This window comes from Ambystoma mexicanum, chromosome 2p (genome assembly GCF_040938575.1).
Source record: "Ambystoma mexicanum isolate Mex_15411 chromosome 2p, UKY_AmexF1_1, whole genome shotgun sequence".
Taxonomy (NCBI): domain Eukaryota; kingdom Metazoa; phylum Chordata; class Amphibia; order Caudata; family Ambystomatidae; genus Ambystoma; species Ambystoma mexicanum.
Window position 1 is genome coordinate 177,892,384 of NC_090923.1, and position 288,358 is coordinate 178,180,741.

At 45.4% G+C, this 288,358-nt stretch overlaps 1 protein-coding gene across 1 annotated transcript; it reads left to right on the forward strand.

The window, feature by feature from the left end:
* Positions 1–12,884: 12,884 nt before the first annotated feature.
* On the forward strand, positions 12,885–220,390 carry SEC13 (SEC13 homolog, nuclear pore and COPII coat complex component). The gene is made up of 9 exons (XM_069643461.1): positions 12,885–13,087; positions 40,496–40,540; positions 59,519–59,634; positions 89,177–89,328; positions 92,561–92,694; positions 116,326–116,459; positions 122,558–122,678; positions 146,594–146,740; positions 219,569–220,390. The coding sequence occupies exons 1-9, from the start codon at positions 13,085–13,087 to the stop codon at positions 219,677–219,679; spliced, it is 963 nt and encodes a 320-aa protein (XP_069499562.1). The 5' UTR covers positions 12,885–13,084; the 3' UTR covers positions 219,680–220,390.
* The last annotated feature ends 67,968 nt before the right edge of the window (positions 220,391–288,358 follow it).

A 288,358-nucleotide genomic window follows, 5' to 3' on the forward strand; every position in this document is an offset into this window, starting at 1 on the left:
AGGCTGTAAGAAACTTTCTTGCAAATAAAACATTTATTTGTTTGCAGATTCTGTGGTAAGATCCTTCCTCGTAAGAAAATAACGCCCAACCTATGTGGACAAATGTTCGCCTGCCAATCAAGAAAGCCTGCACACTAAGAAGACCAGGTAACCAATAGGACCCTCTAGTCTTCTTTGACACTTTTAAAGATGTCGGAAGAAACGTAAATTGATTCTTTTTTATCTTTTCTTTATCAACAATTACTATCATCTCTAAGAGAAGGCCAGAGGATTCCTAACTTGGCCAAAGCCCACTTGTAACCCCTCACATTGACCACTCCTGAAGAGAGTCCCAAGACCCACATAGAGGACTGAAACATGTTGAGAATTTTTTTGTCAGTCTAATTAATTAAACTGTCTGAGTGAATTGAATATTCCAGTGAAGGGATGTTCTAATTCTAATAATGGAATAGAATTAGAATAGAAGAATAGAAAAGATAACGATGAATCATAATCGTAACTCTGATCTAGAAGAACTACACAACAGGGATTTAATTAGAGATCAGTAACGTCAGTATCTCTAAGATTTTTTAGAATTGATTGTGCATGATGTTTGTCTTTGTTAATACGATACACATGTATCTTTTTAGAGGGTCTAAACATGTATTTTAGACAATTTTGTAATTTCTATTACAATTTGTACTTTTGAACAAATTGATGGCATTCAGATGAATGGATAACTGTTGATAAAGGACCAAGTCCTATCTTTCGAGTCTTGTGTAGTCTTAAGTCCCAAAAACAAGATAGGACTCCACACTTTTGGAATTTGGGCTCTCTCCATTGTATTCCCTACGCAGGGATTGCTGCCCCTTAGTCTGCCGGCAGTAGTCAGAATCCGGGCACCACGGGAGGCCAGTCCCGGCAGCAGATGTCATATGGGGGAGACTACCACACCCTGAGCCTCAGCAGTATTGCCGCCGCAGCAAGTAGGGTCACAGGATACCAGGCCAGGGCCTCTCGCTGCAGCCAGAGTGCTTCACTGGTATCAAGATCGCTGCAGGCAGCTGTTATGGGTTAGGCGCAAAAAAGTGCAAGTCGCAGCCTCTTAGCTGCAGAGGGGCGCCGCTCCCTCAGGACTGACTTGTACAGGGGAATATTTGGCAGATATGCACTGTAACTATTCCGCTAGCATTCGGGCTCTGTGTGGATGCACAAACTGCCCGGAAGATGCGTGTATAAACCAATACCTCACCCCAAATACAACAGAGCTTCTCTTCTATGCCGCCATCTTCGTTGTGTGCAACAGGCCCCCCTACTACTACATACATTGTTGACTAACACTGGTGGCAGCCCTGGGAATGGGTACCAGTGAGAGAAAGGATTATGAATCAGTAAAACTGGCATTAGTAGCCAGATATGGGAACATTCCTTCCCAGTTCATTAAGAAGTTTAGGACCCTCAAAAAGACTGATTGTACCCCTTGGGCTACCTGGATATGCGAATGTTTGAAAATCGTAGATAGTTGGGTTAAGGGGTACAGAGTACACACCTTTGAAGGAATGGGAAATCTTTTTGGCTAGAATCTATTTTTGATGCCTGCTCTCCTGAGCTGAGATAGCACTTGGCTGACTCAAATTAAATGAATCCCAGAAAGCTAGCACACGCAGCTGACTCATGGGTAGCCAACAGGGCCACTCATAAGGATTCTGGGGCCACTCACAAACCGAAGGTAGGAAAGCAGCACAAAGGTGAGAATAAAGAAGTTTCTAATTCTAACCACACACAAGAGGTCCACAAACAACATAAGGGTAGATGCCAGGGGCAACCTGGTAGGTCTAGTGATCACAGACTTTGATGGATTGGTGTTATCAACAGTACCCGTATCACTAGCCCACTCCTCCTCACCTAAGGCCGTGTGGAAGTCAGATGGATCGTCAGATGACGTCTCTGCCTTTCTTTCTCTCCAGGATCTATTGGCCTTCTTCTTTCCTGTCTTCCCCTTCTGCTTGAAGAGATAGGGACAGGCTCCTCTGTGAGGTTGTCTGGTGGACTTCTGGTTCCAGAATGCAGTGGGTTCAATGTAGGGGATGTAGTCCTTATATGCCAAAATAGCTCCTCTTGAAAAGAGCCACACAGGTATAGTAATGGATGCAGCCGTATAGGGCTATGAAGTCCTTCATGCAACATCGCTCCTTACAATGAGCCCCACACAGGTGTGGTAAGGATGGCTCCGTTCGTCCATTAGGAGAGAGATAACTAACCACAGGCAGCAGCACAAGCCATGAGGACGCGGCACAGGAGGGGCCACGTACACAGCGAGGAAACAGGAAGCAGAGGAATAAAAGGGCACTGCTGCCGAACTGGGAAACGGTGAAGAAATCGAAAGTCGAAAGGAAAAAGTAACCGCCTGAGAGCAGCGAGCGATACATATTAGGAAAACTTACGAGGTCATAGAAACAAAGCGGGAGCGTTGGTGAATACGTTCTGAGTACAGGAAAGTTGCAACACACAGGCGTTAGTGACTTCCGGGTAATTGTAGTCCAATGGAGAAAAAAAGATTAGAACGCGCGAAGCGTTCCGAATGAACAGAGGGTTAGTCCTTCCTCCATCTTGAACGAACAGAGGGTTAGTCCTTCCTTCATCTTGCCCATCTATCCCAGAGCTTCCAAGGTCGATTTATGACAAGTGAACCCGAGGGAGGTCAGCAGAAACCCCCATTCCAGAGAGCATTTGGGAAATATTTTGTCTGTGGGTCTGTGGACCATGTGAAAGGGGATTCCAGATGCAAGGGTAGACCTTCAGGGGTCAGCACTGCCTCCTTAGCCTTCATCCCTGAGGGAGGAGTACAAATGGCTAGTGCCCACTTTCGCTTAGTAGCTGAAGAACCCCTTGGAGTCCAAGCCAGTGTATCTTTAATGTCCATGGGCCTGTGTGAAAACTAGAATATGTATGTGCATTGCTCCATTCCAGATAACACCAAAGGGTATTATATGGACAGTGTGCTTGTGAATGGCCAGGACACTGCTATGAGAGACACTAGGGCCAGCAGAACAATTGTGGATGAAGGGTTTTTAAGCCTGAGGATGTGGCTAAGACACCCTAAGGTCCCATTAGATTTGCTGGAGCCCTGTCCAAAAGGTTCCAATTCTATCAGTGTAACAACATGACAGTAAGAATCCCTGTCAGTGTTCCGAATGAGGTGCCTGGGTGAAACCTGTTGGGGAAAGACTTAAAAACTCTATCAGTAGTGTCCAGTACCCCCAGGCCTCCCAGTAGGAAGAAACAGGAACAAACCAAATTGGCTAGAGAGGCAATCCTAAGAGACCGCTCTGAGCCTGTCGGACCCTCTACAGAGAACCCCACTGTAAGTCTTTATGTTAATAAGTTAACCTTTAATAAAGGCAAACCCAAGACTAGAGTATTAAGGAAATCATAGCATAAACCACGCTCCATCATTGCCACACCAATTATACAGTCTTTGACCTACACTGCTTCTGAGGAAGAGGTGGCTAGACAAATTGGACCCCTATCTAAGCCTGTGAGAACTGGTCATTCTCAAAAATGGTGGAAAACCTTGAAAGACAAGTCTAAGGCTAAACACCTTAAGACTATTGGATCTTCTGCTGAAGACTCCAGTATACATCCTAGTGTTAGGAGGGAAACTTCTAAGCCAGGTAAACTTAGATCTAAGAGGAAGTGGAAGCATGTACCTTGCTTAACCACAACCCCTCCAACCAAGATACCAGAGACCCAACCTGCTCTTGTAAGAGAGGTGGCGAGGAATCATGGAGACCCCTCTAGGTCTAAGGGACGTCTTTGTAAGGGCCCCTTGAAAAGCCTATTGTAGGTTCAGAAGTTGTCACAACCTCTGAGGGACTGTTAACCCAGTGTTAGGGAGAATGTTCATTTCAGTGCTTAATTCCTCCCACCATAGAGACCCCCAGCTCTTTTTCTGGAGTTTAGGATTTTTTAATTTTAACCCTGCAGTGAGTGAGACTTTTTCTCACTCTGTCGCGTGTTTTGACCTGATTTACTTTGTTTTTGGAGTCTGACAAACTCCATAGGCATCTACTTGTTGTATGGTGACACACACCACATTCAGTGCAGTTCAAATACCCTTTCTTGTGTGAACTACTGTTCCCAAGAATAGTAAAGTGAAATTGACTTTACTTACCTTTTCTCTTTGTAGGCCCAGCACACACCATCTTATGTGGAGTTCTTGGTGGTTACTTAGTAGCCCCTTATCCTACCTACTCATGTAACATTTTTAGGTTACTCTCACTACTGTAAATAGCTAGCGGCAGTGGTTTAATTTTTCCTACCATTGTGCTTTTCAACCCCAGGCTGAATCCTCAGCTGCAGTATAGCACTCATGGGTGACCATTTTGTAAAAATGGCCCGGGCTTCTCCATTCGCCATTTTCTGTTTGTGCTGTCTTTCTCAGGTTTGACTCTGTGCGCCAAATCACGTTTGAGCACTTTATTTGTTTAGCCTTTGAGTGGCTTCAGTACTGAAACCTGCCTCTGGCTCCAGTGTGTCTGGAAGGGCAGGAAGTTAGGGAGGTTCCTGAAACTCCCCTGTCCTTTGTCTTTAGGAATGCCTGAATGCACACAGAGCTGATTGGCTGGCTGGCTGTCATTTCAGGACAGTCACGCTGCTGTTTGAGTGACAGCTAGGCTGTGCATGAATGGGAGAAACCTGCTTAAAAGGCAAGGGTTTTGGGACTGAAGACAGAGTCGACCACTGGGAAGAACAACCCGACGAAGAAACCGTGAACGAAGCTTGCTGCATCATTCTGGACCTTTGAATTGCCTGGTGAAGTCCTGCTGCTGTGCTGAAACTCCTTTTTTCTAATTGACAAGGGAAGCTCCGGAAGGAACAACGTCTTCCCTTGGGTTAGTGGGACCAACTAACCCCGCGACAAATTCCACTGGACCACCTGCCCCGACTGGCTGTACTTCTTTGCTGCTGCAGGATCCGAGTTCCAGGGGCCGAGAAATCCGTAGTCGAGTGCAACTTCTGCAATCCGGCCAGAAGCTCTAGGAGTCTCCCCAGGACCCTCCAGAAGCATGGCGATCAGAGCTCGAGTCCCCTCACCAGAGTTCAGGACTCAAGGAGTGAAGGAAGCCCAACCGATGTCCAAGATCCGCTGTGGTGCTTTATACTGAGCGCTGAAACTGCAAAGTGCTGCTGATCTGAAAAGAGACTTAACTGCCGCTGACCTCCGCATTGTTGCTGCAGGAATCCTCCAGACGTCCTTCCTCTTGTCCCCATGACTGAGGTCCAGGAACCCAGGATCTTCATCACTGCAACCAGACAGAAGCCAGCTGGACCACTCTTCTTCTAACCAAAGGTACTGTTCTGACTTGGGGTACTTACCTCAGTGTCTTTAGCTTTGCTCTTCTCAATTGAGACGTGCAGTAGCTACTTTGCTCAGATTTGATTTCCGCTGTACCCGTCACAAGTGTAACAGCTTGTGACCCTACAGTGATTTTTCTTCAACAAACTCTCTAACTTTGTGCAAGACTCGGTTATCTAAGAAGTGCCTCCGTTCCATAGACTGTGCTCCAATTGACTTTGGCTGTCCTAGCTCTCTGCAGACTCTTCTAGTCTATATCACTTTGATATTTACTGTCCCCCGGAGGTGATAATTTGGTTTTTAATTGTTACTGCTGGGAAAGATTTTTGTACAGACTTTATTGGAAGATTTAATTTCTCACATGCTCTGAGAACCTGTTTACCTTTTTCCTTCCCTTAACCTTTCCTTTCTACCAACCTCAGAATCTACAAAGTGTGCTAGTGATATATAAATGCCATTACTGTCCTAATTAGTGAAGTCACTTCAGGGTGTAGGAGGTGTGTAAGAAGCATCTCTAAAAAGTATCTACTAGCTTGGTGTTGATTCTGGAGAAGTATTATAAAGTATATTTGATTGTTACATACATTGCCCTTTTTAAAAAAAAAACAAATATATGTAATTTATTATTTATTTATTTATTTATTTATTTCAAATGATTGCACATTTTTTTTACAAATTTATTTGTTAGGTTTTCATCAAAACACATATCTATCACACAGGCTTCAGTAAAATAGAACACACATGAATAATTGTAACTAACAATATCCAATGTCCATACACCTACAGAATAATTTATCTAAATCTACAACCATACTAGACCTTACAATTTAAAACCACAACATATTACAATTCATGTGTGAAAAACAGCACATGCAAAATACAATATTCCACACATAAACACACTAAACAACACATGAACAATGATGAAGGAAAAGAGAAGAAAGAGGAGAAGAAGAAAAAAGAAAAAGAGAATAAAAAAAGAAAAAAACAGGGGGAGGGAAACTCCCTCTTCCTCTCCTCCCTCCCAACTTCTCTATTAATCACAAAAGGCATTAAATGAGCCCCATAAAGAAAGATAATCATCTTCTTTACCCTTGTCCGTCAAGGAGATTTTTTCATATTTAGACAGAATCTATAATTCCACTAGCCAGTCATCCACATGAGGTTTCTTCCTAGTCTTCCAGATTCGAAGGATCAGCTTCACACATTGCCCTTTTTAAGGAATGCTTATTTAAAAAACTGTTTAAATAAATAAATAATTTGTTATAACTACAAACCTTGAGTGTAAGTGTTATGTGGCTACTTGTATTTGTGGATTTCATTGCTACAGCTCTACAGCTCACATTTACCCCTCTTGAGGTAAGCCTGGCTGATCAGTCACACTAGCAACACCTGTAGTACAGGCCTATACCAAAAGGTGGGTTACCTAATACAAAGAGGACAAGTGTTGAGTAGTCTCCCACAGGGTTACTACATCAATTCTTGCCTAACACACCCATCCTGATATTTAATAAAGATTATACTGTTGAATGTATAATCTGTTGTCTGTTTCATCTCTTAATACCATGTCTGTCTCACACTGGCTATTTGGTTTGTGCCCCCCAGCCGCTTTCTTTTCGACCGTTTGCCGCCTTGGTCTAGGGCCGAGATCATGTGCACTATGCCCTCCCGTTTTGTTGCGGGTCTGTACGGCTACCATTGCTTCTTCCTCTTCGTCACTTGATTCTCTTGTTGAAGAGTTTTTGCTTGCTTTCACTTGGTTGTTTTTCGATGGGGGAGCCGATGAGTGGCACACTTTGCGTAATGGTCCATGCGGCTGCATGCACCGCAGGTTGTGCCATGAGCTGGGCAGTCTCTACTTGCGTGGCGCGTGCCACCGCACCAGCTGCATTCCTTGGAATTGGGTGGGAGTGAGCCCCAAGGTGTGGGCTGCTTGGCTCCCCATTGTTTTTCCCCTGCTGGGAGCGATCAGAGATGGTTGCAATGGTAGACGCAGGAGTGATCTTTAGGTTCTTCAGTGTTAGTTCCATTTGTGCTGCTGTGGCGTGGGAGAGTTCTTGCTGTTGCCCATATTCCAGTATTTGCAAGAGAGGAATGCCTTTTTCGCTGAGGACGATGCGCCTGAGCTTTTCAGAGTGCATGCCGTTAATGACTTGCCGTTGGACTTCTTTATCATCACTGTCAAATTTGCAGGAGAGTTGCAGGTGGCGCAACTGTGTGTGGTAAGCATCCAAAGTCTCTGATGCAGCTTGTACTGTTGTGTAGAAGATGAATGTTTTCTAGTCAGAGTTTAGATGTGGCATGAAATGGTTTGCCAGTGCCTCCTTTGCTAGATCATAGTTATCTGCAGTGCCAGTGTTGGCCAGTGAGTTGAAGGTGTGGAGGACATCAACTGCCACATTGAGTTAAAGGTGAAGATTGTATCTTCCTGGGCGTGCCGATATCCTTGCATTCCATCATTCTTTCAAACTTCTGCAGCCATATAGCCCATCTAGTGCCCACCGATGAGGGGTCCATGTGGGAGTAAAATGGGGGCATCATGTTCCCGGAACCACTCTGGCCTCGTGCTGGAGTGTGGGAGCTCAACATGGCTGCAAAAGTCGCTGGAGTGGCAGCGCTGGTGGGCCGGCGTTGGTCTGATGGGCAGCTTGTGGTTTGTGTCTGCTGTGGTGTGGGTCGCTTTCGAACGGTGCTGCCGGAATGGCAGTTGGGCACACAAACTGCATGGTGGCTGAGTGAGGTGTCGGTGCACGGTGAAATGGCAGCACACGCCAGCGCTGCGTGCTTGGGTTGCAGGGAGCAAATCTTACACTCATCGCCAGCATTATGGGGGACTTGGGGTTGTCCAATTAGCAGTGCCCCTCTCCCTGTCTCGTAAAGGAGACTCTGAGACAGTGTGGCGCTCCTTAGCTGTCTAACCCGGAAACCCAGGGCCGCCTCCTTTTTATTATATTGTGTTGCTGCCCGTGCGCAGTGATGTGCCGGAAGTACTTTGGGGGAATTGAATGCCAGGACCATACATGCTAACCCTCCCGATTTAGGCAGGAGACTCTTGATTTTCAGTGAAACCAAATGCTATTTTTCACGGTCCCCTGACTAATAACTGTAGTCCCAATGCATTCTGTTAAGTTTAAGAGGTTGGGAGTCAAAACATACACAGGTGGAGCCGCTCGTGGGTTTCATAAGTCTTTACTGGGTTAGGTCTACAGGTAAGTACATGAGGATAGGAAGGTAAAGTACGTAGGCAGGGGAGACATCCACCGGCCCCCTCTTCCATTCAGTGTCAGGTCCCAACTGATTTTCTTAGAACCCTCATGCGCAGTGGAACACTCCTGCAAGGTCCTGTCCAAACATTCCACAACACACTCAGTACAGCACCAACACATACTCTCAGAATGGACAGTGGTAGATCAAAACCTAACACATCTTCCCCCTATATAACCAGACAACAACAGGATAAAAACACAGGGAGAAGATGCAACGTTGCTCTGAACACAAAAAAGTTGATACTGACCAACAGAGGTCAGATCCGACAAATCCTCTTCAATACAACTCTGACTAACCAAGCTACAGCTCAGAGCAAATTTTGCTATCCTCACTTTACCTTACACTAGCTCAAAACAGCTAAGCACCAACCATAGACAAACATCAACTCTGCAGCGGGCCCCACCACAGCCGTCAAATAACAGGGAACCAGCCCTCATTCACCAGGCAACCATAACCACCATGTTACATGCAAAACAATCTTAATCATCAAACTTCCAACTACAAGGTGTGCGCAAACACCTTCAAAACCTAGCACACCTGTCAGGAATAAATTTGTTCCACGAACAAATAAAACTGACGGGGATGCCCCCATCAACAATTTTCCACATTTTAATAATGACCCTTGTCCAGTGCACACAACCCATAACCAACTCCACTCACACCTCCACACAGCCTCAAATTCAGCATTAGATATGGTGAATATTAACACAAAAATATGCGCCCGAAATAGAACCATAATTTAAGCCTGCAGAGAGATACTGTGCGTACATGTGGCAAAGATATTAATTGGTTAATATACATTTCATCTGTGTGTACCTGTGGAAGAAAAATCTGTTAAACATATAGTGCATCACATGTAACTACAATTGCATTTACTTTAAGTAATACAGCAGTTATTCTGCTCAACACCAAACCTTTGAACATTGTTATGTGCAACTCAACATTACACCTAAGCGCACAACCATATTGACATCCAGTATGCCCAAATAGCTACTAACCAATGACATCTCACATGCACCTCTAATGCACATCTTATGCCAGTTCAAAGGCATAAATTGTACACTTCAAATGTACTACTCACGCCCAATCAGTGACGTAGTGTGCACATCATGCACAAAACCAAAAGCATCTACAATGCAACTTGTGTAGCTACTATGCTAAAACAATGGCATCACCAAAGCAAACTGTGGTACAACTATGCCGAACAAATGACACTTCTTGTGCGCTAATACACAACCTATGCCAAACTAATAGCATCTAATATGCCAGCAATGTCACAACCTATGCCAAACCAAATGGCATCTAAATATGCCAACAATGGCACAACCTATGCCAAACCAATGGCATCCACTATGCCAGACTACGCGCACCTGATATGCCAAATCCATGTCCAACATCTCCAATAACAGACATTGCAACTAATACTCATAATGTTAACCAGGCATTAATAAATCACTTTGCCATTCCCATAACCTACCAAAAGAATGAATCAGACATAAAAGTGGGCAATAGTACATGTAGACAAAAAACGCCTCCCGAACCCAATAATTAAAATCTTCAGAGCCCTTTTGGTTAAGTTCCTGGTAGAAAAATGCAAGGTTACGCACAAATAACAATTAATATGGAATGCATTTAAATCATTTTACCAGAATTGCCAAAATAAAACAAGTGGTGATACCACAGTAACACTTTAAAATATTATCACAGCAATACATATCCTTTTTGTCCAAACAGAGCAAACCCCCTAATCAGCAGAGCGTCTTTGAAATTGTTGTCACATATCATGTGTTGTCCCATAAAACTCGGCTGATAAGGTAGCTGACAAGCACATACCCTACTATTCTTCAAAAGACATGAAGTGCTTTCACTCTGAACATATTTTGGCCAGTAATTTTCTTCAATAAAGATAACTGCGCTCCTCTTCTCACAAACAGCATTACACCCTTTGTTGATGCCATTAAACCTTGAGCGCCACCAAAAATCAACATGAAAAGTACCTTACGTCTCCCACGCAGTAACAGCCGATGTTGTTTTAACTAAAACAAAAAAAAAAACAAGTCCACATGAAAGTTAGCTCTGTTGGTCCACATTTGCAGCTCCTTTAGATTACAACGAAACTAAAGAAAAAAACTCTGATCCATTTTCAATTACTTTTAACAGTAATCCATCGCAGCACGCACGTTGAAAGGTGCTCTTCCACACTGTGAAACTCCGTAAGACCCGGAAATAGGGCACGTACATAACACGTTGGGAGGTGCTTTTTTTTTTTTTAACACTGCAATACTCTGTTGTGACGTTGTTGATCGTTTCTGGAACTCGGCATGAATGTTCTAACCAGCAACATCGCCGACACCTGCAGCAGCATAGTGACGTCACCATTTGGATGTGCGCCAGGGCCTCGGACAGATCTCTCCAGGCAAACCGTCACCTCAGGGCTGCCTGCCATACCGGAGCACACAGACTGTCCACTCACACGGCGCCTCCGTCGGAAAAATTGAATGACGGTAAGACACATCCAATGATGCCCAAGTCTTTAGTGTCTCTCGGGTCTTGTATGTAGTTGTATTAACGAACCGACGGCCACTATTAAACCTTAAATCCCCAACCAGGAACACGTTCAAATGAGGCAACTCTTAGGCAACTCTCCGCACATGCTACAGAGATTTCCCCCAGCCCCTGTGCGCTGTTATAAATGGGTAATGTGCAGCTCCAGCACCAAATTCACCCGAAATAACGGGCGCGCAGCGCAGCCCCTGCAGGCACTGATAAGCCTGTCTCTCACACTAGTCAACGGGGCGTGCTTACCTCTGGGGCCAGGGGTGGCGGTGGATGTCTCCTGCTCCTCTGGTGTTCTGCCTCTTCTTCCTGCTGCAAGTGCACTCTGTCCTCAGGTTCCCTTTCCTGAAATGCAGCGCTTCCTCCTTAGACTGCTCTCTTTCTCCAGTGACCGTCCCCAGAGACAATTTTTCGTCGCCAGTGTTAAGTTTAAGAGGTTGGGAGTCAAAACATACACAGGTGGAGCCGCTCGTGGGTTTCATAAGTCTTTACTGGGCTAGGTCTACAGGTAAGTACATGAGGATAGGAAGGTAAAGTACATAGGCAGGGGAGACATCCACCGGCCCCCTCTTCCATTCAGTGTCAGGTCCCAACTGATTTTCTTAGAACCCTCATGCGCAGTGGAACACTCCTGCAAGGTCCTGTCCAAACATTCCACAACACACTTGGTACAGCACCAACACATACTCTCAGAATGGACAGTGGTAGATCAAAACCTAACACATTCCTATGGTAAAATGCACATCTCCCGATTTCCCTGTGGAAATCTCTCTCACAGGTGCGTTGGAATTTTGGCATGTATGCAGGACATAACAGAGACAGTGGGCCTCATTACGACCCTGGCGGTAAGGGGTTAACGCCAGCGTTAGCTGCGCCGACCCCTTACCGCCAACTACGAGGTCCCTTAGCGCCATGGCGCTTTTAACACCTGCTTTTAGCAGGTGTTAAAATCCATGGCGCTAAGGTACCATGGAGTTAATTACGCCACCGTAATTTACGGTGGCGTAATTAACGCCTTCCCCACTCCCATTATGCCCTATGGGGCAAAAATGGGAATGGGGAAGGGTAAATGGGGATTGGGGACTTACCGCCCCGCCGACCTCGGAATGGGGCGGTAAGTCCGCCAACCACCATGGCGTAAACGTAGTTTACGCCATGGTGGTAAAGTCACGGCCCAGGCGGTAACTTACCGCCTGGGTCGTAATGAGGCCCAGTGTCTTAAACTACCAATTTCTCCAAGACGTTTTGGGAAATGTAGTACAGTTTGAAGAGTAATGAAGTTTCTATGGATTGTTCTTAAGGATGCTGTTCTCTGGCATTAAAGATCGATGCAACTTGTTGTAATGTCTACTTAATTTTTCTTAACGTTCAATAAATATTAACTTTTTTAAAAAAAGATCGAGACGCATCACACTTTCCTAAACGTTAGTGTGGAAAATCTGTATTCTGAAGGATTTTCGGTAGAACAAAATACTTGCACTCTAGAAAACACTTCTGATAAGGACAACTGATATGTGAAACAAAATAAAATTAGTGGCAGGTCCCCCCTTTACTGGTAAAATGCGTGGGAGCGCAGAATGTGGGCATTTCTGGTTACAAATGTTGCTGGTTGCACAGGAAAGCTCGGCTCCGGGATTCCATTGCTGTTTTGCCCACCAACATGGCGTCCAGGGCTGCCATAGTTCTGATAGAATATTAGCACTCTAGTTCTGAATTAGAACTCGGTGTGTGGGACCTACGTTGCATGTTGGAACTAAAGTGCAAGCCACGTCGTAGAGACGTTTCTAGGTTCGTTCCTCTAATAAGAGCCGCCTGGACTGGTACATTTCCTTGCCGGAGCTGCCACGTCTAAGAGCAATAGTGCGAAAGCGGGGCATTATATCTAGAAGATAGCAGGCTAGAACTGCGGACGGAGCCAGGAGCATGGTGAGCGCCTATGACGAGCGAAGGGGGGCGTTGCCCACCCCAGATCCCCCTTCGAGTTTTGCCAGTGTAATCGCTTCTCATTAGATACTATCATTCATTCAGTGAAAGTCCCTTCTTCTTTGGCCACCCACCTACATTCAAACACCCTCTCTGTTTCTTGTTTCGGTGTTTTGTAAGGCGCCGCAATATTTCAAAGGCACGCATATTCTTTAGAGGGCTGGCAGACGTTAGGAAGATATTGGGAGGCGAGACGGATGACTACATTTACAGCATGACCACAGTTGCATATCTGTTGACAGTGTGATTCTACGCAGACAGGGGCGGGGACAGCCTTAACATTTTGGAGGGACTGGGGGACAGTTTTGAAAGTTGGACGTGAGTTGGGCCATTAACCCGTTGTGCTGTTTCTAAGCTCCCTCCTCTGAGCCCAGGAGGCTGAAAAACTATTAGACCGTCCTTTGGCTCATTACCGGTCTCATGTGTTTCACAAAGGGATGCTAATCATTGGAGGTATGAGCTTTATACAAGCTAAACCACCAGTTAAGCCTTTGTCTTCATAGGGGGTATAGTGATATTGCATTGACAGACTTTTGATCTCTCCACGTTTGCTGCTGCTCTGCCATTGTAATGATAGCTTAAATGTAAGTACTCGACACTGTGAGAAACGTGACAGGTCCTTGTGTTAGCACCCCCTGCTGACAACCAGGGCAGAGTTCTGCTTGACGTAACCTCAACGTTAGAGGGCCCAAGCCCTCCCAAACCAAAGTCTGCCACCGCTCCTGTACACAGGAGTGGACCCAGCCTCAAAACTTTGAGGGGGCAGAGAACAGTTTTAAAAACCAAGTCACGAGTGAGCACCTAATGCCAGTGCAGTGCTTTAAGTGGGATAAGCAATCGCCCCGCTGCCCCCCCCATCCTTTAAAAAGGGGAATCGGTTTCACACGTGCAATGAAAGAGTAGATTCTACTTGGAAAAAAAAAAAAAAAAAATATATATATATATATATATATATATATATATATATATATATATATATATATATATATATATATATATATATATAATGAAATAAAATGTGCTTACAAATATTGACCAAAATAATTATATTCATAAATGACAACTTAAATAAGTCGCTGTGTCATGCAATCCCATATATCTTTCAATTAAATCCGTGAGTCTATGTACTATTTAGCCTCATTATAATGACTGTTGCAATAATCGAACCTGTTTGAAAACAACCTAGTTCTAAATGTCTTTAACTGATACTGCAATTATAAACATGAGTGATGTTGCTATCCACTGGTTAAGTGGTATCTACTGCTGAAGAGCTACATTGTCATTCATTTCGAATTTGCATTACTGCAAAGAAGAGATCTGGCTGGTAAAGTCAGTTCTCAGAGCCCTGCAGCGCCACGACTCGAGGGCAATATTTGGAGGTTGCTGGGCTGTGCCCTGACTAACCCTTGACCTCTTAAGCCCTGCCTAATGCCCTTCCATGTGCCTACATGTCGGCTATCAGTTTTGGCTTTTTGCTATGTGCGCTCTGGCCTCGGGCACCCTCGCATGTAAGTTGTCCTGGCTGTCCTGGGGGAAAAAGTGAAGCTTAGTGGTCATGGTTGATAAGTTGTTTGTGCAGGGAATCGGGGGACACCTTCTCGAGGCAAATAGATGACCACAGGTCCCAACATTGCAATCAAACCTCCATCAGCAGCTCACCTCCATAGCCGCAGTGAATGCGTTCACCCATTGGGCTTTCAACTCCCCTCACTTCTTCCTCTGTGACCAGGAGGCTGAATATCTATGCCTTCTTTTGGCCCATTTGATCCAGCGCCATTTCAGAGGATGCTAAAAGTTTTTGGTTTCATTATGGGGGCACAATATCATATGAGTTTGGCAGGCTTCTTTCTGTCCCCAGTGACTGCACGTTTATTTCTATTTTCTGTTAATGATTTTTAATAGTAAACCCCCCTGCTCTTAGGATTCACAGGCTTTTGCTATAGCTGCTCTTTCCCATTGGCACTCTGGGATGAAAGTCAATTGGGGAGGTTAAGCCCTCCCAAACCAGTGGCTGACTCTGCCAATACATGGAAGACATTTGTTACGCAGATGGTATGTGAGACATTTGTTGTTGGCCCGTAAGTCCCAGAGTGGGAGGCTGTGATTTTGCTGAAGAACTTGTTTGTGCTGATGGTAAGGTAGTCTCATTCTAGCGATCCCGGATCTTTTGGTTCAACTGGCTCTTGTCAGTTAGGGAAAGGCTTTCTGGAACACCAAGATCGTGGCTTTGAATGGTTTTCTAAAAAGCAAATGTTTGTTTATTAATTTGATAATGCGCGCCAAACCCTTAGGTAGACTGGCGCAGCAGTACAAGACTTCTCGAGGCTTAGTTACAGTGCCAGTCTCAGGCAGGTACATACATATGAGTACAATATGATATAATACAAGATATAGCTGATCAAGGTTCAAATCAGGACCAGACTATGCATTACTTATATTTAGGGTGGGTTATATACATGAGTGCAACATATGGTACAGTGTATAATACAGGGTGTAGCTGGTCAAAGGTGCAAGTCGGGGACCAGGGCTAAGCATAGTATTTGAGATGACATCTTTCATGGTCTGGGTGTTAGTGTTAGCAGTGCACAGTGGCAGGGTTGGGGGCTTAGTTTACCATAACTGTTGAATTTCAGGGGGTTTTCGGTTTTAATTTGAAGCATAAAGGGGAGGTGGAAAGTATTTTTGTAGTGTAAGTGTACAGGTTTTTGTTAGGGCAACTTAACCATAATGTCTCCTGAACAAAGTATAATTTTTAATTTGTTTTTTAAATTTTTTTTTTAGTTAATTGTACGGGTTTTTAGTAGTACAATTTACGTACAAGGTGTACCTAAGAAAAAATGTTGTACTGCATGGCACAGATTTTTCAGAAGTGCAACGTAAACAAAAGGTTCCTTTAGGAAGGGTCGTTTGGTAAACAATATATAGCTTCCGAAGAATGCCACATGAAAATATACTGTCGTACAGCACCGTGACATGTCCCAGAATCAGTACACACTTACCTGAATGAAGTATGCCTGTTGGGCAATGTGGAAATAGATTTTATATTCATGTAGGAACGTCCACCTTCAACATTTGCCTTAAACAACGCCAATACGTACTGGTATGCAGCGACTGCGAATGCACTACACATTATATATTGGTAGGGAAAGTTGTGCTTATCTGAAAAAGACATCAGCTAAATGCAGCCTTCCTCCAACAGCAGCAGTGGTGCAATGCAAAAGCATAGGAAACTGTTGCTATCTTGCACATAACAGACGGAAAATTGTGTTGCCACACACAGTCACTCATATTACCGTTTGGTGCCTTTTTTGCTCAATGCCGGTCACATATTACCTTATTGCTTGCCGTGGCAAAAAATAAAGCCACCCGTAAACAAAGTTAATAATGGGTTAACAACGACCTTTCACAGTATAATTGGAAAAAAAAATAAAACTTGAACACACTCCACGACTCCTTATTTCTCTGTAAAGTACATAGGCGCAATAATCTTTGTCAGAAATAGTCTAAATTACGAATGCAGTAACGTGTGCTACTAAAAAGGACGTGTAATTCGAGGCGACTTTGGCAATAAGGATCACAAAAGAAAATCCTCTTTCAAGATGGCTGCCATAGAAAGGGAAGACACTTATTGCAAACATAGCCCCTCTTCCCTTTCCATTGTAGGTTGCAAAAAGCACAAGGGCGTGACGCAGAACCTGTAAATAAACATTCAGCGACATACAAGCTAATAAATTACATTTGCAAATAAAACAGAGGAATGGTAAAGAACATGTGACCATTTTACAGGTTACAATCTAGATTTATTTAATAACAAACTTGCAGAGACCATTGAAATAATCGCATAATCAATACAATGATTACAATGCTGGTTAGGGAGGCATTGCAAATGTTGAAGATAAGGAGGCCGTTTTTTGTTTTGTTTGCGCAAACAAACATTTTGGGGTCTTCGTTGAAGCTGTCGCTTTGCTTCCACAGTTTTTTCCCAAAAGTCGTCATGACGTTGAGCCTACAGCACCATAAATGATGTCACGTTGCTCCGAATAACGAGTTCAGCGAACGGACAAAGCGGGCTTACACTGTCATTCCACATTATTGTTATGGACAGGCAACCGCTCGCCAGCAGTTGTATTTGCCATCCAAAGAAGCCCTCACTTGGGATTTGAAAACCATGGCACGCACAGTACGGCAAAATATACCTAGTCGGGAAAAGTTACAAAAAATAAGGGTCTGTAACCAACCTGTACCAACATTTTTAAAAGATCAAATAGAAAATGTGCAAAGTGGTACACTAAAATACGTGCTCAAAGTTGACATTTTAGTAACATGTTACTAATGTCCAAATGTACCTATAGATGGAGGTTAGAAACAGCGAGATTTTGCATGCGCCTAAGAGAAAACAAAATGGCAAGTACACAGAAAGATGATAATTTAGGTATGAAACAAAAAAGAGTGGACAAATAAAAAAAAATTACGTCTCGTCATTTCAAAGAAGACCAAAAAACGTGCAAAGTTATACACAAAGCTATGTGGACAAAGTAAGCGTTTCAAATTAGAAATATAAATAATAAAAAAGGTTGAGTGCAGTCATACCCTGCAAATGAGCAACATGTGCGCTCTGCAACATTACAGGGAAATTGTACAAGGGCAGAAAAATAATACGTTAATTATATTAGCACAATTAGATGGGCAGTTATGTAAAAATAAAGCACGGATTGCTGTACAGTGGGCCAAAGTAAACTTACAAAATATTTACAGCCTCCATTCTTTTTCAGCAAATCAGTCACCAATGTGTTTGCAGCAAAGAATCTTCCTTGACTGATATGCATGTCACTTACAAACTGTTTAAAACATAACCTTAACAATTGCGATTTTTTTTTTTTAACCCTTTCATTCCGTGAATAGCGCAGCGCGCCAGTTTCTCTTGGGCTCAAGGTAAAAAAACAATTGCCCCTTTACTTTAACTCGGATGCGCGGGCATACTGAGCGGTCAACCAAAGAAGCAACTCGTGTGGCCTTCACTCAGAAGGCAAATACATTTTTGCTTTGAAGCAACATAATGAAATCTAATCAGAACCTGTACTCCCATACAGCCTCAGAAGCGCTGTTTCCAGCAAACAGTGCAGATAATGGCCGTAGTTCTCAAAACTGTAGAGGCCAATCTGAGGGAAATATTAGTGCAAAACGCACTTTTATCCACATGCTGTAATTGGTGCAGTGAGCACGAACCTCCGTTTAAACGTATCATTTTGCACACAAGAAAACTGCACCTTTTCACTTTGTGCTTCCACAGCTCATTGGGCCCCCTCAAAGGTCACCTTGTGAAATACTATTACTTGAGTGTGAGAGGTCTAATGCTCTCTTGTTTTGGAGAGGTTTCTGGCGATATCTGCGCTCATGAAAACATTAGTAGAAGATAGGGGGCCACCTAACAAAGCTACCTTACTGCATGCTATTTTGCAAACAATCTGGGAAAGAGCCACATGGTCGCGAGCACTACTTTTCCCCCGTTCAGTATAAGGGGGAAAAAGATGTTTTGAGAACCCCTACCCCTTATAACTTTCTCCCCCCTGCACCAAACATGACCAAACTTTCCAACCAAAGTCAGAGTGGGCGATATATTTATTTTCCAAAGTCTGGCGACGATTAGTCCAAGGGTAGGACATTTATAAGGCAGCCAAAAACACTTCTTTCTATGGAAACAGCCACTCCACCAAAGCAACACAGTCACTAATGCCCCTCTCGAATGTGCTGCAGTGGGTGCCGGGAGGACCAAGAGGTTAAGATATATGTCCACCTACTTTTGAATGTATAGGTGTACAATGTCTTATACCTCCACCGCTAACAAGGTCGTTCCTGGGTGCATGGGCTTCGGCCATACAGCCAAGACTGTACACCCTCCCCAGAACCATCTGACATGCTAACCTATAGGTGTATGCACTGCAGTAATATGAAATGGTGTTTCTAGGCAGGGCCTAGGGTTTTACGGGTATGATGTATGGGCTATGTGCTGCAGCCATGGAAGCAAAACTCTACATCCTGCTCACAATCACCTCAGTGATGTACAGTAGTACGGGTGTATTGATAGGTGTGCTCTGCTTCACTTATTCTGGCCAGGCACTGCACTCCTACGTGTTTGTACATAGATATTATTGCAATGTGTTGATTGCACTGGCTTATAACTCAGTGCTTATAACTTTGTTGTTGGGTGCATGGCCTTTGGCCATGCACCCAAAACTGTACACTCTTCCCTCAACCATGTAAGCGATAATCAATACTACACGTGTAGCCATGGTCGTGACATGCAGCGGTGGTTTTGGGCAGGATATACAGTCTTGGAAGTATGGCCTTCGGCCATGCATCCAAGACCCTAGGCCCTGTCCACAACCACTGCATCATGTCACGTCCATGGTGGTGTACTAAGGAATAACACACCCATAGGAAAATGTAATGTAATCGGGGAAATACACTCAAAATTAATGGTCACTAGCGCCACGCGTGTCCTGCGTACATTTTCAAGGTGCCTGTACACAGCACAGGCTCAAATAGTAGCCTTATTAGATCCTTCATTTTCTGCACGTACAAACATCCTGAAGAAGGCGCCAATGCAGAATATATAATACACAATTGCCGGCCAAACAAGTACAGTATTTCATCCGTCTCTTACTCTGTGATCCTCCCCACGCATTGTAGGAGAGCAAAACAGTTTCGAAAACATCATTTCGCCTTTGGTAAGTAGCGCGCTGTCTACGGATCCAAGATGTCGGGCGCATCCACAAATTCTGACGTACATCACGGCTCGCTGTAGCCAATTGGTGCAGACGTTGCGTGTCCGCGGTGATGACGCCACCCCCCCCTGGCCAATCGGTATCATGTCCGCGGAGCGAACAGGGAAATGTGACCGCAGAGCGGACATAGATATCACTAATTTATTCAGACATATTTTTTGGTCGTTTTAAAGGAAAGTTCTAGACGGATTATCACCAAATTTACTAAAGCACGCTTTCTGGGCAAGCCCCTGACCCTGGCATAAATTTGGTGCAAATCCGTCCAGCGGTTTCAACTGTAGCCATGCACAAAGTTTTTTTTCCCCCATTCAGTCTATGGGGGAAAAAAGGCGTTTTGGGCCCCCTCTATAACTTTGCCCCCCCCCCCCCGGACCAAACATCTCCAAACTTTGCAAAAAAAATTCAGTGACCCTTATACTTTTTTTGCAACGTTTGGTGAGGATTCGTCCAGGGGGAACTGAGTTATTTCTTCCTATGGAAACAGCAACTTAACCAAAACTACACGGCCACTAGTGTGGCCGTGTAAAATATATATATGTATGTATGTTTCAGTTTATATTTTTGTAAGATTCTCATGGTCTCCGAGAGAGTGTTAACCACATTGGGTCAGTGTAGTAGTTTCTTACCAAACCATTCACATTGCTTTTTCTACTCTGAGGACCTAAATATTTAATCAACCCAGGCCTATGATTTCCATTAACTGATTGAAAGAAGAATCTTGGTGCGACTGGGAAAAGAATGGAGCGATTGGATAAATGGAAGTGGGAAATGGTTGAAAAAGCTGGCTTTCAAAAAAAAGCAGGGTCCTCCAAAAGGAACTTGTGGGAACACTGGTAAAATGAAGGTGCATTTAAAGAGATAAGTGAAGGCTACAGAAAAAGGAATGCTACTGCATGATACTTGGATGCGGTACGATGCGTGCTGCTGGAAGCCTCTCAAATAGGATAGAATAAGCACTATAGGACACCAAGGCTACTGTCGGGGTAAAGGAGGTGGAGGTTGCCAAAAAAATGGCTTGAAGCCCTACATTCACATTGCCTATAAGCCGCGGTTGGTTTACTAAGATGGCGTCAAAAACTGCAGATAATTCCAACATGACAAATCATTAATACCAATGACATCAGTCACTTTTAGCAGAATGTTCTTCTAGTGCTGCAAGTCCCAACTGAGTCCATCTGCCAGTGCAGATACCTCCATAAAGGGGGTCCAATTGTTAGATTTAAGGCTTATATCTGTGCAGGGGGTAAAAAGCAAAGGTTTAGTATTGAGCAACAATTGTGTGGGGTCATTATTGAGGATGCAGTTTATTTTTAAAGGACAGCTTACTATTGCTCACTCATTAAGCATTTTAGTAATTTTTCATCGTTCTTCATCCGATATCCAAACCTTGGATCATTTGCGTAAATTGGGAAAGTAGCATACGTATTAACTGTTTCTGTCTCAGCTTAACAAACCCATTTGTGGGACTTTGTTCTAATGTAGAACTGTATACAAAAAGAAACTAATAACTACATGAGTTGAAATTGATGGGAGCTGGGAGCTATTTAGCTCTTGCTTGTTTCCTAAAAGATCCTAGTTACTTGATATCAACATCTACGTTTGACTCCACAGGTAACCAAATTCGATCAAAAGAACAAGTTACTGTAGTGACTAATGTACTCCTAGTCCATAATCTCCTTTCCTCTATACTGTATGGGCATCCCCATTTGGGGATGGGACCAGAGTCTATTGGCCCGCAAAACAAATGTGCACTTTCCAATTAAAGGAATGAATGCCTGTGTGGGAGTGACTGCCCCTACAGACTTTGCCCCACGCGCTGCACCTTAGTCCCTGTTGACGTGCGTCGGGAACAGCCCTAACTATGCTTTTTAACCCTGAAGGGGATGGAGGAAGGGGAGCGAGTATGGTGGAAAGGGGAGTATAGACTAGGAGCAGGGACGCTGAGTACGCGGGTGCTCCGGGGCACTCCCTGGGAAAGGATATTTCTGTGAAAGTCCCTAAACTTATAATGTGACTTTTTTATTTAGCTGTCGGACCCCCTGAATCCCCCCCACACCCCTCGGACAAACAAAATTGTACACCTCTGACTAGGAGTATAGTAGTGACTACGGTGGGTAACTTGTTCATACTCCTGCGTCCTGTCCCTTTTCCTCCGTAGTGTATGGGCGATTCTAACGCAGCCCCACGATTAGGGAGAAGCCAACAGTCACTTTATGTAAAAAGGTTTCTGAGGACTGCATGGCCGAAAACGGTGTCTTCACCTGAGTTAACGTCCAAACAGTAATGACGGCAAAAGGCAGGCGGAGTGGACCATTTTGCTGCTCTGCTAATCGCATCCCATGGCATATGCTTCTGAAACACCACTGCTGTTGCTTGGCCCTTACCAAGTGATTATACAATCAAAAAAGGAAAACTGGTTACCCCTCCCTTCTCTCCCTGTGATTCAGTAGGAAATGGAACGCTTAAATACTATATTTCATGTCGTACAATTTAAAAAATAATATATACAGATTACAATAACAATTGTACGTTGAATGGTGCTGTGGGGTTAGTGAGGTATGTGACTTTCAATCTCTTAGCACATACAATGTCTGTCTGTTAACGGCCAATACTTATGTCCTTCCTTGCCTAATTTACAGTGAAGGGCTAAACAAGACCTTTCCCTGTATTTTGTTCTCCACTGAGAAGCTGACCAAACCATCTATCAGGCTTTTCATTGTAGCCTGGGAGTAGTCGACATGCGTTTTCAGCCCCTTTGTGTGATGACGTTATCCCTAACGCTTTTCCACTTTGTTTTTGGGCCTTCTTCAGGACGAGGATTTACTGATGCTGTAGCAAGATCTAATAACCCACTTATATGCTTTTCGTACACAAGCACTGAAATACAAACACATTTTTAAAAAACCATTAGTGTTGTGCAAATGGAGCTTTGTTCATTGATATCTATTTCATTGCAGTTCCACATACAAACCTTAATTGTAATCACTGGGGAAACGAGCAGCGTGTTCAAAGATATTCTCTCTATCTGGGACATGGACTGGAAATTATTTCAGCTTTAATTTCTATGTGGAGCAAAATGAATATTATTTCCAATTATGTCTTTCTTCAGTTGCACTCATTTGCATTGCTATTACATTTTACTGACCTTATTTCTTCTTTGTTTTATGTTCATTCTATCTTCAAAAGATCTTTTAGTTCAGTGTAGCTGTTTCGAACCGTGAATGTAGGAACTGTCTCCTGCATGGGAGTAAACTTACGTCGTCAGTTTGGTTTACTGCGACTTGGGGATTTATTTCATGTTGTAGCTATATGAAGTTGGTGGTTGATGCCCAGTTACCCTTATGTCTATATTCATGAATATCTAAGCTTTTTGCTGTGTGCGCATACGCAGCCATAATCTACATGAACATAAGCTCTGTTCAGCGGGTGTTGAGGCCTTTAGCATGTGCAAGCCCATACCTCTCCAAGCTTAGAGAGTGTTTGTGCATTTAGCGGCTGCTCTTACCTGCAGCGACCGGAGTGGCTTGATGTCTACGTCCTTCTGTTCTGTTTAACCCTCATTAACGGAAAAGCAAAATTACTTCCTTCTTTCTATTATGTCTGGAACACTGCAATCATTGCGTTGCATGTCCCTCATGTGGCCGTGATGCAGCGTGATTGGCAAATGACAAAACAGCTCTATCTATGGTGTTGGTTCCGTGTATACCTGTAAATACACTCCACACCTATTGTGTTACGAATATAAATCAGCCCACATTATCTGTGGAACATGTCCCGATCCATATGTGTTCCACACAGTGTATGTTTTAACTGCCAGTAATATTGTCGTAGCTTCTAGGGGATGTTGGATTCTTCCCCCTATTAAACTGAACCAAATATTATATTGGTTCAAGCACCAGATCTCGTATGTTCTGAATGTTGCTGATTAGTGGCAGAAAGAAGAGCCCTAGCAAGATTTCCAAGGTTTTCAGTTGGGTCCCAATGTCTACGCTGTATTACATAAACAGACCCCACTCTATGCACGTGTTTAAACCGTGCTGTACAATGTCTAACCTGTGTATACACTGTCGTTCTGCTTTCCTCAACAGTAGAGAACGGTCTCTCCTTTGCTCTGGGGCTGCAATGGTTTGTATAATGAACCAAGAGATACCTGATGGTCTGTTTTTATTTTACAAAATGTGCAACAAGGGGTTTGTTGTCTGTTTTTTTGCACCATCGGCGCTTACATATTCTTAGCCTGACTTGTCTTTTTGTTTTTCAAATATATAGTAAATTGCCGGGACAGATGCCATATATGGCCCATTGTTTGAGGAAGTTGGTGAACATTTTTAGAGTTAGTTTTTTACCATTCACCTCCAGTCTTCATATCTTTAGTCAAGGGGCACACTAAGCATCTCCCACACCTGAAGTGGCCTACTGCAGGGGATGGTCCCCATAATATTTTGATATTCACAGGCTGTTTTTTTTAATTCTGATATGTGTGCACGTATTCTGATGTGTGCACGAGAGTATCTTTTAAGGTCTTTTGTCTTTTAAAAGTGAATCGTGGTTTTACTGGTGCGAAGTCCGGTGTTTGTATGATATGCCAGTTTTTTTTAGGATCATCATCCTCCGATTGTTGCTAATCAGTGTATGTAGTTACACAGGTCATTTTATCCAAAGTGATATATTTATTTTTGTTTTAAATTTGGTCCGGCATATTTCCTGTGCGGTATGTTTAGCCCTCTTATGGGCTAATTGTAACACTTTATGTGGGTAACATGTGTTTTTAAGCCGTGATTTCAATTCCTTACTGTGTGCCTCAAAGTCGCTTGAGAGCGTACAATTTCTGCGAACCCTTAGAAACTTGCCTCTGGGTAGACCATTTCTTAAGCTGTTAGGGTGGAAGCTCTCATAGTGAAGGAGGGTATTCTTCTCCGTAGGCTTCCTGAAGAGTGTGGTCTATAAAGTGGCGTCCCTTGACTTTCGGATTAGCAAGTCAAAAAATGGCATAGACCTGATGTCGTATGTCATTGTGAAATTGATGAAGGGATCTTGCTGGTTGAGCCAAATCAAGAACTCTTCTAGTGTGTTGGACGGACCTGTCCACACCTTGAAGATGTCATCGATGTATCGATGCCAGGCATTTATCTGATTGTATGGGTTGTTGGTATGGTAAATGGACTTCTGTTTGAAATGGTCCATATATAGATTAGCAATATCTGTAGTAAAAGTTGCTCCCATGCTTGTTCCCAGTCGCTGGCTATAAAATTCACCTTCAAAGAGGAAATTAGTTCTTGGTTAGTGCTTTTTTTAAAAAAAAAAAAAATATTTGTATTAGCTGAATCAAATCAACCTTTCAAATACATAAATATACAAAAACACAGTTAAATTTCATTAAGCATGTATAAAATTAAATCACAAAGAGGCATAGAAGTCTATAACACATACTGAAATATATAGAATTAGCATCTTCTGCTATTTACAATTTTTTCTTTATGATCTTAAATCCTTGGGTACTTAATAAATCAAAATTTCATAATTTGCTTCAATTTTGAAAATCAGTGACCTTGTTTCTTGTAATATCCAATTTTAAACTTGATAAAAATGTTTACAGTTGCAATTTGTAAAGGGAGATAACATGAACCTAAGATTAATGGCCAACAGTGATGTGAGTCTATTAAACTTAGATATTTACAGTGTCTAGAGAAATGTGCTTCTCGTGCAGATCGTAAAGCACTACATTCTGTAATCAGATGCACTAAAGTGTATCGAGTGTCCATCATTAAACAAAATCGACAGAAATGATCTGCTATGGCCAAAAGTTTTCGTTTTGCTTGTATGTCTCTAGTGATCCATAAATTAAAACACAATCTTAAAATGCTATTCCGCAGGTGATGAGAAGGACATCGTGTCAAATAAGAGGGCAATATTAGTAATTTTTTTGTGAGAAAAGCGACCACCTTCCATATCCATACAAGAACGACAAGGCGCTCTAGTAATTGTCTGATTCTAACAATTTGGATTTGGCTTTGTCTGGATTGTGTATTAATAAATCCAGTGACATGTCTGCCGAGTTTAACACATGATAGACCTTCGATAGCCATATAATAAATGAGTGGTTTGTAACAATGTAATTGGTTAGAGTTTTCAACATGACATTTAAATGGGTAGAAAGCAAACATTTCCTGAAAAAAAGAACATAAATGCCAATTATACACAGCCTGTAGGGAAACCAAACCTAATTCATACCTTATCCAAGCGGCAGATATGCAATTGGGTAGATGTAATATCTGTTGCCAGTATTTAGTTTCCAATTTGGTGACTTGGAAAGGTGAATTGACATTTAAAGTTTCTAAACCATATAAAAGCGCCGGTGTGATTTTCATATTCCAAAAATGCCATGCTGGCATAATTGCAAATTTCCCATACTTATACATGAGAATTCTTGCTTGTGAGATGAATGATGTGAGCCTTGTTTCCACGTGAGCTAGATCTCCTACCGCTTACACTCAAACAATATTCCAAGATGGGTATATTGAGGTACCATTTTCATCAGAGACTGATCAAAAGACCAAACGTAGGATAGTGGTCCAGTTCGCCTAGGCGAGTAGACAACAATTTGTGTTTTAGATATGTTGATTTTTAGCTCATTCCCTTATGTATAGTTAAAAAAGGCATCTAAGAGACGCTGCCGACCCAATTGCGTTTTGGAGATGAGAACTAAATCGTCTGCATACATAAGTGTCTGAATTAATTGATTATGAAGTTTCGGGGAATCCGATACAACACTAAGGAAAATCTGACGTCTTGGATGAAGTAATTTAAGATCGCTGAGGCTAAGAGGCATCCTTGTTTTAGGCCACGTGAGGTGTTAATCTGATCTGAAAGTGAACCTTCTAGGGAGAGACGGACTCAAATGGAGGTTTTAAAATGTAATGAGTGGATAACATCAAATAACGTTGACAGACACTGATCTTTACAGAGCTTTGACAGCAGGATCAAACGACTCACCGAATCAAAGGCTGCGTTTAGATCGACGAAAGCGAAAAAGACCTGCTGCTTGTACATGTGGCATTGCATTTTGATTTTATTTAGGGCAAATGGGTTTATGGCTGTGCGCATGCCCGCAACAAATCCGGTCTGATGGGGATCACGGAGATTAAATTGTAATGTCCAGGAATTGAATTCAGAGAGTACCAGTTTTGTGAAAACTTTCCCTGGCGCGTCCAAAATGGTGATGGGCTGGTAATAAGCGGGCACACTGCGATTGCCTTTTTTAAAAATTGGGATGATTAAGGAAGTTTTCCAAGAAGGAGGGATAAGACGAGATCTTATATTTCGCAGAGGATTTTAGCCCATTCATCTGTATGGGAGTTTGATAGCCCATCGCCCGGGAAGAACTAGCCTGCATTAGGATACCTCGAATAATGTCTGGAGACATCTTTAGGTGCCATGGATATGTGGATATGTACACTGTTTTTTCAAAGGCTGGGGTCAGCATACAAAGATGAGAAATGATTGATCCAGTCTGTTTCATGGACGCCATTAATTTGTGCGTCTCCCTGTAGATGGTATTTTCGGTTATTTAGCAATTGCAACATGGCGGAGGAGTTTTTGTTGGACATAGCGTTTAACATTGCCTCGCTTATTTGTTGGAATTGAGTAGCTTTTCAACCAGTTTTTATATCTGCATTTAGCTGTCTTTAGATGTTGCCTACAGTACAGATCTTTTGATAATGTTTTTTCTTTAGATTTTTTTTACTCCGCTTTGATTCGGCGAGTATCTGCGTCAAAGGTATGAGGATGTCAAACTTCATTGTGGAGTGGAATTGAAACAGTTCTCATAAAAGGTTTTAATAAATCAGTGTATTGCTCAGTTAGAATGAGATACATTAGCATCAACTAAGTACTTGAAGGCAAAAATTGTGTTGTTGATCCACCGGAGACGACATCTTGCTGAGTTGACTGTCGCATCAGCCTGCAAAACTGTCTTATTTTTGGTTTTGGAGAAATCCCAGATATGTGCAGCAAGGAGTCTGTGATCACTGTAAGATTGACCACTAATGATCAGTTTTTTTTACACTTTGAAAGAGCTGTTGATTCACATATATTTAGTCAATGGTGCTTGTACTCATCCCACAATGCCACATGTAGTTAGGGGGGGAATCCCATCGACAGAACCATTGAGCATTTAGAAATTACGATCTTTCATTGTGTTGGTCCATCTCAACACCTCACGATTGTTGTCAGGTTCCAGCAGTCCAAGTTAAGGTCACCTACAATGATTGTGTGAGTAATTGTCTGATTCAACAGAATCATATCCAAAATTGTGTTTAAACCATCGTAAAGTATCATCTGACATTGTAGCGATGTTGTGATAGATGTTGACTAGTGCAATCACCTGGGTATTGCTAATAATTTGTACTAGCTGGATCTGAGCACCACAGATGACCAGGGCTTAACAGAGAGGCCACTAGAAGTGTTAACTGCCACAAGAAGGCCCGAAGATGGTCTACCTCGACTATGGATGGCAGGAAGCAGGGTGACATCATAACCATCCCATAATGGAGGGGTTATGAGCCAAGTTTCTTGTAGCACTATCACATGATGGATGCTTGTCAGGTTAGTAATAGATGGGTGTAAATGTGAGTGGCTTCTAGTGTTCCAACTTGGAGGAAGTATCCGTCTTTAATGGTTACTGCTGTTGAGTGGAAGGACATTGGATATCTTGATCAGGTCTAGTTACACTTTGATAAATATTCGGTTATAAGGTGACCTTTTGAGCTTTGTGTGGGACACAATCCGGGTCTTCTGCTAAGAGAAAACCCATCTCAAACAGCTGCATCGCCAGATGGAGTCCCAAACTACTGCAGATGGAATCCATAATCTTACTACTGAGCGTGTGAGCTCAGAAACAATCTCTATTTGGTCGATGTCTTGTGTTGACAGATTATGCAATTCGGGGACATCACCGAAGAGGTTCAGGACTCTGTCAGTTCAGGTCATAGACTGGGAAATTCCTGTCTGCATTTCAAAATGAATGTATAAAAATTAGCTCGGCGTGTATGCAGATGGGGAGATACTGGTTGTTAGCTATATTTTCGCGGTGCCCATTTCAATTTTGAGGGTCAGCTGGGTCTGATCTTATTCTAGAGTGTGTGCGACCAACTTCATCCCACAAAGCTTGTTCAGAGTATGAGGGGGGTGAGTGGGATGTGATCACTTAGACCAAGTGTGGAAGAAGGTAAAACAGTTTGCTCTCTTTGTGAATCAGAGGGGTGACAGAGTACCTTAGCCATGCTTGTGGCCAGATATTCATCCACTTTCTGTTTGAAGTTATCAAACACATCTTGCGATGTTGGTACCACAGATGTTGTATTCACATGAACTTGTGGACAAAAGGCTACATATTTCTTAAAGGGTTGCAGAGTGACAGGCAAAGGATCCTGTGTAGTTGAAGGCTGAAATGACATAGGTCACAAACTCTGAGCTTTGGGAGTCGAAGTAACAGGAGTAGGGAGGAGCAAAGCAACGTTTTGCATATGTTAGTGCTTGCTGATCTCCTTGTTTCGCTGTATAGATGAAACTAACTGCGAAAGAGGTGAGAGAGACCCACCTACTTGTTCTTTGTAGACCGAATTTGAGGTAGTTGTTGACACAGGCGGTATACTTGTAGAAAGTGATGATACAGGGGCCGAGACAGATATCGGCTCAGTCAAAGCAGCCGTTTCAACACGTGGGACAGTCGTTTTACTTAGAGGCTTAAAAAAGGAATTGTGTTTTTTTAATGTGTTCACGTTTGCCATATTCTTTGTTTTCTTCAATAAAGACAAGGACCTCTTTTTGGCAAATTTACGATGCCTAACTTTAGTGCTTCTTAAGTGATTTAGAGATGTGCACGGAGGAGGAACACCTTCTGCTGCCAATTTAACGTTTTCACCGTCTTGAAGGCAAACATTAGATGGTCGAGCAATGGTCGCGTTGTTTGTTTTTGGGCTTGAGTGAGAACTCAGGTTGGTAATAGGACGTATGATACCAGAAATCAAAGGTAAAGCGCAAGGGATGGGTCCCTTCTCATAGTTAGAAGAATGTACTTGTGTGGTGTATTTGGCAAGATTTTGAGGTACAACATATTCCACTGCATTATCTAATACATTAGAATCACTAGGCAGATGCACACTCTTGGACTGTACAGACGAATAATGCATTGATAACCACTTCAACAACTCTTCAAATTGTTTTGATGAGAAACTTTTGTGTCAAGTGATTCAAAAAGTTTGCAAAAACTCATAATGGTGGTATTAATAGCAGTGAGAGCAGGTTGAATCATAGATGAATGCTGTAAAAATAAGTCCGACAGAACTGATTTAGTTGGTGTGGGTAAGGCAAAAGAATATAACATAGAGTTGCGGATGTCAGCATTGGACTGTGGATTAAATGCATTGTCTTCACCTTCATTCGAACCCTCGCAAAGCCGCACCTCCCTCGATTCCCCCGCCGCCCCGGGTCCCCACGATGATATTGGCGATTCACATTGACTTGCATGGATGGATAAACCAGATTGCTCGTGAGACAAATGTGGAAAATTAATTGGGGATATAACAATGTGTGAGGAGGATAGTCTCGGGCAGTGCTTAGTAGAGGCTAACATCGTATTGCCTGAGAGTGGCTGAGGATTTACTCTTGCACATGGTGTATTCAAAGGTACTGGCACTTTATTTGCCTCAGAACGGCAAGAGTTGTCATTACTTACAATGGGGGAGGTCGACAGAGACAAAATCGAAACAATGGATTCATTTGTGTGATCGTCAAAGGTGAATTTAGATTTTGGGCAGGAAGACACACAGGTTGGTGTAATAGAAGATGGCAGTATAAGTTTTTTGAGGGGGAACTTCAAACCCTACCTGGCTAGGTGGTTGGGCATTGATGATACATGTGGGATGTTTAACGGCATGTTTGTTGTTTATTTGTATGCCATTGATAATGAGTAGATAAGACACAGGACAAAATTGCAAAACAAAATTGTTCTCAGATCAGACTAAGTATGTATTAAGAGAACAGTCAATGACTGAATTATGAGAGCAATAGTCTACTTCTTGATATCTTCCAATTACACACTCAAAGATTGAAATAACCACTAAATGGTTAATAAATGGCCGCTTGGCTCTCTGCACCACTGTGCTGCCGCGCGGCTAAGCGGCCAAGCGGTACTCACACACTACTCCCACGAGTGCGTGCGCGATGTGCGCTCGAGATATGGGAGTGTGGGATGACGTGTGAAGTGGGTGTTGCACTAGCCGGGCTCCTACAGGAAAAGCACAGAAACGTAATTGGTAATAATGCAGAGAGCACAGCGAAACAAGAGCTCGGTGGGCGTGGGCGTAGCAATGCAATGCCCAGAAACAAAAGTCCAGTCATCTTGAGGCCAGAGTAGTCGCACGTAGGTCCGACGAGCAGACACAGGCACAGGAACACAGCAAAGCAGATCCAACAAAAGCAGCAAGCAGCAGGGAGCAGGTGCAGCAGCAGCGTGTAGCGGCCAAGCGGTACTCGCACAAGTGGTTAGTGCTTCTGATGCATTCGAATATGAAAGAAGTAGGTACTTTTAACAACATATCAGTGCATTGGTCTAGGTATCCCTGCATCACTAGGACACTCCATCTGCGGAATACTCGTGTATAGGGTTTCAATGTCAAAGGAGACCAAAAGGTTGTTCTCCTCGACTGTAATACATGCCAGGGTGTTGATCATCTGTGTAGTGTCCTTTTTTATAAAGGATTTCATTTTTCGCATGGAACGGTTTTAAGAAAAAGTAAAGTACACAAAGGTTCTAAAAGTGAGCTTATAGCTGAGACAATGGGTCTGTCTGGAAGAGAGGTGTTATTTTTTTATCAATTTTTGGTAAAATGTAAAAGGCTGGAATGATGGGATTGGACCTCATCAGGAAAGTTTGTTCATTGGATTCAGTCCATTCTTTGAGGAAGGCCTGGTTCATTAGGCTAGTGATTTCCTCTTGTAGATGTTTTGTAGGATCTACATCTAATTTATTTTTATAGTCTGGATTGTGTAGATGTTTATGGGCCGCTTGTCGGTGTGCTTCATTTGGGGTTGGATTGTTCCATGATCAGCTGGTTTGATGGTAAAGGTGGGGTTGTTTTGCAATGTTTAAGGGCCTCAACTGCTTATTCAAATGATTCGGGTGGTTATTTTTGGACTGCTGAAGTACTTGTTTCATTCAAGACCGTATTGTCAAACTCTGATAGCTGGACTTAACATATTTGACGAAGGAAGGAAGGTTGAGGGTGGTTTTACGCCTGTTGTGCTTTTTTCTTTTGGGCTTTCAATCAATGGTTCTCTAAAAAAATATTTTAGAAGTATCAATTTGAATTCCAGGTCAGTTTGACAATTGTTTTCCCTCATAGTGGGTATACAGCTTAACCCTTTGCTTAGAACCTCAATGTCAACACTGGATAGTACACGTCCCGTGAGATAAAAAATAGGTATTACCAGCCCTGATGTTGGCCGTTGAACCATTGGCGGGTTGGCATTCTCGGTGGGCCCTGTTTGTTTCTGCCTCGTTTCCTCTGCCCCTGAAAAAACTGGGGTTGTGGTGCTGCAGATCTTGCCGATGTGGTGGCGTCACCTGCGTTGTCAGTCTTGAGTCACTCCCAGTTGTGCTGTTAGAAGTATTGGGGAAGGTGACAAAAACGTCTTCATTGATGACTCATATTATTGGCTCTACTTCTCATGTGTGCTGGTTTATTTTGCTCCTCGTAATACATGCCAACCAGATATGGGTATGTTTTCTTTTTTGTAGCTCTCTTAAATTTCCATGTTTTTTCTTTTAAGTGTAAACTGTTTAGTTTGTGATCTCTTCAGAGATGTTTTTGTAGCTTACACTGACAATCTTCTTGTTTGATTTTATTTTCTAAACTGTCTGTCCTCTTTTTTTTGTTTCTCGGCCTCTTCCTCAGCAGTCTCGATGATCCATATGACCTAATCTCTGGAACATTTGTTCCCGACTCCGCTGAAGGTCCCTTAAATTTAGTGTTGTTTATGAAAACCCCTGCCTTCATGTATTCTAGCATCAGTTGTCCGTGGGACTCAGTTGTCTCTAATTTGAATCAAGGATTCTATATCATCAGTTCGGCATTGACAGTTGAAGTGCTGGTCTAGGAGGCCAAGAGGGAAGGTAGACCTACTAGTCTCTGAAAATGCTCTTCAGAGAATGAGGCTGTTTTAAAATTCTCCATGATTATGCTCAATATTTAGCTTCACACAGTCGATCACTAAAGTGAAACACACCAACCATAGGATTGTCCTAACACAGCAGAGTGAAAATGGGTACATCCCAATTTTCTTTTTTCGGGGATCAGTTTTGAGGCTGGAAGATGGCAAATGGTGTATACTCGAAAGAAAGGAAAACTGGGTACCACTACCTTCTCCAAGTGAGATTGAATGTCCTCTGGGGGAGATTTGCCCTTCGCCTTGTAAGCCTCCGCTATGCACCATCTGGTTATGAAACTTTAGATGCTTGCCCGCCAAAAGTTACAAACAACGCATCTTATTTTCTGTATACTTTGGACCTGTGTAGGTGGAACTTTAGGGCCCTTCTAAAATCTAAGCAATGCAAACCCCTGTGTGCTTGCATTTGAGAGTTAAGGAAAATGTTGGAAGGACTAGCTCTTGATGTGAATTTCCAGAACTACTTTTGGCAAGGAGGAGGGGTCCGTCTGCAAGACCACCTTGTCCATATGAATCTTAGACGCTGCCAGTGCCTGGATCTCACACTTCTGACTGATTTCAAGGTCACTAGTAGAACCGTTTTAAGGTTATAAACTGAACATCAATTGACGGCATGTGCTTAAAAGTTTAATGCGCCACAGCAGCTAAGACTATGTTGAGGTCCCAGGAAGGTGGAGTCTTTCTGACTGGAGAATATACTCTTGTCAATCCCTCCAAGAACCTCTTGACTACCGGGTTGGACACTTGCACTCTGTTGGACCTCGCGGAGGGTCCCAGGGAGGCGATATGCCCTTGGCTAAAGAGCCAGTAGTCCTGCACACTTGAGCTCTGATGGGCCAAGGCCCTGAGGTAGAGTCTACATGCCCCTCGGACGTTAATCCGGAAATAGAGCTTTTATGCCCCTCAGTACTATGCCGCTGAGGATCCGAAGACCCTGCTGTGCGAGCCCCAGAAGCTACACGCGCCTCGGGCCTAGTACTGGTACTAGAGTCTTTACAACCCCTCCCAGTCTGTGAACCTCTTGAAAAGAGTCCCCTTTCTGAGGTACTTTAGAAACTAAAGGTTCACTTGCCTTTTCCTTTTACTTCCTGTGAGCGAATTTCTTCACATTTATGCATGAGAGTATGAGAAGATCGCCATGTCGCTAGTCTTTTGTTCAGCGAATGCTGTGTAAGCGCGTTGCACACAACACAGGAATCCCGCTTGTGTTCTGGGCCCATACACTTAAGCAGAGTGCATGGGCATGGGCATCCGACACGGGAAAAGGCATGCTGCACACCTACCAAACCAGACATGGGCCAGGGAACATGGGGCACCAAAGGCTGTGTAGTGTAATTGATAATTGAAAAACACACGTGGTATTGCGTGCAAGTGCTGTGCGCAGGAAAGAATGGCGCTGCTGCGCACCAGGTGTTCATTTCCTTCAAGGGGGGGAAAAAAGGAATGAGTTATGGTGCTATGGGGTGGGGGTCAGTGGGCGTGGTCACGTTAACACTTGCCTACATTAATTCCCTTAAAGGGAAAGTCTTTTGTTTTTGTTTTGACGAGGCAAGACTCCGTCCCGTACAGTGACACCCATACAGTATGGAGGAAAGGGGACTGGACATATGAGTACACAACCATGTGAATTTAACTATTTAAAGGGGTCTTAAATAATGGGCGAAATTATAAATTTGCATCTAATGTGGAAGATGGATTTGCGGAACGCTATTAGCTCCTTACTTCCCAGTTGTAGCTCCTGGTCACTGATTAATGCTGGCTACTCGGGAGCTGATTTTATTTTCTGCTTATCCAATTGTAATTTTGATCCATGAAATGACAAAATGGAAAGCAAATAAAGCAAGTTTTAAATAGGTTCTGGCAGAATTATTTAATAAGCATAAAGGATCTCAAATCCAGCGGTTTAGGGTGTATGGCTGGGTAATGATCATGTTGAGCACATTGAATAAAAAGCCTCCCAGTAGCTAGATATTTGGGTGTCTCCCTATTGAGGCTTTTTTTTTAAATGTATATGAACTGCTGTATTCCAAATCTGCGACCACCACTGTTGCTCTTTCAGGGGTGTGGCGTGTTAGAAAAAATCTGCTTGCTCAAAATATAATTGACTTTAAAAATTCCTTGCCCACTAAATGTACTTGCACCACATTATGTCAATTAATCAAATTTCATGACACACCTACATTTGTGTCTACCTATGGCCTAGCTGTAAATGCAATATACTTTAAGTGGGTGGCAATTTCAATTCTAAAAACAAAAGACATCTACAGTGTCTAGAGCACTTCTAAGGAAAATGAGAATTTCGCCAGCATCACTCTATTCTGGCCAATAAGAACCAGGACACATCTGCCGTATTAATAAACAGCTGGGAAAAGAAATTATTAGACATCTTAGAAGAAGCGAACATAAAAATGTCCTTGGTCATAAAGATCCCGCAACTGGCAAAAGATAAATTCAAACAATGGAAGTGGATAAAAAATGCGGAAAAACGTGTCGCATTAACTTCAGCAATAGATTTAGGCCTGAGCGCGCAAAAAATTGGTGTACTGCCAAAGTATTTGGCTAGACTTCCATCCAATTACCACCGGAAGGAGCGGCTGATGAGAATAAAAGACTCTACGACTATGAACGACAAATGTCGCTTCTGCCAGAAGGAGCTTGAATCCACTAAACATCTAATAATTGAGTGTCCGCAGATCACCGGCCAAAGTTCCTTGCATCTAGAACGTTATGCTCTTAAAATCGGTAACCTGGTTGAATGGTGGACCCATTTGATTATGGGAACAAATGTGCAGCTAACTTGTGATGTAGTTAACTTTATGGACATGATATTACCACAAACGTGAAAATACTGGAACTCTCAGATAATGCTACTAATACAACTACAGAACTGTAGATTATCCCACATCCGCATAACTCCAGACGTGAAATGCATAATGATGTGGGACAGAGGAATGGGAATGACAAAAAGTTTGTTTTCTTTTACAAAACTATAAAAGTCTATAATTTTTTTTTAAAAAAGTGTCATTTTACTATTCGGAATGGATATCGTTTGTCTTGAATAAAACGATGCAGACTTTATTCCAGTTTTTATGTAATGTAAAAAACGTCTTAAATGGCATCCTTTTGCCTATTTTGTTGCTCTTTCTATGTGTGGTTGTCTAAGAAAAGGAGTGGTGGTGTTGTTGGTGGGAATGCATAATTGACTAATGTGAATTCTCTGTTGTTGATGAATGCAGGTCTGAAGTACCCAGAGTACTGATCTGCTTTTGTGTTTAGCAGACACGCTTCAGGATATGTTATCTGAATGGGACTACCCAAGACCTGAGCTTTAATGCTTTGGGTGTGGTGTCCCACATATGTAAGGGAGTGTAATAGGGTGAAAGAGGAGAGCTTAAAAATAGCTTGATTGTTGTGGTTGGGGCGGTGGTGTATATAGTACAAACATAGCTAGGAAGCATAGAGCACTTGACAGTAATTTTGACAAATTGTCAGTAACATTTGAGGTACGGCAGTAATGTTTACAATATATGGCATGTGATATTCTGAGAGTGGAATGTGATGTCTCGATCAGAACTCCAAATAGGGTTTTGAAGTGGGAGTAAATGATATTTTAGGGAGTAAAAAAGTAAGTCTCATTCCAAATGGGAGTATTTTATAAGCAAGTAAAAAAAATGTTAACTGTAAAACGGAAATGATTTTGTAATACTACTTTGCACATTAAAGGTACACTTTTTTTTATGTTTATTTTTATTTTATTTCCTCCCCCCCCACCCCCTTCTTCAGATTAGTAGTTTCTTCCTGTGGCACTACTTGTCCAAATATATCCACGCAGCTGTGTGGCTGAAAGCAGGGGGAGCAGTATCCCCAATATTTAGGAGTATTTTACTGCCTTTTTAATTTTTTTTAAAGTGGGAGTATGATTATTTTTTGGGGAGTTAGAAATATAAGCCCAATTCCCAATGGGAGTATTTTATAAGCCAGTGACATGTTTTAACTGGAAAATGGAAATGTAGTTATTTATTAGTTTTCACCTTGTTATTCATACACATTAAAAGATAGATGTTCTTCCTCTAAGCAGGCAATAATTAGTAGGTTCTTCCTGTGCGCGCACTACTGGTGCAAAAATATATCCTTTCAGCCATGTGGGTTAATGTAGGGCCACAAGGCTCAAGGGGTTGATTTACAATTTTATTTGTTGGGGAGTATTTTCATTCCCTAATTATTATTATTATTATTATTATTATTATTATTATTATTATTATTATTATTATTATTATTATTATTATTATTATTTTATTTTTTTTTTTTTTTTAAGTATTTGCCTATTTCTGGGGCATTACAGCAGGTGCCACACCCCTTATATTTAGGGGCCGAAGGTGACAGGCAACTTATGTGTTTTTGTTTCATGTATTTGGTTAGGAGTAGTTTCACTCATTTTATATTTTTTTAGGAGTATTTGCCAATTTAAGAGTAAAAGTGGCTCATGGACACATTATCTGCAGGGCTGGTCTCAGTAAGTAATCTTCATTAATCTTGCTTGTCTTCGTACTTTCTCTGAGGTGTCTAACCCCATGATGTTTACCTATACTGCACCCGTTCACCTTTTCCATGACACCAAGGCCCATTCCATATCACCCGAGGGAACGGGGGACCGAAGTGGGTTGTAAGTACTATGAGGGAAGTGTAGGATTAGGAGTAACGAGGATGACCTCATTGAGACGTTAAAGGGACTGGCAGTGATTCGCTGATCGCACAGTAAGTATTTGCCATTCTGCTGATAAACTGGTAACCACCATGCTGGAATGGCACTAAACTCTGGTCTGTACAGAGGCGGCGAGGTCTACCCATTACGAAGATGGCTGCCCACAGTTTCATCTGCACATCTGAGCCCAGGATTGTGCCCATAGTAGAATTGGCTGGCTTCCTCGACACACAGTCCTCTAAACGTCTCATACAGGACCTCTGAATCCCCTTGTGCCACTTATATTGGTCCCCTAAACCAGAGTAAGCTGGGAACGAGAGCGCCAACATACTTTGTTTACTTTGGTTTACCAACTCCAGTGCGCTCTTGTTAGACTGCCCAGCCCAATGTCGTATGCGGACGGTCACCATTCCACACTGGGATCAGTGCGACATCCTCCAACCTTTCGCACTTGATACCACTGATACGAGTGCAGTACAGCTGGCGGGGATCAGCGTTCCCGGGCCCGTAGACGGAGAGCTCTGTGCAAACGCTCCTGCCTCGCTGCCATCTTGGCCACACCCCTAGACTTTCCATTTTAAAATGTTGTTGTGTCAGGATTCGGATTCCTATTTATTTAAAGTGCAATTTGTTTACATTACGAAACCTTGCACTAATGTTTTAAAATACGTTCTCAATATATTATAAGAAATGCAGAAAAAGAAACCAGCAAACAAACCAATAAAACATTACTAACATTTCAGTTCATATTCTTTTTAAATGAAGGCGAATCCTTCCTATAATTAAAATACTTTCCCGTTCAAGGTCTGTAATGTCATATTGTTTGCAACATTTCATTATACAAATTAGTTTAAAATGAGATTCGATCTTAATAAAAACTGAAAGTTCTTTTTCAAATGAGACCATAAACAATTCCATGAGGAAATGCCCGAATCCATCTATACACAAGTGTTTTGAGGCGCAAAAAGGTAGGAGGAAGGGGGAAAAGGGGATCATGCAAGTGCATTACCGAGAAGTGCAGAGGGGGGTGGGGAGGGGACAGGACAGAAGGGCCCATGAGAAGGAGAGTGCCAGGTGGATAGGGCCAGGGGAAACGGAGAATGCAGGGGATGTGGATCCACAAGCTAAGTAAGGGGCTGGAATGGCTCCAAGAGTGTAGGCCAGCCAGTAGAGTGCAGGCGGGTGGTGGGAGCGGATAAGGGCAAGTGCAGTATGAGGGGGGGTCAGGAGAGAATGGGCAGGGGGGTGGCTGGTGCCCTGTATGACATTTGAAGGAACCAGAGCACCAGTCTTAAGGCGGGGGGAGGGGGGGCATTAACATTAGCATTAGAAGGGCAGGGGGAAGGGGAGTGGGAGGGGAAGAGGGAAGTCCTTGAGCTTCTGGAACTTAAGGAGATCTGGATCAAGTTTGAGGGGCAAGGGGCCATTCCCGAGAGAGGCATCTGTAGAGGAGAGGGTGAGTTCTACCCACACTCTGCTTCTCTCTAGCAGGGAGGGAGGGAGAGAGGAAAAAAGAGAGAGAGAGAGCATCTCTCCCAGGCCCCAAAAAGCCTTGTAGATGATGCAAAGGGTCTTGAACCTGATCCTTGCAGCAACTGGGAGCCAGTGGAAAGATTAAGGGCTGTAGAGATGCTGTCCCTGGGCTTGTGGCCAAGGATAAGTTGAAGGGAGGAGTTGGCCATTTTGAGGAAGAGATTTGCAGTAGTCCAGCCTGGAAAGAACCAGAGCTCTGGAGACATTGAGTTTCGGAGGGAAGGTGAGGAAAGGGAGAATCCCTCAGAGGAGGTGCAGCTGAAAGTGGGCCTTTTTGGCAAGGTCTGTGCTGTGAGGAGAGGGAGAGGAGTTGAGGGAAGCCAGAGTTCAAATGTCTACTCCTGTAAGGCTGCTTTTCCACATGGTTCTGGAGCAGATCTCTATATCCCCGTCCAAGGAAAAACTATGCTATCTCTGGACCGTGGAAGGAACCAGATCTCTCGTCAACCCCCAAATAACATCATCCAATTGCTATTCTCTCCACATCCGATGACCAACCAGGTCTAGTATGCCAAAAATGCTCCTACCCTATTCCTTGCTAATGCCCCCCTCCCATCCCCCACTTCACAAACCAAGGGACTGCCCATTTGGTTAACGTACCAGGGTGTATGTGTATACGTATATATTCTCCATTACCAAGATCGCAGAATTTCCGCATTGTACACAGGTAATGGGTGCTACTGACTTTACTCATCACCACAGGTGGTTGGTTCTGCGTCAGCCTATCCGACTAACACAGACCCCTTTTTGCTATAGAGCCACATGCAGCGAAAGGCACTAAATAAGGCCACACTGTACATGACAAGCATCTAACTTTATACCAATACCAAATATAGTTTTGAGATGGATTGTATAAGCTACTTGACGAATCCTAACCATGAAGATGCCCTTTTAGGTTAATGTTACCTTTTTGCATACATTTTCTATCTGTTTAGTCCCTGGCGTATGTCGCTCTTTTTTACACCCTTATGAACTGGCTCTCCAATTGTTCTCATATTTGTGCTATTGTGCAGGCAACCTTTGGTGGTGATGCCTGGGCTGCATGTTTTATCCAGAAATGCAGTTATAAAATATTTTACCAAGATGATTTTCTTTCTCTTTCAGGTGTCTGTAATTAACACCGTAGATACGTCCCATGAGGATATGATTGTAAGTGGTAATATTTATTCTTAAAAGCAAATTGATGTCTTGGTCTTGTTTCAGTTTCTTCTTAATGAATATGGTGAGCATGTACAGGAATACAAAATAAATGAATGTTCCATAAACTGGTGTTTTTTCCACAGTATTTCCTTTCTTAAAAAAAATGATTAATTTATAGCACGTTTTTCAATGTTAAGTAGGTAGGGATTTTTCATTGAATGACATGAAGCTAATGGAAGGATAGTGCAGGTTAGTCTCGGGTGCAAAATAAGTGGGGGTAGTAAAGGGGCATTGAGCTGCGTGTTGTGAGCCACAAAGGTACCGTGTACAAGCGCATGTGAATTTTGGAGTGCAATGTTAGACAGAAAAAGAGAAGCAAGCTTGTGATTGTAGAATAAATGAGCAAGGCATTCAGAGGATCATTACAGCAACAGATTGGAGGGGTTAGTGAGTGTGGACCTTTTTGTGGTATCTTTTCATGAACTGAAAGGGAGGGAGGATGCAAGGAGGTAGAATGCATTAATTTACGTGGGAGAGGAGGCAGTTGGAAGGGGTTAGAGGCCGGGAGGGAGGACTCTAAAACAAATTCCTGCCTTTTCATTGTCATCAAAGGCATTGAAAGCTGCGTATTAATAAATACAAAATAATTTTGGACACGTAACAGTAAAATGCACAATGTGAAGGTGCTAAGTAAATTTACATCCACGTTCTTGATGTTACTGAGGAATTGCTGTGGAAGTCAAAGTCCTAGTAACATGCAATAATTAAGAGGCCTAGAACCTTAGCAGAAATTTGGCCCCTAGCAAGTAGTACATTCTATTAGTACATTTTCTATTACGTGCTTCACACTGGAGACCAGTCTCTAAGAGCGGGACCTGTGTTGCGCTGCATAATCTGGCTTCCAAGGCAAACACGTTGCCCCTTAGCTGTCCTCCTTGCCCTGGACTGAGTATTGCTATTATTTTGAACACTGATCGAGGTTCCGTTCTCTGATTGACGACCGGTTGTATCATTCTGCTCCTTTCACTGAAGCAAGCAAAAAGTGTTTAAGATATGGATTCTTTGGTGGAAGCTATAGGGTTGGTTGTGAGCAGCACAGCAGAAAGAATAATCTTGACACTTAGGCCCTCCTCCCCCTGGATATGTTGGATATGTTGGTTGGTTGTGCATAGGGGGGCTGGAGGAGAAAGGGAGGTCAGCAGCTTGTCACTTGCCCAACTCTTCTGCATATATATATATTTCTTTGTATTCTGCACCTGGCCCTAGGGCATCTGGGTGCATATCTTGAGGAGGTAAGGTAACATACAGGTACAAATTTCCCTGGGGAAAATCAATTCTTAACAATGAATATGCAATAGGCATTTCTTAGTGCATACATAATATGACAAGTAAGTAGATTACAGGATAGGATAGGAACATACTACTAAGTTTACTATAGTACAAGAATACAATGTAATTTACAAATGCAGGCGATGGCGATTGAAGCAGACTGACACGTTGCCATGGGTGGTTAGGTGGATGTGGCAGACGCGTCTAGCTCATAAATACAGAGTTTAGTTTTTTTCTTGAATGAGTGATAAAATGGTTCCGCTCTGAGTGTGGTAGGTATTGTGTTCCAAAGTCTGGCCGCAAGGACTGGGAAACTTGATTCCCCCCGTTCTTCTGCAGCTTGAAACTGGGTACAGTAAGCGCGTGGACATGTGCCGATCTCAGCGGTCTGTTGGCGGTGTGCCAAATGAAGCGGTTTGCCAGGTATGTTGGGGGCCAGATTGGCCTGGACCTGGATATTCGGTGAGCAACGGGAAGCCAGTGTAAGGTACGTCTTGTGTCCGAGATGTGTAGTCTCCTCGAGATGGTAAGGGCTACCCTGATGGCGTTATTCTGTGTTACTTGTAGCTTATTGATGTTTCTTTGGCTAGTCCCTAGGTAGAGGGCATTGCAATAATTAATTTTAGCCATGATGAGAGTTCTAGCAAGGGTGATGCAGTTATCAGTCGTGAGGAAGGGTCTACAGGTGGTGATGAGTTTGCAGGTATACGCCGAAGCAGATACAACAGCATTTGTTTGTCTGGTGAGAGATAGTGTCGAATCAAGGTAAATACCTAGTGTTTTTGTGTCGTTAGACACTTTGATAACATTCCCATCGATAGTAAATGTTTTGTACCTAGGGTTTAGTTTAGAGAGTTTGATGTGTGACCCGAGGACAAGTAACTGTTTTTTCATCAGTAAGGCAGAGTCCATAATGCTGCCATCCATGCCTGGATGACTGTGTAGACTTCATTGAGTACTTTAAAGTCGATAACATAGTCGCCTGTAATGGGGATGAGTATCTGGGTGTCGTCGGCATAGTTGGTGTAAGACACCCAGATAGTCAAGTATGTCAGAGTGGCTTTGTAAACACATTGTACAGTGTAGGGGAGACACAAGATCCTTGTGGGACTCCACACGGGACAGGTGTTGGTTCAGCAGAAGCAGATGGTGAGAAAACCCTCATGGTTCTGTTTGCCAAGAAGGAGCTGATCCAAGAGGTGGCAGCGTCTGAGAAATGGGCAGCTATTTTGAGGTGCTGATAGAGAATGTGGTGATCTACCAAATCGAAAGCTGCTGAAAGATCAAGAAGAAGTAGGAGTGCCAACTTGCCCTTATCATTTAGGTCCTCAATTTGTGTTTTAAGTCAATCCAGGCAGTTTCGGTTCCAAGTCTGGGGTGGAAACCTGATTGGCGGAGACCCAATAGTTTGTTTGTTTCAAGGTAATCCTGAATTTGTAGGTAAGCAATGCGATCCAGAATGTTTAGTAAGTATGGCACGGTGGTAATAGACCTATAATTGGAAGGGTTACTCGGGTCAAGGGTGGGTTTTTTGATTAGTGGGATAACCCAGGCATCCTTGAGGTTGTCGGGGACAATACCGGGTTTGAATGAGGCATTTATGAAGGTAGTGATAAAAGGAGCAAGATTGGCAGCCTCCTTAATGATAGGAGCTGGGCATGAATCACCTTGGCAGTTGGACGGTTTAAGCTTCTAGATGATATTTTCAACTTCCCATATAGAGAGAGGGGAGAAGCTGAATGGTTTGAAGGAGTGTTTAGGAGTGGGGGATGTTATATGAAGGGGAATTGAGTGCTGGGTCTGATAGGTTGCTTCATTTAGCATTAATCTTAATTTGTAATGTAGACATTTTATCTAGGAGTGCCTTTTGGATGTTGGTGCACCATGCAGTGTCGGGGGTTCATATATCCAGTGAGGCTACGGGAGACTAGTTCCTTGAGGATCTTGAAGAGTTCTTTTGTATTTGATTCTGCTTGCATGATATGTTTATTATAAACGTCTTTTTTAGCTGCAAGCAGGGCTTTTTTTGTAAATGGAGCAAACACTGGTTAAAGTGTTTGTGGCTTGTGAAGGTGTACTTTATGGATGGTTGTGAAGGTATAATTTATGGATGGTGTATACACAGGGAGATTACCAATTACCATTTGTGACTGGTCAGTTTGTGCCTTTGTGACTGGTCGGTTTGTGATGTCCCCCAGAATTGGTTTATGAATCATGCTTCCGTGATCATATTCATTCCCACAACGCAATTTTATTTCCTTCTGAGCCCAATGCTCTGTACAAATTTATTTACTTAAATTAACAAATCCACCTAGTCATGACACTGCAGAACTGACGTATACAAATGATTTCATTTCAGGTCCAATTCGACGGGGTTATAAAAGCATATCAAACATTAAGGCAATACACAATCTTGCATCTCATATAAATCATTTTCGCTGCCTCACATGATAAAGCATAATTGTTTAAATATACAATATATACAACCTAGATCAATACAGAATAAATAGAAATACAATGGCTAAACTTTAGCATGTTCCGGGTTCTGCCTCTGCCCACGCTTTCCTGCACATTCAGGACATGGTAAAAAAAAACTTTAAAAAATCAAAATATGTAGTTATTACTACAAAAACCACCATTTAATTTCACATGGATCTACAGAGACTCCTAATTAAATTTTTGTAATCAATGGTGGTTTCAAATATGCCATTTCTATATGGCTGACGTATTCAATTAAAGTGCTGGAGTGACACTATATTCAGACAGAACGGCAGCAGTCTGAATTTATCCACATATCCAGCCGATCTAGATATTTTAGCAGGATTTTAACATGCCTTCATCAGGCTAACGTTGCTCCGCCGTCCTGTGCTAGGACATCCAGCATAGCTTCTCTATAGTTTTTGCATGCAATAGGAGACCCTATATTGGGGCAATAAAATGTGTTTCACATGCATTTCACACAGAATATCCTTTGGCTCCAATTACTTTTTTTAAATTTTTGTTAAAACCTTTATAAGTTCTTGATTTAGATACATAGACACCCAGAGCATCACATTTTATGGTCATAAGGATACGTACAATTCCATAACGCATGCATTATTTACCTTCAACACAACATGAGGCAATACTTTGACATAGTGATCCAATCTTAACAGGCTTGCAATGGCGACAGGGGAATTCACTGGTATTAAAGAAACAGTTGCAGACTCCTCAGTTTCAGATAACTTATGAAGATATACCTGAAATGGGGACCAAATGTCTTATTGCCTGCCGTGAGGCGGCAGCATGGCTATCCATCGCTCCTCTGTGTACGCTGCCTAGGTAACTGCAGCAAGCCATTCCTTAATGGTGGGTGTAGTGGGCCGAAACCATAGCGGAAGTATATTTCGGACTGCCAGTATCATGCAAAGCCTTGCTAACTTGCGTCTGGAACCCCGGACCGTTAAGAACTCATGAAACGGTCATGTCAGGGTACAGGATACAATATCATGATCAAGCATTTGTGAGATAGCCTTGCAAACACTATTCCAATAACCGGCAGTTTAGGACACGCCCAGACCATGTGAAGATGCCCAGCGTTTTCTGAGGAACATCTTGGGCAACAAGGCGAGTGATCTTTAGACATGATGTGAAACCTATGGGGGGGGATAGTGTTACGCTCACCTGGCTCCCACAGGGGCGTCGGTCGGACCCAGACTGCTGCGGCCTCCACCCACGTGATGCGTAGTGCAGCGATGACTGACTGGATCTGCCCTCCTAATCTTGTTTGCTTTGCCCGTAGAAATATTCTCCTTATAGTCTTGAAGGATGAGCCCTCCATCCTGCGAAGCACGCAGGGGCGTGTTGATGACCAGTTACTTCACTGGCCTGAAGATATTGGAAGAGTTGTAGATGAATCCTGACTCCAAAAGGTCCTGGCGAAGAGCCGTAAATGTATAGTTTGTAAGAGTTCAAAATGTCTGGAATTCACTCCTGTCCAATTCCTTTTATCCTGCAGCTTTGACCCAGTAAGAAGATTGACAGCTGAAAGCGCTCCGGTAAAAGTCTGTTACCCAAAACTGTCCGGTAAATAATTCCAAGGGTTAAATAATGCCAAGGGTTACATTTGCTGCTTTCTCCTGATCTTACAGGTGTGGCATTAGAAGATGTGGCGTGCTGATGAATTGTACCTCCGGTGGTAAAAATCAGATAAGCATATGGCAGCTAAAGAGATTGTCTCTGTCTGTTTTCTCTGCTCACCTTGTTGTTTCTTGTCCCCCCTTAGGTGCCGGGATTCGGCAATTTAAAGATTGAGACAGCGCCGGATCAAAGAGATGCTGTGTGGAACAGTGAGTATGGCGCGGCGCTGCTGCTGGCGACGCAACGCTTTTAAAACAGTCTTTCCTCTGGTTTGAAGATGCGATGAATCCGTAATCGGGTAAGAAATCAGGTAATACTCTTGTTCTAATCTTTGCTTCTTTCCTTCTTTCTAGGTGCTCCAGGTTCGAGGCGGGCGTAGCAGAAGGCTGGATGCTGCTGCTGGCACGGTGAGCGTTACGCTGCTGGATGCAGAATAACGCAAAGCGTGTGCTGCTCTTCGGGTGTGGTTTAAATAGCCTCCAAAGCAGTCCCAGGTAGGTATTCCTCCCTGACCACACCCGAGTAACAAAATAGTCCCTAAGGTAAAGTAGTCCCTTCCAGGCCTCACATGGGCTTGGATCTTCTTGCAGCATGGTCTGCATCAGGTAAGTGAGCACCTATGAGCTTGGCGCCTATGGCGCCAGGACTGAACCCAGACAGCCCCTAGCAGGGGTTGCTGGGTTTTCTCAAGGCGACATGCCTGCTCCCGGGGCTGATGGGCGTGGTCTGGATGCCCGGGGGTATGCATTATGACACATAGTGATACCTATGCAGCACCTTAAAGTGAATCAGATGGTATTTAGTATTCAGTTGCACCATACGGGCCTGACCCCAGATAGCGTTCCATCTCTCCTCCGTCAGCTCGATACCAAGGTCCCTACTCCAAGCTTCATGAGGCCTCGTAAGGGGCTTCTAACAGAGCTCTTGGACCACACAGTACAACCTAGATACCATGCTGGAAGGGCCAGCAGCCCCAATCACTCTTGCAATCAGAGGGTCGTCGGGTGGCTGTGTGGGGAATCCGGGCCATCGCTTCTTAACCACCCTCCTCAGTTTTGCATATTGCAGCCATCCCGATGGAGCCCACCCAGCGCCACCCGAATGTCCAACCACCCACTGATTATACCCTGCCCAAATATCCCTCCGCACAGAGAAGCCTCTCTCCGCCCGTGCAGTGGCTGCTGTCTTGCTAATCTGCGGGAGACCTGGTCCATGGTTCCATAACGGTAAGACTTGATGTAATGGGTGGGGGTCTCTCAACTCTCGTCTTCAATTTGTCCCAGGCCATAGCTGTAATGTATGCTGGCCCTTCATCTGCCTGGCCCCCCGCAGGGCAGGCAAAAAGAGCATGCACAGCTCCCTTGGTCTGGCCACTAAACGTTCAATTTTAACATGTGCGAGAGGAGGTCCCGCCTCTGACCAGTATGTTGCAAAGTGTGCTTGAGCTGTGAGCCAATAAAGCTCAGTCAGGAGCGGCCACTCCTCCTAGTCCACACGGTCTGACCAGAGTGGACCATTTCAACCTGACCGCCCCCGAATGCCAAAAAAGCTATTGATTTCTGATCCCAGTTTGGGGAATAACATTGAGCCAGGCTACATGGGAACATTCAGGAAGCGGTACAGCAACTGAGGCAACACCACCATTTTAAGCAACAAAACCTTACCAAGAAGAGTGATGGGTAACTGGTCCCAGGTAAGCAGATAAGGGGCTAAGAGACCGCAGATAATCCCCATAATTGCGGTCATACAAAGAGTTTTGGCATCTCGTGTTTATGATACCCAAATACTTTATCTCCTTTGGTGCCCATAGGAATCCCATGAGGTCTGCCGGAGCTGCAGTCCTTTCAATCAGGGGGAAAAGCTCAGACTTAGCCCAATTAACTTCTAGGCCGGAAAGAGATCCAAAGTAGGCAATATCCTGCATGATGGGCATGAGATTACACTCTGGGTCCCTCACATATAGTAGGGCATTGTCTGCATATAGGGAAACCATCTCGGGTGATTCCACAAGCCTTATCCCCCTATGTGAGTGTTTATCCCTTATCAGATCAGCGTAAATAAGTGGGGACAAGGGGCAACCTTGCCTGGTGCCTCTGCCAATGTCACTTGCCACAGGATTAGTATAAAGTAGTTGTATGTAAGCGTGGGCCACACTTCTCCAGAACTGCCCACAGAAAGCACGAGGACACAGTCGAACGCCTTCTGTACATCTAACATGACCTGCAACAGCGTTTGCCTGGCGGTCAATCTGAGAGGGGATGTTTAAACGGGCATCTCAGGTTGAGGGCAGTGGAGCGGCCAGACACGAAGCCTGACTGGTCGGGATGTTTTAGTGTGTCCTGTATTGGGCTAGTCGGAGAGATAATACCTTGCCAAATATTTTAACATCACTGTTTATTAATGATAAGGGGCGATAAGATCCACATTTTGTGGCCGGTTTCCTGGGCTTAAGCAATACCATAATTACTGCCTCTAATGAGGGAGGCAGTTCTTTTTTGAGGGACGCCTCGTCCAAAAGGGCAGCGAGACAGGGAACCAGGAGACTCTTGTAGCTTTTATAAAAATTAATGTTAAGTCCATCGGGGCCGGGGGCTTTGTTAGAGGGTAAAGCATCAATAGTCTGTGAAATCTCCTCAGCCTCCATGGGACGGTTCAGAGTATCTCTGCTGTGATCCGTCAGGGCAGAGAGAGGCAGCCCATCCAGGAACTTCTCAATATCTGCATCTGAGTCATCATTACAGCCTGCATACAGTTTAGCATAGAAGGCACGAAATACTGCATTAACATCTCTGTAAGTGTGGACCAACCTACCCTCCGGGTCCTCAACAAAGGGAATGTGGCACCCGCCCCTCTCCTGATGCACCAACTAGCCCAGCAAGCACCCTGGCCTATCGCCTTCACCGTATTGTCTAGGCTATCCAGGACAATGGGCCATCCAGGAATTTATGCTCCCTTTCCGCTGCCTCGCTAAAACTGTCAAGTGCCTTACTGATGACACCCAGGGTTGTAATTTATGGATCTTGCGCATATAATGCCTCTAGCTGTTTCAGAGAATTCTCATGCCCCCGGATGCTCCTGCATATTTAAGATTCCTGCCTCTTGGCCCTGGCCATGCCCCGAATATATGCTTTAAAACTTTCCCAAAGGACCGCCATGGAGTCTACTGAGCCAGTATTAATGTCATAGTATTCTTGCATACATTAGCCCAGCTCAGCCCTATAGACAGAGTCAAGAAGAGAGTGGGGTTTAAATTTCCAAGAGCGGCCGACGAGCAGGTGCTCCATCCATGCTAGGGAGAGAGTGACCGGGGAGTGGTCAGAGTATGTCCTCTGGTGAATAGCAGCGTCAGTGATGCAATTAATCAGCTGCCCAGACACAAGCCACAGGTCAATCCTGGAATGGGAGTCGTGTGGGGTAGTTTAAAATGTATAGCCTCAGCCCGGAGGATGCAACAGTTGCCATGTATCTACTGCTCCGAGCCCCGATAGCCCATCCAGAACAACGCCTGCCGCCTCATCACAGGTCGGGCCTTACTACTGGATCTATCCAAGTGGAGATCAAGAATAGTATTAAAATCCAGCCCCCATAAGATTGGGACCAGGGGGTACCTGCCCACCAGATCTACCGGCAGCCAGCTGCGAGTAAAACTCTGGTTCATCGGTATTGGGCACATATATGTTAAGCAAAATTACCTCACAACCTACGAGCGTTCTGTACAGCAGCACATGGCGCCCCATTGGGTCAATATGGGTGTCCTTGGGGACATACTGGAGTGATCTATGGATTACAATCATAACCCCCCCAGCACTGGGTGGAGTATTTCGTATAGTACCGCTGAGGGCCCCAGCCTTTGGCAAACTTCTCGCAACTTGATGCTGGCGCATGCGTCTCCTGTACATAAAGGATACGTGCCTTGTGTCTCTCTACATGTAGCTGCAGTCTGCGCATCTTGGCATAGGTGCCCAAACACCTTACATTCCAGTTTCAGCCATAGCCCAAACCCATTGGATGAGAGAGCTTGGCCCAGTAGTGGCCCACATGTCATTGCCCTAATCATTGTGTCAAATAACATTGTAGTTCTCTGATGTCATGCCCCCCCCAATGCCAAGCATTTTCAAAACCATAGTCCCGTCCACCCCCCACCCCAACTAGGGGAATGATGCAGTCCCTCCCCACCCTCTCTGCCCCCCTCCCAATCAGTGGGGCCCATTGCCCACCACAACTAAAACAAACAACATTGCAAATTAGCATGGGGGCGCTGATTGCGCTGTGTAGCCCACCCACATTGCTGCGTTCATATTGCAAGAACATGGCACACAACAGGAGAACATTAAACTCAATTAAAAGATAATGGCTTCAACAGCCCATGTAGTGCAGCTTACTTAAGTGTTACTAATAACAGCATAGCAACCGGCATATCTACGGGAATATCATGAAGAGTATAGAGCAGCATTAGCCAGGGAAGTGTTGCTCAAGAAACTTCATCGCATCTTCTGGTATTGTAAAGAAGTAGACTTTCCCAGCGTGTTCAAGCCGGGGTTTGGCGGGGAACACCATTGCATAGTTGACACCAAGGTCTCAGTCCCTTCATCGCTAGGAATGTCTTGCATTCTTGTTGCACCGCAACCGAGAAATCGGTGTACAGGTGTATTCCGCCCCAACGGAAGGAGGCACTGTTATCCAACTGTGTCAGTAGAAGCAATGTAGTTGTAGTGGCTATCAGCAAGTCGGGCAAGGGGGCACCGGGGCTCCACTTCACCGCAATCCCCCGCCGCAGGTGCTGTGCCTGCACCAACGAAACAGCCACACGGGGTCCGTGGTGGGGCCGAGGTACAGGGGAGAACCGATCGGCAGCAGCACCACCAAGTGATATAATATTGGGAGAAAGGCTCCTGGCGTAAAGGTTCTGTATCCTGGGTCCGAGCAGTGAAGCTCCACCGACGGCCCCAGCCCTGTGTCTCAAGTCTCCCCGGGTCATGTATTCAGGCGCCTATTACCACAACTCAAGAGGAGTCATTCCGGCGTCCCGTTAAAGGAGTATAGATGGAGTTTAAGCTGGGCCAGCCACCCTTGCAAGTGGACCACCCTCAGTAAGTACACCAGGGCAGGACGCTGCTTCAAAGGACAGTCTGTACACATCCAACAGTGCAACAACGGGCAGTGGCAGCTGGGTAGGAAAAGATAGCAGCTCAGTCGCCCATGGCATGCAATCCATAGATAGCTGGAGCAGTAGGATTCCAACCAGTCTCTTCGATGGCCAAGCAGTCCCATTGCAGTCTGGCACTGGCTGAGGATGGCGCAAGAGGTAATCGCCTATCCACATCTGCATGGTAACCCTGCAAGGGTCCGGATCAATTGTACCATGGACTAGCCCTGGCCACAGTGCACAGCAGCACCCCTCCCCATGGTGTGCTCGGGGGATTCCCCAGTGCCACGCTCCCACACCGGGGGATGAGTGGGAGGCACTTTATTTCTGGTCCCACGCTGAAGGTAACCAATGTATGTCCATACAGCCACGGCCCACCCCCAGTCAGGCCCCCGCAGGGGGAGGAATGGGCTGCAGCGCTCCCCCACAAGGCCTCCAGGATGGCCGCAGTCCAGCCGGGCACCACCCCTCCAGCCGACTGCCGAGTACGTCGGCGGTTCCAGCAGTAGTCGGGTACGGCGTTGCACCCTATGGCGACAGTCCTCGGGCGCCTCCCGCCGTATCAGCAGAAATGTCCGGGGCAGGCCAGGCACCAGGACTGCAGGGGCCGCCAAAGTAACAACCATCACCGCGTCTCAGAACCTAGTCCCGTCCCCAGCCCCTTCGGACAGTGCAGAAACCTCTCTGCTGATCCAGCCGCAATAGTTCAGTGCAGGACAGCTGCCACGACCGGAACGGTATCGATGAAAGCCAGCCACCTCAGCACCCAGGCCACCGGCACTCCCCGATACGGCACCAGGCGGGCTTCCACCCAGCCCGGACCAGTCAGAAAGCAGCAGCCAGCCCCTCTGCAAGGGCCGTGTCACAGCAGGCCCCCAGGCCGGGGCGTCCCAGCGGTCCTCTGCAGGGCTGCGTGGCGCAGAAGTCGTTGCAGCAGTGGAGCCCAGTATGCAGGGCCCGGGATCAGACCGCCCTGCGCCGGGGCTGCAGATCGATCCAAAACATCACACAACCTCCGCGTCCCACCAGCTGCATACTCCGTCACTTCCAAACTGTTACGTGCCCTTTAAGGATAATGAACCGCCGCGATGCTCCTGCAGGCTACGGAGCAATTTGATCAATCAGCCATCTTGCAAGCGCTCAACAGCGCCCTCGGCTCAAATTCCTTTTTTATTGGTACAGTTGGTGTAGAATAGGGGACTCCTAATAGCTTTTTGTAAATGCGTTTCCTTTGTCAGTTTAGTTGCTTTCCTGTGACTGCCCCATCATTCTGAACCAGTTAACACTGTGTGTGTGTTGTGTGTGTTGCCCTGTAGTTGTAAGGTGCACAACTCCTAGAAGGAGCACCTTTTGGGCGGCTTATAACTTTGCCCCGTCCTGGACGAATCCTCCCCAAACAAACTATATAGCCCCCACAGAATGATTTTGCATAGTTTGGTGCGGTTTTGTCCAGGGTGGACAAAGTTAAAGGGGGGGTCCCAAAATGTGTGGTAATCCTCCGTAGAAACACTTGTATACAGGCGCGTTATAAATGCCATATACGATCATAGAAACAATGGTAAACAATATTGGCTCGCGTCTACAGCCCAAACCACTTGACAGATGTTTACCAAATTTGCGCCAGGAGCGGTGGCTTGGTCCCGAAAGCATGCTTTTGTTTTTTCAAAGATTCTTTTTATTGGTATTTTCAGTACGAGCTTCAAATATAGCATTATCCAGCAAATGGATTCATCGCTGCTGAATTTATACATTAGGAGGAAGATAAATAACAATACAACATAATCTTGAGGGGGAGGGCCGGGGTAGAAAACACGGGGAGACAGCTGACTACACATTATGTGATTTGGGCGGGTAGGCATCGCCTTTGAGTGATCGGTCAAAGTTCTTATGCGGTGGAGGTTTGTGTTTTAATTTGGGTATAGGTGTCCAGACTGGTTTTCAGGGATTAGTTCAGGCGCTGCCACTCAGTATGTGCTTCCTGCCCTTTAAACAGCTCTTTAGTCCTGCTTCTCCATCCATATGAGGGTAGGTGGTTTTCTCGCCACTCCTGGGAATTGGTCCTTATAGTCCAGGAAGGGAGCACAGATTTGATAGAACTTGCTCATATTTCCAAAATTAAAGGCTGTAATTTTTTCTGCCGCTACTATTTCCCAACACTTAGACCACCACAGTGGGACTGCTGGACCTTCAGGATTTTTCCATAGCCTAGCTATTGAGATCTTTGCCGCCATTAGGAGATGCGAGCACAGGTCTGCTATGCGGCCAGTTAGCGGAAAATGTCCTTCACCTGTGGCTCCCAGTAGACCGATTCTTGGGTACCATGGGATCGCAAGACCAGCGATCTCTTTGATTCGTCCCAGAACATTTTTCCAAAACTGTGCGGCTTTAGGACATGACCACAGAAGGTGGAACAGTGTACCTTTTGGTCCGGGCATCCTCTCCAGCATTGAGGGGTTACATTTGTTAAAAATCGCCTGTAGCACACTTGAATTGCCCTTTCTTTATTGGTCACAGATTTCGAGGTTTTGTTCGCTCTGGTCCAGATGCGGCCCCACTCCTCTGGTTCAATGGTTCTGCTAATGTCCTGTTCCCATTCCAGCATGTAGGAGTCTCTATAGGGTGGATACATTCCCTGCAGGGGGGTTTTACGTGAGGGTTCGCTCTAGGGCTGTTAATTCTCTACTGCTGTTTTTTTTCTTATTGTCTCGTGGGATATCCAATGTTGCTCTGATTCTGGGACCCGGAATTTTGTTTTGCAGGCTTCGAAATTGAGCGGGGCTCCATTTTCAAGGAAGTCAGCAATGTTTTTCAGTCCTCCTTCCTTTTCTCAAAGTAGTTGGCGTGATTCCCGGAGTGAATTCTGGGTTATCCCATATCAGGAAGAGGGGGACCACGGCACAGTTGCCATTTTCCAGCACATTACCGTATTTCTTGTCGCTGATGTGGGGGGAGGGGGGGAGGGCTCGCGTTCGTGTGGTAGCGATTCTAATGGACTCTGACTCAAGTCTCTCTCTAGCCTTAGCCAACGGGGCTGGTTTGTATTTGACTTCCAATTGAAGGCCTGCGAGAGCTGAGCCACAAGGCAGTAGCTGGCGATGTCTGGGACCCCCAGGCCTCCCACCCCTGTGCTTCGGAGCAAGCATAATACATCTCGGAATACGCTGCAGTACTTCAGCACCTTTCTGCTTGAGGTAGGAGCAGCCTAATGTTCTTTTAATGTTTTCTCCTTACACCAGCAACGGGAAGCCTTTTCCCACTGGTGCCGCTTCTGAATTTTTTCCAGTTCTTGATATAGCACTGGTTGGATAGTGTCAACTATTGTATCCGTTGGCAGCCAAGAACGCCCAGGCAAGGATGGCCAGAAGTGGACCCCAGAGCCACAACAAAATCTGTGTACCGGAGTGAGTAACTTCCAACAACACACCCCACCACACCTCACCTTTTTGCTGTTGCGGCCGCCTTTTGGTGTTCAAAGCCCTGCATGTACTGCAAAGACTACTACTCGCGCTACTCTGCTTCGCTCCGGGTTTAGCTGGCTTTTTCATTTGAACATCTGCCCCCAGAACAGTAAGCAGCAAAAACAGACTGCACACCGAGTTTCTGCACGCTACTCCACTTGTGTATTTTTACAGTAATGGGCAGAATATATTTTTTATATATATGTGTATACAAACATCTTGCAATCAGACACATTCATTCTCCTTTGGGACTGCTTGGTATTCTATTCAAGCATGTCAATCTGTGAAGGATCCAATGCTGGAGAAATCTTAGTCACTTACCTGTAACTGTATTTCTTCAGCATTTTTCATAGATTCACATGCATGAGTCCTCCTCCCCTGGGGAGTGGATGCTCACTTTCTCCAGTCAATCAACTGTCAGCATACATTGTTCAAAATCTGAAGATGGCTGACTGGGGTGCAGCTTAAGCCCTGCCACCTCATTGGTTGGGGTCTAAAAGGACCAACGGAGGTGGAGGGACTGCCCAAGTGAGAGGCTACACAGGCCCTATTGGGCTGGGTGTGTAGCTTTTCCTTAGGAAATCTTTACATATTTTTTTTAAAAAAAATATTTCAATTGCAGAGGATTCCCAGTCTGGCGATGGGTAGTATTCAAGCATGTGAATCTATGAAAGCTACCAATGCTGGAGAAATACAGTTTCAGGTAAATAACTAAGATATCCCCCTAGGCTTACTGCAAAGGAATTCTTGGTAACTGGAAAGACCACATGCAATCAGGCTTGGTTCCATTGTGTGCTAGTGCATGGCATGTGTGCATGGGCTCAGGAAGTGGGCTGGTACTGCCTGGTCCCAATCCACAAACTGGTGCCAGTGTGTCTAGTGTGCATGCATGAGCCAACCCCGCAGTGGTCCCAGATTGGACCACTGCTGGTGTACAGGAGAGGGACAAATCCTTGCCATTAGAGGGTTTAGCTTGATCACTCTCCTGAATATATAGGATAAGAGGTGGTGTCCTGTCATTCCAGCAGATCAGAAGAGGAGTAAAGTATCTTACTGTCCCATTGAACCCCTAGCTGGACAACCCCATCTCAGAAAACCCTTGTCGGTGCTTCAACCCTTCGGACTGGTTGGACCAACCAGTCTCGATGCCCTCTTACAATCCTGCAGCCTTCGGAAGCGTCACTGAACCACTTGGTGGACTGACCAGCTCAATTTTGGGCTACTGTACTAGAAGCGTCACAATTCCATGTTTTGGTCTGGTACTTTGGACGTCTCCAGCGAGCCCTACAAGTCTCCTTCATGCCAGGTTTCAGACTCCCAGCATCGACGAGTCCTGTTCGGGAAGGCATCATGTTGTGACTACTGAGCCACCTGCTGTTGCTTGTGGCCGGTAGTCGCTGGAACCAGCCTTGCCACATCTGGTAGAGTGTTCTGAAGAGTACTGAGTTAGTGCAGCATTTCTTCACTGGGAAGGGTTGCACTCTGCTCCCTTGAATCCGGAACTCCTGGGCATCTAATACTGGATCCAACGGCAGTAAAACCTATCACCATCTGGTGGATTATTTTTTCCTACACCTTAGTGAGACGGAACCTTTTTCCACACTCAAAGGTCATTTTACTCTTTTTATGGGTGTCCTTATAAGACTATCCATATTGTCCTTTTAATTTTATCCTCTTTGGCAACTTTTGGTATGTACCTTTTTATTGTTAAAGGATTGCCCTTTGGGCTCCCATTTTACTTTCTCTCGCTAAACCTGTGAGAACTACAGTTCCCAAGGATAGAAAGGATATTTTATCCACTCTAAACTTTATTTAGGTGAGACAGTACCCCCTCACCGCACCTCATGTGGAGTGCTGGGGAGATACATGTATCCTCTCTCATTTTACCTGTAACACTTCTGTTACAGGGACAAGTGTACCTTTTAATGACGGGTGGCAGTGAACATTTTTACTAATTCGGTGCACCTCTACCGCGGGCTGTTTCCACAGCCCTGGAAAAGGAACCCATGTGTGCTCATTTTATCAAAATAGTCCCGCCCGTCTACCTTTTAGCCATATTAGTGTTCCTTGTCCTTTTAAATGTAGTTATACTGTTCTTTGAATTTGTGTTCCACTATTCAGAAAAGTATCCTGGTAACAGGGTTGGTTGTGATTTCTTTGAGTATCACTGCATAACTGATGGGGCCTACTACCCTTGTGTTACTGAAAAACATATGGGTTTTAGTCCCCGTGAATAGATGTGGCCTATACGAAATGTGTATGATAAGGTCTGACATCCCTAGAGTTACTGTTGGGTATTCTGAAGAAGGTTTTATGCTTTGGTCAAGACTCTTCAAACAGTACCTAACCCAAGACTTAACTTGGCCTACATGTATTTATTCATTATTTATTTTAATAATACTTCTGATTGTGTTTCTATTGAATCCTTGGTATACTACAGGTTCTATGCACTTCTCACCCTCCTAAGATGAGCCTGGCTGCTCTGTTTATGCCACCATTATACTCTGGTGGTACAGCCTTATACTAAGAGTGGAGTCTTGTAGTGTCTCGGTTGAATGGTTTTGCTAAGCCCTTAGTTGGACTTCAGAAAAACGGTCCTAACATTCACTATAACTAGGGTGGCCTCCTAAAAATCATTCTACCACGCCAGATTTGAGAAATTCCTCTTAACAAATGTTCACCTTATGCCCCGCCCCCGCCCTCCTCCCCCTCCTGCCCTCCACCCCCTCCTGCCCTCCCAGACCAAGAGTCCCTGTCGCCATGGGAAATTGTAGGCATTTCAGAACAGTCAAGGCCCTTTTGCTGATTGTCCAAGCTGCATGATAATTGAATTTGCATCGCTTAAAAGTGGGACACTTGACAAGCACGGAGATGTATTCCTTTCATGTAGAAATCACATGTGACTTAAGGATATGATTATGGGCAGGTAATCCTTTAGGATATGATGAATCAATTGGGGAAAAAACTCCATATGCCAGAATGCTCTTGCGTTGACACTAACAGCCGCTGTCGAAGTATGGGCAGGGTTAGTGACTTCAAGCAATGATGTTCTGCATCTTCTCCTAATAAAGGTGGCATAAGCAAGCTTGTTAATGCAGTTTCTAATGGTGAAACATTATATGTAAGTTAAAAGCCCAGAGGAACATACTCAATAAATCGTTCTTTTAAGGAGAACTTTAACCGGAATTTCCTGAAAGGGCCTAGCAGCAGCGTGACCTTTGTAGCTTAGATAAGCTATGTAAACCTATATTACACCAAGGTTTTTATATTCTCCTGATGGCACGATAAATCCTTATGTTGCTTCGGGGAGCCAGTTGGATGAATGTGAATAAATGTTTTTTATTGGCATTTATAATTGTACATTAACGGTGTGCTGCTCAATTCTTTCTGTTATACTAATTCCCCTATTTGTCTCCCACTGCTGCTTCAGCGTGTCAATTTTAGGTTTAGGTCTGGGTCTATCTGCAAACTGGATGTAAAGTCTGGACACTGGTTTCCCCCCCTGCCCCCCAGTTTGTGAAGCAATGTCAGTACTAGTTCTGCCTCAGGCTTCTGTGGCCATTCTTTCCATGACCTCACTGCCACCTTCCTAATCATTCAGTACCATAAACTGTCCGTTGGGCAGTCCCTCTTTCTCAACCATGGATTCAAATTCCCTGAAGATGCCCTCCTCAAATGCCCCCCCCCCCCCCCCCCCACCATATTCTTCCCGTTGCTTTACCCTTGCCAGGTCCGCTCTGACGACGCAGATATCAGCAGCGATCGGGGTCTCGGGTGAGTAAGGGTGTTCGTGTCCCACCAATTTCAGGGCCTATTCCAAACCCTCCTACCCGACTGTATAATCATCTGGGCCTCACTCCAGCACCTCAGCGGGATCCACAGCGTTTCTTTCAGGCGTGCAGGCGCTACCAGCTGCTTTAACAGTTTTGTTTCCGATGTGGTCTCACCTGCGAGCTATTTGGCCACAAAGCTGAGTTGCGATACCAGAAAATACTTCTCTAGATCGGGTAATTTGTCCCTCCCGCCTTGTATGGCAGCATAAGTGTGTTCAGAGATAGCTTATGTCTAGCAGGACCCCACAGCAGCTCCCTCAGCAATTTTGTCCAGTAAGCGGAAGAAAGAGGCCAGTATATAATAGTGAACATTATGGAAGAAGTATAGGAACCTCAGCAGGACTATAATTTTAATGATGGAAGCCCTGCCCATCACTGACAGTGGCAATTTAGACCAGAATTTCATGGACTTCTTGAGCCCCTGCACCACAATCACTGTTGCCCCCGTGCATCTGTTCAGGTGTGTGCCAGATATTCACCCCCTACGTATCTGAATGAGTGCAGCTTCCATTGGAGCACAACCTTCAGGAGATCATCCTTTTTCTTTGCCAGCTCTGCTAATGGGAATATGCACGATTTCTCCATGCTAAAGGAGATCCCTGATACTTGCGCAAAATTCTTTAGCACCTCTAAGATCACTGGTACATTAAGGTGTGGGTCCCTTGAATACAGCAATGCATCATCTGCATATAACGACACAACATGGTACACCCCACCAACTCTAATGCCTGAGTCAACATTAGTACCTTCAAAGCAAGACTGAAAATGAATGTTTGAGATCTAATTGAATGTATCGTGACATCTTAAAACAGGATCTGTTGGTAGTAGAAGACTTGCGGGACAGCACCTGGTCTATTCCATCCTTACCTTTCTTGGCGACCCGTGATTCCAGAACTTTTCTAGGTGCAGGCTGCCCAGATTTATCGGATAATTTCCAGGCTGTGATTTTGCTTAGTTTTGCTTGAATGGCTGAACTGCCTTAAAGGAAAAAACGACCTGGTGGGATGAGCAAGGCAGTGTCATGAAAAAAGTATTTTAAAGCTATTCTATATATTTAGTTAATGAAGTGTGTGTACAGCTGTTCATTAGTTTGTCTTCACAGCATGATGCCCAGATGGATTATTATGGAACGCGGCTAGCGACCTGCTCCTCGGACCGTTCTGTGAAGATCTTCGATGTCAAAAATGGTGGACAAATACTCATTGCTGATCTCCGAGGGTTAGTGTGCCACACATTTTGTTTTTCTAAATCCATCCATTTTCAAAATGTATCAATGGAAGAAGAGCCTGTCTTATTACTGACCTTTGTGAAAGCCCAAGTTAGTTTTAAGCATGCTTAGTTTGAGCTGCTTTAATAGAAAGGTTTAGCCTCTAAGTAACAGTAGGTGCATTTGTTTGCTTTTCAACCAAACCCAGCATCTCGTCCTCTTTGGATTGTATTTTTTATATTTTTTATTTGATCTGGTTTCAGTTTCTAATTTGCCTTGATCACTGTTTGCACTATGCAGAAACCCTCATTAATTTATTTAACCAGTCTTGTACGCATCCTAAATGTCTGAGCTTTAGCTCCTTTCTGTTAGATTTCTGCCTCCAAGTGCCTCACTGTGTTTTGCTTCCTTATTTGTCCACAAGCTTTTTCTATCATTAATTCAGTTGCCTTCATTTGGGATTACTATAGGTAACTTAAAACTAGAGCTAGACAAGCGGAAAAAAGTGATTTTGTTTATTCGGCTAAAGAACTAGATAACCACTTTTAAATCCACGTCATGCTGGCATGCAAAGAAATGTAGGCAGCAAAGGTGATGTCTCCTAATTTACCAAGAACATACTATATAGACATGTAAACTCGGAGGCGGGGGGGGGGGGGGGCAGATGAATAAAGAACACAGTTGCTGTGTTCTGCCATAACTTGCATGGCTTTCTCCACCTTGGACCTGGATGGCTATGTAATGGGTTGATAATGTGCAGAGGGTTCTTGTTTGCAGGTTTGCATGACTGCAGATCATCTAATTCATAGGCATGTCATCTTCCATGGGTTTCTAATGTGGATGGCTGCTTGTCCGTGTGTTCTGCCAGTTCGTGGCTGCTGCCAACATAGGGCCTACCTATTTGTAGGGGCTGCTAATGTGCAGGGCTGCTTCTGCCCATGGCTATGTCAATGTGGTCTGCCAGCTTATAAGTGCTGTTAAGGTGAGGATGCCTTTTGGAATGTGATTCACGATTGCTGTAGACCTGTTTGAAAGGATGCAAATTGCTGGGCTGCCAGCATGCTAAAAAGCCTCGTTTTAGGAACTGCCGGTGAACATGCTGTGTTTGCACCAACTGCAAATGTGCTGGGATGCTTGTACGCTGGCTATAATTTGCAGGTCAGTCTTTTTGATGGGACTTTTTGATGGGACTTGTAAGGTGCAATACTGCAGCATTTGCATGGGCTAACTTGCCAATCATCTTCTGCATGCAGCGACTTCAAATGAGCAGTGTTGCGCATTTAAAGCGGTAGATTGGACTGAGAAGGACCGGATGAAATGGGAGGGTGAGCTGGTTGCAGAAAGAGTGGAAAAGAGACAAAATCGATTGAGTAGGAGTGAGGAGGTGGATTAGGGAGTGGGGCAATGAATGAAGTGGGAGAGGTCACAGAGGGGGTGTGCTTGATAAAGTAGATGGAAGACCGTGGTAAAATAAGAGTGGGATCTGCAGCCTAGTTAAATGCATAGAGCTAGTACATTGCAAGACTAGAAATGGAGTGAGAGCGGAAAGTAGGCCAGTGTGTGACGGGAAGGTGGGTAGGTAGAGTCTGAGCATGTGTAGAAAGTTTGCATAAAAAGAAACTAGAGTGCGAGGATAATGTTCATATGGGAACACAGACTGGAGTTACTGGCAGTAAGACTTTAGTAAGCTATTCCAGTGGTTGGTAGATACCCCCCCCCCCCCCCCCAGCCCCACAACTTTTAGTATTAGTCTGTACTAGCTCAGGACCTTGGTAGAGTGGCAGAGCAGTCGGGCTTCTCTTAAGGGGAAGATGTGGGCTGTAGGCAAGTAGCTAGGCTGGCACAACAAAGAAACACTTACCCTGATATAAAATGTTTATATTTGCACCAGAATCACATTAAATTTTTCAGACGTTTACGTTGGAACACTTTGGAATACTTGCTAATACACTTCAAAGGGCACTTTCGTTTTTGTTCATGTTAGGGAGAATTCTCATTTCTGTGCTAATTCCCTTCAACCTTAGAGACCATCAGCTCTTTTGCTTGACTTTAGGACTTTAAATCCTTACCCTGGATTGAGTGAGACCCTTTTCTCACTCTGTCGTGTATTTTTGATCTGATTTGGATTGTTTTTTCTTTGTTTATGAAGTCTTTCAGACTTCATAGGAATCTACTTTTTATATGGTGCCACACTGCTCCTTCAGTGCACTGTAACAGAGAAATCCTTTAGATTTCTCATAAGGTTTAAATACCTTTTTTCTTGGGTGAACTACAGTTCCAAAGAATAGTACAGTGAACTGACTTTACTTACCTTTTTCTCTTTGTAGGTCGAGCACACCCCATTTTATGTGGAGTGCCTGGGGGGGGGTTCCTTAGTAGACCCTTTTCCTACTTACTCATGTAACATTTATTTTTTATGTTATCCTCACTACTTTAAATGGCTCGTGGCAGTGGTGGATGAATCTTCAGCTGCAGTATAGCTCCCATCGGTGACCATTGTGTCAAAATGGCGACAAAGGAAGACCGGGGCCATTTCTTGTTTGTGAGGTCTTTCTTGGGTTTTGCCCTGCTTGCCAAACCTGGTTTGATCCCTTTGTTCTTTTTGGCTTTGGCAGGCTTCAGTACTGAAACCCGCCTCTGGCTCCTGTGTGTCGGGCAGGGCAGGAAGTGAGGGAGGTGCCCGAACTCCCCTGTCCTTTGTCTCCAGGTCAACCTGAATGCACCAAGTCCTCATTTGCTGGCTGGCTGCCACCCTGCTGTGTGAGTGACAACTAGGCTGTGCGTGAATGGGAGAAACCTGGATAAAAGGCGAGGCTTCTTGAACTGAAGAGTTGACCACTGGGAAAAACACCCTGTTGAAGAAACCATGAACGAAACTTGCTGCATCCTCCTGGACGATTGAACTGCCCAGTGAAGCTGCTGTGCCGAATACTCTTTCTGATCGACAAAAGAAGCTCTGGAAACGACGACTTTTTCCCTTGGGTTAGGTGGAACCAACTAACGAACTTTGCTGGAAGACCTTCCCCAACTGGCTGTACTTCTTTGCTGCTGCTGGAATCGAGTGCCAGGGGTCGAGAAATTTTTAGTCGAGTGCAATGTCTGTAAGCCGGCCAAAAGCTCCAGGAGTCTCCTGAGGACCCTCCCGAAGCAGGGTGAACCAAGCTCCAGTCACCTCAAGAGTGCTGGACTCAAGGGCCCTTGTTACAACACCGGCGGTAACCAATGGCGCTATTAGCACCATGGTTGCTGCCGGTATTGTAACAAGTCCGCCAATGGTAAATGGGGAAATACCGCCCCATTCCAAGGTTGGTGGGGCGGTAATTCCCCATTTACCATTGGCCCTTCCCCATTCCCATTTTTGCCCCATAGGGCTCAATGGGACTGGGGAAGGCGGTAATTACGGTACTGCAAATTGCGGTACCGGAATTACCTCGGAAGTCCCTTTGCGGGTCCCTTCTTTAATGGCTGATCCAGACCAGCCGTTCAGGTCGGGAGCCGCAAAGGGACCTCGTAATCGGGCGTTAAGGGTTTAACAGCGCTGACACCTTTTACGGCGCCGTTAAACCCTTAACGCCAGGGTCGTAATGACTCCCATGGAGTGAAGGAAGCCTAACCGGTGTCCAAGATCCGCGGTGGTGCTGTTCACTGAGCGCTGAAACGCAAAGTGCTGCTGATCCGAAAAATGCCCGTAGCTGCCGCTGACCTTTGAATTGCTGTGCAGGAGTCCTCCAGACGTCCTCCCTCTTGTCCCCACGACAGAGACCCAGGAACACAGGATCTGCATCACTGCAACCAGGCAGAAGCCAGCTCTATCCTCCTTGTCTAACCAAAGGTACTGTTCTAACTTTGAGGTATTTACTTCTTTGTAGTTCTGCTCTTCTCAATGCAGACTTGCAGTAGCTGCTTTTCTATAGTTTATTTCAACTCTAACTTTCACAAGTGTAACAGCTTGTGACCCAAAAGTGATTTTCTACAACAAACTCTAACTTGTGCAAGACTTGCTATCTACTTTTGCTATCGAAGGGCCTCAGCTCCATAGACTTTGCTCCAATTGACCTTGGCTGTCCTGGCTCCATCCAGGTTCTGCTAGTCCATTGACCTTGATTCTTACTGTCCCTCATAGGTGATACATTTGTTTTTAACTAATATTGCTGGGAAAGGTTTTTATCTAGACTTCATTGGGAGATTTAAAAGTGCTCACATGCTCTGAGAATCAGTTTCCCATTTTTACTTCCTTTAACCTTTCCTCTCTACCAACCACAGAATTTACCAAGTACAAAAGTGATATATAAATGCTAATACTGTCCTAGTTAGTGAAGTCGCCTCAGTGTGTAGGAAGTGGGTATGAAGCATCTCTAAAGAGTATGTGCTTTGCCTTGATTCTGAGAAAGTATTTTGAAGTGTATTTTTATTGTTGCACATTGCCCTTTTTAAAAATGCTTATTTAAAACTGCGTTAAATAATTATTTTACTTAAAACCTTGAGTGTAAGTGTTATTTGGATACTTGTATTGGTGAATTTCAATGCTACATCTCTACAGCTCACATTTACCTCTCTTGAGATAAGTCTGGCTGCTCAAACTACCAACTTGTGTAGTACAGACCTATACCAATATGTGGGTTGCCTAATACCAAGAGGACAAGGGTTGTGTAGTCTCCCCTCATAGTTACATCAGTTCTTGCCCAACGGTTCACGGTTACATTTGTAGCGAAGTCAGAAAGGGAAAACGCAATGTAATCGTATTATCAGTTATCGCTCACTCATGCGGTTTCCAACGATTTATGCAGTAGTACAGTTACTCTGCAAACACATATAGTAAAATCAAGGGAGGAACATGGTTGGTGTAGCATGAGTTTAGTTGAAGGTTTTAGAGACGCTTTATTCGCTGTCTTTTAGGTCTAAAAATGCAACCCTAGCTAAAGGCATTTCATAGAGAGCTTGAAGTCTTGACAATAATGAGTTCCTGTACATTTCTTTCAGTGTCTAGGGTTATTAAAACAGCAAGTTAACAAAAAAGGAGAACTTAAAACGGACTCTAAAAGGGGGGGGACACGAGTAGCAACTTGGGTCAGAGGGGGTTGCTCTGTGCAGCTCTACGTGCACACCAATGCTCTGGAGCGACTTCTTGGAATCGGATAAGCAATACATTTTTCCCCCCGACAGTACCTTAGGTTAGAAGAACATTTTTGTGCTGGATGCTCCATAATATTGCAGCTGTGGACTTGACCTCTGGATTCCTTGGCCTGGTGACTGAAGGCGGCACAATAAACTGGATCGCTCAGCAGCAGTCTCGAGGGAGGACCTGTGGCACGACTTACAGCAACCTCTTGGTTCACTCTGTGTTTTGGCACCTTTTCTGCAACACCAACAAAGGATACGGATAGCCAGGTCAATCATCTTCGCTTTCTGCAGTCCCACTCTCTGGTGAGGGGGTTGAGTAATTTGGATTGGATCTCTGGAGTGTCCTTGCGTGTTCAGCAAAGATTTGTCCGGATTCAGCCTTTCCACGACGATGCACTCTAAATGGGCAGCAGTTCTCCTGGTATTGGGGTTCCGCAGCACTGGTTGTTCCCACAAGCCAAAAGGAAGGAGGAGTCCTCTTCGGAGCTCCTCTGTCACATAGAAAAGGACAGCAGTGGTCGTTTAACGGTGTTGCAAAGGGTCTGCAGACGTCTCTTGTCATCTACTTCTTCGGTTACTTCTGTTTCCAGGGGGTCAACTTGCTTTTCACTCCAGAAACTTCAGCTTTTATACAGTTCCAGCACACACTCCTCGGCAATCTCTCCGCATTTTACAGAAAGTGGCATTTGGCTGTACAATGAGGACAGCCAGACCCCCTGTGGGAGCTGGACTTATTCAGACACTTGGACAGACAAAGGACAGGGGAGTGGAAATCTCCTACCGTACTTCCTGTCTGTCCAGACACTCTGGAGCCTAGGCGAGAATACCTACTGGTTCCCGAAAAAAGGCATACAACGCACAAACTGACCTCCCCCCTCCCAGAATGGCTAACTAAGACCAACCACGCTAGTAATTGGGGGGGGGGGGGGTAGAGGGAGGGGCACAGGGAGGCCCTAACTTGGTACTTGGGTGCCCCCATTATGCACTACCGAGGCTATCGACATAGCCTGCGGTGCAAAACATACACAATAGTTGGTAGAACACATCCACTGCCACCAGCCATAACTAGGTGATTATCTATGTGCCTAATAAGTCGCAGGAGCAGAGGGAAGGGGGATACAAGGTATCCCTTTGGCACTCCACTGAAGGTGGTGTGTGCCAATCTCCCAAACTATAGAGTTTTGGGAGAGATGCGAAGAACGGTAGTTATTTGAGGATACAGAAAAATAATCTTAAAGGAGTACCCTAAGTGTCCACAGCAACACTGCCCATAAGCAGCTGTGTGCTGCAGTAGTAAAACACACATGCCTTTTAAGAGCAGTGGAGCAGACAGACTCAATAGTACTGATAGAATACAAAGATTAGAGTTCCAAAAGACAGAGCCCACTAGAATGAATGAGTGGAAAAAGGATTCACTCATTCACGATTGAAAGAAAAAGGTCCAGACGTCAAGCTAAAAGTGCTGGGCGGTCTCACTTGGATAGGGGATGAAGCAGAACAATGATGCATCTCTAACAGGTGGTCTAGCAATTCTTAGAGAGGACAGCTCTATGGGGAAAACCTTTGGGATTGAGAAGGGAGCAGTAGGTCAAGAGCAAGACTGCAAACCATGCTAGTGAGGAGGCAGAAGGGGGTACCTCAGGCTTTGTACATGCCAGACAAATTAATCGGTGGTTCATTCTAGAAGGGGGGGGACATTGCAAGTAGACTGCGGATAACAGAAACAAATATGGATGAACTAGGATCACAGAAGCATGAAGCAATCTGTGTATGGCAGCATTGTTAGGCACATGTGGATATGCGGTTTGAAAATTGTCTGAAACCAACTGCACCAAAGTCAGCATTCCCATTTTTAGCAGAGGAATAGTGGCCTTAATCGCCAATTATATCCTTTGCCATCCGATCAACCTGAACCCCCACAATCCTGACTTTATTACCAGCAGCTCTACCAAGCAATAAGGCAGTAGTCGGTATGGCTCGGATTACGGATCTGATTTCTGCTCTCAAACTGAAGAACAGCCATCCTCAAGTGAAAAGCCCTAACAACATAAACACCCACTTAGGTTCCCCAACCAGTAATCGGCATCTACTCAAGATTTTGTGATTTCACCTACAAGATCTCACAACACAAACTATAATGGGTGGCCAGTTTCTTGTACTGCATATAGAATGTTTAGGTGTCCTTGTATTCTTTTGAAACACTTCAGCATGCTGCAAGTCTGAAAACGTACGCTGCTCAAAACCTCTGTCTAGGCCATTACCAGATCCAGGGGTCCCATCCTTTGTTCAGTTGGTGCTGGGAGTCACAATTTAGGGCAAGAGTCTGGTTCTACCCTCCCTGTCCATTGGGTCTTTGCTGGCACTTACCAGGGGTTGCTTCAACTCCAATGAACAGGTGCCTGCTTCCAGTGCACCCAGTAGAGGAACTTTGGACCAGGAGTCGCCACCCCTAATGATCCCTGGGAATGGATAAGGGACGGTACTATCCTCTTCCTTGGATGCCTTTTGACCTCGCCTTCCTGTTAGTGGTCTTTGGGATGGATGTAACAATCTGAAGCTTGGGTTTGTAATGATGAACAATACTTTATTGATATTGCTTTGTTGGTACACTGCACTATGTTTATGACTGAGTGTGATGTCATGGTGTGGAATGTATAGAGGACCAGAAGGACTGTCGGAGGATTCGAAAGCAGACGTTTGGAGAGCGGGAGAGAGAATGATCAGATGATGGGGCTGGTGGTTGTTCATAGCTCCGACCTATCTTGAAATGTAAACTTAATACAACTAGCACTAGAAGTTAATAAAGGTGCTTCTTGTTAAACAAAGCTTTGGACTCAGTTTGTAATCGGCACACTTATCTACATTGGCGACGAGGATGGTGTCATAGGAGGAAGCGGCAGGCAGCCGTGACACAGAGAGGAACTGTATGTTGAGGTGTGCTGTTCACAAGGTTGTCAGCGTGCGCTGCAGCAACCTACCACTAGCCGAAACAGTGTGGATCCTGGAAGAGGTTGCTGCCAGCTGTGGCAATGCCAATCCAAGAGGGTCGCTGTTGGCACAACGTCTGACGTGACGCAGGGCAACATCGGATGGTCGCAGCCCGGTGACAAGCAGAGGAACACCCACCAGCACACCCAACTCCACGGGGGCTCCAGGTGAGCGAAGGCCCAATCAGTTTGGGGTCTGGTCTCTAAGGACCGTAAAGCGGGCAATCACGGGGGTGGCGTGAAACCCATGGACATTATACAAGGCGTGTTCAGGCGCCCGTTGTGGCCGTGACCACGTTTATACACAAGGCGTGTACGGGTTGTCATACGGGCATACAAATTGTCAATAGATGTTTTGGAAGTGCACGAGGCGTGTACGGGTGTGTAAAGTACACAAGGTGTGTATAAAGCAACAGGAGTGACAATTCTAATTTTGCACAAGGCGTGTGCATGTGTGTGCAGTACACAAGGCATGTACAGGAGCCTGAAAGAGGCAGCTGTAAAAGTACACAAGGCGTGTACAGGTGCCTAGTGTGACGGTTGATTGCATAGCTCTGCTGCGTGTTCCCCAGGATTGTGATGACGTCGGCAGGGGCGGAGGAGCTGGATGTGGTCTTGAGAGAAAGAATGTTGGGACAGAGAACAAAATCCTGGAAACAAAGGATGTCAGCGCTGACTATTTTCTGTGTGGAAAAAGGATTAGACTGGCAATAGATGAAGCGTACGACGGAATCGGCGAAGTAAAGGAAGAGAGCTTTGTTTAATGAAAATCTGCTTGAACAAAAACCGAAAAAACATTCAAAGACTGGAAGGGAACCTGAAGTAGTAGCAGAAGAAATGACACAATACCCGGTGAGAGAAGCGGGCTGAATTTGTAATCCTCAAATGTGCCAACGTTCAGGGGCAGTTAGGACTATAAGGAAAAGGGAGTTGCTCTGTGCAAAGGTTGCTTAAGTGCATACAATGAATTTAAAGTTCATTGGGAAGAACTTTGGGGACAAAGTAGGTCCTGTGGAGAGTCTTTGGGTGAAGTGGGGGACTCCTCTGAAATAGTTCTAGAAGAATTGGATCCGGGTTTTTAAAGATTTTCTAGGACTTTGTCATGTTATGACAGAGAATATTAGAGAAGTCATGTGGTGTCATGTGAGGCCCAGATTGAATGGATGAAGTGGTAGTGAGACGTGGCCTTCATTAGATAGGGAACTTAGTCAGGTTATGGGGTTATTCATTCTCTCTCTCTCTCTCTCTCTTTCTCTCTTTCTCTCTTTCTCTCTTTCTCTCTTTCTCTCTTTCTCTCTTTCTCTCTTTCTCTCTTTCTCTCTTTCTCTCTTTCTCTCTTTCTCTCTTTCTCTCTTTCTCTCTTTCTCTCTTTCTCTCTTTCTCTCTTTCTCTCTTTCTCTCTTTCTCTCTTTCTCTCTTTCTCTCTTTCTCTCTTTCTCTCTTTCTCTCTTTCTCTCTCTCTTTCTCTCAGCTCGTCGTGAAATTCAGAGACTTTGACAGTTTTACATTAATGCAGTTGAGTAGTGCAGATTTCTGTGTTTTACCACTGTGTGTGAGTCCATGTAGCTAAGGAAGTATGAGTAGTGGTGAATTGTGTTGCAAATGTTTTAGGAGCCTTCAAGTTTGTTGTTTTTCACCATGGAAAGCGTTCTTCATTTTATTGGTTGCTGTGTTGTATGTTGATTTTTCATGAATTCCTAGGATCAGATTTAGGAACGGCTATGGTTCTTGGAAAACAATGAATAGGTTCTGGGTCTAAGATACACCGAGGTAGAGCTCCAGTTTTAAGGTGTACCATAAATACTAAGGTCTTATGTTGAACATGCAGGAGCATTCTATGATGAGTTTTTGTAGAACTTGAGAAATTGTTAAAGTATTATCTGCTTTCTGTTTGGGAATTAGATCTAAGGAGTGTTATGTTATGCATCCAGGAAACAGAATGACTTTGAGGTGAGTTTCACTTAGCACAGAGTGTTGGTCGGACATTTGTTGTTTCTGCTTTCTTTTGATGCTGTCTGTAAGGATCTCGTTAGCATCATTGGAGTCATTGGGAGAAATTGGAGTGCGAGAGAATATGGGTTTCGCTTTGAGGTTTGTAACCAAGTTAGGTAGCGCTTTGCATGAATACTATTAGGCGGGGACAGAAGTTGTTGTTGGGTTTGTTGTGTGAAGGAGGAGGATGGAGCCGGTCTCTATATAGATATTTACTGCAGGGCCTGCAGTTTGTTGAGGGCGTTGAGTGGGGATCAGTATTTGTTATAATTGGTGTAGGAAAGAGTTTCTTTAGGTAGTGCTGATTTGAAGGTGTTTCTTTTCTCTTGTGATTTATAAGGAAGGGAGATATGTAACAATCTGAAGCTTGGGTTTGTAATGAGGAAAAATACTTTATTGATATTGCTTTGTTGGTACACTGCACTATGTTTATGACTGAGTGTGATGTCATGGTGTGGAATGTATAGAGGACCAGAAGGACTGTCGGAGGATTCAAAAGCGGACGGTTGGAGAGAGAAAGATCAGATGATGGGGCTGGTGGGTGTTCATAGCTCCGACCTATCTTGAAATGTAAACTTAATACAACTAGCACTAGAAATCCATAAAGGTGCTTCTTGTTAAACGAAGCTTCGGACTCAGTTTGTAATCGGCACACTTCTCTACACTAGACTTTGTACACCAACAGAGGCCTAGAGGAATAATTTGTCTTGTGGAAGCCCAGAGATGAATACTAGAAATATGGGGTGTTCCTCCCCTTTCAAAGGTGAAATGCCACAGCATTGGTCCAAAGCAAGCCTGCTGTAATGGGTTTAATCTTTGTTAAAATTGCCCTTTGCCTTATAACTTGAATGCGGGAATTCTTGTTAATTTTAGTTATTCCATTGTTTCCTCAGGATACTATATTCTTCCTTTGCGTTTTCTTTCTCTTAACCGCGGTTTAATTGCAAAGTTTGAAACCATCCCCCTCCTGTTTAAATTTCATCTTGTTCTTGGTACCCGCTATGTACCCGCTATACCTCCAGACTCGTGGCATATCTCTTAATTGGAGTAGTAGTGCCATTTTATCTGTACATATACATGATCTCCGTAAATGGCCACAATAGTGCTGCAGGCACATATGTGGACCCCCCCAGTGTTGAAAAGGCTCCCTCTGTTTTCTAGTATGTGTCCCACGGCACTGTTTTGTTCTTCTTTTTCTTTTCTTTTTTTTTTTTTTCTTCTCTGCTGCTTCTCTCAACATTGAGTCTGGGGGAATTCAGCACTGATCAACTGTGGTTCAGCCGCAGCTCCAGGGAGAAGGTTTTAATTGATTCCTGGTTTCTTCTACATTAGTGTCATCCTTTGGTTGCTGGCACAGTAAACCCTGTATGGCATGGAATACAATGTCTCGGGATGGTCAGTAAGGGATTGTCAATGCCCACTATTTTGAATCGCGTGGTGGATCCTTTTGCAGTTCAGCGAGCCACCTCTTATGTTCCCAACAATCCTTGTAGCCATGCCTGCATTAAATTCCTCACTGCACCTTCATTTTCCATGGCCATTTAAGCTAACGTTGGGGTTGCTTTCATTATCATTAAGCCAGCCAACGCAACATGGAGAGTATTTACCTCTGCTGTAACTAAGCAACAGGTGGCCATTCTGAGTCCTGTTTGCTTATCCGAACCCTGTACCTTTCTGCCCAAACACTTTAACACGCTGTTGATCAGTTCTCATTTTTTAAATGTAAAAATTCCAAACACTATCAGTCTTTCACAACATTGATTCTACATGTATGTGGTGAGAGAATCTTGCGTTAAGGAGCAGGGGCATTGCGCAAAACGTTATTAGAAATCCAATGACCTCCGCCACGCATAGACTTGGGGGTTTTAAGCACAGCTGGTAAATCTGATACTTTGGTTAATAACAATAGAAAGATCTATTCAATATGCTGTCTGCAACACTGCCAAATCTTTTGTTTCCACTCTTCTCAAACCACTAGGTAATTGCCAAGCTCTGTAGATGTACACCAGGCGAATGGAGGAAACCTGGCCTCAGCCCTAGTATAAGTCTCATGCATGCCTATGTTTTCTAGCAGTATATCAATTAAATGTGTCAAAATATTAGGTTCTTCTGGGTCTCCAAACATAATGCATCATTTCTTCCGTAAGCATTAAAGTCACCAGTGGTACTTTTTTGTTATAAATCTTTACCATTCTGTAGTAAGTGATGCAAAGTGAGAAGAATATATTGACTAGAAGCCTGACATTGACAGCTAAAACATCTTATGTAGAAGTAAACTGGGACAAATGTTAATCACTGGTGTATTCCTGTTCTCTAGGTATGTGAATGTGTCTCGTGGAGGTGCTGGTGCAGGGGTGGATTTCCACACATGCACTGGTGTTCACACTTGGAGGTGGCAGACTGCAACTGTTCACAAAGCAGCATATGTGAGCATGAGCGAAGGCGTGTGCACATAAATAGCCCTGTCTGTTTCCTCCACCCTCCCATTACTGTCTTTTGCCTCCCCACTACACCTCCAGCACTATCTGAAATGTCATCAGGCCTAGTATGACAGTCGCTTGTTTTGTTCCTCCCCTCCCTTTCTGCACCCCTCTCCCTCACCTTTTTGTTGGTCTCTGGCTCTACCAGAAATGTCATCAGACCTAGTACGGTAGTCGCCTGTCTGTTTCCATTGCCTTCCCACTCTCCCTCTCCCTTCCTTATCTATGTCTTAGCTCTTGCATCTGAAATGTCGTCAGGCCGAGTACGATAGTTAATTTCACATCCTTACTGTTCATGGCCTGTAAGAATGTGGTTGTATTTTCCCTTGTTCCTTCCCTTGCCTTGAAGTGCTTTGAAACGCATTGTGTATAGGCACTATATAAATAAACAATCATATCCTCATATCCCTCCATGCACGCACAGAAATCTGCTCATATAGTCTATGCCTTAGTTCAGTGATGAAATATGGCCAGGTATTTATTTTCAGACTGAATGTACCGTCTGCTTAACAATTCTAGGCATCCCATCAGTCTATGCTTGTTACTTTAGTACCATTTGCAGCCAAGTGGCAAAGATTAATTCTAAAATAGCTCCCCTGATCTTGATTCTGGCCTAGTGTCGGATGCGGCTGTTCGATTGCTAGATTACCCTTTCCTGTAAGCAGTGTGGCTTTGCACGTCTTGCACATTTCTGTGGTTCTTTCTTCTAACCTCGCAACTCCTCAGCTATCCCCTTGCCAGCTTGGTGGTTTATGCTCTCTGCTGCCGCTGGTACTAGACTTTTCGTTCCCAGAGGACTGTGCCAGCGTGAAGAGGTGATTGGCAGCACGGCGAACAGCAGTTGGAGTCCGCTAAACTATCCTATAGCGAGGGAGATCGGGTAATAAGTGTGCGCTGGAGGCATGAGTGGTGAGCACCGGCAGCACAGCGGTGAGTGCAAACCGCACCCTGCCTGGCTCTCGCTCTGCCACGTGTGAGAGGTGGTTCCTACCTCCTCCCTCACCTTACCACATCTGGCCTGAGGGTTTTACAGTGACTGTGCTAAGAGTCTTGATGCAACCTATAAAGCAAAAGCAGGAATTAAAGTTGTGCTGGTAGTCATATTTTTGCCAATAGCATGTTCTGGTGGATGATGAGGCTTGGACCCAGCGAGTATAAACCAGCAATAACTATTTCCCCAGATTAGTAAAAGACATTTTAAATCCAACTCTGCCAAATGACAAAACCCAATCTACACTCCTATGGCCTGTGCATCAGTGCAAGGGCAACTGCTTTAGAACCCAAACTACTAGCAAACGAGAACTGGTAGTCCTTCCCCATTCAGAAAAGGGCAAGAAAGATCAAATGGGCACAAGGGACTAAACAGCCAGAAATTACCATGGGAGCAGCATACACAGTGCAAGTGGAAAACACTGCAACAAATATTGCTGTCACCCAGCCGTAGGACAGTTGCGCTGGAACCCGTTACTACTGTATCGGATCTCTCCCCTGGGTTCTCCAATATTGATAATAATGGTTCATTATTAAACCACTGCTTGAACTTGCGGCACAAGTCCTTGGGCCCTTCAAAACCAGATTATAACAATGTGATTGGGTCCACTTTGTCAAATACTCCTGACTTGAAAGATCTCCTCTCCACCTCCCAGGCTTTTCATCAAGTGAAGTGGAGGATTGAGTCAGTAAACGGGGGGGCGGGGGGTAATCTAAGCCTGTAAAACAGGCTGAGCTGGATAAATCCGGCAAACTGGATATTCTGGAATCTTCATCTCTGCTCTGGTAAAGCAGAAGGGGATTTAGAAATGCTACTGGGAAAATTATACAAGCTATCCTGAAGGACTGTCGCATGGATAATGAAGCGCATAATAGAAAACAGCTGGGTGGTACCAAGAATAAGTCAATCAAATGATGCCTCGGCATCAACCTCGCTGGGGCAACCTCAGAGTGAACCATCTTCCACAGATTAATTGGGTCCTTTCCTAAATCAGCTGGATATCCATGGTGCACAACATGGGCCATCTTTTGAGGCCGCGTTGAAACCATCACTCGATCTTCCTGCCATACCTTCCCCCGCAGTCCCCTGGTACAAATACAGTTCCAACGCCCCTGCCTATTCCGAATCCTCCTGGTGCGTGGACACGCGACACACAAAACTGTTTGAATTTTCCCCAACATCTAGTAGCTCTATCCTAAATAGACAATGGCTCCTGAAACTCTGGCACACCATAACCGACCTTCGCACAATATCAAGCAACGGTATAGCACTACTAGAACTGCCTAGATACTCTAGTGTGACAAATTGGGCCATTCGTATCTTTCCACGCCCCCATTGTCGCAGAACGTATATGCCAGAATTCTTGAGCATTTCGGGCTTTGGCCTTTTGATCTCACGGTCTTTCGACCCATGTCTCCCAATATTCGATTGTGGTGACGGGGGCACTTGGGTATGAAAGCTGGCTATCCCCACTCATACAATGAAATAACCGAATAATGAGAGACCAATGGACATACCCCAGTAAGGAATGAGACCAGGACCAATTGCTAGTGAGTAAAAGAGATCTTTATATAAAGTTAAAATGGGGCACGCAGAGGACTCTGCTACTCCAAGAGCGTTCTGATTATATTACAAAAACATGTCATCAATGATGTGTACTATAGGGCATATAAATATTGCTCATTGGTTGGAGAAGACAAGATCATATAATCATGTTGCTCCAGGATTGGTGAACGCTGATCTTGTAACTTCTTGAGGCACATGGGTCAACTGGGCTCGTCTGGGAGGGTTACGGGGTCAGGCGATGTCCGTGCAGTAATATATATATCACGTAGACATTTCACCTGGGCCACAGGGAGGGCGAAGGTACATGTGTCCAGGTGCCTTATCTAACGCAGTATTTTGGAATACGTTGGTTAAGTGTCTCTTGGATCAAACAAGGGTGTTTTACTCTGTTAGCACAAGAAAATATGGCCTCGCGGGATTAGTAATATATCGGGGTGAACTGGGGTGGCACATGAGCAGGGGTCCTGCAACTGTTACATCAAAGGAATATGAGATTTCGGGGTTTGAGATTTATAGTTCTCAAGGAGGGGTCTGTCAGTGCAGAGGCAGGTTTGTGGACATGGGTGGTTTTTCTATGGACAGGCTCTAGCCCGGTCACACACGGGGCAGTGATCACAGAGGAAGAAGAGAGCTACAGTGTTAACTCGCAACAATTCATGCCCAAGCTTCCGTGAGAACAGAACAGCCGCAGAGTCGGCAGAGGGGAGTAGGTGGGAGGTGGCAGGCTGGTTGCACGTGGTGAGAAAAGGGGAGAGGTGCAGGCCTGCGTTCAGGGTGTTTGTGTGGCTAGTAGAAAATGGAGTCTGTAGTTGATACATAACGGTGCATGTCTCATGACTCCATTTTGTATCAGTCAACGGCTACCTCACACCTTGGCCAGAGGTGTGCTGTTAACCGTGGAATGAGCATATCATGTGTGTCATCAGGAATGAAGAGGGGGCCTGGGAGACCCTTCCTCCCTTACATTCCCCCCTTTCGTTACTTAAGTAACGAATAATGTAAATCTTCCAAACGTTTTCGTTTGTTTTCCTCAGCCACTGCTTCATCCCAGGCTGGGGTTCCCTTTATTGGCATCCAAGCCCGGGCACATCGGCCTAAGGCTTTCCCCTCCTACGTGCATATTCATCTGGGGTACAGGATATATATGGGGGCGATATAGATCGCCCCCATCCACTGCCAGGTCTACCCACACTTCATTGTACCATTCTAATTCACGGTGTTCTTTAATTGTGGTGTAATGGAGAGTATCTACAATGTTTCTAGTGTTATATATAGCAGTCATTCTATATTTTGGTTCTGGGTCTTCTCCTGTCTGAACTTGGGCCTCATATGTTACCTGAACCACCCTTGCTGTGTTGCCCATTGTCACCATCATCGTTTCACTGTTAGGAATAGATTTTGCACAGCACCTAATCCCCATCTGGCACCCACAAATAATTAGCAGAAAAAAGACTACGATGGGCACCAGCAGCTTCACAGCCGTCTCGAGCCATGACGGGTCCCACTCAAACAGATTGTCGAACCACGTCCTCGACTGCACTCCTTCTTCCTTCATTGATTCTCCGAGATTGTGCAACGCTGCTATTACGTGTTGCAAAGTTTCATTATCTTCATCGGCAGAAGGTGCGAAAGTGCAACATGAGATGTAGCAGGGCTCTTAGTTCCACCTTAATGACGTTGAATCCTTCTTCTGTATCGCTGGCCAGCTGGATGAGCTCACAGCGGACAATCTGCAAGCATTTTGTGTTTGTTTGAGCCTGGATACTTGGTATGAGTGACGCAAATAATATCTCTGCTGAGGTGAACAACTTAAAACTTATCGGGTACTTGCGCCAAGAGTTATGAGGATTCTGCAGAGATGTAATTTGATGCCCTCCGTTTTTGTGACACTCTGCTTTGCAGCTGCTCGTCCGACAAGACATCATACACAGGGGGTTCTTCAGTAGTTGACGGGGGGGGGAGGGGGCTAGGGCAGACATCTTGGCTGGCACCCTCTCCCCTCGGATGTGGCTTTCTGATAATACCATTGGGGCCGAGTGCAGCGTTGCCAGAGCGCAGGATGTCCCTCCATGATGGCGGAAGGTGCCGGTATGCTTGTTTGCTGCATACCCAGTAAGTGTCCATTAAAGCCGCTGTTCGTTTCTTCATGTCGGGCATGATGAGCATCTTGTTGCAGTATTTGTTTATGCCCACGGGCACTTTCCCTTCACCATGGAAGCACAGTTCGTATGGTATTTCACATTGTATTTTGATTGCCAAACTAACGTGGGTAACAGTTCTCAAGAAGCCAATGTGCTGAGACCAGATTGGAGTACATTTGTCTTTGATCCATTTTCATCCGATAGTCCTCGCAACGCCTCTACCTTAAACATCACTTGTTCCTCCTGCCTCCTGGTGTCGGCAAACATTGTCCCTTGGATCACAAAGAAGGGCTCTTTGATGCAGATTACTCCTTGTGGCATGTAGCACGTTTTGCAGCATTTGTAACTTGGCAGTGTGCGCCTGATAGGTGCTTCTAATTCTACACAGTGCAAGATGTATTAGACACTCAGCCTCAGCAATAGGCGCTACCTGCGGTAACATAACTTTGGGGGTGCCCGAGGCATGGGGAATCAAGGAGCACACATAGCAGCTTTGATTAGTTGCTTGCTTTGCTATTGTGCACATATCTGAGTACCTTTTGTTTGTTTGATTGATCTGGGTGGCGTGGGTCTTCCACTGAATCTAAACCCAAGCCATGATGTGCGTTGTACCTCTTCCGTCTCCCCCCCGTCCACCTTTTCTGCCTCCTGCTCCCCCCCTGCACCACTTTGGACTTGTAATGCTTGATTTCGGATGGGGAATATTCCAGCTATTATCCTTGCACTCCTCCCACTACTTGGCTGTCAGGGGGTGGGGTGCGGTGGGGGGGGGCTGTCTCATCACTCACGTAATCACCACTTGGGGTAGGTAGGTTGTGTGGTTGCATAGAGATCAACATGCGGCAACGTAAATGTATAGGGATTGGTATCATTCATATCATACACGTTAAATTCATGATCGGAATCGTCAGTTATCGAGTAATCAACCAGTGAGGGTCTCAAAGTTTCGTTTTTGTGCAGGGTAGTAAGATTTGTGGGGACATTGTGGGCCCATATCCATTTAAAACCATCCCACACTAAGTGGGTGGCTTCTTGTATCATATCGGCAGAGATAAGATATGGCCCAGTAGAGTGTGAGATAAAACAGCATTGTAAATATTGCAGAAAAACACAATCCACATTCATAAGAGTATGCTCTAGTACTGCTACCATTTCTCCTGTTGCTATCTATTGTTGAGTCGCTGGCATTGAGTGCCCTCGTGTCAGCCATGTTTGTACCTATAGAGAGAGATACAATTGGGTTAAGTATACAATTTATTTTATACTACATTTACTTCTTTATAAAGTGGAACATTATGATCTAGAGAATCTGTGGAGGGATAGGCAGACACGTAGAAGGAGACAGACATGAGATGAAAAGAGGGTGAGGCAAAGGCAATATTACTTTCACTACATACATATGGATACTTCTGTGTCAAAACAATATATCTCGCATGCATTTTTCATTATAGCATTTCACTTCATCAATTATTTTTGTTTCTGTTAATATTTTTGCATTTCGTTTATGCAGTATCATTAATTTCTTTGTGGCCATTTAATTTTACGTTTGTGGTGTTCCTTTCTGGATATTTTGTTCCCCCTCTGTTATTACTGTCATGTGCCTTTCGCCCACCCGATAAATGTATCCAATATTTCAGCCCTTTCACTTTTACCGCAGTGGGTGTGAAATATATTACTTAGTATGGGCCACGAAATCGTGGAGCATTCCATCGCCTTACGAAACTGTGTACGTACACCATCTCCCCAGGCATTAGCTGTGTGCTGCGGCTGTCTGCGGCTGCTGTCACTGTATCAGTTTCATTTTCCCGTGTAAAGGGTGGAGCTATTTGTTTTGCTTTGCTCCTTGCTGCTTTACAGTTTTGTAAAATAATCCTGAAATTACTCGCCCAATACTGTCTGTTCTGTGTGCATCTGATGGTCTCCTTAGGGGTGATATTGGGGTATGCATGCGTCTTCCTGTCACTATTTCATGCGGGTGGTCTTTGCTAAGATGGGTAAATAATGTCAATGGCAAGCAGTATACCCAATTTTTATTTAGGGTGTGACCCAATTTGGACAATCTGCTTTTAAGAAGGGCGTTGATTTTTTTTTTCTACAACCTTGTTAGCTTGCAGGTGATAAATTGAACAGTTTGTTTAATGCCCAACAGCGTCGTTTTTTAAACAAGTAATTTAAAGTTGTCGAACGAATGACGTCACATATTCCCCATGGTGGAAAAACTTCCCTCACTAAGAATTTTGCTCCGCATTTCGCATCCGGGTGGGCAAAGGGTCCTGCCTCCACCCAGCGTTTGAAAGGGGCAGACCACCACAATTGGATATCGTGCTCGAGTACACCTCTCTCCCATGTCTGCGTAATCAATATGCAGTTCACAGAATGGTCCAATGGTGCGGGGCAATGTCCCTCTCAGCGTTCTGTCATTCCTGAATGGTATGTGTGGCATGTTGTGCATTCTATCGTTCATTTTGCCATGTGTTCCTGTAACCCTGTAACAAACCAATTTTCCTGTATGTCTGCTGCTATGTGCTGTTTTGCAGTGTGTGTGGTGAAGTGCAGCTGCTGGAATGCTATTTCTAATAATTCTATGGGCATTACTACCTTTCCAGTATAGGTTTATTGCCAAATGAGGTTAGTGAATGAATGTGCACACCCTCCTTTTTATACAAAAGTCTTGTTCCTCAAGGGTTGGCCCGTTTTTAAAAATCTATTAGTGATATTGGCATTGAATTGTACCATCCCTTTTTTATCCACATTCCCTTTTAGTATGAACTCTCCCTGTACGTGTTTTACTAGATAGGCTGCTCCTTTGGCGGCAGTGTCCACTGCCACATTCCCAAAGAGATGACGTCATTGTGATTTGTATGTGCCTGACATTTGACCAGGGCCACCATTGTCGGCTGTGTTAAGGCTTCTATTAGTTCTTTTAAAAGCTCTGCATGTTGTACCGGGCACCCATCTGGCCTTCTAAAGACTCTCCTCCCCCACCCTGAGAGTCCCCCCTGTGTACTGTTGTGGTCATGTAGGCCGAATATGTATATATCGTTACCGCACATCATTTTGCTGTGTGCAAAGTCTCAATTAGTACCACTAATTCTTCAGCCTGAGCCGTAAGGTGCATGGGTAACATCTTTTGCACGATTATCTCATACTCTCCATCCTCCAACCGCACCACTGCTGCTCCTACGTGATTTTCCCCTGTTTCTGGGCAAACTGACACTGACCCATCTACAAAGAACACTTCCCCTTCTTCTAAGGCATTTTCGTTTGCTCTAGGTATGCCATCTTCTTCCCCTTCATACGTGGCACAGTTATGGTTCTGCATATCTTCTATTGTGCATGCTTCTATAATAAATGTTGCTGGGTTTACTGTTCTGCACTGTACTATTTTTTATTTTTAATTTTTAAATGTTTTTATTGGCATTTGTAATAAAGCATTTCACATACTTGCATTACATTGCATATGCATTATGGTAGCATTACTCGCATTTTCTTTTAATATTAACAAATAACAGTTGAATATAACAAACAGTAATTGTCTTCATTTGTCAGAGTGAGTTCTCCATCTGTCTTTTTCGTGGATTCAGGACTTTTGTTGTCTGTTTCAGAGATGGTGATGTAGGGAAGTCCTTTCATTGTTTGCATATTTAACATATTAGGGAAGGAACATATAGACTGTGAGGTTCAGGGCGGCATATCGTCTGATGGGAGAAACATGTCCCTTATTAGCGCTTACCATGCCTCGAATGTGGCACTTATCTCCCCCTCCATCCCAGTGATTCCTGCACCCCAGGCTGTGGTGTTTGCAGCAGCCCAACGCTCCATTTCACTGCTCCACCTTGCATTTTGTGGGCCTGCAGCTGATTTCCATGCCATTGCTATTGCTCTTTTTGCTAATATGCACACCATGTCATAAACTTCACAATGTGTTTGAGTTTGCTCAGCCTGGGGTATGTGCAAGATGGTCTTCAAAAAGTAATCTTTTCAACAATTTTATAATGACACTTTTACAATATACTTTTTCTTAAACCTTGAAGCACTTTGCACCACCAAATTTCATTGTCATCAAAACAAAATAAAGCAGGACTTTGCCCACTTGCCGTTTAACACACAAATTGACGTACAGAACATATACCATGCAATATTAAACAAAAAACGTGATACATGAACATTAATGCGCAAACCCGACCTTCCTGTTCTCCCTTGCCCCCTTACTTCACCCAGAATCTCCCCCTTTCCTGGTCCCTTCTGAACCTCCTTCTAGAGATCACCTTTCCTTAGAAGGAAAAGAAAGCAAAACTAATACTATTCCGAGTCTTCCCCTACTTTATTTTTTCACCATTTAACCTCTTGTACTAGTTGAGATGGCACTATGTGGCACTGCCTTCTACCCCCTCGCGGAGCTGGGTTCCTGTACCTCTGATCACCTTATCACCTCTTTACTGCTCTTCTTTGCATATGGCCATTAGGATTTTATAAAGAAAAGAACCCCCCCTGCTTCTACCCCCACCAGATATCCCCAGAACACCTCAATCTGACTCCTTTACCCTTTTCCCACACCTTTATTGATCGGAGAGCCTCCGGACCCGGTCTATCAAGGTGCTGCCCCACACTCAATGGCCAAACCCAGCTCTGGCGAGCAGTACAGCCGAGTATTTGCAAAGCCGGGACCCGTGGTACCCTCTTTCCTAGTGTGCGCACTTCTAAAGGGTACCAGTTGCTGTAGGTGGGCAGCCTTGACGGGGGCACCATGGATCTCACCGCTGTGACCGGGGAGCGTCTGGTACCAAAAAACAAAAGAACGCTATCTCGTCGGGTTCACCAAATGAAAGCTGGCTCTCCCCTCTCATACAATGAAATAACCGAATGAGACCCCAATGGACAATTCCCATTAGGGAATGAGACCAGGACCAATTGTGAGTGAGTTAAAGAGAGATTTTATATAAAGTTAAAATGGGGCACACAGAGGACTCTGCTACTCTGAGAGCGCTCTGCCCAGGATACAGAAAATACACGCTATATTACAAAAACATGTCATCAATGATGTATGCTATAGGGGATACAGTAAGTATTGCTCATTGTTTGGAGAAGACGAGACATTACAGATCACCAATCCTGGAGCAACACGATTATATGAACACTGAACTTGTAACTTCTTGAGGCACATGGGTCAGCTGGGCGGGCGGGGTATGTCAGCGAGGGGGGCGGGGTATGTCCGTGCAGTAATATTACTTTCTAATCTAACACATCAATCCTGGTCATGCAAGATTTAGTATAGTACATACATTTCAACATGATCTATATCACGTAGACATTTTGACCTGGGCCACAGGGATGGTGAAGGTACATAGGTCCAGGTGCCTTACCTAAAACAGTATTTCGGAATACGTTGGTTAAGTGTCTCATGGATCAAACGAGGGTGTTTTACTCTTAGTACAAGAAGAATATATGGCCTCGCGGGATTAGTAATATGGGGGTGAACTGGGGTGGCACATGAGCAGGGGTCCTGCAACTGTTGCATCAAAGGAATCTGAGATTAGGGGGGTTTGAGGTTTATAATTCTCAAAGCGGGGTCTGTCAGTGCAGAGGCAGGTTTGTGGAGACGGATGGTTTTTCTATGGCCAGGCTCTGGCCCGGTCACACACAGGGCAGTGATCTCGGAGGAAGAAGAGATACAGTGTTAACAATTCATGCCCAAGCTTACGTGAGAACAGAACAGCTGCAGAGTCGGCAGAGGGGAGGAGGTGGGGGAGGGGGCGTGGTAGGCTGGCTGCATGCGGTGAGAGAAGGGGAGAGGTTCAGGGGGTCTGTGCGTCCTAGTAGAAAATGGAGTCTGTAGTTGATCAAAAATGGAGTCGTGGGACATGCACCGTTGTAGATCAGTCAACAGCTACCTCACAACTTGGCCAGAGGTGTGCTGTTAACCGTGGAATGAAGGGGGGGGGGGGCCCTGAGACCCTTCCTCCCTTACAGGTACCTTTGCTGGATACGCTGCGGCACACAAGAACCTCGTAATGGGGGGGGGGGGTGGAATGTCAAAGATATTAGAAGACAGTTGGTCTGGAGTGCATGCTATACGTTGAAATCCAGCCTTGCAGGACACCTTCATTGTGAAGCTTATGTCCTGGAACAAAAGAGGGTATAATTCATTTCTAGGAAATACACAGGGGCTAGACCATTTGACCGGGGCCCAGGTCTTCGCCCTGCAGGAAACCTGGATGACCTCCCCATTTCACTTGATGGCTATAGTATGGTCCATAACCTGGAAGTCCCGCCCAAATTGGGTCCTCCTAAAGGAGGGTCCTGCATAGGCGCAAATGTGGGCTATAACCTAGTGGAGTTTGCTGATAGACCTATGCAGAAGAACCTTCTGGCAGCAACTCTTAACATGGTATGATCCACCTGGTGGGGACTCAACTAAATGCCTCATGCGTGCAGTAATGGAGACACTGGGCAATTGGCATGGCAGAAATCCTAGAGCGGGTATCATTGTAAGTGGTGATTTTAATGTAGACTGTACTGACCCAGTAAAGGGGTAAGCGTGGATGTGCAGCCCAGACAAGGGCCTTGACATTGCGTGCAGATCTCTTAGAATACGATCTGGCATTGCTAATTGACAATGTGGGCGCCCCTATGGTGACCTGGTCAAATGGCACCTACAAAAGTTGTATCGATTTTCATTATTGTAAATACTGCTATACTTAAGCTTTCACCAAAATTACAAGTTAGTCCCATAGACCTAAGTGACCATGCTGCACCAAGTATAAATCTTCAAATATTAAGTAAGCAGCCCGGTAGGAGAATGGCTATGAACCTGTCCTTAAATACAAAGGGGAACATGTTATGTTGGACAGCTTTTAACATCAGTCAGTTCAACATAAACTTGAGATCTAACACAAACAATGGTGAGGTAATATTAAGCAGACATGATTGGGAGTTTGCTGGATAGGTGTAACCTATTCACGAGGCAGCAAGTCATGCGACCAAATAACACAACTAGCACAGATTACTTGTATGACTCAAATAGCAAAAAGGAAGTGATCTTACAAAGACTCAATTCGCGAAATAACAAAAAATAAACAAATATTGCATAGTGAAAAAGTAGCAGCAGGGTCGGATACCAAGACATTTTGGTTCCTGCTGTGAAACTTTAGCCATGTAAGAACTGAGCAAATGGTATGTGTCATCTCTGAAAATACTTGGGCCAAGCACAAGAATAAACACTATTTGATGACAAACTGATATCGAGGTATCTATTGCCTATGGTTGGTTAAGTATTTCAATCAGGCGACACGCACACCGTGGTCTCTGCCTAGTATGTAATGCCTAACTGAGGTGCTTTTCTCCTTATTTATGTGGATTCAATTTTGGGATGGCACACCACTCGTATCACACCCCCTTTTCAAATACCGCAGGTCACAATGGACCATGAACCAGGCTGGTGGGTCAAATGCAATATTTATTTAAAATTCAAAACAAATCACACTTTTAATATAGGGCAGCAAACGCCAATGGAGTTATAGTTACAAATGAGAATGTGAGCAATGCACCAGGTTTGACTTTTTAGTTGAGTACATGCACAGCACAGCAAATGGGAGCACTTTTAAGTTGGGACAGATAGCACTCAAGTTAGGATTTCCCCCTGCAAAGTTCCCTCAACCCACAAATAATCAATTCTGAATTGATATAAGGAAGCAACAGGTGATCAGGAATAAGAAGCTGAAAACAGAATCCAAATCCGACCTTCCCTCCCCAAATAAGAGTGAAAAACGGATTTGCAACCCTTGTAATGTTAAAAAGGACACTCGGAGATTAATGAATAGAATGAATGGGTGCAAACACCTTGAAACAAATAGTTCTTCACTAAAGCAACAATGTAAAGGTATTAACAATCACAAGCAATGGGTTAGCTAGAGCATACAGTTAAAAAAATGAAGATTTAAAACAGTTAACAATCAAAATGACACGTTGGAAACTTTGCAAATATTTCCATTTTTCCGTGTAAATTTACTAAAACGGTTTCTTTGAAAAACAGATTAAATATTGTAAATCGCAATGGTTTTTGGTTGGGGGATAGCTATTGATCACAGGTACACTAGGAAAGTGAAAGTAAGTGTCTAGCTGGTAAATTGAATGAGTTATGCAAGATCTTAGAAGGTGTACTTTGAGTAACTGAAGGCGTGAAAAAGGAAATTAAATCAGTTTGGGAGAAGAACAGCTTTACTCTACACTATTCAGGCTAGGGCACCAAGAAGGGACACAGTAAGCTCCAGGGTTGATTTGTGAGTTCAACCCTCTCGCCCTTGCGCCCACCCTGGCGGAACCAGTCCGACCACTTGAAATAGGAGCTTAGGATTTGACAAGACAAAAATACTAAAGAAATGGCGCTAGAACTAGAAATCAAGGGCAGGGTTGCAAGAATGATTGTGACAGTTTGAACAAGGTATCAGGATAAGGATAGGGTCACTTAGAGTGGGATGAGAACAAAGGCAAGATAGGCTATGGGTTTAGATGGGGTGGCAATTGATACTCAGTCCACTTTTTAGTTTTTGGATTTTGGACAGTCAACGGTTCTGGTCACTACACGGCAGGGTGCCTGGCAAACAGCTGGGCAGTTCTGGTTACCGGGAAGCACCTCTGGACTGGCAATTCTGGTCACTGGATACCATAGGTCATCATAGTAGCAGGATAGCAGCAGCATGCATTGTGGCAGCAAGCAAGGCTGGATCAGGATGAGAAAGGTACCATAGGTTTCCCCTTGTTAATGGGGAAAATTTAATGTTTTTTTTTTATTTATATGGTAGGCCTTGCTGGGAATGGGATCAGCACTGCTTGGGTGCAGCAGTAGGATCAGCAATGTGTGGCCTGGTAGTTGGAGTCTGGATCTGGAAGATGATGGGTACAGGAATGCAGCACAGGAAATCAGGAAGAGTGTGTGTGTGAGTCTTGTCAGGTAAACGTATTTATAGTGCATAATGACATCATCAAAGTATAGGCTGGGCAGGGTTGACTATGCACGCCCCTAAACTACTTGGATTGGGCAGGGGTGGCAGTTTCCGCCTTGCTCTCAACTGGTTGGATTTCCAAGGGAATGATGTCAGGTTTATGAGGTGTTTTACAATGTCCAAAAACTCCCACATTTTCTTTACTTAAAATCCGATTTTGCCAAAAACTGACATTTATGCAATTGTAATCTTAGTAAATTATACACACAGGTTACATATTATGTGCAGCACATATTAGTCCAATCCTCAAGTCTGTGGGCCTTTGTTTCGCCCTTCTGATACATTTTGGTAATTTTTAGCATTAAAGATTGGCCTAAAATTCCATAACTTTCTACAAAGATACAAATTATCCCCAGGGATGTATGTACAACATGTTATGTTTGCAACATTGATACTTTTCAATTTATCCTCAATACTTCCCCTTTCTGCCCCCGACGTGTCAATGAGTTCATCATATCTCTAAAGAAAGCACAAAAAAATAATTTTTAAACTGTGACATTTTTACAATTTTTCAAAGTCTTGCTGCAAAGATAGATGTCTTTAAAGTTTATTCCTGAAATAGTCTTTGGGGACCAAATGGCAGTCATTGTTCCTCTCTTTGTTCCTGGGTCAATTTTTTTTTTCTGTCCTTCACTGCTGCCAACTGTCATTTCCTTAAGAGCATGGTGGGGGTTTCTCCCTTGATTGAAGTTATATTGCCCCTTCAGACTTCCTTCCATGGGAGCTTCATTATTTGGGTCCCAACAGAGACAAACCTCTGTGTAACCCCATAAATTATCAGAGGGTTGTCATTATCTGCTGAGAGCCCGCCCTCCTTTTGGTGCCTCCCCTCCAAGCAGAAAACCACCCTATTTTAACCTTTTTAATTTCTGATCTTAGATCCAGAATTAAGGAGAGCCGGATGCATAAAATAACCCATGTTATATAGTCTCCCCATCAACAATCCCCTTCATATTGCCAAAGACGGGCAGGCTTTCATTCACTGGTGTACTGTTCCAACACACAGGCATTTGTTTTTCTTTAGTTTGTAAAAGCCCATTTTTTTAAACTTGGTGCAGCTGGCCTTTCCTTCATCTCCAGCAGATTCACACACTGTCTGCAGCTAAAGTTATTCTCTTGAAATGCTGGAGCTGGTCTGAAGCACGGATACATTGACGCAGGCCTGGCTCAGCTAGTTAGTCTCTCTCAACAGCTGAGTTTTGGATACTTTTGCAAAGAAAGTGACCGGGTTTCCCCTGTGAGTAAAAGGTAAGGTTCCAGGTCGTTTTCATTTTAGTTGGTTTGACTGGGCTTGTCCATTCAGAATCCTGCCTGGTTTTTCTAAGGCACAGTGAAACACACAGGGCTTGGTAGGGCTTTTTAATCACAGTGGCTTTAAGGAACAGAGGGAGCTGGCGTCAAAGCCGCATATTTTTAAAGGTGAAAAAGGGTTTCATTTCAATGGATATTTTGGCTTTTTGCAGCAAAGCAACGCTGCTTTTTCCACTTTCTTCCTTTTATTTATGTCAGAACACACTGGCAATCTCATTCAATGTTCCCCATGGTTCCATTGGTTCCATCCTGTCCGATGTGTGCTTGGCAGGACGGCGCAGCCATTTTTGTTTCAAAACGCAGTTTTGAGCCATGGTGCTCACAGGAGCCAGCACAGCCCTTTTGTGGTTGTTCCTGCACAAATGCAGCTTAGTGATGTGGGGGAAATGCTGTTGAGTGGATCAATATATCCCACACATCGCCCTAAGATTGGCTCACGGTCTGGAACCAATGGAAGGAAGCAGATATTGACTAGCTAATTATGAGCTCTGAATCATCTAGAGCCGTAACCCCAGATGGACTCTGCAACATGTTCTTGAAAAATGACCCAGAGTATTGGGAAGAGTTACTACAATCACTATTCTTCCGTGTCTGTGAGATCAGTGTCTTCCCATCAACATGGTGAAGTCTATATTGATCCTAGTATATAAGAAGGGGCTTATGAAAGCACCCGGATAACTACAGACTACTACCCATGCAGGACACCAGCTCCAAGATTTTTGATTTTCTCTTGAATGATCTTGGAACTACTTACCACATGGGAATGGGCAATACAAATATTGAACCCTATGCAGATCAGTTTTAGGACGGGGTATAGTACTAAACATGCCATATTTAGTTCTATTCAAAAACTTGTAGTAAATCACTGCTTGATGATCAGCATGGAGGGACTGCCAGTTTCACCGGGAGAAGTATATGCCTTGGACTGTGAAAGAAATTCATAGGACCATGATCGTAGGGAGTCCATTGACTAGTTAGCTAACAAAAGAAGATATAATACGTACTCTACACAGTGCATGAACATAAACCATGCAACTATCTGATAAAGTTACTCACCAAAACTGGTACACTTCATTACCTCGTTACGCCTCGAACCCTGCCGTTCTATGAGAATACAGGGGCGTGGATCGGTTTGGCACAAGGTGACCAACTTGTCATGATCTGTAATTCATCCGTGCAATTGGCTAGACCTATACTTACCCAATGTAGCAGTCCCCATCTATGAGAAGGGATATCGTAACTATGCGGATCACACCTCAGACCACTTTTGGAGCGCCTTGTATGGAGCAAAACCTTTTGGTAGCAACTGCTGCTGCACCACATATATGGAAGAAGGTGGGGAAATATCTGGCCACAGTGTGATCCTTTTATAGATAGTGATGCATACATGGACGGAAATTGGACCTGTCGGCCACCTTGTGTTTGTCTGTCAGACCTGCCTTTGAGCAAGTATTTTAAAGGGCGGCCCTACCGTTGATGCAATTTTTTTTTATAACTGATGTTTCTTTTAATTGTTATAATGAACTGGTCATATCTGCTAAAGAATTGGTTTTAAGATTAATGATGTAAATTGGTTTTTAAGTGTAATTTTACAAACTGTAAATGTAATGTGTTTGTTTGCTTGTAAAGATCTGACCAAACACACTATAAAAGAAAATTAAAAAAATGCCTCCCCACAGCAGTCAGTGCTGGTTCTGGGGGTTAATTTGCTTATTTACATATGGTATTGTGCTAAGGCATCCACGACTATGGCATCAATGTTTTTTAATAAGAAATGTTGCATGATTCATCCCTCAAATGTAAAGCTCAACATTGTTTGTAGTTAGTTTTACTTAAACGATCTAATATGCAATAAAAATATATAGAGGTATGAAAAAGGAGGCTTTCTTGTTTATTCATAAGTGCTTTGTATATTGTTTAAAAAATACATGTTATAAATAAATGTTTTGCTTTGCCTTTCAGTCACGAGGGACCTGTATGGCAGGTCGCCTGGGCACACCCCATGTATGGAAACATGTTGGCCTCCTGCTCCTACGACCGGAAAGTCATTGTATGGAAAGAAGAGAATGGTACTTGGGAAAAGAGCTACGAATACACTGGACACGACTCCTCAGGTACATAACTTTGTGATACTGGGGGCAACTTTGTTAACATTGAAACATGTCTACATGGTCATTTGTTCCACACAGAAGATCTGGCGGAATGTGTTCTTGTAACCTGCAACTTGTGGCATACCTGAAACAGAGAATAATTAATAGTTTTTTCCTTCTGTATTTCTCACACTGTCACCCCTTCCTGTGTCTCAATTTCTTTCTCCTCACATTTTTTTCTCCTCTATAGGTACATTCACTGTTTTTCCTCAATTTTTTATGTAGTTGCTCTGATGTTCTTGTATCCTGTGTTTGCCTTTCGCTGTGACCCCGGACCCAATTTCCGCCATGCTCTCCCACTTAATCAGTAAACCTCTACTGCTGCTCCTAATACTTTCTTTTTTTATAACTTTATTCGGAAGACAGGCCTCTATTAAAGTACAGTTTGCAATGCAAAACATGAAAAACACAATTTACATTGATATCTATGTTAGTCCTAATAAGTAAAAACATTTTGTTTAAAATAAGCATACAGTAGTAAAACCAATGTCCAATTGTGTGGGTCACAGCATCAGTGCGTGTGTCACACCGAGGCTACTGCTTTCCAATTTTTTCGCGCGTAATAGTCCCCAGCATTCTCTTCTTGAGTGCAGAGCTTAGAAATGTTGCGACTGACACATATTCAGGGAAGGTGCAGCACCTCAATGCTTGGATGGCTAATGGGGTTGGAAAGTGTACTAGGTGGCTCCAGACCGAGGCGAGCCAATGCCTCTTTGCCCGAGAGTGGGTCTTGCAAAAAAAGAAGATGCGCCTGGTCCTCACGCCCCCACACAGGGGACATACGGGTGAGGAACAAGACCCGCTCTTCCACTTAGAAGACTCATGGGCCAGTGGGAGTATGCCTAATCGGAACTTGGCAAACCAGGATTTTAATTTTTCTGCCACTGGGATGTCCAAATATACCTCTAATACACATTTCTCTGTCTGCTCTCCTTGTCTCTTAATTTTGTTAACTCCTTTCTGGTTGCTTACTCTCCTTTTCACACTTTTACCATCCTTTCTTTTTCTCTGTCCACCCATTCCTTCCACCCTCCCCTTTGTGATCTGCAATTTGATCCAGGCACCTGTAATGAGGTGGGGAAATTATGGACATGGAGATTTCAAATAGTGAAATTTCTAATTGCAGTGTAATAATGCCTCACTTCTGCTGTTGGAAAAATATTGGCAATCTGAATTCTAGTCCATTGTTCTCAGTGCAATTTTTGGATTGCAAACATTTGGTTAAAATGTACTATCCAATCCCTTCCAGTTACTACTGCTGTTTATTAATAATCGGGGCGTGATTGTGATGTATTGGCCAACCAGGTCTGTGGCTCAGTGGATTAATACATCCACTACAGGGGTTAGTGTATGACCTCCTGCTCACAGGTTCGAACCCCGGCAGGTCCATCCTTCGAGGCCGTTGAAATGAGTATGTTGGGTACCAATAAATCTGTCAATTGTGGCAAGATGCCCCTCTGGGGGGTGAATGTGCACTCTACAAATACACCAATGTAAGGAAGTGACTCAAAAGATTCCAATGCGAAAAAACGGCTTCCACATATAAATGAATGCACTATGTCTGAAAAGCAAATCATTGCATGCTAATGGTCGGGAGAGGCGAGTCTGTTCCTTGGAGCTGAAAACTAACCTGATTCTCTCCGAAAACTAACCCGATTGCTCTCCGAATGACAACAAGCTTTCCTCTTAAATACACAGTTAGGCCATTTACATAATCGGAAATATTTTGTTACAAAGTCCCATTGGCTACCTCTAATACAAAGTGATTGAATCCCCCTAACTCTAAAACCCTGTTGGATCCATTCACAAAGTACAACATCTTTTTATATGTTATCTTCTTTCATAGTCAGTTATGACATACTCCACATAATGCACTTATCCATGATGCCCTTTCCATGAATAACTCAGTTTATTATTCATACCTTGTGACAGAAACCCAGATGGAGATTGTGCAAGGCTTTCCATAAGGGGAGGGAGTGAAATAAATAGCACTCCTTTGAAGCAGCAGTAAATCCTTATTCTCCCAGATGTTCCGGTTATTTTCACTGCATGCCTTCACGTAATCCCATTTGCGACGCTCGTCATATAGCCTGCACCGTGCATTCTACTTAGTTACCTGAAAGCCCTTAACCCTTCAGCTCTCAATTTAGCCCTTCTATGCAACCAATCCTTTCTGGCCACAAAAAACAAGCCTTTGTGCTCCCATGGAATTTACTCTTTGCATCTAAGAACCCAATCTGACCATAAAAATCTAACAAATGGCATTCCATTCTGTTCTCACCGTCAGCCCTTCGTGGTTGTTACAACTTCCCATATGCGGTTCACTTCCTACCACCTTCCATGACCTCGGTCATCCAGCTCTCCAAACCAGGCAAAAACACATTCCTGCAAATCCATGGCTTACTAAAACTCGAAGGCGGTGAAACCTCCATGTACCCACAATGAACCCTTGTTTCCCAGTGCCCTGAATGTGTCTGCAATCTAAACCATTGTTGAATTCCCACACGTTGGTTTCCCCTTCAGTGAACTCCTCTATTCCATGCATAAAGTTCCCCACTCCATACTTCTCAGTGCTACAATTTGTAGATTGCACAATACATTGTATCCATGCTACTCATGTTGCGACCTACTGTGACTATCCAACTAGTACACAAAGTAATACTCATTTCAATTCTTCCAACTACATTGAACACATATTTAGTTGCAACATCGCATCTAACCAGCCGCACCATGGCCTAGTACAATGTACGTAGTGTGAACCTCTTTCCTGTGTTGGAACCTAAAATGTCTACCCTAACACCTTTTTGCGTTATGTAACTACAGCAGCAGGGTCATTTTGGGAAGTAGAAGTGTTTCCCCTATATATGCCTGCCTTGTTTGTTGAAATGTCCATGATGCTGGCTTTGGATGCAACCATGGTGATTATGTTTGGTTTGAATTGTTTCCATTTATTGTACTTTAAATTCTAGTATTGCAGTTTCCAGTTTTGGCTGATGAATGTTGAACTGCATGAAACTGTGACTATTCTGTATTGAGGGTGAGCATTCCCCTACCTCAATCTATGCAATAGAATTGGCCTGTGTATCGGTATGCTTAGTTTAAGTTTTTAACATGACCTGCACTGGCTTTCACACTCAATGAGCTGATGGAAACTTGAATAGCGTCCAACTGAAGCTCACCTTTCCTATCCTAACAGTGAACTCTGTGTGCTGGGCCCCCCATGACTATGGACTAATGCTTGCATGCGGAAGCTCGGACGGGGCCATCTCTATGCTTACTTATACAGGCGACGGACCATGGGAAGTGAAAAAGATCAGCAATGCGCATACGGTAAAATCAAATTCACTTGCCTTTTAGCTGCCTCTTGCCATTGATCTATTGCAGTATGATCTTTGGAACGATTAACACAAATGTGTAAATTACTGTGTTTGTGCGGTGTGATGAGCAGCAGAAGGAAGCAGCTGGAGTTTTCAATTTAGACTGCTACCTTTACCTATTTCTTTCTAATAATCACTAAATACAAAAGATTGTATATATTTTGCTGTTTAATAAAAAAAAAAAATATCTAAAGGGACACAGTTGAAGCAGATTTGGGGAATTGGACTCCATAAATGGTGTTGGACCTATGTTTTTCTGGGTTTACCCCAATAAATCGAAAAAAGACATAATGCACAATTAGTGTGCATTCGGCCTGGTATAATCTAATCACATAATACCGAATAAGGGGACTGGGGTGTCCCCCCCCCTGCTCCACTCGTTCAGTATTATTGGCTGAGGGGGTGTCCCCCCGCATACATACCACGTATACCATTCGTACCCAGCAGGGGGACAAACCACTGAAATCCAAAAAGCTTGAATTGCAAAATGCGAACAAGTGGGCAATTTTGTAATTCAAGCTTTTTGTATTCGTTTTTTTTTAACATTGATCCTATTTTTCCTGGACATTTATCCAGTCTCTCAATGCAAGAAATATGGGGTGGACTTACTAAGAAAGTGCTGGACATAGAAACCTGATCAAAAGAGATCAATTCCTGAAATGGTGATGACCTTTGTCATAAAATGTAAACTTTGTGTAGATGGGTTACGGTCACCCTTTAAAGAGTCCCAATTCTGCAGTAAATGTTCATGGAGGTGTCAGGAGTTGTGGAAATAATTGGCCCCTGCAATTGTACTTGACATTAACCTGGTTCGAACAGTGAGACATCATGGGCACAATAACGGTATTCAAAGGGTTCTCGTTTAACTCTTCATGCTTCATAAAGCAAATAAATTATTGGGTTGTGGTCTGGATTGGCACTTGCTCGTGACCTCAAACGCAGCTTGTCTCCTCTCTGTGCGCAGGTTCTCTTGCACTAAAACTGTTGCATTTTTTGTGCACCTCCTGGTCCTCTGAGAAGATGGTTTTTCAGAACATATTCTGGTGAGGGGCTCTGAGCAGCCAACTTACTGGTCCAACAACAAGTCTAACCAATCTGTGTAGTATGGCTGAGCAGGAAAGCTTGGACTCTGGAGAAGGTAGGTTTGGTGTGAAGGACAGCTAACCATTATTAACCATTACCGGTAGTAAAGAGGTTCACACAGAGAAGTACAAAAATACTCCTGTTAATAGGTTGCATTCAGTTGCATACAACAAAGGTAAGACATGCACTCTCTCCCTCTCCTCTGTAATATATATATATTTACCCAAAGTTTAGTAACTCCAACTGGGTTACAAATAATGCTCTCTGTCCTGAGCTTCCTAGTAGTACAGATGGACTCGCTGGGATTTCTCTCCTATGACTCTGAAGGTGACTGAGACTTTCTCACTCACCTCCTGCATTTACTTTGTTTTGGGGACACTGGACCCTCTTGTAAGGTCTCAGGTGAGAGCCATTGTTAGGACGGTTTTTCTGAAGTCCAACCAGGGGCTTAGTAAATCCATTGCTGGGCAAGAATTGATGTAGTAACCCTGGGGGAGACTACACAACCCTTGTCCTCTTGGTATTGGGCAACCCACCTACTGGTATAGGTCTGTACTACACAACTTGGTAGTGTGACTGAGCAGCCAGACTTATTTCAAGAGGGGTAAATGTGAGCTGTAGAACTGTAGCATTGAAATTCACCAATACAAATATCCAAATAACACTTGCACTCAAGGTTTTCTAGTAAAATAATTATCGGTCTTTCTTTTAAAAGGTCCATGCGCAAAAATATACTTCAAAATACATTCTCAGAATCAAGGCAAAGCAATGAAATACTCATGCTTCATACACACTTCCTACACCCTGAGGGGACTTCACTAACTAGGACAGTATTGGCATTTATATATCACTGTTGTACTTGGTAAATTCTGAGGTTGGTAGAAAGGAAGCGTTAAAGGAGGGAAAAAGGTTAAACGGGTTCTCGGAGCATGTGAGCACTTTTAAATCTCCCAATGAAATCTAGTTAAACTTTCCCAGCAATATTCGTTAGAAACCGATCACCTATACGGGACAGTAAGAATTGAAGTCAATGGACTAGAAGAGTCTGCAGGGAGCCAGGACAGCCAAGTCAGTTGGAGCAAAGTCTATGAGCCTGAGGCTCTTCTTAGATAGCAGAAGGTCTTGCACAAAGTTAGTTTGTTGTAGAGAATCACTGTTGCGTCACAAGCTGTTACTTGTGAAAGTTAGAGCTGAAATCAACTCTAGAAAAGCAGCTACTGCAAGTCTCCACTGAGAAGAGCAGGACTACCGACAAAGAGGTAGAACAATACATTTGGTTAGAAGAGGATCCAGCCAGCTTCTGTCTGTTTGCAGTGATGCAGATCCTGTGTTTCTGGGCCTCAGTCGTGGGGACAAGAGGGAGGCCGTCTGGAGGACTCCGGCACAGCAATTCAAAGGTCGGCGGCAGCTACAGGTGTTCTTCGGATCAACCGCACTTTGCGGTATCAGCGCTCGGTAAACGGAACCACTGCGGATCTTGGACACTGGTTGGGGTTCCTTCACTTCTTGAGTCCAGCACTCTTTTGAGGTGACTGGCGCTTAGGTTGTCCTGCTTCAGGAGGGTCCTCGGGAGACTCCTGCAGCTTTTGGCCGGCTTACAGACGTTGCACTAGACTACAGATTTCTCGACCTCTGGCACTCAGTTTGAGCAGCAGCAAAGAAGTACAGCCAGTTGGGGAAGGTCTTTCAGCAAAGTTTGTCTCAGGGTAGGGTGGTCCCACTAACCCAAGGGAAGAAGTCGTCTGTTTCCGGAGTTTCTCTTGTCGATCAGAAAGAGGAGTTTCAGCACAGCAGCAGGGCTTCAGGGGTGGTTCAACGGTCCTGGAGGAAGCAGCAAATTTCGCTCACGGTTTCTTTGTCTGGGTGTTCTTCCCAGTGGTCGACTCTTCAGTCCAAGAAGCCTCGCCTTTTTATGCAGATTTCTCCCATTCATGCACAGCCTAGCTGTCGCTCACACAGCAGGATGGCTGTCCTGCAAGGAAAGACAGCCAGCCAATCAGGATTGGGTGCATTCAGGTTGCCCTGAAGACCAAGAACAGGGGAGGTTTTGTCACCTCCCTCACTTCCTGCCCTGCCAGACACACTGGAGGCAGAGGCGGGCTTCAGTACTGAAGCCCGCCAAAGGCAAAACGAACAAAGGGATCAAACCTGGTTTGGCACTCATAGTAAAACCCAAGAAAGACCTCACGAACTAGAAATGGTGAAAGAAAACCAGGGCCATTTTGATATAATCATCGCCCATAGCTGCTATACTGCAGCTGAGGATTCAGCCTGCGGTAGAAAAGCTCAATGGTAGGAAAAGTAAACCACTACCACCAGTCATTTAAAGTAGTGAGGGTAACCTAAAAAACGTTTCATGAGTAACTACTAAGTAACCCTCCCAGTACTCCACATAAGACGGTGTGTGCTGGGCCTACAAAGAGAAAAGGTAAGTAAAGTCAATTTCACTGTACTATTCTTGGGAACTGTAGTTCACCCAAGAAAAGGCATTTAAACCTTAAGAGAAATCTAAAGGATTTCTCTGTGACACTGCACTAAAGGTGCTGTGTGTTAGCATACAAAAAGTAGATGCCTATGGGGTTTTTCAGACTCCAAAAACAAAGGAAACACTTAATCAAAATCAGATCAAAACGCATGAGGGTGTGAGAAAAAGGGCTCACTCACTCCAGGGTTAAAGTTAAAAAGTTCCAAAGTCCAGCAAAAGAGCTAGGGGTCTCTACGTGGGAGGAATTGAGCATTAAAAGGACAATTCTCCCAACATCCATACAACTGAGGCAGTGGGCCTCATTCCGAGTAGGGCGGTAAGGGTTAATGGTCACCGGTAACGAGACCGGTGCCGTTAAACCCTTACCGTCCTACTAGGAGTTCTTTTTGCGGGTCCTTCCTTAACACCTGCTTTTAGCAGGCATTCAGGACGGGACCCGCAAAGGGACACCGGGATCAATCATTTGATCGATAAGTTATTGCCGCCTTCCCCCTTCCCATTGAGCCCTATGGGGGCTCGAATGGGGAATGGCCCTGGTGAATGGGGAATTACTGGTCCCTCCGACCTAGAATGGACCGGTAATTACTCCATTCACCAGGGAGAAAGATCGGAAATGAGATTGAGCACAAGGAGGACGAGGAACTATAAGGAAAAACTGAGAAGCAGAACGGAGTGGGCAGGAGGGAAGATGGAATGCGACGAGAGGAAAGATAAGGGGTGCAAGAGCATGGAGCTTTAAAGACTAAACATAAAACGGTGATGGAAGGAAAGCAATCCAAGATTAGTCAATGAAGAAGAAATGGAATCACGAGGAGCAAGCAGACAGAGCACCAATAGAAGCATTAAATACAGATTTTAAAGGAGCCAAACGAGATGGGGGGGGGGGGGGGAGAGACCAAAGAGTGCAGAAGAACAATGGGAGAGCCGTGAAAAGAATATAGCAGACCCCAATAACTGCGTGGCTTTAAAAGTCATGCAAGGACAGGCTTTTCGAATATTATACAAGTGGAATCGGCAGGATCGAGCAGATAAGGAAATACAATGACTAAAAGAAAGATCTGAGTCCCAGGTTACGGGCCACAGAAGAAATTGAGATGGAGGAAATAATATAAAAGGTGGTGATGCAGAAGAATAGATTGTAGAAGAAGGAAAAAAATATAACCTCCTTATTTGCAGCATTAAGTACTCAAAAATGATCTGACATCCATGATCGGATGGCTAGAAGACCCGCGCTAAGCTTAAGGTGAATGTCATCAGTAAAGTGTGGAAACAAAAAGAGCTGTGTCATCAGCATATAAGTGATGCGAAAAACTGAAAGAAGAGATGACCCCGGCTGATGAAGTGTAAAGTGACAAAATAAAAGGACCAAGAACCAAACCTAGAGGGAGACTATAAGAAAGTGAACATGTTTCAGAAGTAACCCCTGCCTAGGAGACATAAAAGTTCTCTGGGATAGATCTGATTCAAACTAAGCTAGAGTAGGACCAGGAAAGCCAAAAGAGAAGAGCATACAGTAAGAGTGTGATCAACAGTGTCAAAAGCAGCAGGGATCCAAAAATATAAGAGCTGATGTGCAGAGTGAAGAACGTAAAGGAGAGCAGTCTGAGTACCCTGGGCGAAACTCAGATTGAAAACCAGGGAGAATAAGATTACGAGATAAAAAGGTAGGAACTTGAGTGTAAACTATGCGTTCAAGAATTTTAGAAAGATAAGGGTGAAATAGGACCTAAATTGGAGGCAGAGGAGACATCCGCTGAAGGCTTTCAAGAGCGGGATGATGGTAGCATGCTTAAATGTGGAAAGAAAAACGGAAGAAGATAAACAAGAATTGAATACGATTGTGAGATAAGGAACAAGTAAAGGATAGATTTTAGGTCTGAGCGCAGATGGTATAGGATCGAGTGGGGAGGAGGTAGGATGAGCGCGGGCAAGCAGACTGTGTATCCATTAGCAATGGGAACAAATCCAGTACACATTTCTTTAGGAGATAGCGGAGGCGCAGATGTCAAAGAACTGACCTGAGTGATAAAATTTAATAACTGATTGAAATGAAAGAGACTTTGGAAGTAAAGTAGAGCGCAAGATCTGTAGCATTAAGAGTAGTTAGTTGAATAATCCAGGCTAGGAGATGAGAGCAGGCGAGAGAATTTGGAAGAGCCGTTTAGGATGAGAGGACTGTGAATGGAGTAGATCAGAAAAATGTTATTTAGCAGAGTGAAGATCATTTATAAAGAGCATGGTAAGACACATGAGAACTGTAGTTCCCTGCTGTCTTCAGTTTTAACCAACACCTTTCTAAGCGCTGAAGAGCGCTTTGTATTGCGCGAAATTGGGGAGAAAGCCAAGGTTGAGGGGGTTTACGTGAAGGGTGAAACGGAGAAGAATAAAGAGTCAAGAGATGTTGAAAGATAGGATAAAAGAGCAATAGCCGCTTCATCTGCTGTCAAAGTAGAGAATGATGCTCGAGACACCAGTTTAGAGGTGCTAGCAGAGATAAAGTGTAGTATTTGATTTACACAAAGCTTTTCCTGCAGTCTGCCGAAGCCCTTGATTCACAGGGGTTGCAGGTTCTAGCAGCTCTCCGGGTTGGTGTCTTTTGCTGGTGCAAGACTCTCGAGTGAAGAACTTGGTAGAAAACGATGTAGCACCTCTCTCAGGACTGGCCTCGACGCAGGTAAGCAGGTTCAGACAGTAGCGCAAAGGGACTCCACTGCTGCGGTCTGACTTTCCCTCCTATCTCGGGTCACCTTGATGCTAGGACGCCGAAATTTCGCAGAGGTGAGTCTTGTAGGGCAAGCAAAGTTCCAGGCCTCAACGGGGAACGTCTGCGTCTGGAGCACAGTAGCCAAAACTCTGAGTTGATCAGCCACTGGTTGTCCCAGGGACACTTCGACGGCTCTTCTTCACAGGGCACTGTGCAGGTTTCTGGAATGGATGTGCCCTCCACTCCCAGGGTTGCAGCTCCTTCGCAGGACTGCTTATGATCTTCATCAAGACAGGGCTCCTCCATGACAGCAGCAGAAATTGGTAGCCAGGCCTTCATCTGAAGGGTCTCCGATTTGTTTGCAGGTCTCGCAGCTGAATAGAATTCTTGGCACCTTCGGGTCTCTCGAGTAGGTGCAGGGGTCTCCATCTTATCCTAAAAGCCAGGTTAGAGCAGTGACCCTCACTAGCCAATGACAGACACACTCTCTCACTCACTCAGCCTGCCAAAAGCTTCTGCTTTCCTGGGCACTGGAAGTCCTTGTAAGGATTTTCCTGGCCTGTTAGGCCAGGAAGAAGGCTAAAGGACAAGCGAAAAATCTTGTGGCACGGCCATGTTTGACCATTAGCCACAGTTGGTAGCTAAATGCGGTAAGGTTAAAACAAAAGAAAGGCAAAAATAGGGGGAAAAGTCAGTGCTGCCACTAGCTTGTCCTTTTAGCACACCTAGAGTAACCAAAAATCCTCGAGTGTGACGGCTATTGAGCAGCCGTGTGGAATGGCTTCCTAGCTTTTGTGCTCCGCACCACAGTACAGACATCTGGCAAAAGAAGTGAAATTCAGCACTACAGTGTGCTACGATTGCAGAGTTAGAACTATAAGCGTCTGGTGCGGGTCTGGTCCAAGAGCCATGCCTGAAGGGGACTGGGTTGCTGAGATCTGTTGACCTGCGAGTTGTGCCTCATGGGATGTGCTTCTTCTGAGCCATTACAAGTATAGCAGCCCAAATGAGATGTCTGTTCTGAGCCATTACAAGTATAGCGGTCCTCATAGGATGTGCGTGTTCTACTTCTGTGCCATCACAGGTATAGCAGCCCCAATGAGGTGCGTGTTCTGAGCAATTGTAAGCATGGCAGCCCTGAACAGTTGTGTTCTGAGCAATCACAGGTATAGCTATCCTGATGAGTTGTCGTATGAGCCATTACAAGTAGAGCATCCTGGATGAAATGTGTGTTGTGAATCACTGAACATTTAGTTGTCCTTTTGATATGTAGAAAGTTAAGTCAACTGTGTTACAATTGAATGTTACCTGCATCTTAAATGGATATCTCTGATGCAGACTCATTAACTCGCCTATGAACAGGATTTGATCTAACCGGTTACACAATAATCTCTGCAGCAGGGTTATTGACCCACTGAGCTGCCTTTCCCAACGGGCTGTTGACACTGAAAGGCAGATGGGGTTAAGTCACTAGTAGGTCCATGTGAGGCTTGCCTGACATAAATGGCTCTAAGCCTGTTTGGACTATCCTACATTAGTCCTTTCCTAGACAGATTCAATGGTATGTTCGCCCTGACATCAGCAAAAACACAAAAGCCACAAATTGTGGCTCATGTTGCAGATATGACTCTGTGCTGGTGCACATGCGCTCACCTGAAGACAGAACATCCAAGATTGTGGCTTGGCTTTACAATGCCACTGTTTGGCCACCTGGATTACAAAACAAAATTGACACTAACTTTGCGAGGAAAGCAATTCTTATCAATTGCATGCCCGCAGCACATGCATACGTACCTGCCAGCCATACTTGCGTATAAATGGGGCGTCCCAGAAAGGTGTTTTGACATTTGGAGGAAGTTGTTGTAGGTGTTTGGAGCAGTTAGGCAATTAAGCAGGAGTCAGAGGAAGGAGTTCAGATAGAGGAGAAAGCGGAGGAGGCTGGAGACAATAGGACAAGAGACATCAGGAGGACCCAATGGTACCAGTTGATGATCAGAATATTCTGGTTAACTGAAGTCAGTGGTCTGAGCCACATTGCAAAGCAGCAGGTTGGATAGCCAAGCTTCCTGGCCTCTTTGCTCTTTTATCCGGCTCTGAAACTGTTACTATTTTCATCAGTGGAGTTGGTGATCAATGGTGTGCTAGATAACAAAGCTTTTACTATAGTTTGATGAAAAGAGCGCTCGTGGGGAACCCCTCAACCACCCCCATCCCAATGATTGGGATGAACCCAGACACAATCCTTTTGCAAATTGTCTTTATGGAGTTGATTGCATCAATAAAGAAGAGACTCAAAGCCCCACACATCAGCAGTGGTAGCAATGTCACCTTTGGTCAAGGAACCGGCAGGAAAAATAGTTGATTCCCTGAAACAGTTTAGGGCTTTTAATAGCTGTAGTAATGTTATCATGAAAGGAAGAATTTTATTTTTGTGTGAAAAAATTAATTTCTTTTGTAGGAAGATGGTCTGCTTCAACAGACCCAAGTCCAGTGAACTCCCTAATTGTTGCCTATTACACTTTATCTAGAAGACACGATATTCACTTCTCATAGAGGTCTCCTTCGTGGTGGTGTCACTCAAGGCTGATTTTGAGTCAAAACTAAACGATCTACATTATTATTGTGCAGGATGTTGAGGGTGCAGCATTTGTTTCTTTGCAGGACCGCCTTAGGGCTGGCCTGAGGAGATAGTCAGCATGCCATTAAATGGAATGAAGTGGCAAGATATGAGCAGGCCATGATTGAAGAATGTTACTATATGATATGTCTGCTATCCTAGTCCAAATAAGGCCAGACAGTGCATTTTAATATGGGATGTGATGGTTACATGCTCGGCAAGGACAGGTCGTTGTCTTTAACTACTTTAAAAAATGTGCACAATATGCCTTTTAACAGATGTGACCCAAGATTAAAAGGAGACGGTCACAAGACCCTTAGGAAGAAAGACATTCTTCAAAACTGGAGCTTGAGTACAATGACAAAGGAGAACGGTATTAACTACATTTTAATTAATGGAAACATTTAAAGCTAACAGTACTGTGGGCAATAAAGATAGCTGATCAGATCTAATGCAGTTTCTTAAATATAACCTCAAGTCCTTCTCTCCGCTCCTCCTCTCCATTAGCCCAGTCAAGTATACATGTCTGTGGTGCTAACATTGTTAACTTGGTGGTGGCGTCATTGGAAAAACCACATTTCGTGACGAATGGAACATCAACTGATAATCAAGAATAAGGTCTAAAACATTTTACAGTATTGGGGTATCCCTACATATCCCCACCAAAAATATCGGCGTACATATGGTAGTGTCTCGCCATAGGCAATATTTTTGAGTGGGATAATTTGTGGGGGTAAGAGTTGCAGGGGTGTCCCCCGCAGGGTCCATGGCTCAATATCGCCGCAAAAATATGTCGATGTTTTTGTATCGCAATATTTTTACCGGGATATTACCACATGGAACCAGTATTGGAGACTAGAGTTCTAGTATTGGAGCACAGTAGTCTTCTTTGCCTGAGCAGATGTTGGAGAGTCCTGGGGAGACTGCTGGAGCTTTTAGTCGGATCACAGACATTGCACTCTACTACAGACTTCTCGACCCCTGGCACTCGGTTCCTGCAGCAGCAAAGAAGTACAGCATGTCGGGCAAGGTCTTCCAGTGGCGTTCGTCTCTGGGTTAGTTGGTCCCACTAACCCAAGGGAAGAAGTCGTCCCTTCTGGAGCTTCTCTTGGTGATCAGATAAGAAGTTTCAGCACAGCAGAAGGGCTTCACCTGGCAGTTCAATGATCCAGGAGGATGCAGAAAACTTAGTTCACAGTTTCTTAGTCATCGTGTTGTGGTCGACTCTCATCAGTGCAAAAACCCTCTTTTTAAGCAGGTTTCTCCCATTCATGCACAGCCTGTCGCTGCAACAGCAGGGTGGCTGTCCTACAAGGACAGCCAGCCAGACAATCAGGTTTTCCTAGAGACCAAGGATAGGGGCGTTTCGGTCATCTCCCTCACATCCTGCCTTTGCAGACATACTGGAACCAGAGGCGGGTTTCAGTACTGAATCCCTGCAAAGGCAAAACGAACAAAGGGCTCAAACCTGGTTTGGCGAGCAGAGTAAAACCTTAGAAAGACCTCCCAAACAGAAAATGGTGAAAAAAGACCAGGGCTATTTTGACAAAATGGTCATCCATGGGTGCTATGATGCAGCTGAGGATTCAGCCTGTGGTACAAAAGCATATTGGTAGGAAAATTAAACCACTGCCACCAGTCATTTAAAGTAGTGAGGGTAACAATACATTTCTTTACATGCAAATGTAGGATAAGGGGCTACTAGGTAACCCCCCAGCACACCACATAAGATGGGGGGTGTGCTGGACCTACAAAGAGAAAAGGTAAGTAAAGTCAATTTCACTTTACTATTCTTGAACAGTAGTTCTCCCAAGAGAAGGTATTTAAACCAAGGGACTTCTCTGGGACACTGCACTGAAGGTGCTGTGTGTCACAATACACAAGTGTTGTTAGACTCCAAAAATAAAGAAACACAGAGAACCAAATCAGATCAAAAACACATGAGAGAGTGAGAAAAAGGTCTCACCCACCCCAGGATGAAAATAAAAAATCCTAAAGTCCAGCAAAAGAGCTGTGGGTCTCTAAGGTTAAAGGGAATTGGCACGGAAATTAGAATTCTCCCTAACAATGCCCCAAAAGATAAGTAAATCAATGCAGTAAAGAGGGAAATTCACTTAGTTCCACAACTTCAGCAGTTCAATCCCTAAGAGAAATGGGGCCTTGTGTCCAAAAGTCACAAGAGCCACAATGCTTCTCCCCTGCTTCTCCCCTGAATGTTTTCATAGCTGATAAAGTACTAGTGTTGGTGATGGATTCTAAGAAGATATTCTGCAATGGAACTAGGAAAGTTACTCTACGTAAGTAAATTGTGTTCTTATCTTTGAGATACTACTCTGGTTCGAAGACCAATATAGAATATAGGACACAAAGGGACTGGTTCTCAATGTTATCCTTTGGAGGACAGAGGGAGACTCGTGCTTTGCGTTTACTTACCCCGCTGACTGATTGCCCAGATGACTTGATCTTTCCAATGGGGGTTGCTGGAGGTTGCATTTCCCACTATTCGTTCCAGTGGGAGGTGCCCAGGAGCTGTGGGTGAAGAGATTCTTCCGGGGCGGTCCAGATGCAAACTCTGGTCGATTTAAGAAATGCTAGATTCACTGATGCAGGCCTCTCCAGGACACTTCACAGGACGGGGGAAGGTGACTTCCAACGATGGCCACCGCACACAGATGACGGCAGGCGTCCTTACAGTAGCTGTTGATGAAGCTTCTCCAGGACAGGATCCCTTGAGGCTGGTAGGCTAAAGTTCACACGGAAGCCGACTTGTATCACAAGCTGGCGGCCACTGAAGATCTGTGTGGAAAATGCGAACAGCGATGCTTCTGGCAAGGTAGCCAACGAGAGAGCTGGTCTGTCACCTTGAAGGCGTTGAGACGAGTTGGTCACACTAGTCCAAGGGCTGAAGCACTGCTCATGGTCTTGGTCTTCGGTGGTCAGATAGTCCAATAGGGCTTCACTGGGCCAGACGCGGAAAGGGATGCCAGGCCACTTCAGTAGCCTTTTTTGGATTTTCAGTTTTGTTCTTCTACAAGGGATTCTTGGCTGCAGAAGTCCTCTTATCCAAAATCCAGCCTGGAAGCTCGTCCAAGCCCACCAATGGTAAGGATCTGCACCATGCAAACAGCCACTACTTGCCCAATCGGGGACAACTATTGGTTTCACTCATGCCCCACACTGAGACTCTGGCATATCTCTCTATCTCTCTATAGTGAATGTGCACAATAAAATCAATGCAAACGTGGTATAAATATAGGTGCTGCCACCAACCTTGCCTCTAGGCATATATAAAAGTAACAAAAAATTCCAAGTGTAAAAAAGCTAGGGTGATACATAAGTATCCCCATTGCACTGCAGTATATGATGCGCAAGGCTAAAATGTTATGTAAATGTAAAAAGGCAAACTTAGTTTCCCAGTACTGATAGTCTGAAGGACTGACCTGTTTCCCCATAACAAAACTAGCAAAAGGCAGGGGAAGAGAAGCTTCAATACTTTACTTCCCCTCTAAATGTCAGAGCAGGTTAAAAAACAAAGCAAAACGATTGGGGGCCCACAAACTATGGAGCGATGGTTACCAAAAGAGAGCTGTTTCCTAACATATAGCATCCTTAATAGTTACATGCAATGATTCTTGAGAAGCCTTGAGAGTCACGGCTAGTGCAATGCCATGTTCTGACTCAAATTGTGAGAGCAACTTTCTGATTATGTTTAGCAGGCAGGATTTTATTTCACCACTACTGTGATTAATGTTTGTGTGTGTGTGTGAAGGTAATGGTATGTTCCTCCTAACAAAAAACATCACATTCAAGTATGTCAGTCCCCCATATCAAATTTTCCCTATGATGTGCCACAGGCCTCCACATCATCTTCTCGTATTTTGATGTTTATCTTTAGTTTCCTTCAAATATTTAGCACCATGCCCGATAAGATATTACCAACACGAATGAGACAATGATTGTTGGGTAACTATTTGAAATGGTGAAAATATGTCATCTGTGTATCGGTAGTAAGTGTTCAATTGGACCACACAAAAAAACAAGGTGTTTCTGCTTGCGAGCATGCAAAGCACCAAGGCATCATCCCATTCCCTGCTGACTTTTCATTTTATTTGACTTCAGTCTCAATACAGTCTGGAATCTGATACTGACTCCTGCCCCAAAATATCGGTTATCCTAATTATTTGCCCACTTGTGACCCTTCGAGTCATTTGCTGTGGTCCCCCCATGATCTGCTGTGAAGTATGGAGCAGCTGTGGTGCAGCTAATGAGGGATTTCCTCAAGAGTGCAGCTCTTCTCATGCGGAAATAACTTTAAAAGCACTGACACAGCTATTTGTGTTGACTATTATTTTTTTGTTGACACAGGTAGCGATTATTGTTTTTGAAATAAAGATTTGCAGGTGCTTCTACCATATGCCTAGCAAAGCCTCTTTAGTGCCAATAATGCTACCCAATGGCAGTTAAATGCTTCATACGCATGGTATAGGTATCTCGGGAGGATAGCTCAGTGGCAACGTGCTCGCCTTGGTAGCAAGACGACACAGAGCAACACCGGTTCGATCCCCGGGTCTGCGCTTTGAAACCTTTGGGTATTAAGCGCTTTATAAATAGCCTATCATATCACATATAATGTAAAGCATTAGAAGCCCAGTCGATGCCGTCATAAGACAAATACAGCCTCAAATCTGTACACCAACGAAGTTGTGGTGGGTTTAAAAAGGCTTGAAACAAACCCTTTCACTTCCCATTTGAGCCAAATCACACATGCCTAGAAGCCTAGTAGCCATCACTTGATGTTCTGAGCCACTTCCATAAGGCATTGTGGGTATGTAAATGATCTTGCATGCATGGTATAGTGTACTGATTTTTCTCTGACCCCCTCCATATCTCCCATCCCCATTTCAGCATGCTGTTTTATCTTTGAATTGCGATGCTCATGTGTGTTGTGTGGATTTTCAGAGCTAAAATTTCACAAACTGATTGAGAGGCACCATTAGCTTATTTTGTAGGAGGTTTTACCCAATGTCCCTTATTGCAGTTTTATAAAATGGCAATTTGCATGATGCAAATCACCATAGCTTATTCACAAGTATGCACCAAGTGGTTGCTGTGACTTGACACACTGAAAAAATATTGAATTTTTGTTTATCTATGCATCTGGTGCATGCGCGACTTGGTGGAAGCAGAATTACATGTGTGCATGATAGTTGTTGGGAAGATTTTTCCACAGCCCTCTGTAAGAATAGGTTTCCAGCCACAAGCTAGACCAAAACCACTCTATACATTTGTAATGACAGAGCAGTCTTGTTACTTCAGTAAAAGCACGAGGCTGCTGGATCGGGTAGTCCCAATGATAACCAAAGTTCTGATGCTTGTTAATATGCATAGAATCGCATGCTGTGCATATAGTCCGACATCCAGTGGTAACCGCAGAGTATTGCATCTTGTCTTTCGAGAATCGAAAGGGGACGTCGACATGGGCGTGCCTGTAACACTATCCCTACGTGACGTGTAGTGTACCCAAAATCTCTCACGCGTCGAGGTCCCTCAGATTGTTTTTTTCCGCCCAGTATATTGGTCGCCTTATGCAGAGCTCGTCCAGAGACATTGCTATTGTTATCCTCGACCTTTGGTCGTATATTAGTTATGAATATTATCCTACCATCCCTTCCATCGACGGCTGTTTCCAGATCTCTGCTGAAGACGGTTCCACAGATCTTCAACAGCCAGTTTCTGGGCGGCCTACACAGTAAGGAGAGCGGGGTCAGGAATGGACATTTCCTTTTCTAATAATGACTTTCCCTTTCCTCGCTCTTTGTTCCCTGGGTCTTTTCATCACCATTTATGTCCTCCGCTAAGGAGAGAACTCCATTTATGTTTTGTCCTCCTTGTAAGGCCATATTCCCCTGGAAGGATAAACACCTTAAGTGTAATCAGTGTTTGCCCCTTAATCACGACGAGACAGTTTGTGCGGCTTGCAAGCTCCTGCATTCGAAGACACTGAAGGAGCGCTGTGTTAAGAGGTGGGCGGCCTACGGAATGTCACAGGCTGAGTCTAGTTCTCCCGCTGCCACAACCGCCGATTGTGACGAGGGGTTGAGTGCCGAACAGGCCTCCGATTCGGAGGCGATTGACCTCTTGGCACAGCATTCTCGCTCCGCATCGTCTGTCCCCGTCCCCACTAGGCAAGACTCTGATCCTGCTATGGGGACTGTACACAAACCCAGGGACGTCTTCGAAGCGGTCCAACACGCCAACGGGGGCACCGATAACTTCGGCTTTGCCTGCCGATCGTCCGGATCGGCAGCCCTCCCTGCAACCGCAGGTTCGCCTTGCGACTAGGCCCTCTAAATCGAAGGGCGCTGCCCTCAATATTCAGGAGTCCGTCGAGACGCATCGGAAGAAGGCTTCCACGGCTGAAAAGGCTCCCGTTTCACTGAAAGAAACCGCAGACCCAAACTTTACCGCTTCCCAATTCTGAAGTGATTACCGAAGGCATTGCTAGGATTATTTTTGCGGCTGGTCCGAAGGTACGGTCCAAGGATCCCTCGAGACACCAGAACAATTCCAAGGACCCCTCAAAATCCAGGGATAGGCCGAAGGATTCATCAGAACCCCGGAGAGGCCCAAACGGAAGGGCGCGCGTCAACAGTGGGTCCCACGAAAGGACTTTTTCGGAAGGCACTGGAGGGATTATTTCGACGTTAAAGGAGAAATCTCGACGTTTTGAGACAGATCAACTAGAGGAGCCCTTTCCACCCCTGGAGCCCTCTGGTTAATCTGTTTGGACCACAGAGAAATTTGAGGGATGGATGGATAGGCTAGAAAGGTTTGTAGAACTCTGAAAAATCCCCACCCCCTAAGCTTCAGAAGGTCTTTGACCCTTCTCAAGAGGAAGAATATATTTGACATCACCGAGGAGGAGGCCCTTGTGGACCTATACAATCAAGATGAAGATCCCTTTGCTGACAGAGGATGTTCATTTGGACTCCAGAGGGTTGAGAAGATCACCCCAACCCAATTGATCCCCTCCCTTGGAAGTCGCCTACTCAACACTGGATCCTTATGCCTTGTGCTTGGACTCCCCCCCCCCCCCCCCCCGCCCTCCTACCCCACATAACACCCCCCCCACCACACCCACTCGACAAGCCTCCCCGGTCGACAACCAGATGACATTCAACACCATATTGAGGAAAGCGGCAGAACATTTAGATATTGCTACACAGGAGGCTGTTCCTGAAACTGACTTTGTGGAGGACAACCTAAAAGAAAAACCACCGGCCAGCCAAGTGATTTATCTGTTGAATTCAATCAAGAAGCGGTTGGCTCCTTCTTTGACACCTGCCCTAACTAGAGCAATAAATCCTAGGGTAGAAAAATTGTTTCGACCCTCCCCTCTGACTCCCTTTACATCAGGGCTCATGCAACTCCAGACTCACTGGTAGTAACTACAACCAGAAAGAGAGCAGGGGTTCCCCTATCAACTGGGACAGCACCCCCTGACAAGGAGTGTAAGAGACTTTACAAGGCATAAATTAGTTGTCAAAAATTAATTAGCAGAATTTGCTAATTAAAATATATTTTTGATTAGCAAATAGTTTTACCCCAAGACATCCAATTAGCGAAAAAACAGCATTTCTATGTACCTCTGAAGTAATACATTTGTGCAATGAGTGTAAAATGTAAAGGTTCACAAATGCATGAATGGACTACATAAATAGATCTGATTTAAAAAAAAAAGCTATTTAAATATTTTTCAGTTCAACGCTCTGTGCAGCTGGGTCATGCAGTAGCCAGTGGTGCATAGTGCAGTGTCCATCTCAACAAGACGTCAATGAAGACGCAATTGTGTGACCTTTTTATTTTATTATCAAGTTTCATTTAACTAGTGTTTGGCATAAAACGGTCAAAAGCAACTGCCCGGGATGAAGACAGCAGCTACAATGGGTTTATGACAAATTGGGGGCATTAGTTATCTTATTCTACAGAACCAAATGGGTAGATGCCAGTCTCTTGGTCTGCCCAGGTCATTGAGGCCCTGATGCAGCACCTACCAGTTACTAGGGCCATAAAGTTTCATATGCGAGACAAATAGGCCCAGCAAGTTAACATGTAATCATCCATTTGTGGTCTGGCTTATTGCAAGACAGCAAAACCTCTTGATGATTTAAAAGATCAAAATAAATTATCTAAAGAGGGAGTGCCATCCCAGACACCTACAAGCCAACAGAAAAATCATCAGGGTGCCCAAGAGGTCGGAAATCTCTTCTCTAAACCTATGGCACACAGGCACTGCATTATGTGACTCCACAGCATTGTTTGAAGTACTGAGTGGCAAGTTAGAAGCAAATTGTGCAATGTAATGCCCATCAGGCCACCAACACTGCCTAAGGATAAATAATGCACATTTCTGTTCTTGCCAGCACACTGGTGTGGCTGGGTTGGATCAAATGATTTGCCCAGGATCACACAGTTTGGTTAAGCAGTGAAGCCAGAATTAGCCAGCAACTTACCACATACCTTCCAAGCTCTAATTAGTACACATTTGATTTGTGTTTCAAGAACGACAACATGGTTGTTTATTTGCAAAGAACACAAATCGCTCAAAGCAACCAACTTTGGGGGAGTATTTGCACCACCCTGAATATAAGACTACAAGTGACAGCCCCATAACACAACCTGCTTGCAAAAGGCCTTTTGAATATTCATCCATTCTTGTAAGGTGCTGCCTATGGCACCAACACAAAGGATGTTTTTTGTATAAAAAGATGGGCTACGCTTTTCTTACCTCTCTGGTGACTCTTCGTTTGTTGTCAGAGCCAGTATGAAGGTTCACTCTTTCCTGTTATCGTCCTCTACAGACGCATTCCAATGTCTACAAAACAGACAAACAGCAACTGATTACCCACAGCAATGTGCTTAAGTGGCTGGAAATATTTGTCCCACCGGAACGGGTAGGAGAAATATTACTGCCAGCCACTTGCTAACAACAAGCCCTGCAATCAGGGACCGCATCCGGGCCTTTCCGCCTTTTCATTTGATAAGGGCCATGAGCCTCAGAGATGTCCACAGCAACTAACCTATGTTGCCAGTTTGCAGGGTTATAGAAAAACACAGCAATTTATATATACTTTTGTTCTGGGGCTTAAAGCCTTAGCTGCATTTGTGGTAGCCCTTTCGGCCGTCACTTACCTTGGGGTATACAGAAGTGTTATCACCTCGTTGCCTTTTCACACAGGTTCCTCCACAGCATTCACTTGCTGACATAGGCTTTATATAGGATTTATAGCTTTTCAGTGGGTATTGTTTCAACTTCCTGCATCCTGGCCGTTTAGTGATAATCGGCAGCTGTTAACCGTCCAGATTATTTCTTTGTCATTTCATTGGGTAAATTTTTGATGTGACATCTACTGTGATGTCGTCATATGCTACTTACTATTTTTGAAACTGGTCCCAGAATTTTGGCATGTCACAGTCTATCAGATTATCTAGATGGATAGCAGTGTGCTTTAAAACTGCAGTTATCCGACATGCATAGATGTTCCAAAATTGATCAGGTGTCAGTGGAACCCTGGCTTTCAGTCTCGTGATTAAATGCTTGTGGCACCTTAATCACGAGACTGGAGGATTATCTAAAGGCTCTCTGCAGCACCATGCTGTTATTAGTGCAGGGCAGGGGGGGGGCTTAGAAGTTTGGCTATTTCCACCCACTTTCTAAGCACCCAGGCCTCGCACTAATAACAGCATGGTGCTGCAGAGGGCCTTTAGATAATCCTTCAGTCTCGTGATTAAGGTGCCACAAGCACTTTAATCACGAGACAAAGCCAGGGTTCCAGTGCAACCCGTAATTGCACGTCCTTGCAATGCCCATCATGCCACCATAGGGTGACCAAATTTAAAAAGTGAAAAACTGGGACATGGCAACTAACATAAAAGTAGGACTAACTTTTGAAAGTGGCTGTCAAGGCACTACACTTCAGTAGCGTTTGGAGGAGAAGGGGGTTTAAGTGTTGTTGTTCAAAGAAACACATTATAATACATTTATTACAAACTAAGCACAATCTTAATTTGTAAAATAAAGCATGTATTCTGTGTGCATTCCTTCCTGCAAGCTATAAAGACCTACTACAAAAAACCGAGACCACTGCAGTTTCCAATGGGAACATAATCTTGAGAAAGGGGGACAGAGCACCAAATACTGGGACAGTCCCAGCAAAACCGGGACGTCTGGTCACCGTAGGCCAACAACATAGCCTGCTTGCAGATGCCATTTTAAATATTGATGGATTTATTTATAGAGACACCAAGGCGCTGTCTCGCGATTATAGCGCTTGTGGCACTTTTAAGCACTAGACTGAAAGAAAATTAAAAATGCCCTCTGTAAGCAGGCTATGTTATTACTGCAGCGTACATGCCAACCCTACTGATTTAGGCAGTAGGCTACTGCTCTTAAAGCAGTCCTACTGCCTACAGATGTCGGTGACATATCCTGCTGCTTTTTACAGGGGCAGGTAATTTATGTGACTCCAAGGCAGGCTGCTTGAGACCGGCCCAGGACAAAACATGCAACACATTAGTCTGTCTGTGGGGTGGGCGTGTAAGTGATTACTTTGAGTGATGGGCTCAGACCAATCCAGTAACCAGACAGCTACATGACTTTGCCCTGCACTCTGGCCGGGACAGGCCTTAGGTGAACCACCAGTCAAGGCAAGTGGCCGAGCGTGCCACCATCACACATCTGCATATCAGACTGAGGAGGGTATCAGTCTCCATGTTGTTCAGTTATTTATCTTGCACTGCAGGAATAAATATGTATTGCCCGGGCTGCTGGTACAGAGCAGTGGCAAACGTTGCCTACCAGCTCTGTGTGATTACCTTCTGTGAGGGTAGGTAAGTGGTGTTAACTTGCATTCAGAATTATACATTTTTAGCATTTGAACATCTTTCCATCTTGTGCTGTTGGATGGGTTGTGTATTTTAGAACGCTTCAGTGGTGAAACTTGAAAAATCCTACATCTTTTTGTCCACAAAATGTTGGCAAGTATGCTGCAGGCCTGGGTGCTTGGAAAGTGGCAGAAATAATATTTCTCCCGCCCGAACGGACGGGAGAAATATTATTTTCAGCCACTTTCTAAGCACCCAGGCCTGCAGTAATAACATAGCCTGCTTGCAGAGGGCATTTTACATTTTTTTCAGTCTCGTGATTAAAGCGCTTGTGGCACTTTTAAGCACTAGACTGAAAGAAAATTAAAAATGCCTTCTGCAAGAAGGCCATGTTATTACTGCAGGCGTGGGTAAGAGAAATATTATTTCCAGCCACTTTCTAAGCACCCAGGCCTGCAGTAATAGAATGCCTGCTTGCAGAGGGCATTTCAAATATTCCTTCCTTCTCGCGAATCATGAAAAGGAAAGAATATTTGAAAGCCGATCTGCCAGCATGCCATTTTACTGTGGGACTGGGTACTAGCAAGTGGCTGGAATTAATATTTCTCGTGGCAACTTGCTAACGCCCAGCCCTGCAGACAAGGGGCTCGCCCTCCACCCTCCCCTAAGCACCCCAGCATGACTCCTTACCGCGGATTGAAGTTAGGTCTGTGAGTGCAGCTGGGGTGCTCCTGCTGAAGTCTTCTCCGCGTGACTTCGCTCGTTTCCAGTCAGACTCTGCGGCTTCATAAAGGATTCCAGCCGAAGAAAAAGGCAAAAAGTAAATAAAATAAAATCAGGACCTCCCCCTCCTAGGACAGCAGAAGGACTTAAAGGACAAGCACACTAAAAATGGCAAAAAATACAGCCACCATTCTAGATTTTGGTGGACTCCTCGAGGTCCAGCAGCAAAATCTTACTCCTTGAAACTGCCTCACCAGAGTGCTGGATCAAGATAGCAAGGCAAATCGATCAGACAACCGTTCTTCATCCGCTACCTTGAAAAGGGTGCCAAATTCAGTGCCGCAAAAAGCACTGAAGAATCCTCTTCTTGGAGCCTTTTCTCTCGACTGCTGCTGCAATTTCCCATCCAGTGTCCTTTCTTTTGTCACCAGGACCAAGAATCCAGAGAACGAGTCCTCTGCAGCTGCATCATGAAGGCATCTGTCTGCAAGGGTGTTGATTCGTATAGTTGGGAGTTCGACCATACTGTTCGGCCAGGCGTAACGCTGGAACACATCTAGGGAGCCCTCTATGAAGTACCCTAACATTTCTACCAACTCCAAAGTCTGATACTTAACTTGTTAGCTGAGAAAGCCTCTGGGACTCACTCTCTGACTTTCTTGCAGTTTGTGCCTATTCCTGTTCTACCTACAGCTGGCCCCTGGACCACCAGGATTTCCCCCCCCCCCCCCCCTTTCTGCCTCTGAGAACACCCATGTCCTAGATTAGGGAAGAACTGCTAAAGTATAAGGCCTCTATAAAGAAAATATAACGAGTGTTGCAAAGTACTTACTTGCTAGGTGTTGGTGCTGTAACTGTATATAACAAGTATTACAAAGTTATTTACTTACCTTTTTGAATTGTATTGTACTATTCTAGAAAGTAATGTTAATAGAACTGTATTATTCCTTGAACCAGAATAAGTGTTAGTTTACTACCCATAGAATTTGCTTACCTTTGCATACTGCCATTCTAAAAGTCTAAAAATGTGGCTATACTCGCCACGAATTGCGTACTGCTATTCTAAATATGGTTTATACTTTTTGTTTTTATTTTGTTTGACTTTTAATAGTATTTGCCTTGCTAAAGAATTCTTTGCCTGTGTGTGTATATATAAAAGAAACCATGTGCATGCTACAAGGTCTTTGCACCTTCCCACCACCCTCTCTCCCTCCTAAAATGAGCCTGGGTGCTCTGTCATTGCTACTATAATACTAGGTTGTTCAGACCTGTACTAAGAGTTGGAGTTTCCGTATTTCCCAAAGTATAGATTTATAGAGTGCCTTTGGGTAGACTTAAGAAAAAATTGCCCTAATAAAGTGTGCATATAAAATCTGTTGGAGCCTTTGGACAGACCCTTCATATTCTTATAGCAAATGCAAGAACCATGTCTGGTTATAATGCTGAGAGGTTGGTTAGACTAGGGATTCATACGCAGATGGAGAAGTATATACACCTCCTGGAATCCACATAGGTTGAACAGTTGTTAAATACAGCCTCTCAGACATTATAGGACACATGCACCTAAAAGGGGAAAAATGGTAGACCACCTAAACCAGCACTCCAATCCCACACTATGAATACACACACGTTTTGGTGGTCATCCAATCAGACCGGCCTTAAAAACTGTCAAAAACATTGGTCCAACCGCATTGGATGTGTATTGCGTATCTCTGGAGTAGAAATCCAGGATAACCTACTTTAATACACTTTAGAGGGCACAGGGCTGAGCAGGACATTTTCCCATAAGTACCAGTTTATGTTTTAGGCCTCCTTTATTGTCCGCACACGCACGCACACAACCACACCAAGGGTTGGCCAAAAACAAAATGGCCAGGAATAGGGATTAATACCCCAAGAGCTCTCATACTGGTAGGTTGGGCTACCAATGCAGTAAAAGTGACTACACAATTAGTGGATCAAAACTAAATTACAGCTGCCAAAGATCTGCCCACAGAACACAAGTTGCGTGACAAATTCACTCTGAAATAGGCTACTTAGAAAGACCTCTGCCATGAAAGTCATGCGAGACACCAAGGCAGCACTTCACAAAAAGGATTACATGGACAGGGCGACTTGGTAGAAATTGTCGAAATTAGGGAAACCAGCAAAATCTTTTAGGGGACCTATAAAGCCAGTCCAGAGGATCCCAAACATGGCATTGCACCCAAAACTAATCGAGAAGAACTGAGCAAATAAACTTCTGATGAACCCGCTCCAGAGATGGATGGCAATGGAATCTAAAATAGCTTCTGAGGTTTTATAATTTCTAATCCCTTCCGCAGTGCCCAGCTCTCAAACCATGTGGCGAGGATGGGAGAACGCCAGGAAATGAGACTGGCAAGTAGACCAGTGGCACCAGTGCATTGGACTGCACACCAGTATGGTGAAATCATGGGAAGGTGAAGAGAGACTAAGGGGTGCTGTGGAGACCTGCTAGAGGTAGACACTGCGGAGGTAGGTTGTTCTGAAACCTCGAGGAAGAATTTCCTAGATTCTGCTCTGAGCTGGGGTCACTCGGGATGATCTGGATTTAGGCAGAAGACTGAGCCAAAGCTTAGAGGTGGGGTCAGCAGGGGGGTGAACGACAGTGTGGTCTGAGAAGTCAGACATTTTATACTGAACAAGAAGTAAAAGAACAAGTGTAGGGCCAAGACCAAGTGGAAGACACACCCTGGAAGTAGGTCTTCACTGGTTGGGAATTGTGTGCCTCTTTGTGTCTGTTTCTTGCCTGACCCTACATTCTGAGAAACCTAGTGAAAGTATCAAATCATCCATGAAAAGCTGAGAAGAAGTGAAGCCTGATATTATATTCTGGGAAATGGGATGACTTTCCCAAAGCGTTTTTTAAAAAAGAAATTCCATTCAGAACATTTAAAAACAAAATATGTAAATGGAATCTACAACAGTATTTGTGTTTTTTTTTTTTTTTCTTTCTCTCTGCTTTATTGCACCTGTCAGTTTTCCATTTCCCTGCATGACTGTGATCAGGGAATGTGATGTCTTGCATGTCATGTAAACTCTTTCTTATAAACGTTTTTCCATGTAGATCGGATGCAATGCTGTTAGCTGGGCACCTGCTGTTGTTCCTGGCAGTCTAATAGATCAGCCCTCTGGTCAGAAACCAAATTACATCAAACGATTTGCATCTGGAGGTTGTGACAACCTAGTGAAGATTTGGAAGTAAGTCTGATCCATTTTACACTGTCTTGCTCATGACATGAAGCTAATGACTCCTTGTTTTTGTTTTTTTCTTCATCGCTCACTTCCAACCCCCCACAAATCATGTTTCCCCATCAAATGGTGTAAACGTGGCTCAAATACATTCCATCGTCCCAAACATCTGTCTGCATCAACTGTTACAAAGCAATAACTTGTGAGTCTTTTTCTGCCCTATTATGGGGCCATAAAGATATGGTTTTGTTATCTGGAAAGAGCATGATCACTCGGTGGCTTCTTGCCGCTTTAGACCAGTGAACATAAAAACAATAGGTAAAGCATAATGTACATAAAAAATCTGGTCGAACAGGACAGTGGTAAGGCCCCTTCAGATGTCCTGGCACGCATCCAAAAATGTGCCCATGGCCGATACCGACTCGCTCAACAAATCTAATATAGAAGGGTAGAGTCCTATGTTCCTGCAAGTTGGGAAAATCCCATCAGAGGGTTTGTTTCTGTAGGCCACCGCTGTGTTGACCAGTGACATCAACAGTGGGACCAATCACTGGTCTGAAAGGGGGAGGGGGGGGCACTGTCGGTTCTGGTAAGGCACAATTTGAGTGTACGCCAGATTCAATTTTAATGGACTGAAGATTCATCACTCTTCCAGTCTGCAGACCCTTTCTGCCAAACTCCTTTGACTTCATACTTTTTACCCATTTGCTCTGCTAAATGCCACCAGAAATATGCCTTTCTGACACACCAGAGTCAGGATGCAGCAATACTATAAAAACACCGACTTGATTTTGGATATCCCTTTTATTCTATTCTGCCACGCAAGCTATGCTTTAAATTCTGGTTTTAGTTTGATTTTAAACCTTTGGCAACCTTGTCTGTTTTTGTACAGTATTCAAGAGTTGCTGAAAACATTGCATTTCTTTAATGCCTTAGTCTGTATAAGTGAATGCCTGCTTACGTGTGAAATTTGTCTCTGGCTTAACAGAGTACTGTTGGGAGATTTGTTTTGGCTTCCTGTTGGGCCAGGTTTCAGCTGAACTTACTCTGCTCTGCATGGAGCACTTTAAAGAAAGACACTGCGGGGGGTCAGAAATGAGAGGCAGGCACAAAGTTGCAATATATTCAACAATATACATCTTTTAAAGAAAAGGGGTTGGATAAAGGCCTTTTTGTCCCTATCCTAAAGAGAATTCTCTTCCTAGGAAACTAAAACTAAAGAATCAGTCTGTCTCGTCATCAGAATTATGCGATCTGTCCTTGTGTCCAAAACATATCTGACCTCCCACCAAAAATAAACAATCAAAAGTGTAAATTAAGTGTCTTTGTTGTGATTTAGCAAAACGTGTGTAAAAATCAAATCTGAAAATTCAACAAACTATCCTTGAATCCAGGAGGTGGTTCCCTTCACCTGGATTGTTTCAGGTAGAATAAGGACAGTGTCCTTTTCCAACAATGATTCATTAAGAGTAGCAGAAATGTCTCTTTCACACAACACTTTCTTCAGGATGAAAAAAATGTCTTCTGGGAAAATAGCAAAAGTGTCTTTTACACAATAACTTGGTGATCACCTGGTATACTCTCCTGCCAGGTATCTTTTCAGAATGTATTTTCCTTTTCATATGGATTACCTGGTATACTCCCTTGCCAGGTATCTTTCTCCCAAAGGCTCACTGCCTGATGTGCTTCTTTCATCAGGACTTCCTACAATGTTCTCTTTTTAGTATAACACAGTTGTACTCCATCATTGTTTATACTTCATTGACTTTACATACTACTTGTTCCAACTAACTCCCAACCCGCCACCCAATATTGACATTTCATATATGACTTGTAAGTTCTGTTAACATTTTCACTGGTATTCATTTGCTTGTGGCAATGCTTGTTCCAATTGTTCCCAAATTGACATCTCAAATATGGAGATTTGTACACATTTTGCCTTTCAAATTCTTCATAAATGTTCATTTGCTGGTGATAACATTTACTCCACTTTCGCCATATTGACTTCTCTTATGAGGATTTGGGTAAATTCTGGCTTTCTAAGTTACTTGGTCATTATTCAAAATAAGTGTTCAATCGTTCTTATGTCTTTCGGCATGCCATGGGGTCCCCAACACCTAATGGCAGACTCACTGGTGTTTGATGGAGTTTCTGACTTGCGACATGTTCATGCAGCAACGTTTTCACTCTGGGAAAGCTTCCCCTCCTTTGCAGACCCTCATTCAATTCTCTCACCGGCTCAGTGTTCCTCTGCCGGTAGAATTATTGTTGTTGCTGCTGCTAACCAAGACCCATACAGCCCCGCCTCTGCCGATGCTGGTCTTCCAGCGCTCCTTCCAAGTCATACGTGGTGCCTCTCACTGTATAATGCCTCTTTGGTAAGTTATGCTACCAAGCGATTGCTTGGAAGCGCTTTTCCTCTCCCTGCGCGTTCCGTTTCTGTGCGTCTGCTTCCTGCTCTGCATCTCTCTCCTCCACTTCTCATTTGCAGGTGTACACCATGTTTAAATGTCCCATGCACTGATTTCCATTATAACTAGTCTGCCCGTTTAGCTTTACGTTTCCTTGAATTCACATTGACTTTCTTCCTCTGCACTTGAGGCTTTATGGGAGTTGAGTCCATAGGAATTTGAGATCTTTTAAAGTTACATTGTTTTGGATCTTTGTTTAAGTGGAAAAACATTTATTTTTTATTTATTGTGCATTTGTAAGGTGCTTATAGATCAAGTAAATCGTGTTTCAAAGCACCCAAAGCTCAAGGCGCAGGGAATATGGGAGTGAAAGGCAAATATAATTAAGAGAAAGAAAGAGGCAGCCCTGCTATGCTTTGTGAGCATTCAGAATGTGTCAGTGCAGAGCAAGAGAAGTGACAAGGGAGTGCTAGGGTTTCCACTGAGGGAAGTGCTAGGGAGTACTTTTGCATGCAGCTGTTAGTGCCTGGCAGAGATCACTTGGTTAGATTGGTTAACTGCCAGTACTAGAAGTGCAGGTCTGTGAGACAGGCCAGTGGGCGACATAAAGCAAGTCCTGGGAGTGGGCGGAGGATGAAGGCAATTTTTGGTGGGGGGTAGGCCAGAACCCAAAAGGACAAATATGGGCCCTAGTCACCAATCTCGGCGACTGAGGGCTTTACCAAGGGAGGGAGAGTGGGGAAGGAGGAGGTGAAAAAGAAGTCTTGAAGAGCTTCTGGAATTTGAGGACCGGCTCAAGACTGAAAGGAAGGGGGAGGCTGTTCCGGAGGAGGGAGCCAGCTGAGGAAAGAGATCACCCACCAACTCACTATTTAGAGAAGCGCTTGACACACAGAGTTGGTGCCGGAGCTGCATAAAGATCTGGAGGGAGAGTATTTGGTGAGAGCCAGTTGTAGATGGTGCAGATCAAGGTGGGAGAGGAGGAACCTCTGAGGCACGGTTGGTGAGGAAGGTCAGCCAGTCCAGTGCCCGCTCTGAGATAAGAAGGGTATCGTGGAGCTGTTTTATGAGGATGGAGTCGTTGACCTATCGAATGCAGAGGAGGGATCAAGTAGAATGAGAACCGCTGGAGAGTTTGAGTCAAGAGATGCAAGCAGTTCTTCATGGGTGTTCAGGGAGCAGTTTCCGTGCCCCTGGATGCTCGGAATACAGATTGATGGTCGTGTGGCAACCAACCAGCTCAGTGTGCTGGGCCAATTGCGGGAAGACCAGCTTCTCCAATAGTTTCCCACCGAAGGGGATGATGAGATGGGGGCGTTAGTTAGCCAGTCACAAGGGGTAGGCGGAAGGTTTTTTTCAGGAAGGGGTGCACAAGAGTGTGTTTGAGGGCAGAGGTGAAAGACCCAGTCGCAAGAGAGCGATTGCAGAAATAAGCAAGTGCAGGGGCAAGTGAGTAGTTATTGTCCTTGATAATTCTGGAAGAACCGGAGGAGACCTTCATAGAGCGGCCAACTCTAGTGACCTCATCGGATGTGATAGGAGGTAAAGCAGAAGGAGGATGAGAGGCCATAGGTGGCAGGGGGATAGAGGGGTGTGGGGGCGGGGGGAGTGCTTAGGATGCCCTGGGTTTTTGCAGTGAAGTGTATGTCCAATGCATTGCATAGGGCCTCGGAGGGAAGAGGTGAGTTGGAGACTTTTGAAGGGTTGGCTAGTTCCTTGCAGATTTTGAAGAGTTCAGCCTTGTTAGATGCAACAGAGACTAGAGCGTTGATGTGGACCATATTCTTGGAACAAATGGAGAGTCCGTATTGTCTTTAGAGAAGGCGACGGGCCAGTTTGTCTGAGGGGGAGCCTGAGGTCTGCTACTTTCATTCAGCAGCCCTGCACTTGCGTTTCAGGGCTGTAAGTTCAGAATCGTACTTGGTGGCATGTTTCAGGCTCATGACTGGGGCAAGAATGTAGAGTGTTAGTGATGGCGAGATGGAGGTTGCTGAGCGCATAGTCAGAGGTAGAGTCTGCAGTGCAGGGGATGAAGGCAGATGCAAAGCCAGTAGCTGACACTTGTTTCATCAGACGGATGTCCGTGAATGAGGTTGGCAGAGATGGGGGAGGTGAGATCAGACAGCAGAGAGGACCCAGGTGAGTGGGGTGGCGAGTGCAGCAGAGAGCAAAAGCATTGGGAGTGTCCAGCCTAGTGGGTAGGACCAGAGGGGAGAATGGAGAAGTAGAGCGAGGGGCAGAGGTCACAGAAGAGAGTGGACGCCGTGATTGAGTCAAGGTGGATGTTGAAGTCACCCAGAAGGTGGTCAGCGCATTCCGAGAGGAACAGGGTGATGGGACCAGGTGGTCTATAGATGGTGGCAATGGTCAGGGAGGAAGTGGGAGAGATGACCAGCTTGCAGACCATGCTCTCCGATCAGGCTGCCAAAGGAGTATGGCTGGGTGGGTTTGAGGGAAGATGGGACTCACTCAGGGAAGATCAGGGCAACCCCGCCAGCCTGGTTAGGGCGAGGCTTGGAGATGATCTTGTAGCCATTGGGGAGATGGGAGTCAAAAGCAGTGATTGCTGGCATTGAACCAGGTATCGCTAAGAGCAAGGATATCTCGGTCAAGGTCTTCAAAGAGGAGGCATATGTCGGCAGAGTGTTAGCAGAGCGAGTATTAAGTGTGGCTAGATACAGCAGGTGACTGCTTTTGAAGATTTTCCGGTAAACGGTGCAGGGGGTGGTACATCCATTGGAAGAGGGGGGGGGCACAGAGGAGCAGGCGTAGGAAGGAAGCTGATGAGGGACAGCAAGTGCCAGTCGAGGAAGTTGGGTTGAGGACACTGAGCCATAATACTGCCATTGCGATAGACATTATTGATGCACCTGGATGATAAGCCCGCAATAGTGCTTCTCATCTAGTGCCACCATTAATGAAGAGAGGAGAGAGATTAGAGACGAGTCCACAGATATGGAGATGGGACAGAAAAGAGTAGATCAGTGACAGTCTGTCTGGAAGTTGCACTGACATAGGTGTCTGCAATGGGTATACTGGGGTTACTGAGCAGGATGTCTGTTTAAGAACAAAAAATAATTCCTTCCAGATTTTGTGAGAGAGGGAGGATAGGTGATAGTATAGCAGTTGGAGTAGATGGGGGAGATTGTGGGTGCCATAGGGGGTGGCAGCGAGATAAAGATGGAGGAGGAACTGCACAACAGGAACACATTCACCAGGTGTCCTAGTGGCCTAAAAAGTAAGAAAACAGATGTAATAGAGACACTTGAGTACCAACAATGGGGGTGAAGAGTTGTGTAAAACATACCAGGATTCTAATTAACCATAAAGTACATGTATGACAGTATGCCATCAGCACATTAGACATTAGGGTTTTCTTCAAAAGGGGGTGGGGGGTGGGTGGGAAGAGTGTACTGTGTCTTTTCTAATGCAGTCATCATCTCCTGCGGTGGTCATCCCCTCCCACATGAACCTCCTTCATAATAACACCCACAGGGTCAGGATCAGGTAGTGGCTGCCGTTCCTGGCCACGTGGGGGGCGATCATCACCGAGGAATCAGTGATGACTCTGCAGGATTTATCACAACACCTAGCATATCTAAGCAACAGTGTCCTTGTCATGAGTGATTTGTTTTTGAAAGTATGTCGATCTCTTGTTTAACTCCACTTTTATCATAACATACTGGTATGTTGCAGAGAGGAGGACGGGCAGTGGAAAGAAGATCGGAAATTGGAGGCGCATAGTGACTGGGTGCGTGATGTTGCTTGGGCACCTTCTATTGGCCTGCCCACCAGTGCCATCGCCAGCTGCTCACAGGTAAGACTTGAGAATGGTTCATACTTAGGGTCTTGAGCGTCCATTGTGATGGTTTGACAGTATATAAATACATAGGACTGTGTTGACGCCCTTTGAGTTTACAGGAGGTTTGTGATGCACAGTGAATGTTAAGGCCTCTTCTAATTGGCAGCATGTAACGAACCAGATCACAGCATTGGCTGAATATCCAAGTACTTATACGTCCCGTCCCCTTTCCTCAATCCTTGTGGGCGTTCCCCAACATGGGGACAGTAACAGAACCTTTGGCAGTGAAAAATTGAGCTTCCCCATTAATTCTTGTATAGCGTGCCAGGCGCGGCCTTGGGTGTGGAAATGCCCCACTATCCAGTGCCTCGCCACAGTCCCTTTTTCTACACACAGTGTTGGACCTGGCAGCCAGCGCAAAGACTTTTTTTGCTTTCTGCTTGCTCCCTGTTTTAGTTTTTTTCAATCTTAACTTCCATTCTGGTGCCTCGCCACCCCCGGCGCATGTCGGCCGAAGGAGGTGTCACGAAGATGTGCCTCATGCGACCGCTCGTTCCTGGACTCTGACCTTCATACCCTCTAAGTGTTTGGGCCCCGACAATCGCTGGGACACGTTCGGCTTACAGCGCTCTTGATCCCAGGGCATGACAGAATCTCTTGTCGTGGTTGAGGGAGATCTTCCACAATTATTCTCCTCCCCACCTTAAGGACTTTGTCTCCAGGACCTTTCATCAAGACAAGATAGGCCTTCTGTTCAGCAGGGCTTCACAGCCCTGTTGGGTAAGAATTTGTAGAGCCCAATTGGTGTGGAACTTTGCAAGACCTATCTCTTGGTATTAGGTAACCCATCTTTTAATATAGGCCTGTACTACACAAGTTGGTAGTGTGACTGAGCAGCCATACTGATCTTAAGAGGGGTAATGTGAGCTGTATAGCTGTACAATGAAATCAGTTTCTGATGCTTGTTAATCTGCTTAGAATCACATACTGTGCATATGGTCTGACATCCAGTGGTAACTGCAGAGTATTGCATCTTGTTTTTCGGGGACCGAAAGGGGACGTCGGCATAGGCGTGTCCGTAACACTATCCCTATTATGACGTGTAGTGTACCCAAAATCACTCTCGCGCGATGAGGTTCCTCTCATTGTTTTTTTCTACCCAGATAACTGGTCGCCCTATAGCGGAGCTCTTACAAGAGACATTGTTTATCTTTACCGACTTGTCAGTTATTCCCCGTTAAGTCACTTCGCTCGCTCGCCAAGAACATCGTCGACAAAGACTACAGGGGATTCCTCTACGGCTGTGGATTTCAACGCCTAAAATCCGCCTGCCGGATTTTCCATGTGGTCTGGCCCTCTGGCCGACCTATACAATAGGGAGAGTAGGGTCGGGGTGGCCATATTGGCAGTATGTCTTTCCTCCTTTCCCCTCTTGGTCTGGTCATTCTTCCCTTTAGCTATGGAAAGGACTCCTTTTTAGATTCTGCCCTAAGTGTAGGGTCAGATATCCTTGGAAGGACGAACACAGGGTGTGTAACGCCTGTCTTCCCCTTAGAGCACGACGAGAAGCGGTGTGCGGCCTGCAAACTCCTTCGGCCTAAGACCCTTGAGGAGCGCTGTGTAAAGAGGGGCGCCGCCTACGGTATGTCGCGGGTGGAACCCCCTTCCCCCAACGCCACACCCGCTGAGAGTGACGGGATACTTCGGATGACCAAACATCCGTTGCGGATCTTATAGACCTCGAAGCGGACACACAGCCATCCCCGCCCCTTTAAGGCCTGACTCTTGTCTCGCTACCGGGACAACACCCGGCGACAGGGGCGTACAAGCGCATCACAATAAGCAGACAACCCCTACACAGTTTCCAACGTCTTCATCGAAAAAGGTGAAAGCGCCAACAGGGCCGCCGAAAACTTTGCCGGTTTCCTCGGATCGTTCAGATCGAAAGCCTTTCCTGCATCCGCAGCAGCGTCTTGCGATAGAGCAGTCAAAATCAAGTAAGGGCGCTGCTCCAAAAACATCACACGTCGAAGCGTGGAAATCTGACGCTTCGACGGTCCCGAAGGCCGTCGTAGGCCTGAAAACTACGGCTCAGCCTCTACCTGGAAAACCAACCGCTAGGCCCTCTAGTGCCGCGGAAGGTAATACACTTACCCATAAACCATCGGACCACTGTCTCAAGCCGATTCGGTGACTATCGAAAGCAGCATCGAAAGAATTACTGCGGCAGTGGGTCTTACCCCGGTTTCACCTAAAGTTATGGGACAAGCCGCAGAAAAAGTTTCAGATGCGGATTGGGATCCTGATTCTTACGATGATTACGTAGATGGTCAAGAGCCTCTTTGCGACACCCCAAGGAACTCTTTTCGACGCCATAGGACAGAGAATGCCGTTCTTCCACCTGTAGGCCTGCGTGGGTCCACTAAATGGACTACAGAGCAGATCAAAGGGTGTATGGATCGGCTGGAGAAGATTATCAATTGTTCTGATCATCCTCCCCCGAAAAGGGCTCGGGTAGACCCTAACCTCCAAATTAAAGAATATCAGTCTTCTGCCTTTCAGTAGGAAGACGTAGTCCACATGGACTCAAATAGGGACATTTATAATGAAGAGGAAGAAGCTTCATTTCTACAGTTCTGAGGAAGAACAGGATACTACGGACAACTTGGAAGAAACCCAGCAGAAATGGCAGGACCCATGGACACAGCAAGATCAGGACACTGATGTTTTGTGCCTGGATTCTCCTCTGTCCACCCCGGCTCACCAGGCCTTTCCTGTAGATGACCAATTGGCATTCAACTCCATGTTGAAAAATGCAGCTGAATACTTTAAATGTTCCACTCAAGAGGCTGTGCCTGAACAGGATTTTGTAGAGGATATCCTTAAGGAGAAACCTCAATCTAGCCAGGCCATCCCCCTCCTTAATTCTATTATGTAACTCTCACCTGGCTCCCATGGAGGCGCTGGTCTGGGTTGCTGTGGCCTCTTCAAGCGTGATGCGCAGAATTCGGACCACCGATTGAACAGGACCCCCAAATCTTGCTTGTCTGGCCCATAGGAATACCCTTCTGCAGATGAGAAAGGGGATTAACTGTCTGCTGAATAATGTGCTTGCTCCCCTCTTTCCCCCTTCGTTCTCCTCTGATTTCCTCCAAAACCCCCGGTTTAAGCTCACCTTATGGTTTGGAAGGATGAACTCTCCATCCTGCTTCTGGTGCGGGGCGTGCGTTCGTCCAGTTACTTCACTGGTTTTCAGAATGGCGCTGGCAAATCCACTTGACTTTACTGAGCGATACGCCGTAAGTATGAAGATGCAAAAGTTCAAGTGTGAGCCTCCTTTTATGTTGTCTTTTTCTGTCCTTTATTTCAGGTGCAGAACAAAGGGATGCGTTGAGGGGATAAATTGCTGGGGTAAAATCAGGTGAGTTAGTGATGAGGGCAACCCCTCTAAATGTCTTTATAATTCCCCAGTAATGTCTTTTGTCCTTTACCCATAGGGGCCGGGACCTGCCAGAGATGTGGCGCCGACCCGAGATGTGGAATGGCTCACCAAGAATAGCCGGTAAGTAATATGGCTGAAAATCCGGCTTTCCTCTTGTGTTCCCTTGCTCACCTTTTGTCTCTTCTTCTCTCCCTTAGGTGCGGTGCAGAGATGTGGCGACCGGCACTGAGAGCCGCGATGGAGCCGGGCGGAGTCTCGGGAACAGGTGAGTGAAGCGCGGCGCTGCAGGGAGCGAAGCAGTGCTTTTAAATGGAAGTCTTCCTTCAGGAATGCTGGCGTGAAGATTCCGGATGCAGGTAAGAGGGTTGAAATAGTTCTTGGTTTTCACCTTTCTCTTCTCTTATTCCCTTACAGGTGTTCCAGGTTCGAGGCGGGCGTGGCTAGAGTCCAGGTGCAGGAGCAGACACGGTGAGCGTTCAGCTGCTGGGATGCAGAACAACGCGAAGCACGTGTGGCTGTCCGGGCGTGGCTTAAATAGCCTTGAAAGAAGTTCCAGGTGAGTATTCTTCCACAGCCCCACCCAAGTAACAAAATAGTTCCTTCAGAAAAATAGTCCCTCCTAAGCCTCATTTGGCTTGGTTCTTCATGCAGCATGGTCTGCATCAGGTAAGTATGCAGCATGGTCTGCTTCAGGTAAGTGCACCAAACACTTCCCCTTATGAGCCTGGCACCTATGGCGCCAGGACTGATGTCCAACATGAGTCTGGCGCCAACGGCGCCAGGACAGAGTCCAAAGAGGCCCTTTAAAGGGCCGCTGGGCTTTTACCCGGGGGCGTGATGCCTGCTCCCGGGGGTGCTGGGCCTGGCCTGGTGCTCCGGGGGTAGGCATCATGACATATTAAGAGAAGGGTGGCCCCCTCATTGGTGTCACCAGCTCAAACTCGGTCAGTGAACCGAAAAATGTTTTCGCCCTTCCGACCTTCTATACATTAGAGGGCACGCCGTCCTGGATTCGTTGGTAGTGACTACCACTTGGAAAAGGGCAGGAGTACCCCTTGCCACAGGGGAATCGCTGACGGACAAGGAATCCAAGCGAATGTATGCCCTTGGCAAACGTGTCACGTCGGTTGCCGCATACACTACGCAGATTGCTAATAATACAACACTATTGGCAAGCTATGCTGACGCCCAATGGAACTTGCTCCAGGAAGGCCTCCTAGAGGTTCCTGAACCCGCCAAATCAAAGCTTCTCTCCATTGTAATGGGGTGGAAGACAAGTTAACCAGAATGTCATCAAAAACACCCTGGACACTGCGGAAACTGCGGGCAGGTCCCTGGCCCAAGGAACCCTACTGAAAAGACACACTTGGCTGCGTATCTCCAGGTTTTAAACCGGAAACTCAAGCCTCCCTCATCAATAAGCCCATTGAGGAGTCTAACCTCTTCGGGAAAGCGGTGGATGAGGCTTTGGAAACAGCCAAGAAGGAGCATGAGCCTCTGAAGTCTCTGCAACAGATCACACAGAAACCCTCCTCCCAGAGGGGTAATAACTCTTGGCGGTCCTTTCGAGGGCAAGCCCTTGCTGATCAAAACTACGGCACGGTGAACTTCAACACAGTACAAACTTCTGGAAGCCCCACATACTACCTTTCAAAGGGGTCAAAGGCAGAGGTAGAGGCCCCAATCCCAGAGAAGCCACAGCCTCTGGTCAGAAATGACCACCAAATCCAGGTCCCCTCCCATGTCACCCCAGTCGTGGGGCGATTAACATCTTTCCTCATGGCATGGGAGGGGATAACTTCAGACCAGTGGGTCATAAAGACGGTCCCCCACAGTTACTGCGTGAAATACGCCCGACCTCCACAATTCAAACAGCCGCGCTCACAGCTCCTTTCACCGGACCATCTGGAGATCCTGAATCAAGAGGTGGCAGCACTGCTGGTAAAGGACGCCATAGAAGCTGTCACTATTCTTCAGGTAAACGAGGGTATTTATTCAGTGTACTTCCTTGTACCCAAAAAGGATCTCATGTGCCCTGTTGTAGACCTGCGCCCAGCGAACAAGTTTATAAAACCCCAGATGTTTTGCATGGTAACACTGCAAGAGGTGATCCCATTGCTGAAACAATGGGACTACATGGCAATGTTACCAGCGCAAATATCTAAGGTTCATGATCCAGGACAGGTATTACCAATTCAAGGTACTCTCCTTCTGCATTGCCTCTGCGCCAAGGGTGTTTACCAGTCCTGGCAGTGGCCGCAGCACACCTGCGTAGACTATCAGTCCCAGTTTACCCTTACCTCGATGACTGGCTCATCACGGGGGACTCATTTGCATGTTTTTCGAACACCCAAAAAACAGATCTCCTTCAGTCTGGGTTTCTCCATCAACGAAAAGAAATCCAGTTTAGTCCCCAGTCAAATAAAACAATTCATGGGAGTTGTAATTCGGACGAAGGACGGTCTTGTGTTCCCCTCCAACGAGAGGATTCAGAACATGTTTTTTTTCAGATCCCTCAATATGTAGCCAGTCAGGAGTTGACGGTGCGCAAGGCCATGCGCTTGCTAGGAATGATGGCGTCATGCATATACTTGGTTCCCCACGCGCGGCGGCGCATGCGTCCCATGCAGGAGTGGCTCAACAGCCAGTGGTGCCAGGCTAGCGGACAATGGGAAGATCTAATAGTTGTCTCGGCAGCCCTTGTTCTCTCTCTCTGCAGTGGTGGTCAAGAGAAAACCTCTTGAAGGGGATGACCTTCACCACCCTTGCAGTGTAAGCCACCCTCACTACAGACGCATCTCTCACAGCAGACAGTACACAGAGTTTGGTCTCCTCAAGTAGCCTCCAACCATATAAACCTACTGGAGCTATTGGCGGTGTTTAAGGCTCTGAAAGCCTTTCAGGTGCAACTGCAAGGGAAGACAGTGCTGATTCTAACGGACAGCACTACAGCTATGTATTACCTGAACAAACAGGGGGGCATTCGCTCTCCAGGGCTATCCAAGCTGTCCCAGAACATTTGGATATGGGCTCTCAAACACAAGATGTTTCTGTTGTCCCAACATGTTCCAGGGGAACTCGATCTCCTGGCAGATGTACTCAGCAGAGATTTTCCTCTGCCTGAAGAATATGAATGGCGGCTGCACCAAGACCTTGTGTCCATCGTCTTTGCAGAATGGGGCTTCCCAGTGATCGACCTGTTCGCAACTTGGAAGAACGCCCAATGCCAAGACCACGCCTCCAGGTACCCCCAGAACTGATCCAAGGGGAACGGTCTCTGGATAACAAGGTCAGGGAAATTTGTCTATGCTTCAATCACCCCCGTCCCCCGACTTCTCTTCTCAACAAGAGAGTGCACAAGATGCACCAGGAACCAGTCACCATGATACTGGTGGCCCCATTGTGGGCTCGCCAACCCTGGTTCGCTCACCTGATGGAAATGTTCCTCTCCCCACCAGTGAAACTACCCTACCCGTAAAACATGTCTCAGGACAGGGGGGAAACCCTACACCCATGCCCACAAACTCTGAACTTAGCAGCAAGGCTCCTGAGGTCAGAGAGGTTGGACATCTACAACTCCCTCAGAGGTGCATGGACATACTCTGGGAAGCTAGAAAACCAAATAAACGTTATTGCTATGCCAGCAAATGGAAAAGTTTATCTGGTGCAATTCCAAGGGCGTCAATCCCATCGATTGCTCACCCACAAATTGTGCTGTACCTAACCCATCTGTTGGACACTGGGTTAGTCTTCAATTCCCTAAAGGTTCATCCGGCTGCTCTGTCAGCCTACACCACATCACAACAGAAAGTGTCGTGATGGAAAATACCGGTGATCAAAGACTTTATGGAAGGGGTTAAGAGGATTTATCCTCCTATTTCTCACCCAGCCCCTGGATGGGATCTAAATGTGGTTTTAACCAGGCTCATGGGAGCTCCTTTTTGAGCCTATGCATAATGCAAGTCTGAAAGACCTGACTTATAAGACAGACTTCCTAGTGGATATCACTTCTATCAGAAGGGTTGGCGAACTACAGGCACTCTGTGCTAGACCCCTTTGTTACAGTCCACAAAGATAAAGTAGTTCTGCGGACACATCCTAGATTTGCGCCTAAATTCATCTCAAAGTTCCATGTGAACCAATCAATCGAACTACCCACTTTCTTACAGAACCCTACTAACATGGCCGAAAGAAGCCTACACACACATGTGCGCAGGGCAGTCATGTTCTACCTGGAAAGAACTAAACCACTGAAGAAACCTAAACAATTCTTCGTTTCAGTGGCGGCTGGTAGAGAAGGGGATCCTGTCTCTAAATCGGCTATCTCAAGGTGGATTGTGAAATGCATCACACTGTTACACTCTTGCTAAGAGAGAACTGCCCTTCAAGCCTAGAGCACATTCTACTCTGGGCACTGGGGTATCCATAGCATTTATTGCAAATGTTCCCCTGGAGTCCATTTGCAAAGCAGCAACCTGGAGTTCTGTACACACCTTTACAAAACATTCCTTCTAGGTCCGTTACTCAGGTGGGACAAGCAGTACCAAGACATCTTTTCTGTACTGTTCCTTCTCACAGCCCACCTCCAACTCAGGGTACTGCTCACTAGTCTATGCACCGCATGTGATTCTAAGAAGATTAACTAGAGTCAGAAGACATGCATTACTCACCTTAATAGCATTTCTTCTGATTGTATCTGCTTAGATTCTCATGCGCCCTCCCTACCTTCCCGCTCAGGGTGGAAGGAACGTAGAGGTCTTACTACCTTCTCTCTTTATGTACTCACTCACTATAGCCTTGGGCTCCCTCATGGCAGAGAAAATACAATCAGAGGCACCTCGGCACGTGAGGGATTTTGGGTACGCTACACGTCACGATAGGGATAGTGTTACGGACATGCCTATGTCGACGTCCCCTTTCGGTCCCCGACCGACCAGATGCAATACTCTGCGGTTACCGCTGGATGTCGGACCATATGCTCAGCATGTGAATCTAAGCAGATACAATCATCAGAAATGCTATCACGGTGAGTAATGCATGTCATATCGAAGTATCCAAGTAAACACTTAAACACTGAAAGTTATAGTATACATATTTATGTATACACGATAATTAGACAATCCTTTAAAAAGCAGAAATTATTAGTAATATTAATCCCAAAGTTAGGATTCAATTCAACAAGAGCAATAAAGCAGGTGAGTAACTTCATAAGTTATACATATTCCAGCACATTGACGTCATTTGAGGTCAGTAATAACACATTTTTTATCACCATTGCAATATTGAGTTATAAGGAGGGAAACGTTCCAGTTGGATCAGAATATGCTTTGTACTTTGAAAAAGTTATATCCTCCCATGGGGATGTAGGCAGTCTTTTGTCCCAGCAATAATAGTCTTCAACAGTTACGACCTGTAAGGCAACAAGCACCACCAAAGTCAATAGGTTCGGAAGGGGTTCTTTAGGGAGCCAGGACAGCCAAAGTCAATGGGCTAGTTCAAAGTTCTGATGCTCTCTTCTTGGAAAATGTTTTTAGAAAAGTCAGTAGGTCAAATGGAAGATCACAGAAGCTCAAGAGGAGCCACCTTGAAGCACACACTGGAAGGCCAGTGCAAGTGAGTTGAGGTCCACTCAAAAGAGGGTAAAATAGTACTCCCCAAGCTAGGAAGCACCACCATTGGCAAAAGGTAGATGTACCCCAAGCCCCACAGTACCTGTGAACTGAAGAATTAGTTTCGGCTGGATGCCTTCCTGTTGCAGTGTAGCAGACCCTTGTGCCTGGCCCTTTGTCGTGGTGATGAAAGGGAGGACGTCTGGTGGGCTTCTCCGGCAGCACTTGAGAGAGGGGCTCTGCTGCAATGGATTCTCCTTGATTCAGCAGCCTTTTGTTGTTTTGGCGCCTTTTTCTTAGCGCCAAAGAATGAACTGCTCCGGTAAGAAGTTACTTGATCCTTCGGTCCTGGACTCTGGTGAGGATGCTCTGGACGAAGATGTCCCGCTTTTGTAGGGTCCTCTAGATGGCCACAAAGTTTTGGCCGAATTCACACTTTTGAAGACCATGCACTTGATGATGGTCGGGGGTCCCCAGGCATGGAATTCTGCAGCCTTGGAAAGTCACAGCAAGTCTGGGCTGCACCAAAATGAAGCTGCTCTTAAGGCTAGTTTGTCCCACCAGCCCGGGGGCAGGAAGTCGTCCCATATAGGTCTTCCCAGTCGAAACGAAAACTGGGTCGGCACAGCTGAAAGGCTTCACTAGGCACTTTGCGGTCCAGGTGGACCCTAAGGTACCTCTTCACATCTTCTTTGGATGTTGGCCTCAGTGGTCGACTCTGCCTCTAGTCCCAAAAACATTGCCTTTTAAGCAAGCTCCCATTCATTCCGAGCCTTAGGCTGTCTATCACCCAGAAGGGTGGCTGTCCTCCTGGATGGCTAGTCAGAACTGGTTTCACTCGGGCACACCTAGAGACAAAGGAGTGAGAAGTTCCGGGTGCTTCCCTTCCTTCCTGCCTTTGCAGACACACTGGAGCCTGGGCGGGCTTCAGGGCTGGAGCCTGCCAAAGGCAAAATGCACAAAGGACTCAAACTCGATTCAAACAGAGTAAAAGCGCAGAAGGAACTAACTGATAAGAAATGGTGAAAAAAGAAGACGGGCCATTTTGGGAAAATAGTCACCCTTGGGTGCTGTACTGCAGCTGAGGAATCAGCCTGCAGATACATGGCACGAGGTAGTTGTTAGGGAGAATTCTCTGACATGTGCTAATTCCCTTCTAACTTTGAGACCCCAAGCTCTTTTTGCTGGACTTTAGGACTTTTAATTTCTATCCCGTAGAGAGTGAGACCTTTTACCCACTCATGTATTTTTCTGTGATTTGAACTGTTTCGTTTGGTTTTGGAGTCTGACAAACTACATGGGTATCATCTTTTTACATTGTGACACAGAGCACCTTCAGTGCAGTGTCGCATAGAAATCCTATGGATTTCTGCTAAGGTTTAAATATCTTCTCTTGGATAACTACTGTTTCCAAGAGCAGTGAAGTGAAATTGACTTTACTTACATTTGTAACTTTCTAGACCCAGCACACACTATCTCACAATAGGGTGCTGCAGGGGTTATTTAGTATCCCCTTTGTCTAGTGTCTAATGTAACGTTTTTGTTACCCTTTCTACAATTAATGGCTGGTGGCAGTGGTTTACTTTTTACTACCATTGAGTGTTTTTTCACACGGGCTGCAATTGCAGTTGCAGTAAGGCACCATGGATGCCCATTTTGTCAAATGTCCCCGGTTTTCTTTTTTTGCCCTTTCTTGTTGGAAAGGTCCTTCTTGAGATTTACTCTGCGTGCCAGACCAGTTTGGTCCCTTTATTAGTTTTCTTTGTTGGGATTCACTGGCGGGGCAGAAAGTGAGGGAGGTGCCAGAAACTCTGTGCTTAATCCCCTTGGTTACAGGAATGCACCCACAGATGACTAGCTGGCTGGCCTTCGAGGACAGCCACCCTGCTGTGTGAGTGACATCTAGGCTGCGAATTGATGGGAGAAATTTGCATAAAAGGCGAGGTCTTTTGTAAGGAAGGCAGTCCACCACTGGACGAAGGAACCGAAGAAGAAACTGGAGAAGCTTGTTGCACCCTCCTGGACCGTTGGTTTACCCAGTGAAGCCCTGCTGCAGTGCTGAAACGCAAAATTTTGAATCGACTAGAGAAGCCCAGAAAGACAACTTCTTCCCTTGGGGTTGGTGTGACCAACTGACCCCAAGACTAACTTGACTGGAACCCCTGCTGTGTGAGTTACAGCTAGGCTGCAAATGAATGGGGAAAAACCTGCATAAAAGGCGAAGTCTTTTGCTTGGAAGGCAGAGTTGACCAATGGATGAAAAAATCTGAAGAAGAACTTGGAAGAGACGCTTGCTTCAACCCCTGGACCGTTGATTTGCCCGGTGAAGCCCTACTGCAGCGCTGAAGCTCCAAATTCGCCTCAACTAGAGATGCCCTGCAAAGGACCACTTCTCCCCTTGGGTTGGTGGGACCTATTGACCCCAAGACGAACTCATCTGGAAATCCTCTCAGAGCTGGTTGTACTTCCATTGCTGCAGGAACCGATTGCCAGAGAGAGGAACACGAGAAACGAGTGTGTCTTGAAGTCGGACCCGATCTCCAGGAAGATCCTCGACTCCCATGAAGCAGGACTGACTAAGCCTGAGCCACCTCAACAGAGTGCTGGTCCCCAAATGTGAGGAAAGTCCATAAGGTATCTGAGAACCGTGGTGGTGCTATTTGTGAGGAGCTGAAACTGCGAAGTGCTGCTGATCTGAAGTTTGCACATTGCTGCTGTTGACCTTCAATTCGTAGTGCAGAAGTCCCCAGACGTCCTCCCTCGACCCCACGACTGAGGCCCAGGAACAGGATCTGCAGACCTACAACAGGAACCAAAGCCAGCTGGAACCAATTGCTTCAGACCTAAGGTACTGTAAAACTAAGGGATACTTACCTCTTGTTGTGTAGCCTTGCTAGCTCTCAGTTGAAACTTGTCTTGGTTGCTTTTGCAGAGTTGCTTACAACTTTGCCCATCACAAGCCTCCCTGCTTGTGGCCCAACAGTGATTTTATTTTCTACAAAGATTTCTAAAACATTGTGCTGGACTTTTTACTTACTTTCAAGAAGTGCTTCAGCTCACCTAGACTTTTTGCTCAATTGGCATTGGCTGTCCTGACTCCCTGAAAGACAATTTTAACCTGTGACTTTGTGCTTTAACTATCCCTCCAAAAAGTCACACATTCTGTAACATGTGTAGCTGGGAAATGTTTAATTTACTTTGCATTGGGGGGTTTAAATGTACTTGCCTGCTTAAGAATATTTGTTAACCCTTGTTTTTTTTCCCTGACCATTTCCTTTTGACACCAAGCTCTGTATTGCTCTATATGTACTAGTGATCTATTAATGGCCAGTGTCCTAGTTATTTAAGTCGCCTCAGGGTGTAGGAAGTGTCTGTGTGACATGCCAAATGGGGATCTACTGATTTATTTAAACAGTGTATTTTTTTCAACTTTTTATTAACCGTTTTATCACAGTTGCAGGTATTTGCATATAATTCACGCATGCAGTCGGTCGCATTGTATAAGTAAAAGGCCTGCAATACATAAGCGCGTTTATCATGACACCTCCTTTTCCTCCCCTTCCACCTCCACTCCCTCAGACGTGCTCCTGTTCTGTTCATATTTGGCGTTTGCAGTCCATGGTGTCCGGTTAATTCTCGTGTCTTGTGGCATTAGGTGTGTCGGGGTCAATGGGTGAGGCCTACTTCTCAAATGTATGGGTCCACTAGTTCCCAGAATCTGTCCCCTTTGGTGGGATTGAGTCTTGTCTGTCTCGTATAGGCCGCCCTTTCGAGTCTGCAGGACCTGGAAAGTATGGTTAGCCATTCGCTATGAGGCGGTGATGTTGACAATTTCCAGTTAGATTAGGAGGTTACGCACCATGAATAGGATCAGGTTCATAAGCTTGCGCGTTAGTGCGTCGGCGTGCCATTCTGTTCCATCGGCTCCCAGGAGCATGGCGGTGGGGGTAAAGGTGATGTATGCCCCCTCAATGTCTGTGAGCCGTTGGTGGACTTTGCGCCAGTATGCCCAGAGCATGTGACCCATTGTTCCTATGCCCGAGCATCCCCTGCAGCACAAATTTGTGGGTTGGAGCCCCATTTTGTATAGTTTAATTGGGGTGTAATATATTCTGTGAAGGGTTTTATATTGGATTTCTCCATTTCTGAGGCAGAGAGAGTCTTTTGGGATAGCTGTGAAGCATGCTTGTATGTCTAGACCGCTGATGGGTGTCTCTAGGTCTTCTAACCATTGTGTCACTAGGGCTTGTGTCCGGATTTTGTCTGGGATTGACATGGTGTAGTACGTGCAGACTCGTGGGAAGGCTTCTGATTTCCGTTCCATTTCTTTCTCGCATGGTGTGGGGGTGGGGGGTCGCATGTGAGATTCTGCTGTTGTGTGTTTTTAGAGTTATTGCCTGGATGTTGTGGTAGTGTAGTCAGTCCCCCTTCACGATCCCCAAGATGGTTTGTGCTTCACAGAAACTTACCATCGTGTTATCTTCCATGATGTCCATGATCCAAATGTTTGCCCACTCAGTCCCCTGGTTCGGGTGGACGATGTGTGGCAACCCGTACGTTAATGACCGTAGACTAGCCCACATTGGTGTTACTTTGGTGAGAACCCCCGGTTTTGGCCTTAGTCTGGGCCATTGTTGAATAGTCAGGCCTGTGGTGGGGTGTGTTTTGAGTGTTGGTGGGAGTTTGTGTGGTGGCGTGACCATTATTTCAATGGGTGTGAGCGGTGCCATTGCATCCAACTCCATAGCCCACCAGCTGGTCTCATCGATTTGGTTCAATCAACGTTTCATCCACGTGATTTGAGCCGCTTGGTAGTAGGCCATTAGTGAGGGGGCTGCTAGTCCCCCACTGGCTTTGCTCGCTTGTAAGATCAGGAGACAGAGTCTGGCTTTCTTTACCCACCATATGAATTTTGTGACTGCTGCATCCAGTTCTTTGGGGGTTTCCCTTATGAGTCTTATGAGAAGATCTCCGAAAATGTTTTTTCTAAAAAAAACCTTTACTCATTTGGAAATAAATTGTATACTAATACTAGATATTTGAGGGATTTCCAACCTCTATCTGATTTGTTTAGATTGTTGCTCAAATTAGAATACATGAAACTGTCACTATGAAACTGTTTCATTTATCCTTTCCTGTCCCTTTTTTTAAATCAGAGGAGCTTTTCCTCTCTTGCTCTTCCCCCTTATTCTGAGCACTGGGTTTTTTGTTTGTTCACACTTGCACTTATCAGCATCCGATTCCTTTATTCTTTAACCTTGGTTGTGTGTAACCAAATGTTTGATGAATGATGTAAATAATTGTTTCATCTCCCCTCTCCATGTTTACGATTCGATGTATAATTGTTGTTTTTTTTTAATTCTGTTATTCAACACATGGTAATCTTTGTAACTTTTTACAGCATTAAAACAGTATAAATTATACACTGGAAATGTTGTGGTACTTATGGTCATCTTGTATTTCTATATATTTCACCATGCATGAATATGGTTGTAATTAGGGGTGGGATTTGATACAAGAAAAATACCCAATTACTGAAAGGCACTCCACCAATTCAGCACACTAAGCAAGGTGCCGAGTGCTTTGTTTCTTGCTTTGCAGCATTATCTTGTTGTGTTATTTAGCATCCAGTTCTTTAAACATGCTGGGGGTTGGGCAGTTTGGGAGCATCATAGTTAAATAGATTAGTTTGGAGTAAGGATGAATGTGTAGGGCGTTTATTCTCCCGGTTAGGGTTAGCACCAGTGTGGTCAACCTCTCGAGGTCTGCCTTGATGTTGAGGAGAACCGGTGGGTAATTAAGATCACGAAGGTCGGCGATCGAGGCGCCGAATCGTATTCCCAGGTATTTAATGGATTGAGTTTGAAGGGCGAATGGCGCCACGCTGCCCAGATCCCACGGCACATCCACCCCTATTGGTATCACCTCAGATTTGCCCCAGTTTACTTTGTATCCTACCATCGGGCCTACGTCTTGTAGCAGTGATTCGATGTGTGGCAGGGTAGACAGTCTTACTCATGTATAGTAGGAGGTCATCTGCGTAGAGCGATACCCTGTGTTCCTCTGAACCTTGAAAAATTCCCTCCCACTTTGGTCATTGGTTAGGGTGTATAGTAGGGGCGAGACCGGGCAGCCTTGTCTGGTGCCCGATTGCAGGGTGAATTAAGCAGAAACCACCCTATTGGGGACTACCGAGGCTGTTGGGCTAAGTGTGGGGGGAAGCTGTATTTGGGTAGGACTCGGAGCATAAACTCCCATTGGACTTTATCGAACGCTTTTTCAGCAACGTCTGCCAGCACAGTGTCCTGATGGTCCCTTTTGCCCGCTAGACCATGTAGAAGCCTGCAAATATTATCACTGGAGTGTCTGTCCTTAATAAATCCTGTTAAATCTTTGTGGATTATTTGTGGTAGGGTGCTGTCCATTCTTTGGGCTATGCATTTCGACAAAGTTTTAGCGTCTGAGTTTATTAGGGATATCTGTCAGTACAACCAATAGAGCTCAAGGTCTCTCCCGCTTTTATGAAAGAATATAATGTTGATCGCGTGCATAGATTTCAGGAGTCGGTCTGGGATGAGCGCTTCCTGAAATACTGCTTCCAATTTCGGGGCCAGTTCATCTGCCATCTTTTGTTATAAATCGATCGGTATCCCGTCGCGGCCAGCGGCCTGGCCGTGGGCTAGGGATAATATTGGTTGTTATTTCGGCGGTTGTAATGTGGGTGTTGAGTTCGTCCACTTTGCCTTCAGATATTTTAGGGATGGGCACTGAGTCGAGAAAGGCATTGATGGCCTGGGGGATGGGGGAGGGAGTATGTATTGGGCGGTGTGTAGACGAACATAGCGTTGAACTGCTCATCGCCTACTACGAGCTTGTTCACATTGTCCCTGATGGCGATGATTATTTGAGCGGTCTGGCGCTGTTTGAGTGCTAGGGCCATCATGTGGAGGGGTCAATCGCTCTCATAGTAGTATTGCTGTGACCAACTAGTGTGGGATTTTTGGGCTCTGCCGTGGAGAGTTGTTTGATCTCGTTCCTGAGTTTCTGGAGCTGGGGCAGGAGCCGTCTATCTTGGGACTCTTGATGTCTAGTCTCCTGGTGTTGAGTTTGGTTATTAGAAAAGGGGGGGGGATTGGATAGAGCCAACTTGTGACAATCCGCGACCTATATCAACAATTTTCTGTAGCAATGCTTGTACCTGTGTCACACTAGCCCCTCAGCCAGCGGCCAGCTTGCTCGGGCTCTCGAGATCCCCCCGAGAGTGTGTATTTTTGAAGAATATTTACAACCCCTTAGTTACATAATTTCTCCATTCTAAGGAAGGCTTTTTCAAATGACTGTTAAATTAATAAATTGTTTAATCAAGAAACCTTGCGTATAAGTGTTATTTGGATACATGTCACTGTGAAAGTCTGTTATAACCATACAGCTCACATTGACCCCTCTTGAGAGGAGCCTGGCTGCCCAGTCACTCTACCAACTTGTGTAGTACTTGCTTATACCAAAGGTTGAGTTAACGATTGCCAAGAGGACAAGGCTGGTGCAGTCTCCCAACAAAGTCTAGGGGAGCGGAGGCACTTCTTGAAGATAGCACAAAAGTTTTTGTTGTAAAAAATATCACTGTTGGGACACAAGCTGGGGGGGGCTTGTGAAGAGAAAAGATGCAAGCACTCTGCAACGGGCAGCAGATGCAAGTCTCCAGTGAGAGCGAGCAAGCAAGCTACGCACAAGAGGCAAGTACCACTAGTTACACAGTACCTTGAGTCTGAAGAATAAGTTCCAACTGGCTTCTGTTCTTGTTGTAGTCCTGTTGTTCCAGGCCTCAGTCGTGGGGTCAAGATGGAGGACGTCTGGGGACTCCTGCACTATGGTTTGAAGGTCGGCGGTAGCAATGGGCACACTTGCAATCAGCAGCACGTCACGGTTTCAGCTACTCGCAAATAGCACCAAAGTGGTTCTTGGACACCTTGTGGACTCTCCTTGCTTCTGAGGTCCAGCACTCTGAGGTGGCTCAGGTTTGGTTAGTCCTGCTTCGAGGGAGTCCGGAGGATCTTCCTGGAGCTCGGGTCAGGCTTAAAAAAAGGATGCACTCGATTCTGGTGTTCCTATTGCAGCAGCAGCGAAGTACAGCCAGCAGGGAGAGGGGTTCCTGTCAAGTTCGTTTTGGGATCAGTTGGTCCCACCAAACCAAGGGAAGAAGTCCTCCTTTCTGGGCTTCTCTAGTAGTTTGGAAATTTGGAGCTTCAGCACTGCAGCAGGGCTTCACCAGGCAAACCAACAGTCCAGGAGGGTGCAACAAGCTTCTCTTCCAGTTTCTTCTTCGTTTCCTTGGTTCAGTGGTCGACTCTGACTTCCTTGTAAAAGACCAACTTTTTATGCAAGTTTCTCCCATCAATTCGTAGCCTCACTCCAAGGACAGCCAGCCAGCCAGCCAACCAATCACCTTTGGGTTTCATTCCTGTAACCAAGGGGATTAAGCACAGGGAGTTTCGGGCACCCCCCTCACTTCCTGCCCTGCCAGACACACTGGAGCTGGAGGCAGGCTTCACCAGTGAATCCCACCAAAGACAAAAGGAACAAAGGGACCAAACCTGGTTTGGCAGGCCGAGTAGATCTGAAGAAGGACCTTACAAACAGGAAATGGTGAAAAAGACAACCAGGGCCTTTTGGGCAAAATGGGCACCCATGGGTGCACTACTGCAACCGAGGATTCAGCTTGCGGTAAAAATGCACAGTGGTAGGAAAATTAAACCACTGCCACCAGCCATTAATTGTAGTAAGGGTAAGGTAGGCAAAGGGGATACTAAGTAACCCCTCCAGCACTCTATGTAAAATAGTGTGTGCTGGGTCTACAAAGAGAAAGTTAAGTAAAGTCAATTTCACTTTACTACTCTTGGAAACGGTTTAGCCAAGAGAAGGTATTTAAACCTTAGCAGAAATCCAAAGGACTTTTCTGTGACACTGCACTGAGGGTGCTGTGTCACAATACAAAAGGTTGATGCCTATGGAGTTTGTCAGACTCCAAAACCAAAAGAGAAACGGGGTTAAATCAGTGAAAAATACATGTGTGGGGGGGAAAAAGGGTCTCACTCTCTCCAGGATAACAATGAAAAGTCCTAAAGTCCAATAAAAGAGCTGGGGGTCTCTAAGGTAGAAGGACATTTACACAAATGAAAATTTCTCCCAAACCCACGGCACTGGCATAATCTTCTGTTTTCGGAAATCCTGGTCGCAGCATTTTGACTATTTCAGCGCCATCAAGGATGGTCATTTGATCTGTCTGGAAGTAGCGTTTGTTCTGGGTGTGAGCTCTTCCATCCAAATCACAAAATCGGACTTTGTTCTGGTTCTTAGACTCTTCGACAGTGCTGGAGGATAGGCTTGGTTTTCTGGTCTAAAGAAATCCTCCAGATTTTCATTACGTACCTGTGATGCAATGTAGAGTCTAGAAAATAGTGAGCAGTCATTCCTCCGCTATGTCAGCTGTAACTATTTACTTGACTTTTCACAAATTCGGAGGGCGGCTTAAAAGGTGGAGATTATTCTGGTTAATAGGGTCTGCAATATAGTTAGTTTCATTAATAAGCCTGACGCTGACATTAACTCCAATTATTTCAATATTTAATAATGTCCGCAAGTACCATTAACTCACAGTTGGTTTCACTAAATGGATTTCCCATATCCTGTATTGCATGAGTAGGAGATTTTATATCTTTTGGAAAAACCATCTATGAATACTTGTTGGGCTTGTGGTGATGCTCATCTTTTTCCCCATCTCTTTGTAGAGTTAAATTTTTCAACTAAGCGGGCCATCACGGCACAAGAGACCATCCAACGATGCAGAGCTGTTGGGTTTTCTGTCAGGCCTTCAGCCCCTCCATCACCTTGGACTATTGTGTTATGATGTTCATGGGCCTGTGATCAATAGCAGAGCACACACGCTTTGACTTTTTTGTGGCAAACTTTCCTTTTATGAATTCTGCATAGGTGTTATGGTGTCACTTATAAAGCATCACGGATTCGATTGTGCATAGTGAGTGGTCCAAGGAAAAAAACCTGGGAACATTCTTGGATAGTACCTCTATATAGAGCTGGAAATCTCCTTCTTGTATCGCTCTTACAAAAGTCATCAAAAGGAGTTAGTTTTAGAATGATGTACGAGAATCTAAATTGGGTACATGCATCACTTATTTCTTTACAGCAGTCTTCAAGTGACTTAACCTGACTGCTATCCTATGTCTTGGCTGTAGTAAGCCTGCTTCAGAAGTAAATGGAGACTACTAGCTGTGATATGATGAGCCCTATGGGTACAAGTCACATTGGAACCTTTCATAAACAAATCTGCTTTTCCACTGTTGTAATATCAGCCCGAACAAGTTCTCTTTTCCACCCACTTTCATCCAAGAGATTTCCAAGAAGCTTGAGAACTGCCATCTCAATATACATCCCATCAGATATTACAATGAATAGATCTTTGCATGTGGTGTTGGCCAGTTCCACTGGATTTGTTTTGTAATTCCGTAGTGGCTTGTCAAACATAATGATGCAGCCTGCCTAGGATCATGGCCTTTAAATGCTGCCTTCACAATATCAATGGAATAGTGAATCATGGTCCGAAAATGGCGGATTCTGGGATGAAAATGTTAATTCACAATCTTTTTGGCGTTTCTTCCTGGTGACTTGTGTGGTATCCTACCCAGATGATTATTTCATCCCTTTGTAGGTTACTAGCCAGAACTTGTGTTAAATGCTTCAGCCAGGTTTATTCTTTTCACTATATCTTACGGCGTAACTTGGTAATTGAGTTCTCTTCTACTGTTGGCAGAGGACACTCGGTTCTCATAGTGGGAGGAGGGGGAAAACACTCTGGTAGATGCTTAGACACTTACTCGGCACAAGAGTTTTAGTCCTATCTGGATGTTGAAATATTGATATAAGAGTCATGAGCTCTGGTAGAGCTTGGATTGTGGTCTATATTGTCGACTGAAGAGGAATGACTGCATTTTCTGTGTGATAGTGGTGACCTATTTCATTGCCAAGTGCTGATAAAATGTGCAACAGAGGGTCATATGATATGCTTAACCCAAGCTTGTGCAGGGTTTCAACAAGTTCACGCTTTCGAGTTCTTGTATGGATTAAAATACCTAAGAAGATGGGCAAAGGAGTTTCCCGTTTTCGGTTGTGCCTGAAGGCTCTTTCAGACTCGTACTCCAGACATCTCCCAAAACCGTTGTACATTAGTAACTGCAACATTGAAGATTGGTTGTGGCATTGTCGAAGAACTTGACTGTGCTTTAATGTTTGGGCCGTTCGTAACCATAGCAACCAGTGCTTACAGAGATGCTGGCACAGTCTCTTCTCACTATATTTGCTGCTTTAGCAAGATGAACAGTGTCACTATCTTCATTGTATTTGCATGTTTTGCTCAGTGCAGATCCATTATTAAATATGTTTGTTGGCAGGAAAGTAAGCAAGTATCCTGTTTTCCAGTTTCGTGGAATGCATGTGTCTTGAAAGATCACTGTCAAGTTGTTTCATGCTGTACAGATTGCATAGGTCCGCCAGTTTTAAATGTGGGTGCAATTGTATTGTCTGGAAGAGCATCGTTGATATATGATACAAGTTCTGCAAGTGCACTACTTCTTAATTAGGTCCATCTCCTATTCATGTGCTGCTGTTTTTCTCTCTTGCTCAATCATATAAAAATATGAGTCAATAAATATATTACATGGCATCTTGTGCAATAAAATTACCTGCACTCAGTTTAGCAAGCAGGGGTTGGTCTTCTAGTTTAATGATCTTGCAGCTCGGGCAAGCCAGTCCCAAAAAAAGCATATTGGCTTTGTATTTACTAAACATTTGTTTAACACTGACTGGTGAATTTTGTAGAACTAGCCACATTATCTGCTGGCAAAATCCTCATTTTCTCTGCTCTTTGCAGTTTTGTTTTATTGAACTGCAATCTACATGATTCGTGAAACTGAGCTGTACGTCGTACCAATGTTGCCTCAAAACCTCCACCTTCATCCAGATGCTAGCGATTAATTGTCCTTGGTAAACATTACTAAACCCCACAAGCAAATCGGAAATGATCGTCTAACCAGCCCCCTTTGTATCACGTTTAGTCTCTGCTGGACAGGGAAGAATACCGAATTGTCGTCTTGGCTGATGAAACACTTGTTCCACTCTGTTTTTGTGATTTGTCTAGAAGTATTGGGCTTGAACTGTTTCTTCAATTTACGTACTTTCTCCATATTATCTTTTTCTTCTTACGTTGTCATACAAACTCCTTCACCCGTGAACAAAAAAATAACATTAACTACTCTTTTTACACGTTTGGAACCCGGTTTTACAGTGTCGCTGGATCTGGTGTCAACCAGTTGCTATGTAGTACCCCATGTTGGTTTGTTATGTTGGGGTGCTTACGATGCACTGGGGTGCGTCCTGTCCTGTGTAGGTCTCGTCAGATATCTTTCAAGGGGCGGTAGCTGGTTATCTTCTGTGAGGATAAGTAACAAAGTATAAGAGTAGGGTGGCGAGGCTAGGATATTTGGGAGTATTGTTGTAGGGTTTGTTAGCATCCTAATGGAGTCATGCACAAACTATTCTGCTCGGCCTGAGGACCATGCGCAAACATCACTCAGGGCACCCACGCCCCTTTTCTACAAGCATTCTCCTTACGTATGTTAATTATCCCCACAAATGCTGACTTCGGTGTTGCGAACACAATGCCTGGCGACCAGCAATTCCACTTCTGGAATGCATCTCTGCCCTTTTGTACTTGACATTGTCCAATCTTTTTAGTAAATGCGAACAACGGATGCTAATTTAACATGGCACTAATGGCTGGCATAAACCCACATGTGTTTTATCGACGAACCGTAAACTCCATATATATTGCTTAGCCGGCATCACGTATCAACAAGGTACAAGCCTCACAATCGGAGCCTCCGCCGGCATACACGCTGACTAGTCAATTAATAATTTACCACCCAATAGAGTGCTTGCACAACTGGCAGCCCCTATCTGAACAGAGAAGCAGAACTAACTGGCTCTGCCTATCAGCCGCATTAGGACCCAGCGTACAGCATCCAATCAGCAAATAGCGGACAAGAGCACTCTCCCATGGCCTATCGGAATCTCTGATATATATCGAGACTTCGCATAGACACAGGATCGCTTAACAGACGATTGCTGTGAGTACAGCAGAACGCTATTTTACTGCCCGCTGGGCACGGGTAAGTCATTAGCCCCCAGCAACCATTCCACCTCCCCCTCACACAGACATAGGCACGCCAATTGGGCATTATCACACCTGATCTAGTGCGCTCCCAATGCACTACCCGGCCGACCCCCAAGGCAGCCCAATATCATGATGCCTCAATTACACTGGTGTCATTGCCTCCTGCTTCCCTGTACAAACACAGTTGCACAGACGCACGGCTCTATCATGGCCCACACAGACGTAGACTGGAACTCCTTACCTCTCACTCTGCTCTATTTCCACCTTTTCCTCATTCCGAACTTCCCTCAAATCTTTCCTTCTCCATTCCCCGCCATGAAACCCCTTCCTGCTCCCCTCCCTCCATGCCTTATCTCCTTGATCATCTCCACCCCCATTCTCACCCTTCACCCCACCCGTTTCCCTCTTCCTCTCCCCTCCCTCTCAGTTCGATTCTCCTTCTCCCCTCACTCCCAGTTAATTGCTCTTATTGTTTTGTTGGTCTGATTCTTAACTGTAAATTGCTTCTACTATTACTGTTATAATGTTATTGTCATATGTATCCTGTTAAGTGTGCAGCGCTTTGGTGTAAAGCGCTATATAAACAAAAATAAATACAAACATGGAGTACTTGATAGCAATTGGTTAACATCAAATCCAGTGCCACTGTAAAACCAGGTTCCAACCCCAAACCCGTACAATCTTAACCCTGGCACTGCAGGAGCTCTGTCCCACTGGAACCACATTCATAGGCAGCAGGAAATATCAAAGGCAGAAATACTAAAGAATATTTCTATTTTAAGCGCAGTGATCCACAGTTCCTTCAAGCTCCTACCCCCTAAACTAACATACTCTTTTTACACACCCTTGTTTTGTGTATGTATTTTTGTGAACTGTTGGATGTTTTGCATACATTTATAACATACGTTCACTGAAATTGCATTTAATATGCAAGTAACAGCATCAAATAACATACGAAAGAGGAGATTAATAATTTTCGGAGGCTGCCATTTTGAATGTCTGCCGTTCCTGTTAGGGGGAAGCTTTGGGATGTCCTCCTAGCCAAAATAAAACCTTTTCAATATGTAATGTATGTGCCCTATATTTGCCTCTATAATCAATAGCACAATTCTTCCAAATATGTCCCCTATCTACTGTACTAAGTAGCCAAGATGGGAGTTGCCACCTAAATGCGATCTACTTTTCAATACTTAATTGCTGTTAATTTCCTCTAAACAATTTCCTACTGGATCATGGTTTACTAGTTGCTTGATTGGTAACTCTTGAGCATTGTCTGTCACTCAAGGCTGGTGGGATTTGAGTACTCTCCAAAGGCAGTTTCCTGAAGGCACAGAATGTGAGGGTGGCCTGGATGGTAAAGGTGTGGCTTAATGGTGTAGAGTTTTGCCTTCAAAAACCATCTTGCAAGCCCATCCTCAGAATGTCTCAAAGACTTCTGTTTATTGGGACTTGGATTGAAGCAGTTTGAGTGTGTAAACAAAAGACCATTGGATCTACAAGTTGTGATACATTTTCTGGATCCTTGTCTCTTCCTCTTCTGTTTTCAGGCAAAGCACAAACTTCGCCTACTGTGCGACAACCCTTGTGAACTCTGTTTTAAATTGTTACTTGAGATGTTCACCGTTTTTTGTTTCAGGATGGCAGAGTGTTCATCTGGACATGTGATGACGCAGCTGGAAACTCCTGGACCCCACAGCTACTACACAAGTTCAATGATGTGGTATGGCATGTAAGCTGGTCCATCACAGCCAACATCCTAGCTGTGTCCGGAGGAGATAATAAGGTTGGTTCTTAGTTTGGCTGAAGAATGGTGTGCTAGTCCTAAAAGCAGCTTCTCCCAAAGTGTATTGTGTGTCTCAGCAACTGGCTGGGACTTAAATATGTAACCTTTTTTATTTTTTATTAAGGAACTAGTTGGAAGTAATAATTCTTTTATGCGAGGCTATGATATTCTTACTCATACTTCACAAACTAAATTGTCTGGAATTGCATTTTGATTAAAAATCTAATTCTGTTATTAATGTGTTTGAGCTCATAGAACTTTTCCCATTATATAAAATGTATAGAAAAGAAAAAACAATACCAAAAAAATATCACGTATCATACAATTCATACAAAATTTGATTAAAATAGAGCAATTTACAAAACAATCTAAAACTAACATTTTGCATACAAATCTGAAATGCGCTAAATTATCAATCCTAAAATACCTGCTGATATCTCAGCGTTTCATTTAATAGCGGCTCTACCACTAGCCTCTTTCCTCGGCTGACCTCTTTCCTCTCTGATCGACCCTCCCAGGTCCAACATGGATCCTTGCTATCATCCATCTTCCTCTCTACCTGTGGCATTCCCCAGGGCTCTAACCTCTCGCCCTGGCTTTTCAACCAATACCTGGAACTCTCACCCACTGCATTGCCTTTTTCTGCTCCAATTTCCAGTGATACGCTGATGACACTTAACTCATTTTCAGGCTGCCCTCTGCCACCTCCTCTTCTTCTCTCACCTCGGAGTGTCTTAACTGCCATTCAAGATTGGTGTGCCACAAATGACCTCTGTCTGAATGCCAGCAAGACGGAGATCCTCCTCATCGGCACACCTCCATCATCCTTTCCCCTCACTCACTGGCCGGCCTCCCTTGGCCTTCCTCCTACCCCCACCTGTGAGGCTAAGAACCTTGGGGTCATCTTTGACTCCACCATTTCCTTCTCCTCCCACATCTGAGGTCACTAAAAACTCAAACTTCCTATTGCACCTCCTCAGAGGTACTCTGCCTTTCCTCTCCTTTCCCCAGAAGCTCACCGTCTCCCAAGCTCTGGTTCTCTCCAGGTTGGACTATTGTAACAGCCTCTTCCTAAAATCTACCTGCCTCTACTCTCCGCCCTCTGCAACTAATCGAGAACAGGACTGCTAGACTTGTCCTTGGCCTCAAGCCCTGGGATCGTATCTCTCCAGCTCTGAAATCTCTCCATTGGCTCCCAGTGGATGCAAGGATTAAATTCAAAACCCTCTGCATTGTGAACAAAGGCTTTCTGGGGCCTGGGTCCAAAATACCTTCAGCTATCCCTCCGTAAATACCTCCTCTCTCTCGAGCTCTTCATTCCTCCACCTCCCTCAGGGTCAGTCGTTTTTGAAAGAAACGAGCTGGGGGTAGATCTGTCTTCGACTGGGGCCTCCCTCTCTAATAGCCTCCCTGCCACTCTAAAACATGAACACCATCGCTGGTTCCGGAAGCACCTCAAGACCTTCCTCTTTGGTCCTGCCTTCGCTCCCCCTCTCCCCTGCTGATCTGCTCTCTTGGCACTGTGCACCTGGCCACCCTCTGTCCCCTGGGCCTAGGTATCTGCTCACCCTGCCACCCTCCTGCACTGTCACCTGGCCACCCCTTGAAATGGGGACTGTATCTGTACCCATACAGTTCCCCACCCCCTTTTCTTCTTTTTCTGCACTTATTTAGACTTACTCTTTCTACACTTGTCACTTGCTAGCTGCACTACCACTGCTGATGGCCTCTGTTATCTATTTATTTGTATTTATTTTTATTTATCTTTTTTCCTCCGCTCCGCACTCTCCTAGTCCATGCACTTTCCCCCCCTTTCACTTTTGCCATGCACTTGCGTGTTCTCAATGTCACTGGGCCTAATAAGATCGTTGATGTGTTCTCCCCTATTCCCCTCCCTTGCCTTGTCATGCTCTGAAACACTTGTGTATGAGCGCAATACAAATATATCATATCATATAGCCATACACGATAAAGTGCTATAGGTAACGATTTGTTCAGGCAGTGGCTCCAAAATGCATCATCCTTTATACTTTAGTAATTGCTCATGAAGGAGCCCAATAGGGTCATGTAGAGAGAACCATTTGGTCGACAATCAGTTAGTATGTGACGTGGAGTCTCAGCTTTTAAAATGAGGCACAAGAGAGCCACTGTGATAATTTGAAAAGTGCCTACTTTCTTAAATGTACAGGTAATTTGTTCAGTCTCGACAGTAAGATGAACCTTCGTAGTGCAGGTGATGAACATGGCATTAGGTAACCTTGGTTATGTAGTGTTAACATGTTTTAATTCACTTTTTAATTAACCTGAGTATTATCAATATGCTTTGAGTTGCTTTTGTACTTTGGCCATTTCTGATACTGTGCAAGCTCACCTTCCTGATATTAGCAGCGCTGTCCTTAAGTGTGCTTTTGCTTGGTACAGTCTACACTGTGTATATGTTGCTCCAAAATGACATGGATCTTTGCCATGTGCTGCTTGTAGCGTTTATAAGACATACTTTAAGAAAGAAAGTTTCATTCTCCTCTACTGAGAATGAACATGGCCAAATAAACTGTTCTATGGGATGGTTCTCATGTAGGAAGGTCTATAGTTGTGATTGTACCTTTCACATGGGAGAAATATCTTCTTGCATATCAGCATGGTCTTGTAACCGCATGGGCAGTCCAGCACTGAAATGCAAGGTCATTGATCTCCAAACTGATCTTTCTCCTATTGTAAGGCACTGTGGGCTAAAACCATGATTGTAGACCCCCATGAGTGGGCACCATCCCACAGAACAGGCTATTAAAGTCCTGTTAAACGTCAGGGACTCATCTTTTTGTCTTAATTCATGTAACCTAGTTTGAAGCATATTCAATCGTAAACATGAATGACCAGGACCAGTTTCATACATCCATGCTACAATTTACTGTTTGATTGAGCCATCATTGCAAATGTAATTGGCTTAATCCAAGATTATGTGCTTATAGGTTGCATTGTTCTAGTACAGATTGTTTATACATTTTTTTGAATAGATGCTAAATCCTAAGTGCATAGTATGCTCGGCTATAAGGAATTTGATACTGCAAAGGCCAAGATATTTGAATTTTTTACTTTGTTTTCAATTTTACATTGTTTTACTTGGAGCACAGCAGTGGTAGTTATCTCAAGGTATAGTCCGAAACAGAAATGGTCAATCCCGGAGTATTAATGACCACTCTTGCAGTCTGTAATACTATTAGCACATTGTTTTTATCTTGTGTACATTGTCTTTATACTGCATCCTAGCCTCCCAGTCCAGTGCAAATGCTTTTCCACAGGTTAGCCAACTCCCGCTTACTACCTTCCCCAAAAAAAACTCCCCTTCCCTTCAGTGGTATACTGTGAAGGCATCATGAAGCAAGACACAGACAACAGATTCAAAGTGCAAATAAAATAACTTTATTCATTTAAATGTCAGGATGGTTTAAGGCCCAACTTGCCCTATGCTAAGGTGGGATTTCCCTACCTAAAGAAAACAGTGAGTTCAACTGAAAAGTCTGTCTGTGTCCAAAACCTATGCTTGCCCTCACAACTAAAGCTAAACCATGTGTAGGGATTTCTGTCATCAAAAGAAAGTGTCCAACTGAAGTTCTGATATTTTTCCAACTCTGGGTTTGCTTTCCAGCACCCCTTCCCCAAGTTCCACAAAAGTGCCTGCTTCCCTTCCCCAAATTACAGACAGTTCCACAAAGTCTCGGGGTTCCCTTCACCAAGAATGCAACTTAGTTCCAAAAAGAGACCTTGAGGTTCCCTTCCTCACAGCAACAAGTGACAAGTTCATAAACTCTTAGGGTTCCCTTCCTCAAGACGTAGGCTTTTCCAGCTTTCACTTGGTTTCAGTCTCTTAATATCTAAAAGCCAGATCCAGGTCAACTTTACACTCCTTCTGGTTTGACAGCTTATACAGATGTCTTTCTACTGTTTCTCTCCAGCAATCTCGTCCATACACTTCTGTATGTTTTCTTGGCTTTCACAGATTGGGTATCCCCGGTCAGGTGCAATTGCCAGACCACCTTGTCCACCCATTACAGATCATGCAACCGGCAACCCCAGGCATTTTTGCCCACACAGGTTCTTTTGTACCTCCACCTGTGTTCTGGCTCATATTCACTTGGCTTTCTCTTTGCCAGCCTTTTGGCTTTGCCACAATGTGTTTTCCTCTTTGCCAGTCTCTTGACTTTGCCACAATGTGTTCTTTCATACAGACGCTGTGGTGCTCTTGTCCGTACCACATTTCTTTCACACTCTTCAGTAATATGCAATACTGGCTTTTCACTGCATTTGATTAGATCTGTTCTTTGCTTTCAATACATTGTACATGTACTTCACACACACTTCTCTTCTGTTCACAGGCATCTCAAAAGCTTTCCTAGGCTTGTCAAAGCTTTCTTTTAATTCGATATTCAATACTTCTTCATTCCTGTTCTTTTGCTCACAGTATCTTGCACATCTCAATTTGTTCATTCAGCAATCACTTTTGCCCGGTAACCGCCCCAGGGAGTGTCCCCTTTCGGGTGCTTCCTTGCATTCACTCACCAGTCCTTGGTGTCTCCTCTGAGTGGCTTCTTTCCTAGTCTTCTGCACCGCATACACCTTTCTGTTTCGCGAGCCCCGCTCACACTCCGGTCTTCTTTCTGTGGTTTGCCGGCAGCTCCGCTCGCTTCCCTTGGACGCTGCCGGTAGCTTACAGCAACCATATTTCTTCTGTGCCTCAGATTTCTTCTGTGCATACTGCTGTGATCACCCAACCAGGGAGGCTCCCACCACTGTGCCCCTCTTACGGCCTGCCTGGACCTTGGCGCCACAGTCTATCCAGGCACAGGGAACTTGCTGGCGTCCTAGTTTCATGACCGGACCATCCTCTGCAGCCTATGTCTCCACAGGGTTTCAGGCCTGCAACGCTCGGCCCGACTCCTCTTTTATACACCTGCAACCATTTAACAAGGTTGCAGGTGTGCCTCCTTAAATCCAATTGCCTGACCATAGTTAGTTGAGCTCTCTGGACATGCCGGACCCTCGCAACAGTCTGCAGGCCTCTTCCTCGTCTCAATACCAGGGTGGTGAAATGACATGTTGGTGTGTACCACTCTTAGTCTCCTTTTCCTCGTCTCAGTACTAAAGTGGCATGAATGAGGGGAAGTGATTGACAACAGCCTATAAAAGCAGGGGGCCGGGGGGAGTGGTTGATTATTACAAGGAAAAGAGTATGCCATGTCTTGCCTGTGGACCTGCTCTTTTCCACCCTCTTCCTAGTGTCCCTGGAGCAATGGCACCTTCTGGTGTTATCCTGGACAAAGGAAGAAGGGTAACAATATCCCATACATGCGGCTGGGATTGAGGGGGTCTTGTGGAATGGCTATGGGGGATACCGTGTCTCACCAAGGGCATTCCGCTACCAGGTGATCCTCCCTTACACTTCCACCCCAAGGGCCGGGATCCAGCAGTGATGGCCCTTCATAACCTATTTGCTAACATGGCATTAGCTTTAGCTCCTTTTTCATAAAAGAATTGTTTACAATAGCAGAGCCTAGTATAAATCTTGTCTGACCATATATCTGTTAAATCTTTACACTTTTCAACACGTTTCGTAACAGGAACTTCTCACCCAAGGTGTTAAGTCAAATCCTACTCTCTCCTGCTCTGATTTCTCATGAGCAGGAGGTTGTAGGAGTGCCTTTTGGATGCGTGCAGAATCGAATAGGTTTTCTTGAGCGGAGTGGGATGAGTAAGCCATTGCTAGGCTGAAAAATGCTACTAAGTACTACTGTTAGTAGGTATGTGACCTTGTGATGGGTATGGAGGCTTGTTTGGGTATGGCATGATATCTTCTGCTAACTTGCACACTTGCATGTGAATCCTGATGTCCCTTTGGCTGGCAGCAACAACATTGTCAAGGGTAGAGCTGTAGGAGTCGGGCGGGGCCAATCCCAGTTTGGCCTAATAGTTGGCCTGAGCTTGAACCAAGTTTTAAACCTGTGCCTGGTTAAAACAGGTGCCACCCCAGTCTGTGCGCAAGAAATCTAGTTGGCAAAAAAAACCTGCAGGACAGTCCTACAGTGTGAAAAACAGTGTCGTTATCCAGTGTTCAACTTGCTGAGCTATCATACGGGCATAGCATTTCTGTGAATTTCTCTTTGAGCGATTGCACAACCCAATACAGGGCCAAAAATGTGCACTAGGCAAGGGCTAGCGATAATGGACTCTTAGCCAGTAGGACATTGTTTGCTGTATCTATGTGTAGAATTAAGGTGGCAAATGACTTTTTCACTTGCTAGCAGCTTGAAACGTGAAATGTTACTCCCTGACCCAATGCATGGCAGATGCTCGGCCTGAAGAAATGGATCTAGCTAATATCTGAATGCCACAATAGATAGTCTTTCAGTTCTTGATGGCAAGCTTCAAATATTACTTTTTGATGTTTAATGCACGTGTCAGATCTGGGTTTTGTGTTGGGGTGGGGGAGGCAAGGTGCCCGGCGTTGTTTGGTTAGATGGTTAGGACATCAGAGCTGGGGTTTGTATTGGGGAGGTGGGACACCAGGTCTAGGCTTAGTGTTGGGGCGATGAGGAAAGTTGGATATGGCTTTTGTGTCACTAGATACAGGTTTTGTGTAGTGTGTGTAGGAATGCAGGAAGCAATATGTGCCGGGTCTTTTTCCGGCTTGGATAAGTCTCCTTGACACCAAATCCAGACCCTATCTTTGCTTTAGCCATGCATTCTCCAGCTTCCCACGGTCTAGTCAAAAGGTGACAGAGTGGAAAGGTGAGTCTTAAGATGAGGGGGAAGAAAGCAGGAAAAGTATTAACTTGGAAAGGGACCAAATGTCTGCATGCCCACCTATTTGGGCACCATCAGAAGACAGTACGCCGATCCATGTGCATGGTGTCCAGTATATTGCACTGAATCATTGAAAGGTTAATGCTGCTGCTTGTTGAATTCCCAAAATTAGCTTCAAGTGGGAGAGACACATGACTGTCATTAGGACCACAGTTGATACAAATTATTTTGACCTTTTGGCTAGGTGTTTTCCCAGCAGACCTGCTGTTTTTGGGCAGGAGCTACACTCTGCAACCCTACATTAAAACCTGTGAAAACACCAAGGAATCTGTTCAAAACGGATCCCCTGACGGATGCACCTTCATCAGTAGGATGAGATGCTATGTGGCATCTGTGAAGTGCCTTACCACCTTTGGTGTGACCACGAAACGCTGAGCATGTTGGAGCAGACGTTACATTACACGAATAAGTAGAACATTACAAGCAAAGTGCACAATACAGATTATACATTTAAAATATATTTTTTAAACATATTTTTATTGGCATTTTGCATGTATAACAAACGGTAACTGTCCCTCACCCCCTCGTGTCAGCACCATCCCATTCTTTTCCCCATCACACTCGATAAACATATTTGACCATTCACAATGTCCAATATATGCTGGCCATGCGGGCAACATTTTATCATGTAATCGCCTTGCAAGTACGCTAAAACCTTCTGCCAGTCTTGCCGGAATTTCACACTCTCCCCTATATGCTTTACGTGACCCACTCCATTGACCCTACAGGGGGTTAAGTGGCTTCTGAAGCCACCCGACCCCGGCTGGTGGCTCTCTGCTTCCAATGCTTCACTATCACCAGCCATGTTGGGATCGGCGGCATCATGAAGACCTTTTTCTGATCCTTAGTGGGTAAGTTAATTCCTGGGTCAAACCAACCACACACCCATTCTCTAAGGCTAAGCGACTTGTCAAATACGATCATTGCTTGTATCTGGGAGGTAATGTCTGACCAAAACGGGGCCAGTACCGGACATTCCAACCATATCCGCTCTCCCCATGCACTCCATCGGAGCCGTGGCGTATATATTATGCACCTTTACTGGGGTATAGTGCCACTGCATCACAACCTTATACCAAGTCTCTCTAATCTGCATAGACGGTGTCAGTTTAAGAATATTTCCCCCATAGGTTTTCCCAATGCTCTGTTGGGATGTTCATACCCAATGTGCTTGCTCATTGTTTCATATATGAGCATTGTGGCGTGTCCGTGGACTAGAATGGATATCATATTTTTGATATGAGTGGTGAAAAACCTTTCGAATGTAGTCCATTCCCTACCGGCCGCTTGTTTAACCGTGGCATCTGATAGCCATTGTCTTAGCTGGCAATACCCCATTCTATCCCCTTCCATGAGCCCTATATGTTTACACACAAACGTCGTATACCTGTCCCCTTCACCATATCCTGCCATTTCCTACACCCCACCTTTTGCCATTGTCAAAAGGATCCCTACACCGTCCCTGCGGAGAACTGGGGGTTCCAAAATAGCGGTGTGAACAAAGATGGGTGTGGATAGGGTGCCCTGCTCCAACAGCTGAACCAAACCTGTCATACCACCGACACTCAATAGCTCAGGCAGGTGTTCTGGGGCCCATCATGTCTATGAATCCACAGAATCGCCTCCAGGGGCTTCCCCACCACCACCCTGTGCATCCCTGCCCATATTTTGGATCCATCTCCTTAAAACCACTCTCGTACCACTCTGTCGGGCCTCACATCGTATTTGACAAAGTTCGGGAGTCCTAAGCCCCCTTTATCTCTGGGAGCCATTAAAGTCGACGGGGCGATCCACAGGCACTGATTCTGCTAGATAAAGGCTGAGACCAGCTTGTTCGGTGCCACAAAAAAGGACTATGGACAGGGCCTGAACCTAATAGTTTTCTCTACAATGTGCCACGATATTAACAGCAGGTCCACTTCCCCATATCTGCCTTAATCTGTCGTAGCACCTCTGGGCAATTATTATAATACAGCTGCGGTATGGTATTCGCGATAGTGACCCCCAGATATATTATGCTGAAATGGGAATATGCTGATGGGGACCCCTGCTGTGCCGGTGTGACTGCCAGAACTTGTAACTGTTCATATTAAGCCCTGCTATCTGTTCAATTACCAGAAGTTCTGCGACAAGGGCTGCTATCCAAGTCTCCGGAGTTTTCAGGTGATTAACATGCCAGCAAATGCAACCACTTTGTGGTCTCTGCCTCCCCCCGATTGTATGCCTCTCAGTTCCGTATTGACCCAAGGTTTCATGAGTAATGTCTCCAGATGTAGTGCGTATAATAGCGGGGAACGCGGACACCCCTGCCTGGTCCCGCCGAGAATCGGGATGCACCTGGACAGGTGAGCATTAACCGGCAGTCGCATCATGAGATTCCTGTAGTTAGCTCTTAACATCTGCAGAAACTTGTTTCCCGCCCCATATGCTCCATGGCGTAAAACAAACATGACCATTCGACACGGTCAAAAGCCTTTTCGGCATCTAATGAAATCCGTACCGACCGTGTCTGTCTCTTGGATGTTTCTCGACTAGGTGACACTAGGTGTTATTGAAGGTCTGTCGCCCTGTGATGAACCCAGATTGATGGGGGCCGAGCAGTTTCGGGAGAAGCAGAGGCAGACTTGCTGCCAATATCCTGTATATAATTTTGTCTATAGCCATCAATGCAATGGGCCTATAGGACCCACAATTTGTCGGATCTTTATTCGTCTTCCTACACACAACTACCTTAGCTTTCGCCATGGACTGCGTTACATTACCCATTGCGGCTATTGAGTTAAATAGTTTGGTGAGCCACGGGACTAGCTTTCCCGTGTATTGCTTGTAGAATATTGCCGGGATGCCATCTGGTCTGGGTGCTTTGTTCAGTGGGAGAGACTTAATTGCTGTCTCCACTTCCTCCAACCCCTTACTTTCCATGGACGTCTGTTTCATTAGCATTGGGGGTCTCAAAATAACAGCCTCATGGTCCGTGTTGGTGGAGGTATACAGGGACTTATAGAAATGTGCAAACGCCCCGAGTTTTAGTCTGTATCCTGCACTATCTGGCGGATAGTCTGGCCCGCTGCAGCTGATTTTAATTGCTGCGCCAGCATTCGATACGCCTAGTTGGCACTAATTTCTAATCTTTGCTTGACCAGAAGTAGGGACCATTCACCTATCGGGTCAAACAGGCCCCGAATATGCTTCAATGTCTTATGTAGGGCGCTTGTCTGTTTTTCCAACAAAGCCTGCATAACCCCCCCCCAAATTGGATCTCCAACTTGTCTTCCATTCTCCCCCAATGCCTCTCCCTCTGTGCCCTAAGTGCAATTAATTCCCCCCACATAACTGCTTTGAAAGTGTCCCATACCCCTTCTGAGCTGGTCTCTGGGGTATCGTTGGTAGCAAAGTAAGTCTATTTTCCTCCTCTATAGTGTCCATGACCACTCTATGCTTTAGCAATTCCCCGGGAACTGCAAATCCCCTCCACTCCCCGTGAGCCTGAACCATGGCAGTTATAGGGGCATGGTCCAAGAGTGAAATCAACCCCAGCTCAACCTCCCCATGTCCACCATATACCTAGATGTTCTTATACATAATCTATCCTGGACAGTGACTGGTGGACATGAGAAAAGCACGTATATCCCCTCTTCCTCCCTTCTTGGTCCACCACAAGTCTCAGAGTTAGATTTTCAAAACTGTTGACCAAAGAGTGGGTGGGTCCGGGCATGGCTCTTTGCGCTCCTGAACTCCCATCTATGTGAGGGTGGGGGGGGGCCTCATGCCAAATTAAAATCCCCAATGTGAAAATGTGAGTATAATCTCCCCCACCACAAACTGCTCTAATTTGGCTGCCACCTCAGCAAGGAACCCATCTTGCCCGACGTTTGGTGCATAGACCATCGCCAGTGTGACTTGCCGTTGTTCTATTGCACCGGCAGAAATAAGTACCTGCCCTCTGGGTTGACTTTAGATTGTGTAACTTGTGCCATGAACTAATTCTTAATACCCAGCCATCTTCCCCAGAGTGTTAGCCTGATACACCTTTGAGAATTGCCTCAGCCTGACCTTAGTTTTATCAATTTTCCATATGAGTTTATTGAAGCATTAGGATATGCACATTCTCCCTTCTAGCCTGCATTTCCACTTTGCTGTGTTTAATCGTGGTGTTCAACCCCCTTACATTATGCAACAGTACCTTGAACATGTCCAGGATTGCCCACTTCCAAACCAACCCTTCACAATGCTGTGCCTGCTTGTTCTTATGCCTTTCCTGTAGCTGAGATCCCCCCGCTACCCCTCGACAACTCTTATCCCGAACAACAATCCCCCAAATTGTCCCCGTCCCACCCTCACTCCTTCTCCCGTCCCTCTCCCTCACATTACCCTCCCAGGCTTAAAGCAGACATCCTATGATGTCTCTGATGCGAGTAACCACCTGAGCCAAAACCATTAGGACGATACCTATACCTCCCACCAGATTCCAAAACCTCCCTGATCTTCCTGCTGCGTACCGGGCCGACCTACTTCACAATTTCCTGAAGTGCGCCTTCATGGTCCCCCTGCCTTTCCAAACCTCCGATATTCCCATCTGCACCGCATCTCCTCCTCCGCCCCCGCTTCCCTCCAATGTTCTTTGCTACTGCTGGCCGTCTTAACAGTTGTTCTCCCCATCAGTTGGTCCATCCTTGGCCCATGCTGGTGGACCTTTTTTAGGTGTGCTCCCCTCCCCCCTGACCTCCCCGGCACCCTGGAACATTCCCATTGTCTCCTCACTGTACAGGGGAGCGCCTAGGCTGCTTTGCTGGATTTTTGTCATCCTCAGTGTAGTAGGGCACTGCCCTTCTGCGCAGGTTATTATGCAGTGTCCATTTGTTCTTGATCTGTTTCACGTTCAACGCTCTCTTCACCGGTTCCATGGATCTGCGTTTCTCTAGGGCTGTCGGCGCCAGATCCAGAAACAGTTGGACCGTTGACCTGTTTACCGTGATGTTAGCCTGCCTTTGAACTGCGCTCAGTATGCTTTCTTTCTGTCCTTGGGACGACACAGCAACCATATATCCCTCGGCCTTGCTCCAAGCTCTGTTCACCTGGCGCCAGACCTGTGTATTTGAGCCACTCCTATTGTTGCTGGTGCAGTATTCATTAACAGGTTCCCAAAGCACTGCTGGATTGTTCCCCCTCAAATCCACATCTTGGACAGTCTTGCCGAGTCCTTTTATTCAGATGTTGGACCGGCGCGATGGGTTCTCCATGTCTTCGAGCTGAATTTCCAAATTCTGGATTGCCCTCGCCGCCTGCTCCAGCAGTTCACTGTTCTGCCTCACTTCCTCCAATACCTCCTGTTAAAGCCTGTCTGTGGTATCGACTGTCTCCAAGGCTCCTCACTTATTCCCTAAATTCTTTCAGGGAGTTTCTATAGGAGCAAGCTGATCTTGGAAGGAGGCACTCCTTCAGATCTTCTTTGCTGAGGGCTATGCTGTCCGTCTCTATGCCCCAACCGTCGCTCTCCCACCGTTGCCATTCGTGGGAGCTGACTAAATCCTCTGCACGCTGCTTCCAGCAGAGCTCCAGCTGTCCTTCCTTACTCGGGCTGGCATTCCCTTCCCCTTTGCTCTGTGAATCTGGAAGTCACACTGCCCCCTGACTCCCCCCACAGCTGGCGTGGGGCCCTCAGCCCCGCCGCGCCCATTTGTTTCCTTGGCTGCTGCCCCCTGTCCTTGGAGCCGGTCGTCTCTGCATAGGTACTGCGCTTCCTACTGTCCTTCTTACAAGTGCTCTGGTCAGGGTGCTACCCCATCCAGGGGCTGGAGTCACCCACTTGCTGCCAGCTGTTTATTGGGGGGGAGGGGAGTCTATGCTCTCAGGGCACTCGTGCATAGCTTGGCCCAGCTGCTGAAAGCTATTGTCCTATTCCTTGTTTTGCCCAGTTCACCCCCCTTGTAAGGGAGGGGCAGGGTCTGGTCTGTTCCTGTGTGCTTGGTCTGTGCACCCCAAGCTGGAGTGCCGCTTTCCGTGCCTCAACACCTATCGGAGCCATCTCTTGGAGGTTGCTTCCCACCCAATGCGTGATCCACGTGTCACCCACGCTTTATGTTGTGGGGGGCCAAATTGAGCTCACTCCTGCTCCATGTCTCTCTGGTGCAGTAGCCCCTCCAGGTGCCTCTTCCCTCTTCCGTTTGCCTCGCACTACCAGGCACCACCCCAGCCTCGCTGCTTTGCACCTCTGCAGCCGACGCTCAGATGTCTGATACAGCTAATTTCCTCACGCTCTCACTGGGGGACTTGCTGGTGCTTCCTGTAGCCTATGCTCTCTCGCCGCAGGACCCGGGGACTTGTTGATCCCTTAGTCTATCAGGTCCCCGCTGTGCGCAGCTCCTCGTTGTCTGAGGCCTGACTGCCGCTCTTAGTTTTCCACTTCTGGCGGCTCCCGGCAGCGGGCCTGGCACCCTGCACCACCCTCTGCAGCCACTGCTGGGCCTCGCTGTGTGGGACAGGTGGCGAGGGTTGGAGAGGATCTACTCCACTCACCAGCTCTGGTTTGCTGTCGCCCGTGGGCCTACTGATCTCTCCGGTCCTCACCCCGTGTTGCAGTGCGGCCCGGTGTATACCCGCGTGCCCCCCGATCCACCAACACTTGGCACTCGTACACCACGCACCACTGCTCCTCTTCAACAGTACCCACGATGCAGCAACTCCTGCCTGTGGATGGAGGCGGAGGGCTCTGTCACCATCTCCCCTTCAGTGTGGTGTACAGGGAGCCGGTATCTGCTTCATGGGCTTTCACATTAATCAGGCCCAGGATGTAGAGCGGCTCCATGTGCACTTCTCAGTCAGCCATCTTGGAATTGTACAAATATTTGATGTGCCTGTTTTATGATTGGTTTTGAATTACCTATACTCTAGGAATGTTTGGATGAGTCAGTTGGTTGAACATGACCGATTAGGCTGATTTAGTGATGCTGCGCGCAAGAATGATACATGTAGGGAGTTTACATTGCAGCTAGCTATCCTAGCCAGCTTATTGTAGCTGTGCGATCTGCAAAATATTTCGGTTGGTTCAAAAGATACCCTTCTACCTTTTTTTTCTTTCCTTCCTTTTATGGATTTAAGACTCAGCCCAAGAGGGTCTGCACATTGTGTGATGACTACAGTGGGCTAATATTTAATTTTTAGAGCAAATCATATTCCTGATTACTTAAGTAAGGCCATTGGGGCATTTGTTCTCGAAATAATGAAAGCCCCAATTTCCTTACCAGGAATCTTAATGGCTCTTAGTCAAAGCCCCATATGAGATTCAACCTCACATAGAGGACAGGCTTACCTTTTCTCTGGACTCATCCTTTCATTGATATTTTTGTTTCTGAAAGCCATGCATGCATGGGTGGTGGAGTACAGGACAGCAACTACCTGGAGTGTGTTGCAGTTGAGCTTTCAGTAATGTGAGGATGACAAGCAATGAAGTGAAGACGATTGAAGAAATCGTAATTTAAGATTGAGGTTAGTGAAATGCTTACAGGACCTATGAGAATACCCTAAAAAGAGAATAGCGCTGCAAAACAGAGTCAAAGATGGAACAACACAGCAGTGTTTGCACAGTGCTCTAGGACCCTTGGGATGTTGGATCGGATGATCCACGAGGCTACTGCTTTTCTGAGCAAGAAGCTGTTTTTGTGTGAGCTTGAATGTGGGAGCGGGGACTGTCTCTTCCCAGTATAGCTCCTGGTGCCTGAACGTCTGTTGCTGGGCAGATGTGGCCAGTAGCTATCCATAATTGGATAGCCACTACCAATTGATGGGGCAGAACCTTTGGTGGAGCTGGGCACGCTTTCAGTCCAGATTCTGGATCAAACGGACTCCTGCAGCCATCTGAGAGAGTTGAAGCCAAGACCCCTATGAAGAAGTGCAGCCACTGACAATCCGAGAAATCCTCCTACGGCTAACAGCACAAATTCCAGTGAAGAACTGGTGAAGCCCTACTCCTCTGCCTCATCTCAAGAAGGCCCTCATCACTGTTTTGACCTGTGAACTGATGGAATAACCCATCTTGACCTCCTGTTTGAAGATCTAAGCCTTCAGAAGTGTCCCTGGACCAATCGGTGGACTAAATGGCTCATTCCTGGCTACCTTGCTGCAGCCGTTGCCATTCCAAGTGCATCCTTGGAACTTGGAGGATCCTCAACATGTACTATAAGACAGTGCTCTTACATTTGCATCCACCTTGCATCAACTCTTACATTTGCAGCCACCTTGCATCAACAGAAGACATAAAGAGCTTGCTCCTCTGTTCGTCCATTGAAGATCACCTGTTGCTGTCTGACCGTGGTTACTACCGTTGCAATCCCGTCTTCTTTGCTTGCTGGAGTTGTCCCGCGGTTGCCTGCTCTGCAACCTGATCTTTTCTTCACAAGGGTGTTCAACTGGAAAGTGCCTAAAATCGAGATTCAAGCACTGTGACTAACCGAAACGAAGTCCTGCCACCAACAGTGTCCTCTACACCCTCGACCCCTTGTAAGTGATTTCAATCCGGCACTTCACCTAAGTCAATGCCTAGCATGTAATGCACAACTGAAACGCTTATTTATTGTGTCTAAATGTTTTTATTCTGAACGATGTACCACTCATGTCACGCCCCCCCCTCCTGCAAACCACTGAACCAGGAATCAGGTTGGTTTGCAAATTTGAGATTTACTTATGTAGTTACATATTAATCACACTATGTTTAATGGATATACACTAATCGTCAATGGGGTAAAGTAACACTAAGCAATCTCTTTAATGCACAAGAAGCAATAGTGAGTAAAACGATTCAGCACAGAAATAATACGTGTGTGTGTTCAGAACAGATAGCAGTGTGGTTACTATTTCCCTCTGCACACCCCTCAACTCCCTCAATAGACAATGTAAAGAGATAGGAGGAGAGAACAGGTTTCAGGAGTGGCAGATTTCAAACAAAATAATCCCACTTTCCCCCCAGAAAACACGAGAGAAACAGAATTGATTGGCAAGCTGTCAAAATGGTTTTTAAAGTTATCTGAGAATGGAATGTGCAAAAACATTAAATATGGGCTAAATTGCTGAATTTGTTTAAATTCTTATGGGAGCCGCTTTGTATAGTTGCACATAAACACTAGCAATGATTTAATATTAAGAAGCAATGTGAAATCTGAGGTCGGGAGCAAAAAGCTGTTTTACACGTGTCAGAATATTCCCTAAATGAAATTTGCTGCAAACTTGTAAGCGCACTGGAATTGCGACTGCGGGAGAACTATATGAATTTGGAATGGTTTAGGTTCTATGGAAAGCTGAGGATGTTGGCTACAAGCAGAAGCTGAAAATTTTTGTTTCTAGGACGAAAATTGAGGAAGTTATGGACGCTTTAATAGAGGTCGTTTTTCTGAGACATGCGCAAGAAATGGAAAACAAGAATGCGCTTTTAATAGACAAATGGGATTTCTTATACTAGATTATGACTATAGAAAAAGAGAATGCCACACATGAATCTCTGCAGGACTGGCCAAGGACCCTTCACGTGGTGAATACTCACTTTCTTTCTGGGATTAAATTTATTTATTCACAACACTAATGATGTATGATTTTAGAAAACAAATGAGAGAAAGTTAGTGCAAGAAAAGTTCTGACAATTCAAAAATGCTCCTAACACTACTGATTCTGAGTACAAGAGGATGGTTTTAATATTGGGATTGAACAAAGCAAGGTACATAGGCTAGTGACACAGTTCCATCTACGGATACTCGCTATATTCACGTACCAACATCCGCCGCACACTCCCCATCATTCTAAGTAAACACTGCTGATTACTCCCCCCAGCCAGGCGTTCTCCTCAGGCCTAACACAGCCACATTCGGTCTGGATAAATCCTGCCAGAACGAACACATACTCCTGATCTCTCAACCACCACACCTACCGCTAAGAAGCAGCTATTACACAAATACCACACCAGCTGCACACATACCCGGTGCTCACAGGCACCTTTGAATCTCTCTTCTCTCTCTACTGATCTGAACTTCGGTTCCCAAGGGCGTTCAACCTACCAGCGCCTTCAGACCATACCAATGGTATATAAGGCACTATATAAATGCAAAATAACATAACATATGGGTTTCAAACGAAACCGTCGGGGATTCTGGTCGGGGATTCTGGTCGGGGATTCTGGTCGGGGATTCTGGTCGGGGATTCTGGTCGGGGATTCTGGTCGGGGATTCTGGTCGGGGATTGGCAGCGTCAAGGCGATCAGGACACTGCACGGCACAACTGGACTGTATCTGATCTGCAATGGCTCTGGTCCCTGCACGGCACATCTGGGTTGGATCTGCCCTTTTTGGTTCCGATGATTCTTTCAGCGGGGAAGCAGTACAGCACAGCACAGCCCGGCTGTTTGTTTTGTTCCCCTTAGGTTTTGGAATTTTAAGGCCGAGCTGAAAATGGTTCAGCTATATAATGGGCCTTTCTGCTTGCCAAGTTTATGGAGTCAGGAGCAAGGAAGTTGGAAGGTTCTGCTTCAGAGTGCTTCGCCAGGATCAGGATAGTGGGTGAATCTGTGTGTGTTTTCCAGCCCTGAGCTGTCTCTATTTATGCTTATGATAAAGGGGAGTGTGTGCTGGATTATCCTAAGCATGCCCCCTTTCCAGGGATTGGTCAGGGTCTCCTCTCTTCCTTGATAGGAGGAGAAAAACAGTGTGTCATCATGATGATGTGGTTTTACGAGGCCTAGAGTCCACCCCTCGCCTCTTGATCAAAAAATCTACTTTTGGTACAATACATATTTACAAATGTGCAACCTCTATAACAATAACATATATAGATTACATATTTTGTGTAGCAGATACTCCTCCAAACCCTTTCAATCTAAGATCTTGTGTCTCCTTTTTGCCCTTTTTGTCCGGAACACAATGTCCCATTTCGGAGAAAATTTCCACAAATGAGTTCTGCCGCCTTTTCATCCGTGCATCCACAAATCACATTAACAATGCTGTTATTTTTATAATTTTCACAATTTTACATAGTAAGTTATATGTATTTAAAAAAAATGTTTATTTGTGAATGTCCAGCCACAGATGGCTGTCTGTCTCCACCTCCTTCTCCCTGTAGCTAAGAAGCAGTCTCCTCCCAGTTCCTCCTGGGCCGAGGCCATTTTACAACCCTTCACGCCTAGCTTTCCTTTGACTGGGGAAGTCCATTGTCCTCTTCCCCCTGGCAGACCAAATTCTTCCCCACCCTATAATCATCACAGGTGTGATTTCCTGGTGGAGAGGGGACTGGCCTCTGTGGGGGAAGCGGTTATACTGGTTTCGTGGCTTTGAGTCGGGCTTAAATTCAAAAGTTATTTCTGTTGCATTTTTCCTTTGCTTCAAACAAACTTGTAATTTCAAAACAAACAGCTAGAACACTGATTCCAGATTCCAAACCATGGGATTAACAATTACAACATGGGTTACTCTCAGTAACATGCCATTTACATTGGAAACATTTTGCTTTCAGTTTATACATTTTTAAGGTTAATCAGGCAGGCTTCTGACAGCTGTCATACAGGCGACTGAGGGTACTGCGCCCAGGTTTTGACAGATTCCACAGGCAGGCCCTTTTCCTATGGATGTTTTTATGTCAAATTCAGCTTTCCAGGACATTGTAAGTGCACAATGATTTCTTGGACTGAGTGAATTGTAGCACCCAGCAAGAATATTGGATGTTTGTGGGTGTTTTGTGCTGGCATTCTGCAGTTTCAGCAACCAAGTAAAAGGATTTCAAAGCAATATTTGGGATTTCTTTCAGCAAAGCACCGCTTTTCCCTCTGTGCTCCATTTTTACTTGTTGTGAAGCCCAGTGACATGTTTCAAGAGTGAGCTCTCTGTTCCACCACTGACAACATGCATAGTAGATTTGGCAGCCATCTTTTTGCGTCGCAAAGCATGATTTTTAGTGGTTTTGGTGCGCACAAGCCATTTTGATATTTCTGGTACCATAAGACGGGGATGCTGCATGGCAGAGCAAACGTGGGTCAATGCATCCCACAGAGCCCCCCCTGCCGAATTAAGTTTGACCGCCCGTCAAGGGGACGTTAGGAGATTGGGATGTTTATTCTTTCTTTTTGGTCCAAGTGAAAAATGTGTCTGCGTCTCCCATCAGTGCTGGATCGACAGGTTCTTCTCGCCGGTTCCGGATGGGAGTATGGAGCGATACCCTGGGTCCCTTGGGTCTTTATAATAATAATAATAATAATTAGGCTTTTATATAGCGCTACAAACCCTCAGGTATCTGAGCGCTGCTTATTATTACCCACGGTGTGTGGTGCTCATTTATCGACCTCGGAAGGATGAAAGGCTGAGATTGGCCCCGCCGGGATTCGAACCTGCGTTAGCAGGCTCTGCACGGATGTCAAAGCGAGCGCTCTACTCGCTGTGCCACTTTCCTCCCGGTCCCCGAGTGGTCCTCCTTGGTGCTTAGAATCCTTGGTTACAGTGCTATAAGACAGAACAGAGAAGGTTTATGGACTTTTCCCCACTACTATTCATGTAGTGGGGCAGATACATAAATTGGACATATAATTGACAATATTTCCTGCCTGTAATTCCTAATGATTTTAATAGGTGGAATGGTTTTAACAGTTAGAATTTTCTAGGGGTCCCCCTTTGGGTTTCCGGATGGCTCCTCTATTTGCTGTATGCCTGGGATGGCAACTCTTCAGCTGTTTGATGTGGACCCACTTGTCTTCCCTTCTGCCAAACAGCCTTTGTAGGCGACTGGTGAGATTATGTCTACAATTTCAGAAGGACCCCGCCAGCTAGGGAGGAATTTGCACTGTTTGGCCTGGTTCCTTTGGAAATTGTACAAGTAGACCCGGTCTCCTACTTGGTATTCATTTTTTAGTTGTCTTAAGGTCATAGTGGGTCTTCATACTGTTTGCAGATCTTTCTAGATTCCGCTGAGCATAGGCAAAAGCATGTTGAAGGTGTTTTCTCAGATTCTCAACATACTCATGAGTTGTGGAGGCATTTATCAAGGTCTGCTCTTGGGTTCTGTAGAGCACATGCTGGGAAAGCACCATCCTTTGTCCAGTCATCAGCTCAAACTGAGACATTTTTGTTGCAGAAGGGGTAGATCTGATGGCCATCAGGACAAGAGGTAATCGAATGTCCCAACTTGGCCCAGAATCTGCCACAAACATTTTTAATATGCTCACAATTGTCTTGTTGTATCTCTCAACTCCACCACTAGAGGCTAGCCGTTAGGCAATGTGTAATTTCCTTTTGACCCCAAGTATCTCCCACATCTTTGTCATCACTTCGCTGGTGAAGTGGCTACCTCGGTCTGACTCAATCCTTTGGGGTAGTCCGTGAGAAGATGTGGTTGATCATCAGGGCAACTGCTGTTTCTGCAATTTGGGGCCGGGAGACATTCCACCCATTTAGTGAACAAGCATGTCACGGTCAACATGTACTTGTTCCCCGTAGAGGAGCGAATCACGGGCCAGATAAAATCGACTTGTAAATCTGACCAAGGCAATGTCATCCCCCCCCCTCTTTTGGAGGGGAGCACGGTGTGTGAGTGATGTTGGCTGAAATTGTGCACACACAAGACACTCCTTCAAGTATTGGTCATGGTCCTGCCCGATGTGTGGCCAGTATGCAACTTCTCACAATATTTCTAGTGTCGTATGAAACCCCGATGACCGGCTGTGGCTGCATCATGGGCGTGACTTAGCATCAGGCTTTGGAATGAGGTAGGGACCACCCACTGGTCATGGCCAGCTATGGATCTCCTCACCAACAAAAACCGTCTTGGATTCAGAGCATTTTTTGGACATTTCATCAACACTCTGAGGTCCTCTTTCTCTATGTAATCGGTATCTGTCAGGGGAAAGTTCTCAGGGCCCTCAATGTGTTGATAAAACGGACCAATTATTGGATCCCCTTTTTGAGCCGTGATCAAATCAGCATTTGGGTCTCCTTACTCCATTGTGCAGTTGAGAGTTCATTGTGAGCATTTCTCTGGGACCTAATGATAGCAGTGACCTGGATTTCCCCCAACAGGGACTCCATCTCAAGTAGATCGCCTTGGATGGCTCTGGTTTTGACCAGCTGATCAGCTAGGTCATTTCCAGTTTTGTCTAGTTCCTCCTACTTTAGAATGACCCTTGATCTTTTTCCAGTAGATGGTCATCCCATTCGAGGTGCCCAGATCATCAATATTTTGGATTAGTTTCCCATGTTTCAATGGTTTGTTATTCGCACTTAGCATGCCTCTGGTTTTCCAATTAACCAGGTGCTCCACGAACCCGTTCCATACATAATCTGAGTCAGTGATTATGACCAGTTCGTGGAGTTGGTGTTGGGCAGCAGTGAGGATGGCCATCAATTCTGCCACTTGACTACTTCGGGGACCGATTTTGTACCCAGCGGAGGGTTCTTGGGCATCATTCACCCATGCATTGCCTACGCCAGCCACAAGTTCCTTTTCCCCGTTGTTGTCAACATGGTAGGAGCACCCATCCACATACAGTGGGCTTCCCTCGCGCTGGTGGTCTTAATAGACGGTGTGGGGAATTAAGGTATGCCTCCATGTTGTCCTTGATTTTAAGACTTTCATTCTCGTTTTCTCTGGCACAATCCTGCAAGTCAGCCAGACCTTGCGCGAGGGGTCTCTTCTTGTTTTGGCCATATCTGACCTCCACAGGAAAGCCTTGCATTGACAGAATCCAGGAAGTAATTCGGGAATTACTCACATTTCCGGCCTGGATTCTGTCACTCTGAAGATATTCAAAGGTTGGTGTGGAGTCTCCACTATGATGTGTCCCCCCCCTTGATAAACGGGCGGTAATTTTTCAATACCCACACCGTTGTCAGGAGTGCCTTCTCACAATCATTGAATTTTTCCTCCACAGAGGATAACGTTTTACTTGCATAGGAGATTACTTTATTGACCTTGTCATGCTTTTGATATAATACTGCAGTCAAGCATGTGTTTGAGAACCCGGTCTCCAAGAAGAACTCCTTGTTTTTGACAGGGTAAGTGTTACGCTCACCTGGTATCCACGGTGACACCACCCATCCCTGGTTGGATGATTTGCACTCTCGAACCCTCTCCCGGTCCCTTGGTAAGGCCTCTGGTTAAAGATGGGTCTAAATATTGTAAAAGGTGGATTTTCCGTCCTGCTCCTCATGGCAGGGATGCGTAGATGTGGGGGGCGGGCAGCGACCAAGTTACTTCACTGGTGCAAGCCCCCCTGTGGGAATCCAGGCTTGCTGTAACTCTGTAGGTTTGCTGCTTTACAGTCTTTATATGCAGTTCTTATGTTGCTCTTAGTTCGAATAATTGTCTTGCTTCTTTCCTTTTGGTGGTGTCATGTAATTTGAAGATGAGCATGGGCGGGTAGGCGAAAGCGCAGTGTGCACGATGCTGTCCGGTGAGTAATGCGCGATACACGGCGCTGTTTCGCCTTTTATATTGCTAACCGGTGTCTTTTCTCTCCTTGCAGGTTGCAATGTTCCTTGCCGAGCGCCGTAATGTTCCAGCAATGATACTGACCAGGAGATGACTACCAAGGTAAGAATTGTGTGGCTTTCTTCATTTGGGAGGAAACGTGAGTAAACGCTTACTAATGCTGTCTTTCTTTCTCCTCTTTCTAGGATGCATGCGCTGCCGGATGATGGAGTTCGTACCTTCAGGTGAGTGGAACTGAAGTCCGCGATGGATTGAAGACCGGATACTGTTCCATGTAAGTTACGTAGTTTTCTTTCTCTCTCTGCAGGTCCTTGGTTTCAGGTAAGCTGGCTTCAAAGTACTGGATACAGTGAGCGTTCTGCTGCCCACAGCAGAATAACGCAAAGCATGTTCTGCTGTTTGGGTGCGGTTTCAATAGTCTCAGGTAAAGTAGTCCAGGTAATGCAGTCCCAGGCCTGCCACACCCAAAAGACTAGACCGCATAGCTCAGTTGCTTGTAACTGAGCTATGTGTGTGCCTCCATGTTGGCTGAAGCCCCACCCCCAAGTTAAATAGCCCCAAGTTAATAGTCCCATTCTAATGTTGGGTTTCATGATGGTTATGAGCCTGGCGCCAAAGGTTGAGGTTTTGAGGCCTTTTGACCTGGCCCTAACTGGAAGGCTGAATTGCCAGGGAGGGCCAGGGGCTAGGGTCATGACAGTAAGCTAGGTAAGGCGCTTGTGAGAGGCTTCTTTTGAGTTGTCTTACTGCCTCTGCTTGTTCTGGACCCCACTCGACCCCCCCGCCCCCTTCAAAAGCTGGATCAGTGGTCTTGTGATCTCTGCGTAGTCCTCAATGAACTTTCTGCTGTAATTAGTTAGTCCAAGGAGGCTCCTTAGTTCCCGCAGAGTTGTGGGGTCTTTTAATTTCTGGAGTGCTTCCACTTTCTTTTCCTGGGGACAGAGGCCCTGAGGAGTTCTGATGCCCCAAGAAATTGACACGTGTTCTGTACCACTGTGCCTTTTTGAAATGACTTTTGCTCCGGCAGCCCTGAATTGTGTCAGGACATAACGGATCTCCGCTATGTGTTCCTCCACAGTTGAGCTTTTGACTAGAACATCATCTACATAGGCCAGGTTACCCTTTCACACAGTTCGGGCATGGCCTTGTGTTAAAAAAAAAAAAAAAATGTAAAATTCATTGCCGGAGTTCATTATCCAAAGGGAGTCCGGGTCCAAGTGTACTGCTGCCTCCGAAGGTAAAGGCCAGCTTGTATTGGTCCTTCCTACTGACAGGTACAATCCAGTACCCATTGGTCAGGTCAATGGCAGTGAATACCTTTGACCCGTGTATCTAGGCCAGCACTTGGTCAATGTAGCGAAGAGGCCCTCGGGAAGTATGGACCAGTTTGTTGAGCTCCCTTAGGTCGGCACAGAGTCTCCACTGGCTGTTTGGTTTCAAAATCCCCAGCACCGGATTATTGTCTCACGGGCATCAGCTAGGTTGACTCTCTTCAACCATATGCCTGAAGCCCGGAAAGACTTCCGGTTTGGCTAACTCAGCGGCCTCCTCCAGCTGGGTGGAGAAGTCCCTTGTCAAAGTGCTGATTTGGACTGATGGCTTCAGGTGGGGAAGGCAGTCCTCGTGGACTTGGATCACCTCATCCCGCCTGAAGCCCCAGGTCACATTTTCTCTGTTATCCACCTCTGTTGGAATGGTGTCGGGTTCTGTGTTAACTAGTGGTGTTGGGTTTACCCCCAACACTTGCTGTTGGAAATTAGCATTGAGATGGACATAGGCGTCAGGGTTTTTCAGTTCCTGTCCTTTTTAATTTTTACTTCCAGTGAGAATTGTCAGATCCGTTCTGGGATGGTGACTTCCTCTCCAATCTGAATTTCAACCGCATATGGCAGCAATTGTGCTGACCGAAATGCTTTCTCTGGGTCATCAAAGTCCATGGGATTACCCGCTAATCGGGACCAAGCTTTGAAGTTTATTAGGTCCAAACTAATGGCAAAGTGTTTGAGAATGTCACTGCCGAAAAAAAAAAAAAAAAAACGTAGGGAATTCTCGCACGACCCAACAATTATGGACTATGCTTTTGTTGCCTATGGAAATCTTGAGCATACACCTGTTAGGCAGGAGATGTTTGGAATTGGGTGTTTCCAGGTCCATTTCACAGTTTAAATGTGGGAATGGCTGGATCCTTTGGGAGTTTGCGGAACATGGCCTCGCTGATGAAGCTCTTACCGTTGTTCACACACACTCGGGCGAGAACAGAGTCCTCCCCTTCATTTAACTGAATAGGGATGAGCAACTGCTCTCCAATCTTCTGAATATCAGCCAAGCTTTGAGCTGATTTCTCATCATTTTGGACTATAGGAATGGGATTTTCTGATTGTTAATTTGTATAGAATTTCAGAGTGTTTCCTTCCAGTGTGGAATGCCACCTTAGACTGGAAGTAAGGTTGATTTTCAGAAATAGACCCCCCAACTCTCCCCCCCATATCACCAGTTTGTTGTCCTACTGCAAAGTCACGTCTGGCATTTGATTATTCTGGAAGTGAAATTCTATTTGGTCAGGTTTTTGTTCAACCATGTGGCATGTGCCGTTTAAACTAACATGGTTGACACTGTTTCAATTTTATTGGTCGGCTAGTCTGGGTCCAGAGGACCTTGTTTACACAATCTGAGGGGAGACACCCTAGACAGGATGTAATTCCCTAGTAAACAAGGTATACCCTCTGGAGTCACAACTATGACCGGGTGCTTCACCTTGTGTCGCCCAATCTTAATGTCCAAATCCGCAGTCCCCTCAACGGGAATTTCCTTCCCGTCCAAGTTCTGAAGTTGTCCAGGAAGAGGGGTGAGAGGAATTTGGTATTTCTCCCCCTTTCCGAATTCAGTTGGTCAAAGGCTATTTTTGACAGAAGGGTAGCTTGGGATCCAGTGTTCACCAGTGTCAAAATTGTACATTGCCCCCATATTTGGACCGGGGCGTAAAATCTTCTCTCCTTTTTCTCAAGGGTGCAAAGATAATGCACATTTTTGGCCAACTGATGGGTTAGATTATTTGCTTTGGACACTGACAGAGGTGATTTGGGCAGGATCATGGGTTTCCATGGGCTTTCCACAAGTGTGGAAGGAAAGGAAGCTTCCTCCAAGGCTTTACACCCCCCTTTCCTCTTGTGCCTCCTCCCTGGGAACCGGTGGGTTGTCGGGGTTCTTCCCCAGTCATTGTGCTGGAGCACCAGACCCTGGATTCGAGGAGTTCTGAGCCGCCATGCTCATCTGAGGGTTCTGTTGAGCCCTCAGCATGCGACCCAGAGCCTGTGCCATGTTGTGGACCTGGCGCTCTAGTTGGGATACCCGCTCTGGCTGGTACAGGGTCCTGATGCCTCCCCTGGGTTGATACTGGGAAGGGTAACTATCCCTTCTCACAAAATACTCTGGGCTTGGAAAGTTTGGGTACCCCTCCACCCTTGGACTCCCCTCTCCCGGATTGGGCTGTCTGGGCTCAGGAAAGTGGGGAAAGAAGGATGGGTTGTTTTGGGGGTTGAAATTTGGCAGGTACCTGGGAAAGAAATTTTGTCTGGTATTTGAAGGATTACTGCCCTCCTGGGGAAAATGAGGAGGGAAGTTCCCTGGGTTTCCTGCTGTCTAGTTGGTTCCCCCCTCCCCCTTGGGCTGGAGGAGTCTACACATGACCCAGGATGGGTATATTTCCCTTGTAGCGTGGGCTGATGTAGTCAGGGGAGTTAGGGGTCCCATTTGTGGGGTTGCCTCCCTGGCTCCCTGTTTGTGATTGGCCCGAGGGCCTTCTGGGTTTGGGGTTGTTTGGATTATGTGCGGGAAGGTTTTTAGGCCCCTCCATCTCCAGATCTAAAATGGGGGCAACCTTCACCACCACCTTAGCAGCAGCCAGGGGTGTTAATTGTTTTGGGGCTTTTGCTACTATTTTTATTTTCCAACAGCTTCTGCACCTCATAGATGCGAGTTGCTTGTTAATGACCCAGTCTAGTGATCTTCTCTTGTGAAAGTCCCTCACTAGCTGGGCCATAATATACTTAGGGAGAGCATGAAAGAAGGTGTTTACAAATTATTTACTGTCAGTGCGCACCCTTCTAGTGGTCTGCACAAAGGCGCGTTCAACTCCTGAACACATTCTTGCCGGGCCTTGTCTTCTCCACATTGTAACTTATAGGCTGCCTTGCAAGCCTCTTGAGGGTGCCTATGGCTGGAAAAATGTTTCAGGATGGCCGCCCTCTTTTGGTGGACCATCTAGAATGGTTCTGATCCTCCAGCCCCGCAAAGAAGCTGGAGTACTCAGGAGAAAATGTCCACTTCACATACTGAATACAGCTTTGGCTGTCCTTCAGATGGAAAGTGTCCATCTGTTCAAATAACTCAAGGTGCTCCCAAACTGAATATTTTGCATTCTTGTGGTAGGGCGTAATGACGCTCCTAATTGTTTTTATTTGTTTCAGGGGATCCTTGAGCAAGTCCCTTTTTGACTTTGTTGGCTTTTTTAGTTCGGGTCACCCTGGTCCACTCGTCCTCTGACTCAGAGGCACTGCTACCAGAGGTGGCTGTCTGGTCTTCTAGGCTCTCCCGGATTCTGCAAGCTAGGGAATGGCTGGCAGAATGTGGGGGCCTAGTTCCTTGGGTCCTGTGGCGCTCAGAAGAGTCTTCTGACTCTTCAGTGCTCCCAGGATTGGCTGAGTTACCCTCCTCCCCCCTGTTGTCCTAGCTGGGAAGAGGTTTTTAGTATGCTCTTAGTGGGCCTACTCTCCTGGAATTCCCCACTAAATTTTACAGTCTGATCTCTGGATAAGTGACATTTCTGAGGATCCATTTCTCTGATTCTCCCCTCATTGGAGTCTCCCTGATCAGAGAAGATGGCCCTAGCACTTGGGAATCCATACACAGATGCCCGACCATTCATTTCTGGGAGGCGCTGACCTATTAGCACCATATTACCCATTGGGTTGAAGTCTACCATCCGCGTGGCCCTTGGCTCATGTGAGCCAGTGGACATGGGGGTGGCAGAGTCCATGGAATTGAAGAGATTGAAGTCTCAGGTGCCAGGGTTCCTGAGGTTATGCTCAGGAGTTTCCCTTTCCCATCTGACCTCATCTCTCTCAGCCCCTACTCCCTGTTGCCATGCAAGAACCTGACCCTTTTGTTCTCCTATGAAGACCTTACTGGTCTCTTAGTTGTTCCTGCATGGCTACCGGTCTATGGAGCCTGTCATTTTTCTCACAGAGAGCCTCATTGTCTCTGTGCTTCCAGCCTAATTTTGGAGTTTTGGGCCAATTGTTGCTGCAGGAGGGTCACCGCCTGAGTCTGTTCCTTACTGGCCTGATCATTCTTTGCCAGAGCATCGTCCACTAACAGTTTTTCATAGTCCAATTTGAGCTCACCTAGTCCCTGAAGGGCCAGGTGATTTTCTTCCATCTTGGTTTTTAAATAACTGACTTCCTGGCCTAAGGTGTCCCTTTCCTGAATTAGAGTGCCCCTCTGTGCAGCCATGTCGTCCTTTTGTTTTTTGAATACACCAGCTCTCTGGCGCTCTTCATCAAATTCTGTTTGAGATTCAAGGTCTTTGAGAATTAATCTATTTTCTTCTTTTACTTTGTCTATCTGGTCTTGTAAGATGACCATCTGTTCTGCGCAAACTCTATTAAAAGTTAATTGTTGCGCCAGTTTTTGTTGGCTCTGTAGTAGAGAATCCAACCTTTCTTGGCACTCTTTTTGTAGTGTCAGTAATTTGTTATCCTGCTCTACCTTCTCTTGCTGCAGGAGATCCAGATCTTCTTTTAATTTTGTTATGTGCTGTCTGCTTTCGCTCTCTGATTCTGTGCTCTTTTGTAGTCTTTCCTCTGCAGAGTCCAGATCAGTTTTGGCCTTCTCTATTGATTGTCCTTGCCTTTTTGTCAGATCTAGGCTTTCAGCATATTTTTCCTGTAATTCTCCAATATGGAGGTACAGGTACACCGCTATTTTGGCAATTTTGCATTGCTCTTTTTACCCTTGGGGCCACATACAGCTCACTAAGTGCCATATGTAATGGACCCTGATCCTGCCATATATCTAATGCTGTGGCAGTGGCTTGTTTGATTTCCTGCAGCCAAACATTCTGATCCTGCTCAGCCCAGTCACCCCTGACAAACAGTTTGTGCAGTAGGCGTTCTTTTGCCATATTAATTTCCACTGGGGTTGCCATTCCGGAAATATTAATTTACTTCTGACTTACATCATGGTTATTTTTACCTTTGCAAAACTCCTTTGAGTGTTTCTATTGAAGGGTGTTTTTACAGTGTAGCTCAGTGTGGTAGCCCAACAAGGTGTATGTACCCCGTCGGCACGCTGTGTTAGACTGTCACAAGTGGTATGTCTAATTCAGGATCTCATGACGAGCCCCCAATCTGTAAGTGATTTCAATTGGGCACTTCACCTAAGTCAATGCCTAGTGTGCAATGCACAACTGAAACCCTTATTTATTTGTGTCTAAAAGTTTTTATTTTGAACGATGTACCACTCATGTCACGCCCCCCTCCATGTAATCCCCCCAGACCCCCTGGTCACACTGAACCAGGAATCGGGCTGGTTTGCAAAGTTAAAATATTTATGTAGTTACAAACCAAGATTCAAGCACTGTGACTAACCGAAACAAAGTCCTGCCACCAAGTGTCCTCTGCACCCTCAACCCCTTGTAAGTGATTTAAATCCGGCACTTCACCTAAGTCAATGCCTAGTGTGTAATGCACAACTGAAACCCTTATTTATTTGTGTCTAAAAGTTTTTATTTTGAACGATGTACCACTCATGTCACGCCCCCCTCCTGCAAACCCCTGAACCAGGATCAGGCTGGTTTGCCAAGTTAAAAGATTTATTTATGTAGTTAGAAATTAATCACACTATGTTTAATGGATATACAATAATCACCAATGGGTGATGTAACACTAAGCAATCACTTTAATGCACAACAATTCAGCACAGAAATAATACTTTTGTGTGTGTTCAGAACAGATAGCAGTGTGGTTACTATTTCCCCCTGCACACCCATCAACCCCCCAATAGACAATGTAAAGCGATAGGAGGGAGAACAGGTTTCAAGAATGGCAGAATTCAAACAAAATAACAATCCCACTTTTCCCCCAGCAAACACAAGAGAGAAACGGAATTGATTGGCAAGCTGTCAAAATGGTTTTTAAGTTTTCTGAGAATGGAATGTGCAAAACCACTAAAAATGGGCTAAATTGCTAAAATTGTTTAAATTCTTATGGTAGCAGCTTTGTATAGTTGCATATAAACACTAGCAAGGATTTAATACTAAGAAGCAATGTGAAATCTTAAAACTGAGTTCGGGAGAAAACAAAAGCTGTTTTACACGTGTCAAGATTTTCCCTAAACGAAATTCACGGCAAACGTTTCAGCGTGCAGTAATCGCGATTGCGGGAGAACTATATGGATTTTAGGTTCTTTGCCACACACGAATCTCCACAGTCCTGGCCAGGGACCCTTCACGTGGTGGATACTCACTTACTTTCTTTCTGGGATTAAATTTATTTATTCACAACACTAATGATGTATGATGAGAATTGCTAGCTGGAACACAAGAGGGCATGCGTATCTCCAATCATCTATTCAATCCCTAGCTTTTGAGTTTGATATTTTGATTTTTCAGAAAACCTGGTTTACAGTACCCTCAATTTGGGATGACATGATATTGTTCTCCTGCCAGCTCGGATAACTACAGGGCGCCCCTCTTCAGGTCTCCTTATAGCAGTAAATCGTACAAGAGGGTTATCCATTGTACTCTGGGCTGAGGAAAACCTTCACTTACAACTGGTTAAAGTAACATTTGCTGCTCAATCTTTGGCTATCCTTAATGTTTACAGAAATCCGATGGCCTGGGCCGATGACGCCTTTTATGGCGGTGTGAGTAGACTCCTGGAGCTGATTATAACCTCGGCCTCCACTTCCTATACGATCATTATGGGCGATCTCAATTTAGATTGCTTTAATCCAAAACACCTATCAAATGCTGTGTTAACCTGGCAAAGTTTTATGATGGAGAGACATTTTCAGATGGTAAATGGGTCCATCAGTGGTGATTTGCCTCCGCAAGCCACGTGGTTTCGCAATAATTCCTCTAGCACGATAGATTACTTATATGTTGACAAAAGTTTGTTTAAAAAAGTGCAGAAGTTAGAAATGAATGCGCAGTCATGTAGTGACCATAAATTGCTTGCTATCTCTGTTGAATGGAATGATTTGAAACTCCGAACATACAGAGAATATAGGGCTGGGTCTCAATAATGCTAGAACCAGAATAAAATGAACCAATCTAAGGGTTTATGAATTTGAGCATTTATTGCATCAGAATATGCCCAGAGTTGGGCTACAATATACCGAGATTCGAATGCCATTCGTCAACACTATCACTGTACCCATTAAGGATGAAGTTAAATATAAACATCATTTTGATAATGCCATTTTGGCTAAACGAAGAGAATTCAGACGATCGTCTCTTCACACTCATTGACCTGATGGCAAGAACTAACATTGGCTAAAACTAGATATAAAAGCTGGTTATCAAGTCATAAATCATTGATGTTTCAACAGGATAGTGAACATATGTCAGCCGCTATGAGTAATAAGAATTCAGCCGAGATGTAGCATCTGCTTGATATCATTCGAACAGACAAGCCGATGCCCAACTCAATGCGGTAAATGAAGCTCAATGGATTGCTTATTTTTCTGCACTATATGCAGATAGTAAATTCAGTGAAGGAAATTATGTGCAATCAACCGAGAGCAGTTGGAATCTTGATTTTACTCTGCAAGAAATTGAGGATGCCATCAAAAAGGCTAGCTCGTCTAGAGCTGCCGGACCAGATGCTATTTCCAATTACATACTTCAGAGTAATCTCGTGGAACGGGCTCATATTCTACTTCTCATTTTCAAGTTAGTAGTGGCCTCTAAATCCATTCCGTCCTCATGGCAATCGTCTGAAAAACATCCCGATTTTTAAGAAAGGGGACAGAGCGGAAGCTGGGAGCTATAGACCAATTGCTCTGTTGGATTCCCCAGGGAAGATTTTTTCTAAATTTGTGCTGTATGCCTTCAACAAGTGGACCTTAAGTAATAACTATCGTGATCCCTGTCAGACAGGATTCATTCCGGGAATGGGCACTCAAATGAATCTAATAACTTTAAATGCAATAAAATCTTATTGCTAAGTTAGTAAACAACCACTATTTCTTGCAGTCATAGATTTAAAATCCGCGTTTGATTCCGTTTCCCGAGTCCTCTTGTTTGACAAATTGAAGAGAGATCATTGCCCAACTACTTTATTTGAAATTATTTATGTGCTATATTCAGGTACTTCGATAAGAGCCCACTTATCTTTGGATGGGACCTTGTCCGTTCCCATCGTAACCGCTCATGGATTGAAACAAGGGTGCCTGTTGGCATCCTCTATTTTTAACTACTATATTCACGATGTGACCCATATTTTCAATAAGGTGGTTTCTGATGCTCCCAAGATCAATAATCGACAAATACATACATTGATGTATGCTGATGATATGATCTTAATTTAAAAAACACAGAGTGGGCTACAGAATCTTCTTACAGCGCTTAACTCTTATTTAGTCAACAATGAATTGATAATAAACACAAACAAAACTCAATTATGTATTCGCCTAAGAAAAAGTGTTAATAAACATGCGTGGCATATAAGTCAGATACAATTAGAATTAGTATCTCAAAACACCTATCTAGGCATGGTATTTGAAGGCTTAATGCAACCAACAGGTCATCTTGAGCAAGTGGAGAGGAGATTAGACACTGCAATATCACAATCCAGGATACTTATGTACAGATACGGGAACTTTTCCGTTAAACCAGCCTGGTTCTAATGGACCCAAAAGGCTATCCCATGTATTTTGTATGGCTTAGAAACTCTTGCCACAACAACTAAATTTACTTTCGATAAATGGGAAGCCCGATATTGGAAAAAAAATCTTTCTTTACCATCCTCCATTCCGGGAGCCTGGATTCGATATGAGCTGGGCCTGATCTCCCTCCAAGCCCTATACCAGTGGCACCTATGCTCACTGTTCAGGAAATGTTTAATATCAACTGTAAATAATGTAATTCTACAAGATCTAACTGTGCATATGTTTACAACTGAACAGTAGTTTTTATGCCTTTGGACCAATAGAGTATACTCTGTTCTTGCTGATGCAGATGTTACAATTGAGATGCTAACTACTAACCCTGATGAGGCAAAAATTCTAATCTACAGAACTGACTGGAATAAGACATGAGTCATGTCGACTATATGCTGATGGGGACTATGAGCGCTTTCCACCAAAGAAAATTATTTTTACCAGCATATCTCATTAGATCGCCCTCACCAAAATATTGCGCTCAAATTCTACGATTGCGGTTCAATATGTTTCCAACTCGAGCCCTACTCCTTAAACGGAAATGAATAACAAGACAGGATAGCAATTGCCGATTTTGTAACTCGGAAACCATTCTTAAGCCCCTTCCAACATTTGGCTGAACAGGAAGTGGATCAGTGTTGGTCAGCTCCTACTTATCAATTCAAGTGGCTGCTGTGAACTTTCGAGATTTAAAGATTGACAGTGAAATTTAAATGGCAAATAGGGAAAACATAAAGAGGTACTTACCGGAATTGCTTGAACTAAATAATGCTCTTATATGAAATAAGTGTACATAAGACATTGGTAAATATTGTAAAGCAAAGTCAAATGAGATTGTTTGGATTGTGTAGTTTCTGTTTTTTAATCTGTTTTTATAATTGTTCTTCTGTATGTCTTTTTTTATGTTGTGATAAAAATTTAAAAGGTTGATTTAATTCAACCGATTCAAGAAACAGAAAAACAAAAAAAAATGATGTATGATTTTAGAAAAGTTCTGACAATTCAAAAATACTCCTAAACACTACCGGTTCTGAATACAAGAGAAGATGGGTTTAAGATTGGGATTGAACTAAGCAAGGTACAAAGGCTAGTGACACAGTTCTATCTATAGATACTCACTATATGGGTTTCAAACGGAACGGTCGGGGATTCTGGTCGGGGATTCGAACCGTCAAGGCGATCTGGACACCAGACGGCATAACTGGACTGGATCGGATCTGATCTGCAGTGGCTCTGGTCACCGCACGGCACAGCTGGGTTGGACCTGCCTTTTTTGGTTCTGATGATAATTCTTTCAGCGGGGGAGCAGTACAGCACAGCCCGGCTGTTTGTTTTGTTCCCCTTAGGTTTTGGAATTTTAAGGCCTCGCTGAAAATGGTTCAGCTATATAATGGGCCTTTCTGCTTGCCAGGTTTCTGGAGTCGGGAGCAAGGAAGATGGAAGGTTCTGCTTCAGAGTGCTTCACCAGGATAGTGCGTAATCTGTGTGTGTTTTCCAGCCCTGAGCTGTCTCTATTTATGCTTATGATAAAGGGGAGTGTGTGCTGGTTTATCCTAAGTGCTCCCCCCTTCCAGGGATTGGTCAGGGTCTCCTCTCTTCCTTGATAGGAGGAGAAAAACAGTGCGTCATCATGATGTGGTTTTACGAGGCCTAGTGTCCACCCCTCGCCTCTTGATCACAAAATCTACTTTTGGTACAATACATATTTATAAATGTGCAACCTCTATAATAATAACATATATAGATTACATATTTTGTTTAGCAGATACTCCTCCAAACCCGGTGCTGTAAGATATTGTGTCCGGTTTCTACAGAATTCTGCCCTTTTTGTCCAGAACACAATGTCCAATTTCGGAGCAAATTTCCACAAATGTGCGTATTGAATATGGGCATAAGGGTATGAAGTTTCTGTCATGATGCCTACCTCCAAGGAGCCAGGTCCCACCCAGCAACCCCAGAGGCAGGCATCATTTCCCCCAGGGGAGTGCCAGCGGGCCCAAGCTGGAGCCCTTTGGACGCAGGCCTGGCGCCTTAGGCGCCAGGCTCATGTTGGACCCCTGTACTGGCGCCTTAGGCGCCAGGCTCATAAAGCTAGACATGTGTTCAAGTGTTTTAATGTGCACTTACCTGATGCAGACCATGCTGCTACATCCAGGCCCTCTTGAGGCCTGAATGGAACTACTTTACCTGTGGGACTACTTTCCACCCGGGTGTGGTCGGGGAAGGATACATACCTGATCGGTGGAAGGATACACACTTGGAACCTCTTCCAAAGCTATTTAAACCACACCCGATCAGCAACTCACGCTTCGCGTTGTTCAGCTCCTCGCAGCTGGACGCTCACCGTGTCAGCTCCTGCATCTGGACCTCAGCCATGCCTGTCAGTATCCTGGGTCACCTGCAAAGGGAGACAAAAGACCTTACCTGCTAAATCAGCACCACGGAGACATCACACCGACGATCCTGAAAAGGAAGACATCACTTTTAAAAGCATTTCGCTATGATCGCTGCAGCGCTGCATTTCACTCACCTATCCTGGACGCCTCCATCTTCAGCAGCGATCATCCGGATCCACAGCCACTTCCCAGAGCCTAAAGAGAAAAAGACAAGAACAAGGTGAGAGAAGGAAAGGAATAGGAAAAGCTCAGTTTCCTTCTAGGGCTTACCTGTTGGGTCATTCCCATTTCATTTCGGGTCTTGCTGCTTCCAGGCATTTTCCGTACCCCGGCCCCTATGGGGAAAAAAGACAAAGACATTGAATGAGCGAATGCAAAGACATTACCCGAGCGCTCATCCAGAACTTACCTGTCATTTACTGGAACAGCACGTTTCACTTCGGGTCGGCGCCATTTCTCCGGCATTCCGAACCCCGGCCCCTAAGGGGAAAAAGACATAAGCATTAGCGCTTGCTGCAACAAGACAATGAACATTATTATTAAGCTTGGACTTTTGAACTTGCAGCAGAACTTTTACAGCGCCTTACCTGATTAGTCAAGCTTACTTGAACTCCCATCAATCCTCAATCCAGTGAAGTAACTGGGTTTCAACGCGCCCCTGCATCAGAAGCAGGATGGAGAGCTCATCCTTCCTGACCCTAAGGTGAGACTTCATTGGGAATCGTGGAAGGGTATCGTGGAGGGTTGGAAGAGAGTGGGAGGCTTGAGCATAACTCAGTCAGTAGGTAATACTCCCTTTTCATGCACAGGGGAATATTCCTGCGAGCCAGATAAGCCAGAGTAGAGGGGCCCTTCCTGTCCATCTTCAGTGTCCTGCGCTTCACCATTGAAGAAGCACCAGCACTCGAAGCCAGACCTGCGCCTCCGTGGGAATCAGGTGAGCGTTACAGTTTCATGCTACTATCAAACATACATTTGGTGTAATCACTTTTCCCGCCATTTATTCATAGAACATGTCGGAGTTCTGGTGCCTTTTCACCCTTGCATCCAGAAATCACATAAACAATGCTGTTATTTCTATAATTTTCACAATTTTACATAGTAAGTTATATGTATTTAAACAAACTGTTCTTTGTGAATGTCCAGCCACAGATGGCTGGCTGTCTCTGCCTCCTTCTCCCTGCAGCTCAGAAGCAGTCTCCTCCCAGTTCCTCCTGGACGCAGGCCATTTTACGACCTTTCACACTTAGCCTTCCTTTGACTGTAGGAAGTCCATTGTCTTCTTCCCCTGGTAGACCAAATTCTTCCCCAACCCTATAATCATCACATAGGTGTGATTTCCTGGTGGAGAGAGAGGCCTGGCCTCTGTGGGGGAAGCTCTTATACCGGTTTGGTGGCTTTGAGTCAGGCTTAAATTCAAGTTATTTCTGTTGCATTTTTTCTTTGCTTCAAACAAACTTGTAATTTCAAAACGAACAGCTAGAACACGGATTCCAGATTCCAAACCATGGGATTAACAATTACAAAATTTACATTGCAAACATTTCCTTTCAGCTTAAACATTTTTAAGGTTAATCAGGCAGGCTTCTGACAGCTGTCATTCAGGCGGCCGAGGGTACTGTGCCCAGATTTTGACAAATTCCACAGGCAGGCCCTTTGGCTGTGGATGTTTTTATGACAAATTCAGCTTTCCAGGACATTGTAAGTGCACAATGATTTTTTGAACTAAGTGAATTGTAGCACCCAGCAAGAATATTGGATGTTTGTGGGTGTTTGTACCGACATTCTGCAGTTTCAGCAACAAAGAAAAAGGATTTAAAAGCAATATTTTGGATTTCTTTCAGCAAAGCACCGCTTTTCCCTCTGTGCTCCATTTTAACTTGTTGTGAAGCCCAGTGACATGTTTCAGGAGTGAGCTCTCTGTTGCACCACTGACAACATGCATGGTACATTTGGCAGCCATCTTTTTGTGTTGCAAAGCGCAATTTTTTGCGGTTTTGGCGCGCACAATGGTTTTGTGGCCATTTTGATATTTCTGGCACCATCAGAACACAGGGATGCCGCATTGCAGAGCAAACGTGGGTCAATACATCCCACAGCCCTGGCCTTCCTCAAAGAACATGTCCCCAATGGAGGAAGGAGATCGTCGGGACAGAGTCTGTGTTAGAATAGATTTCTCTTTAGGCAATTTTCCCTTCATATTCTATGGACCCCCAAACTTTTTGTTTTTGAAAAGGTTCCGATGGTTTGAAGGGAAGTCACTTCCCTGGCCTTTTCCTCATTTTGTCTTGGGGAAACTGACTGATCAGTCCTTTAGACTATCAGTACTTTATTTTTGATAACTTTTTCACAGTGCACACAGCCTCTTAAATGTAGTGCAGTGGGGATACTTTAGTATCGCTCTAGTCATCTTTACACTGAGATTTTTGGTTACTTTTGTGCCTAAAGACAAGCTGGTGGCAGCAATTACTTTTTTTTACCATTTGCACATTATTTTTAGTGTGCACATTCACATACTGTGTGCGGATACTGTATGTGCTAGTGCCTTAAAACGTCTGTGCTGCAAATTCTTTCTGTACATTTGAACTTGCTTCCAGCCAGAACTCTGTGGAAGAGCAGCTGACTGGAGATCCATCGACTACTCCCAAACGTCTGGCCAGGTGAAGCTCTGATGAACATCCTGATCGACAAAGGCCCGCTGCAGTGCGTCAACCCTTGTACTGGTGGGTGCCAACCAGTCTTGATGCATTTTTGAGCATCTAGCCATCCTCAGCAGTCTGGAGTGTCGGTGGACAGGCCAGCTCTCTAGTGGTCTACCCCGATGGAGTCCTCACCGGAACTTGGTCACCAGCATGTAAGATAATTCACCATCCTGCTGAATGTCAGCATCCCATCATCAAGGGATCCTGCTCTGGAAGGTCTTTGACCGCGAATGGAACGAAGGCCGGTGTCCTGTCAATTGGTCGAAAACATTTGGTCGACAGGACAACTGGTCGACACCATTTGGTCGAATGCCAAATGGTCGAATTTTTTTTTTTTTATATATATGTGTTTTGTGGGTTTTCGTGTGGGGAAAAAAATAAAGAAAAAAAAGGGGGTGGGGGGGACCCCCCCAAAAAAAACCAAAAGGGGTAAAAAAAAAAAAAAAATTCGACCAAATGGTGTCGACCAGTTGTCCTGTCGACCAAATGTTTTCGACCAATTGACTGGGAACCAACGAGGCCTGCTTGTGTGCGGTAGCTGTCACTGGAACTCTCCTTCCCCGTCTCGTGAAGTGTAGGTCTACATCGGTGTCTTCCTCATTTCTTGTTCTTCATAAGGGGTTGCACTCTGCTCCTGGAACCGACCAGAAGAATCCTTGCACTCGCAGCTCCTGGGCATCTCTTGCTGGAACGAACGCTGGGAAAGCCTACCACCAGTGACCCTCCCCTCCCTGTTCCCCTCCATTCCCCCAGTTGACCCATCTAGTAATCTGGGCAAATCGGAGTCGGGCGGGAGTGTAAGCAATTGCAACACATTGACCTCCCCCTGTTCTACTTAGAATTAACCTTGGCTATTACATTCCATCACTTTTTGATTTATCTAAAAGCTTGTATCTAAAAGATCTCTAACTTTGTTTCTAAAAGATAACTAACTTTGTAGAATATATCTTCTGGAATATTGTCGCCATCACAAGAACTCCTCTTAAATCAGTCCCCCTCTCCTAAGAAGAAACTGTGACTTTTGGGCACAAGGCCCCATACATTATCGGCATTAGATGTTTATAAAGTTAGGGTATAATTCTTGTGAACGGGTTTTATTCTACTGCATCACTACTTACCCGTTTTAGTTATTGTATGCATTCCTATAAACCTAAAGGTGACTGTACATATATTTTATAATTAAATATTGTCATATTACTACCTGCTTATTTTATTTTAGTGTGCTTTTTTGGGCCTATATTTAATGTAGTATTTTTGTATTTCTTGTCTACATTGAATTATTGTACGCTTCACTGTGTGGAATCACTGTGGACCGATAATCCCACTCAGAATCTCCTGGGACTAAGCCTTGACCACTCTTCACGCTTACCTTGATTGATTGGCTAACCTCCCTGTCAACTAAAACTATAGAAGCCTCCTAAAATCTGTCCACCAGGCCTGATTCTAGAAATCCATCAATCTGTAAGGCACACCATAGCAGCATCTTTAGAACTAACATTGATCGAGTAGGAGCCATTTAGAAAGACCTGGAGGTAGCTTGGATAGATAAGGTGACTGCCTTTAGGCCCTCACTGCTAGCCAATTAGAAATTAGAAAGTAGTGGGCAGTACGCTCTATATACTAACTTGGGGATGAGGACGCCTCGGTTGAGGTGGAAAATGCTTCATCAAGAGAGTGAGGGATAGCCCTAGCGCCGTTCCTCAACTTCTAATGAAAACGGTTAAGCCATCTCTGACAAATAAGAGTGTTGTCACAATGTTGACTAACCTTTTTGGAAGGTTACCTGAAGCCATGTTCCCAATCTCATCCAATGAATTATAAATTAATTCTGAAGTATTGTTTAACCCTTTACAGATGTTCAGAGCCCCACAAATCTGAATCAATAACTGTGCTCGGTCTGTGTGGAATACAGTACATTTCCATGTGCTAAACAATTTCAGCTGGGGGTTCCTGCACAATATGCATGTACACACATCCTATTTCAGCACGTTCATATGCATTCCGCTTGGAATGCATACCCGTGAAAGTTAATTGTTTTGAAAATGACACAAAACTTCATAATTTTGCTGTGAAAGGTACTTCACAAAGTCCGTCTTCAGACTGATTCATTTGTGTTTTTCACAGAGTTTAATGCAGATTGGCATGTGTTTGAGTGGTTTGTGAACGGTTTCCAAGTGTTCCTACTTTCTGCTCCTGGCAATGGAGGGGATCCCATTTTCTTTAATTCAGGACTGAAAATAGTTATGCTGCTCAGCCTTTCCCAGCTTAACTGGAAATCCCTTGTACAGTTGTTTCCCCTATTCATCTGGGCCCACCCTGCTGCCACATATCAGAACCTGGTCACATCAGAACCTGGTCACACCAGGAATGGTTGGACATGGTTTGTGTACACATATGTAGATACATGCATTCAAATACACTTTCATGGTTTCGCTCTTGTCCCTTCAATGATTCTAACACACAAACTATTAGTAATTTTCTTGTCCAAGATTGTTACAGTTGCAATGTATTAATTGCTGACTGTTTCACTGTCGCAGACACGTGTTTCGACCTTCTGGTCGTTTTCAAGGCTTTACTATGTAGAGTCAATTCACATGAACAATTTTGAACATTAAATGTGCAAAATACAGTCTTGAAACAATAATTAAAAAAAATATTAGTTCATGGTCATTACCATTTCGTATACAAATTTCGGCAATTAACAGAAGTTAAGAAGAGTTTGGGAAATGGGAGCTAGTCAAAATAAACAAATTAAAATAATTAAGGGAAATGTATAGAGCTCTGTTTATATATCTTTCCTGCTCTGCTATTCAGTTTATTAAATTGATGACACAGTCCATAATCATAAATGTTCAAAATTCCTCAGTTAATGAAAAATTCCAATTCACCAAATGGTCGAGTTAAAGAAGAGTAGCTCACCCACACATGTATAATGTGATTGCCACGAAAGGGAACTATTGATTACAGATTGTTCCATTTGTGATATTTTTACAATAAAGATACTTAGTAAAATTGGTTGTGATGTGTCCCACACTGTTAGTACCACCAATACCGTGGTGTGTAATATCAAATTAATGTGTCTAATATCAACCCACCATTAAGGTCTATCTCATCTGCCCTATAAAATGATATATATTCCTAAATGTGTATAATTAATTGGGTAAGTAACATTGATCAAATAAGTAAGGATTTATATTAAATTTGTTGTATTGTATAGCATTTCAGCTGTTCTCACCCATTGTTCAAATCGTAAGAGGGTATAAACATAAATCTTGATGCGTCAAGTTGAATAGATTGGGTCGTTGAATATATTGTCTCGTTGATCTCGATCAGCGTTTGTATATAAGCAAAATTACCCATACAAATAAAATGTTTTCATTTAGCAAATTAGCTGATTATAGCCTAGTGTCTTGTGGTCTGGACACCCAGAGACTAGTGCGTGTCTTACCTTAATGTTGCAATCTTCCCGATACGAAGTGTAATCCTGTTCGGGTAGCAGCGTTTCACTTGTCAGTCTCCCGTCATCATGACACGGCATGGCGTGTGACTCCAGGTCTGTTTTCACTTCAGTTGGAAGTTATAACAGCGCTGCAATATTTTTTTATAAATGTTTGTCTAATGCTCCTCATGATTTGTATTAATCTTGTATCTTTCAATAAATTAAAACTCAATTTGGATTCACAACATCATGACATGACATGTGTGACTATCTTCATTTCCAGTTAGATCTTTTGGCAGCAGATACAGATTGTCTCTGAATGTTTGTTATAATGTTCCTCATGATTTGTATTTATTTTATTAATCTATCAATTATTTAAAAATCAATTTAAATTCGTAGTATGATGCAATATGACTTGTGTGTCTCAGTCTTTCTTCACATTCTGACACTGCAATTTTCAGTATGCATATTGGTTCTACACATTTAATTATATTAGTCCACATGATTTATGTTCAACTTGTTATTCCTTTTCATTAGTTTGGAGTCTCATTGAACGCATTCCCAGTTTTTAGAGACCACTTTCTGCAATAATTATATAATTCGCGTCATCACTCTTTTTGTGTTTAATTTTAAATGTTCTAGTTTTCAAATCAGTAGGTGATAATTCACAATTATCTCACAGCCTGAATGAGCAACTGATCTTTATCCAGGTTTTGTACAACAACAAAATGGTTACACAGTTCTCACGGGTAGTTCTAAATATTTCAGTTTGATCATTCCCTAGACTGAGTACAATGATAGCACTTCACAGAATTCAAATACATCTTCCTTCATAAAAAATATTCATCTCATGTTAACAATTTAAACCGTTTTTAACACAACGTAATTTACAAATCATCTTAGATTCTGCCCGTCTCAACATCAGTTTCCAAGGGATTGTGTCCTCCGACATATTCCACATCCATGACATCTAATGTCCACAGCTGTGCACTTCTGAAACTTTTCAGCAGAGGGCGTCTTGCATCGATGGCCTCGATCCGATGTCCCTCGAGGGCCTCTGTCAAGGGTTGACGTCACCGGATGAGAGGGATATATATATATATATATATATATATATATATATATATATATATATATATATATTATATATATATATATATAATCACATCGCCCATTGCCACAGTTCCGTTTTTTTGAACAGCGAACGTGTATAGCTTCGTGGAATTCGGCACGCCTCGTGGATTCATCGATCTCTTATAATTGTCTTTCTTCGACCCCACCCCCCCCCGGACTCCAAGGTCCGAGTTTAAGACTAGCCGGGACTGCAAGTCCAGGATGTCGTTGACCAACCCGCACCATATTTGCTTATGGTGCCTGGGTGAGTCGCACGACACCGACGAGTGCTCCAAATGCCAGTCTCTAACAGCCAAGGCCTTGTGTGAAAGGAAGGGGAAGCTCTGGGCAGGTAAGACCTCGAAGTCCCGTAAGTCCGGACCGAAGTCTAGGGTTTCCACTGACGACTCAAGGAGCGACTCTCCGCATCGGGAGAAAGCTTGATGTTTTCGGGGTGGTTCCCGCCATTCCTCGTTCTCGCAGCACTCTAGGAAGCGGCGGCACCGGTCGCCTTCCCCGTCCTCTTCGGAGGATGGCGCAGTGCGAAAGGTAGCCTGTCCCACGAAGTCCTCGACTCCGGAGGAGTGGGCGGCTTTTAAAGAACAAATGTTGGCGATTTTCCAGTCGCAAGGCACGGTTCCTGTCGCGGCTTCTCACGAAGCCGGTAGAGAAAGCTCTCGATCTGCACCTTGCACGCCTTCGGTTTTGGGCTTGTGCCGCGACTTGCACCGGGAGCCCTCGAGGTCCCGTGCGGACAAGAGCAGTCGCAAGAGATGTGCGTCCAGGTCTCGGTCCTCGTCCCTTGCGAGATCGTTACAGCCTGTGGAGGTACCGATGCTGGCGTAGACTCGTTCGTTGCCAGCCCAGTCGGACTCGACAATGCTTTGCCTGTGGCGGCGTCGACACTCACGGCGCTGATTCCGGCGTCAAAGCCCTTGGTGGTCTTGACATCAATGTTCTTGGTGTCGCTGTTTTCAATGCCTTGGCGTCGAGGCCCTCCGCGCTTTTTGTCCGTAATGTGTCTGAGCGGTTACATGGGGCTTCCTCTACTTCAGTCACTGTGGCTGGGTTTTCAGGATCTTTGCCTGACATTTTTGCAGAGGAGGAAAGGTCGGACGTTAAAGATCCTCTTTCTCAGGAGGCGGCTCCGGGATTGTTGGGTGACAATCCTTTTGGAGGAGTTGCGGCAGTCCCTCCATGTTGCCAGCGGCCTCGATACTTCTTCGGAGGTTGAGTTTGGTAGGCCTGAGCCGGGTGCTCATGCAGACTCTTCCTACAGGTGGCTCATGTCTAGGGTCTCCGAATACCTCTGGTGGTCTAGTCCTCCTGATTATTCAGGATGACCTTACTGACCCCTTGAACCAAGGTCTACCCTCTGACCCGGTATTGCCCTTCATCTTACATTGCAAAAAAGGATGTCATCGGCTTGGCAGGCCTCGGATTCACTTCAGCGGTCAATAAGAATTTGTCGAAAAAGTACTGCCCATCTGTTAGCGACCCCAGCTATTTGTCTACTCCCCCCCACTCCTGAGAGTTTGGTGGTTCAGGCGTATCCAGCCACCTCGAGGCAGCAGTGGTACCCTACCATCCCTCCAGATAGGGACAACAAGCGCTTCAACGTATGGGCACGGAAGGTCTTTTCTTCAAGCAGCATGGTATTACCCAAATTGGTCGTTTACAATTGACCGAATTTAAAGGGTCACAATTGACCTTTTCACAATTGACCGTGTGTGTGTGTGTGTGTGTGTGTGTATATATATATATATATATATATATATATATATATATTTCTGATGTTTGTTAATCTGCTTAGAATCACATGCTGTGCATAGGTCCGACATCCAGTGGTCACTGCGGAGTATTGCATTTTGTTTTTCGTAGTCGAAAAGGGGACGTCGACAAGGCGTGTCTGAAACACTATCCCTATAGTGACGTGCGTTGTACCCACAATCCCTCACGCGTCGAGGTCCCTCAGATTGTTTTTTTCCGCCCAGCTTCTGGTCGCCTTCACGCGGAGCTCCTCGAGAGACATTGCAACTCCTCGACCTTTGGTCGTTTTTTCTCTAATATTAATAATCCCTCCCTCGACGCAGTTGTAAGCTGTTCTCCGCCGAAAAGATTCTTCGACAGAGGGTCGAGCGGAAGAAATCCTTCGGCGCTGCCGAACACGTGGCCTGGCCTCGCAGGCCATATACAGTAGGGAGAGTGGGGTCGTGGGACATCTCTGGGTCTTTTCTGAGAATGCCTTTCCCTTTCCCCTTCCTTTCCCTTGGGGTGTTTATCGCGATTTATTGCCTCGGCTATGGAGAGGACACCGTTTAGGTTTTGCCCACTTTGTAAAGGCAAATTCACTTGGAAGGACAAGCACTCACGGTGTAACCGCTGCTTGCCCCTCGATCACAGGGAGGAAGGGTGCGCGGCTTGTCGGCTTCTTAAGCCTAAAACTCTAAAAGACCGAAGGGTTAAAAGGTGGGCGGCCTACGCGATGTCGAAGGCCGAAGGTTCACCCGCCGCTGCTACCACCGACAGTGACGAGGAACGCGATAACACGACCTCCGTTACGGAAGTCGAAACCCCCTCTAAGGAGCGCTTACGCGCTTCGTCGTCTGTCCCCGGCCCCGACGGGCTCGGCTCACGCCCTGCTTATGGGGATGAACACCCCGGCGACACAGACGCACACAAAGATCCACATAAACACACAACCCACGGCTCTTCTTCGACGAAGTCGAAAAGACCTTCGGCGCCCAAGGAGACGCAGGTACCACCGGCGGCCTCCTCGGACCGTTCGGGTTCGAAGCCCCTCTCGCAACCGCAGCCGCGACCTGCGACTGGGCTTTCGGCAAACAAGGGCGCTGCCACCAAACCATCGGCCGGTGCGCATCAACAGAAAGCGCAGACCGCCGTAGAGCGTTCGATACCCATAGCGTCAAACTCAAGCTTCCGCCGACAAACGAGTCGCCGACAAGCGAGTCGCCGATAGCTTGGCAAGGATCGCTGTAGCCGACGCCCAAAAGCGTACGCCGAAGACTACGTCGAGCGTTACGCATAAGTTAAAGGATACGCCGAAAAAGCCAGAAGGGAAGCAGGGACTACCCCCTTCAGTCAGGGAGTCTCCCGACACACCTGAAAGTTTTTCGGAGGGCGACGGGACACTTTCCTCGACGCTTTGGGAGAGGTCGAGCCATTTCGAGTTAGATAACCCTATGTTTCCCCCGCCAGACCGCTCTGGGGTACCCCATGAAACAATGGAAAGACTCCACCTCTGTATGGAGAGGATGGAAAGGTTCATGAGCACCCAGGCCTCTCAAACTCACAAGAGGACCAGAGAAGGGCCTCAGGAGGACCCCAGGGACAAAAATCCGAGGCTAGTCGATCCCCAGCAGGACACAGCCTCAGACTTCCAAGATGTATATGACCTCACTGGGGAGGAACAATACTTCGGGGAAGAAGATGACTTCATGGACAATGAAGAACAGAACCAGGAGGAATGTCTGGAAGACAGAACAGACATTATAGAAGAAGAAGAAGGCTTCGGGGTTAACCCAGAAGAGGGACCTTCACACCCCTGGCAATCACCATCAGTGTATTCCGACACTGATGTCCTAAACCTAACTCCTCCGGACAATTCTCCAGTTAGGAACACGTCTCCAATTGACGATCAGCCCACGTTCAATGCACTGTTGCGCAGAGCAGCAGCGCATTTCGAACTCGACACCGGGGAACTCTCTCCAGAATTGGACTTTGTAGAAAGAGTGATTAAAGAAAAACCCCCGGTCAGCCAGACCATTCCACTCCTCGCTTCAGTGAAGAGAAGGATCATACCTTCGCTGTCCACTCCCGCTATGATCAGAGGGGTCAATCCACGGATTGAAAAACTTTTCACTCCTTCACCCTCAGACCCCCTCTACATTAGGGGACATTCCATTCCGGATTCCCTAGTGGTTTCTAATACTAGAAAGAGGGCAGGGGTACCACTTTCCACCAGTGAGGCACCCCCTGACAAGGAGGGCAAGAGGCTATATGCCCTTGCAAAAAGAGTTACTTCCTCGGCTGCCTTCTCAGCAAGAATTGCCAACAACAATTCCTTGCTTGCAAGCTACGCAGACGCGCAGTGGGCCAAACTGCGAAAAGACGCCGAGGAAGCACCGGAGCCTTTACGTACGCGCCTACTGTCAACTATTGGCGAAGGAACCCAAGTGAACCAGAGCATTGTTAAAAACTCTCTGGACGCGGCAGAAACAGCAGGACGTTCCTTGGTACAAGGAATACTCCTAAAGCGCCATGTATGGCTGCGCAACTCGGGCTTTAAACCAGAGACACAGGCGTCTTTGATAAATAAACCTGTCGAGGACGCTAACCTCTTCGGAAAAGCGGTAGATGAAGCCCTAGAGATGGCTAAAAAAGAGTTCGACACTATCAAGACTCTCGACCAGATCTCTAAGCCCACTACCAGGCGCGGCTATGGCAACAAACGCTTTTTTCGTGGCCAACGCCAACAACAAAATCAACATCAGCAATACCCTGCCACCAATTACCAAACCAATAGTGGGCAGTACAGCCAAAGAGGAGGGGTCGGGGATCCACCCCCAGAGGCTCCCAAGCCCCCAACAACTCCAAGTGACGCGAAGATTCGCGTCCCCTCCCATGCAACACCGGTCGGGGGCCGGATAACATCCTTTCTTCCTGCATGGGAGGAGATAACGTCAGACCGCTGGGTACTGTCCACCGTAGCCCACGGATACTGTATCGAATTCAACAGTTCCCCATCCTACAGACCCCCGAGGGGACGTCGCATGACACCGGAACATCTTGCCATCCTTCTCCAAGAAGTACAACAACTACTGGAAAAAGGAGCCATAGAGGTCGTGCCTCTATCTCAGGTAACGGAAGGTATTTATTCAGTGTACTTCCTTGTACCCAAAAAGGATCTAACCATGCGCCCTGTATTAGATCTGCGCCCAGCGAACAAGTTTATCAAACCCCAAAAGTTTCGTATGGTAACCTTACAGGAAGTAATCCCACTGCTTTCTCAGGGAGATTACATGACAACATTGGACATGAAAGATGCATACTTTCATATTTCAATGTTGCCAGCGCACAGAAAATACCTCAGGTTCATGATAGAGGGCAAACACTACCAGTCAAAGTGCTACCCTTCGGCATAGCATCAGCACCAAGGGTATTCACGAAGGTGCTGGCAGTGGCAGCGGCCCACCTGCGCAGGTTGTCCATCCCAGTTTACCCTTACCTCGACGACTGGCTCATAACAGGGGATTCCTACGAAACATGCTTCTCCAATACCCAAAAGACAGTAGACCTTTTGTTTCAGTTGGGCTTCTCCATCAACGAAAAGAAGTCCAGTTTAGACCCCAGTCAAATCAAGCAATTCCTAGGGGCTCTAATTCAAACAAAGGACGGCCTCGTCTTCCCCTCCAGAGAGAGGGTCCAAAACATGCTGTTTCAGATCCCTCAATATGTAACCGGTCGAGAGGTGACGGTACGCAAAGCAATGCGCTTGCTAGGAATGATGGCGTCGTGTATTTATTTGGTACCTCACGCGCGCCTGCGCATGCGCCCAATGCAAGAGTGGCTCAACAGCCAGTGGTGTCAGGCCAGCGGACTATGGGAGGATCTAGTTGTGGTCTCGCAGGCCTTAGTTCTCTCGCTACGGTGGTGGACAAAGGAAAACATGGAAAAAGGGAAACCCTTTGCCACACCCGCGGCGGAAGCCACCCTAACCACAGACGCATCCCTCACAGGATGGGGGGCACACCTATCCCATCAGACTGCTCACGGAGTGTGGACTCCGAACGTAGCATCCAAACACATAAATCTACTGGAGCTACTAGCTGTGTTCAAGGCGCTAAGAGCCTTCCAGGAACATCTACAAGGCAAAACAGTAATGGTCCTTACAGACAGCACCACAGCCATGTACTACATCAACAAGCAAGGGGGCACCCACTCTCCAGGCCTGTCCAAGCTGGCCCAGAATATATGGAAGTGGGCTCTCAAACAGGACATGTTCCTACTATCACTACATGTACCCGGGGAACTCAATCTGCTAGCAGACAGTCTCAGCAGAGATTTCCCCCTGCCCAAAGAGTACGAATGGCGCCTGCATGAAGACATCGTCTTCGACGTCTTCACACAATGGGGATTCCCAGAAATAGACCTGTTCGCAACCCTGGAAAACTCACAATGCCTAAGTTACGCCTCCAGGTACCCCCAGAACCAATCCAAGGGGAACGGTCTGTCGATGCAATGGTCAGGGAAATTTGTTTACGCTTTTCCCCCGACTCCCCTTCTCAACAAAGTGGTGCACAAGATGCACCAGGAACAAGTGACCATGATACTAGTGGCCCCAATGTGGGCACGACAACCATGGTTCGCTCACTTGATGGAGATGTCTCTATCCCCCCCAGTAAAACTCCCCTGCCCGTACAACATGCTGTCTCAGGACAAAGGCAGGACTCTGCATCCATGCCCCCAGAACATGAACTTAGCAGCTTGGCTCCTGAGATCATAGAGTTCGGACATCTACAACTCCCACAAAGATGCATGGACATCCTCAGGGAAGCCCGGAAACCGAACACTCGCCACTGCTATTCTAGCAAGTGGAAAAGATTTGTCATCTGGTGCATGAGCAAAAGCATCAACCCTATTGACTGCTCTCCCACACATGTGGTCCTATACCTGACCCACCTATTGGATTCAGGTCTAGTGTTTAACTCCATTAAAGTCCACCTAGCTGCACTTTCTGCATACACCACTTCCCAACTCAAAGTGTCGTGGTGGAGGATCCCTGTTATAAAGGCCTTCATGGAGGGAGTCAAGAGAATACACCCCCCGATAGCTGACCCAGCTCCCGGATGGGACCTTAATGTGGTACTTACCAGACTCATGGGCTCTCCATTCGAACCCATGCACAAAGCATCTCTTAAACACCTCACGCTTAAGACTGCTTTTTTAATAGCTATCACCTCCATCAGGAGAGTAAGTGAACTTCAGGCTCTTTCTATTCTAGACCCCTTCGTTACAGTTCACAAAGATAAAGTGGTTCTACGCACTCACCCTAGGTTTGCTCCGAAATTTATTTCTAAATTCCACGTAAACCAATCTATAGAACTACCAACGTTCTTTCAAAATCCTTCCAATTTGGGAGAAAGGACTCTGCACACACTAGATGTACGCAGAGCGGTCATGTTCTACATGGAAAGAACCAGACCACTGAGGAAGACTAATCAGTTCTTCGTCTCGGTGGCAGCAGGAAGAGAAGGAGATGCAGTTTCAAAATCCACTATTTCTAGATGGATTGTTCAATGCATCACTCTCTGCTATACTCTTGCTAAGAGAGAACTGCCCTTTAGGCCAAGAGCACACTCTACTCGAGTCACGGGGGCATCCATAGCATTCATTGCAAATGTTCCCCTTGAGTCCATCTGCAAAGCGGCTACCTGGAGTTCTGTGCACACCTTTACAAAACACTACTGTCTAGATACACACTCTAGATCTGACTCCCAGGTGGGACAGGCAGTATTACGACACCTTTTCTCTACTGTTCCTTCTCATAACCCACCGCCAACTCCGGGTACTGCTCGCTAGTCTATGCACAGCATGTGATTCTAAGCAGATTAACAAACATCAGAAGAGAATGCATTACTTACCGTAAAAGCATTTCTGATGGTTGTATCTGCTTAGATTCACATGCGCCCGCCCTTCCTCCCCGCTCGGATGGAAGGAACATAGACTTCCTTTATATATCTCTCTCTTTTCTGTACTCACTCACGTCTAGAAGGCTCCCTCAGGGCAGAAAAAATACAAACAGAGGGACCTCGACGCGTGAGGGATTGTGGGTACAACGCACGTCACTATAGGGATAGTGTTTCAGACACGCCTTGTCGACGTCCCCTTTTCGACTACGAAAAACAAAATGCAATACTCCGCAGTGACCACTGGATGTCGGACCTATGCACAGCATGTGAATCTAAGCAGATACAACCATCAGAAATGCTTTTACGGTAAGTAATGCATTCTCATATATATATATATATATATTTTTGATGTTTGTTAATCTGCTTAGAATCACATGCTGTGCATAGGTCCGACATTCAGTGGTCACTGCGGAGTATTGCATTTTGTTTTTCGTAGTCGAAAAAGGGGACGTCGACAAGGCGTGTCTGTAACACTATCCCTATAGTGACGTGCGTTGTAGCCACAATCCCTCACGCGTCGAGGTCCCTCAGATTGTTTTTTTCCGCCCAGCTGCTGGTCGCCTTACGCGGAGCTCCTAGAGAGACATTGCTAATAATTACTACGGACCTCGGTCCTTAATTATACTTATTTTATTGTTAATGATCCCTCCCCTCGACGTTGGCTGTGAAGCTGTTTCTCCGCCGAGCAAGTTTTCGACGGATGGGAAGAGGCGGAGGAGATCCTTAGGCGCTGCCGAACACGTGGCCTGGCCTCCCATGCCAACATACAGTAGGGAGAGTGGGGGTTCGAACTTTTATCTTCTCTTTGAGAATGTCTTTCTTTCTCCCCTATCTTTCCCTTGGGGTTGTTATCACCAGTTATTATTGCCTCAGCTATGGAGAGGACACCTTTTAAGTTTTGCCCACGCTGTAGGGGCAAATACACTTGGAAGGATAAACACAAGCTCTGTAATCGTTGCTTGCCCCTCGATCATAAAGAGGACAGCTGCGCGGCCTGTAAGCTCTTGAAACCAAGAACTCTTAAAGAACCAAAAGTTAAGAGGTGGGCGGACTACGCTATGTCGAAGTCAGTTTCCTCACCCGCCGCCGCTGTTACAGAAAGTGACGAAGAGGGTGATAACTCGACGTCCGTCACGGAAGTCATTAACCCCCAGAAGGAGCGCTCGCGCTCCTCGACGTCCGTCCCCGGCCCCGACGGGCTCGGCTCACGCCCTGCTTATGGGGATGAACACCCCGGCGACAAGGACGCACATAGACCCCATAAGGCTAAACACACAACCCACGGCTCTTCTTCGTCGAGGACGAAGGATCCATCAGCGCCGAAGGGGACGCAGGGCACTCCGGCGTCTACTTCAGACCGTAAAGGTCTCAAGCCCCACCCGCAAACGCAGCCGCGACCAGCGATTGGGCTTTCATCAAACACGGGCGCTACCTCAAAATCATCCGACGTAACGCTCCATAGAGCGGCCGTCGAGGAACAACGCGCAACGCAGGCAACGTCAACACCAGAGCCCTCGACTGACAAACTCGTTGTCGAGAGCCTGGCGAGAATTGTTTCCGAAGACCAACGTACGCGGACGACGAAACAAACGTCGAATACCGCGCCGAAAAAGCACAAAAGTAGCCAGGAACAGCCCCCTTCATCTAAGGGCACTTCTGAACTACCGGAGGGCTTTTCAGAGGGAGACGGAAACCTCTCCTCGACGTTGTGGGAGCGTTCTAAGCGTTTTGAAGCTGAAAACACTGATTTCCCCCCTCTAGACTATTCAGGGGTACCCCATGAGACCCTTAAAAGACTCCATTCTTGTATGGAGAAAATGGAAAGGTTTTTGGGAAGCCAAGACCCACCCACACACAAGACAAAGAATGGCCCCAGGGTCAAGATTCCTAGGCTGTTTCCCCCTTTCACAGACGTATATGACCTCACTGAAGAGGAGCAATACCTCCAGGAAGATGAGGAGTGTTTGGGTGGAGAGGAAGAACATGAGGAAGAGGGGTTCGAAGAAGATCCTTACACTACTGCAGGAGCTTTTGAAGAAGATACAGCTACCTCGCAGCCCTGGCAATCCCCATCAGTGCACTCAGACCCTGATGTCTTTCACCCTTCTCCTCTCAAGGATTCACATATTGGGAACTCCTCTCCCATAGATGACCAACCTTCACTCAATGCACAATTGCGCAAGGCAGCAGTGCATTTTGAGATAGACACAGGGGAAACTCTTCCTGACATAGACTTTGTAGAGAAAGTTATTAAAGAAAAAGCCCCTGTTAGCCAGTCTATTCCGCTCCTGGCTTCTATAAAGAGAAGAATATCTCCTTCCCTTTCCAATCCTGCCTTAGTAAGAGGGGTCAACCCTCGAATAGAAAAGCTCTTCAGCCCTTCATCCTCTGACCCTTTGTACATCAGAGGACATTCTATTCCGGACTCCCTCGTAGTTACTAATACAAGAAAAAGAGCGGGGGTACCACTATCCACTAGTGAGGCACCACCTGACAAAGAGGGCAAGAAGCTCTATGCACTTGGAAAGAGAATCACGACCTCTGCCGCCTTCTCAACTAGGATTGCAAATAACAATTCCCTACTAGCTAGCTACGCGGATGCACAGTGGAGCAAGCTGCGCAGCGAAGCAGAGGACGCCACAGAACCCCTGCGTTCACGCCTGTTAGCTATAATCTGAGAGGGAACTCTTGTAAACCAGGGCATCGTAAAGAACTCCTTAGATGCCGCAGAGACTGCTGGCCATTCCCTGGTTCAGGGAATACTTCTCAAACGCCATGTCTGGCTACGCAATTCAGGATTTAAGCCGGAAACCCAAGCGTCCCTGATAAATAAGCCCATAGAACAAGCACATCTGTTTGGGAAAGCAGTTGATGAGGCCCTAGAACATGCGAAGAAAGAGTTTGATACCATCAAGACTCTTGACCAAATTTCTAGGCCCCCTAACAGACGCGGCTATGGCAATAGACACTCCTTTCGTGGCCTACGCCAGCAGCAAAACCAAGTAATTTTACTCTGCTACCAACTGGCCCTCTAACCAGGGTAACAACACCCAGTTCAGTCAAAGAGGCCAACGGCGTGGCAAAGGATGAGGTCGCGGCTCCAGCCCCAAAGGTTCCACGCCCAATACCAACAAATGACCCGAAGATTCGGGTCCCCTCCCATGCATCATCGGTCGGGGGCCGGCTAACATCGTTCCTATCAGCATGGGAGGGAATATCGTCAGACCGCTGGGTATTATCCACCATAGCCCACGGATACTGCATCGAATTCAATGGTTCCCCGAAGTACAGACCCCCACGGAACCGACGCATAACACCGGAACACCTCACCATTATTCTTCAAGAAGTAGAAGAGCTACTGAAAAAAGAAGCTATAGAGGCTGTTCCCCTATCTCAGGTAACATAAGGTATTTATTCAGTGTACTTCCTTGTACCCACAAAGGACTTAACCATGCGCCCTGTATTAGATCTGCGCCCAGCGAACATCTTTGTCAAACCCCAAAAGTTTTGTATGGTGACCTTGCAGGAAGTAATCCCACTGTTATCACAAGGGGATTACATGACAACGCTAGACATGAAAGATGCATACTTTCATATTTTAATGTTGCCAGCACACAGAAAATACCTCAGGTTCAAGATAGAGAACAAACACTACCAGTTCAGAGTACTACCCTTCGGGATAGCTTCTGCACCAAGGGTATTCACAAAAGTACTGGCAGTAGCAGCGGCCCACCTGCGCAGGTTATCCATCCCGGTATACCCTTACCTCGACGACTGGCTCATAACAGGGGATTCTTACGAAACATGCTTCTCCAATACCCAAAAGACCGTAGACCTTTTGTACCAACTGGGCTTCTCCATCAATGAAAAGAAGTCCAGCTTAGACCCCAGCCAAGTCAAACAATTTTTAGGGGCTCTAATTCGAACAAAGGACGGCCTTGTCTTCCCCTCCAACGAGAGGGTCCAAAACATGCTGTTTCAGATCCCCCATTATGTGGCAGGTCGAGAGGTGACGGTACGCAAAGCAATGCGCTTGCTAGGGATGATGGCGTCATGTATTTATTTGGTACCTCACGCGCGCATGCGCCCAATGCAAGAGTGGCTCAACAGCCAGTGGTGTCAGGCCAGCGGACAATGGGACGATCTAGTGGTGGTCTCGCAGGCCTTCGTTCTCTCGCTACGGTGGTGGACAAAAGAGAACCTGTTATTAGGGAAAACTTTTGCCACACCCGCAGTGGAAGCCACTCTAACCACAGACGCATCCCTCACAGGATGGGGGGGCTCACCTATCCCATCAGACTGCTCACGGAGCGTGGACTCCGAGCTTAGCATCCAAGCATATAAACCTGCTGGAACTTCTAGCGGTGTTCAAAGCACTGAAAGCCTTTCAGGAACACCTACAAGGAAAGACAGTGATGGTCCTCACAGACAGCACCACAGCCATGTACTACCTCAACAAGCAAGGGGGCACTCACTCTCCAGGACTGTCCAAGCTGTCCCAGAATATATGGAAGTGGGCTCTCAAACACAACATGTTCCTACTATCACAACATGTACAAAGGGAAACTCAATCTGCTAGCAGACAAACTCAGCAGAGACTTCCCCCTGCCCGAAGAGTACGAATGGCAATTGCACGAAGACATCGTCTTAGAAGTCTTCACGCAATGGGGATTCCCGGAAATAGACCTGTTCGCAACTATGGAAAACTCAGAATGCCAAAGTTACGCCTCCAGGTACCCCCAGAACCAGTCCAAGGGGAACGGTCTGTCGATTCAATGGTCAGGGAAATTTGTTTACGCCTTTCCCCAGACTCCCCTTCTCAACAAAGTGGTGCACAAGATGCACCAGGAGCAGGTTACCATGATACTAGTGGCCCCAATGTGGGCCCGGCAGCCATGGTTCGCTCACTTGCTGGAGATGTCCCTATCTCCCCCAGTGAAACTTCCCTGCCCGTACAACATGCTGTCACAGGACAAGGGCAGGACACTGCGTCCATGCCCTCAGACCATGAACTTAGCAGTCTGGCTCCTGAGATCGTAGAATTTGGACATTTACAACTCCCGCAGAGATGTATGGACATCCTCAGGGAAGCCAGAAAACCTAATACTCGCCACTGCTATTCTAGCAAGTGGAAAAGATTTGTCATCTGGTGTAGAATTAAGAGCATCAACCCAGTTGACTGCTCTCCCACTAACATTGTTCTGTACTTGACCCATTTACTGGATTCAGGTCTAGTCTTCAATTCCATTAAAGTCCACCTAGCGGCACTTTCTGCATACACCACTTCCCAACTTAAAGAGTCGTGGTGGAAGATACCGGTTATCAAGGCCTTCATGGAGGGGGTAAAGAGAATACACCCTCCGATAGCTAACCCAGCTCCCGGATGGGACTTAAATGTGGTACTTTCTAGACTCATGGGCCCGCCTTTCGAACCCATGCACAAGGCAACTCTTAAAGACCTCACTCTTAAGACTGCTTTCCGAATAGCTATCACCTCCATTAGGAGAGTAAGTGAACTACAGGCTCTTTCTGTACTAGACCCCTTCGTAACAGTTCACAAGGATAAGGTGGTTCTACGCACACACCCAAGGTTTGCACCAAAATTGATATCGAAATTTCATGTAAACCAGTCAATAGAACTACCAACGTTCTTTCCCAACCCTTCCAGCTTGGGAGAAAAAAGTCTGCATACACTGGATGTACGCAGAGCTGTCATGTTCCACATGGAAAGAACCAGACCACTAAGAAAGACTAATCAGTTCTTTGTCTCGGTGGCAGCAGGAAGAGAAGGAGATGCAGTTTCAAAGTCCACTATATCCAGATGGATTGTTCAATGCATCACTCTCTGTTACACTCTTGCTAAGAGAGAACTACCCTTCAAGCCAAGAGCACATTCCACTCGAGGCACTGGGGCTTCCATAGCATTCATTGCAAATGTTCCCCTTGAGTCCATCTGCAAAGCGGCTACCTGGAGTTCTGTGCACACCTTTACAAAACACTACTGTCTAGATGCACACTCTAAATCTGACTCCCAGGTGGGACAGGCAGTATTAAGACATCTTTTCTCTACTGTTCCTTCTCATAACCCACCGCCAACTCCGGGTACTGCTCGCTAGTCTATGCACAGCATGTGATTCTAAGCAGATTAACAAACATCAGAAGACAATGCATTACTTACCGTAAAAGCATTTCTGATGGTTGTATCTGCTTAGATTCACATGCGCCCACCCTTCCTCCCCGCTCGGATGGAAGGAACATAGACATCCTTTTCTATATTTCTCTCTTTTCTGTACTCACTCACGTCTAGAAGGCTCCCTCAGGGCAGAAAAATACAAACAGAGGGACCTCGACGCGTGAGGGATCGTGGGTACAACGCACGCCACTATAGGGATAGTGTTACAGACACGCCTTGTCGACGTCCCCTTTTCGACTACGAAAAACAAAATGCAATACTCCGCAGTGCCCACTGGATGTCGGACCTATGCACAGCATGTGAATCTAAGCAGATACAACCATCAGAAATGCTTTTACGGTAAGTAATGCATTGTCATATATAGGTTTTAGGGGGGTTTGGCGTTGGGTGGGGTTCCCCCCACATATATGGTACAATTGACCTTCACAATTCAGTCAATTGTGAAAAGGTCAATTGTCATTCGAGCAGTTGTAAAACGATCAATTCGTATACAACCGGGAGCATGGCACTGAAAGCTGTCAATTCCACATGTACCTTGGCAAGATTTGCACACACTCTGTGGAACTGTGCTTCCTTAGCGGCTGAGCATATTCCCGAGGGGGAGGAAAGGGATGGCCTCCTAGCCCTCGTGCGCGACAGCAAGGATGCTATGTGTGAATCCCTTCAGTCGGGTTTAAACACGGCAGACTGTGTCAGTCGGTCCATGGCTGTGAGCACCGTCCTACGCAGGTTTGTGTGGTTGAAGTCGGGGTTTGCTCCTGATGTGCAAGCCTGTCTTCTGAACATGCCCTTTGATGGCGTTCATTTATTTGGCAGCAAGGCTGACGAGAGCCTTGAGAGGTTGCAGACCTCCCAAGCTGCAGCGAAGTCTTGAGCGCTGCAGTACATCAACCTCTGCCTTTTCATGCTAGGGGACAGCAATGGAGGGGAGGTTCCTTTTCGTTTCTACTCTTTTGTTAGATCGAGAGGAGCTGCCAGTCAAAAGGGCTACCGTAAAGGTACCCATGGTGGACGAGATACTCTGGGTGCCAAAGCCGCTTGGGCAGTTGCCTCTTTGCCCTCAGGCACTGCCGCAGCCGCTCCAGCTCAGTCATGAGGCCATGTCCCATGGTTCGCCGGTTGGCAGCAGACTTGTGCAACATCTTGGAAAATGGTGTGCCATTACTTCAGATGTGTGGGTTCTGGATATCACAGCCCACGGCTACTGCCTTCTCTTGCTTCAGCGGCCTCACGACAATCCACCGGGGAAGCTCTTTGAAGAGTCCGGATGCGCTCTTTGCGCAGGAAATCCTATCCCTGCTGGAGAAAGACGCCATAGAACTGGTGACTGTAGCGGAGAGGAACAAGGGATGGTATTCTCCTTATTTATTGATCCCCATGAAAGACTAGGGATTGTGACCCATCATGGACTTGCGTTGGTTGGACAAGCCTCTAAGGAAGGACAAATTCAAGATGGTCACTCTCGTCCTCCAGACCCTTCAACTTCAGAATTGGTTGGTGTCTCTGGACCTCAAGGATGCTTACTTTCATGTGCCGATTCATCCCAAGCACAGGAAGTACCTGAGGTTCGCGGCTGGCGACTCGCACTTTCAGTTTCGGGTCCTGCCATTCAGATTGACCTCTGCCCCGAGGGTCTTCACCAAGCTGATGGTGGTTGTGGCAGCATACCTCAGGGGAGGGGGGATTCAAGTCTACCCTTACCTGGACGATTGGCTGATCAGGGTGCGTTCTTCTGAGCAAGCCCTGGATCATATATCCGTCACCTGCCATTCCCTTCACAAGCTGGGCTTCTCCATACATTTAAAGAAGTCGCATTTGACACCTTCCCAGCGGCTCCAATACATCGGAGCAGTGCTCGACACGTCCCTGGGGCAGTGTTTGCCTCCCCTGGTGAGGGCTCATGGCATCCTGCATTTTTCTGGTGCCAGAGGCCAGACTGCAGATGAGATTCTTGCAGTGGGCTCTCAAGATGCAGTGGTCACAGTTCTCCGGCAAGATGTCAGATCCCGTTCAGATTCCGCTCTGTCGCCCAGGATCTTCTATGGTAGGCCGAAGAAGGAAATCTGATGTTTTGGCAACCATGTCCGGAGGTGATGATCGTGACGGATTCATCCCTCACAGGATGGGGCGCTCATGCCAACGAGTTGACAACCAGTGGCCGTTGGTCTCCCTCAGAGTCCAGACTCCACATCAATCTGTTAGAGCTCAGAGCCATCAGGCTGGCCCTGAAGGCTTTTCTGCTGTCTGTGCGGGGGAAGACTGTCCTGATTATGACAGACAACACAGTGGCCATGCATTCCCTTAACAAAAAGTGGAGGGGGGGCAGGGTCACTCCCGTTGTGCAGGGAGGCGATGCAGCTCTGGTTCTCTGCCATCCAACAGGAAATCTCGATCTCGGCAGTTCATCTGGCCAGAGACAAAAATGCGGCGGCGGATGCTCTGAGCAGGCAGAGCACGGTCTTTCATGAGTGGGAGTTGGCTCAGGAAGTCCTGTTGGAGATCTTCGCCCTTTGGGGAACCCTACAAGTGGATCTCTTCGCCACCACTGTCGAATGGAAGTGCGAGAGATTCTGCTCGTAGGAATTTCCCCCAAGAGGAGCCTTGGGGGACGCGTTCGTAGTGGAGTGGTCCTTCCCACTGCTGTATGCGTTTCCTCCAGTCCCTGTCATTCCTCGGGTGTTGCGGAGGTTCGCTTCCCGAATGATCCTCATTGCTCCGGATTGGGCCAGGAGAGCGTGGTACCCAGACCATCTTGACATGTCCATCTGCCCTCCACGCCGTCTTCCCTACCGAGACGATTTCTGTCACAGGAGGGGGGGGGGGGGGTCAGGTTCTCCATCCTGAGGTCAGGTCTCTCAACCTTCATGCTTGGTATCTGCAAGATTGAGATGCAAGGATTGGGACCTCCCGGATGACGTGATGGAGGTGTTGCTTGCGGCCTGCAACAAAATCCCTGTACCTTTGCCCTTGGCGGAAGTTCTGCGACTGGTGCAAGGGTCAGAATGTGGATCCTTTCCAATGTTCCATTCCTATGGTGTTGTGTTTTCTGTTTTCTTTAGCCCACAAGGGCCTTCAAGTGGGTACTATTAAGGGTTACCTGGCGGCGCTGTCCATATTTAAGCGCTCGTCTGAATAGTGTATTTACTTTAAGATTTCTTTGATTTCACAGTTTCTGAAAGGACTGTCTAATGTGTTTCCACCGTCCCCTTTCCAGGTGCCGGGTTGGGATTTGAATTTGATTTTAAAGTTTCTGATGGGAGCTCCGTTTGAGCCCTTACACTCTTGTCTGTTAGGCAGAATCCTGTGCAGTTCCCTTGGGGAACACTGTAAAAAGATTAAGACTACAGGAGTAAGCAGTAAACCCAATTGGTAGCAGTCTGCACCACCCAGATTTACCTGGTAGCTGTGGTTTAGCAGTCAGACTTCTCTCAAGAAGAGTAGGACAGTATATATATATACACAATAGGGCTAAAAACACAGTAGTGCAAACAAACACTGACCAGAGCTTTGTATAAAAAGTATATAATTATTTATTTAAAACACACTATAGGCAATATACTAGCACCCTAAATCAAAAGCAAGTTAAAACACAGGTAAGTATACACACCTCCCTTAATAACAAGTCAGAATTAGAACACCATGATTTGTTAAACAGAGGTGAGCGCATAACCTGATGGCACTCGAATAGTTCAGTTGATGGGAGAGAAAAAGGCAGAGCATAGAAATAAAACAGATCCCAACACTTTTAGGAGTTCTCAGCAAGGGAATAAAGGCAGTATAGACTGTAGAGCCAAAGTTCATAGGCCAGGCCCACTTAAAAGGGAGCAAAGCGAAATGTGCCCAGGATCACACGGTATAAAAATGCACTAAAAGTCTTTGCGGAATGTTCAAAAGAGGTTGGGGCGATTCAAGAAGGTAAAATTAGGCGGTCTGGGGCCAACCCAGTTGGCAAGCCAAGGATTTAAGGGTCACCTTGGGCAAACTGAAGAAAGGGAGGCCAGGCAGGACACAGTACCTTAAACAGAGAGGAAGCTCCAGCGGTGGCAGTTGTTCCTGGCAGTGGTTGCAGTTCGTTGTTTCGACCAGGGGAAGAGAGGATATCGTCGAGGAGGAAACGTGGAGTCGTTGCACTGCACAGGGATGAAACCAGCCGCGGAGTTCGTCAATAAAAGTAGCGTTCCTTTTATTCGCGGTCAAAGTGGTGAAGCTTGGCTATCCGGCCACCGGGGTGCTTGGCACGGGTGATTCGACCAAGAGACGTCTTTGGAAGGCGAAAAAAGGGTGAACTGGTTGGTCCCACCAGCTCAGAGGAAGAAGACTCGTCCATCAGAAGATCTTATCTTGTCGTCGGGAAAGTGGTGAGGTAGTTGCAGCAGGGCTTCACCGGTGGTGGTGTTGCAGATGGCTCAGCTTCTTCCCTCTTCGGATTCTTAGGTCCTGTGGCGACTTCAAGTTCCAGTCCCAAAGGCCCTGCTTTTATGCAGAAAAACCCCCATTCATCAGCCTAGCTGTCAATCACACGTTAAGTGGTGAGCCGGGCGGCTCACCACTGGGCCAATCAGAGTAGAGTGCGATTTGGGTTGTTGAGGCAACGCAGTCCAGGGTGCCAATTCCCCCCTCCATCCCTGCTGTGTAACCCAGAGTGGCACCATTTGGAGGGCTTCTGTGGAGAAGCCTGCCAAAATAGTGGAACAAAGGGCTCGACCTTGGTCAGAGTTACAGAGACGGACACAAACGCCATTTTACAAAAGAGTTCTGGCAAAAAGACCCAACCAGGGATTTAATATTAAATAAATAAACCGGCGGTGTCTTTAACATTGCACCAAAAATTGGTGCGTTTACAATCAAAGGGAAAATCCCATAGAGAATATTCCGGTGGAATATTTCGCGTGGTAACCACTGCCACCAGCCAGAAACTCGGCAAGGGGGAGGGACTGGACAGTGCCCCCTTGAAAACAGACCCATGGGCAATATAATTAACCCCTTCCAGTACTTCCACAATATGATGGTTTGTACTGGTTCTGTTCACAATTTAGGACTAGTAAAGTCAATGGTGACTTTACATGCCCTGGGCGACAGTAGTCAGTCCCAGGGTATGGAGTCTGTTTGGGGGTCACTATGATACCCCTGTGTTACTGCACTGAGGGTGCTGTGTAACACATGTAAAAAATAGATGATCCCCTATGGAGTAGAAAGAAAAACCCATAGCCCATAAGCACACAGAGTCAAAGACACTCAAATCGTGCCTAAGAGTGGGAGGAAAAGAGTCTCACTCTTAGCAGGAGAAAAAAACAAACCCCAAAAATCCAGCAAAGCTGCTGGGGGACTCACTAGGTCTGGGAAATTAGCCTTATAAGAGAATTCTCCTTAACACTGTCCATTGAGACTGTCTTTTAAAACTGTGTTTTTAGTTTTGGTTACTTCCGCACGCAGAGTGAGTGAATTGCAGGCACTCTCCGACAAGCCACCCTTTACTGTTTTCCATGAGGACAGGGTTGTCCTACGGGTTCAACCCTCTTTTCTTCCAAAGGTTGTGTCTGAATTACATTTGAGCCCAAAGATGATTCTTCCGGCTTTTTATCCCCCTCCGCATCCTGGTAAGGATAAGGAGAGGCTCCATAGGTTGGATCCTAGGAGAGCTTTGAGCTTTTATCCTTTATCTTTCACGGATGTCCCGGATAACAATTTGTACATGTTTTGATCAGATAAAAGCAGATATCATCTTTGTTACTCATTTGATGATGTTCCTGCCAATGATTTGACAAAGGTATCTAAATGTCTTGTAAATTCAAACTTGTCAAATGTTCATGTATATGAATCAGTAACTCCCGGATTGTACTGCACACATAGATTTTGCGGCACACGCAGATAATCCCATACACCACATGGATTCATCCATGCACAAGGCCCCAAAATGTGGGGATCTTCTGGTTTAAGGAAGGAGGGACTTAATTTGTTTTTAATAGTGTTAGCCCAAGTATAGATGTGTTAAGAAAAGCTCTCTCACCATCTGTCAATAGACCTTTGCTATGCCACTTAGTAATCAGTTCTGTCATTTCTTTCACTACTGTCTTAGTAGGGTTAGATGTTGGTTTTCTGCAACATCCAGGTGTGCCTAAATGTAAAGTCCAATTTGAATATAATCATTTCTATTTAGGATCTCAATAGCTCCAACTTTGTCTACCTCTTTAATTACCAATGTTTCAGTGCTTGCTAAACTTTGTAAGGCTTGGTTTTCTCCAAGTCTAGGTTATGTCTCCTGCATTTACGTTTAGTTCTATCCATGTACCGATGAATATCATCAACCACTGCTTTATGAAACATTTCTATGACACTTTCAGTAGTCATTTGTGGACTAAATTTAGACCTGGGTTTAAGTTCTCCCATTTCTATATTCTTAGGATGTATACCAAATTCTTCACAAATCTGATCCTGTGTTTGTTCTAAGTCATTTTCCAAAGATAAAAGGAGATGTGTGTTCTCTATATCTGAAATTGTTAAGCTACTTGATGGTGTAGCCTGTTCTAGTGTTCCAAAAGTACCTAATCTGTGACCAAATATTTTTCAATTTAAGTTTTCAAATACACTTGTAAAGGTCTATCTGGAAATCAATTAAGATAACATAGTTTGTGTGTTAGAATCATTGAATGGACAAGCATGCAACCATGAAAGTGTATTTCAATGTATTACTAATCAATAGGGATTTAGAGGGTTAATCTCTACTTTCCAGGTGTGCAGCTATCCAACCCATTGATTACTACATTCAATAGCTTAGTACCCAAGCACTTCTGTTAGCCATACTTACTCCACCTTACCTTATCCTACATATGCAGATAATTCCCAGTGGTGCCAGCAACCACAGAAGAGGGGACCACACTCCACCCAATCCACCAGGAACACCATGGACTTGCTGGCAGAACCTAATAGGCAGACAATTCATGGTATTATTCGCAGCGGGGAACCTACATAATTGTCCCCTTACATGAGTCTTTAGAGTCACGCGGTTATCATACTATATAACCGGCCGTTTGGGACCCAACGTATCTCACTGCATCGGCCATTTTACAACCTTTTACCACAGCAGCCTTTTATGGGGGTGCCAGCTCCCATAGACTTCATTCTACCACCAGCCCACTCTCCTCTTTACCCTGTGCTCCCAACCCGTTTTTTAATTGCTGTTAGGGAGATGTATCATTTTTATGCTTCATCCCCTCTCCCAGTGAGACCCCCAGCACTTTTTGCTGGACCTATGAGTGGAGGCTTTTTTTCCACTCATTTGTTCCAATGGGCTCTACCTTTTGGAATGCTGTTCTGTGTTTTACTTACACGTTGGAGTCTACTTTCCTCCATATCTTTTAAGGCATCCGTATTTTACTTTTGCAGCAACTTATTATGGGCAGTGTTGCTGGGAGCCCTTTGGTTTCTTCTTTAAGATTATTGCGTTCGCCTCAATTTCTACAGTTCTTAAGGCTAGAGTGATGCTGTTTCTCTCATAAAACTTTATATTCTGAGAGATTGGCACACACTACCTTGCCAAGGGGATACTTGGTCTCCCCCTTCTCTCTGCTCCTGTGACTTTTTAGTCGCATAGACCACTTTCTCGTTAAGGTTGGCGGCAGTGGACGTGTTCTACCGACTATTGTGCTATTTTTTTGTATTCAGTCCCGGTTGTGCACAGTAGGGGCACTGAAGTAATAATTTCAGGGGGCGGGGGCTTCTTTCGTTTTTTGCCACTTCTAGCGTGGTTGTTCTTTGTTAGTTGTTCTTTGTTAGCCCTTCTATCGTTCTGGGAGTGGGGAGGTCTGTGTGAGTGTTTGCCCTTGGCGGGAACCCTTTGGTGTCCCTGTTAGGACTACTTTTCTATTCTCTAGTGGACAGGACAGGTGTATAGAAGGCCAACCTATTGTGACGGGGACGACTCTAGGGAGCCTTAGCCAAACCAGTCTAGGTAGCAGTGACAGGCGGTCTAGGCTAAGTTCTTCAAAGTTGGTGAGCTTGCAAAGGGTCCATTATGAGGTCACCCAATGGGAATCACAGATTACACTTAGACAGGATGTATACAAATACAGTTGTTATTTATTGGTTAAAACACACTATATCAAAATGACTACTAGCAAGTAGTCATCACACAACACTGAAAAATGGATAAATACATACATTCACTTATTAATGGTGATACTATTCAACACAAACTCCTGCAAAGGAAAGGTACGGTTATTAGGCACTCAAGGTCCACAAAAAATAAATGATCCTTAACTTAAATTGTCCACCCCTAAGTTGTCTGGGGCCTTTTGCCCAATAGGTCAGGTTAAAGTTCCACAGAATCTTTGAAGCAGGAACAAATGCAGGTAGGGTCTCTGGGGTCCAGTGAAGGGTTCTTATGGTTAGAGTACAAGTTAAACTGGCTAACCGAAGTAGCCCCTACTTTCAGAAGTCTTGTGAAAGCAAGTAATGGCAAAGCCAAAAGTGTTAGAATAAAGGTTTATTATAAGCCTATTAACTTATAATGGGAGTATAGGCGAAGGTAAGAAGCTCTGTAACTTATCTCCATACTCCGATTCTTTCCCAGACTTGGCAGGACAAAGGAAGAGAGTCTGAAGTTGCTTTTTCCGCTGAGTCGCAGTCCTCGATTTGCAGGTTCTAGCTGATCTCCGGTTGGTGTCTTTCACTGCAAGGACTCTCGATGGAAGAATAGAGCAAAATTTGATGCAGGACTGGACTCTGGTCAGGTAAGCGATTTCGACTGCAGCACGGCGACGCAGAGGGACTCAACTGTGGTCGGAGTACCCTCTTATCTCAGGTCCCCTTGGTGCTAGGTCGCAGACATTTTGCAGAGGTGAGTCTCGTAGGGCCAACTGAGGATCCCCCAAGTTCCAGGTGGAAACTCTGAACAGCGATGCTGGCAGCATGGTAGCCCAAATTCGTAGCAGGTCAGCCACCGGTCGATTCCTGCCACACTTCCGAAGGCTCTTCGTTGCAGGGTACCGAGCAGACATCGGGAATGGATGGTCCCTCCACTCCAAGGGTCGCAGCTCCTTTGCAGAACTGCTAAAGATCTTTAGCAAGACAGGGCTACTCCAGGACAGCTGCAGAAGTTGGCAGCCAAGTCTTCTTCCAACAGGTCTCCGGTTTCTTTGCAGGTCTCACAGCTGGATAGGATTATTGGCTCCTACATGTTTCTCCAGGCTCTCTGAGGAATGGGTGAACGGGTCATCCGCTTATCCTAAAAGCCAGGTAAGAGCTGATGCCCTCACTAGCCAATGACAGGACTGGCCCACACATCCCAGCAGTGGTCCAATCAGGACCACTGGCGGGAACATTCATGCAAACCACTCGACACACTGGGACCTGTTAGGAAAGATTTCCATTTCATGTTTAATTTTCCCTCCAGTTGTGTACCCCCTACTTTTTGCTGATGTCTAAACACCATAGTCTGACTTTACCAGAGGAGCACAACCTTCTGCTGGACTCCCCTGTGCTTTTCGCTCACTTTTCATGGGGAAACTGACATGCCCTTAAAGACAGTCAATACTGGGAGACTTTGTTTCCCTTAGTCCTTGTTGGAACTTTTCTGCAACATATAACAAGTGTACAATGTACCTTACAGTGCACTTGGGTCTAATATAATTTCCAAAGGCCCTAGATACTCATAGGAGCGGTGCAGATGTGGCTTGGACAGGGCTGGTGGCAGCTTATCATTTTGAACACTTTCTTGCCAGGTAAACCGCGTTTGGCATGGTTAGGTGGCCTGGCCTCAAAAAAGGTCACACCACAAGGTTCTTTGTCCTGTCCTTTGCCCATCTTGCCCCTTCACCTTCCCCAGGTCGAGCCGACCCGGGGCAGTCCTTATATGGTGATGCATTTTCCCACAAAGCGCCAAGCTTTCGCAGGCTTCTGCATGCCTTGTGTGCGCGCCCCTAGGATGTAGGCTGGAACGTCTGGCACCAATACACATCCTGGGTGCCAGAGAGTCTGGAGTGCTGTGAATGCCTGGGACCACTGTGGACCAATCAAGTATGGTATGCCTGTATGTGAGCAGATCTCCCATTGGGCCGTCTTCGTTTTGGCACGAAGGAGATTCTGGATAAGAGAAGGCCCCAAACACCCATACCATATCGATCTCTGGAGTTCTCACTGAGCGAAGGATAGGATCCAAGTATCCTGAAACTAATGCAGTCTCGAGGAACCGCTGGTGACCCGCTGGAAGGTTTAGCACCCTGAGCCGCTGTCGTCCCACTGGACCCCTCTGTGGAGGCCCTCCTCGAATAGTGGGAACTTATTCTGCATCACTTCACCTACCTTCCTGAACTGCTACAGCCCCTACAAAAGACCTTGCTTTGCCCATTTGAACTACTGTGTGCGCCAGCTTCGCAAGTACATTTGCGCATTGGGTTCCCCTCATCTTAGGGATTGGACTGCCTTACAGTTAGGATTGTGTTTGATGCAGAAGGGCCTAAAGACTATTTGCACTGCATGCTTCCTTCCCTGTTTAGGTTGTGGATCCATTTTGTGCATTCATCCTTTGGACCCCATTGGTCTTGTATATGTGTATAGATTGGTTAAATAGTATTGCTGTGATTTTCTTATTGTGTTGAATTGCAATGGCCTTGGAATAAATGTATTTGTATTTTTGATATATATATATATACAGCTGACCGGAGTGATTTGTAAGTGTCGTTTACTCTGTATGCTCATTGAGGTCTTTCAGTCACCCTCACCCCTCCTGAGACCTAGTCTTGACTGCCGCCATAGCTACCTTGATTGATTGGCTTGTCCAGAAGGTTACCCTGTTCCAAGAAACTAGGTTGACCTTCTGAACCTTTACCCACCAGGTCAAAAATCCATCATAACAGGACCAGATGGTCCCAGCCCACATCCTGCCAGCAAGCACACACAGCCCTCCAGTAGCCCGCCAAAAGCTTCCGCTTTCCCAGGCACTGGAAGTCCTTATAATGATTTTCCTTGCCTCAAAGCCCAGGAAGAAGGCTAAAGAACAAGATGGCAAAAGGACGAGCAGAAAAATCTTGTGGCACAGCCATGTTTGACCAGTAGCCACAGTTGGTAGCCAAACGCGGGAAAGCTAAAACGAAAAGTCCCCAGAAGAAAGTCGCTGCTGCCGCCAGCTTATCCTTTTAGCACACCTCGAGTAACCAAAAATCCTCTGAGTGTTGGTCTTGGGCAAAACAAATATGTACCCCATTGTACTGCAGTGTAAGCTGCATTGTACAATGATAAAAAGTTACCACAAATGATACAAAAGTAACCAAAGTAGTAACACGACTAAGGGAAACAAGGTTACCCAGTGCTGACAGCCTGAAGGTTATGTCAGTTTCCCCATAACATAGGAGCAAAAGCCAGTGTAGTGAAGCTTAAGGCTTCACTGCAATACAAAAAGAGCCGGTCAGAATCAAAAATAAAAGCAAAATGTTTGGGAGTTCCATAAAAATGGAAGGAAGGGTGCAGTAAATAGAAATCATTCTTAACAGTCCCCTCCTAGACTCTAGTGTGTCTTGGTAGGCAGGAAGTGGGGGGAGGAGTTTTCACTTCCCTGTTTGTGTCTGTCTGAGTGCCTGAATTGAACCAGCTCCCACTGGGGGTCTAGCTGTCCTGATTGGACAGCCACCCGCCCCTTTCTGTAATCTGCTGAGAGATTGCAGAGGAGTGTGTGCTGAAACTGAATACAAGGTGAGGTTCCTGAGGTGAAGGGCATGTCGACCACTGGAAACTGAAGTAAACGAGATGCCTGCAGACCCTTTGCAACACCGTGAAGTGACCACTGCGGTCCTGACCCCGTTTTCTATGCGACAGAGAAAGTCGGAAGAGGACTACGTCCCTTTGACTGGTGGAAACGACCAGTTCCTAGACTAATTCCAATATGAGCCATCTCCTGAGGTGCTGTGCCTCTCCAGAGCTGCGGAACCCCAATACCAGGAGACCTATGACCCACCTTTGAAAGGCTGAATCCGTCCCAAGTCTTTGTCGAGCTCCAGGTGAACCTCCAGGGACACAATCCGACTCATCCAATTCCACTCAGCCAGAATGCTGGACTCAGGGAATCGAGGAAGGTTGACTGGGCAAATCGTGCCCTTTGTTGGTTCTGAAGATAGACGCCCAGACTGACCAGAAGAGCTGAAGAAATCTGTGCCATAGGTCTTCCCTCAAGACTGCTGCTGTGAAATTACAACCACTATCCTGCCTTTCGTCACAAGACCAAGGTATCCGGAGGTCTGGTCCAGCGCTGCCACATGTAGGAGAATCCAGCCACGAACATTTCTTCAAACCTAAGGTACTGTGGGTAAAAGGTATTGCTTGCCTTAATCCAAAGTCGCTCCAGAGCGTTGGTGTACACGTAGAAGTGTCCAGGGTGCCCATCCTTGCTTCCAGCCCAAGTTGCTGCTTGTGTCCCTTTAGCGAGTCCTTTGACAACAACGTTGGTTTAATCTTCCTGTGTCTTAAAGACTAGAGACTAGAGGGTATCCACTGGAACTCATGTATTTGTATTCTGCTGCTTCACAAAACTTTGTGCCTCTCTGAACTGCCTTTTTAGCTAGGGTTGCGTTTTGGACTATGAAAGCCTTGCGGTACGAATAAACTGCCTCTACAGCCTTAAGCTCGGCTAGTGTTACAGTAACCAAGTGTTTTCTTTCCTAAAAGTCATTATGTGGTTTTGCTAAGTAAATAACTACTGTATATCTTTGTGTGAGTGCGCAAGTGCGTGTTTATTACGGATAGTACGGTAAAACTGTCAGTGCCAAAAGCTGTAACAATTGTAACTGCAGTCAACTATAAACTAAGCAGTGGCCTTTGAAAAGTATCTAAAATTATTTCTGTGTTTTGGTTCAATGTACTAAGTATTTAAAGACTATCTTGTGTAAATAGAATAAATCTATATTTTAAAATACATTTATGTGTACCGTACGTTTTTCTTTGAAATGCATTACTAACTAGGTTCAGTGGAATTACCTACATCTCACATCTTCCTCTTATGATGAGCCTGACTGCTCTACCGCCCTACCAAGGTTCCATGAGTAGTACGGACTGATACTAAGAGTTGGGGATCTAAAAACCATTGTGATTGTTTTTTTGAAGTCTTAACAGTGGACTTAGGAAATCTCCCCCAACAATACCCACTTTACCTGCCGATTTAAAATACAGTAAAACATCCACCGGTAACGTGGTGAAACGGCAGTGATGGCATGGAGATAGGGCTGTTTCTTGCCATTCATGGGCTCTCTATTGCAGACGTGTTGGTGTATTGGTGCTTGTATTGCGAAGTTGCAGCGTCAGACTCTCTCCCTGTTCCACCCTCTGTAATCTGAGGAGCCCTTAGTGTGACATAGTGCTAGCACAAGCAACAAGGTTATCATAACCATATGCGGTGACTGACATGTAGCCAAAGCAGCCTGCAAAACGGGAACCCTGAGCTGTGCAGCGACTGCACTTTTAGACGGTGGTACAGTGCCATGAAGTCATACCAATGATCACTGTATGATTAGTTGCTTTGTGAAAGCTAGTCGTAATAATTGCTCCCACGACCACAATTTGGTTCTGATGACAGCAATTGCCAAGTCACTGTCCTGGTCAGATGCATGTTAATCCTCACCCAACACTCGACTGTTAAAAATGTTCCATGGCTAGTCATCGCCACTAAAGATATTGTTCTTATGCAGCAATGTAATTTACAGTCTATCGGTTAATGTTCAGACTGCAATTTTCTATACTCCCTGGCAACCAAAATCGCTTGGAGGTCATACTAGAGGGGATACGGTGCTATACAACTCAGATAAGATTTGGAGATCAGACGGCTATTACTGGCACAGTTTATGGCATGTGATGGAAGAAACGCACAAGCTGATGGACTGTCAGGCTCCCCTCTAAAAGGGGCTGGGGATTAAAAAAACAAAACAAATATTAATATAATTGATGCATCTTACTTTCTAACTATCTATAGAGCTGTAAACCTGAAGTGGAATGATTTGTATGCACTACAGTATGCTAGCACATATCACAATTTGCTCCCTTAGTCCTCGTCAACACTGCATGCGGGTGCATGTTGTAGGGCCAGTCTGTCTAGGATTGGACTTCCCCTCTGAACTTTGACTCATGACTGGAGATAGCTGGGAGCTATCCGTCACATTTCATAACTCACTTCCCATCTAGATCCGTTTTGTGTTACTAGTATTAGGGTTTTTCTTTTTTCTTGGGTCCACACTTCTCAGACTACCCTGGCCCCTGCTTCATCTTCAGCTCTTGCAGGACAAGATGGGTGAAGGATGGGGAGCATTGGTGGCTGGCAGGTGCTAGAATTTGAGGACACGATTTATGAGAACATTAGTCCCCTTTAAAAGGCTATTTATTTCAGTCCAATCCTTTTTGTTCCTATTTGTGGTCGGTCCTCGTTTCTTAGTCAAAGTTCCTTTTTCTTGAGTTATTGAATTTCGATTTTGTTTGCTTTTTTGTTTGCTTATTAGTATTTCCTTAATGGATTCCCTTCCTAGGGTTACTTTATCGAGGCAGTGGTTTCAAATGCTTCCCTGTCCCTTAATTGTACAATTTGACTGTATTCTATAGTGCTTTGACCTTGCTCTGTTCTGCAGACTACACTGGTTCTCTGAGACTCACCACATTGAGAGATTTCCTAATTCCAGTTTCCTTCCCAGGGTTGGGATGGATCAGGCTTTGATCTTGTTCTTGCTTAGCATTTCTTTCCCTTGGTGGGAAGCGGTTTGGTGGTAGTGTTTACATGACTCTTGTTCCTCGACAGCCTTTTGGGGATTGTAACTGCTTTCTGCCTTGGTTCCATATTGATTATTAGATGTGATATGCTGTTGTGTTTTCCTGCGAGACTTCTTCATCCTCTTACCACTACGTATTGTCAAGAGTCTTGTGCATTAAGATATCCTCACTTTGCTGTTTGAGCATTTTGGGCCATGTTTGACAGGGTTCAAGTGGTATTTCTTGGCATTATGTACACCACTTGAACAATACTCAGAAGGACCTCAACCGTTTCCGCTCACACACTGATTGCTAGTTCTATATGTGTACTTAGTGCCACAGTAACCGTTACAATAATAGTGATGACCGTACCAACGTACCATGGACTAAGGAGCTTGTATGCATTTACCTCAAATCCTCTTTCATATAATTTGTCAGGACTCAAAATGTGCAATCCTCACTAGCAACTGGCTAGTGACAATTGCCTATTGACAAGTAAGAATGGGGTGCTGTGTTTATATGTAGAGAATTGAGGGGGCAAGTGGCTCTTTATGCCTGACTAGTAGTTTGCAACTGACATTTTTGCCCAGTGTATTACCTAATTGTGCAACCAAGGGCTAAGCGTGCATGTTTGATAGGTAGTTACTCCTTGTGTGATCTTGTGCACTTTTCCATTGTCAATATCCTCTGCCTGGTATTCCCTTGACAGAACATGTCCCATATAAGGGAACTTGGGAGATGATTTAAAACTCATAATATGCTCTAGGACTGAAATAACTTTAACAATAGTGGATATCTGGCTCACCGTAAATGCTCACCTACTGTATAGCAGCATACTTTGGCATAGGAGAAAAAAGTGACCTTGAACAGACAAGTGTGCCCATGCTCATCCCCTCTTCCCCTTGGGACACTACTTATTCACCATCTTTGACCCAACTATAACTGCGATGTACCCTTAAGAGTAGGGTTACTCCTCATGATCCCTCTTCCAAAAGGTCAAGCTCATGTACTGGCCAGCTCTACTATTTTGTACCAAAATCGAATCCAATTTAATGAGATCAGATTGCAGTGAAAGGAATGGAGGTGTATAATGATGGGGAAGGTAGGTGGAGAACCCACAGTGATGAGGTTTATTCAGTGGCCGGAGGGTGGATGGCACCTTTTGGTTGCCAATTATGTTTTTATTCATGTGATCAGCAATACTGCCTTTGCCATGATTACATGTAACTTTCTAAAATAATCTGAACACTGACTGGGTAGTCTGCAATTCCTGATCACTATTGTACGTTTGCGAATAGAAAAGACCTCTGCAAAGATTCTTCTACTTCAGATTTTGCTTTTAGGCCACGAGAGGAACTGCCTAACTACAATTTTTAAATAGTGTTTGAATGCATTGGGAGTGACTGTGATATTGAAGTGCATGTATTGCAAGGGAGTCAAATCCTGGAGGTTACACGTATAGCTAGGTTCTTTGTCCCATGTATGGATTTAGACCTTAGCACCATTCTAGCTTAGACATGGATGTATATTCTAGTGTATGAGGATATCCACAAGCCCATTCCTCCCATTGTTGTAATTATTGAAAGGGGCAATATCCCTCAGAGTAAAGTGAGATCATTATAGGAATAGTATTTAATGTATAGCTAGCCCACGCAACAATATTTTTCTGTTGCTGCTTGATAAGCAGTGTCATTACCCGACTCAATGATACACTTGACCCACACGCCTGATGCGCTGATGGAAGCTATACAATATGCTGTTCCGTGGAGGAAAGGGGCTACCCATGATTACACAGTGGATGGTAATATTTCTCAATAATCCATATGGGAATGTAAAACTTAAATAGGGAGAATGTTTCAGTGGCAGTTGTGTATGTTTTAAGTTACGTTCCCATAGCCTATTTTATTTAGGAATCCTATTTTTTTCTGTGCAGATTTCTCTTTTTGCATACAGTGCTCACCTACTATTTCATTTGTATAATGTTGGTCAAAGTTTTGTAGCATAGCTTTTTATGCTATAGGGCATTGAGATCTAACTTCGTATGTACTAGTGGACTGTGTAAATTCACAATAGTGGATACACTTGAGAGCTTTTATTTCCAACACCGAAGTAAAATCTGTGCGCTATTGCCCTTTGCATTTATGAGCTGTTTAACGAAAACGGGCAGTTATCAGTAACCAGAAGTAATTTTCTCGGGAGACTGTTCCTTGCGCCTATGTGTAGGTCTTTATACTAGTCATCAGCCTGTTGTGCTATGTAGGAACACCACATTTGTCTGCGTGTCTTATGTGTTCTCGTGCTTGTCTTTCAGGTGACTCTATGGAAAGAATCTGTTGACGGACAGTGGGTCTGCATCAGTGATGTCAACAAGGGTCAAGGAGCTGTGTCTACAGTTACAGAAGGGCAACAGAATGAGCAGTGACCACTTGCTTGCCTCTCCATATCCCTGTTGCCAGAGCGGCAGTGTTGGATCCTGTCTTTCTTGCAGACTAACGGAAGCAGGCAGAATCCCCTGCTTTGTGATAAAGTGCCCATTGCATCAACGAAGATTTGTAGATGGCCGATGCAAAGCAACACAGTATCAAAAGGGCGTTATACTAACCTGCCGTATGACAATCCATGACCTACGCGGCTGACTGTTATGGATGGATTCAGAAAATGAAAACTTTGAAACACACTTCCCCAAAAAACATTGCCAGGAGCAATTGATTTTATCAACCATGCTGATTTCCATGCCTCAGGTTAAAGTAAAATGTAGTCAAATTTAAATAAAAATGGTATTGATTACAGATAATGTCTGGTGTTTGCAACCGGAGTAGTGCAGTAGTGGCATGGCCGGCAGGGACTTAAATTGTTAGCAGTCTTCACTTCTAGGCGGTCTGAAGTTTCCCGATGTGTGATTCGGTCATACGGACATTTTTTTCCTTTGTTCTAGATGGACCATTTAATTTTTAAAAATGTTTATTTTGTTAATTTTTTATTCTATTACAACCAAACATATCGAGTAACTTGACAGGTGTGCTTACACCAATGGCAATACATGCGTATTAATAAATGCATCCTCTTCAATTTTAAATCCAGCAAGTCCGGATAAGCTCTGTAATGAATTAAAGTATTTAGGGTTCAAACTTTATATCATCCGTTGATTGTCTGGGTACAAGCGATCTTAGCACTGATTTGCTGGGCACATTTGTTACAAAACTTGACTGGTTATCAATGTTTTTTTGGGGAAAGAATAATTGCGGGGCACGAGAGGCGTCTTACTATTGAATTTTGAAAGGTTTTACGATCATTGGGTTTTATGATCTTTAAATAACCATGACTTTTTTTTAAAAACTCTGGTCTACAATGGTTTTTCTTTATTCCTTTTTTTATGTTGTATGTGCCAAGTATTTTATTTGGATAGTTTTTTTTCTCTCTTGTATCCCTAATGTGTTATGAATGAACTTGATATTTTTTCCCTGTGAAAAGTCATAGAATCACATATCGCATACATTTTTTTTGAGAAGTATTTAAGATTCAGTGATAGACAACCCCATTAATTTCTAGTGAGTGAATGCTCGTTCCTCCATTAGCAATTTCCATCCCATAATTACCAATTGAAACATTTCTTCCCACTAAGATTGTCTTAACTTGCTGCTCAATGAGCTATTTCTAGACTTGGTGTGTTTGAAGACTAGTAGGAAATCAGCCCATACGTTAACCTCATCACAGTTCATTAACACACTTTCCATTCTATGAACAACTCGCTCTCTAGTGACCTATTTTATCTACTCCTTATGCCAGGTTTCATATTTCGAGAGTCGTCTGGCCTAATTGTTGCACTAGCAACCACTTAACCAGTATGAAGGCCAGTGCCACAAATGTGCTCATACCCACTTCTTTTCTGTGATGAAACCATGTCCAAAATACAGATTTTAAGTGAGAATGTGTGCTGTCCTGTTACTTCCCTTGAAGTATTTGTCACGTTCTACCATAAGATAAATAGCAAAGGGTGGGACCAAAGTAAATGTAAAATGTCAGCATCTTGTGCTCCTGCTCCACATCTTTTACAGCAATCTGAGTACTTGGGTCAACATCTGTGCATCCACATAAGCGATGTGCATCTTCTTTGCAAAATGCAGGCTGTGTATTTTTTAAAACTGATATTCCCAAAGACCCCCTGCATGTGCACATTGAGCATCTGTCAATTACTTATTCAAATCTTCACCTTTTAAGGTGTCCTGTAATAACAGGGACAAGAAGTGTCCTATAAATCTAGGCACCTTTCCCTAAATCCCAATAACTCTGTCAAGCGTTTTATGATGGCACTTGGTATTTCTGGCACAGTCATGCCACCACCTCTTATAGATTCCATTTAATTTTGGATATGTGAGGCATTGCAATAACGGGAGTAATTTGTCCTCCTGTAGGTTAGCTGAATCGCAAACCTGACCCGGCTCCAATTATTAACGGCATGTTCCACAGCATACCTTGTCCAAATCTTCATTTCCACCTTTTGGAAGGCTCAGTATAAACTCTCTATTACTCCTATTCCCCTCTTGTCATGTATGGTCTTTGTAATTGAAGTGTATCTGCTGCCAGATACTCACTCATACGTACAACAGTCATGACACAGTGACCTTGTCCCTTTGCATCATCTAAAGTCCCAGTGGGGACAGTAATACCCATCTCTGAACGATTACTTTCTCTTTTGATCTGGTCTCCCCTTCAATGCATTGTACTGAGCCCACCTCGGGCCCTCTTCTCCACTGGTAGTTTATAGTCACACTCATAATCCTTACGGTCCTCGTAGCCCAACAGCTTAAAAATATAATGGGGTTCACTACTGGTATACATTGAAAAGCATTGATTGAACAGTGAGAGCAAACGTAATTTTGCTAATTGCTAGCCTACCCATAATTGAGATTACCAGCTTCTGAAAGGCCTCAGTTTTATTCAGTATGTTGTAGTGTTATGTTGCTGTAATACTCCTACGTCCCATCCCCTTTTTGCCTTACCTAAGGGAGTTGCCACAGAGCGGGACAGGATCAGAGCCATAGCAAGCCCAACTTGCTTCCCCTATAAGAATTTAGAGGGTGCAGGTACTGGCCACCTGCATGCAGCATGACCACACCCATAAGCATGCCTCATCATCTGTTTTTTTTCTTGTATTTGTCCCTCCTGAGATTGTGACAACAGTCACTGCCGCTGCCTTGTCCATCGGAGGAACGGGTAATCCACCAACAGTTTCTGCTTCTCTGCCTGTTCTGAAGGACTTGCCACCTCCACGATCTCCTCTCCCTCTAGGTCGTCCAGGCGAAAATTCGGCAGGCAGCCATGACGACCCATTGGATGTTAGTGAGGAAGTGACCATGCCCATCAAAGTTTTCCATGACGGGTCAGATGGAGTATATGAGGATTCTAGTACCAGAAGCCACACAGACATCCAATGGGGGTCCTCTCCTCCGTTCTGTGGTGGAAGGGCCACAGAGAGGTCTGTAATACACCTTCATGCCGTTGGTGTATCTGTTGCACGTCCAGCGCTTATCTTAAGCCACCAAGTTCCAACCTGATGTCCCAGTACGAATTATGGACCTACTGTTCGATGGGGTGGAACGTTTTAGCCCAGATACGGATGAGAAGCTAAATAAAAAGATTAGTGCGCAGACAGCAAAGTCTTCAGCAGCTCTGACCAAACTCCCTGCAAAACCTGTCATACATTACTAACAGTACAGAAGGTTTCAGGGGCTTCCACGTCAGCCGAATTAGTCGGGACCGATCTTTGAGTGCACCTCGAAAGAAACAAACCCGTCGATCTCCTGGGGATTCTTCTGCCAATCCCCCCCCTACCCGAGAGTCAAAACAGTGTAAGTGACCTAAGGGTACAGATACACAGCACACCGGTACAATGTTTAGTGTGTCCTCTTACCCCAGTGGAGGTCAATGACATGTGACAACTGGTCCCTGTCGACTGTCCACAGGTCCAATCGCCTCCCTCATCAGCCCAATCCTCCAGCACTACAACCCTTGTTCAAAGGGGCTCGCACTCTGTCACAGGAGATATCCAAACTGCTGCTCGTAGAAGCAGTAGATGGGATCAAGGTTTGTATTCTTTACTGTTCAAAGAAAAACGAAGTGTTCAAGTTGCCCACTGTCATAAAATCATCCCTTCAGCCAGGCGACTGGCTAGTATATGTGCACTTGCAGGACACCTATTGGTTACACAACCGCATGTGGTCCCCTCACCACCGTTAACTGCAGTTCTCCATAGGCCACAATCCTTATCAGTACAACGTTTTTCCCTTTGGCCTCAGCTCAAGCCAATCATGTTTCACAGGCTGATGGCAATTGTGGCTCCGTTCCTAAGTCTGAAAGGCATTCACTTGTACCTTTACCTGGACGACTAGCTGATCAGGGCCCTATCCTTAACCCAAGCATCAGAACATCTGCAATACCTCCTACGCCTGATCAATGCATTGGGCTTATCAGTAAATGCAAATAAATCCACACTTATCTTGACTCAGAAGCTAGAGTTCATAGGCTCCATCTGGGATATAGAGTTAGGCAAAGTCTTTCTTACAGAAATGAGGAGAATCGGCCTACTGGAGTGTCTCATTGTTCCTTTCTTACGCCCAGACAACAGCCTGGTGGTTCCTATGTCTGTGGGACTGATGGCAGCATCTTTCTTGCCTGTACCGATGGCCATGCTACAGATGCAGCACACTCAGCTGCACTTGGCAGGGTCCTGGTCTAAATTGTCAGACCATCTAATCAAGGTGATCCTAATGCCATCATGTCTGCAGTAGGTGATCAGACATCAACAACCAGGCAATAAGAACCAGCTTTCAGGACCCTCCTCAATAGTTCACCACAAGAACAGACGCCTGTTGGGATGGGAAGTGACAATGGATGGCCGTTAGATCCTCGACATGTGTACCAAGGACGACACTCTGGAACACAAATCTCTTCAGTTAAAAGCAGCACTTGTAGCCATCCAGGCTTTCCTGATTGGGACAGTGGTCGCCCAGGGTGCTGATTGTGACAATGTGGTAACAATGTTTTACATCAACAAACCGGGAGGTACCAAATTGGTGAAGCTGTGTGCCTTAGCAGTATATTTGCTGGAATGGCACCGAGTCACATGTTCGTACAGGCAGCCCACCTGGCAGGAGCATAAAATGTTCAGGCAGCCGAGCTCAGTAGATCAGCGCTGCTGATCGTGAATGGGAATGGAGCAAACAAGCTCAACCCTCCTCCCCCCCACCACCACCTCCCCCTCGTGGATCTATTTGTGACAGAGTGGAATGCTCTTATTATGCCCCATGGGATGGACGAGGTAGAGTTTCTTTGGGGGATGAATTGTCGATGATATGGAACAATCTTCCCATCTGCGTTGCCACTCTTCCACTGATTCTGAGGGTCTTGCAGAAATTCGGAGCCTCCTACCAGACTGAGCTCCTTCTTATAGCTTCCCATTAGCCTCGGACGCATTGGTGCTCAGACTTCAGTTTTCTCACATACTGTGCAGCCTGCAGTTTGTTTGAGTTGGACAGAACTCTGAGACCTGCATAGCACGAGCCTTTGTGGTCCAGATCATGTTCCCTGATGATCATACCATTGGACTCTATGGGGTTCCCACCCGTCCTTATTTTGTGCTTATGGAGTTTTCTAAAGCCCGTAAGCATGAGCACTTATTTACTGCTGCTCATCAACATCCTTTACAATTTGCAGTAGTTTTCAAAGGCCTCCATTAATCCTTAGTCACAACTAACTCTGTGAGCCATAACTACAGTATTGTCTACAAAGAGGATTGTCCCCCATCATGGGCGCATCTGCCACTATCCTCAGCCACTATCTTGCAAATAGTTTGAAAGCATGGGGGCCAAGGTGTAGCTGTGCCAGTTCGATTTTCACCCCCCAACCCCCTGCAACTCCCAATCTCACTCTACCGCAAATGCTCGGATAGGTTGTCTTCCATAGGGACATCCTGGACACCTTCAGGCAGCAATGTGTCTCAATACTGGTTAAATGAACACAGATACGCAGCCTTCAAATCTGCAAGCCCCAGGTAAAGTCTACACAATTGCACGTTTCACACATATAAGTAGTAATCTGAACATTAGTTATTTTCTTCCATGCCGTATCCAAACACCAGCATATACACACAAAATATTATTTTTTGCAACCTAGCTTTGGGAAGCAACAGAGCTCTGTACGTTGGTAGGATGACATGTGCTTGGACGGGTTCAACCCTATAGCCCCTAAATCAGCAAAATCTGCATGCTTCATTATGGGTAGGAACCTATCATTTCAACAACACATTGCAAGAAAGGCTCAAACAGTTTGGTATCGGATCCCTCTTCTCTGAATGATCAAGCCCTTCCTCCTGTCCCAGCACTTCCAAACAGTAGGGCAGGCTATAGTGATCTTGAGTTTATCAATGTGGGTAACGCTTTCCTTCAATAGGTCCCTGCTGGTCATCAGGCCCGTTACGCTGTAGCTCGCCTTATCACCGGCTCCAGGAAATTGAACATCAAGCCCACCTTGCGTGAATTACACTGGTTCCCCATTTTAGCCAGTGTCTGGTTCAAAAGCACATGCCTCACCTGCAATGCAAAAACTGCTGGCATAACGGCCTATCTGACAGCCAAACTAAAAATACTTTCCTTGCAGTAAAACTCAAAACTAGACTTCTTTGTAAAGAAACACCTAGAAAACAGTCCTCAGACTGTAGTGCGGCCCCCTAGAACTCCATCTCCGTGGCAATCCGGACTGCTCCAATTCTCCTTCAGTTTAGGGAAGAACTGAAGACCTGGCACTTCCAACAACACCTTGGTGTAATCTGGATTTCGTCTGTCCTGTGCACCCCATCCGTATAGTCTTCTGTGATAATAGTAAGGTTTATGACCTGTACAGCGCTTCGTTGCCATTGAGCTAGGCTTGTGCTAGTAAAATGTATACTATCATACTGATAACAGACATTATTAAATGTAGGGGGAACAATCCTTTAAACATAGCATTTATTACCTGCATACTATTTAGAATAGGACGGAATTGTTAACATTTTCATCTAGGGAACATACGGAGAGGAAATGTGCTGCGAAGGGTGGGTGCCAGGAGGAATAGTCAGGTTGGCTTGGAGGGTGCATTGAGCGGTGTGTGGAGACACTGCTACTTGAAGAGGAGGGTGTTGATTTACTTACCAGCTCGCCTCCCCTAGACCTCACTGCTATCACTGAAACCTGGATTTATCCATTCGGCACTGCCACCCTGTCGGCCCTATGTTACTCCAGAGTAGCAGTCTCTGCAGTAACCTCTACGTGCCTGCTGGCTGCTGTTGCCATTTGCTTCAACCTGTGAAGTCTTTCCACCATCTCTAGCAAGAACCCTCTTTTGCCGCGGAGCGGCCGTAGAATAGCAGTCTATGGCAGCGCGGGCTGTGCGGGCAGCTAAAAGCAAGGGGATAGTGCCTGCGCTTCGTTCCAGATTGAATCTACCTCGTTAGAGCCGGAGGGCCGCCGCCTCCGGAGCTCTACAAAGAACATGGCATCCTCGTTGCTACAGCCCTGTTTCTGGCCTGGAAGCAGGGTCCCTGGTAGCACGGCAGGAGCCGCGACTGAAAGACATCTAATTTGAGACCTCTCCGACACGAGAAGACCGGGTCTGTGCCCGTGGACTTTGCTCGCCATCTCCTCCTTCCTCACCTGGCTGCAGCCCCCCGCTGCCCGAGGCTGGTCCGACGGCACCCCTCGGAGGAGAGGAGATGCCGGCTGTCCCAGGTGAGGAGGCGGGTCTGGGAGGGGTGGGGAGCATGGGCGCCGGGCCAGGGGTGCTCGCGCTACGTATACCACAACCATCTGTGAGCGCTTCTATTGGAACTGTACTCTCTTCCCTTTCACCAGCAACTCCATCTACCAGCCTGGATGGCGCAGGTCTGGGGGAGTGCCAAGGGAGTTGGCGAGCTCCTCTCAATTGCCCGCTGCCTTTCAACCGAACTGTGGTCTCCATTTTGCATCATCCCCGTCCGCCTTTGGCGGATGTGCTGGCGCTGCTGGTTGCGTCGCTGTGCCTGCCGCTGGAGGCCGGGGACCAGCTGGAAGCACCGTACGAGCCGGTAACTGCCGAGTCCTTTCCATCCGGCACCGTTCCGAAGGACTTGTTGCACGGCAGTTATGTTAAACCACAATATGCTTCTGTCAATCAGCGTCATCAAAAAAAAGGGTGGCACCGGCTCGTAGAAAACGCTGTGCCCACCTACGGCTAAACTCTCGCATTAAAGCGCAGCTGAGTACACGCTCCAGACTGTCTTACTCGTCCATCAATGGCACTAAATATCCTTCTAAGAGGGAATTGTCAATGCCGGCATTAACCCTGACTAACACATTTTTGACCAACTTCGTAAAGAGGAAATCTACAGCCTCTGAGGAGCTTTCTGATGCTGAGATATTGAAAGCAGTCCTTGACCAAGTTCCATCAAGCAAAACGCTAGTGGGGCCCTCTTGTGCGGGGGGTGGGGGGCGGGGTACTCTCGCTTCGGATACGACTAGAGGTTCCAAAAGTTGTGCTCCACCGGTTGCCAGAGTCAGATGGCATTTCGGCTCCCTGTGTTCTGTTTCTTCATCTTGACAATGGCAGTTCACTTCCATCATTCGGGCTGAGGAGGAGGGCAGCCCTCTGCAGAACTTGGGGTGGCCCCTGGCACCCATGGGGCCACCTCAAATTTAACAGCTCGAGCTGCGAGGACACCTTTTCCCCTTTCTCCATCTGCTGCCGCGCTGAAACCATCAGACACTGCAACCGTGAACAGTACACCCACGAAGCCCATTGCCCCTCAGCTCGACAAAGCAGGAAATTGCGAGCAGCAACACACAGTACTGCTCCCGTCTATATAGCTGACACATTTGAAAGAATCTTGTTCTGTTGTCCCCACATTGGACCCCACCTCCTTAAAAGCCACGGTGGGGGTTAAGTTGGGAGGGAATGTTGATGTGGACTCTATACAAAACTCTGCTTTGTCGGCTCCTGATAGTAGCGCCATGTCGTTGTTGGGCATTAGCTCTGTTCCTCCACCAGCTGCCATTACTGCACCACGAGCAGTCTTCATTGGTGACCAGAGCAATAGCCCTCAGACGCCATTTAGTCCTCCTAGAAACCGTCGACTGAGTGAGTTACCTGGGAACATTTCTAAAGATTTGCCAGGGAAAAAGGCAGACTAATGTCAATTATGTCAGCGGTGACAATTGCCCTTGCATCGTTTTGCAAACTGTGAGTCCATCAACGATACTTTAAAAGACCATACTTCCATCTCTGACATGATGAACAGTCGTTTGATCTTCCTGGAAGGGTATATAAATGCCCTAAATAATCGAATGGAAAAGCATCCCGGGGATTTTGGGGATTTGGCGAATGTCCTCTGCCAGGGAACACGGGACATGACCCCGTTTCCTTCCTCCTTCACTCAACCAATGCCCATCGAATCGAGTGCCCAGACTCTTCAGTCTTGGTCATCCACCATAGTAAATGGCCCTATTGAAAAGTCTACATCTGGGCCCAAAGGGTCAGGGCCTGCCTGCAATAAAAGCAAGACAGCTGGTAACGGCACCAACGGTGCCATCAATAATGAGGTGATCCTCATTCTTCCGAGTGAGTTTGTTCTGGAACCTGAAGGGCCGGCTAAGGCCTCCTCAAATAAAGGATTCGCAATCTTTGATAGTTTAAAAACGAATGACCACTCGGTCTCCTCACAACCTCGTTCGTGTGGTGAGGCCATTGTAATAAAAGAGGGAGGACCTTCCATCTGGTCGGCGAATCCCGTGAGCAAAGGAAATGTCTCAAGCTCCAATACAATTGCAACCAAAGGCCGGCTGGTGAATCCGAAACTGGCCTGTTGGGCGAGCTCTTTGGGCTGTTCTTCCCAACTCAAGGCGGGTGAACCCGGTGTCGATGGAAGTGTATATTTGTCACCTGAGACCCAAGAGGAAAGTGCCTTGCCCACAAATGTGGAAGTCGAGGATCCACATTTTCAGACACTAGAAAATTGTTGCAAGATGATTATCAAGCTGCCCACTTGGGGCCCGGCGGACCCCAGGAGCACTTTACATGAGCGCTCAAAGCATTCTCTTAAATCGGGTGGTGGTCAACAACATCATGGCCACCCAGCCCACAGACGGGAGGATGAGAGATCCTACCTCCCCTCTGTGGTCCACAACTCTTGTAAACAACGGTGGGTTCATGCCACCTGGGCCCGCCTGCCATCCGGTGTCGCAGCATCCCGAAGCCTTCCATTCCAAGAAAACGACCTTGCGCGGCCAAAGAAAAAGTCTAAAGTTGGCTCTTCGGAATTCTTCAGTTCGAGCCAAATCAGAACGTACATTCAAGTTAGAACAACTTCCGGACAATAAAAAATACGTAGTATTGAATCGAGGCTTCATGCTCCATCTTTTCAAATGTGTCCCATAGCTCAGATGTCTGGGGACAAATGACATTGCCTTGGTAGAGCCTTTCCATGAGGGGAAAATTGCAACTGCCTACCTTTATGTAACTTAACTCAGTAAAAAAACAGGATCTCTCAGGCCGCAGAAAACCTTCTGAAATTGGGGTTTGATCTGTTTTCATTAGAAGATAATGATCCACCAGCTCCACAAGGAGACCGGCTAGAGGTGGCCAGGCCCTCAAAACCTCAACGCTCCTAAGTCAACTTGTCAAGATCAGTCCCCGCGGGCGTCAAATGAAATCAACCATCAAGGCTTGGAACCCAAAGATATAGGACTCAATCATTCAGCTAGCCATATGCGGAGTTCCACTCAGAGTTCACGTGCGGCGACAGCTAATAATCCATGTCCGCAGGGCAAGCCTACTGGTGAATGCGTCTACAAAGAGCCACTAGGAATAGGGCCATTTCCGGCAGGCCCACTGGCTAAAATCCAACGAACGATTACTGAAACTCCAAAACTGAAGGATCCTGAGCCTCAACAAATCACCAAACAAGCTCCTCTAGCCCAACTATGTTCCTGGATACCAAAGGCCCTCACGATCAACAGGAAGCAATAGCAACGCGCGACGTGCTCTCCTGCCCCTCTCACCTTTAAGATCTATCTCAGGGAAGGAGGAGCTGTTGCTGGGGTCGTGGAACACTAGGGGCTTCCTGCATCTGACCAAGGAGGGGGGACATAGTCTGCATTCAAGAGTCCTGGTTGGTGGAGAAACCATCAATGGGTGGATATGTAATAGCTTTTGCTCTAGCAAAAAAAGGGGCTTTAGGCCGCCCTTTCTCCGGACTCATAACGGCCATTGGCTCTGGCAGTGGGCTATACCTTAAGAAAACGCTGAAATCTTCTCCTTACCTGCTTGCAATTGAGCTTTGTTGGGACAAGCAAACCGGAGAACATGTTCCACATGCATCGGGGACACTAATTATCATCAGCGTCTATTGGAACCTTTTAGCTATGAATGACAACTCCTTTCTTGTCTTGATTGAGCAAGCTATCGATGATGCCCTCGTGGAGTGTCCTGCTGCCTTTATGATAATATGTGGCTATCTTAATGCCATATATCACCCTCTTGATGCAAGGAGTGCTCTTTTGTCTCCCTCTTCGCCGAGAGAAGAACGAGGAAATAAGTGGCTAACTCTGATGTCCTCTAGAGCCTTACTTAGTGCTGGCGACCTCTTCCCAAGGTCAAATTGACCTCCAACCTGGGAGAGGGGAAGTTCTCACGCTGATATTTACCACATTTTTGTGAGTAACCATCTGGCGGCTCTCACAACCTCTTTTGAAGTAGTCAAGTGCACGGTTAGCGATCACAACTTGCTGGCTTTAAAATAGAACACACGCTCAGCTAGAAAATGTTACATGCCAGTGCAAGTGGAGAGCAATAGTCAAAAAAATCGCCTCAAACTAACCGTGGAATCATTGCTGAAGATCACCCAACACTATCAAAAGGACGGAGAAGAGAGCCGCCTTAAGAACTTCCAACCACCGCCGGACTATCAACCACTTCTGGTCCTGTATACCTCATCTATTAACAAGCTCAGACGCAGCAATCGATCCTTCACCCATGCATTTTGCGGGGAACTGGTGGAGAAACGACGAGAATTGAGGAAAATGAAGGTTGTTGAGGGCACCTCCCTCCTTAGAAAACCAAGACCATTTCAATATTGCTCAAACAACTTATAAATCCTGGATCAGGCATCACCGCCTAAACCTACATCAACAGGATGCGGAATCCATGCTGAAGCTGGTGTGTGGTCATCATTGGGCACTTCTGAGATCTACAGCCACTTCCCAGGAGGAAATTCCTTTAAACAACATTGGTGAGGAAGTCTGGACAAACTTCTTAAAGATGCTCTTCCAGGCACCTTCAGTGTCCTCCATTATTGAGGAAAACATTCAATCAGAGCCTTGGATAGATCTGAGTAATGAAGTGGAGATGATGAAGGTTCTTCGCAGACTTAAACCTTCTAGAGCCCCGGCCCGGACGGAATCACCAATCTGGACCTTAAAAAAAAATCAGAAGGAATGGTTGATGTTGATCAGTGCAATTTTCAAACGCTGCATGGACTCCAGGTCAATTCCATCTTCTTGGACCACTTCCATTGTGGTACCCATTTTCAAAAAGGGGTGCAACGAGGAGCCAAGGAACTACCATCCAATAGCATTGTTGGACACTATTGGTAAGGTCTTCGGAGCTCTTCTGCTACTACATTTTCAGCAATGGGAAAAAATGCCCCGTGTGCTGACCCGTTTCAAATGGGATTTACCAGAAACAACGGAACGTCGACTAACATCATGTACTTGAGTGCGCTGAAGGGCAAAGTCATTGACGGGGGGACCTCGTTTCTTTGTGGCCTTTATTGACCTGGCTTAAGCTTTTGACCAGGTCAATAGAGAGACCCTTTGGGAAAAATTGATACATTGGAATTGCCCTAAAGACATAGCCCATCCTATCCGCGCTCTACATAAAAACACCAGACTGTGTGTGAGACTGAATCAAACTTGCTTACTATCCGATTAAATCCCAGCCGTAAGAGGCGTTCAGCAGGGCTGCCCATTAGCCCCGGCCTTTTTTATCGCTTACATCAGCGATTTCAAGGACTCCGAATCGACCATTTGTTCCTTTCCACAGTCAATGGGTGCGCAGAAAATAGCACGGCTGTCGTGCGCTGATATGATTTTTAATGGACTTGACCCCGATTGACAACGCCAACTAGATAATTTGGCCTCCTACACTCGTACCAATGATCTGCAAATCAATGTGACAAAAACAAAGATCTTAGTCATGGAAAAAGTAAAACGTCCAAAGGAAAAATTGATCTGGAGGGGGTCGCCCTTGAAAAGGTGCAACATTTCATATATTTGGGAGTCTACTTAGACTGCTCAAGTGTAAATGCAACTTTGCAATTTACTCTCCTGGAAAAAGCAAAAAAACTTGCCGCCCAAGCGCATGCATTAGATAAGAAATGTGGCCGCTTTCCCTGATGCCGATGATAAGATTCTATCGTGCAAAGGTGGTCCCTTCCCTTACGCCACGGAGGCGCATCCACAAACACCTACGCAACTCTGGCCTAAATTAGAAGGCTACTTTTGGCGTACTGTTTTGGGTCTGCCGAAATCATTATCTATGCTATTAATCAGAAGAGAGCTAGGTCTGCTTTCCCTAGGAGGGATAACGGAGACAAAAAACATGTTTTACAGGAAAACTCTGCTCCCGGAACGCTCACATTTATTAGATATAATTTGAACTTCAACACTGGGCACGCATTGTAGCTTGTTGAAATCCTGGGAAACATCGTGCAAAGCGAAGCTGTTGGAAATTCACTCATCTGAGGCTGAGCTCATTCGAAACCCGAAGAAAATAAAAAAGAAAATGGCTGAGCTTGATTGGATTAAGACTTTGGTGCTGCCAAGGCTAAATCCACCAGCCATCTTCCGCCTCACTTGAGTAAACTAAACATGGTCCCAAATTACTTGAGCATATTTCCCAGCAAACAGGCTAGAAATGTGTTCATGAGGGCTCAACTAAACCTTCTGGAAACTCACGAGATCTTGGCAGTTAGAGGGCAAAGCAACTCGGACAAATGCTGATTCTGCTTAAATGAAGATGAGGTTGAAACTATACGCCACTTGTTACTTAACTGGCCGGGCACAAAGGCGATTGGTCAAAAGTACTTGTTACCCCATTTATCGGCTTCTTATACCAGAGATGAGCAGTTGTGTTGGGGCCGGCTAATGAGCGGCGAAAGGACTACTTGGACAATCGCCACAGCACAGACGTTGAAACAAATCTTGGCGCTCTAACAAATGTAATGCAAAACTGTATTCATTTTCTGCATTTACATTTTCTGCTTCCTTTTGTAAAAATCATTAATTTGATTAAATCAAGTAAATAAATAAAATTATTCTTTTAAAAAAAAAAGTTTTATTTATAACGCGCTTAATACCAGGAGTGGTTTCTAAGAGCAGGGTTGGGATTGAAACCTGTGTTGCACTGCGTTGTCTTGCTTCCAAGACAGACGCATTGCCCCTGAGCAATCCTACCTCCCCTCCCCTCATCTGACTGGCAGAGGAGGCGGCGGCATCGAACACCTAATCTATGCTCCAGATAAAATATTGAAGTGGGAGTATTTTACTGCCTCTTTTTTTTAAAGTTGCGATTCCTGATTTTCTTAAGGAGCAAAAATGTACATCCAATTCCCAATGGGAATATTTCATAAGCAAGTAATGTTTTTAACTGGAAAACCGAAACGTTTTGTAATAATTATCAATTTGCACCTAGTTATTCATACACTTTAAAAGCTACGTGTTTACTTTTGATCAGGCACTAAAAGTAGTTTCTTCCTGTGGTGTGGTACAACGTGCACTACTGGTTCAAGCATAGCCGTTGAGGGTTAAAGCAGGGGCACAAGGCTCTACGTGTCCATTTCTCTTTTTTTTGGTAGTATTTTTAATACATATTTTTAATTTTTGGCAGTATTTGCCTATTTTTAGGGAGTATAATCAGCACATACACCCCTTATCTGTAGGGCTGCATACTCTTTCCGCATCTGCCTCTCAGATCTCCAATGCTGGGTCCTCTCCTACCTCTTGAATTCACCATCTCTGCTACTGCTCCACCTTATTCTGTTCACATAATATCCATCTATGGCCCTTCTGGTCCCCCTGGACCATTCCTGGATGAACTTGGGCAACTTCTCGATTCATTAAACATCACCTCATTCTCTTAGGTGAATTTAACCTCATGAGCCTGAAACTCTGTGGACTAATGCATCTACTACAGTGTCTGTGTTTGACCTTATGGTCACAGGTTTGAGTCACAGCAGGTCCACTCAGCCCTACATCCTTCCGAGGTCGATAAATGAGTGCCATAAATTAAGTTGGGTAACAATAAACATCTATTATCTGTCGATTAAGCGAAGGTGCCCCTGTGGGATGAATGTGTGGGCTTTCCAGGCTAACCCCTCTTGTGCCCCATCAAACCCTCTTCCTCTTCAGCTAGAGAAAACAATTGCCCATTTAGTGGCCTTTCCCCTTGCTGAACTCTTGAACCTGTCCTTAGATTTCCCTCGATTTTCAAAAAGGCCACAGACATCCCCCGCCTAAAAAGGCAACAATCTGGCTGAAATCTACTGGCTAACTTTCACCCTGTGTCTCCCCTTCCGCACTACTCTAAAGTGCTTGGAAGATGGTGTTCAACTGTCTTAACAATTTCTTAGATGTCCACAACCTTTCAGACCCCTACAAGCATGTTTCCACTACTCTACAGAAACTGCGCTCATGAATGTCTCCAACTACTTTGCCTCGGCCCAGCACTCCAACCTATCTTACCTAATTCTCCTTGACCTTGTTGTCTTTGACACCGTCGATCAGTCTGTTCACCTTAATGCTCTTTCTTCTTGCGATTCGCGATCAAGCCCTTGCCTAGATTAAATACTACCTGGCACCTCACCATCTCTGTCTCCTGGAGCAACGCCCCCTATTACTCTTGCATTCCTCAAGGCTCTGTCTTGGGTCCTCACCTCTTCTCTTGGGACACTAATCTGCTTTGGTTTCACATACCAACTCTTTGCGGACGACACCCACATCTTCTCTTTTCCTGAACTCTCCTCTGATCTATCAAAATTGCACTCTGTCTCTCTGCCATTAATTATTGGATGGATACACCCTCTCTGATAAACTCTAGCAAAACGGAGGTGCTCTTCTTCCCTGACAAATACTCTCATCTCTTCTCCTGCCTTGCCAGTTCACACCTGACACTCTCCCCTACTCTGCTTCATCTAGAATCATCTATGACCCTTCTCGCACGTTCTCTACTTTCATCTCAAACTGCAGCAGCGACTCTCCTCGACCACCTAAATATTAGGAAAATCTGGTGCCTCCTCCTTCTCAACTCTCCCAACTATCACTTAGCTACTCTTGTATTCTCTAAACTGAACTACTGGGCCAGCATACTCCGTGGTCTCCCCAACTATACTTTCTGTCCTCTTTTTTTTTAAAATATTTTATTAATTTTACTCCAACCAAAAATACAAACAAATCCACACGCAATGTAATTTACAACAATTCCATTAGACACCATTTGTATTTCCATTTTGCCACTGCTCCCCAAGTCCCACCCTCCATCATGAGCCTATTTGTACTTCGCGTTCAGTATCTGCTACATATCTGGCCGGGTCGCACTATCTTTGGATTTCGTCGGGTCCGATATAGATCCGAACAGTTCCGCTATTAATAATTTCCATGCCATCAAGGTACCCACTTCTTCCTCCCCACTCATGCTGCTCGCCTCCTGCCATACTACCGTTTCAGCCTCCGCCCATTTCTGTAACTCCTTCCACCATACCTCCACCCGTGGCTTGTGGCATTTCTTCCATCCCATGGCGATCCTCCGTTTTGCTAGCACATATGCCAAGTTTCTCAGTTTCTCAACATGTTTAAGTTTCCGTGGTCTGGGGACCCTCCCAGCAAGCAGGCCCAAGCCGTATCTATGACAAGCGTGACCCCTTTTGTTGCTAATTCTTGTGCCACTTCGCCCCAGAAACTTTCAATTACTGGGCATGACCATGTTGGTGTTTTCCATGTCGCACTTAGGGCACGCCTGTCGCCCAGCGTTCCAGAACTTAGATATCCTCAGAGGGGTCATGTATGCTCTATGCATTATGTACAGCTGTATTTGTTCAAGTCTAGCGTTTCTTGACACTTTTTTGTGCTATCCCAGGGCACGTTCCCACATCCCATCTCCCATTGGGGCCCCCACCTCCTCCTCCCAATCAAGTCTCAGATGTGTCAATTCCTTCCCCACCTTGGTCATCACCATCTCATACAATCTAGAAATCTCATGCCCCCCCTTCGGATATGTCATATATTACCCCCACAGTAGCATCTGGTTCCTCTGCCAACATTGTTTCAGGCCACGTTTTCCAAATTTTCTGAACCATCCTATGGTATGTAACATATTGGCCAGTGTGTAATCCCACCTCCTCCCCAAGTTCTTCGAAATCTCTAATGGTCCCCTCTTGCCAGATGTCACCTAACGTTACCAGCCCCAACAATTCCCAGTAGGTTCTGATAATCACCCTCAGCTGCTTGTCCCCTCCCGCTAATGCGACCAGCGGTACTTGCGGGGAGCACAGGAATGGGTCCTCCATCATCCGACACGCTCGACGCCACATTTTCCACCCCAACATCATTTTAGGGCGCTCCTTCATATCTGTCTCGGGCAACCATATCATTTCTCTTAAGTAAAATGGGGTGCAAACCCGCCCAAACAACCTTTGTTCAGGGGTCACTTCGTCGGAGAGCCAATTGGCCACATATTGTAATTGACTTGCTATATAGTAGACCCCAAAATTGGGCAGCCTGATACCTCCCTTTTCGTAGAAGTTCTGCAACTTCCATAGCGCTACTCTATTCCGGGTACCATGCCATAGGAAGTCCCTGCATATACTATTCAATTCAGTGAAGAACTTCTTGGGTATCATATGTGGGATATTATTAAAATAATGTAAAAGCCTAGGTAGGACCACCATTTTAAGCATTGCCCCCGTCCCTGCGTGGCTAGGGGCAACTTCTCCCAAAACTTCATGCATTTCTGGATTTTCTCAACAGCTACCACAGTGTTGTGCTCATGTTTCTCTTCTGCGGTATGATACACATCTATGCCAAGGTAACGGAAAGAACCAGTCACCCATGGTATCTGTAACACCGGCAACCTTTCCTTCGGGGTACCCTTATAGCTACCTAGGGGGAATATACTGGATTTTTGAGGGTTTACCGCAATGCCGGACAACCCCATGTATTTCTCCATCACTTCAAGGATATATTGAAGATTCTCTTCCGGGTATTTCAGGTACAGTAATAAATCATCTGCATATAAGGATATTAGATGCCGCTCCCCCCCCCAACCTCAGTACCTATCGTATCGTACTGTTGCCTGAGGTATAGCGCTAGGGGCTCCAGGGCTAGAATGTAAAGCATCGGGGATCAGGGGCACCCCTGCCTGGTACCTCTACTAAGCTGCCATCTCTCGGATATCACTGATCCCGTTCGAACTCTGGCTAACGGCTCATGTATAGCATTTTCGCCCACCTGATATACCCCGGCCCCACTCCGTATCCTCCCAGGGCCGCCAGCAGCCATGGCCACTTAACGGAGTCAAAAGCTTTTACTGCGTCTAGGGATACAATCGCCATTTCGCCTTCATTTCTATCCGGCTAATCGATCACACGGTGGAGTCTGCTATGATTATGGGTTATATTCCTAATCGGAACATAGCCCGTTTGATCCGGGTGGATTAATTTACTAATTACTTTCCGCAATCTGTTTGCCAGGACAGCTGTCCGTATCTTGCTGTCCTGGTTCAGCATCGATAAAGGCCTGTAGGAGCTACAACTAGACCCTGTTTTGTTGGGTTTAGGAAGCAGTATTATGATCGCTTCTCTGAGTGACTCCGGCAACCTTCCCATCTCAAATGCTTCGTTAAGCATGTCTAGCATTGTGGGTAGTACTTCTTCTCTATATACTTTGTAAAATTCGCTAGGGAACCCGTCTGCTCCTGGGGTCTTACTGGTGGGCAACTGCTTCACAACCGCCTTCAACTCCTCCAGGGTAATTGGTGCTTCAAGCTCTTCTCTCTCCTCATCACTTATCTTAGGTAATCCTATATCTTCTAGTGTTTCGGTTATCTCCTCTTGACTACTACCCTCCTTGTCCACGTATAACACCCTATAATAATCTGCAAATTCCTTGTTGACTCCTTGAGTATCTACTACATCGCCATCTTCTCTAGTTATTGTCCTAATCGGGGGTCTAGGGGTCTCACTCTTGTACAGCCATGCTAAAAGCCTACCCGTTTTATCTCCTCCCGCGTGCTGTCTTTTTACATACTTTTTATAATTGAGGTTACAGAGCCTTTCCCAATGTTCCGCGCATTGCTGTTGTAGTTTAAGTAGTAGCTAAGTGTCCACACTGTCACTTCCTAAGGTTCTTTCTAGTTCATCTTCAACTCTTTGTAGGTCAGCCAGAACCCCACCTTGCAGGCCCTTTGACTTAGCTATGGCTGCCCCCCGCATCACCACCTTAAAAGCTTCCCATAGTGTACCCGCCGAGTCAACACTACCAGTATTTGTTTCAAAATAGTTAATGATCTCATCTCTTATGTCGTCACGAAAGACCGGATCTTTGAGTGCCTCCGCTCGGAGGCGCCACGTCAGGATCTGCGCCCTCGGGGGGCAGTATTGCCACCCAAGAATCAGGGGCGAGTGCTCCGAGAGGACCCTCGCCTTGTGTTCTATTTGAGTGCTCTCTGCCACCACATCCGGTGTGGCAAAGACATAGTCCAATCTCGTGTGTAGCTGCTGCGGGGCAGAATAATGCAAATATTGCCTATCATTGGGATGTTTTGCTCTCCATACATCTACCAAGCAGAAATCATCTAGTAACACCTGCAATGCTTTGGCCGCTGGAGTGGGCCTATCAATCCTGCTGTCAGATCTATCCACCTTGGGTTTCATTACACAATTGAAATCCCCGTCCCCAAATAACCACGCTTCCCACACACATACTAAGACTGGTGCACAGAGTCCTGAAGTATGCCGCCGTTTTATGGTTAGGAGCATACGTATTCACGATGCATACCTCTTTATTCTCCAACAGCCCTCTCAATATAACCATCCTCCCGCCAGTTTCCGCCATTTCCTGCAGCAGGTGAAACGGGACATGAGGTGCCACCCAGACAAGCACTCCCCTAGCGTAAGCAGAGTACGACAAACCCACCACAATCCCTTTCCATTTTTTCCCAACTAGTTCCAGCTTCTCCCACGTCAAATGCGTTTCCTGTAACAATGCAACATCTATCTTTTGCCTTTTCAAATACAGCATGACCTTATTCCTCCTCATATAACTGTTCAGTCCCCTGACATTCCATGTCACTATCCTGAGATCTCCCATAGCGCTTTGATATCTTCCTCCCTCATTTCCAAACGAACCCTCCCGGTCATGCTATGCAGATACAACCCTTCAACTCTTCCATGTACAAACTTAAACTCCCCAAAACTATGTACACCCCAAACTTCCCACCTCCCTTCCCTCCCCCCACCCAACCCCTTCCCAACAACGCCCCCTCCAACTGTTGCCATCCCTGGATCTCGGGCACCCCCACATCTAGCCCCGTCCAGCACAAACTTATGCTCAGTGCTCAGTAGGGTAAAGTCGCCCTAATGGCCACTTAACTATTTGTATTTCGGGGGTGGGTTGCCTCCATCCTATTGCTCCCATTAACAAATGTATTATGCATTGTGTTAACCCTATGCAGCTTCCAATTGCAATTTACCTACTATATTCCAGTCCATGACGGGCACCAGGCCCGAATGCTATCCAGTGTTCGACCAGTCTCACTTCCCGGTATAATCCGGTACCCCCAATGTCCGTGGCACCAGTTTTTCATCCGTCCTGTTCCTGCCGGTCACGGTCCACTTCTTGTTCCGGGAAGCCATGCAGATCCAACCACGTTACCACCTCCTCGGGAGTGTCAAAAAAGAGCGCTCTGCTCTTATTAGTACCTTCAGCTTTGCCGGGTACAGGAGCATGTACTTGATGCCTGCTGCTCGCAGCCTCCTCTTGACTGCCACGTAGCTGTATCTGTCTCTGCACCAGCATCGTATAATCTGGGTATGCTGTAATGTTGGCAATGCTCTCTGTATTGTCCCATCTTTACGAAAATATTCCAGGATCTTCTCCCTATCTCTATAGTTCAAGATCCTCGCGATGATAGGTCGCGGCGAAGCCCCAGGTCGCGGTTTCCTCATCAAGGCCCGGTGCGCCCGCTCCACCGTGAATCCCTGCAAAAGCTTATCTGCTCCTATTTCTTGTAGGATCATGTTTTCAACGTAGTTTGTAGGGTCTTGACCCTCCTCCCCCTCCGGCAGGCCGACCACCCGTATGTTATTTCTCCTCGCTCTTCCCTCTACTTCTTCCACCCGATTTTCGAGGTTGGCAACCTGCTGTTTGAGCACATGAACTTCCTTTGCATTAGTTGTGCTGACATCAGTATTGGTCTTTACTGCACTCTCCAGCCCACTTGTTCTCTCTGCCAGTCCCCTGACCTCTTGCTGTAACAGGGCAAGTTCAGTCCCAACCGCATCGATTTTGCCCTCCGGGGCTGTCTGTAAGTCCACCATTGCTGCGCCCCACTTGGTGCTCAGCTCCGATATAGCCTCCAGGATTTGGTGCTTATCTCCTTCTGGGGCTTCTTCGGCAGTAGTCGTGGACGCGCTCTGCTCCGATGTTGTGGGGGTCCTCTGCGCTTTTGCAAAGACCTCCATTGTGGGTTGTCTGGTCTTGGGTCTCAGACTTTTCACCGACATGATGCAACCTTGCAAAGGCCGATAGTACCTACAAGATGCATATACCCATTTGCTGCGGCCCAACGCTTACGAGGCTGCTTCACGGTCCACCAGTGTAATCCTTTGATCAGGATCGGTCGGCATTTTGTTTCGGGCGTACAGGTCTCGGTGCCACTTACTGTGTCCATATTTGCTCATCCACTCCTCGGGGCGGCTTCGGGATGTAATCCCTACGTGCTCAACGCTCCCACCTTATTGTGTGAACGCTATCCTTGTACGTTTCGTGTATACATCGTCCTGGTCTAGTGGGAGCACCAAGGACGTGCCGCCCATCCCATGGCCCAGTGGCCCAACGCTGTGTACATCCTCTCGGGCTATTCGTGGGCTTCTCTCCGGTAGTCGGCCACTCTCTGTTCCATCCGCGCTGCACGCCTTCAGTCCGTTCACTGCCCGCCTGGCAGCCGATTTCAAGTGCCGCCGGCAGTCCCTTTGTGTTGGCAAGCCGCCATTTTAGTATCCATTGCGCTGCCCTCGGATCAGGACTCAAAGTGGCCTAATTCAATCTGCTGTGTCAACTTTCTCTCGCCGATACGCTCATCTGCTGCCTGAAGTATTCACCCAGATACAGTATCTTTTGTCGCTGGAATCCGCCATCAACACATGCGTTTTGCTTCTAATCAATACGTCGGATCACGGAGCTCCAAGGAATTGCAGCCTACTCCATGGCTGCTTGGCCACGCCCCCTACTTTCTGTCCCCTTGACAAGATTATTCATTTTGATACTGGGACTCTTTGAACTCCCTCACTTCACACCTCCTACCTCGTACCGGCACCAGGTGGGTCTCCTTGTTCACAAATCTGTCCATGGAGAGGCATCACCATGTCTTTACTCATCTGTCCAACTCTGCAAGCCTTCTCATAAGTTTTGTTCTGCTTCCTTGACTACCCTTGTGGCATCTCAGCCTCCTGTGCTTCTGCTCTTTCTCTCTTCTTAGTCCAATTGCATGACATTCTCTTCCCTCGGATATTGGAGAAGCAGTCGGCACCGATTTATTGAAAACCAAACTAAATGCCTACTTCCTCACCTCAGTTACCCTCTTAATCTACCTCTCATTTGCCTTTTAGCTAATATGTTCCCTTCCTCTCTACCCTGCCTCTGTCCCTCACTTTCTACTGCCTCCACTCTTAGCACTTAATCCATCATGGTCACATCCCTAAGACTGCTGGCCATACTGGTGTTGAATATGGAGTGAATCTTCGATTACTTGGATGACTGTCTCTGTGCTGCATGTTGGGCAAGTTTTTCGATTGAGTTCTTCTAACTGGAGTTGGACGTCATAAGACTTAACTCTTAATATAGGCCTGTACTGCACAAGTTGGGACTCAGGAACCAGGCAGAAGACGTAAAAAACAGGAGAGTTACTTTATTCTTCAGTTCCAGATTACGGCTTAGATGGGAACACAGGGAGTATACATCTTCTCAGCTCACAGTCCCATCCTGAAGTTCCCCTCCAGTCACTCTCAGAACTCCCTCACACTCCACATTCTATCAGGCATTCCATATGCTGTAGTCAGCAGCCAACATGCAGGACACTACGCTTCTCTTTAGAGGGAGTAATGTGAGCTGTAGAGAAGAACAAAGAAATCGGTTCATACAAGGATTCAAGAAAACACTTGCACACTTAGTTTTGTTTAAATATATTTATATGTACACAAGGCCATTTTGAAATGCAGCAACTAACAATAACATTGTCACTTCTATAATCTCATTCCACTTTTCCATGCAGTCATGCAGGTGGGTAACTTTTCATATACTATTCTTATTCAGGACACAGAGTAACTTCAGTGAGTTAACTCATCTAAACCTTCTGTTTGCGTTTCGATGTACTAATTCAAGGGCTGTTTCGTCTGAACATCTCATCGGTTGATTCCGGTTTCAGAAACCGATCTTCTGTTCTGACGGGCTTCGGCCAAACTAGAAGGGAGAGTTGGGGGGGACTAATCCTTCTTTGTTAGAGAATGTATACCCCCTTTTTCTGCCCCTACTACATTTGTTCTGTTTCCTTTGTGTGCACCTTCCACTATGGAGCGCACCCCTTTTTAAATTCTGTCCCAAGTGCAACAGAAAATTCCTGTGTCGACAGAGTTTGCAACCACTGCCTTCTGGAATCCCGGGAAGCTGCACGCCGTTGGTTGATGCCTACCGACTTAATGCCGACTGCGCCTCCTGTGGTACCGCCTATGCGCCTACCACAAGGCGATCACACAGACAACCTGGCGAAGGGCGTGCACAAACACCGCTCGATGGCTGAGACGGACATGCCCAAACAGGCGCTGAAAAAAAAAAAAAATATTTTCGAGAAAAACACCACCAAAATCACTAATAAGGACAGACCGTCCTCTCGGCCCTCTGAATCTGAGGAGGAATCCTCATCTTTTTCTTCTGCTCTCCACAAGATGCGCCCTCGTTAGCCTGTAAACACCCCTGGAGCGGATTGTTCAGTGGAAGCATCTCTTGAGGCCCTTAAGGTCACTCCAGAACCGCCAAGATCTATCTAGTCTTCTGCCCCCTGGACTCAATCGCAGTTTGAGGACAGTACGGGCAAAATGTCATTCTTTGTGACCCTCATGTGTAAGATGCCCACTCACTCAAAGCCTACTGAGCAGTCTCCTATACCTCCCCCAGTGTCAACGACACCTTCTCTCCCGGTTCGAACCCTGCCGCCCGGGGAGCTTCCACAGGGATCTCTTCAAGAGGACATGCAGTTCACACAGGCTGACCAGGATTTGTGGGTAAATGCCTGCGATGACCTTGGCCAGGCGGATGGGGATGACTACTTTCAAGACCAGGACAACCCAAACATCTTTGTCGTCCCCTCTGTAGTTGAGGGTAGTCACTCGTCCCCTATTTACAATGAGCTGCTGAAAACGACTGCTCACCATTTTGGCATAGACACTGATGAATCCTGACCTGCCGGGACCGACTTCGTTGAAAACATTCTCAATGAGAAAAAGCCTGTTAGCCAGGCTGTTCCTCTCCTAGAGTTCATCAAAAAGAGGATCACTCTGCCCCTGTCTACTCCCTCTCTTAAAGGAAGTTAACCCACGGGTGGAGAAATCTTTTAGATCCTCTCCTTCAGATCCCCTTTATATTAAGGGTAACCTCAAGCCTGATTCTCTGGTGGCACCACTACCAGAAAGAGAGCTGCTTTTTCGCTCTCAACCTCTGAGGCACCCCCCAATATGGAGTGCAAAAGTCTCTATATGCTGGGAAAGTGTATTACAACCTCAGCTCCGTGCCTCACCAGGATAACAAACACACCTTGCTTACCAGCTAGAGCAGCACCCAGTGGGATGAGGTCTTCTGGCATCTAGACTCAGTACCAGAGCCACCTCGCACCCATCTTCTCACGTTCACCACCGAAGGCAAATCGTTTTCCCAGAACATCCTCAAAAATGTCTTGGATTCCACAGACACCTTTGGAAGGGTCATTGCAGAGGGTACTCTCTTAAAAAGACTTTCCTGGCTCAGACTCCAGATTTAAGCCGGAAACACAAGCCGATTTAATCAACATGCCCTCCTCTTTGGCAAAGCTGTTGACAACCAGCTGGAAACAGCAAAGGAGCATGAGACAGGACCCCTGGCCAAATCTCCAACAAGCCCTTTGTTCCTAGAGGAGCGTTTAACACACGCTGTAACTTTCTAACACGAGGCTCGGAAAAACGAGCCCAAGCCGGAGCAACGACTGCGCCTCCTTTTACAGCCCACATGATCAGTGATCTTACCAGTACCAGCAGCGTGGTTGTAGCCACAGGAAAGGAGGAGGCAGATCTGCAGCCTCTAGGTGCGCAGCAGCCCCTGCCTCCAGATGAAGTGCCGATCCACGCTCCATCCCATGCTGCCCCAATCGGCGGTCGCATAACACTCTTCACCCAGCAATGGGAGGCAATAACGTCAGACTACTGGGTCCTCGATACTATGGCCATAGGATACTTGGAGAAGTTCCTTGAAACACCTTGCCACCATCCAGTGTGTAGGATGAATGTCTTCCGAACACCTCCACAACCTTTCAGGAGGAGATCCAAATCCTATTACAGAAAGGAGCAATTGAGCTGGTGCCCTTCATGGAACAAAATCAAGGTATGTATTGAATGTACTGCCTTGTTCCAAAGAAAGATCGAACAAGGTGCCCAGTACTGGACCTGCGCCCTGCATGTCAAGGCTCAAATATTCAGGATGACAACGCTGCTGGAGGTCAACTCACTATTGAAAATGGGGGTTTACATGGCAACATTGGACACAAAAGATGCATTCTTTCCTATTTTAATGTGGCTAGCGCACACAAAATGCCTCTAATTCAAATTGGGGAAACTAGCAATTCAAGATGCTACCATTCAGCATTGCGTCATCCCCCAGGGAATTCACAAAGGTCCTAGAAGTGGTGGCCGCCCACTTGCGCAGGCAATCAATTCAAGTGTACCCTTACATAGACGCCTGGCTAATTAACTTTCAAAACACACAGCAAACTATCAATCTGCTGTTCCAATTGGGCTTCTCCATAAACTAAAAGTCCAAGCGCCCAGCCAAGAAAAGCAATTTCTGGGGGCTCTAATCAAAACAGATGTCGGACTTGTCTACCCCTCTGAAGAGGGGGTCCAAAACATGCTGTTTCAAACACCGTAGTACATAGCTGGTTGTCTGGTGACGGTACGAAAGGCTATGCACCTGCGGGTAATGATGGCTTCCTGCATCTACCTAGTGGCTCACACCAGGCTGCGCATGCGTCTAATGTAATGGTGGCTAGCGAAACAATGGTCGCAAGCAAGTGGCGTTTTTGCAACCTCCGGTTCAGTTGCTACCGTAGTAGAACAGGGATTCTGCTAAGGGGACAGCCTTTCCACACACCAGCGACAAAGCCACACTCGCGACAGACGCATCAATGACTAGTGGGGCGCTCACTCCCTGCATCACACTGCTCACGGCTTGTGGACACAGGCGCTAACCAGTAAGCACATCGACCTTCTTGAACTACTAGCAATCCTCAAAGCACTGTAAGCCTTCAAGACTCCACTATCGCACAAAACGGTCTTAGTTGTGACGGACCGTACCACGGCTATGTTTGATGTAAACAAACGGGGAGGTACACATTCACCAGGGCTGTCCAACTAGCCCAGAACATCTGGTAGTCGGCCCTACATCACATCATGTTCCTAGTGGCACAACATGTTCCAGGGGAACTCTGTTTTCTGGCAGACGTACTAAGTAGGAGTACAATGCTACCCTTGGAGCACGAATGGCAACTAAACAGACGTGCAACGACCTTCTAAAACTGGGGATTCCCAAAGATGGACCTTTTTGCAAACCTGGAAAATGCACAATGCCAAGATTACACATCCAGGTTTCGCCAGAAAGGACCCAAGGGGAATGCACTTCTGGTGAACTGGTCAGGGAAATGTGTATATGCCCCCCCCTCTACACCCCCAGCACCTCTGCTCAACAAAATAGTCCTCAAACTACACCGGGAACAAGTAACACTGATCCTAATAGCTCGAATGTGGGCCCGCCAGACCTGGTACTAGCACCTCAGAATCATGTCCCTGTGTCTTCCCATTAAACTACCCTGCACGGACAACCTGTTAACCCAGGGTCAGGGAACAACACTGCGCCCATGCCCTCAGAAGCTGAATTTAGCAGCTTGGCTCCTGAGGTCATAGAATTTGGTCATCAACCTAGACCAAAAGTGCATGGAAATACTTAAGGAGCCATGCAAGCCTAACACAAGACACTGCTATTTTAACAAATGGAAACACTTTGTTATGGTGCAGGACAGTCTCTTAATCCAACTGACTCTACACCCACCAATATAGTCCACTACCTGCTCAACCTACTTGACTCAAGATTAGTCTTTAACTCACTGAAAGTACACCTAGCAGCTCTCTCCACTTACACCATGTCTCAGAACAAGGTTTTGTGGTGGAAGGTGCCCGTAGTTGAGGCTTTCATGGACGACGTCAAAATTCTGTACCCACCCATCTTTAATCCTATTTCCCGTTCGAGCCTCTGCACAAAGCCAGCCTTAAACACCCTACATACAAAACGGCCTTCCTAATGGCTGTTAATTCAATCAGAAGGGTCAACTACATACTGTCTGTACAAGACAACCCTTCGTAGCTCTACACAAGGACAAAGTGGTGCTACGCACACATCCTCGCTTCTCAACCAAATTCATATCAAAATTCCATGTCAATCAAAGTATAGAGCCTTCTGTGTTTTTCCAAAACCCAAAAAAAGCAGCAGAGAGAACTCTACATACACCGAATGTACGCAGAGCTGTCATGTTCTACCTTCAAAAGACAAAGCCGATCAGAAAAACAGATTGTTTCTTTGTATCTGTAGCCGCTGGAAAAGAGCAGCGATTTCTAAATGGATTGGCAACTGCATCCAACTCTGTTGCTCTCTTGCTAAGAGAACGTTACTCTTTAATCCCAGAGCGCACTAGACTCGAGGCACTGGGGCAATTTAATCCTTCATAGCAAACATGCATCTAGACACCATTTGCAAGGCTGGCACTTGGAGTTCAGTACACACCTTCGCCCAACATTACTGTCTGGGGACACATTCTAGAGGTCATGCACAGGTGGGACAAGCAGTGCTGAAACATCTCTTTGCACTGCTACCTTCTAATAACCCACCTCCTACTAGTACTGCTTGCTAATCTATGCACAGCACATGATTCTAAGCAGATCCACAAGCCTCAGAAGGGATACATTACTCACTGTAATTACATTTCTGATGCTTGTATCGGCTTAGATTCACATGTTCCTGCCCTCTTGGAGTAGAAGGTGCCTGAGGAAAAAGAAAAAAACATAGATCTTTCACACCTCATGGTCTCTACTTGCACTTCCCCTTATAACTTGCACTCCCTCTTGTCAGAAACAAATAATCTGAGGGACCTTACCCCTTGAGGGATCATGGGTACAGGGTATGTCACACTAGGGATAGTATTAGTCGCACCCTATCAACGTCTCTCTGAAGATCTTCATCAGAAGTTAAGTACCCAGTCTGTGTGTCTTGGAGAAAACACAGGAGCCCAAGAGGAGCCTCCCTGATAGCACACAGGCTGTAAGGCATGTACAGTGGAGTTGAGGTCAACTCAAAATTGAAAGAAAACGCACTCCCCAAAGAAAAGGAGCACCGGAAATGACCCAAGGTAAGTACAACACAAGCCGCGCAGTACCTTAAGAGTGGAGATGAAAATGTAGATGGTCGCCTTCTAGGTGCGATGATGCAGAACCTGATTCCTGCTCCTTGGTCATGATGAAAGAGGGCGACCTGAGACTGGCTTCTGCGGGAACACTCTGGAGAAGGGGTCTACAGCAGTGGATGCAGCTCACTCCAGCAGCTCTTTTTGGATTTGATCCCTTTTTCTTAGCTCCAAGAATAAACGAATATCGCTGGTTGATTTCTCTTCGATTACTCTGTCCTGAACTCTGGTGAGGTGAATTTTGATGAAGAATGCATGCCTCTGGAGGTGCATGCGGATGCCTGCAAAGTTTCAGCCGGAGTTGATCTTCGCAAGATGATGCATTCGATAATGGTCCAGGTGCTAGGGAGATTTCTCATAAATGGCTGATTTCCCTTGCCTAATGAGTCCCTCAGGATTCATTTTTTTCATCTGGTAAGAGTGTGAGCCTTTTTTCCCACTTTTACATGTGTTTTGCTGTATGTGTGTTTTCACTTTTTGTGTGATCTTGGGCACTGGAGCCTCACCTACTCCATGTGCACCACTTTGTGTGTTACACAGCACCTTCCCACTGACTCCATTTTCTGGGGCTGACTACTGTTCCCCAGAAAAGATAAAGTTGCCATTAACTTTATTATTAGTCACTTTAAACCACAGACCCAGTACACCCCATCTTAAATGGAGTATTGGAAAGGGTTAAATCCTATCCCTTTTTGTCTGTGTCTCTTGGAGCCTTGTTTCGCTCCCTTTACATCAAGACTTGGCTGGTGGCAGTGGTAACTACCCTAACATTTCTACCGCTGTTATCTTATATAACCACCATGCTATTGTTCCATGCTATTATATTAGCCTTGAACATAAACCCGCTTGATCAAAAACATTTTATTTTGGCTCCGGCTGAGTTTATTCGCCATTTATTTTTGTTAGTCTTGCTCGTGTTTTTCTGTGCATGCAAAACCGGGGATGATTCCTTTGTTCGACGTCTTTTCGCGGGCTCCTGCACAGAAGCCCTCCTTAAGGCGCCTGAAAGTCTAGGTAGACAGGATGTGAGGGAGGGATCTTCAGACCCCTGCGATGGTTTCCCTTGGTAACCCAAGTCGCACTCCTGTTTGATGGGCTGAGGGGACTGTCCTTGCCAAGATAGCCACCCTGCTGTGATTGATAGCCAGGCTGTATGAATGGGGGAAAACTGCATTAAAAGCAGGTCTCTGGAACTGGAAAGGCAGTCGCCACTGGAACGAAAGAACCAACGAGGAGCTGATGGAAGAGGATCCCTACGACTGAACCGCCCGGCAAAGCCCTGCTGCAGGTCTGAATCTTCAGAATTCGACAACAGAAGTCGGACCATGCTTGGATTTTAAGGAGCGCACCTTTTATTCGTTGCTTTGCTGCTGGTTTCTTCCCTGGGTAGTGCAGGACCCTCCAGTCTTTCTACTTCTTGTCCGTCCGACAGTCGCTTCAGGAACCGTGAGCCTGCAGGAACTACCAGGAACGTCCGCCTCAGCTACAGCTTCCTCTCAGTTTTAAGGTGCTGTGTAAATCTGGTTGCTTGTTTCGTTCAGCCGCTTTGAAAATGTTTGAAATCGTTCTCCAATCCGAAGGCTTGTCCTTCTCTTCTCTTTGAACTAACTTTTCTATCAACCAACCTCGCCCGGAAACCGTGCCACAAACTTTACCGCAAACTATCCTGAACTGAATTATCTTGAGCAAAAGACTTTTGACCCATTGACTTTGGCCCTAAGCCTTTTCTATCTGATTTTATCATTGTAGTTCCTCTTGTTAAACTGCCCTGAGTACTTACCTTTTGGTTTGATTTTATACCTATTAACTTTCTTTCCCTCCCTTTTAAATTGTTGGAGTGCCATTTTGCTCCCACTTCCTTTTGTGAGCTTAACTTGTCTGGAATTTAAGGGAAGTGGTGTGGTGTATTAAGAGTGATTTTTTTTTGTTTGTTTTTTTCTTTTTGATTTTTGTTTTAGACTGCTTATAAAAGTGTAATGTTATACAACTGAAGAGTGAAATAAATGTATATTTTTTTACTTGAAAACCTTGAGTCAGTGTTTGCCTGAATCATAGTAATTGCTGTCCTTTGTGTAACTATCTTGTACTGCTCACTTACTCTTGAGATAAGTCTGGCTGCTCAGCCATTGCTACCACTTTAACTGTGTAGTACAGGCTTGTACCAAAGGTGAATTTGTACTGTTACTTGTAGTCTTAATTGTGGGTGGCGTTCCCAAAGGGTACTGCATATAATTCTGCCCAACACTATGTGCCCCAGGTATTGGTGTTCTGCAGCCCATGAAAGTTGCAGCATGTCAGGGGATGGCCCACAATGAAGAAGATATTGAGGCTAGTTGGTTCCACCAGCCTAAAGCAGGAAGTCGTCCTTGGCAGGTCTTCGCTGTTCAGATAAAACCAGGGTCAGCACTGCAGCAGGGCTTCACTGGGATCTCTGCAGGCGTTGAAGGTGCTCCTGGCACGTCTGCTCGTCTTTTGCTTCGGATTCCTTGCTCCAGTGGCCGACTCTGCCTGTAGTACAACAATTCTCACCTTATATGCTGGAACCCATTCATTCACTCCTGTTGAGCTGTCAATCAACTGGGGGTTGGCTCTCCTACAAGACAGCCAGCCACCCAGTTAGAAATGGTTTCAGCCAGGCACACCTACAAAGGACAGTGACGTTTCGGGAACCTTCCTCACTTCCTGCCTTCCCAGATGCACTGGAGCCTGGGTGGGCTTCATGGCTGAAGTCTGACAAAGGCAAAACTCACAAAGGGCTTGAATTTACATTGATAGAAGAAGAGCCCAAAAGGAGCTGACAAACTAAAAAAGGCAAAACAAGAAGACGTGGATATTTTGAAAAAGTGGTCAACCATGGGTGCTGTACTGGACCTGAGAAATCCGCCTGCTAGAAAACTGAACAAAAGGTAGTAAAACGTACCACTGCCAACTTAACTTTTAGTCATGGTAAACAAAAGTGACATGAGGAGTTACAATGTAACCCCCAAGCACACTACATAAGGTGGTGTGTGCTGGACCCACAAGAGAAAACAGATGAGATAACATTTAGCTTACTACTCTTGGGAACTGTAGTTCTCACAAGAGAAGGTATTAATTGGGTCCAAGGGACTCCTCTGTGACACTGCACAGAGGATGCTGAGTGTCACAAAGCAAAGAGCAGATGCCTGTTTTAAACATGAAGTTTGTCAGACTCCATAAAACAGTAAAAATATAAATCGCATCTAAAAAAAAAAGAAAGTTTGCAAGTGGAAAAAAGTGCCACTCAGGAGATTAAAATCAAAAAAGTCGAGTCCAGCAAAAATGCTGGGGGTCTCTCGATTAAAGGGAATTAGCACAGAAACTGGAAATTCTCTAACACTGCATCTCAGTCTGATTGATATGTCTATAGGAGACTTTTAGCATCAATATGTACTTGAAGTTTGGGGCCTACTGATCCTTCAATGATCTTGCCTAAGACAGTAAAGTGAGTGATGGAATAATTGTTGCTGAGGTTCCCAGTCCAGTGTTGATGTTTTAAGCAGAGAAAGTACTTGGCTGATTTTGAGGGTGATGGGGTCAGGGGAGTGTTTGCGGAAGGTGCCCCGAATGAGGGCTGAATGGAGGTGTGTAGGTTTCCCTGTCCCAGGTGCCAAATTGCATAAGCAGAACCTTCCCTAAAATCTTAAGAGGCGGACAGAAGGCAAATTGGATGGTAGTTTACTCAGATCACCCTTAATCAAAGTAGAGACGATTTTGACTGCTTTTCAAATTGCCCGCTTACAGCGTGCACAAACAGCATTAAAAAGCTTGGTGAGAAAAGGCCCAATTCTTACTATAAGCCTAAAATAAATCCACAGGAAGAACACATTCAACTCTAGGGACTTTGCCCTCAGATCAGCTCAATAGATTAACAGAGAATTGGCCGCGAGGCACCTCATCCAAGCTACCTGCTATGTCAATCTGGTAGAGCGAGCCCAAAAGCTGCACCCAGCATGATTAATTATTGGTCCCACCTATGAGTGGAATTCCTGACTTCCCAAACAACCAAGAACCAAAAGGTTATTGTATCCTTTGATTTTATGCCTTGCATAAGAGACTCTTCTGCCTTAAGGTGCATGTACATTTTTGTTAGTTTTTTAGTATGTTTTTATAGGCTTTTTCATGTAAACGAACTGTTAAAAACTCCCCTTCCCCTGCATGATCCCCCCTGCATCCCCTGACCCCACTGTCCTCCTTTAGTCACACCCTATCCCAACATCGCTCTCCTTACCACCCCTAGACTCCCCATCTAAACCGGCTCCATCCCTCCCTTCCCACAGTCCATGCCTCCCTTTTCTCTTCTTGAGGCTGCATCCAAATGCTTGTGTCTGTTCATTCTCTCTGGCCCCGGCCCCCATATAGTCTGACCAGGCTGGTCCATGCTGCACTCTGCAATCACACCACCCCCAACTGTTTCATTTTCCTTGGGCTCCATGCTCCCCTTGAGTCCCGATGAAGAAATTTCAAAACTATGTCCAACTCCAGGAGAAAGCGTTGATGATCACCCTGTATAGAGTAGGTAACCCATTCCAGTGAGACAAAGTTCCACATTTTTGCCACCCACTCGTGCTCAGTGAGAGGTTCTCTATTTTTCCATTTCTGGGCTATTACCAGTGCACCTGCCATCATCGAAATTACATAAGCCTTTTTTTGTGACAATTTCGGCAACCCCTCCAAGGTCCCCTCCAGTCCCAGCATGGCTATCCCCTGACAGCCTGTAATTCGTGACCCAAACATCTCCTTCATCGCTCTCTTGGATTCCCCCAATATGATTGAATGTTCGGGCACCGCCACCAAATATGGTCCCATCTCACCACATTCTCTCCAGCATGTTTTAGATACAGCTGGGTAGACCCTCCTGACCGCCCCACCAGCCCTGTTCGCCATTTGGCCCATTACTTGTTTTAGTTTAGCCTCTAGCTCCATTTCCAACATCCTCACCCGTTTATCCCTTCAAGCTTTCATTGGTATCAGCGACCCCACTTAGGGTGGCCTTGAAAGCATCCCATACTATTTGGTGCCTTGTCCCTCCTACATTGATACTTCGGAAGTTTTCAGATTTTATCCCTCACCTCCCCCTTAGAATCTCATCCTTAAGGATGTGAGCTGGCTATCGCCATTGCCACAGCGCGGGTGAGCCGTATCCCATATGTAGGGTCAGTGTGATTGCCCCTACCTCTGTCTGAGACCAGACCTGCCAGGGACCTTCAGATCCATAACCATAAAGTCCCTGTAACAATGTTTTTCCATAGAATTTCATAGGTTTTTGCTAGTGCAACTTAATCATGACGTCTCTTTAACAATGTTTTTGTTAGTGAATTTCATAGGTTTTTAGTAGGGCAATGGAAGAAGAATGTTGCTTTAGCATAGCGTTTTCTGTAAAGAGGATAGATATTTGGTACGGCAACATAACCATAACGTCCTGTTATCAACGGTTTGCTACTAATTCCTTGGCTGCCCTCATGATAAACGTGTAGAAAGGGCAAAATGTCTGGTGTATATATCCATTTGCGCTGGCCCTTACTTTTTTACGAATAGTGTTGGTGTATTGCACCAATTACAGATGTACATAGTAAATGTTGTTTAGTGTGTCTGTAGGCACTCTTTTTGTGTTAAAAGTGCATGATAAATCTGTGCTGCACACTACTGGTCGAGAAGATTACAAATGAGCAATATGGACGTTTCCTAGGGACACTGAACCTGGTTGGCGTATGTGCAATTACACTGCAAGTATCCATAAGACTCCATTCGTGGAACATGTCTGCATCTTTGAATACACTTTTAAGCAGTTGTGGAAGCGCACGTGTTTCCATTCCACACCGAGACGCAGGCAAAGGTCATCCACCGTATGCTGGTAACACCGCCCCTGTCGCCCGCCCTACGGATTCATGCAGTAGGTTACCGCATTTAAAGTACTGCTGCCGACTTCGTGGGTGGCTCTGCAAACCTACCAATGTGTGGCTAAAGTACTCCTAACTGTATAACGCCCACTGGTAAACAAGGAACAGCAACCTGCAGTGTGACGTGGGCGTGTTAAATGTTGCATTAATTTAATTTATCTGCTGCTTGCCTTTACATGACCTGTGAAACAGATACATTGTGTCTGCACTCAGCAGTGTGACGGAAAGTATCAAGAGGTCGCTAAGTCTACAAAATGGCAAAGCTGGTGCACCTTCCTCACACGCATACTAGAGCATGTAAAGGCAAGTAAGGAAACAGCAGATTATGCAGAGCGCAAACAATCTTAGTGGTGGTTAGAAAAGCGCTGTAGCTGCATGGGTCGCACAGAATAAATGGCTTCCTGCTGCACATAATGAAGCTGTGTTTCCCGTCCTTGTAAACATTCTTGTATTCCACAATGTATGTATATCCGTGAATGCTACCCCTTAACACTAATGGCGTAGCATAAAGTGTTTGTACTGCATGTGACGACAACTGAAATGAATGCACAAGGGACCAGTGGGCAGGCTGCAGTCCTTCCATCAATTACGTAGGGTACTTTCATGTACAGAATTTTGCACATCTGCTGCAGGCAACAAGAGGGGCACTCCTGTAGGGCAGTGGAACTGTAAAACAACCTTTGCAAACCATATGCCGCGTTACAGACTCTTACCCGGCAAAAGGCATTGCATTGTGCATGTACTGCAACACGCTACTGTACAGAGGGAAGGTACTTGGAAGGGCGTGTGATCAGTCTTTACGGGAGCATTACAATGACTGGCATCTATGTAGATGAGTACCACCCAATAATTCTGTCTCCCCCACGGAACGTCCCCTATAGTATCCAGGCAGGTGCTGCCCCTTCTGTACTGGACCTTTCCTTCTCTGGTGTGAGAACACTATAATAAATGAACTGTGAAAGGAAAAAAGGTAAATAAAGAAATCAGCTTTCAAATATCAACAACGGAATTGCCAATTGACGCATGCAGGGCGGGAGGCGTGGCAGTGTGGTAAACACTATAGTTCAATCAGTTACAGAGGGTGTTGCTGTACAAAGAAGTTTTTTTACGTGTTGCAGAGCATTTTCAAGCGGGTCACAGCGCAACACTAAGTACAAACAAATATCACTACTTTCAAGAAGGGCACCAAGCCAATTTAGATGGGGTGTGTAAAAATCTGGATGGCTGGCATAGTAAGATGAACGTTATAACTGGGGAAAAGTATTTGTGATGTGAAATGTCATATTGCCATGGGCGAAGTATGCCATTGGCACATGTCGAACAAAGGCACAAATACTCTCCTTTGCAATGTACCACGCTGTCTCCATTCACGGACCAAATGGAAAATGACACTGCCACATCAGTGGAGGCATAATTCGATAGAAACTTATGCAAGAGATCGGAAGCAAACACATGAACTGGGCAAGTGCATCCTTCATCGCAAACTGCACTTAAGGTTGTGGAACATGCTGCGCAATATTCCCTGCACAATGAACAACAATAATATCGGCATGATTGCATGTCACCAAAGTGTCACACAGAGAAACCAAAATCCGGCACATCATTGTAGCTACTCCATAGCACTACGCATGCACATGATAGATTGCAAAATAAGTAGCCACTGCAGTGTTTTCCATTCACTTTCACTCAATGTATATCGGAGTCCCCTAAAACCTGCATGCTGTGCCTCGTGAAACACACAGCCATAACCGCACCATCTGCATTTCTGTCGACAAATACATTATGTACCACAGTCTGTCCGTACACACCACACCCACAAACTTTATTGCCCAATCCCTTAGCCTCTGCAGGCCCATTTCTATGGCCGTCATCTGCAAAAGGGGTTTATGCAACACGTGCCACCCTGCAACTATTGCGATATTCACAGGCTTTTCCTGCAGGGCGTGCACAGGAGTGGGGGAATACCTTTCAACCTGGGGAGCGGACATCGTTAGTTGTGGTGGCCCTTAAAAAAACCTTAGGAGTTTTTTTTTTATAAAGGTGCTTCCGTAGAATCATTTTTTGTGTTTTTCATGCATAAATGTGTGTTTTCAACATCAGCTCACATTCTTACAATAGGGTCTTCACTACAGTGTGTAGATTGTGAAACACTGTGCGACAAAGACATGCCATTTGCCCACCATGCAGGTCACCATGATACCAACTACAACCATCCACATACACACCACTGTGACCAGCACTCCTACCCAACCTCTGCACCACCATGCAGCTATGCAGCAATAAATTGCAAGAGTGAACATAATGTACAAAGAAATCACTGTCTCCTGCTCCCCTGTGCACTTTCATTCTCTTACTATGGGCGTTCCCACTTCCATTCACAGAGTACTGTGTCACTGCCAACCTACCCACATTCTGTACGCAACACTGGCCCTACGGCATCCAATCTGCACACACCACACTATGCAAGCACCACCCTGTACCGAATGCAGAGTCAAACCTGTGTTCCTGTGGTGGAGAGGTTGCAGCCCTATGCTCTTGAGTGCATGCCCTACACCCTACGGCCCTCAGTCACGCACCCAATAGTCTAATCCTTCCACAGATCCACTGCACCTTCATTCACCCATGCATGCCACCATGTGTCCAACTACCGCATTCCATCCGCAGCGCACAGCCACACGCGCTCTCACCCAACCTATGTCATGTGCAATTCACTCCCCTTCTGCAATTGATCGCCATCACTCACCACGAAAAGAGGTCGCTGCAAACAGGTTGCGGCAGAAGCTATGGCGCTGTTACGACAGCTGCCTCCAATCACCACACACAGTACTCGCCTACATATGTCGCATGAACCAACTCTCACTCCCCCACCCATTCCCTCCCTTATTGCCGCCAACACATTCCACATGGTACATTTTCCAGACCCTTCCGCCGCCGCACTGTCCTCCGATACACCATGGCGGCTTTCCCAAAAAATGTTGACGTACACCGCGCTTCCCTGCACCACGCAACCACCGGCCGCATCCAATCTTCTCCGACAGCACGCCGTACCGTGAGCCAATGACACTTCTGTCCACGGAGCGAACAGGGAAATGGGTCCACGTAGCGTACCCAGATATCACACATTTTTTGGGATGTACATTTCAGTTCTTTGCAACAAAAGTACTGGTCGGATTTCCACCAAACACACAAAAGCACGCTTTCTGACCCAACCCCCCGCTCCTGCCGCAAATTTGGTGAAAATCCGTCCAGCCATATGGCCTATAGCCGTGCACAATGTTTTCCCCCATTCAGTCTATGGAGAAAAAAAACAATTTGGGACCCCTCCCTATAACTTTCCCCCCTGTACGAAACCCTGCCCAACTTGCCGAAAGAATTCAGGGCTGGCCATGTACTTTTTTTGCAAAGTTTGGTGAGGATTCCTCCATGGGGAGCAAAGTCATAAGCCGCGGAAAAAGTGCTCTTCATACGAGTTTAGCAACTTAACCATAACTATACGGCCGCTACCGCGGACCATGTAATATATATATATATATCTATATATATATATATATATCTATATATCTTTTGTGTTGTTTTATCCCCATTTATCAATTATTGGGCTTCATTTATTCACATTTTATTAAAAAAATCAAATCCAATTTTATCTTATTGAAATCCTTGATCATTTGAATCCCCTTAGTATTTATGTGCCCCTTCGCCTTATTTCCCTATTTTCCACATGACACCATATTTCCACTGTTATTTATACTTTATATATATATATTTAGTTTTCGCCATGTCATTTTGGTTTACTTTACCATTGTATTTCTCCTCATATGTTAAACTCTTTAGTTTCTATGAGCTCTGTTTCTTCCACTGTAAAGTTCCTGGGATGACTGACCCCTTGGACCTGCAATACATGCTGGGCCACTCAATATCCTATACAGCATAATTTATAACAGTTTATTTGAAAACGAGTTCTTTAAAAAAACAACCTAGACCCTGATCTCTTCATGAGCATTTGATATTACCTTGTATTCTAGTGTTGGCGTCTGTTTTTTCGACACAAGCACCATTTTGAGTATTCTGCGTTATTTATTTGTTTTTATTTATTTGAATTTGTAAAGCGCCCACTGCCCTCGAGCATCGTGGCGCTGTTAAGAATGCTTGCTTAGTTACATCAGTGCAGTTATCAACATACATACATAGATGATAGCTTCAGACAATTACAGAAAGAGCATAACAGTGATTATATAGATTGGTGGGCAAGTATATGGTGCCAGCCACATCTTGCATGGCGGCAGCTACATAAAGTTGCAAGGTCAGCTTAGGTGGGCAAGAGCATGGTGCCAGCCACATGTTGCATGGCGGCAGCTACAAACAGTTGCGGGGTCAAGAATATAATGCATACATTAGTGCTACCTAAGGGTTGAATGGCGCTGTTAGGAATGCTTGCTTAGTTACATCAGTTCATGTTATGTCATCTTGTTCGTGTGACCATATTTTGGGACAATGATTGGGCTATTTAACTTTGGGGTTTGTTCACATAATTCTATTTCTCAACAATATTATTGTGCATACGTAGTGTAGCGTCAGTATCTGTGTCTATAATCCATCGTAGGCATCAGATTCAATTCCTTATTTTGGCTGTTACCTTTACATCCATAATGTTATGCGCTTGTGCATTGCATAGATACATTGCGGCGGCAATGTTTTTAAATCAAATGTATGTCTGGACTGTTGTCACAGTGTTTTTTATGATACGCATTGTCTATGTCACGTAACCATGTTGCTGGAGCCATTCTTAGGGATCGTAATTCCCCTTGTTGTTACACCTTTGTTTAAATTCTATCATTCGCAACCCTCCTTATTATATTTCTCATGGACCAACCAGTGTCACGGGAAACGAGGATTAAAATATATCAGTAGATCTGACTCCACCCTTTCTGTAGATATGTGGTTGTACTTATTTTGAATGCATCTGACATACCTTGTGCAAACCACTGTCACTATTACATCTTTTATTATGTTATGTAGTGCTAACATTCTTCATTAGAATGAAGCCATCTCATTGTCTTTATTCAGGCCAAATTCTGTTACTCGCAATTTACATATAATTTTAGCTTCCATTTTCCTTAATGCTCTTTCTTTATCATCTCCCCTCTTTCCAAGAGCGATCTTTTTCAAACCAATGAATCTTATATCTTTCTTGTTCTCTCATTTTTGGGTAAATTGCCAGTGATATGCCAATGGGAATTTAGGATCCTGACTCCCAATGGTTACAATATGCTCCCTTACTCTAGTTCTCAGTTCAAGTATCGTACTACCTGTATATGTTTTTACACATACACATATCGCATCTATAACGAATTACATATTCATATTGACATCACATCATATACGCTTGCCTATATCAACAACACAGAAATCCAAATAGCTATGGTATTTTGGAACTGTGAAGGGCTAGGAATGAGACACGGACACAGAGAAGTCACATTTGTTGTTACAAACTTTTATTTAAATAAATGTGGGTTGGAAAATACCTCACTATCCCTAATCTAGGAGCAATTTCCCAACCTCAACCAAAACTAATGGGTATGTCCAGTGTCAAGATGTCCAATAAAAAGTATGTCCTGTGTCCGTAATCCTATTTTGGCCCTCACACTCAAACTAAACTCTAAAGTGTAGAGGATGCTGTCTATTGCTTTTCAAAAGTGCCCAAATGTTCAAGTTCAACACAAAAGTTCAAATCCAATTAAAAGTATTCCAGTGAACAATGTTCAAAAATCCAGAGAAGAACTTCCTTCCCTGGATTCCTTGTTCCAGTATTATAAGTTCAAAAGAATATTCAGGTTTCCAAAAAGGATTGCTCTCTCCCCTTTGGTGTCTTCATTTATCCTAGGGAACAGTTCACTTACCCATGCTTTCTCTTCCTCTTTTAATGTTACCAATCCTAAGGGTATGTCTCTTCCTAAGACTTTCTTTATATACTTTCACAACAGTTTATAATCCCAAGGGTATGCCCCTCCTTGAGGTTCCTTATTACCAATTCTTGATTGTTTTTCACCTGGTTTATCCTCTTGCCAGGCCTACTTACACAAACACGTAATTCACATTCCCCTGGTACACCTTCCCACTAGGACTTTATTATACAAATACTTAGCTTCATCTGGTATACTTCCCTGCCAGGACTTTATCACATAAATACTTTCTCTTTAAGGTTGGGTTTCACTAACCCATTCATGACTTGCTTTACAAATCCTTCTATTTCTTTAGCAGCTTTTCTTTTGGCATTTCGTTGCCTTTTCAAGAACATATTAACTTTATTACGCCATCCGGTAACCCACTTGCGTTCTTCGGATTCACTAGTAGCTTCTAGCCTCCCTTCGATTTTCTTCTGCAGTATTTCCAAGGAGCAGTGCCGGTTTGTTGGTAACTGTAAGGAAGGCATGGCATCAACAGTAAGACAGACACAAGTGACCACAATTCAAGGGTGTTTATTGAACTTCAAATAAAGGGTATGATAAACGCCTATCTAAACCTAAAGATGGGAGCAAGCTACGACCATCAAATAATAACGCAGTCTTAGTGGTGTCTTCCCAAAATAAAAGGGCCTATACTAAAAATCCTACTGCCAATCGTCACCTCTAAATACAAATAATGTTGGAGATAATGTTCTGACAAAGAAAGAAGTGTTCAAAAGGAAATGTCAGGTTTTCAGTTTGTTGGCCTCCCTTGCCCACGTTTTTAGCATGAGATAAGGAGGTTCACTCGGGCACAGCACAGTCTCTGGCTTATATAGAACAAGGTTACAGTTCATTCATCAGCATCAGGGGCTCCGTAGCGTAGGTCTCCTTGCATCTCAAATGTCTCTTTACTCAAAGGGCCTGTGCAAACCAAATATACAATAAGTTATTTTCCCTTCTAGATTTTCACAAGTACTCACATTGGGTGATTCACTATCCACCCCGGATCCCCCCCTCAACCGGGCTCAGATATTTTTAGTATAAAGTTCCGCACAGGCTTCCCTCTGCCGAGCTTGAACCTATCTTTCACCTTTCACTTAATCGCACAATGTTCATAGGTTCTTCTTTTTTGGGTGACTCACGGTTCACCTCGGATCCCCCTCTACTGGACTCAGATCCCGTCTACACAATTAGTCTCTCTCAGCCGAACATGGACCAATGTCAATTTTAAATCAAGTATCGAAGGCTTTCGAATGTGCACACTGTTTGGGTTGGCCCGTTGCAGGACCACTTTGATTTCACAATTCTCTTTCTTTAAACGTTTGCACCCTTCTGGTTGTATACCTAGAAGAGACCTTTGAATGAGCACCCACGTGATTCGGGATCACTCTGTCTACAGTATCGTATATTAGCTTCAAAGTTTATCTGCTGTCTTAATAATTTTCTTATTTATTTTATTTATTATTTGCTTGTTAGACGCTTATACAATAAGAAAATACTGTTTCAAAGCGCCCGCAAGGGAGGGAGCAGGAGTGGAAAATACATTAAAAGACAATATATAAGAGCAGTGGGGGGGAGAGGAAAACAGGAGAAACCTACTATGCCTTGTGATCATTCAGAATGTGCAAGTGCAGCAAGGAAGAGGGCAGGGGGTCAGTGCAGTGGAGTCTGAGCTCATGGGTGAGCCACAGATGAAGTGCTAGGAATGTTGGGTGCTACATGGCCAGGAGCTGTGAGGGGTGGAAGTGTGAGCCACCAGGGTGGAGGGTTTAAGTGCAAGTGCAGATAGACAATAGCTCTGATTGGGAGCGGGAGGTCAGGACCCTGAGGATGCTTAAGGGCAGAGGACACCAATCGCAGCAACTTTGGGATTAGCAGGTGAGAGAAGAAGGGAAGGAGGAGGTAAAGAGGAGCATCTTAAGGAGCTTCTGGAATTTAAGAAGATCCTGCTCAAGGCGCAGGGGCAGGCAGAGGTTGTTCCATAGGAGGGAGCCAGCTGAGGAAAGCAAACAACCACCTGCCCTTCATACGATGTTGCTGCTTCCAACCTTGGTTTCCACACATGCTGGTCTGGTATAAGTCTCCCCAACTCCCCAGCTGTGCTGACTTCACTGGTGCTGCTTTGTTGTATGAGCCAAGGACAGTACCACAGCGGCAACCGCTTCTCTGCGCCTTGACTATCGATGCAGGAGAGCAGCGGGTACCTCCTACCTCCTACACACAATGCAGGATTCTTTAGCTTTAATTCCAGGTCTTACATTTTCTCCTTTTGAAGGCTCATGAAAGATGTGATTTGTCAGTGAAAAGGTCAAGGGTATTTCCCTCCTTGCAATCTTCTTCAGTCTTGCCGTCTTCCGCCTTGTATTAAACAGCCATTTTGGAACTGCTGCTTCCTCGAGTGCTTTGCCTTGCTCTGAGTGTGCCTTCATGCTTCACCTTTTATCCATGTGGGGAAGTGTGATGGAAGTCAGGTGTGTGTAATGATCAGTCGTTGCCTGACCCTGGCTGACCATTGTAGTGGGACTTGTCAGGTATATGGCTCGGGTGTTAGTCACAGTGAGTTGTCCGTGAGAAAGTGTTTGTGTCGAAAAAGGGGGGGTTGAGACCCTAAATATCCTACCGGGTAGGATGGGGTAAAGGTGTTACAGGGAAAGGGATACCGCGCCTCGCCGTCCCGTGTCTGACTTCCACTCACCGAAGACCTCCTATCCAGGTGATCATCCCGCACTGGTCCAACCCCAGGAACTGAATCCAAAAGCGATGGCTGTGTTCTGGCCACCTGGATGACCGATCCCCGGCAACTAGCAGATGAGAGACCTTCAGGTTTCTCACATAACCCGATAACCCTTTATTCTCCCAGGGTTTACCCATTGCCTTCATTGTTTCCTCGCTCCTGTCTGCGACCACATATTGGTTTTGTGTGCGTCCGGTTAAGTGCTGTACCCTCGCCACCTCTGTCTTCGTGGTGCGCAGTTCTTGCTGCTCTTTCTCTCAGCGGTGAGATGCCTGCACCCAGGCTTTTGCTCTGCTCGCTCAGATTCGCCTTCATGTCGCCTGCTGCGACGTGCTCTCCCCCAGCCTGGCACTCAGCGTTGCTGCGGACCGAACTGCCGTTCTGCGCATGCCGCTCTTCTCTGGCTCCTTCTCACTGACTGGTGTAGCCGGATCGTATTTGAACTTCTCTACTTGCTCATTAATCTTCCAACAACTAGACCACTGCATCAGTCTTTTGGGCCTCATATTCTGCATTACTCTGTCATTCTTCCTCGTGCCAGTGGTCATGGGCTCACTTCACAAATGACCTCGCAGGAGCAAATAGCGGACCTAATTGGGAGTGATCCTCATTACTCCCCGCTTCTTCCTCATCCCGGTGGCCTATACATTATTTCTCATGGGAGACTGGGGAGTAACAAAAGAGATCTACAGTGAGCTTGGTTAGGAGAGGAACAGTATGCCATTAGGTCATGGGGCATAGAACAAATATCCCTGGAAGAGAAGGTGGGGCTTGTGACTTTACCTGTCAACTGTTCTCCCCGAGAGTCACCTCCTCCCAGGTTGTCCTCCCTCATATAGCCGCCCCCAGGGTCAGGATTAGTTGGCAACTGCCGTCCCTTGACCAGATAGGGGGAGGCTAGCCAGTTCTTCTCCTCCTACTTTTATCTGTCTTTCACCCTCTCTCCCCTGTACAGTACCTTCAATGGAATGGGGCTATCATTCTGTGTGTGTTCTTTCAACAGCAAAGGAGACCACCTGCATTGTTACGGCACTTGCCTGCCCCCATTTCCTGTTTATAGTGTTGGTTGCTCACAGAGTTGTTCTGTGACCCATCTCATACCTCAGTGTGATCCCCATACCCTTTTCGTTTTAACACTCCCCTCTCTCGTGCCCCTTTCCTCTGAACATGGAAGCCCAACCATTCTGCACTTTCTGCAGGTGTGAATCCTGTTTTGCCCTCAAGGATTTGCAATCTTAAACTGTGAAAACCCTCTGACACCCTGGCTTTCATTTTTGTTTTCCATATGTGATGGCACCCCTGTCACTTGTCCTCTGGGTGCCTGCCCCTCTTCCTCTAGCCTCCCCATCACCTTTCACATTTACCTACCCTGCTCCTATTGCTTGCATGGGGCAACGAAAAGCATGCTGCAGAATGTTGGTGTGTAAAGAATACCTGGTTCTACTTGAATATCTCAATGCATTCCCCCACTTTTGTTTAGTGATGCCCATGTGTAGGTGTTTTGCTTACCCTTTCATAATGTTTGCCCCTGGTAGCGTGACTGGATGCTCCTGGCATTGCCATGACAGCTCTGAATGCCCTGGATACTGTCCTCTCTACCTGCACTTCTTTTGTTAGCCCAAGCCCACCTTTGCCTCCACAAGGACCTTTACCTTTCTGCTTGATGTGCTTTTCCTGCTGACCCTCTTGGTTATAGGGTCCCATCCCAACACTCCCCATAGGAGGGAGCCCACATGCTTATCCCAAGGATTTTCGTGGGCCAGGGCACGGCAGGGCATTCTCGGGAAAATGGTTTTTGAGCCTGGCGCCGTTCATAACCAAAATAATCAACTCCTCATTTACTTCTGGCATCGTACCTAGTAACCTAAAGGAATCTTGGGTGCTACCTTTATTGAAAAAACAATCTTTGGACCCGCTAATCCCGACAAATTACAGACCGATTACCACTGTACCATTTTTACTTAAGATCCTTGATAGAGTTGCTTACATCCAAATCCAGGACTACTTCGAAAATAACCACCTCCTTGGTGACCGTCAATGGGCTTCAGACCTCGGCATGGCACCGAGACTGCGCTAATAGACCTAAAGACACAAATTGACTTACTCAAGGACCAACGAAAAGTAGCACTACTGCTACTCCTTGATATATCAGCTACCTTTGACCTGGTCGACCACCAGATTCTCTGTAATCAACTTGATTCGGCTGCGCACTTCTCACAAGAAGCGATCGCTTGGATCAAATCGTTCCTAAACAAAAGGACCATGAGAGTCTTTTCACCCCTTGCAGCTGCTGATCCAATCCCAATAACCTGTGGTGGTGCGCCACAAAGCTCTTGCGAATCCCCGATAATAATATTTTCACCAAGCCTCTGTTCGATGATCTAAATTATCTGGGTGTCACTTAAACTAATTATGTGGATGACACCCAGATCCTCATCCCTCTCACGGGAGATTATGACAAGGACGTTGCCTTGGTGAATAGATTATACCTCATCATTCAGGCGTGGATGGCCACACAAGGTTTATGCCTGAACGATGACAGGACCGAACTCTTAATACTTGGAAACTCAGCTAACTTCAATAAACTGAGCCCTAACTACACTGCCTTTAACATAGACGATAACAGCATCAGAGTGGTTAGTGAAGTAAAAACCTTAGGCTTTTACTTTGACTCCACCTTCACTTTTAACAAACAAGTCAGCACCATGGCTTCCTCTACCGCGTACACCTGTAAACTGATCAGGGCTTGCAGACCCTTCCTCTCAAAAGACAACTGCACAACCTTAGCCAGAGCCCTTATCCTCTCTAAATTGGATTATTGTAATACACTGTATCTGGCAAGTAACTATATCAGTAACAAAATCCAAATCCTGCAGAACAACGCCCTGAAAGCAGCCCATGGCATTCCTAAGAGAGACCACATCTTGCACCTGAGAAGGCAAATCAAATGGCTATCCACCAAAGACAAAATATTGTTTAAAACTGTAACTCTCGCACACAAATGCCTCGATCAAGCTGTCCCTACTTACCTTATTGAGAGGTTCACGAAAAGAATCATCCTCACGTCCGTCAAGGACAATGAACTCATCCCGTCTAGTCGTACCTAGATTTGGTCTTAAGAAAGCGGGAGGAAGCAGCTTCCCGGTCAAGGCAGCACAAGCTTGGAACTCCCTAACCCCTTCAGTGAGATCCACCATACTATTCTACATATTCAGACATAACACCATAAATTGGTTACATACTAACAACACAGAGTAGCCTTAACTTGCCTCGTAGGCTACTTGACCTACCAACCTGCTCTTTGCTTATCTCACTTATACTCTGTGGCCTGGCCCCGGCACACAATATGTATTTCCTTGACCTCTTCTTTACCACTCACACTACCAGTTTCTCTTCCTACTTTCACTGTTGCACCACCACCTCCACTGTAACAATAATATTCAGAATTGTTCTTCCTGTATAAATTGTATAGATCTACGTTCATGCTCTTGCTGTATTTGGCATCTACTGTAACCAAGCTAAAAGTATACTTGTGCTCCCTGGGACGGGTGCGGCATACAAATAAATAAAACAAACTGTGCACTGCCGAGGCTGCCTAATCCCATGTAGTCGCCCAAACCAATTGGGCTTCTACAAGCCAAGCCATTTTTTTCTACTACATTAAGCCTTTCATGAATACAGGAGAAATCATATTGTTCCTAATCTGATTTCTCCCATATGCGCGAGAGCTTCAGGCTTTAGAAAAAAGTGCCTTCACTTATAGCAGTGTCAACTGTTGAGTAGGGACAGGTGGATGATCACTGCATCACTTTAGTTAAAGTAATATCCAGCTGTGATCGATGCAACAATTAAGGAACAAAAGGAGGGGCTGGTGCAGCAGAAGGACAGAACAAATGTACCCGCTTCTCCAGTAAAAGATTGTGTAGTCTCTCTTGTGGCATTCATTTAGTGAAATGGAGGGTGCTGGCTTCGCCACAAGACACGTAATTCCCCAAATGGACCAAGAAGCGCAAACTTAAAAGAATTGTGAAACATGGAATCTAGTTTATCTCTTTCATGGCACCCTCTCTTTCCACCACACAGCCTAAAAAGGGTTCTATAAAGGTGCAGAGGGCCCTTAGCTAAGCCTCGTGCCGGACTGTTAGTCCACACTGCCTTAGGACATGCTCCTTATCAGGGCCCCCCCTCCATTTCACATCCCCCTTAAAGCACTGGATAATACTGCCCGATCGAAGGTATACCCCTTCCATCTTCATCTACCTCACCCCCACACTGATCCTTCCTGACATTCCTGCTGATCCTTCCTGACATTCCTGCATTCCAACCTACTCCCATTGCCATGTTGTGACGTCACAGTGCTTGAGCTGGACCTGCTTCATCATAAATCAGAACCCTCAGCTGAGGGGAGCCCCCCTTAAGAGCACTGTCTTTTTTTTACTCTGCATCCCCAACTGCTCTTTCCCTTGTTGCCCCCAAATTCTTCTTCCTGACGGGTAATCAGGCCAGTGGTGGCTGGTGAATTCTTTAATTAGAGGGATGTAAATGTTTGTCTCTAATAGGCAGGAGCAACCGATTATTGGGAGGGAGCTTGAATCAACCAAGGGAGCCACAGTGGTGTTCTCCCCAGAGAATTATTTTTAAATAATGGGTTAGAATTGTGCCTTTTTTAGTAAAACAATTATGTGAAAAATTGGGTAAAAAGCCACCCAGTTGGCCATCAGTTTTATATGCTAGTACATGAAACAATCCAATAGATGCAAACCACCAACGGTGCACAGGTGCATTTTCCAACACATGTGCATGATTCCTTTGCCCACAATATTTGCCAGTTTGAAAACATTTTCATGCTAGCTGTGCCCATACATGTCCATGTTATGTTAATTAAATGTATAAAGCACCCGTTCACCCAAGGGCATCACTTTACTCTGCATCCCCAACTGCTCTTTCCCTTGTTGCCCCCAAATTCTTCTTCCTGACATGTAATCGGGGTGTAAATGTTTGTCTCACATAGGCGGGAGCAACCAATTATTGCCAGGGAGCCTGAATCAACCAAGGGAGCCACAGTGGTGTTCTCCCCAGAGAATTATTTTTAAATAATGGGTTAAAATGGTGCCTTTTTTTGTAAAACAATTGTGAAAAATTAGGTAAAAAGCCACGCAGTTGGCCATCGGTTTTATTTGTATTTATTTATTTTTATTGCGCACCTAACCCATAGAGGGGTAGCAAGACGCAGAAGCAGCAAGAGGATTGCGTAGCTTGGTTACATACAAGGAATGAGGTCCAGCCGTGGTTACAGTGCTGGACGCGTCAAAAAGAAACGATGCATGCCGATGAGGCATGTGTTACAGAATTATACAATATAAGCAATAGTATGTAAAGAAAAAAAAAATCCCTTGTCACATGAAAAGGTATCTACACGGAGCAATTGACAACCGAAATGTACATGTATACAGTCATAGTGGTGAAGCATCAGGGCAACGGGAGAGCACGAGGTTGTTGTGTCGTGAATCTTGAGCCAGTGGATGGTCTTGGTTCTGAATAGGCGTTTTATATAGGTTTTATATGGTAGTACATGAAACAATCCAATAGATGCAAGCCACCAACGGTGCACTGGAGCATTTTCCAACACATTTGCATGATTCCTTTGCCCACAATATATGCCAGTTTGAAAACATTTTCATGCTAGCTGTGCCCATACATGTCCATGTTATGTTAATGAAATGTATAAAGCGCACGTTCACCCAAGGGCATCACTTTACTCTGCATCCCCAAATGCTCTTTCCCTTGTTGCCCTGAAATTCTTCTTCTTCCTGATAGGTAATCATGCCATTGGTGTCTGGTGAATTCTTTAATTGGGGGGGTGTAAATGTTTGTCTCAAATAGGCGGGAGCAACCGATTATTGCGAGGGAGCCTGAATCAACCAAGAGAGCCACAATGGTGTTCTCCGCGGAGAATTGTTTTTAAATAATGGGTTAAAATGGTGCCTTTTTCTGTAAAACAATTCTGTGGAAAATTGGGTCAAAAGCCACGCAGTCGGCAATCAGTTTTATATGGTAGTACATAAAACAATCCAATAGATGCAAACCACCAACGGTGCACAGGAGCATTTTTCCAACACATTTTCAGGATTCATTTGCCCACAATATTTGCCAGTTTGAAAACATTTTCATGCTAGCTGTGCCCATACATGTCCATGTTATGTTAATGAAATGTATAAAGTGCACGTTCATCCGAGGGCATCATGGTGCACACCTAACAGATATCGGCCAGAAAAGAGACAACAGAGACAACTCCTAAAAAAGAAAAGTCTTCAAAGCAAGACGAAAGGAGAGATGGTTGGTGGTTGCCCGCAGGGAGAAGGGAAGTGAGTTCCGGGCCTTTGCTGAGGCTACAGAGAAAGCACGACCGCACATACAAGAAAGTCTTACCTGAGGTATTTGTATCGTCAGAGCGAATTGAGAGCACAAAGCTCTGAGAGGAACATACGGGAATAATTTAGTTTGAAGGTATTCAGCTCCAAGTTTACAAAAACTTTTATGGACGATGCACAAGGACTTGAACAGTACTGGCTTCTCGACTGGAAGCCAATGGAGCTGCGAAGAAGGGGTGACATATGTGCACCAGAGGGAGGTTGCAGTATGGCTCTAGCTGCTGCATTATGTAAAAGCTGCAAGCAGCGAAAGAGATAAGCATGTTGGGCCAAATAAAGTGTGCTGCAGTAATCAATACTGCTTATCACAAGGGAAGCTAGCATAGGGGTGTGAAATTTCCTTGCAGATAATTTTTTGCTTGAAATGGCCCTATTGGCAGATGGAAGAGACTTGGCCACGCATTGACAAGCCAGCAGATATTTTAATCCCCAAATCCTTCACAACGGTTACAGGAGAGGGGAGGGCACCATGGATAGCTGGCCAGAAATCAGGGTCCAAAAGGACAGAGGGTTAGAGGTACCAGCGACCAGAACCTCTGTCTTCTCTGCGTTCAACAGCGTCCATGCAGACTTAACCAATACATGCCATTATTACAATTTAAGAATGTACTCTTTAGGGATTTGCCAGTAATAAAAAGGCCATCCCACAGTAAGGAAACATTTCCTGACTGCCTACACTAAAGTAGGCTAGTCTAGCACAGTAATAGCACACTATCAGGGTTGCTTTGATGCCCAGTAAAAACAATGGCAAGCCACAGTAAAAAAGTATATCAAAACTGGCTGCACCAACGAAGGCCAGTCTAGCAACGTAATAACAATCATCATGCTGGCTTTACCCTACATACCAGTAACAAATGCCATACCACAAAAAGAAAACCAAAAATAACTAAATTGGCTGCACCAAAGTAGGCCCGTCTATGTATGTAATAACACGCCTGTTTGCTTTACCATTAATACCCAGTAAACGCTGTCATGTAACAATTAGAAAAAATAGCTAGACTGACTGCACTAATGAAGAACTGAAGGCCAGTCCAGCAACATAATAACATTCCCCATGCTTGATTTACAGTTAAAATGTTAAAGGTATTTGTACCGCGCACCGTCACCAACGGAATTGGTCCCCAGGCGCTGAGGCGGATCTGTAAATGATAAAGGTGGGATGGGTTAGTAAGGTGAAGAAGGGAGTAGGATAGTGAGAGGAGTGGTGTTCTGTTGGCAGCTTCAACTCAGTATACACCGGGTGCTGAGCTTTGGTGCGGGTATCGGATCAGAGTCAGTCCGCGCGTGCTGTTGTTCCGGCTTGTGTTGCAGTGTTGTGAAGTGCGTGCGGCTTGTTGTGTGAGAGATGGTTGTGTGAGTTTATTAAGTGAGATAAGTATGCAGAGTTAGAGCTTATATTGGTTAGTGGGTTACCTGACCTTTACCATGCTAACATTCACAGTTCTGTCTGAGTGTGGCACTTGTTGGCCTTCACATTCCCATCTAGATGCGGCACTGAACAGGGTTTAGGACTCCCTCCAGGTGTGGTCATGCCAACATTCACACTTTTATCTATATGCGGCGCAGGCTATAGTTGAGAGATCCGTCCAGGTGTGGGCATGCTAACATTCACAACTCCATCCGAACGCCACGCAGGCTGGTGTTCACAACTCTAAGTGTGGCACACGCTAGCATTCACGTTTTTCTAGGCGCGTGCATGTTACCCTTCAGTCAATACTATCCAGATGTGACGCAGGCCAACGTCCATCTAGGTGCGTCTGCCGGTCTGGATATGTTCGTCCGGTACGTACGAGTGGGAGAGTCATTTGAGGGCTTTCGGCTGGGTCTAGGTATGTGGTCAGTCTCTGTAGCCTTCCTTTGTGGCTATTTCCATGAGGTCTTATGCTATGTCGAGTGGTTGGTTCTTTGGTTTGATTGTTTGTCCAATTTGAGAGTGGCCGAGGTTGGAGTTGTTTTCATCATTATTTTAATGTCTGGGCATTCTAGTGCGTCTCCGTTGTGGTTCCGCTTTAAAGAGCCATGATTTGAGGCGTTTCCTGAATGATAGTTGGTTTGTTGTATTCCGTATATTCTTAGGTAGGTCATTCCAGGTTTTGGGTGCCTGGTGAGAGAAAGACGATCCTCCGAGTTTTTTTCTGTTGTAGGGTTTTGGTTCCAGGCGTATGTCGGTGCTTGATCTTAGCTTTCTTGTCGGTTGATGTAGGTGTAGTTTGTCGCTTTGGAATTCTGTGCCTTGTTTGTGTATTGCTCTGTGCGTGATACACATGGCCTTGAACTTTATTCGTTGTTTCAGTGGTAGCCAGTGTAGTATTTTTAGCGTGGGTGTGATGTGTTCTCTTCTGGGTAGCTTGAGGAGGAGTCTGGCTGCTGCATTTTGTATGCATTGCAGTTTTTTTTAGAAGTCGTTCGGGCATGCCCAGGTATGGGCTATTGGCATAGTCTATTCTGGACATGATCAGGGCGATGATGGTAAGTGTTTTGTTGGGGAACGACAGGAACGGTAGGATCCTTTTTGCTGCTCGCAGGAGGAAGAAACATATCTTGATTACCAAGTTTACTTGTGGCTCCAGAGTGAGATGGTTATCCATCAGGACCCCTAGGTTTTTTACAGTTGATGATGGTTCTGGTGTGGTGCTGAGCTCTCTTGGCCAGGGGATGTAGTTTGTCTCCTCCCTTTTTTGAAACGATCATTATCTCTGTTTTGCCTGGGTTGATTTTGAGATGGTTGAGGTTCATCCAGTTGAATATGTCACGAAGGCATTTCTCTAGTGTGGTGTTTCCTTCTCGGGTGTCTTGTATGTTGAAGATTATTTGAGTATCGTCGGCGTAATTGTAGCATGTGAGGCTGTGTTTTCTGATGAGTTTGATTAATAGTACCACAAGGATGATCCTTGTGGTACTCTGCACGTGGAGACTCTGGGTTTGGATTTCCAAGGTTTCATCCATATTGTTTCTGTTATGTTTGTTAGGAAGGATTTGATCCATAGTAGGGCAGTGTCTGTTATCCCTCGTCCTTCTAGTCTCTTTATGAGGATGGCGTGGTTGACAGTGTCAAAGGCTGCAGACAGATCAAGGAGAATCAGGGCGGTGCTGTTGTCTGAGTCTGCGTTTGTTTTTAGGTCGTCCCATATTGAGAGGAGAGCCGATTCTGTTCCTCTCATAGTTCTGAAGCCAACTTGTGCCTGGTCTAGTAGGCAATGCTCGTCTATGAATTCTTGGGTTATTTGGTAGACGTACGTTTCTAGCATTTTGGCTATGTAGGGTATGTTGGAGATGAGTCTGTAGTTAGATAAGTCCTCTACGTTGTGTCTTTGAGTAGTGGCTTGATGTAAGCCGATTTGAAGGCCTGCGGTACTTTACCTGTTGAGATTGAAAGATTGAGGAGGTTGATGCCCAGTAAAAAATCCTATGCCTCAGAAAGACAGTAGAGACAGACTGTCTGCACAAATGGAAACCCAGACTAGCAACATAATAATCATCATTCTGGCTTTACCCATCATACCAGTAAAATAATTCCAAGCCACAATATGAAAACATAACTAGACTGTCTGCACAAAAGTAGGCCAGTCTAGCTACTGTCACAGATGACCCCAACTCTCAAAGGCAGTTCTGTCATGTGCTGCACTCCTTGCCATCTGGCACCCCTGTCCTTACCTGGGGTGTCACCCTCCAGCCTGGTGCTTCTACCCACGCTAGTGTTGGTGGCAGGGCCATCGGGTGCTTCGATGAGTGTGGCTGTCTCCTGTTATCAGATAGGGTGCTGTCCGCACCTGGGCTGTTCTGGGTGCTGCCATTGTTGCTGCAGTGTGCATACGCACAGGACCTGATCTTTGTTTCCGCACGTACTCTAGAGGGAGTTCCAGGTTTACATGGCAACCCTTCCTGCGTCTCTGACCTCACTCCCGTTTCCTGGGCTGCAATGAAGCAAAACTAGTGCATCTTAACGCTCCAAAGCTTGTGCTTAGCCCCTCTGACCCCTATCCGTGTTAGTGCCTGTTGCTCTTCTCCTTCCTGCTATTGTTGTCTCCTAGTCCCTTCCCTCCTGCTGGTGCCTTGTTTCTTGTTTCCCGCCTTCTTCTTAGCCTCTTCAGGTCCCCTTGTCAGGCCCTGTGCTAGTTTCTTCCTCGCTGGTTGCTCTTGTGCCCCTTCTTGTCCTTCCAGTCTGGCCCTGTTCTGCCTCTCTGGTGAGCCCTTTGTGTCGCTCGACTGTCTGGGATTTCTAGCACCAGCGCCTCTGCTTGGAAGACTCTGATTCTTGAGAACTAGTTCTGCTTACCTGATGCTTACCTGATGTCCGCTGTGACAAGAGGAGTGGGCCTGGCAACACCCTGTGGCACATCGTGGAGTGTTGGGTCTGCTTTCTGCCTCACAATTGCAACCACCAGACCGGATCCAGTAACCCCAATCGCCTCCCCTTTTCATCCCACTCTTTTTTGTCTTTTCCTTTCTGTCCCTCCAATGTTCTCTCTCTAGTCCTCTCTCTACTCTGCTCTCCCCTTTCCAGACTACTACTACTCTACACTTCACCCACACCCCGAGTCATCCTCCTTTCATCCTCCCACTCAATTTTCGGTCACTCTCATTCCCCTCCTACAATGAATTAGACTTTTACACCTTGCCTATACGGTCACCCATGTATCACTTTCTCCCACCAACCAATACCTCACCTTGCACACGTCTCAAGCAATCCTTCTCCGCGCTTCCCTGAAGCATCATTCCTCCACTTGGTCTTTTAGTCTTCTCACTACCTTGACCTCACCTGAACAACCCACACGTTCCTGTTTCCTGTGCCACTTTAAATCCCTCCCCTTCCATCAACTACCATTGGTTGTTTCCCTCAGCTGGCTACCTGGGCCAATCAGAAACTCCATTATCCTCCAGTGGCCAGGTGAAGAAACACATTTAAGGGGCTTATGGACGATTCCCTTTTCGTACGTGGGACGACCGACAATTAGGCATACTAGGAATACAGTAAATGTTCTGGTTCGTAATCAAGTTAAGAAGAGCATTTGTAGAATTGTGTGAATATGTGGACCGCTCTGCGCTCTCAACAAAAGTATGACCACTGTTGCTGTTTGTCTCGCACTGGTTCAACATGTCGACCACCGAGTCAGGTTTCAGTGATGACACTTCAGGCATAAGACACAATCCTCTGTGTGCTGACATTCATTTGTTAGTCTCAGAGTAACTTGCTTGAGGTTCAGGGATATTTTGCAGATGCAGGTCACAGAATCTATTGGTTCTGCCACTGTGCTCAGTGTCTGGTGCTCCCTGTCAATGAAGGGAACAGACAGCAAGGATTGTCAGAGTGTATATCCTGGGGACTTGCAAGACGGCTGCATCGCTGTCTCCAGGGGAGTGAACACCAGGCGTGGTCTCACTTTGGTAGAAGGAAGTCCTAACGCAACACAGATTTCCTGTCAGGAACATCTTGGTAAATTCTAGGCTCATATGGGACTCCCTCATGCCTGTTCTTTGGGTTGGAGTATTTTCCAGGTCTAGGACTCTACAAAATAATGCAGCAGGCCCTACAGATTGAACAGAAATTGGTAGCGGGTTTGGATCTGGGGAAATAACCCATACGCACTATTGCTCAACATAGTCAACTTTTGTCGCGGTCAACTCTAGGTTTCTTTCGGGTGTGGTTTCAGCGATAAATCCCAATACTCGCTGTCTGATGCGGGCAGAAACCATTACCATGCATGGTCACATGTGAAATGCATTTACTTCCGTCATTCTCAGTACTTAGTGTTACATGGGGATCCCCAGAAGGGACACCAGGCTCCAGCCCCTGGAAACACAAAAGCGGTCACCTATTAGCAAAGACCACAGAGCCACTTTGGGAGGATAACACAGAGAAAACAGGGTACATAATGTACCCCAACTGTGTGAGGTGTATGCTCCCTAATTGGGCACTTAGAGTATGTGTCTCTGATGAGCACGCATGTGAGGACTCATCAGGGAAAAAGGGTATCAGGTAATATTATCGCCACCAATAATATCGCCATATATATGGTTGTGGGGTAAGGCTATAGGCGGTATTATTGGGGATCATTTATGGCGTTAATGGGACTAGGGGACGTGGGGGTGTCCCCCGCTCCATTAAAAAAATAATGGTGTTTGTGGTGGTGTGTGTCACCCGCAGGTTCCATGGCTTAATATCGCAGCAAAACCTGGTGATATTCTTGTATGGCGATATTTTTGCAGAGATGTTACATGGAACCGGAAAAAGTCTGGTAAAGCACTCAGAAATCATTGAAAAAATACAGGGGCCATGCACCAAAATGGCAGGATGGGAATTTTGGTCCCTCATGGGAGCATACTTAGCATACTTGTCAACATTCCTCCCATGGTTGGTATCATACACTCACACCTTGGAATTTGATACGTAGTCAGTGCCACAGAGCCCCACGGCCATTGCTATTGCACTTCAGGGATCAAGACGTTATCAGCGGCTCATATTTAAGGCCTAATGTGACCATGTTCTTCTATACCAGCACCTTGCCTTCTCATCCACCACCGACTGTAACAAAGATATGCAGCAAACACACCCTCGAAATGCCTAAGGGAGCAAAGCAACACGGCAAACACTGCACACCTGCATGTGTGACTCCCTCCCCTCTCTTATCAGGCAAAACAATAGCACATTTCCAGATAAACCTGCAGCACCCAACACTGAACGATGCACCAACTCCATTTTAGTTGCAGGCCCTTCACTCCTCAGAAAGAGAGGTATTCCACAGCAAACATGACAGCTGATAGGAGATATTTCTACACTACCTTTGTTCATAACTTTTCTAAACAGCGATATCAATCTCAGTTCTGGAAGTTTCTAAGGGGACAGGGGTATTTAAATGCAATGGAAACCAGGACACTCAAGTTCCCCCAAGAGTCAACATGGTAGATGCGTATAAATAATGCGGGCACCCACCCACGTCAGGCACAAACAGAAAGAGCAGGCAGGTAAGAACCACTTTTTCTTTCTACTTCGAATTCTTGGCAGCTTTTATTTTTGGTGGGCAGGAGCATGCTATGTTTATGTTGCTTGTGGAGAACAAGGCTGCAGCTTCAGTGCGAGATTCCAAGGGCACAGACTAATACAAAAAAGAAAGCAAGATTGCGCGTTGGTAATAGCATACTTGTCAACATTCTGGGACCAAAAAGATGTAGGATTTTTCAAGTTTAAAAAATACTTAGCATAACAATGACATCACAGGAAATTACAAAACATACATTGTTGGCACCACTGGAGCATTCTAAAATGCACAACCCACCAAACAGCACTACACGGAGAGATGCTCAAATGTTTAAAATGTATAATTGTGAATGGTAAGTTAACACCAAATATAATTACCTAACTTCACAGAAAATAATCACACAGAGATGGTAGGCAACGTTTGCCACTGCTCTATAGCAGCAGCCCGGGAAGTACATATTTATTCCTGAAGTGCAGGTTGAACACTGAACAACATGGAGACTGATACCCCCCTCAGTTTGATAGGCAGATGCTGTGTGATGGTGGTACGCTCTGCCACTTGCCTTCACTGGTGGTTCAGCTAAGGTCTGTCCTGGCAACAGTGCAGGGCAGAGTCATGGAGCTGTCGGGTCAGTGGATTGATCTGCGCCCATCACTCAAATGTATCACTTACTCGCCCACTGCACAGACTGATTAACTGCCTGAGGGTCACATAAATTACTTGCCACTGTAAAAAGCAGTAGAATCTGTCACCCAAATCTGTAGGCGGTAGGACTGCTTAAAATCTAGTAGCCTACTGCCTAAATCAGTAGGGTTGGCAAGTATGTAATAGTCACTTTGGCGAGTGGGGAAGGCAAACCTTTGAGCAACTGTGGAGAAAATTCCAGGCAGGCCAGTGCCCTGAGAGGCAATATGGCTGCTGCACATTCAGTAGTGAAAACAAAATGACGCCAAGAAAATAAGCCGTGAGCAAATCTTTAAATATTTGTACATTAAGAATTGCTGCTGAGGTGATTTTCATCCTCTGCATATGTAATTTACAGCGGTAAATCATTTGATTGTCCTGGAGGAAAGCTGCTATCTTTGGAGACGGGACTTCCTGTGGGGAAAACACAATGAAGCATTCTGCTCGGCCTTCTAATTTAAAAGCAAAATGAGTCGATGGCTGATCTCTAGATCTGGGATTTGAGAATAGTTACATCTGTAAGACTAAGAGTGTGGCTGATATGACAAACGGCAATGCTCACATTTCGTCAAATAGACTGTGCCGTATTCGGCTGCCAAGTTCCAAACCTGATCATCGCATTTTATAAAAACACTCTCATAAATAATTGCCTCTGGTCCTTATAATAATAAATAGTTAATAAAACAACCCTTTTTTCACTTTAGTTGCCACTTTTCAGTGAGCAATCTTATCTTTTAAGTTCTAAACATTATGCAGATTAATTTATTTTTTACCAAAAAATGCAAACTTTTTTCTGAAAGATTTTGCGATTGTGCAATTCCTCTTTTCGAGCTTTAACTCTAATCACGAGTCGGGCGGCATCCCGGCGGTATACCGCCCCAATGTTGCGTTAGTGCCACCCGGTCCCGCGCTATTAGCGCCGGATCACTGGTTGGGCGGTAACAGTAAATCCCCATGGAGCTGTGGGTGTTATTACCACCGGCTGTAATACCACCACAAACGGGGCGCTAAATGGCATTTTTACCTCCAGCAAAAAGCTGGAGGCACAGGCCATTTGGCTCCCGACACATGATCCGGCCAGCCCTTAAAGGCGGCGGTAAGAGTGTTACCGTTGCATTTAAGGGCTCCCACCCAACTCATGATCAGGCCCTTAGTGATGTCTCACAAGGGACGGGAAATGGTGTTTGGCCTACCCCTAAACTGAACTTTACACAATCTATGATGAACACCATGGCACCATCATTTCATCTTCTGACAGGGGACAAGCTAGTGAACTATTTTTAGACCAGCATCTGTCCCAATATTGATTGTCCAAAGATAATTTATGACTGATGTTATATTTCTAATATAAGTAATTACTTATTTGCCAATATTGTGCATTGATAATGTTTGGGTCCCAACAGCTGTAGCAGCAAAACAATGCACAGAGAATTAATCCCTCTTGTTCTGCTCTGATTCTGCTCACAAAAACAAGTGCTAAGAGCAACTGCTGCGCCAATCTTTTTTCTAGATACAGACAGATTTAGTCCTTTCAGGTGACAACTTGTCTTCTAAGATGGCTTCAGTAAGTCTAAGATGGCACCGTATTTAGGCAAAATGATGCGGTTGGCAAGGTAGTACATGGCAGGTGGAGTCGATCAATGAATGGTCCTGTCGACTGCTCCAACTTGAATACATCAAACATACACTTCACTCTGCCCTCAGGGGTAGAGAAGGGCATCGTGCTATGTTAGGTTAGTGTGGACTTGTAAAGCACTATGATACTCGGGTGGTTTCCAGGCTCTAAGGACTGCGGAGAGTGGGCAATGCTAATCTACCAGACAAGAAACTTGGGTTCACTGTGTAAAGAGCCATGTCTTCAGTCTAGGTCTGAAGATAAGGTTTGTCACGTGACGTAAATCATCTAGGAGAGCGTTCCACAGAGTGGCTGCCAGAGCAGAGAATGGCTGACCTCCAAAGTGTCTAGGGCGATATGCCGGCAAGACCAAAAGTGGGGTCGAAGGAAGTTGTCCAGTGGGGATTCAAAAAATCTGAACTTTTTCTGCAGAAAGAGAGACCATATTATGTATTTATTGTGTTGTATTTATTATGTTATGGCTTATTACAAAGCTTTCACGACACATACACAAGAAATCACAGCCAAAAAACTCAAGCCTAGTTAAAATAAGATAATAAAGAATATACAAATCTTTCTAAATCAATATCCCACTACCTCGTAGCGCTACATCTTCGTTAAACCATCTCCAATCCTATCCAAGCTACCACTGGAGAATAGATGACGTTCAGTTCTTCCGCGTAAATTAGTTTATCCCATAACTCCTTCTGAGCTTCATTATGTCAATGATTTGTACAAACATAATGGTTGCACAGTCTATCAAGCACAGAACAAGCTACCAATATATGCTAATGCGTCTCAACACAATCAGTGGATTTTACACAAACCAGAACCATACCAGACATATACCAGAAAGAGCAACGCTAACCAAGTAAAGGTGCTTAAAAATAGTAGCAGGTGTACTAGTGCTGGCAGCCAGTTGAGTGTAATCAAAACTGGACCGATTGCTCCCGAAGAGGCGTGTGTTGAGGCCCTAGCGACTGCATTTGTAACCATCTACACGCACCCCATAAGTCTCTCAGGCAGGTTGAGATAGAGACTTTTTGCATACTCCGCTCACATTTGTACCAAGGCAATGCTTGCTTGGGTTCGATTGCATGTATCAAAATAAGGGGAAAAGGAGCCTTAAACATTTTTAATTGGAAAAGGCTGTTTTTTTCAGCATTATTAATGAGTAGTTCCAGTAAACTATCTAAGAAGTTAACTCTGACAAATCTCCATGGCTGAATAGGAAACAGCCAGGCCCGCAAAGGGTAAGCCAAGATACAATATTGGATACACCTAAACGAGAAATCAACAAAGAAGGGAGTTCCCTGAACAACAAATAAAAGCAAACTTCCCAAGCAGGTACATTTAGAGGTGGAGAGCCAAGAGCCGGACCTGAAACTGGTAATAGCTACTTCTGCTAGAGGAACAAACTTTAGCAACAGATGGGTAAGATCGACCCATGAGAGGATCTTAAAACCTTGCCACATGACCGCATTGCTTCTTATGTGGATCAGTTCCCTTGTAAAGTTCCATGAAGAACCTGTTTAAAGCTGAGATGAAATCTACTCGAGAGAAATTCTGATGTAGGAGGCATAAGAGAGCTGGAAATAAGGGGATATGTAGAGATGGTGAAGGATAGTTGAGAAACACCATACCATCTAGTTATTCCATGAGCGATGTTAAAGTGATTAACACAAGGTTAGGTAAGGAAGAAATTGAGGAACTGAAGATTTAACAATTTTAAAAACGAATACTAACAGGGGTAAAGGGGTCACTCCCAAGTAATTGCAGGTCTCCATTACTGGATTAATGTACACAACTTGATAAAAGAACTTGAGTGAATTTGAAAATGAATCAATTCTCTGTATTTTGTGATTGATAGATGGGCATTATATAAATATGTGTTTACAAGATGTGTTGTATAATTAATGTAGATGTTGGATAATGAAGTAAGTGTGATTCTAGTATATTGTGAAAATAACGATTTAATATTGAATGTGCCTATAAGGTTTTATATAAACCAAATTATACTTAAACTAAAATCAACGTCAGAATATTCCAACCAATGAGGGTAGAATGTTCTGTTTAAAGCAAGGAAAGGCAAAGCAAAAACACTGGAATCTTGGGAGCGAACATACACCAGCCACTTGCACCTTTTAGAATTCTTGTCAGCCAATCACAATGCTGTGACCCCAGGCATTATCTGAAAGGACAAGCCCTTGGTCCTCACATTCTAGTAGTCCGCCATGACCACATCTCCTTGGGCCGTCCCCCTCCCTTTGGTTTTCTATCCTGCCGCCATGTTAGCTCCTGGCCAGGCTCCCTTTTCATGAGCCATTGGTACTTGCATCTCCTTCCTCACCTTGCCCTCTCCGCTGCTCGCTTCCCTTCACGCACTGTGATGTCCACCACCCTGCTCAGGCCATGTGTAGTCCTGTTATGTGTCAGCAGCCAACAAGACGCTTTGTTGTCTTTTATTGAGGGGGACTTCTATGATGATTCCTGCCTGCACCATGATCGCCAGTGGTTGCAAAGGCTGCTGTACTGTGTGGTAAATGCCCACCGCCCTAGAGGTAACGAGCTTGCTTCGGGTCATTACCTCGGGATGGCGGGCCATTAACACACAGTACAACCTTCACTGATGCCATTACACCACATTTGCCCTCTGTCACTACAATGGAAACGCCAACATTGCAATGTTCTAATTCTTATTCAAATGCATGTGAACATTCTTCGCCAGAGTGCGATATATACTACAAGTTTTATGTCAGCTCTCCAAACAATGGCGAAAAATAACTGGGATATTCTTAAAACTGACAATTCAATTTTGCTTCTTACAGCATCCGATTCGTCCCACTCTCATTGGCTTGGACTCCACCATGCTTCTTCGGGTCACTGTATGTGCTCTCCTAGTGGTCTGTTTCCTTTTGGCACAGTACGCCGAGGCAGGTTCGAGTTTTCTAAGCCCTGCCCAACTCCACACATCACAGGTAACATGTTTCAATCTTAAACCTTGAGAATGGGTGGCTTTTTATGATGTGCGTCGTAACTATCACCTTATTGGCAGCTCTGAAGCCAGACTGCTGGTCATAGAGATAACCAACATATTCAGTGTAGAGAGTAAGCTGGGAGGAGATGGCAAGCTTTTCCAAGAGTTTGCCCAAGAAAGGGGTGATGGAGATTGGGCAATAGTTTTCCGGGCAGGTAGGATCAGCAGACGGCTTCTTGAGGAGTGGGTGCACATGGGAGTGCTTAAGGGGAGAGGGGTACAGCTTAATCAGTCAATTGTTTTGCATCCCAGGCACAACCATTGCATTTTTTGCCATTCTTTTCTGTCTCCCAACAGTGTCTCCTACCCTTCGTGTTTCCTGTGTGAAAAAAAAGGGGCCGAAGGATAATAGCCTTTATGTCATACATAACAGGCTCTAATGTATATCAATGGCACCAAGACCTTGTTAAAGACCTACGCTTTGCAAGGGCCTTTAACGACAGGCATTAAAACTATAATAAGTAATGGAGGACTCCCAAGAAACAGAGATTCTGGCAGCACTACTAGGACTGTCAACCATTGTAGGGCGACTTGAGCAGGATTATCATTATGGTTGACCCATTGGCCACTAGAGGCGGAGCCGAAGTGGCTCTAGAAGCCTGGCAAAAGAAAGCATAGTCCTACGCCACAACTAAGAACACATTAGGATGTGGCATGAAAGACTTGTGAGCCTATTTAGTTGCCCAGGAATAGCCACACGTGTGGCCATGACTGGTGAGAAATTTAGTAATTGATGGAGTAAAACAGTGTGAAGGCATCATGAAGCAAGATGCAGACAACAGACTTAAAGTTCAAAATAAAATGGTTTATTAAATCAAATGTCAGGATGGTTGAAGCCCTAACTTGCCCAATGCCAAGGCGGGATTTTCCTACCTAAAGAAACTAAGGAAAGTCTGAATCAGAAAGTTCAACTTAAAAATCTGCTTGCCCAAAACCTATCCTTGCCCTCACAACTACCGCTAAATAATGTGCAGGGACAACACTAATAAAAGAAATGGTGATCAACACAAGGTTCCGAGCTTCTTCCAGCTCCAAGCTTCCTCTTCAGCTCCCCTTCCCCCAAGTTCAAGAAAATTCCACACAATCCTTAGGGTTCCTTTGCCCAAGTTTAAGGCAACACAGTTGCCACTTTTTGGCTGCGCCATATACAAATGAATTAAAGTAAAGTATGTAGGGTAGGCCGTTTTGTCTTTGCCATCCATGTTGTGGGACCTCTGCTCTTGGCGCCCGTATGCCTCTGGGCCTTTTTGGCTGTGCCATATACAAATGAATTGAAGTAAAACAGTTCAAAGGTAAAGGGGTCTTGAGGCTCTGCCCTCAAGACAGCATTGCAGTTCATCAAGTCTCAGGGTTCTTCCACAAGATGTTAACGTAGCAACGTATACTTGTTTCAGTCTTTCAATTTTCAACACAACTCCAAGTCAACTTGAAAGTCCTTCTGGATTACAGTTCGGTTACAGTGCTCCTCCTTGGCTTGTTTCCCAATGTCTTTAGCTTTCACAATTGAGGGCTCCCTGGTCTAGGTGCAGTTGTCACACCACACGGTCAACCCAACAAAAGTCACGCAACCAGGAACCCTAGGCTTTTCAGCCCACACAGGTTCTTCTTTATTTGGCCAAGTTTCTCCCTAACTTAGCTCCTTCTTTTTTTTTTATTTCTTTTTTATTGTGTACGGTTTACAAAAGAAACCTTTACAAACGAAATCCTTAAATACAGAAAAAGATAAAACAAAATAAAAGGAATCATACATTACATACATTGCATATTGATTTCATTTCATTACCAATATGATAAAAAAACACACACAGATCCACATATCCTTTTTCTATCAGTAAGTAACATATAAAAGTTAGTTAAAAAATTCAGTGCACATTAAGATTTTCGACACAAATTTGATAGTTAAAAGGAAAAAAAAATCCCTTTACATAAAAAGAACGAATTTAGCAGCAGTATCGGTTAAAATTCCAGGATTTGTATACATACATGATAGACTTGGTAGTATATAAAGATGGAATTCATCAAACAAATTGGTCAAATGGGAGGGGGATACAGATCAAGAGACTTAATAAAACCCGCCACAGAGAGACCCTCTTTAATTTTAGAAATTGAAAGAGACTGCGACCAAATAACATTCTCTGCCCCCAATAGACCCAGGGTATTGAATCTGCCTAAGTATATATCTCTAAGTCCTTTCAGAGCAGTACATTCTAAAAAAATATGGCGTGTAGATTCAATTACCCCAGGGGTATGACAAAATCGACATAAAAGGTCCAAATCACTAATCTCCTTCCTTCTATAAAGATCTTCTTTAGTGGGTAGGAGATTCCATCTGAGTTTAAGAAGAAGTGAACGATAATAGCGGTTGGGAAATTGAGTTAAGATAAAAGACAGGCAGCCTCTTTTCTTGTGGTCAAATTGCAGATCACCGAGAGATGGGTAAGCATGCAATTTTTCCAGCGTATTACTCCAATCACTAGTGAAAAGACATTCTTTGACTTTGTTGGGGTTAGTTAACAGGGTATCCCTGTCAGTGGAAAGATCTGATAGTCTTATCGCAGAGGACACTTAGGGCCTCATTACGACCCTGGCGCTAATGGGTTAACGGCGCCGTAAAAGGCTGCGGCGCCGTTAACCCATTAGCGCCTTAGTACTAGGTCCCTTTGCGGGACCCGACCTGAACGGCTGGTCTAGACCAGCCGTTAAAGTAGGGACCCGCAAAGGAACCTTGGTGCTAAGTACGGTACCACAATTTGCCTTCCCCAGTCCCATTGAGCCCTATGGGGCAAAAATGGGAATTGGAAAGGGCCAATGTTCCATGGGGAATTACCGCCCCGCCAACCTTGGAATGGGGTGGTAATTCCCCATTGAACATTGGCGGACTTGTTACGATACCGGCACCAACCATGGTGCTAATAGCGCCATGGTTTAGTGCCAGTATCGTAATGAGGGCCTAAATCTCGAAAGAAATAAGTTTCGGTCCGGTGAACCCCGTGAGAAGAGCATCTTACCAACATCAACATAAAGGGTATCCTGTTTCGGAGAGAGCAAAGCAGAGAACAGTGTCAGAACTCTCCATAGAATTCTAGCTCGCAGAGAGACTAGACCCAATTCATACCTTATGGCAACTATTGGAACACAATTATGCAGCTTCATAACTTTTCTCCAGAAGATACCCTCAAGGGTGTCCCAGAAGGTCAAAAGAACAAGATAATGCAGTTCCATTCCGTATATTAGTTTTGGAATCACCTTTCCCTTGAAGAAATCTACTACAGGTTTGAAGGAGAACATGCCGTATTTGCCATCCAGCTTAATAGATTGAGAAATAAGCGGAAGTATTTTGTGTTTAAGGGAACGTCTTAATTCAATGGCCGATGGTTGGGCCAGAATGAGGAATCCCAAATAGACAATTTTGTGTGCTCTAATGATATTTTCACCACCAATTTTCCATACTTTTTTATTACCCTCTCTCCCTCGAGAGAAGACCATTGTTCGAGTTTTACTTGGGTTAATTTTTAACCCATTAGTTTTAAGGCATATTCTTCAAATTTACAGATAAGCCTCTGTAAACCAACTTTGGTGTGATCAAAAAGAAGAAAATCATCGGCGTAAGCCAGCCATGAGAGCCTGAGATCCCCCAATTTTGCATTTACCATGCCTGTACTTTCAAGGAATTCCCCTACGTCTGCCAAGTAGAGGATAAAAAGGCATGGAGCTAGTGAGCAGCCTTGTCTAACCCCAATACGAGTCCTTATCCTTCTAGAGAGGGTACCTTTGAGATCGATCCTAATATGGACCCCCGAATTCTCATACATTGCCATAATTAAAGTGAGTAGACCTGCCGGAATCCCCCATTTAGTTAGTTTTTCCCAGAGTCTCGACCTAATTACTAAATCAAAAGCATTTGATAGGTCGATTGAAGCCACATAGAGAGAGCCACCATATTTTCCCCATGTTGAACTTTGAAGGGCAGTTAGAATAAATCCATTAAGATTAGTTGAGTGTCCAACCCTGAAGCCTGTTTGTTGCTTTGGAAGAATATTATTTTCCTTAATCCAAACATTAAGGTGCGAGAGGAGCATAGCAGCGAAAAGCTTGCAGTCTGCATCAATAAGGGAGATTGGTCTATAATTCTTGACCAATGTCCATAGACCTCTCTTAAAAATGGGGACAATATGGGCGGTCTGCCAGATAAATGGAACATTACCAGAGTTAACTACATCTTGGAATAAGAGATAGAGGAGTTTAGCCCAAATTTCAGGTTCCGCTTTAAGTGTGTTATTTGTTAAGCCGTTAGGGCCACGGCCCTTGATTTCTTAGCTTTGACAATAAAGCCTAATATTGTCTCATAGTCAATGTCAGGCTTCCAAATATCATTAAGCGAATAATCCCTCTTTTTGCAAGGCTCTGGGCCCCCTCCGCCCATATCAAAAAGTTCAGTGGAAAGCACGACCCATTTGGCCTCAGGAATAGCATTCAACTGATCGGCCACCGCCCCATCCTCCTGGCCAGAAAAAATAGCCCAAAAGCCCTAAGATCTCTTTTGACAAGGACTTTAAGCATAAACTCTGCGTCATTTTGTAACAGACTAGATTTTCTGGATTTGCAGTAATTTTTATATTTTTGACGGAGAGCTCTAATTTGTGTTTTTTTGTTATCCCATTCAATATCAAGGAGTTGGACCTCTCTGATAAGTTTTCGAGTGTGGGCCTTTTCACTGGCCAACTCCTGATCGAACATATGGGCATGGGATTTCTTGGGAATACCCTTCCTTAGTGAACCAGAGATGCTGCTGTGCAAAGCATTAAGAAAGCTATCAAAGTATAAGGTATTGAATACTGCGTGTTTCCAGGAGAGAGAAGTGTGATTAAATGAGTAAATCAATTTATAATTGAGTAGATTAATATTGTCAGGAGACCAACGTACCCCTGACCCTTGTCCCACGGTTTTGAGATGGCATGGCACCCCTGCGGGCAGAGGCTTCATGGGAAAAGGAGAATCTAACCATCAGTGACCCGTGGTCACTCCAAGGGTTAAAGGAGACCTTGACCTCAGAGGAGAGAAGGGACAGAGAATGATCTACATAGACATAGTCAATGACAGACGATGAAAGACCTCTATGCCATGTAGGGTAGAGTGGGAGAGAAGCGTCAAAAGACCCGTTAAGGCAGGTTAGGCATACCGAGTCCAAAGCGAGATTCCAAAGTCTACCCCAAACATATTTCTGGCATTGCCGATTGTCATCCTGCAAAGCCAAACCCATGTCGTCATAGTTGGCCTCGGAAGAAATGGTACAGTCGGAGTTGAAATCATCAGCCAAGATCAATTTCCCCCTGGGATGTAGGGATCTCCATGAAAGTACCATATCCGTTAAGCATTCTAAAAAAGGGTCAAGGGCAGCCATGCCTTTGTGCCAATATACATTAATCAAGAGGAGATTAACCAGTTGATCAAGGGAGGAGGCCTCCATAGCTAAAACACCAAATGGAGTATCTGCGAGAACCTTATTCCTGAAACCAAGAGAAGCCCTGGATCCAATGAGGAGACCCCCAGAGGGCCTCCCTCCTAAACTAGGTTTAGCATTTTTGGAATGAATATCAAATCCATCAACAACGGGAGGAGAGAGTAACCAAGTTTCTTGTAAGAAAAAGCAATCTGAGGCAGCAATCATAAGTACTGTCTCAGTATTTGTGAACAGATGAGAATTTCCCCTGGAATTCCAGGAAAGAGAAATAAATTCATTTGGGGCCTTAATATTGATGAGAGTATCAGGGCACTCAAAAGGGTGCTCATTTCCACAAACCTGATGTGACCTGGGCCCAGTTTCTAGCATTACCATTAAATCTGGGCGTAAATTGCCTCCGTTGAGACTGTGAGGCTCTTTCTGGGTAATAAACCATAGTAAGGATTCCCCTATACTCTTCACACCCACCATTTTTTCCAGAATGCTGATTGGGTTGTAGCAAATTTGCTTCAAAGCCAAGCTGCATTAAACCTTCCCTTTGTCCCATTATTAGTTCTAGTACCACTCTAGATTTCAGAATAATGTTACTCATATCTACACTTCCTTGAGTAGGAAAGAAAATCCTTTCCATGTCGTAACTAGAGATAAGTGAGAGTGGAGGAAGCTGGTGGAAGATTTTTAAAATATTTCCACGATTAAGACAGATAGGCATATCTTGACCCCATAAACTAGTAAGCTGCAAAATTTCGATAGACTCTTTAACCTCAGTTGATTGAGGTAAAGAGTTAGTAATACTTTTTGTAAATTGACTCAGAGTGTCAGCTTCCAGATCAGTACCCCTAGCGCCTCTTAATATAGTCCTATTTTGGGTAAAGTGGGGTCCTACAGGAAATCTTTCATACAGTATGGGAGAATTCCTATTTTAGGTAGGTTCGGGCCAAGTGGAAAGACCTACAGAGCCACTTGAGGGCTTTGGGTAAGCAAAGTTAGAAATGATGGGAACATAGAGACCCTCCACTGGTCTAAATCCCATATCACGCTCTTCCATTATAGACTCTGTGCTGGTCGAGTGACCATCAGAATGGCAGAGTGGGTGACCATCTGTGGGAGGACAAGTTGTTATGGGAAGCCTAACCTGAGATAAGCCTGAAGTCAAATTGAAATCCACCCGAGTAAGTGAGTTTGAGCTCACAAACTGCTGAAATAGTTTTTTTTT

Coding starts and splice junctions, on each gene's coding strand:
- SEC13 (XM_069643461.1), top strand. Junction 89,329..92,560: donor CACTGGACACGACTCCTCAG/GTACATAACTTT, acceptor CTATCCTAACAG/TGAACTCTGTGTGCTGGGCC. Junction 92,695..116,325: donor AGATCAGCAATGCGCATACG/GTAAAATCAAAT, acceptor TTTTCCATGTAG/ATCGGATGCAATGCTGTTAG.